This window comes from Python bivittatus, unplaced genomic scaffold (assembly GCF_059951505.1).
Source record: "Python bivittatus isolate LINGU-HERP-01145 unplaced genomic scaffold, Pbiv_v1 ctg000020_np1212, whole genome shotgun sequence".
Lineage (NCBI taxonomy): Eukaryota > Metazoa > Chordata > Lepidosauria > Squamata > Pythonidae > Python > Python bivittatus.
In genome coordinates, this window is record NW_028277030.1 from 131,026,125 (window position 1) to 131,290,609 (window position 264,485).

General features: G+C 38.4%; 2 protein-coding genes across 9 annotated transcripts; one reads left to right on the forward strand and one right to left on the reverse strand.

Annotated features, from left to right (window-relative positions):
* The first annotated feature begins 7,893 nt into the window (after positions 1-7,893).
* Positions 7,894-62,729, forward strand: SANBR (SANT and BTB domain regulator of CSR). 6 transcript variants are annotated; one of them, XM_088149698.1, is made up of 22 exons: positions 7,894-7,942; positions 8,810-8,866; positions 10,752-10,910; positions 14,636-14,822; positions 16,535-16,628; positions 20,216-20,454; positions 23,116-23,174; positions 26,428-26,588; positions 27,985-28,071; positions 28,168-28,278; positions 30,124-30,247; positions 30,475-30,627; positions 31,478-31,623; positions 31,854-31,953; positions 33,066-33,098; positions 39,021-39,120; positions 44,403-44,494; positions 44,940-44,968; positions 47,585-47,658; positions 49,145-49,233; positions 50,988-51,079; positions 53,133-62,729. In XM_088149698.1, exons 3-22 carry the CDS (start codon positions 10,761-10,763, stop codon positions 53,167-53,169), a joined length of 2,157 nt encoding a protein of 718 aa, XP_088005824.1. In that variant the 5' UTR covers positions 7,894-7,942; positions 8,810-8,866; positions 10,752-10,760; the 3' UTR covers positions 53,170-62,729. The 6 variants fall into 6 exon arrangements, 5 of the variants coding, with proteins under 5 accessions (XP_088005824.1, XP_088005819.1, XP_088005814.1 ...); XM_088149693.1 differs by lacking the exon at positions 7,894-7,942 and adding an exon at positions 7,945-8,074; XM_088149688.1 differs by lacking the exon at positions 7,894-7,942 and adding an exon at positions 7,953-8,137.
* An 8,201-nt stretch (positions 62,730-70,930) lies between these two features.
* USP34 (ubiquitin specific peptidase 34) lies at positions 70,931-241,296 on the reverse strand. Of its 3 annotated transcripts, XM_088149729.1 has the most exons (81): positions 240,968-240,983; positions 240,602-240,781; positions 223,020-223,107; positions 221,251-221,674; positions 219,469-219,519; positions 217,482-217,631; positions 212,987-213,054; positions 211,039-211,231; positions 207,320-207,381; positions 205,274-205,355; positions 205,097-205,189; positions 202,761-202,886; positions 202,225-202,354; positions 201,889-201,924; positions 201,344-201,474; positions 198,431-199,074; positions 193,942-194,156; positions 191,350-191,465; positions 191,141-191,268; positions 190,900-190,989; positions 188,595-188,690; positions 187,437-187,519; positions 180,095-180,249; positions 179,880-179,993; positions 176,784-176,883; positions 176,457-176,616; positions 175,707-175,833; positions 175,461-175,608; positions 175,098-175,198; positions 172,909-173,118; positions 170,022-170,147; positions 163,512-163,634; positions 163,329-163,412; positions 156,909-156,995; positions 156,561-156,761; positions 152,087-152,169; positions 151,085-151,125; positions 145,499-145,623; positions 144,773-144,925; positions 139,855-139,959; positions 136,976-137,031; positions 136,757-136,877; positions 131,118-131,301; positions 128,325-128,488; positions 127,573-127,638; positions 125,813-125,959; positions 125,674-125,730; positions 125,462-125,539; positions 124,834-124,928; positions 124,487-124,659; positions 122,385-122,538; positions 121,950-122,028; positions 118,388-118,441; positions 118,195-118,290; positions 117,140-117,204; positions 116,951-117,026; positions 116,808-116,855; positions 113,628-113,693; positions 112,994-113,074; positions 111,601-111,686; positions 110,993-111,161; positions 110,726-110,800; positions 107,399-107,550; positions 105,922-105,970; positions 105,724-105,828; positions 105,579-105,623; positions 99,876-99,980; positions 99,106-99,253; positions 98,058-98,692; positions 96,740-96,897; positions 95,892-95,970; positions 95,624-95,750; positions 95,378-95,485; positions 93,895-93,999; positions 81,741-81,865; positions 81,052-81,175; positions 80,200-80,279; positions 79,530-79,670; positions 78,400-78,546; positions 73,905-74,064; positions 70,931-73,261 (listed from the first exon to the last, which is right to left on the reverse strand). In XM_088149729.1, exons 2-81 carry the CDS (start codon positions 240,642-240,644, stop codon positions 72,651-72,653), a joined length of 10,686 nt encoding a protein of 3,561 aa, XP_088005855.1. In that variant the 5' UTR covers positions 240,645-240,781; positions 240,968-240,983; the 3' UTR covers positions 70,931-72,650. The 3 variants fall into 3 exon arrangements, with proteins under 3 accessions (XP_088005855.1, XP_088005849.1, XP_088005842.1); XM_088149723.1 differs by lacking the exon at positions 240,602-240,781 and having other exon boundaries at positions 152,087-152,148; positions 240,968-241,296; XM_088149716.1 differs by lacking the exon at positions 240,602-240,781 and having other exon boundaries at positions 240,968-241,296.
* Positions 241,297-264,485: the final 23,189 nt, after the last annotated feature.

A 264,485-nucleotide genomic window follows, 5' to 3' on the forward strand; every position in this document is an offset into this window, starting at 1 on the left:
GCACAGTACCCACGGGCTTGCACGTAGCGGGGAGGAACCAACCCAGCCGGAGGGGGACTGGAGATCAAGGACAATGGACTCTGACCGATCCTGCCATCATGAACAATCAAGGGGGATTATTGGGGGGCCAATAATCCGCAGCTGCAACGTGATCGCGGGGCGGGAAAAAGCGCGGGAAGGGGGGAATATAACAAGTGATGCAATTGTACCAAGCCAGTCCTGGCTTTGCTTGTGACTACTACGTTACGCATGAGTAAACCTTCTTTGTGAACCACACGTGTCACGAGAGTTTCTCTGTCGAACGGGGCAAACCTCACAAGAGGCATGCTCCAAGTCCCATCTATTATGGAGTGCCATCTGGTGGAATCAAGGAAGAGAGCCTTTTCTGTCATGGCGCCCACCCTTTGGAACATCACCACTGCCCAGAGATTAGATTGGCTCCAACCCTGCTGACTTTTTGTAAGGCCTTAAATACATGGTTTTCTCACATGGCATCAAGACCTGGATGTATAACAGAGCTCATGCAACAGTTATGTTGATTTGTTGTCAGTTTTATTTTTATCTTGGCTGCTCATTATATATATTGGGGTTTTTTACTATTATAAGTGTGTTGGTGTTTTTAACTGTTGTTAGCCACTTAGGGTCATGAATTTGAGATGGTGGCCATATTGAATGAGTGAAATAAATGAGAGAGAGAGAATACATGTGTAGGTAGTGTTAACAGCTTGTTTGCTTCTATATCTCAAGCTTTTGCTGACATAGGAACTGTTTGGCTGAAGGTCAGTTAAAGAAACTAAGAATGCTTTTGCAAGTAGGGATTTTATAAAAGTTATAAGGTGCTAAGCATATAAAAGTTATGCTGACTGTAAAGAGACATTTTAACAGTTTGCAGAGTTGAAAAAGGAAAAGGGAAGATATGGTTAAGCTAAAGGCCAAATGTCTTGCTTGCTCGTATCAGAAGTCCTGAAAAGGGGAAATGTCTGCAGTTTTCCCCTTTCCTCCTCCCAGCTCCTAGACACATTTCCTGAGCATGCATGAACTTTTGCACCTGCTCTTGCTTCTAACCACACTATGCAACCACATCCTCTGCACAATTTGAGCAAGATAGATAGCAATGCCTTATATGAGGAACCCCTGGAACAAGTGAGGACTAGAGACTTGACTATTAGTTTATGCTGCTTAAGCTAATGTTATGTCAACCTTAGAAGGCGGGCACACTTGTGTGTGTGGCCCTCCTCCTAGATGCTTCCTGATGAAAAAAAGATATAAAAGCTGTTATAAACTGTTTTAGGGTGTGGCTGTTCTCTGTCTTCCCTCTGCCAGTCGGACAGAGAGTGGTCCACCCTGCTTTTCTCTTGGCCAACAATAAAAGCTGTATTTTCTTTGGAAAAACCTCGGTCTAGAGTCTCATTGGAAAGTATAGATTCTGGGCTAGAAAACCTTACACATGGATACATTCAGAATACAGATTTCCTTTACTAATTTTATAAAGATAGTACATAGCCCCTTTTACAGTATACATTTTTATCCAACACATTTTAATAATTTAAATTATTATTATATCACACTTACTTCATTACATAAAGATTTCATTTCACATACAAATAGTTATAGAATATTTTAAACAATGTGATTATCCTACTAAGTATACAGTAATACAAAAAGCAGATAGTTTGTCTAACTCTAAAGCTATACTTCAAGACAGAGAAGATCAAGTACTCTAGAATATATACGCTCCTTTGCCATTCCTTTAAATATACAGCAGCAGTTATTTAAGCATATATTCAGAAATAGTTGCTGCTACTGCTAGACCTCAAGCACTAACTTGCCTATGTCAGAGGTTACTTAACATTTGCAGAAAGAGACATTTTGGATAGCTGATTCCAAAAATAAACTATAGTTTGCATGTTAATTAGAGTCAGCACAGCCTACCAGTGTTACAATTTCTGGTCCTTGGGTGAAAAATAAGGGAGCAATACGCTTGTTCTAAATTCCCATTGCTTCCTATTGTGGAATACTCAAAGCATTCTGAATTTTGTTCCTTATGGAACACAGAACCCTCAAGATGTTGTAGGCATTGTTCCATTGCAATTTAGCCAACTTATTCCAAATAAAGCTTTGTCCCAAGCTTAAAATGCTTTTTCAATTTTCAGCACACCTCTATTTGTCTAGCTCTAACTGAACAATGCTTATAAAACTTTATTATTTCTTAAAACAATATTTACATTTCAGCTTGCAATTCATTTTTTGCAGTATTTAAAAAACACTTTGATATGCAAAAGGAGTTTTTCTGAACAGTACTAGCTAACTGTAAGTTTACTGATTTTTTTTTTAATAATGAACAATTTAAAAATATTGTAACAACCTAACATTTGGTAAAATTTAAATTCATGCTACAAAATACTTGATTTGAGAAAAGATTTTATATGTGGAACTGAAATGAATGTCACATATTTAATGTATAAATACTTTATACTATGTGGATATTACTCTCTGTAAAAGGCTTAAAAACTTACATAACTAAGAGTTTTATTTTTCCCATTTATCTACACTGCAATTCATTTTATTTCAGGGCAGATTTACTAATGCACTTGTGTATTCATGTGAACATATTATTTCTCATTGAAGAAGACTTGAGAACCTTGGGAACTGATTTCTTATCATTAAAAAAGAACTGATATAGAATATCTATTATTTGTGTATGTACAGTATTTAATTTATCCCCTTCATGGATCACTGCCTTGTCGTGGCAAAGGGGCTTGCGTAACTCAGTGAAGCCATGAGCTATACCGTGCAGGGCCACCCAAGACGGACAGGTCATGACAGAGAGTTCTGACAAAATGTGGCCCACTGGAGAAGGAAATGGCAACCTGCTCCAGTATCCTTGCCAAGAAAACCCCATGGACAATGTCAAAAGGCTAAAAGATATGACGCCGGAAGATGAGCCCCTCAGGTCGGAAGGTATCCAATATCCTACTAGGGAAGAGTGGAGGGCAATTCCAAGTAGCTCCAGAAAAAGTGAAGCGGCTGGGCCAAAGCTGAAAGGACGTTCAGCTGTGGATGTATCTGGAAGCGAAAAGAAGGTCCGATGCTGTAAAGAACAAAATTGTATAGGTACCTGGAATGTAAGATCTATCAACCAAGGCAAGCTGGATGTGGTCAAACATGAGATGACAAGATTGAAGATTGACATCTTGGGAATCAGCAAATTAAAATGGATGGGAATGGGTGAATTTAATTCAGGTGACCATTATATCTACTACTGTGGGCAAGAAACCCTTAGAAGAAATGGAGTAGCACTCATACTCAATAAAAGAGTGGGAAAGGCAGTAATGGGGTACAACCTCAAAACAACAGAATGATCTCAGTGTGAATCCAAGGCAAACCATTCAATATCACAGTCATCCAAGTCTATGCCCCAACCATTGCTGCCGAAGAAGCTGAAGTTGACTGGTTCTATGAAGACCTACAACACCTTCTAGATGTAGCACCAAAAAAAGATGTCCTTTTCATCATAGGGGATTGGAATGCTAAAGTAGGAAGTCAAGGAATAATCGGAATAACAGGCAAGTTTGGCCTTGGAGTACAAAATGAAGCAGGGCAAAAGCTAATAGAGTTCTGTCAAGAGAACAAGCTGGTCATAGCAAACACTCTTTTCCAACAACACAAGAGACGACACTACACATGGAGATCACCAGATGGTCAATACCGAAACCAGATTGATTATATACTTTGCAGCCAAAGATGGAGAAGCCCTATACAGACAGCAAAAAGAAGACCAGGAGCTGACTGTGGCTCAGATCATGAGCTTCTTACTGCAAAATGTAGGCTTAAATTGAAGAACGTAGGGAAAACCACTAGACCACTTAGGTATGACTTAGATCATATTCCTTGTGAGTACACAGTGAAGGTGATGAATAGATTTAGGGGATTAGATTTGGTAGACAGAGTGCCTGAAGAACTATGGATGGAGGTCCATAACATTGAACAGGAGGCAGCAACTAAAACCATCCCAAAGAAAAAGAAATGCAAGAAAGCAAAATGGCTGTCTGATGAGGCTTTACAAATAGCTGTGGAAAGAAGGAATGCGAAAAGCAAGGGTGAAAGGGAAAGATATAAGCAACTGAATGCAGATTTCCAGAGAATAGCAAGGAGAGATAAGAAGGCCTTCTTAAATGAACAATGCAAAGATATCGAGGAAAACAATAGAATGGGGAAGACTAGAGATCTCTTCAAGAAAATTGGAGATATGAAAGGAACGTTTCATGCAAAGATGGCATGATAAAGGACAAAAAAGGCAGGGACCTAACAGAAGCAGAAGAGATTAAGAAGAGATGGCAAGAATACACAGAAGAACTATACAAGAAAGATCTTAGTCCCTGATGTCCATGCTGGTGTGATCACTGACCTTGAGCCAAACATCCTAGAGAGTGAAGTCAAGTGGGCCTTAGGAAGCATTACTAACAACAAAGCTAGCGGAGATGACAGTATTCCAACTGAGTTATTTAAAATACTAGAAGATAATGCTATTAAAGTGCTGCACTCAATATGCCAGCAAGTTTGGAAAACACAACAGTGGCCACAGGATTGGAAAAGGTCAGTTTATGTTCCAATTCCAAAGAAAGGCAATGCCAAAGAATGCTCAAACTATCGCACAATTGCACTCATTTCACATGCTAGCAAGGTTATGCTCAAAATCCTACAAGCTAGGCTTCAGCAGTATGTGAACCAAGAACTACCAGATGTACAAGCTGGGTTTCAAAGAGGCAGAGGAACTAGAGATCAAATTGCCAACATTCACTGGATCATGGAGAAAGCACGAGAGTTCCAGAAAAACATCTACTTCTGCTTCAATGACTATGCAAAAGCCTTCGATTGTGTGGATCACAACAAACTGTGGCAAATTCTTAAAGAGATGGGGGTACCAGACCACCTTACCTGTCTCCTGAGAAATCTGTATGCGGGCCAAGAAGCAACAGTTAGAACCAGTCAAAAGAACAACCGATTGGTTCAAAATAGGGAAAGGAGTACGACAAGGCTGTATACTGTCACCCTGCTTATTTAACTTATATACAGAGTACATCATGAGAAATGCCAGGCTGGAAGAATCACAAGCCGGAATTAAGATTGCAGGGAGAAACATCAACAACCTCAGATATGCAGACAATACCACGCTAATGGCAGAAAGTGAAGAAGAACTAAAGAGCCTCTTGATGAGGGTGAAAGAGGAGAGTGCAAAAGCTGGCTTGAAACTCAGCATTAAAAAAACTAAGATCATGGCATCCTGACACATCAATTCCTGGCAAATAGAAGGGGTAGAAATGGCAGCAGTAACAGACTTCATTTATTTGGGCACTAAGATCACCGCAGACGGAGACTGCAGCCATGAAATTAAAAGACGCTTGCTCCTTGGGAGGAAAGCTATGGCAAACCTAGACAGTATATTAAAAAGCAGAGACATCACCTTGTCGACAAAGATCCACATAATCAAAGCTATGGTTTTTCCAGTAGTAATGTATGGCTGTGAGAGCTGGACCATAAAGAAGACTAAGTGCCGAAGAATTGATGCCTTTGAACTGTGGTGCTGGAGAAGACTCTTAAGAGTCCCCTGGACTGCTAGGAGGTCAAACCAGTCAATCTTAAAGGAAATCAACCCTGACTGCTCATTGGAAGGATTGATAATGAAGGTCAAGCTCAGATACTTTAGTCACCTAACAAGAAGAGAGGACTCTTTGGAAAAGACTCTGATGCTGGGAAAGATCGAAGGCAAAAGGAGAAGGGGACGGCAGAGGATGAGACGGTTAGACAGCATCACTGAAGCAATGAGCATGAAACTGAGCAAACTCAGGGAGGCAGTGAAGGACAAGAAGGCCTGGCGTGATATGGTTCATGGGATCACAAAGAGTCGGACACGACTTAACGACTGAACAACAACAAAATTTAATTTATTTCTTGGGGAGGTCTCATTATAAACAAACACAGTTCTATATACTGGTGTAGGCTTTTACCACCAGTATCTGTTGGGCAGAGTTGGGCTTCAAGATTTAGTGACCACTTTCAGGCAAGGTAGTCTGTTATCTGAAGGTGCCAGGCACAATTGCCAGTGAAAAGTCAGGAAATCTTTTGTCTAGACCATGGTCAATAAACCCTGAAGCCCAACATTGCCCCAAAACAGTTCTGCTTGGACAATCTGGTGTTTGTGTATAAAACTTTTCAGATACAATTATATCAGGTAAGATTGTCTACCAGTCACATACCAAAGTTAAAATATTTGAATAGTTCTATTCTGTGCTTTACTCTAGCTGAAATTAGATGCCAGAGTATTTCATGAATGACACTTTGAGAAAACTTCAGGTCAGGCACTTATTCCTCACACTTTCCTTTTTATCATGGATTCACTTCCAGTTGACTGGAACTGATTTCCATTGCTTGATTAAGAGTTGTAAGATGGAACCCTCAGCTTGACAGCCATGTCCATAAAAACTGTTCCAGGGAAACTGTTTGAAAACAGTTCAGGAATACTAATGGCCTGCCTGGATTTGTAATTTTGCATGTATCATTATTTCATATTCAAAAACTGTTCGGTAGGCTTAATTATTTATATAAAAGCCCACTAGAATTGATTGTGAAAGGAGACCTAATAAATGAACTCCCAGCATTCCATTCATCACATTCTAAAGTGACCCCAAAGCAGAAGCAAGCATGAAGCTATGGAGATAAGAACAGGTTTGTTTCTAAGTAGTTAGTATAAGCAGGTATACAGCAAATACTGCCTTCCACACAAAACAGTTTTGATGTGAGATCAAGATTTGCTCTCCACTTTTGACAGTGGATCACACCTCATTGACAGGGAGTACTATCCACTAATCTGAAGCTTCTTACTTGGTGCGTTCCCCACTCATCATCCTAAACATTTTGCTACCTGGAACAAGAAACATTATATTTGAGCATATCCAGAGTGCATTTCCCTTCGGGAGTTTCATAATCAGAACTATGCCTGACTCAAACCAAATTAACGTTTTCTCCTAACTTTTTTGGGGTGCAATTTTGACAAATCTCCCACTAAGAATGACAATAATCATGGTCCCAAACTGGAGATAGAACGGCAGGCCTAAAATGAGTTCACCCAGGTGGAAACTGCTCAGATCAAGAGAAATGGAAAGGACTTTGGCAGATGGTGGCATATAAAAGTTACATAGTTAGGGTTAATGTACTTTCTAATTATGATTATGTGCTATCAGGCCTGTGTTTACTCTTAGCGACCACACAGCTTGATAGAATTTTAACTGAAGAAAATAAATATTGACTTGCAAGCAAATTTTAACTGCACATTTAAAAAGATAGGGGTAAGATCGGTCAACTTCTGGTTGCAAGGCCGCATCCATTAATCTTGCATCTTGGTAACAGTATGTTTTATGAAGGTTGGTCTGAGTTACATTATCGGGCCAAATGACGATACAACAAAGACACATGAGGCGCGAGGCGGTCTACCTTATGCCCTTTTCTAAACTGCTCTTCTCTTTCGCAATCAATCCTCCCCGTCGCTCCTTCCTATTCCACTACTCCATCTTTTCAGCCGGGGAGAGCCCGGATTAGAAAACTGGCCTGGGCTGGAACTATAGGGCACTGTCCTTGTTGCTAGGCTACCAGACGCGGAAGGGCAGGGCGGAAGAAGGCGTGAGAGAAGAGGTTGGTGAAAAGAGAAGAGGCCGCTGCACTGCGACAAAAACGAAGAGGAGGCGCGCGTGCGCTAGCTCTCCTGGTTTGCTATTGGCCCGTTGGGACCCCCGGGAAGGCGTGATATAGCGAGGTGCGGCGCGTGGATTGGCTAGTTAGGGTGTGAATGACTGAATACTTCCCTTCCCCTGTATCGGTCTCTTTTTTTAATCAGAAAAGGGCGGTAGTAAGAGGTGGAGTGGACTGCCAAAGGCTGGGAGAGCAGGTGGGTGGGTGAGTGAGAGCTATAAAAATGGCACAATTCCGCCGCCTCCCAATTTGGTATAAGTGAATGCGATGGAGCAGAAGCTTCCCTAATTCATGGTTTATTTGACTGCGTAATATCTGACTTTCTTAGGTAGCGGTGTTTCTAAAACGGTTCATTATTTTAAGTCATTCTGTGTTTTTTTTTTTAAATACGGTGAGCCTCTTGATTTCCAGTGTTTTTTAATATTAAAATTCATTCCTAAAGAGAAAATGTTATGATGCTATTGTTAGAATTCAGTACCTGAATTCCTTAGAGGATTTTTAAAAATTGCTGCTGTTATTCCCAATCCTGAGGGTGGAAAGTTCAGAAAATGAAAATGATTGAGTAATGTTTCTGTTGCCTGGGAAATTGATGTGCACCTTAAAACAAAAATATAATTTCTTACTATAACAAAATAATGGGAGAAGTCTTCGGGTTTGAGGAGAGAGGGTTGTATATTTGCGCGTGTGTGTGATGTCCGGAGGAGCGGATAGATAGGAAAGTTCTGTCCGCTTTTGTGTGGGTGAAGCGGTAGCGACGCCCCAGCGTGTTGGAGCGATTCCTGCTTTCTTACCTTCGTTGCACAAAAAAGGGTGGGGTGGATGAAGAGATGAAGGAAGATTCAGAGAAAGAAAAAAAATGCCGGCTCTTATAGCAAGGAGGGTCAAGTGCAGTCTTCTCTAAACTTAGAACTGAAGACAGCGATTTGCTTTCTGAAAATGTGTGATAAAGTTAACATTGAGGTTCTGCCTCCCCTCAAGTTATAATTCTTTGGTTTACCCCCCTTTTTATGTACTATTTTTGCTTAAGCTTGTGAGACGCTTTCTCTACATTTTGAATCTACAGGCCACTTAACCTACTGGTTTGCAAGCCACGCCCTGATTCTACTGAAGCATACTTCAGGTAATTGATACTATCTGTTTCCTTTTCCGTCCCTGATATTCCGTTTTCTGCATCTGTTTATGCAACAAGGGATTAGAGCTGTCAGGAAATTAACCAGGGATGAGGCCTTAAAGCCACTCAAGGCATTGGAAAGATGCTGCTTCCAGCTAAATAATCACTGCAATTTTTAAGAATTGCAGTAATCCGAGCATACTGCAGCAAAATGGTGATGTAGAGCGAGGATGCTTTAAAAACTTTTTTCAGCTTTTGTTCTGAGAAGGACCTTTTGTTTTAAGTATACAGTGCTTTCTGGAATTCAGTTTAGCATCACTAACCTAATTTTTAAAAAGGTAGGTTTTTCAAGTTAATTCATTTATCCAATTACAGGACTATAAGGTTTAATTTTTCATCATTTCCATGCTCAGATAATGCTTAAATTGTTTGAAAGAGATTATATTTCTTCACAAAGGTACAGGACAATATTGGATTGAGAGCAATTCCCGCCCTTAAAATGCTATTATTTTCACATAAAAAGAGTACCTGTATTCTAAATAATTATGTGGCAGATGATCTCCAATTGCTTAGTTTCTTAGTTTTAGACAAATAATATTCTGGGTTGTTTTGGTCCTAGAGACATAGTGTACAGTGGTAACAGTGACAATATTCTGTATTATTCTTTTAGCTTGTGTTTTATGTTTGGTCCTCCTCTTTTACTTTTAAACAGTTTGTTAATTGTTTTGTTCTATACTGGTCTTTGACTGAAATAAAGTTGGACTGACTGACAGTTGCTTAGTTTATCATATCCCCAGTTTACCATTTCTGATAAATGTTAATACTAGGACATTTTCTATATGTGGCTGCATTTCTTCCAATGCTGTCAGAAAACTGAAGGTACAGAAACATTTCTAATGTTTAGATTTTGTTAATGTTTCTTGTCTTTTCTTGTCAGTGTTCTGTCTCTGAGTAATTTTTAAAAACTTGTATGCTAACAGAGAACTCACTTTAGTAATCTAGATAAGGCATACCATTTAAAATGTGTGATACTGAAATTGATAGGTTGGGTAGTAAATTCCTTGAAAACATTGAGCCTTAAGACTAGATCTGATCCCATACGAGTACTGTAGCTATTAAACCTCTTTTTAGCGAGGTTTATTTTAATAAATATTCTATCAATATGATTTTTAATTTTTACTTCTTGCTATGTTGTTAGTTTTGTGCTGGCCTACAGCCGAAATAAATAAACAAAATTATTTTTGATTATAAAAAAAATACTAGAATGATGTGAGTTAATGCTGCCTGAGTACAGTAGTGAGATTTCAGATTTGAGATCTGTATTCTTGCAAGAACAGAATTGTTCAAAACCATCCATTTTAGTGCTGCTTTTTTATATATATAATAAATGGTATCTATCACTTCAATTAAAACTTTTCTTTTATTCTGTTTTGGGGGGATAATACTGAACTCAAATGGTATCTAAATTACTTCCACGATAATTCAACTGCCTGATAAACTTCTACCATATTAATATCAAATGTTATATATTTTACTTTTCTATATTTATACCATAGCTGTTATCTTGTGTGACTAGTGAACATACCAGCCTGATGTGGCAGGATGGAGGGAGGTGGGTCAGCATAGGAAATAACAATGTGATGGGGCAATCCTGAGCTCTCCAAGGTGGTGCCCATGGACGCTATAATGTTCCTATGTGGCTTTGTTGTAAGACTCACCCTGTTGGCAACTATACAATAGATAGATAGATAGTTTTGGGTGCATTTTATCCAAAGAAAGATGGGCTCTAATGCTTCTCTCTCCTTATAGGATACAGAACAGCTACTATATAATTAGGCAGACCAAAATTCTTTAAGCATTGTGAGAATTTTTAACTTTTTCATGTCTTTTCCAGTGCCAAAAAATGAATCGTGGATATATAGAAAATAATAACGTCCCATACGACAGTAATCAAATGGTTTTGGATATGATTCTTTGTTCTTTAATTGGGGTTCCTCAACCTATCAACTGGGACAGTGTGGCAAGATTGGTTCCAGGCTATTCATCCAAAGAGGTAGGCTTCTTTTTCTTTTCCCAACTTTGGCAGAAAAATTATTTCTAAGTAAGTTCAAGTTGGAGATGTTGCTTACTAGTTCCTATGTATGTCATAGGTCTGCTGTAAATTCAGTGTTTGTACATAAATTTTCCAATACAGCAGTATTTTGACAACTGCTTCTGAAACCGCAGTTTAAGACAAGAGAGGAAAATTATTTATTCTGCTCTTTGCAGCTCGATGTATGTTTAATATCATAAATCTTTTTCAGTTAATGGAAATATATAGTAATTTACATTAGTAATATAAAGATAGCAGATTAAATCAAAAACCATAGTCAAGTGGAACTTCTGTGCACAATCCTCTTGCTGTCTTAATAGTATCTTTATATATACACACACACACGCATGCATACATACACACACACTTGCACACATATGTGCATACACATATGATACACCTTCCACTTCTTTCATAGTATATATAAAGGCTGTGAAAAACTAAATGACATGTACAAGTTATCTTTCTATTTTTCATTTCAAGAACTCCTGTTTAATTTTACTTTGCTAAGGAGCAAACTTGCAGTAGGACCCATTTTCTCTTGATATCTTATTTCTATATCATGGTTGGGCTCAAAATCATGTTATGCTATAATGTGGCTCATTTGTTGGTGGTTTAACATGACATACATCTAGCTATTGTGATTTTTAAAACATAGTTTATGGCTTATTGTCAAGGATGATATCAGCCATTATGCCTAATAAACAAATCATGGCTTAGTACTGTGTGCAAGCCTAGACCATGACTCAACCCAAATTCTCAAATGTAGGGAAATAAATAAAAATAGAACAGGAGAAAGGAGTGTGTGATTACTAAAATATATCTAGAATTACAAAGAGAAGAACAAGATTCAAATAATTCTTGAAAATTTGGGCCAGATACCATTTAGTACTGATATCATGGATATTAATTGTTTTGTAGACTATCACTTTTAGAAGCTTCTCAATACTATGTAAGATTATTGCTACTGAAATTATTATTTTTAATTAAATTTATATGCCACCCAACTGCTAGTGACTCTGGGCAATTGAAATAATGGGACCAATGAGTACCTTCCATTACTGGAGGTAAAGCCTGAATATACAGATTTTAGGTATTCATTGGCCCTGTCAATTCAATTTAAGTGTCAGTCCTGATCATTTTACAATACTGACTTTTGTATAACATATGGGTTGTATGTTTTATGTTTTTGGGTTATATTTTGTTGTTGTTTTTGATGTTTTGTGTTTTATCTTATTTGTAAGCTGTCAAGAGTCTGACTAGATTATGGTGGGGTAGAAATCCAATAAACGTATGTATCTATGTTCGGGCTTTTGGAGAAGTTGTCAGGGTGATATGGCTAGTTGTCTATTGTGTTACCAATGGGTACTTGCCCTGAATGTATTTTCAGAGTTTATACTATGGATTGTTGGCAAAGTGTAATGCTTTAGAACAATGTTTCACGTTAGTTTCGCTGTCTTGGCATATTCTGCATTCTAGTTATCTTAATCACAGATTATGTATTTTCCTAATTGAACAGATTACTACATCCTAATCATGGTAACTTCAGTCATAATAAACTATAATACAAACTGCTTAAATGTATCTTTTCAAATTCCTGTTATGGCTTGTGAATGAGACCCTAACCCAGAGATCAATTGTATACTATGTAGGTCACCCATGCATTTCTTTTAGAAGAATTTCTGGTTGCAGAACTGGGCAAAACCTTTGAGACTGGGCAAAACCTCTTCTCTGTTCGGCAAACCTCTCCTCGTGCCTCCCCTCATTTGCTCTCCTCGCTGCATTTTTTACCAAGCTCCTTTCACAGTGTGTGTTCTCCCTCCAGGACTTCTGAAAGCCTCTTCCCCAAGTGCCTGCATCATGCCCGCATTTTACCTGCCACTTGTATGAGCGTTTACTCCCTTCACTGAAGCCAGAACACGACAGCAGCACTCCAACCCCACCTCAGGTTGCACTTGTCCTCAAACACTTGGCAGCTCAAGGGAAGAAATCAGGCAACTATGGCAGCTCCCTAAGACAAACTTCCAACTCCAGCCCACCCAACCATCAAGTTCTAGCCAGTCTTCACAGCACCTCTGCAGTCCAGATCCACGCTCAGACAGACTTCCAACTACTGTTGGTAGATCCCATCTTTGACTACTGCAGTGCCGTAGCCTCTACCTCCTCCAATTCCATGGTTCTCCAGCTCACCCTCACTGTCGGCTCTCACTCTACCCCTAGCCAGTCTCTTCCAACACCTCTGTAATTTTGCTCAGTAGAGGGAAGTAAGAAATGAAGTCCCTCAAGGATCTTTGTTGTGATGGGAGCTTTTCAACTTGTTCATAAATGATCTTGATTTAGGGTAAAACAGTGAGCTGGCCAGGTTTGCAGGTGATACACAGCCAAACTATTTTGGGTGTTTAAAAACAAAAATGATTGTGAAGAGTTCCAGAAGGAAGTCTTTAAAATAGGTAACTGGCCAACTAAATAACAAATGTAGTTCATTTTAAGTAAATATAAAGTGATCACTGGGGCAATCCCTCCCCGCAACTGCATACGTACACTGATAGAACCTAAGCTTTCTGCAACCACCCAGGAAAAAGATCTTATGGTCTTAGTGGATAGCTCAGTGATGTTCACTTAATGTGCAGCAGCTGTGAAAAAGGCAAATTCCCTACGAAGGATCATTAGGAAACTAAAACTTTCCATGTTGTAATGTCTTTATACAAATCCATGGTATGCTTGCACCTGGAATACTGCGTTAATTTCTGGTCAGCCCATTGAAAAAGGCTATAAGCAAACAGAAAAAAGTTCAGAAGAAGGCAAGTGAAATGATCAAAGAGGTTGAACACCTTCTTTAGGAGAAAAATTTAGAATACTTGGGCCTCTTTAGCTTAAAAAAAAGGCAGTTGAAGGAGTACATAATTTATGGGTTTGACGATTAGAAAGGGTAAAATATGGAAAGAAGAGAGCCATGATGTAGCCTTAGAGAGAGGATAAAATATACATGCTTTTGTAACTGCTATAAAGAAGATCGGAAGCCACTTCTTTATATCTTTTCTTTTTCTCTTTTTCTTTCATCTTCTATTTACTTATCACTTTTCTTTACTTTCTTTTTTTCTTTAAATTTGTATTGTTTTTACTTCACAAAAACCTTCTTTGATAAAAATTAATTTTTAAAAAAGTACATAATTGAGTATATAAAATCATATATGGCATGGAAAACACACATAGGGAGAAAATTTTTTCCCTCTCTCAAAACATTAAAATCAAGAATTATCCAATGAAGCTTATTGAAAGGAGAATGGAACCAGAAAAAAAAACTTTTTTTACCTTTAATTAACATGTAAAATTCTTTACCATAAGACAAATCACACCGATTTGCATGTATTTAAAAGGAGATTGAATAAATTCATGTAAAAAAGTTTCTGAACAGTTTTCTTTCCATGAAGACTTTGATATATCTAGGTTGAGTCTCTTTAAATACTAGATATAGGAGAGCAGTAGCAGAAGAGGGATATGTCTCCATTTCTTACTTGTGATTGTCTCAGAGGCATCTGGTTGTCCCTGGTAAGAAATGAAATAGGATTGGCCTTGGCCTGGTTCAGAGGTATTTTTCTTATGTTATTAATTATTAGTCAGCTCTCAGAATCCTAGGCAAGGCAAGACATCTAACTAAACATACTTTCTCTATTATATTTTGACAGTGTGCAAAAAGGTTTGATGAACTGAAAAGCAGTGGAAGTTCTCCAGTTGATAACCAGTTCAATCCAGTAATGGCTAGTGGTGTGAAACCTGTGGAAACACTAGCTTGTTATATTAAATCATCACTTCTTGATGCCCAGGAAGAGATACAAGAACCTTCTAGTGAAAATGATGCGATTTCTCTAAATGGTAGGCTTTAGTCACTTTTGCTGTTGTGTTCATAACATCATGCATGCCATTTTTCTCCTGTTGATATATAGATTGCTTTTGTCAATACATGGTTCCACTCTGCAGATTAATCTTAAAAATCCATCCTAGTTTAATATTGACTTTCTTAAACCATATATCAATTTTCTGCCAAAAGTTTTGTGGCTTTAAAAATTAAGAAACTTGACTTCTGTGTGTACGTACACTTAAAAGTAGTTAAAACAATTGCTCCTTGAAAGTATATAATACTTCTGTTACACATTTAACAGAACCATACAAATGATTTATTGTAGGCTGAGGTTATTTTGCTTTATGAAGCCTGTGTGTGAACATCCAAGCTACAATTAACCCTTTATCAGCTTTTTCCCAACTTGGTGCTTTCCAGGGATGTCTCCAGCCAATTTATAGTCTATAAACTGAGGAAGGCTGCCTTATATAACAAAATGACATAATGAATCTGCCAAGATATTAAGGCACATAGGTGTCTAAATTAATATTATAGTACAACGTTTAGTGGTAGAAGACAAGCTTTGAGTGGGATTCCAGGTTCTCAGGGATGGCTGAGAAAAGGTGACTGCCTGAGATTGGAGTACCATTATCACTCAAGATAGTGCTAGATGCTGAGCACTGTGCAAGCTGCTCGGAGACCATGTCAGAAATGCTGCCAGTATGGTGGCATATATCTCAGGATGAGCTCTTATCCAAACAGTAGATGCATAGGCGTAGAAAAATAAGCCACAGCTAGAAAGCAGCATGAGTGAGAGGAAGCGTATGTGTGAGAGAACGATATATAGTATGAAGGAGACAAAATTGGGCATGTTGTATAAAAGAGTGAGTAATAGACGCTAAAAAGTGTAAGAAAAGAAAGAGACTACATTAAAATTTTGTGGAGAAATCGGTGATCTCCTATAACCTGCTGATTTAAGTAAGGGAGAAGGAAAGATTCTGTACTTTACAATTTACCAGCCAAAAAGCTGGCTGTATAGCTATTTAGGATATTAACATTTAGACAAGTCTATAATACAAATAACATAAATGAAGAGTTATCCTGTTGCTATTGGGTGTTGTTCTTTTTAAGGATTTGTTTTGTACATAACTTGTTAGGAATCTACAGCGTTCCTATTTTATCTGTCCTGTTCTGTAGTCAGAGATTTAGTATTATCATTTTTGGAATTGGAAGCATTATGTTAAATGAGAAAAGAAACACAGGCATTGCTATAATGGATTTTTTAAAAAATGTTCATTTGTATTTTAGCAAGGAATTGGCAAAGAAGGAAGCATGTGACAGAGGCAGAGGTAGCTGCCACATTGCACTGACTATTATGTTATACATAATTCAGAGGTGGTATGTTGGTCCAGCACTATGAAACACAGAAGTTTGTTCTTGCTCTCCCATAAAGCGTAATAGACAATGTGTAGTGCATAGTGTTTGCGCTGGTTTTCTTTCTCTCTTGCAAGCACAGATAAACCCTGTGATTAAAAAGATTTAGTCCTTTACTTTCTCTTCTACTTGGATTGTATTAATTTTTTTAAAGAACCTTTCTTCTGAAAATACATTAAAACATTAATTACCTTAATGTTCATCTAAAAATTAACTATCACATCTTCCTTTGACTAGGCACACTGCTTACCAGACATGAGAAGTGCATCTCAACGTTATGACCTAATGCTTTTTCTCCCCACTTGTATTTAAGGAAAGCCAAGTATAGTTTCCTCAAGGAATTGCTCTTCAGAAAATGAAAAATGCCCTGCACTTAAAGGTGGAGAAAATGCTGATGAAACTGAAGGGTAGGAAGATGGCTGTTTCGTTTTAGACAGCTAGATTAACCTTAGTTTCTGACACCTGTTTTCTGTGTACTTTTACACTTGGTCTATTTCTCTATATTTTGTGGAATTTCAGAGGGAGGGACTGGGTTTTGTGTGTGGAGCATTATGTTGGCTTGCTAAGGGAAAAAAGCATTCCAAATAATTAAGGTGTTCCTTGTGAAAATATATGTTCAGGACTGAAAACATTACAGATATTACAGAGTCATAGCATATCCAATTAATTTCAGTTTTGAAAATACAGGTAGTCCTTGACTCACAGCCACAGTTGAGACCAGAATTTCTGTTGCTAAGCAATGCAGTTGTAAAGTGAGAGATAGGGTGACTGCATCACTTAGCGAATGCAATCCTGGCAGTCCCGGTTGCTGTCATTAACTGAGAATCATGGGTTGTTAAGCAGGTACCCACCCCAGTCCAAGCCATTCTGGGCTTGGTCCCTCCCAGCCGCGAGCCTCGGTAAGTTAAAGGACTACCTCCAACTCCCCGCACCTGCCTATCTGTCCCCCCATCTCTGCTCTTCTGGCCACCTTGCACCCTGCCTTGTGGAGTGGCAAGCAGCCCCAGAACTGCACAGCTCTGGGTCTGTTTGCCATGCCCCGGGAAGCTGCAGCCACCCCAGCCCAGTCCCAGCCGCAGTCACCTTTGCCACTCTGCACTCTGAGACCCCTGCCACCCTGCACTTTGCCGCCCTGGATGACCTTTGCCATCTTCTTGCTCCAAAAGGCCCCTTTGCAAAAAGCTTCTGGAGCACAGTGCACCAAAACACCCAGCAAAAAGCTTCTGGGCAGGGCAGGGCAGGGCTGGGCTGGGCTTTTGTTTTGTGCTGCGGGGGAAAAAAAAAAAGGCCCAGCCCAGTCCAGTCCTGCCCAGGAGCTTTTTGCAAAGGGGCGTTTTGGCATGCAGCTGTTCAGGTGCTTCTTTTTTTTTCCACAGCACACAAAAAAAGCCCAGCCCAGCTTTGCCTGGGAGCTTTTTGCAAAGGGGCATTTTGGAGCAAAACGACAGTGAAAGTCAGCTGGGGCGATGGAGCACAGGGTGGCAGGGGCCCAAATGGGCATAGATGGGGAAGAGATAGGCAGATGGAAGAGTTGAAGTGCTCCTTGGTTGTAAGTGCAGGCAGGCTGCCAAGTACCTGAATTTTGATCACGTGACTGCGGGGCACTGCAACAGCTGGTAACTTTCGGCACCAGTCATAAGTCATTTTTTTCAGCACATTCATAACTTTGAATGGTCACTGAATGAATGGTCGTAAGTCAAGGACTATCTGTACTCTAGTTTTTGAGCACTTAATATTCACATAATTATAATGCATCTTATAGTTTAGTAGAAATGGCATTAGATTGTAGCCTGGGAATAGAATTGGAGAAATAAATTTTTAGCCCAGGGTGACAGGGCACCTTTTCTCTGTGTCACCTTAGCAAATGGAATTAAGATTCCTGTGTGTCATTTTCAGTAAGGGCAGCCTCAGTTGTAAAAAGGCATCAGCGCTTAGCACTTCTGTCCTTCTTCTGCTATTGTTTCCGCAGTGAACTCTGAAAATATCAGTACCAACTATCTCTTTCAGCTTTATTCAGGGAGTCTTTGAAAAACAGTTTGCATACTAAGATTTTTCATAAATTCTCAGTTTTCTCAAGGAGTCAATGTAGTTGACAACAGACTCATAGCAAGCCTATTTCTCTGTTGCTTGGGTACAGATTTTATCTAAGGGGAAATACCCCAAAATGGTCTGCAGTATTTAGAAGTTCTGTGATAAATTATCTAGAAAAATTTCCTTATGGTTGTGATTGTAGAAGGTAAGCAGCTTTCATAAGCCCTCAGAGCCTGCCTTTTTAGCCAAATGAGTTCTGCTAGGAGTGAAGGTTACAGTGTGTGGAGCTTACAGAAACTTTCACTGTCTGCCAGATCTTCCTCGTTCATTTGCATAGAAGGTGAAACTTTATTCGAGTATCTTTTTTTCTATGCAAAAGTGCTTCTTTTTCTCTTTGCTGTTTTGCTTCCCACTCCTCAGCACAAAAAAAAGACTCTGTATATAGGAATTTTTTAAAAAAATCATAATTAGTTGACAAACAAGGTAACTTTACCTAGATGTAACTATTAGATAAAGGACTAAAAGCACTAACTTCTTGTACTTTTTGTCTTCAGAAGACAAATAGTCTTCAATGGAATCTAAAAGAGATTGGTCCAATTGTTAACACTACTAGACTAGAATTGTGGAAACTTAGATTCAAATCCCCACTCAGCAATAAAGCTCCATGGATGGCTTTGAGAGAAACAATACTTTTTGGCATAATCAATATTGCTGGGCTCTGATGACAATTAAATTGGGGTGGAGAAAGAACTGTGTATATTGTGGGGAGATGGGTGGGGACAAATCAAATAAATAAATATTTTCTTGAATTTTAGGAGGAAAAGTATAGATAACATAATAAATATGCCCAGTATTGGAGAAAATGAAATTCCAGACTGCACACCTGGTTCCATTTTATTTATTTGTTTGTTTGTTGGTTTGTTCATTCAATTTGTGTGGCCACCTGTCTCTACAAGTGACTCTGGGTGGTGAACAAAATTAAAAAGAAAATAACAATTACAGTAATTCAAAAATTAAAATACATAGCAGCCAAGAACAAATCAAACATCATAATTGCTAAAATAACCAAGAAACAAGTCCCTGCACGCACTTGGGACCCTAAGCCTGGGCACAGAGCCAGGTCTTTAAGGACTTATGAAAAGCCAACAGGGTTGGGGCCATCCTGGGGGAGAATGTTCCATAAGGCAGGCACTACAGCAGAAAAGGCACGTCTTCTTGGCCCCACCAACCAGCATTCCATGGGTCCCAGCCAACAGGACCCAAAGCATGCCCATCCTGCCTGACTTTTCCAGATGCTGATTATGTTTTGCTCATCGCAGATCCCTGATAGTTCTTAAGGGCAGTTCAGTGAACTATTCATAATAAATAAAACTGAGTTTAGATATTTCTGTTTGGGCAGAAGATTTGTATATGAATAACAGGGCTGCATGTGGTATCTGCTATTCTGCCTTCCCAAATCCTTAGACACACAGAACATAAGTTAAGCATGTTTATGAATGTTTCATTTTGCTTAATTTTATTCTGGAGAAATGGAATGAAGCTATATTGGTCTATTTCCCAATAATAACATATTTTACCCATCTCCATAATTATGGAGGATTCAGGAGGCAAGGTTTTTTTGTTTCTTATCAGACAAAGCTACAATGTGCTTTGAATACGTGTTCACTCAGCCCATGGTCCACTAGGCCAAATATGTTCTAGTATTCCACGGACTTTTTCATATTTTAGTTTTCCTTAACTGTTTTCATACATTAAAATGTCATTATAACTTGAAAATCCATGTTATGGTTTCGTGAAAGTACTATTTAAGCTATAACGTGTATGTCTAAGAACATATATTTCCATAAGTGTAAAATTGTACCTAAACTTAAAATTGAAGGATAATTTTCACAAATTATTCTAATATTCCAAATAATAAAAATAATAATATTCCTCCCTATGATTTTTTCCCTCTTAAATAAAGGCCAAATATGGTGATCCATGTGTGTGATGAAGCAAAAAATCTGAAGGAAGATTTTGTTTGTCCACGAGATCTATTGATTTCTGAAATGAAGTACTTTGCTGAATATCTATCAATGGATGCCCAACGCTGGGAAGAAGTAGACATTTCAGTTCACTGTGACGTTCACATCTTTAACTGGTTGATAAGATATGTTAAAAGGAACACTAAGGAATATGAGGTTGATGAAATACCCACCTTAGGTAAAAGAAAATCTATTCATTTTTGCCACAAATTTTTTGAAAACCTGACTCCTACATCAGACCAAAAGTCTGATTGCAAAAATGGCTTTGAAAGGTAATTTTCCTTTCCTGTTCTGCTTTTGATGATAAAAGCCTAATTTTTAATAACAGGGAAAACTGAAATAAGAGAGAAAGTTTAACGGGATTAATTTCTTATAAAATGGATATAGTACCAGTGCTACACAGCTTAATTTGTTTACAATAGTTAAGAAGTTGGGGGCTCCCATTTTATCTCCTTCATTCTCATTCATAGGTTTTGAGAAATAATTATGGCCCTGTTATTTTACACACTATGTACAAGAACTACGCAATCTAATTTGGGATCTGATCCAGAAATTTGGTAATGGTTTGATGTGGTCTGGTTTACTCCATAGCTGATCCAGTCTGAATCAATGCATGGATTTGGTGCAAATGTTTAGGGATGAAGTATACCAAATTTTATAAAAATTGGTGCAGAGCTTTCTAAGTACCCTACTTTAAAATCTGATTTATAAAAAAATTAAATTACTTGTCATCTTTTTTGAGACAGAATGTGAAGAAATCGGCAATGATAATTGCCCCAGTGGTGAGGAATATCTGCCCCTATTTTAGAAGAAAAGAGAGAAAGATTATATATATTTCTGTGTGTGTGTGTATAAATAGATAATTAATGCTAGGGAGGAGTAACAAGGAATGATGCAGTGCCATTCTGAATATGTGGAAATGGTAGTTGTAGAATTAGAAGTAAATAGTTTAATTAATATTTAAATAAAATATATTGTTGCTAGGCTTGGGCACTCAGCTAATATATTTCGTAAAACATAGTCACCTCAGTTTCTCAGGATGAGACTGGGTGAAAATGAGGTGGAAAGAATCAAACTAAGGATGTCTCTTAACCTATAGAATCACCCCATTTCCTAAAATGCTATGACTGTGACAATCAGTGGTAGTCTGATTTTGAAGTCACTGATCTGAGGATAGACCTTTCAGTAACTCAATCTAATATTTTCTACCTGCCTCATCTCCCCGCTACGGCATCTCATGAAACACTCAAAGCTTTTTTTTTCCATGTGGCTCTTGCACAATAAAGGTATGGCAATATCCCACTTTAGAGGTAAAGCATTATTTTCTGTCCTTGTTTAAAGTTTTGAAATGTTGCTTGTTTCAGACTCAAGACTGAACAAGTTAAAAGTTTAGAAACTTTGTTCAAGTAGAATGTTTTTGATACAATCAATCAGGATTAATTCCAGGGGAAATGAGTAGAAGATTTAAGTGTATACTCAGCTTTCCCCTCACTGAAATCCATGGGATTAATATATATGATTCTGACTTCATCAAACACTTTTTAGCACGTCTTTTTCAAGGATCTCTTTTAAAAAATATCTTGTTCAAGTAGTTAGTTCTCTCCTATGTTCTGTATAGCACATATTAAAATCTGTAGATGATGATAATGCAACAGATTTGTTTAATTGAAACTAGGGATAAGCAATAGAAGAGGCCACAGGCCCCATTTTTCCTTGGTTCCTCAAATCATATAACATTGCAGTACGACCTTAAAAAAGGTTAAAATAGATGCTTTAAATTTCCACTAAGCTTAACACCCATTTTATCTTAAAAAAAACAGTCCCTACTCCCACCCCTTAAACAGAACCAATAATTTCAGCCCTCCTCCTTTAGGTGATCTCACCAAATCACTCCCATGGCTCTCAGAGGCTTTGTCGTCGTCATCATCATCATCATCAATAAGAATGATTTCTAGCTACATAAAGATTCCCCACATCCAGTTTAAAACCAGATCTTTCCTTACTGTATATAAAGAGGGAAGCACAAATATTTTTAGACCATGCAGGGTGTATTTCTGGGGTGGAAAATAGGAAGCTAGGTTAACAATGCTAGTGAGAAAGTTAGAGATATGTGGGGGGAAATTGGGCTTTCCATAATAGTGTGCCTGCTTTGTTTTAAAATGGATTCTGACCCAGCTTTATAGTTGATCTAAAGTGCACAAACATTTTTAAAAATTGATTGCACTTGCATACTATCTAATTCACAAGGGACTGAAGTTAGATATATCAAAGTTTAAAATTGGTATTTTGTTCAATTCAGTTTTCAATGTTGAGATCCCATTCCTCTCTGAAAACAGACAATTTCATCTTCAAAAAGGAGAGATTGATAGCTTGAAACTCAAAATTCCACACTGAATGGGCTTGTATAATGTATTTAAAAGTGTTTGGATTTAAACTCTAAATCTTTGTTTGAGATTTAGTTACAATATCATTCTTTAGTTTCTTAGTGTTGTTTAGTGGGGCTCGCTTAATGGGGCTTGCTTTGTCATGAAAATGTGATCTGTAAAACCCTACAGTATTATTTTTGGCTGGCATGTTAGGACAAAAATTAAAAAGAAGCAAATAATTATTTAGATATAAATGTAAGTAGAATTGAAAAGTCTAAATTATACAAGCATAATCCAAAGTCAAGATAGTTGATAGAAGGGCCCAAAACAAATCTCCAAACTTTCTTTTATTCCATTTCTATAGAATATGGATTTTCTGAAGCAAAGCATCTTTTACAATGTTTCCTTTAATTTTAATTATCTTGCAATGTTTGTAAATCTAATACTTTTTCACTTCTCTTGTTTCTTTTTAGAACCAAGCAATGTCGTTTCAATACTTATTTCCTCTGAGTTTCTGAAGATGGATTCTTTAGTGAGTATACAGTAGAAATAACTACTGTACTAACTGTATTCTGTCTCTTTGGTGTTTTAAATTCATCTAGAATAGGAACATACAGTCCACAGAGCTGATCCGTGTGGTCTGACATCCCATTACATTTGTTATTCCATTACAGTCCCATTACAACTGTTCTGTGAGCTACCCAGGATTATGGTACATAAGATGGCTAGCTATATAAATCTTTTAAATAAATAAATAAATAAATAAATAAATAAATAAATAAAATGCAATCGTTTGCAGGTATTTTATCTCTGTGGTTTTGGATGCTGTATTCGTTTCAGAGATGATGGTCATATAGAAACTGTTTCTCTTTACTATGACTACAAATTGGTTATATGTTTGTTTTGATTTTTTTCCTTTTGAGGTAGCAGTGCCAACATGGTCGGTGGTCTAGCTTGCAGAGCAGGGGCTAACGCAGTTCTCAGGAACAAAAGTTACCTGGCTCAGTTTAGATAGTAGGAAACTGTCCAGAATTTTAAGTAGGATTTTCAGCCTTTCACTAGTACTCAGTATAAGAGGAATATCATGTTTGCTTATCATACTAAGCTATGATTTATTTTTACCATAATTAGTTGAAAAAGAAGAAGCTTGCTTTCCCTGAAAAAGCAGGAGAAGCTTGCTTTCCATGTAATGCTAAAACATAATTCATGATAACTGGGGTCAAACATTACACTAAGAAAAACCAAACAAACTATTATGGCTTAGCATCTTGGTGATTGTATCCTTAACTCAAAAAAGTATCTCATTGAGGGAAGGGTAATTGTTTTCTTTTTTCTCCATGTCTTATTTTAAAGAAAAATTTAATCCTTTTCATTCCAAATCAAATAATATTTGATATTAAAAATGCCTCCCGATGGCTTTTATGGAGAAAATCTATTTATATTAAATTAAAATCTATCTAAAATAGAAAATGATTGAAAAACAACCCACACTATCAAAACACAATCGAAAACTTGGTTAGTGTGGGTTGTTTATTGATCCTCAAGAGGAGCTGTGTAAGAACATTATTCAAATGAGCACAAATGCACTGCAGCAACCCAGAACACCAGAAAAAGGAAACAGATCGCCTATACAACAACTTCCAACAAAATTGATACCCACACAACTTTATCAAAAAGTGCCTGACCACTCAACCTACTACAGCACAACCAGCACTAGCTATGAAAAGGATAACACTGCCATACATCAGAAACATCTTAGAAACAGCCAACAGACTATTACAAACACGGCATCACTTATAGCACACAAACCAACTAAAGCCCTCCTAAGCATCTTAAGTAAACCAAAACACTCAGTAGCCCAAGAAGAATAACCAGGAGCCATCTACAACATGCAGTATAAGGACTGTAACAGCCACTAGCCAAAAGACTAGCAGAATGCATCCATGAACACCAACTAGCAGTCAGAAGACATGATGAAAACTCCTTAATCTCACAACACATGGACAGACTCAACCATAGTTTCAACTGGGAAACTGAGTATCCTAGACCAAGCTAAATCCAAAAACATGAGGGAAGTCCTAGAAGCTTGGCACTCAGACACATCAGCCATCAATAGACACACAGAGATAAATCACATGTATATGCTATTCAAAAGAGAGAACAAGAAAGCTAAGAAGGAAACAAAAAGACCAGACCACATCCTCTTCAGCAACCTACACCCAGATGAGCAAGTATTAACACCAGACAGACAATCAAGTAGACAACAATACTCTAATCAAAGAATTACCAAGGAGACAAACAATCAAGCAGACAAACAAGCAGAAAGCAATACCCTAATCAAGGAACTACCAAGGAGAGACCACACCCCCACCAACACTGGCAGGGCAAACTACTGTATATAAACAAAAAACAAACCCCACACTCACTAGCGCTGATGATGTTACCTAGTCGGGTAATGAAATGTCTGCAATCAAACAACCAAGCTCAGAGAGCACCAAGGACTCCACAAAGATGACAATATATTATTTACAAACATTTCCCATTCTTGCTATATTTGTTATGCTTTTACTTACAAATGTATAATTAGAGTTAATGTTTAATTTGAATAAGGTGCATAAAAACTAGACTTGAGGGAGGGGCATGGTATCATTCAAAATAATAACTTCATGTCTGCAGAAATGCTGTATAAATAGGCCTTTATGATGTCCAATCATATCCAAGTTATCTTCAAAGATTAGTTACTGTAGTACAGAATCCTGGCCAATGTTAAGATGACCAGACTTCCTGGGGTTGCTGGGGTTGGGACAGTTCCAGTTTTGGGGGAGGTATTGCCAAGAAAAAGCATGAACAGCAATAGGTTTTGTCTTCTACTAGTAATAAAGTAGAAAACAACTTCTGTGTTCGCTGCTCATTGCACATACATAATACTTGAGAAGTTACCATACTTGGGCGGCAAAAATGTGGACAGTGGCATAGAGATATAGAAAACTCTAGCACTTTGCTAATTATTGTCTGGATTTTTGCAGTCCCAAACTAGTGCTCAAGTTGGAGGGGCAATGGTAGCACAGGAAGCAATAGTCATAGAAATGGCATCAGGTAATCATGCTCTCTTGGTAGAGCTTGAGTTTTCTTTCATTCAAGTTTGGGTGTACCTCATAGGGGATGGGAGATGGGAATGGAAAAACAGAACTAATCCATTCTCTATTTCCTGACTGATAGAAGGGTCTGTTGCTTGTTAAGCTTCCTTTAACTTGATTTGACCAGTAAATCATACAAGCACAATAGGGAACAGGAAATGTATGGAATATTTAAAGCTGCTTCCTTAGAGAAGTCCTTCCAAACTTTAGCTGCCATCTTTTTTAAAAAATAATTAAATACAAATGGATGTATTCCTGGTTTTAGAGATCTGGTCATCCTACTAATTAGATGTTTCATAGATAATGGGAAAATTATATTCTTTGACTGCTAGTTCCCACCAAACCCAAATTTTTCAGAAACTACCAAAAATGTTTCTTGTCTGCATGTGCATATACATCAGAAAAAGAGAGGAGTGTCTCCACCCACTCCTAGCCTCAGCCTCATCTATTCAACAGGTTCTTCCCCATCTCTATTCCAGCCTTAATAGGTAACAGTAAGTATTTGAATCTGTGTGTGTAAAAGTGTCTGAGTGATTCATCTTCAGTGGTCACTGGATTGTCCTGATGCTTTACTTGGAATATGAAAATACTGTAAGAAATTTTTGTATGGCTATTCACTAATAAGTGAGTTATATTTTTTTTTTTTAGGTGGAAAAATGTATTAATTATTGCCACAAGAATATGAGTACAATTGTGGCCACGCCGTGCAATATGAACTGCATTAATGCTAACCTACTAACACGCATAACCGATCTTTTCACACATAATGAAGTAGAAGAGGTGAAGGACAAGAGAGATAAATTTAAGAGGTATTTTTTGAGCAAAACAAAACCCTACTGTTGTCTCCTATTCTTTTGTATTTGTAGCATCACTTAGTTCAAAAGAAATATCATTAATTGAGCAATTAAGACCAATATTTTGTTAATTATGATTGAACTCCCAGAACAAAGTTTGGGCTTCAGCAAAATTATAGAAATCAATCAATAAATAAAATTTCCCTGGCTTGGGTATAGCATAGTGATCCAATGGGCCAAGCACAATGAACTATTAATGTACTATTATTCTATTCTATTCTTCTTTTGTCAAATTTCTCCCCCCCCCCCCGCCCTTCCTCCTGAACACAACACCTTTATTGTGACTAGTTCTGGACATCATACTTTCAGAGGATTCTGAGAAGTTGGAACTGACTTCAGAGAAAGTCAGCAAAAATGATCAAACAGCCCTGAAAAGAGATTGAAGGAGGAGGGTTTAGCCTTGAAAAAAGATGACTGAGGAGGATGTTAAATACCTTCAAATATCTGAAAAGATGTCACATAAAAGAAGGCCAAGACCTGTCCACTCTTGTTCCAGGGTGCAGGACATTGAACAATGGACATAAATTTCAGGAAAATGGATTTTGATTGAATGATAGAAAAAACTTCCTAAGAGTAAGAGCAGTTTGACATTGCAACCAATTACCCAGAAAGTTGGTAGGCTCCCCTTCAGAGTATGTTCATGCAGAGACTAGACAGCTATCTCTCCCAGATCATTTAATCTGAAATCGTGCCTTGAGTAGTTGTTCGAGTGAAAGGATTCTCTGATACTAAAATACATCTTGCTTCTCTTTTCTAAAAACCCATCTGTACTTAGGCAATGTTAATGTTTTGATGGCTTAGGCAACCTTTAACAGATGTCTTTGCCTAGTAAGCAAACTGACAGTGCTTTGGTTCTTTTTTTTCAATTTCACAATGGCATTCTACCTATTATATGGAAACTAACAAAAACTGTACCATTTGAGCTAAACGTTTCTGAATAGCAGCCTCCTTAACAAACTGTATTTGGTATTGAGTGGACTTCCACTGTCACCTTATGAATTTTGTTGTTGTTGAGGTTGGGCAATTTCAGATCCCTTGAATATGGCAGAGCCACTCTTTAGTTCCTAGCTAATGCTCAGAACCATCTGTGCAAATTCCTTGCTCCATCAGAACAGTTACTCCTATGTAACTGAGTTCAGATAATTATCAGGAATTAAGAACTGAGTACATGAAAGAGCAAAATACCATACAATGAACCAGAAACACTGTACAGGCTTTTAAAAAATCTTTTGCTACAGTATTATAAGCACTTTTCTACTCTGTTTTTGAAGTAACATTTAGAATATGAGTAAAATAGTTGGTAGCTCATTTTTATGAGCCTTTTTTTTTTTTTTTTTTTTGCAACTAATAGTAAACTTTTCTGTAAGAAGATAGAAAGACTATTTGATCCAGAGTATCAGAATGCAGATTCTAAGGGAAATGCTGCAACCCTATACAGGTACAGAGCTCTCCATTGATTTGCATTACCTTGGTATATGTTCCATAGCTCATTGCAGTTTTGTAATATCATTCTCTTATCTTTGTTTTTATGCAGGTGTTATTTATGTAAGAAACTTCTTATTAAGGATACTGAAAGAAAAATCCCATGTATTCCTGGAAAGCTTAATGTGGATCAGTATGGAAATATTATCTATATTCACATAAGGTGCTTCACAAATCATTTTGTTGCAACATTTTTAGTGTTTTTATCTTGACTTTTTAATATATATTAGAGCAAGGTTTTAGCTCATAACTATGCTCTGTCTATTATTCCAGGTCTTGACCATTTTAACCAAGTGCTCAGTTGAATAGGGAACAACGACTTTTGAAATATAGCTTAATTAACAAAATAATTTTGCAGATCAGTGTAATCCCTGTACTGGCCCAGATACTTAATTGACCTTGACTAACAACAAAAGCTAAGCAGAGTCATTCTTGGGTTACTATTTGGATGAAAGACAAACAGGAAATGCCAGGGCTCTATTCTAGATTGGGAAGTCAAAACAACTCCTTGGAAGAAAGCAGTAGTCAACCATTTCCATGTTGTTGTCAAATAAATTATATTGATATGCCTATGAGGTTATTAGAACCTAAGCTCTATTCAGAGTCTATATTTTACTACCTGCACTATAGCAATCATCACGAAATGATGATGATAGCAGAATACAGGTGAAATGTGTTTGTTTTACTATCTAGTCTGATTCTGAAAATGTAGTGTTTGTAAAAGCAGTTTTAAAAATTCATGTTAAATAACTAGAAAAAATAAAATCTCCTTTAATATTTTCAACTTTAGTTTTTAAAAGCCAGTTTAGACAGGAAGGTGACTTTGTTCATTAGAATTCAAATTGCTTAATCATCTGTTTAATATGGCCCACCACGGCCTTCAAGCTTGCTTCTCCAGTTTCAAGTACATGCCTTAGATCTGCAATCTCTGGCTGGTGCCTGTGGTTGCTTCTCTGCCTGCCAAGTCCTATTAATATGCTAGCCAGCTTATTTTCTCCAGTGGAGATAACTGTAGCTACGCCTCCTCGGATTTGGAAGGAGAGAGAGGAAAAAAGTACCCAGAGAAAAAATAGGAGTCAAATCGAATTCCTCTTCCACTACAACTGCAGGGATTTATGAAGAAGAGATGTTATACACCCACACCATTTTTTTGGCGAGTGAAAGTTTTCTGAACCTCAAATCAATGAATAAAATAGGAAATCTGCTGCTGCTGCTGCTGCTGCTGCTGCTGCTGCTGCTGCTGCTGCTGCTGCTGCTAAAAATAGGCAACTGCTGAAAATAGGCTTTCTGAGTCAGTTCTACAGAAAGGGTTTCTTCTTGTTCATTTTAATCAAGTATGTTTTCCAGTCAAAGGGAAAAAACTTGCCATACAGAAAAACACCCTCTCATATTGTCTTGTGTGTGTTCCTTTTTATTCTTGTATTTGAGAAAGAAAAATGGAAGTAAAGAGAGGGGATCCTCCCTATATTTTCTGAATGGCCATGCTCCCATGATAGCCAGTTTGTGAATGGCCATAAAACCATTGCATTTACAACATTTTAAATATGCCATATATATATAGAAAACTACCAAGTGGAGACTGCTGTCTTAAAATATTTTATTTTAATTAAGGCTATCACTACAATAAATAAATTTTATTCACTCTAATTAATAAAGTTACATACACTTGCATATGAGAATGAAAATGTCTTTAGAACAAAAGTTTGTTTTTTGGTACATGTATGTCCACTCTCCAGAAAAAGACATTGTTCTTTCATCTAGTTGTCCGTTATGAGAAACAAAATGGGCCTTGGCCTGATCAACAGAAATATTCTTAGATTCTTATAATATAATTGAACAGTAATCTAATTCAATAATTAAACATTGCTAATCATTAAATTAACACAATGAGAATCACTGAGAGAAAAGGTGAAAGAATTTATTTTTTTCCAACCTGTGCAACAGTGACTAGTCAATTAAAAACGAAATCCTCTAATTTGCTTGACTGGTTGCTCATTTTTCTGTACAGAGATAAAACTTGGGATATCCATGAGTATCTCCTGAGTCTTTTTGAAGAATTAAAATCATGGCGAGATGTATACTGGCGTCTTTGGGGAACTATTAATTGGCTGACCTGTTCAAGGTGTAATCAAGTGAGTATTTTTGAATCCCCTCAGGATATTTCCAGTTGTCTTAAAGTTTATACAGTAGCGTTTTTGAAGAATTATTTATTTTTAAGAACAGTTCAATATATCAAGGTGTCCAGTCTGACATGCAGCATGCCTGAAAACCTTTTCTTCTTTTTTAAGTGGAAAAATATAGACTTCAAAAAGGGTAATGGTAGTAATATATGTTTGTTGCTGTTGGGTGTCTCTTGCAGACTTTCCTGTGCACTGAGTTTTCACATTGCCAGTACCACCCTCAACCAGTCCTCTATCCTGGTGTAGCAAGTTGTCTTGGTTCCACTGGCACTGGAATATATCCCTGCTGTAATCAAAAGGTTCTTAGATTTGATCCTGCTCCTGTTCCAAAAGTATGTATTTGGAAGAAACCTTTTGAAATCTTACTGCTCCCGCCACTTAGTATTTAACCAATTTATGCCCTTCCTCTCCACTCCAGCCCCAAGGCTTTCATGCACTTTTAATGAGCTACTGTAGATTTATTTAAATGAATGGTATCCAAGCAGTATGCAAATTTGGTTTATGTATTTATTTTACTGGTTTTATTATGTGAGGCATGATTCCGAATACCAAAATAAGAATTGGCCTGAACTAGAATCTGAAACACTGAATTACTTTCAAATCACTAATGTTAATATTTAGTATTTTTATTCAATATGCACAGATACCTAAGTGCAGTACAAGGCCTACTTTCCCACAACAACAACCCTATGAGGGAGGTGGGCTGAGAGACACCCAGTAAGCTTTCATGGCAGAGGGTGGACTAGAACCTAGAAAGTAGATCTCCACAGAATCTTGCTGCGTTTGTCAAAATGTCAAAAGCAGTATCGTGTCATCAGTTCTGCGCCGTTGATATGTGAGTGCAGCATAACAGCACGTATATAAAAGGGGCAGGGCTTGCATCATGATGCTGCACTGCTACTTCCACCATTCTGCCCCCTTTGCCCCCCCCCCCCACTGCAGTTGCCACTGACCTCATTTTCCTCATTCCTAGTCCAATACATTAGCCACTACATTACACTGGCTCTCCAAAATATGTTTCTGTTGGGTTCTAGGGATATTATGCATGCTAAGCAACTGTTACAACCACTATGCCACTGAGAAATTATTTTGTCTTTGTTTTTAAAATTTTTGTGATTATGTCTACCTTAAGCAAGTCATCTGTCTCACTGGGTATCACTCTCGGTTCTTTTTTAATGAAAGGGATGTAAAGTGAGGGATCATGTGATTGGCTTGCCTGCTGGAGGTGAAGGTGGGGATAATGTGCCCTATCAGACAGCTAAAATACTGAATGATCTGATTCAGCACCGAAATATTATTGTTCTGCCTTTTTCAAAAGACCAGAACAGGTAAGAAAATAGGTATATGTTACTATTTATCTATGTAAAATAATTTCTAGACTTATGCCACCAATTAAATAACCTTCTCTGGAATCCATAACATTACTGTGCATAATAAAGCATCATGAACTGTTTTCTCTGCTGATTTCATATTTTGACTTTTTTATATGTTCTCTTTTGGACACTCATCTGCCTGCAGAATTCTGATTAGAATAACATAGCTGTTTCTTTTTTTGAAGCCATTCTGGAATAGGGCTGAATGATGAGAAGGGTATTGAATGTGATAATTTATTGGAGCCAAATTCATCATGGGGGCCCAAAGCAGGAGAAATTAATGCTGTGAGTAATTTTGGTTTTTCCCCCTATGTTTAAATTTCCATTTAGTTATAGCACTCTGCTTATTCCAACTTAGTGGAATAAATTCAGAGAGACACTTTCTTTAAGACAGATGTATGGAATTTGTGGCTTTCCAGATGTTGTTGGATTCTACTCCCATCAAGCTTGAGCAACAATCAGGAATAGTGTAATCTAGTAATATTTGGAGAATCGCAGATATCCTCACTTATACTTCAAGAGAAGCACATTGACCTTAGTGTCTTTAGATGAATGAATAAGTACAGTATGTATGGGGAATACTTTCTTTCTAGCAAATCAATGAATTGGACGCCAGTTTGCATGCATAGATGCCTATTTCTTTCTGCTTTTCATCTCGGATTGGCCATGTTCCTTCCAAGGAGGAAAAGCTGCTGAGACCCAAGTCTTTGGCTGAAGAAATCAGTTATCATGTACTACCAAATTGATTGTATGTGAATGAGCGCCCTCTGTTCCCTTCCCACACTCTGTCCTCTCCTTTTATTAACTGCCTTCACAAAAACTATACCGTGTTAGATATAATGAACGCTTGCTTGCAAATGAAAATAATTCATTAAAGCAAACTTTGAAAAGGTGAGTGAAACACAAGAGCACTGAGCACATTCGTGAAACATCAAATTGTTCAAGTGCTGAAAAACCTAATTTGATCATTGTATGCAAGGTGACTCTGTGTTATCACGATTGCAGACAGGATTGTGATACCATTGGTTGATAAAGAAAATATGTTAGTTTGAATTTTGAGGAATATTGCTTCCTTGTGTACCTTATATCTTGAGATGATTTTGTAGCAAAGAACAAAATCCAGCTCAAGATGAACTTTCAAATAACAATTTAATACATCATATTATGAATTTGAATTTTTCCCAGTTAAGTTATCATATCCTCACATTCTCCAGAACTGCTGATTTATACCACTCCTTTTTAGGGGAGCAGGAGGGGTGTTCTGTATCATTACCATTCTTTTGTCTTGGAACAGGAGAATTGTCCTTTGTGCATGCATTGGATCCCTTTAAAGTTGCTAACAGTAGACTTGCCACATTCCCTAACTCTCACTTCTGCCCTGGTTTTCTTTTCTCTAGTTCCTTTCTCTGAAAAACTGGACTCTCCAGCTGGTATGTTTATCTTAATTATTTAAATTCCATGAGATAAAATTCCTTCATTTTCAGTATTCTGCATGTTTAGTTACTTGTGTTACACTATGGTCCTGCTTTCATGGAAACTCCTTTGAAACTTAATTTAAACCACTGTCTTTAGCAAGTATTAGGATAGAAATATGGTAGATAATTTGTGAAAAATTGCAAGTTTTTGGCAGGAAAGGTTAGAGTCACAATGTTATTTGGAAAGTTATTAGCTGAGCTTTAAGGAGTCTCCTTCACACCATCCCAAGTGCCCTAGAAGGTGTCTTTTGCGTTTTCTTTCAACTGCTATAGTGGTGATGGCCTTGTTGAGTGTTCTCCATATGGCTTATACTTGAATGTGTAGACTTTATTGGTCTTGTTCTTCCCTTTCCCTTTCTTTGTTTTTTCCTTTATATTTATTTATTTATTGATTGATTGATAATTAATTCATTATTGTATTTATCATTTATTTATTATATCCTGCTCCATTCAGGAGCTCAAGGTGACAATTTTCATTTTACCAGTATAATTTCATTGGATTTCACTAGGTTATCTTTCTCAACTATGACTTTACAGGTAGTCCTTGCTAAGGGATGTGGTCATTAAGGTAAAACATCATGTGACTGCATCGCTTAGCGACTGCAATCCCGGCAGTCCCAGTTGTCGTCATTAACTAAACGTCCTGGTCATTAGGCAAGGCAACTTCCTGCCAGCTTTCCACAATCAAGTCAGTGGGGAAGCCGGCAGGAAATTGCAAGCCCCGGGCACTGCCAGGCGGGGAAGGGAGCCTGGGGGTGCATGGGAGGGTCAGGTCAGGTGCACAAGGGTGTGGTGTGGGTCAGGTGTGTGAGGGCCTCTGTGCTAAACTCCCCATGCCAAAATCCTACTTTGATTTCATCACAAAGATTTTCAGGGCTGCCTGAAAATGCCCTGTGCTGATATTCTGGATTTCATCATGGAGCTTTTTCAGGCAGCCCTCAGAGAAGAGAGGGAGTCCTCTTGGTAGGTGACAGTGGTTTGCAACCTTCCCTGCCGGCTACTTTCCTGGCAGGCAGCAGGGAAGATTGCAAGTGGTGATAACTCAATCATGAGGTGCTTGGCAACTGGTTGTATGGGTGAACCAATTGCCAAGGGCCCAGATTGCTATAACTTCAGGTCATGTCAAAAGTCCCTTCATTCAGCCATCGTAACTTCGAACAGTCGCTGAACAAATGGTCAGATAGCAAGGACTACCTGCAGCATTTCGTGGTGCAAATCATCGGACATGTGCAGCTCAATATTAACTCTCTATGAAAGAAAATGGTGTCCCTCCTAATCTGCGAATTTGGATGAGAGAGGCTGTTTTGAAGCATAATAGGACTTCTAAACATGTTGATCACTGCTACTCTGAGTCACTACACATGATTGAGATTTGTAGTGCAGGAATATAGAGGCTTTTCCTTTTGATGATGAGGGCTGTTTAGTTCTAAAATAGGTGACTACATAAGTAAATAAATGTTTTGCTAGGCAGAATCCAAAAGAGAATCCCAGCAAGTCATGTGGGAATGAATCATCAGCACTTCCACTCTTTTTAGTGGTACCAGCCTTGTTGTCAGGACTCGCAGGCATAGGGTGGTCTGCCTTCTCTATTTCATCTAAATTGCCAAACTGCAAGAATCACTGACCAATCATGCAGCAGATAATCCTCACAGTGGTTTCCTGCTATGATGTGACATATATAGAATAAATGGGCAGTGTTTTTGTCTGAATGCCTGATTTTTCTCACCCCAGATTCCAATGCTATGGAATTTCCTAAGAGCAATAAACTCAAATTATCAGATCTTAACCATCATCTGGACTGGCTACTTCTTGGAGTTTTTGTAGTGTCCCCATTTGGATTTTATTAGAACATCCCAACCATTCCCTGCTTTGCAAATGGAGATTCAAGAACTTTTACATACAGGAGCAATCCAGGCCAACTCTCTATTTCTGTAGGAACAGAATAAGTGGTTGAGGCACCTTAATTGACAAACTAAATGTCACTTGATGGCCTTTAAGTGTATCTGTTCTTCCATAGATTTTGACTATGGCATCCAGGAGATTGATTTGCATCAGTGGCCTTGTGAAATGTCTATTATTTTAACATTACCATCCATGCTAGTCATCATCACTTGTGCTTCTTCCATATCCAGCTTCAAATGCTTATATTTGAATTTTCCACAGCACTTCGTTAGTTTCCTGAAGGTCATGGCACTGATGGCTATATACCTATGCTTTCAAAGGTTTTTCATTTATATCACAGTTGTCTTCTAGTCATAGTTACCAAACATTAGTTGATTCTTAATCATGGTCTGTGTGATTCACATCTGGATTCTGTGCCTGTGCAAAGCTCTGTCTACATCTGTGTAAGGATTTTTCCTATCATGGTGACTGAGCACATTCCATGATGGCAATTAAGTCACTCTGTATTAAGATCTGAATGGCACCCTGAATGGAATCATATACTTTATGTGGAAAGTCTGAAAAGTTACTGTTGAAGAGGAGGATTTGTTGATGGACCCTGTGATTTGCTGGTTTTGCAACTTATTGCAGATTCTGACCTGAGATACAGAAGGGAGAGTGGCTGCAGATGGCTGTAAGGAGGAACTGTGGCAGACAAGGCTGTAGGAGAAGTATAATATTTATACTGGAAAAGGTATGAGGTGAAATAGATTAGAAAGAAGGAATAAGTAAACAGGAACCAACATTGTAGAGCAGAATGTGGAGGTGATTGAGAGGATGGAGCTGGATGGTGAATGTAGAAGATTGTAATAGGTAGAAAGAGGGATAGAGATGGTGGACGGTTTCTTTTTAAGAAACAGTCTGTGAATGAGACTAGTTGGAAAGAAGCTTCTGAGAGGAAGATTAGTCAAGGAAAAATTGGGATAAAAACTGCAAACAACAATTTCCCGCCATTGTTGAGGATGGGAGGGGGCATAAAGATAGAAGAGGAAGTGGTTTGGCAATCACCATTCCCAGAAGGACAAATTGGACAAGGAGAGGATAATTCTGTGGAGTTGCAGTTTTCATCAATTTTAAAGGAGTTCAACACTCATAACTTTAAGTTAGTGGTTGTTTCTGGAGATATGGACAAGGAACGCTCTTGCTGGGGTGGCTGATGAATAGACCAAGGGTGATGGAGAAAGAACCCTGTGATTGGGGTGAAAATCCCTCCAACTGAGTGACCACTGGGAAAGCATAGGGACAGAACCTGGAGAGTAGTTTCAGGAATAAAGGCAGGGGGAAAATCCTGGAGTTAGAAGCCTAATTGGGTGAATTGGAATCTAGTGTAAGGAGGTTCTCTGAGGGGAATATCCAGGGCCTTGCCCAGCAAGGGTAGCCAATATACTAGATGACAGGGTGATCTTCAGGAAGTGATATTATACGGAAGGTAAACAGATGCCAACAAGTGAAAAGATGATCTTCATTTGTGAGAGTTGTGGGGACTAATGGAATAGAAAGTTGGGGGAAGATTGAGACAGTGATCAGCAGGAGATATATTAGAAGACATAGGACAAGCTGTTAAAAGGGATAAGGGAACTGGAAATTTGGTGTCAATCTTTCTTTCTGGTCCCTCAACTTCATACCAGGGTCCTGGATGCTGGATTGTTGGAGGACCTGGCCTCAGACTGGTGCTGTTGAATGTCAAATCCACTTGAAATATGTTTTTGCTCTTCCATGACTTAATAGTGAAGGAGAGAGTAGATCTATCATGCATTATTGAGACTTTGCTGGATGAGGAGGTCTGTCTAAGATTTGTCCAGCTGAGGTTCAGGTTTTACACCAGCCTCAAGTAGGCCAAGAGAGAAGGGATCGTGATGGTCTTCTTGGAGAGTGACCATATGTTCTGTTCTGCAGGTTGCTGAATGAGAAGTCCTTTAAGGGAGGTTGGGCAGAAGTTGAAGGTCCTGTTGGTGTCATATCTGTCCCATTGCTTCATATTTTTTGCAGTGACTAGCATGGCCTTTCATATTATCCAGACATATTGACTCTCTACCTGTGATGCATCTATCACCTCCTTAATGGGTATGCTCACTCTCAGCCCAGATGATAGCAATATCCATTGCTTTCCTGAAGGATTTCCCCTTCTTGTGATTTGTAATCTGACCAAGGCCTTGTGTTTATCTAATATTATAGACATGATGTGTGAGTGATAGCAGAAACATTCTTATGCAGGGCTGACCTGCCTACAATCCTGTAATTCATTACATGCCATACGTCCTGCAAGTATGGCTTACTCTTTGATTGGTGTGAGTTTGGGGACTATGAAGAACAAGTTGCTTACTTATACATTTCTTCAGGTAATCCTTTTTTCATTACACAACCCATCCTCTGGCTCCATGCACCCTCTTAGCTTAGTACCATTCTCATTGAAAGTAAGTCTGGCTAGAAATTGAGGAATTCAGGAGATGGATGAAGGCTAATTATTTAATTATGCTAGATAATAACAATTTTAATAAGACAATAATGCTAGAAATATTCTCAACAGCTATCTACATTGGTACAGAACCTCAGTTTTGTGAATGCATTGATGACCATTGAAAGAACCATGGTTATTGACAAGCATTCTGTTTTTTAGATTATTTCCAGTTTGGTTTCTGACCCTGTATAGGGTACAGAGACAGCCTTGGTTATCCTGGTGGATTACTTACACCAGATAATTAACATCTGGAATGCAACCCTGTTAGTTCTGTTGACTCTGTTACCACTTTCCGTACCTTCAATTATGGCATCTTTCTGAGCTGACTAGCTGAGATTAGACTGGGAGCACAGTATTGTGTTAGCTCCAGACCCAAAACTGCTGGAGAGCTATTTCATTAGATGGCCAGTAGTTTTGGTGATTTTCTGAAGTTCTTTGTTGTCTCTCCAGTTTTTTAACATGTATGTGAAGGAGGTTTGGACTACAGTTTCAATATAAGAATGTCATGAAGCTCTCTCATTTGACCTACTAATCCTGAAAGTTATATAAGGTTGAAGATGTGTCTGGGATTGGTGATAGAAAAAGAAACTAATATTTGATTCAGATAAGAAAGTACTATTGACAAGAAAACCTGCCATTCTTGCCCTAGCTTCATCACTGCTATTTAATGTCTTTTAAATGCTAGTTTGGGAATTTCAGCTAGTATGGAGTGAGATTTCTGGACTGCTTGTGGGAGCCGGGGAAAGGAGAATATAGCACACATTCTCTACACTATTTCCATTCGATCATAAATAGGATGGGAAAATTAGAATTTTTAAAATTCAGATATGGTAGAAAGTGAAACCTAGAGCTCTGTGAGTACAGGTAATCCTTGACTTATGACCACAATTGGGACAAAACTTCTGTCATTAAGCGATGCAATCATTAAGTGAGTCACACCTGATTTTATTACCTTTTTTGCCATGGTTGTTAAGTGAATCACTGCGGTCATTAAGCAAATCGTGTAGTCGTTAAGTGAATCCAGCTTCCCCCATTGACTTTGCTTGTCAGAAGCCCCCTGGGAAGGTTGCAAATGGTGGTCACATGACCCCAGGACTCTGCAACCATCATAAATACATGATGGTTGCCAAACACCCGAATGTTGATCATGTGACGGTGGGGACACTATGATGGTTGTAAGTGCAAGGACTAGTCGTAAGTCACTTTTTTCAGCACCATCATAACTTTGAATGGTCGTTAAACAAATGGTCACAAGTCAAGGACTACCTGTAATGCACAAGCCCAAGACTCCCTAAGGCTTGTATATGGAATAGTTTTCAAAGATATATACCAGATGAAGAGACCAGAAAATTCAATTTTTAAACTAATCAGTTTTTCTTTCTAATTTATTGTGTAAATCCTGTTAATTAACAGTCTATTGTTATTTGGAGATAAGAGTGGTATTCATTAATTTCCTCCCTCTCCCCTGGCTATGATAGAAACAACAGTTGCTGCTTTCAGAAGATGATGAATACACAACTGGGTCTGAAGTCACAGAGGATGAAGTAGGTGATGAAGAAGAAGTGTCCAGGAAAACAGGTATTTTCTTTTCCTGGCTGTGATATTAAATATAATAGCAATTAGAGATGTAAGAAAGTGAAAAATCTCTTCATAAATCAGTATATCTCCTAGAATTTTTATATGTATCCATTATTGTATTAAAATTTAAATTAGAATATATATGCAAATGGGGGAATTGTGAACAGAAATCGTTGTGATTCATCTAGGTCCAATCATCTCAGTCTTTTCCATGTTAGCTTGCAGTGGTCTGAGCAGTAAGGCAACTGATTTAGTAGGAAAGATGAATTGTATCAGAGTCAAAATATAGTATTTTATGGACTGTAAAAAGAAAATGTTACTATACTTAGAAATGTTCAAAGGTCATGTGTCAAATGAATAAGAAAGTATTTAGAACAGGGGTACAACTATAAGGTTCTTCACACCTCCCCTGGATTCTATCTGCACCTCCCCAAGGGAGGTACACCTCACAGTTTGGGAAACCCTGGTTTAGAAGAAAATCACAAGCAATTCAAACAGTTATTGTAATTGATATAATACATTGTCTATGGAGCCTAACTTCGTTTATAGGGTTTGACTTTTGGTACTGTATATAAGTAAACATTTTGTAGATTTTTTTAAGGAATTGAATACAGGCAATTGTATACAGGCAATTCATCCTTGGGGGAGGGAGTATTCCCAACTGCCTTTAAAGAGATGCTGGTGCATCCCCTCCTCAAGAAACCATCACTGGATCCCACCATATTGGACAATTTTCGTCCAGTCTCCCACCTCCCTTTTTTAGGGAAGGTGATTAAGAAGGTGGTGGCATTGCAGCTCCAGAGGATCCTGGAGGAAACGGATTATCTGGACCCTTTTCAGTCAGGGTTCAAGCTGGATTCAGGATGGAAACGGCATTGGTCGCACTCGTGGATGATCTCTGGCGGGAGCAGGATGGGGGTAGTGCATCCATCCTTGCTCTTCTTGACCTCTTAGCGGCTTTCGATACCGTTGACTATGGTATCCTTTTGAGTCGACTTGGAGAGCTGGGAGTGAGCAGCACAGTTTTGTGCCGGTTCTCTTCCTTCCTCCAAGGTTGATTCCAATTGGTATTGATTGGGAGCGAGAGGTCCAGCCTGTGGCCCCTCCTTTGTGGGGTGCCGCAGGGTTCGGTACTTTCTCCGCTCCTTTTTAGCATCTAAATGAAACTACTGGGTGAGATTATCTGCCACCATGGGATGAGGTATCATCAATATGTAGATGATACCCAGCTATACGTCTCCATCCCGGGTGACCTGAGTAATGCTGTGACCATCCTGTCATGGTGCTTGGAGGCTGTGGGGGTCTGAATGGGGTGCAACAGACTACAGCTGAACCCCGGTAAGACAGAGTGGCTGTGAATTGGAGGTATCTCTGTATCTGGGAATTTACCATCTTTGGTTTGGGATGATGTTGCACTGCCCCAGACAGACCCAGTGTGTAATCTGGGAGTCTTCCTGGATGCACAATTTCTGCTCAAGGAGCAGGTAGCAGTCATGGCCAGGAGGGTCTTTGCCCACCTTCGTGTGGTGCGCCAGTTAAGCCCATTCCTGGATCAGGAGGCTCTCCAGTCAGTCACTCGTGACCTGGTCATCTCTCAGTTAGACTATTGCAATGTGCTTTACATGGGGCTACCCTTGAAGAGTATCCGGAAGCTACAGCTGGTTCAAAATGTGGCTGCACAAACAATCTTGGGTGCCCCTAGGATGGCACATATCACACCTTTCTTGCGAGAACTGTATTGGGTCTCAGTCTGCTTCCGGGTCCAATTCAAGGTGTTGGTTATCGCCTTTAAAGCCCTACATAGCATGGGTCCAGGTTACCTGAGGGACCCTCTCACCCCCACTATATCAGCCGTCCCACCCAGTCAGGCAGAGAGGGCATGTTGTAGACCCTGTCAACGAGAGGATGTCAGCTGGTGGGGCCCAGGAGGAGAACCTTCTCTGCTGTTGTCCCCACCCTTTGGAATATTCTCCCCCAAGAGGTGCAGCGAGCCCCTACCCTCCCGGTTTTCCAGAAAGGACTTAAGACCTGGCTCTGCCAGCTTGCTTGGAGTGATAAGAGTTTTAATCAGTCTCGGGGGTGGCTGGGGCCCTGATGTCACTCCTGAGTTATGTACCAATTCCATCATTTTTGGAATCTAATTATTTTTAAGATTGTTTTTATATTGTATTTTAATTTATTTTAACTTCTTGTAAACCACCCAGAGTTGCTTTTCAACGAGATGGGCGGTGACAAATTTGATATATAAATAAATAAATATAAATACTTCTAAAACCCTGCAATAGAAAAAAAGTAATAGGTAGCTAGATAAACTGAATTTCCCAAAATTATCTTTAATGGGTACTTAATACTTGGTTTCTCCATTTTCTCAATCAGAAGTTGAATAAGTTTTTAAAATTGTAAAAAATGGAAAATCTCCAAGCTTTTATGGGTTAACAAATGAATTCTATAAGGCATTTAAAGATATTCTTATACTAGAATTTTTGTCATTAAGTGATGCACTGCATAAGGGACATCTTCTCTTATCCTGGCACAATTCTAAAATAACTTTAATTTCTAAACCAGATAAAGACCTGTTAGAAGTGTCTCTATTCCTAATCTTGATTATAAATTTTATACTAAACTATTAGCCAACCGTCTTAAATGAATTGTAGGAAAGATCAGCCTCTATTCCAAAAAGGAATATATCTAGCCCATCGGAAAATTACTAAATATTATTCATTTTTGTAAAATTAACATGAATTCTTTATTGATATGTTCGTTAGGTAAAAGTTTTGATTGTCCAAAAGGACTATTTTGAAAACTAATTTTTAAAAGATTTGCTTTTGGCAATTACTTTGATAAATCAGATTTATAATATTAGCAATGCCCAGATAAAAATTAATAATTATGATTCTGAACCATTCCCAGTATCAGAAAGTACCAAGCAGGGCTATACATTATCCCCCTTATTATTTAACCTCATTATTATAATGTTCATTAGAAACATTAGCTCTTTGTAGCAATAAGGAAATTAAAGAGATAAAAATATTTTTGTTTTTTATTTCTTTTTTATTATTAAAGTTGTATTCTGCCTGACTCCCAATGACTCTGGGTAGCTCACAAGTAAGAAAAAAGCATTAAAGAAATACAATAAAAAACAAACATAGGAAATAAAAGATAGTAAGATGACAGAACTGGACTGGAACGGGAAAAAAGAATCCAAGGGGTCCTCACTCACCTTTGCTAAAGGCCTGAGAAAAAAACCAGTTCTTCAAGCCCCTTCAGGACACCAGTAAAATTAAAATAGATAAAAATTATCTATTAAATTTACTTGTAGACAATATGATATTAACATGTGTAAATTCTAGTAATACATCTAAATGCATTAAGATGAAATTGAAAGAATGTACTGAAGTATCAGGGTTAACAGTAAATATTCAAAAGTGATAATTGATGTTCTTCTATACCTCTCCTCAAATACAAATAGAGATAACTAGTATTTTAAATTTACCCATGGAAAGGAATCCTTCAGATATCTAGGAATAAATATCACCAAAAACATTAACAGAATGTTTAATAATAATTTAAAAATATACATTAAAAAAAAGAAAATTTGGGATAAACAATATTTAAATATCCTGTCAAATTGCAGCAGTTAAAATGATGGGTCTTTCAAAACTACAGTTTTATTTCAAACTCTTCTAGTAGAGGTGTTGGATAAAATATTAGCATTATGGCAAAGAAAAATTTAACTTTTTTCTTTCAATACTAAAAAGTTAAGAATTAATAGAAAGATCATATATAGATTTCAGAAACAAGGAGGATGGGGTGTTCCATATTTACAGTTGCATTATTAGGCAGCACATTTGGATCATATTATTCCTTTCACATCTGACAAGACAACGGATAGAGGTAGAAACTATACAGGAGACAAATAATTCCATAAGCCAGATGTTTTTTCTTCCAAAAGAGTTTATAAAACAGGTAATATAAATAATATGTTCACAAAAGCTGCATTTCAGGTTTGGAAATAATGATATGCAGCTTTGATAGAAGGCATCTTCCCTCCAACACCTTTACTGGTATCCCCAGGATTCTATCATCTGGACAGCTCAACAGAATTGATGCCCTGAAGAGATTTCAGCAGCAATAGAGTACTGTAAGAAATTTCTACAATAAGAAGATGCTACATAGTAAAGAAGAGACTGAGTTACAAATAGATTCCTATCTATCTTGGCTAACATGGCTCTAATTTAAATCTGTTTTGAATAAGAAGAATATAAAGAAGACAGCATCTCATTTAACTGTTTTGGAAAAATTATTATTAGGTACCCTTCCTAATACAAAGGAGCAATCTCAAAAATGCATGGAGTATTATTAGAATGGAAAGTGGATGACCCCCCCCCCCCAAGGTTTAAAAGAAGCTTGGGATACAGATTTAGGAAAACAGATGGAAGAGACAAAGTGGCAAACAGTTCAAAAATCAAGTAGCTTTCTGTCAGTTTCCATACAATGGTATGGAATAATGCAGTGGAAGATATTATCTCTCTGGTATTTAACTCCAACTAGACTAGCACAAATATATCATAATTATTCATCAAGATGTTTCAGGACTTGCAATCAGAAGGCAAGATCTTTTCACAGTGGTGGATTTGTGAGAAGATGGTGTCTTATTGGAAGGCAATATTCAAAGAAGTTAGAATAATACCTAAACACTAAGTAGACTGTGTTCCAGAATTGGGATTATTATGCATTTCTGACGGAGATAACACTAAACAAAATAGAGCTTATTGTATTTTTACTCCTGGTTGCAGAGTACTTAATGCGAAATGCGAAAGTACTTAATGCGAAAGTTATAAAATTCAAATACTGGCTTCTCAGAGGAATGAATTACATTTTTATTGGATCTGGAAGGATTATATAAGCTATGTTAATTTAGTCATATATAAACTATAATTGAATGTTGAAATATATTATTCTGGGCTGTTATCTTGTATTCTGTCTTCTTGCATTACAGAATCTCAGTGTCTCTCTATCTCAGACTTGTGATTCTGATAATGAAGCCACTTTGTGTGGAGATATAACTTCATGTTGACTATCTAGAAACCAGATGTCAGTCTGTCGCTGTTCAGAATATCACTCTGGCTTGCTGTACTAAAAAAAAGAAACATGTTGTAGATTCCCAACTTAAATATATGCTGCAGTTCATTGTTGTGCATTTGAATATGACAAATGAAGGGTGCCTAATATAATATATACTTATAATTTGTGCATGCTATTAAAGTATTTATAATTAACAGGAAGAAAAGAGAGGCCAAAAAAAAATATCAGAAATCCGAAGAAGCAAGCATCTTCACCTAATATTCAAAAGAAGGAAAAAACATTGGAGAAGGTAAATCTGAAATTTTTAAAATTTTATAAAAAAATAGCTATGATAGAAACCTTGCTTTCTGTTAGGTCTTTGTTATTTCACTGAAAATAACAACTTTGATTTTATTTTCAGCCCAACCCTGAAAAATTAGATTAGAACAGGAGCTTTTGTTTGATAGATCCAATCTAAGTCTTAAGTCCCAATAATTGAACGAGACAAGCCAGTCATAGTGAATGATGTTAGCTATACCCTCTTTTCATCATTAGTTTTGTTAGTAGATATAAAATCTGACTTCATAACTACTATACAGCCTAGTTCTTGTTTTTCTTTCTTTGAGCCTAAAAATATAACTTAAGGAAAAATCTTCCATGGTTTAGTAGCTTGCATAGTCTAGGTAAAGAAAATTGGATCAAAGGTTTTTCTTAGTATTGTTTATACTGTATTCCTTTTTTCTTTTACCTGACAGTCTAACTCTCGAGACACATCTCCCTTTATGTAAGTATTTGCTAAAATTGAGAGGAAAGCCATTAAGGCAGAATCATTTTATTTTATTTATCAATTTATATAGTTTCCCATCTCAACAGTGACTCTGGGTAGAGGACAATGATAAAAATAAAACAAATATATATACAAAAATTAAAATACACAGCAGCCGAGAAGACCAGCAGTTATCCACATAGCCAGGAGATGGTTTCCTTCACACACACAGGGCCCCAGGCCCGAGCACAGAGCTAGGTCTTTGGGGCCTTATGAAAGGCCAGCAGGATTGGAGCCAGCGGGAGAATGTTCCAGAGGGCAGGTGCTATGGCAGAAAAGGCTCGTCTTCTGGGCCCCACCAGCCTACCTTCACTAGCCAATAGGAACTGTAGCATGCCCATCCTGCCAGACCAGATAGATGGGTAGAAACAACCAGGCAAAGACAGTCCCTTAAGTAACCCAGCCCCAAGCCATTAAGGGCTTTAAAGGTGATAACCAGCACCTTGAATTTCACCTGGAAGCACACTGGCAGCCAACACAGCTTACAGAGTAGTGGTGTCATGTACCAAATAACCAGTGCTGTTAACTATGCTGCCACATTCTGCACCAGTTGAAGCTTCTGAATGCTCTTCAAGGGCAGTATCATGTGGAGTCTATTGCAGTAGTGTAGAATATGAATATGAATTAAGAATGGTTTTTGGATGATTTTAATAAAGAAGAAAATTTTAAATCCTTGGAAGATAAATCTCACAATAACTTTTGGTTTGAGAGTCACTTGACATTCCTCCTTAGAAAGATATATCTCTGAACATTAGAGGAATTCAGCATTTTATAAATTTAATTCATAAATCTTGTTATGATCTTTAACCAGCGTAGAAATATCTTATGAGTCATATCAGATTAGGGTGGTCTATATTTATTAGGGTAAATAAATAAATAAATAAAAATATCAACAGAAATAGAAAATAAGGAAAAAATTAAAATATAAGAAGGGTAGGTAAAAAGTGTTAAAAATAATACAAAGGTTATAAATATTAACTGCTCAACAACAAATATTCTTTTAACAGCAACTATGCATATGTAATATCTGTATACCAACAGTGAGATTATCTGACAGTACCCTACAAATCTTACATGTCATATATTATTGCAAAGTTTTATGCAGCAGCATGTAAGATTAAAGCAAACAAGTAAAATTGATTTCAGTGACTTGTCATCTTAGAACTGGAAGAATAAGAGCACAATAAATATCTCTATAAAACTGACAGTGCAAAAGAACATGCTCATTTTTCTCAACCTGACCATCACCACATGGACATATATTTTTATGATAGGGTTTTTATTATCTCAGCTCTCTAATTCAGCTGAAGGGAGAGCACCACAGCAAGCCAAAGTAAAGACATTTATGTATTCAGACCTGCATATTTCTTCCTGGCAACCATGTGGGAATCCAGCACTAGAGTGATAAAAGTGCTTCTGGGAAAAAAAACCCTTCTCACTTTACAGGTAGTCCTTGCTTAACAACAGTAATTGGGACTGGCAACTCTGTCGCTAAGTGGCACAGTCATTAAGCATGATGTCACGTGACTGCACCGGCTTATGATGTCAGTTCTGGCTGTGGTCGTTAAGCGAATCACCACAGGTCATTAAGTGCCGGCTTTCCCATTGACTTTGCTTGTCGAAAGCTGTCTGAAGGTCACAAATGGCGATTGTGTGACCACGGGATGCTGTGACATCATAAGTATACACTGGTTGCCAAGTACCCAAATCATGATCACGCAATCCAGCTGGGAGATTGCTAAGATCTGAGGTACCATGAGCAGGGCTTCCTGGTACAGGAATGTATACAGTTGACACAAGATGAACCTGTGCACAGGCCCTCCTATTCACAGCTGCCATCTATTCTTTAAGCAGGAGCTGTTCTTCTTCAACAAGGACCTTGAAGTTGCATACCAATTCTGTTTGGGGGTGCTACCCCATGCACAGATAAAGATGCATAACTTTGTCAGCCCCAGGCAGGGTTATATAATTGGATATTATCAGCAATACTGATCATACCTTGCCCTGTGTCAACGGATTACTTCCTTAGTGGCTTGATATACTGTAGATGTTAAAGAGAAGCATGGAATGATTAGAGCTCTGAGGAACTTTGCAAAACAGGGGCCACAGCCTTGATATTTCCCCACTAATCAATATCAACTGGAACTGGCCCTGGAGGAAGGAGGAGAACTACTGTAGCACTGTGCCTCCCACTCCCAGACCCCCTGCTCCAGAAGGATACCATGATCAATGGTATCACAAGCTGCTAAGAACTCAAGGAAGAGCTGCAGGGAGGTGCTACCCTTATCCTGCACCCACCAAAGGTCATTAACAAGTGTAATCAATGCTGTCTTAGTGCTGTAACCAGGTCTGAAACCCAATGAAAGGATCCAAATTATCTGCTTCCCCTGGAGCTGTAAGCCAACCATCTTCTTTACAACCCGCCCTAAAATTATCCAGTTCCTCTAGGTCCAGCAATGGCAGATAACCGCCCCTTTCAAAATACGCCAACAGTGCCCTGCATTATTCTGGAAAGAATAGGACTGATCACTTGCTTCTATTTTATTTCTCATGGTTTATCTGCTCTTTCATTAGCATGAGTATGCAGCAGAGTAAGTGGGATCCTTCTAGATCATTAAGATTCAACCAAGATGCTCAAAGAGAAGAAGGTAAAGTGTACCTGCTTAGCTTGTGCGATTGTAATAAAATAATGTTAGTATTATTCCATACCTAAATACACATGCAGAAATGCGTAAATGGCCAGGATTCTGTGAGATAGGAATTAAATCTTTCCGCTTAATACTCACGAAACTCCTCAATATCAATGAATACTCCTGGGAAGATGTGCATAATTTGCAGCCCTGGGCTGTATGCATTCCCCAGAGTCTTGAGGATTGACCTCAGAAACTCTCCAAAGGTTATTCCAAAACTTAATTTTGAATGTGACAGACAGGAAAATTATTTTTAAAAATAGCTAACTTTAATTAATGGAATCTTGTTTTATTTCAACTTATTGTAAACACACTTCAGGTGTAAACCTTGAGGTATATTCTTTGTCCTTTCTGGCAGGGCTTAAAAGATGTTTGAAAATCCACTCTATAAACAAGGCTTTTCTTCTTGCCTTGGCAGTATTTGTGTTTAATTTGATTAAAGTACTAGCTAAAATAAAACTCTAGGGAAGCACCTTTGGCACAGTTAATCCCAGTTAATAACTTTGTTTCTTCTTGGAAGAAATATATAACAGTAGATTTAAATTATACTGGTCTCTCATCTTAATTCTAAAAACCAGAATAGAGAGCTACATTAGAAACAAAGAAGCAAATTCTTAACCTGGTCTACAAAAAGATAGGAAGAACGATCCTCATTACTGTAATGGTGGGCTTAGTAGTAGATCTTTTACATTACCTAACTACTTTAATAAAAACCTCTCTCTTATATAGTAAAGAGTTCTCATTGGCTAGACTTCATGTTCTGCCATCTAGCCCAAGATTGCTTATGCCCCTGTTGATTGGGGCCATTGAGACCCATTTATACATGTATAAAGCCAGAATTATGAATTAATAATACAGAAAAAGAGGGCCAGTTTGTCTAGTGGTTAAGGCACCAAGGCTAGAAAGCAGGAGACTGAGTTCTAGTCCCACTTTAGGCATGAAAACCGGCTGGGTGGCTTTGGGCCAGTCACTCTCTCTCTCAGCCCAACTCACCTCCTAGGGTTATTGTTGTAGGGAAAATAGGAGGAGGAAGGACTATTAGGTATGTTTGCCACCTTGAGTTATTTATAAAAATAATAACAGTAGGATAAAAAAAACTAAAAAAAAAAACTTTCCTAGCCAATTGTTTAAGTTATCCAGAAGAGGTAAATTCTTGCTTTTTGATAAAGGATCAATCTCTAGAAACATATAGAAAGTTTGCCAAATGTTGTGGTTATAATTGTTGAAAAAGGGCTATGGATTTAGTATTAATATTTATTGGTTGATTTGTATCTGTCTAGATATGGTTTGTTATTAATTGTTTGGCTTGTAATGTACTAACGTTTATTTTGTTTTCCTGTCTATTGGGTTTGATCTTTGACCATCAGTAAAGTAATTGCTATCCCTGCAGAGTGAAAAGGTTGTAGGCATTAGCACTTCTCTTTTCCTTCTGTGTTTTTTGCAGATCAGCGGCGAATGATTGAGATAACAGGACATCTAATAAAAATGAGGCTGGGGGAACTTGATCGCATAAAATCAAGAGAAAACAAAGAAGTGAGCTTTGTTGCTGTACTAATTTAATATCACTGATGCATTTTGGCTATGCCTTTGATTATTTTTGTTTTTTCCTTTAAATTATTATTTGTTGCCTTTCCATAATCCTGTAAACGCCAGACTGAATGCTGGGTACACTAATGGTTCCTCTATATTTAAATATTTAACATATTTTCTTGTATTGCTCACAGACATAGAACCTCCATAAAGACTCAGTTTAACATTCAAATACCATTCTTTTATGTGTATATAGAATCTATACTTAAAGGAAAAAAGGAAAAATGTGATTACGTGCATAAAAATTAAAAAACAAGCAAGTGACATTGTAAAAAGATTAAAAGGCATCTTAAAGAAAAAAGAAAAATATACATATGTAAAGAACGAAAAAAAATCACAGAAGGTAACTATTTCCCAAAGGGGATAGCATGGTGGCGTCACCTCTCTTCCTACTCTGAAAAATACGAAGCTGTTTCAGACGTTACTAATTGAAGAAAAATAAAAGTACTGTGTGCTAAAAATAAGCAATAGAATTGGCGGTATGCCCAGACTCTCTATCTTGAAATAACCCAAACAAACACAAATAGGAATACAGAAAAAAAATACTGGCATGTAGACTTTTAAACTGAGGCTTTTACTGTAGGCAAACTCCAACTTCTCCTGTGGTAGATTCCATAGAATGAAACACAATCAAGCTTGTCCATCTGCAGATTTTAAAGTTAGGATAAAGGCCTCTGCATTCAAGGGATTATCAAATCTGTGAATCTTATCTTGATGATTAACACAAAATGTGGCTGGAAAACACATGAAATGTTAAGTTATATTGATCTGGCAAGAATTCAAGCTTTTGTAAACATCTTTCTCTCTTCTGAAATCTCTTTAGTAAAATCAGGATAAAATTATGTCTTGCATTGACTAGAGCCCCACTTCAAAGGAGACTTTACTGGTTCCTGGTAAAATATACATAAAATCTAGTCTCTTGTGATAACACAGAAAAATTGTATAATAATAATATTGGAACAAATTCCAGTCTTCCTTCTCATTAAAGGAATTTTAATCACATGGTCAATCTTGACTGGAAAGTCTGTTCCCAAAGAAAGGAGCTTTCTGAAAAAATCTTCCATGAATTCGGCCATAAATTCAGCCAGGTTTGATTGTCTTAGAGGGTTTTCAATACCAGTCACGTGTAGGTTTTTCCTACGCAGTTGTGACTCCAGATAAATAATTTGCTTATCCAAAATATTAAGACCGGCTTGAGTTACAGTCTCATGGGCATTTAAACGATCCTCATAGCAAGCTATTTTTTCTTGCATCGATTTTAAATCATATGGCTCTGCCATATCTTGTTGGATCGGCTTCAAGAGTGTACCTGAGCCAAGATCTCTTTTACTGAAGTAGCAGAAGAATCCTCCACCATCTTGCCTGGCTCAACAGATAGTGGCATAATTGAAATTAGGCCAGCTGTTCCTGTTGTGTAATCACAATCAACATATTCAGGACAGCTATGTATCTTAAGCATATAAGGGTTCTTCCATTTAAGCATGCAAAGATCTTACTGATTTTTTCTCATCATTTAGTGCATCTGGGTATTATTACAGTATAGTCACAGTTCAATTTTTAATGTGTCCCTTCCTGGGATGAAAAGAAAATATTTGGCAAAGGTTATGTGTATAATGGTATGGTGGCCCGATCCATCTTCCATTATGTGTGGTAAGAAATGAAGCATTGATCTGTTTATTTGACTTCTGTCCTTTTAGTCTGCAGCTGGAATTTATGCAAGACTTGAAGCTCAGATCAGGGCAGCAGCACAAGTCAATATTCGTCAGAACATCCCTGAAAAAATTATAAGGTAAATATTAAATAAAATAGGAGAGGGAGAGAAAAGAGGAATATTGTAATTGGTAATTTTCATATATGGATTTATAGAACAGCAGATAGATTTTTATATGGAGTATGTCTACCTTGAAATAACATGCCCCAGAATATTCTGACCTGAAACAGTTTGCATTCTCATTAAGAACTGGTTTATAGCTCCAATTATTGGATTCAATGTGGAATTTTTACTTTATACTTACCTTTTTTTTTTGCATTGATTCACTCTGTATCTAATTATAAATTGGGGTGGGTGTTTCTGGAATTATTAAGTTGTAGAGTCTTTGGGGTTCTCTGAGTTTGCAGATGTTACCTAGTTGGGTAATGAAACATCTTTAGTGTTAGAAGGGAGTGGGGTTTGCTCTCTGTTTACATACAGTAGCTTTCCCTGTCAGTGTTGGAGGGGGTGTTTTTTTCCTTGGTAGTTCCTAGATTAGGCTGTTGTTTACTGCTTGATTGTTTGTCTGGTATTAATCCTGGTGTTAATCCCTGCTTATCTGGGTGTTGATTGCTGGCAAGGAGATGTTTCCTTTTCATTGTCTCTTTTGAATGGTGTGTAAATTCATTCGTTCATTCATTCATTCATTAAATTTGTTTGCCACCCATCTCCCCCAGAGAAATAAATGTTTTTATTTCTATGTGCCTGTTGATGGCTGACTCGTCTGAATACCCAGTTTCTAGGAATTCTCTTGTGTTTTTGGATTTAAGATGTTGACAGTTTCCCAGTTGAAACTGTGGTTGAGTCTGTTCGTGTGTTGTGAGATTAAGGAGTTTTCATTGTGTCTTCTGACAGCTAGTTGGTTTTCATGTATGCGCTCTACTAGTCTTCTGCCTGTCTGTCCTACATAGTGGCTGTTACTTCCTTACACTGTATGTTGTAGATGCCTCCTGGTTTTTCTTCTTGGGCTACTGGGTCTTTTGGTTTACTTAAGATGTTTTGGAGGGCTTTAGTTGGTTTGTGTCCTACGGTGAGTTGTGTGGTTATAATTGTCTGTTGGTTGTTTCTGAGATGTTTCTGACGTATGGCAATGTTGTCTCTTTCATAGTTTGTGTTGATTGTGCTAAAATGGGTTGAGTGGTCACGAACTTTTTGATAAAGTTGCATGGGTATCCATTTTGTTGGAAGATGTTGTATAGGTGGTCTGTTTCCTTTTTCTGCTGTTCTGGGTTGCTACAGTGCGCTAATGCTCATTTGAATAATGTTCTTACACAGCTCCTCTTATGGGAGGTTGGATTGTTACTTTGATAATGGAGCACTTGGTTAGTGTGGATTGTTTTTTTGATAGATATGTGTTTCTACTTTGCTGTCATTTTCTCTGCTGATGTGGATATCCAGGAAGGGTAGTGTTTTGTTTTCCTCTTCCCTTGTGAATTTTATTCCTTTGAAGATGTTGTTGATTGTTTCATGTGTCTTCTCTAGTTGTTCCTTTTTTATTATGATGCAGGTGTCATCTACATATCCAGATCCATACTTTTGGTTGTATATGTAGAAGTGGTATAGTTTCTAGATGCTGCATTACAGTCTTTGCTATGAGTCCTGAAAGTGGTGATCCCATGGGTGTTCCTCTGATTTGTTGGTATGTTTGTCCATCAAACTGAAAATAGGTAGTGAGGCAGAGGTTGATGAGGTCCATGATTCTGGGTATTTCGATCTTAGTATATTTGGTTAGGTTGGGTGTGTTGTGTAGTACAGCTGCCATGGATTCTTTTGCTAGTTCTGGGTTTCTGGATATAAAGAGTGCTGTGACATTGAATGAAACCATAATTTCATCTTCATCTGTTTTTAGGTCTTTGATTTTCTGGAGGCACTGTAGTGTAATTATTAAGTTCCATAACATATTCCACTGAAGAATGAGAGGTCATATTTCACGATTTCTAGTTTGGTAGTGCAACGTTCAGGCATTGCTTAAGCTGAATCCTACAACTAGCTGAAGAAGCAAATGAACAGAAGTAATTGATTACTATTACTAAGGTGATTTGTTACTGTTAACCTTTGTTGTAATTTTTCCAATGTATTTCTATCAATTTAGGACAAAGGCTCGGTTTGGCCAAAGCCGCCCAACCTAAAAATCGAACAGAGATCTTCCACACTGAAGCCAAAGCACTCTTCTGCCTTCTGCACCTGCCCTGGATTCCAGAGCCTGGGCATGCTTCTTCCTAAAGCTTTCAGTGACTGACATTACTGTCTGCCATGTTAATTATTCTGTTTTAATGAATTAATACCAATTTTTCATCTATAGTAAGTTGTAAATACACCATTTCTTATATCAAACCAAGTGCATTTTCTCAAGCAATGGTGCATTTATAAGCCTGCAAAACAAACATAAGACCCTTATTTGACTGAGGGCGGAGGAAGTGGTGCTAATTAAATTATGAATTTCATGTTACACTATTAATTTTTAGTAAGGGTCAAATCTGGCCCTTTTATATACTTTGTGCTTTATTGTGCACTGCCCCAGACTGGCAACAATATTAACTTGTAATGATTTAGTTGTATAGAAGTAAGGCGGTAATGTCTTTACATCCTGTTTAAAGTCTTGATCCTATTCCTGTTCTGCCAGTAAGTTTTCCTCTCTAGAACATTGTCTTTCAGTGAGAGGGTACGCATGTTAATAGGTGCTTCCTAACCAAACTTCCTTTCTTCAATGCTTAAATAAAAAATTCAGTTAAGAGAAAAAAACTCGACAGTATTTTATGGTACAGACAACCCTACAGCCTTTTTCTGCACTGAAGTGCCAAATATGACAAACGATAAGGAAGAGAATTCAAGTCCACACTTGTATTTATAGGACTTTGCATAATCAACTTAGTTTTATTCCTGTGTTATTTAAATATCTCTACATCTCTTTGCAAAATTAATCTTTGAATAGAAAGGTTTGTGCATGGAGGCTTCAAGTTGTCAACCTGCTCCTTGATAATGAGCTGAAGAATAGAAGTCATCCATCTTTTAAATGTAGTAAACACTTTTTTGATAGTAATGGATTTTATGAAATGCTGTAAAGATAGAACAAATCGTGAATGAGGCTAAAGAGCTATAATATGTCGTCCTATCTCAGCATTTCTCTTCTGCAATCATCAACTGCAAAGAATAGATAGTATTTTGGAGAAGCACCTGCAGGATTCCTTTAAGGGAAGAAAGTTCTCTTCCAGCTGATCAGCCAATATTTTTGCAGCTACCTTTCCCATCTATAGGTAGTCCTTGCTTACTGACTGCCTCGTTTGGCAACAATTTGAAGTTACAATGGTGTAAAAAAAAGCTTTGCAACAAATCCTTGCATTTATGACCATTGCAGTGTCCCATGGTCACATGATCACCATTTGCATGCTTTCCAACTGGCTTGTGGCAAGCACAGTTAATGGAGAATGCAGAAGTAAAATCACAAGTCGCAGTCATACGATGTTTTGCTTGATGACCACAGTGATTCACTTAATGACCAAATGGGAAGTGATGTTGTAAATCCGTCATAGGTGATTTTCTGCTTAGTGACCGCAACTCTTACCAACAGAGTTGCCAGTCCCAATGTGGTCGCTAACTGAGGGCTACCTATATGTTGAAAATTTCAAGCAATGATATGAAAGGAGGGTGATAGAATATCTTATGAGATTAAACTTTTTAAAGGATTTCTTTTAAAAAATAATTTAGTTTTCTTTTGAGACCATGAAAATTTACTTGCTTTTTTCCCTTTCTAAAATCAAGACAGGAAATGCATTTTGACATGCAGCTGTGTTGGCTATCCTATGATGAGAGTAGTTTTCTGTAATAAAGCATATGAAAACAATTGTGATTCTGCAAAATCCAGAAAATATGGATAATATTATGTAAGACTAAAAAGAAAAATACAGTGGACATATTTATATTTATTCCTATAGAAAAGAAATGACAAAATATTGGTTGATACCATAAGAGATGTTCAGTGAGAAGTCCATGTTTATGTGTCTGGACTACTTCAGTGTTATATAAATAACTACAGTATGCTTATCTTCCTCCAATATTGTATTAATAGATATGATTCTTCACCCCCCCCTTTTTTTTTTTAATAAAAAGGAATTATTGTGCAGAGAAAAGAGAAGAATCAAACATTGCCTGGGCAGTGTCCCCTGCCCACCCTTTTTGCCTTTTGCCCTGGAAACAGCTAAGATCTTCTGGTAAAATCTGAACCTGCACTTCAGGAAACCTGTCTTGCTAATAAAGGCATCATTATATGTACACAATTAATTTGTGTCTCCGGGATGGAGATTGCTTCCTCTGATCTGTTAGCTCTGCTTTTCTAGACTTTATTCTGCCGTTTGGCTATTACTATCCTTCAGCCCACTTATCTCAGCAAGAGAAAGAGGGGTTGATTCCAGATTGACTGGCAAAGATTATCTAGGGTATTGTGCTTGACTTGACAGCCAAAATGTCCCTGGCTGCAGGGCTTCCCTCCAAATGCTGGGGTAACTCAACTCCCCCTTCTCAAATTTATGCCTGCCACATAGAATTTCAGCAGGATGGAAGAAATAAAGCTTCAACTATAAAGTGTTTTCTTTTAAAAGCTGGTGGAGAGAAAGGTAAATGGAATGAAAATATTTTCCTCCTAGATTAACTACCATGCTAACTAAGAGAATGACATGCAATCAGGCAGTTCATTAAATTATAAAATTTATTTTAGTACTGATCTTGCAGTCTACACTTCTCTAGGCTCCATACCTATTTAATCTTTGTTACCAGCAAAGAAGCATACTATTTCCCAGGAATTTAACAAATTATTTTTCAATTTATTTAATGATTAATTTATTTAATTATTTAATTTGTTTAATTAATTATTAATTAATTTAATTAAGCTAATATAACACTAAGTCTTATATTCAGTCAATCCTCTCTGCATACTGAGAATGAGCAAGCAGAAGGCTTAAGCACCTGTGATACCATAATTATCTCAACCAATGACAAATTGTTCTTACTCTGTCAGAGAAACACATTTTAAATAGTTTTAAAGGAAGAATCTTCGTGGGGACTGACCCCTCCCCTCCCTCAAATATCTCAAAGGTGCTTAATAGTAAGATGTTACTAAAAGCTATACAGAATGTAATAGAAATTGCTTTTTCTCTTCTAATCTGCAGTTCTCTTTTCTTTATGTCTTCATTTAAACTTTTGGAAATATACTCACTGATTTCACCAAAGGTCTGATGAGACAACTGCAGAATTTTTTAATTGTGCATTGAGACAAATACTCCACATTTTGTCTTCATGCTTGGGTATTATCTTAAATTCTGAAAATAATAAAAGAGATAAACCTGAAACTTGTAGAGAATGTTGTTATCATGAACATAATGAGTGATAACCACGTTTTTTTTAATTTATTTGGGAGTTGTCAAAACAGATCCATGAAAATTAGCATTCAGAAGCTTCCTTTGGTAGGGCTGCCTAATATCGAAGAGATAATTGACAAGGAAGATCCTATTTCTAAACATATACAAAATGAACTTTTAAACTGTTTTTAATGTACTACAGCAAAAGAATCCAAAGTAAATGTTGACGATTTGCCAAAGTTAAAGTTAACCCCATAATGCTAATGGGTTTTTAATCAATCACATCACAATTAATAATGAAAGTGCTATGTTATATGCCAAAGTCCATCACAATGTTTTTGTTTATGCGCATACCTCTTGTAGCAAAAGTCCTGTGCAAATATCAGTAGGCATTTATACAAATATTCTTTATCAAATTCACCTGAATTATTGTTGCATTGAAATAAATTTTGTGTTAATACAATCTTTGTGCCCTAAAGATCTACACAATCTTCATGAGGGTTGACACAGACCTGGTCAGGGAAACATTTAGGAACTAACAGTGGTTATATATCTATATATCTATGAGTGCCTGGATAGCATAATGGTTGGAGTGCTGCCTTTTGACGCAGGAGACCGAGGTTTGAATTCTGGCTGGTACCTACCTTACCAGTAGGGATCCTTGGGCAAAGACTCCCTAATGCTTCACCTGCCTACCTCAAATATGAGAGCGCCAGATGTTGGGGAACCAGGACAATCTGATGATAAGTGGGCTACTGAAACAAACCATACATAGACAAGACAACCTGGAATTGATGGAATGCTACTACAGCAGTAGACTTAATGAGAGGGGATATATGAAATGTATGAGGGAACTATGGATAGAAGACCTACATCCACACGCTTCAATATAATGAAGAGGAAGCTGCGCTCACAACTTGAGACAGACCACCTACACATTACATCCTGAACTCAAGACCTGGAAGAACAACTGGATGTGCAGCTGTGATGGAATGGTTTGGTGAAGGCCGTGCTCAGGGAGATAAGCATTTCCTTAGTACCCAGACAGACCGTGGGAAGGTGAAGAGGATGAGACTGGCACCATCCTAAGGGATTCTCAGTGTGTGCTTGCTGGCTTGGGAAGTTTAGATTAAGTCTGGCAAGATTCTGTCTTGTAGGTGAAAGCTAATAAATGCTATAGAACTATATATGTACTGTCTCGTGGAGTTCTTTGGACTGAACCTGACAGCAGCCAGCCCCTGAAGCTGGAACATCACTGCCGTCCCCTCCATTACAGAGCACAGCAGCTGATATGAGGCATAAGATCATGGATAAACTAGCTACAGTCGACCCTTGAGACCAATTCCCAAGGCTCAGTGGAGAAGTACCATCAGATAGTATGCTAGAAGATGCCAACTGAGCCCTCTACTACCACCATAACCCAAACCAATTAATTGGTATATGCTACAGCTGCAGTAATCCTTGAGGTGCTTGGCTACACAATCAAGAACAGCAGTACATACCTCAACCCCCAGAAAATGAGTTTGAAGGCTAAGATTGAGGCAACTTGGAGAGAAGTTAGCTGGTGGAACTTCAGAGGGGTGTCGAGTTTAAGGATAAGACTTGGCTACTGAAAAAATACAAGGGCCCAACTCCACCTGAAGCCCTAGAGACTGCTAAACAGGCTCACAGCACTGGCTACCAGGCTAAGGGGATACACTAGAAAAGTAGAGCCAAGAAGATAAATGCCCTGTTCTCCAAAGAACCATCCAAAGTGTACTCCCAACTGCAGCGCAACAACACAGTAACAACAGAGCCACCAGCAGCAGAAACTGAACAGTATTGGGAGAACATATGGGAGAAAGAGAAGACACATAACACCAGTGCAAAGGGGCTGCAGGACCTGAGAGCAGACCACAGCAATCTCCCAAAACAGGAACCAGTCACCATCACAGTAGCAGACATCAAACAGGGGTCAAGAACATGAACAGCTGGACAACACTTGGTCCGGACAAGATCCACACCTATTGGCTAAAAAAACTAACAGCAGTGCATGAGCGCCTAGCAGCACAGATGAACTGACTACTAGCAGCAGGCTCACACCCAGACTGGGTAACACAAGGAAGGACAGTGCTGATCATGAAAGACCCCCACAAGGGAACAACAGCACCATCCAACTACTGGCCAATAACCTCCCTCCCCACAACATGGAAAGTCCTATCAGGCATCATAGCCGCCAAGCTACGGACCATATGGACCAGTACATGAGCACAGCTCAAAAGGGCATTGGGAACAACACCAGATAAAGCAGTCACCTGAGTCTCAAGGTCTAGACAGACCAATCTGAGCATCGCCTGGATTGATTACAGGAAAGCTTACAACTCAATGCCACATGAATGGATCTGTGAATGCCTGACACTATACAAAGTCAACAGGACACTAAGGACCTTCCTTAAGAACTCAATGGGACTGTGGAAGACAACACTGGAAGTCAACTCAAGACAGCTCGCACAAGTGGCATTCAAGTGTGGCGTATATCAAGGTGATGCACTGCTCCCACTGCTGTTCTGCATAGGCTTGAACTCCCTCAGCCAGATAATCACAAGGACTGGATACAGATACAAGTTCAAGAGTGGAACTACCATCAATCACCTCTACATGGACTGACATCAAGCTGTATGCTAAGAGTAAAGGAGACATTGACGCACTGATCCACCTGACACAGATCTACAGCGAAGACATTGGGATGTCATTCAGACTGGAGAAGTGTGGCCAGATGGTAGTAAAGTGAGGGAAGATAGTTAAGACTGATGGAGTGGAACTACCAGTGGACCACATAGCAGACATACAGACCAGCTACAAGTACCTTGGTATCCCACAGTCACATGGGAACCACGATGAGGCAAGGAAGACAGCAACAGCTGAGGTGGCTGATATTGGGAAATCCTATCAGTGGCTGGAAGGAGTTGAACAAAAAGACAGCACTAAGGCACTGATCATAGCCCCCGAAGCACAGGCGCTAAGCACCAGATCATTGAAGCAGGGGTCTCCTACACTAGACAGGACCCACTGTGCAGAGAGGCCTCAAAGACAGTCCAACACATAGTGGAAGGGTGTAAGACGTAGGCAGGAATGGTATACACTGAATAACACAACCAATTGTGTACAGGAACATCTGCACAGTGTATGGGCTAGACTCTCCCAGGTCCAGATGGGGGATTCCACAGAAGGTTGTGGAGAATAATGGCTAAGATCCTCTGGGACTTCCAGACAGACAAGCAGATACTGGCCAATCAACCAGATATCACGTTAGTCAACAAGGACCAGAAGACAGCGGTGGTGATAGATGTAGCAGTGCCAAGTGATAGCAACATCAGGAAGGAGCATGAGAAGCTGGAGAAGTACCAGGGCCTGAAGGAGGAAATAGAGAGGATCTGGAAAGTCAAGGCCAAAGTGGTCCCAGTGGTGGTAGGAGCACTCGGGGCTGTGACTCCTAAGCTGGGAGAGTGGCTCCAACAGATCCCAGGAACAACATCAGAGCTCTCTGTCCAGAAGAGTGCAGTGCTAGGAACAGCTAAGATACTGCGCAGAACCCTCAAACTCCCGGGCCTCTGGTAGAGAACTCGAGATTGAGGAAGACATACCACCACAGAGGTGAGAAGGGATGATATACTGTAGATATATGTTAGATATTAGATATAAATACGTATTTGCAAGCAACTTTTTTGCGCAAGAACTTTGTTTTTTTAATACCACTGAAGAAATAGCTCTGCTTGCTAGGACAAGTTGCCATCCTACATTGGGATGATGTCACAGGGATTAGATGTTGGATTAGATTTCCACTTCTAAGGAAGGAGAGTCAGCAGGAGCTTCAGAGAGGAATGTCTGATTTCAGAAACCTCCCATTACCCTGCTAGCTTCCAGGAACAGCATTTCTGAAAATCAAGGTCAAAAGGAAATGGGATAGAGATGGTGCTATAAATGTGCTGGATCCCACTTCAGGCATCCCACAATACACTAATCTAACTCATGCAATTTTTTTAAAGGCTGGGTGATGGGAAACACTCCTCCTCGCTTCTGGCTTGCTAAAAGTAGCCCAAGAATATATGACAAATAGACGGAGGTTGTTAAAGCAAACTATTCCTGAAAGCATGTAAAGCAGCAAGATCACAGTCTAATACATTTTCTGCTTCTGAATCACTATAATAAAAAGGAAGTGCACGTTTATAAATAGTACTAAAAATGATAGGGATCTTGGGACCTCCAGCAAATACAACCTGGAAGAACAAGACCACTTCTCTGCTAGAAATGCAATTAAACTATCTCCAGATTCCATCACCAAAGAATTTCTTGTAGGGGCCACCCAGTTCTTTGTACCTATTTGACACATCCTGCAATAGAGAGATTGCACCAAAGGCAAACTAGTTAGGTCTGAATAACTTCTCTGTCCCATATTAAAATAATATCCACAACCCATCCCTTGAGTTGCTTAATATGCAAATGGCTGACTTATAAACAGAGAAGTATTTTAGTGTTGACATTATGTAATTGCTAATTTGAGAATGTAAAACACATCCAAGACCTGTCCACACATCCATGTAACCACTACCAGTAGACATAACGTTATTGAACATGTACATAGGCATATGGTCTACCCATGCCATTGTTTTGTGAGATATGAGAAATGCATGAGTGGTATTTGTGTGTGCAGAAACTCTCACTTGGGACTCATCCTTTCACATTTTAGAGTTCAAATTTTTAGGTGCCTATACTACATTGAGATTAGTGGTATGGTATATGTGTATGTATACATACACAAATGCAGTGATATCTGGACTTCCAGGGGAGGTATGGTGAACTGAAGATGTCTCCACAAAAGCAGAGCCAATGAGCACAGCAAAGACTGAGGAACTGGTGAGTAGACCGGTTCCTTGGAACCTCTCAACAAGAAGATGACAGAAGATTGCCTCCAGGTGTTCTGGACAGTTTCTCCTCATGAGGAGTTGCAGGACAGCAATTTTCCATGGGTTTGAGCTCCAGAGATGAAGGGATTTAGCCATCTTGCTCACAACTTGGCAGAGCCTTTTAAAGGACGCTAAGTCCACAAGCCTCACTTTCTAATCACTTTTGGAAATTACCTATTAACCATCTTAAAGCTATTAGACACCTTCAGAATGATAAGTTTGAAAAGTCATCAGGTGAGTTTATCTTCAACTGAACAAAATAAAAATTAATTATAAGGTTAAGAACTTAAAGAATTTGAAATAAACAGCAAAAAGCTAAATGAGATTTTTATCTAAGAAAATTATAAATGGATTAAGGGTCCAGATAAATTCAGATTATTGACTTTTACTATAAGATTTTGGAATTAACTATAAAAAATAAATAGCTTCTCATGGGGAACAGACTTATTTTGGCTATCCTGGCTATTGTAAGTCATAACAAAAATAAGTCACTTTATGATTTCAGAAACTGGACACTAAAGGGGATTAAAAATTCTAAGTAGAAGAAAAAAATACAAGCCTGTTCTTGATATTGGTTAATACTAGGACTTACAAAATGACACAAAACATCAGAAAAATTAAAGGAGAATTCTTTGAAGAATAGAGCCAGAAATTAGTAACTACAAAATCAACACCGTCAATAATTATGCCTGCTTCTGTGGATAGGCTATGTCCAAAAGATGTTAATGAAGGAATGACAGATGTGGAACAAATTTTATTTGACAAGACAGAGAAAGTACTGGAAGTGGAACTACAAATGTAGGCCAAGATAATTATTTGGAAAAGGACACTTTACTGGATATGCAAAAGAAAGTGGCTGAAGTTTTAAAAATTAAAAGGGAAATTCAAATGATAAACCAAGAGAATGACCTGGAAAATGTTTTCTCATTGGATCTACAAAAAAGGCTTGTTAAAGCCTTGACGAAATCTATGAGATAAAGAAGAATTGAAGAGAAATCAAATCCTGTGACAGTGCTTGATTAATCTTAATTAAAGATTAAGAATGTTACAAGTAAAAGAAAGGAATATAAAGTTGGTTTATTTGATCAAGGTTAAAATAAGAATTTTTTTGCAAAGTTCTGGCAACCCTTTATGGACTTTTTGCTGACACCAGGATTGAAAAGTTGATGTTTTATGGATTTGCTTATAGATAAGGGATGGGATATGGGATGAAGAGATATTGTTTGTAACCTTATAAGGGGTGAAGAGTTACTAAATTTGTCTATACTTTTTTCTTTCTTTTTCTTTTTTCCTGCACTTTTTGTTCTTTTTTTTTCCTATTCTCTTCTCTTTCTCTAAGTTCAGTTTGTATTCATTTTTACTATTGCAATAAAAATTCTTAATAAAAATTATATTAAAAAAGCAAATGCAGTGATCTCAACATAGTATTTATGTCAGTGCATTTTATCTGGTTTTTGTTCTTCACATTTTATTTGGCCAAATATCATAATGGAATTAATTTAAGGTTGAGTTCTTTTATAAGGGTCATTTTAATCACCTTGGTACAAGAAGATCTATTTTCTTTTTTAAAAAATAATTCCTGTATATCCACTCTGCCAATTATTTATTTATTTTTTTATTGTCTATTTATTTATTAATCTTGTCCCTGCCCATCTCCCCCCAATGGGGGACTCTGGGTAGCTTACAACATATTAAAACAATAAAAAAAATATATAGTTAAAATTTATAAGAGGACACATTTACGAAGAATAAAGGGAAAAGGAAAAAACCAGGAGGCCGATGCAAGCAACACCAGGCCTCTAGGGGGCTAGCCAACCCCATATATGATGACCTCCCTCCCCACCCCAGGCCAGATGGCAGAGCAAGGTCTTCAAGTCCCTCCGAAAGGCCAGGAGTGAGGGGGCCTGTCTCACCTCTGGGGGCAAGATGTTCCAAAGGGTGGGGGCTACAGCACAGAAGGCCCGCCTTCTGGACCACGCTAGTCGGAGTTCTTTTGCCAAGGGGGTCCGGAGCATGCCCTCTCTTTGTGATCGGGTGGGGGTTGAAATCATGGGCGAGAGGCGGTCCCTCGGGTAACCTGGCCCCATGCCATGTAGGGCTTTAAAGGTAATAACCAACATCTTGAATTGGACCCGGAAGCAAACCGGTACCCAATGCAATTCATGGAGCAATGGTGTTATATGGGTCCTTCGGACCCCCAATTAAAAACTTAAGCATACTTAAAAAAAAAAAAAAAGATTGGGAGTGTGTGTGGACATCTGTTGAAAATAACTTGAAGTAGTTGCTGCTTCTCCTGGGCTTGTGTGGCTGACTCCCTGACACACAGTTCCAGAGGAACACACCCATGGTTTGAGGTGTTCCTGAGAGGTGTAACATGCATGCCCTGAATCATATTGTGACCTTTCAATCTGGGGCTCTGTGTAGCCCTATAATTTAATTAGTGTTAACACCAATTGACAAAGCCTAACAACTGTAGAACATGTCATCCTGCGAAGTACTAAAGGCATTAACAGACTTTCATTCAGACTCACCTCAAAGCTTTCCAGACACTAGAAGCCGTCATGATGAGTTTATTCTAGTATCTGAAGGAAAAAGTTCATAGTGAAGGGTATAACAGCCACTTAAAATAATAGGAAGGTGGGTATGTGTATACAGATACAAAAGAGTTAAAATGGTACTTCTCCCCACTACTGTCCTGTCAGTACAAACCCAATAAACCTCTACCACAAGTAGTATTGCTCTATAATCAAGCTGCTAGTTTGTTATATTTCGAATATATGCACTTATGTATGGTTATTGATTTACCTGGGGGGGGTGTGTGTGTGTCAGATTGTTGGCATTTAATTATTTATTAAAGCAAGTATTATAGTGCCCTAATCTGATTAAATGTTGCAAGATTGAAATATGTCTAATGTAAACATTTCCCTTTCAATGTTATCAAATGCCTTTTCTGCATCCAATATAAGAACTCATCTGTAACTGCAATTGAGTGAGTGTATATGAACTCACACATGGGTTATGTGCAGTGACCTGTCAAGAATCTATGATTTACAGAATTGTTTGGCAGAAATCTCATCTTCTGTTTGTACTTACCAATGCAAAAGATCCAGATGAACAGTAAGGCTGTCTGACACAAAACAGGGTAGGTAAGGTTGAGTGAATTCACTGACAACCACTCAAAGAACCAATTACATTTTTCCTTTTTCTTTCCTTATCATGGGTCCCTGCAGTTGGTGCATTAATTAGCTATTTAGTGGCTGGCAGTTCAGCACAGAAACAAAGTTGGAGTAGTTTGAGCAGGCAGCAGAGAATGGAACAGTCAACCTCCTTTTAAATCTTATCACTCTTTTCCTGATGGGAGGTAGTTGCAAAAGATCTAAAAACAGTGGATCCCTACTGGCGAAGGTGGTATGTGTCAGTGCTGGACTGCTGGCAGCAGAGGCAGAGGCAGAGGCAGGCTGGTGGTGTTATGAGTCCAGCTGGGAACTATGTGCCATTTGTGCAGCACCCTGCTGCAGTTTGATGGCCACCCTGCCCCACCACATTGCCACTGAATCCAGGAAGATGATGCAGCAGCTATAGCAATGCTGACTGTGTGCCCATCTCTTCCCTGAAGACTATTTGACTTAGAGGACAGTGGCTATGGAACTTTGGAATTTATCATCTATCTGGATCAGTTGGGGTACTATGTGGGGAGAGAGCTGGGGTAGGGAAGAAGCAACAGCCCTCTTCTTGCTCCTGGATTGTTCGGACTGAGTGTTTCTGGGAGCCAGGTAAAATGGGCTTGATCCTGGGGTTTTTAATAAACAGTGTGTTACACCTAGTCATCTGCATCTCCACTACTCCTGCCTTGAGGTCTCAGCTTGTGCCACACCCAAAACCCAAGAGGTCATATCTCTGAGAGGACAACCCCTCTGTGTCCAACCAAGTCTTGGAATTAGATGCAGCAGCATCATATGAAAGGGCTGCTGAACCTTTAGGTGAAGAGATGGTGCTAAAATGCCCATTTGATAATTGTAGGAACGGGGGTTTTCCAAAGGAGAGCTGGTAGTTTGGACCACAACCTGAGTATCAGAGCTGACAATGTTAAAGAGGAAGCCAAGTAAAATGAAGAGGCATCAAAGGCATGTAATCACCACTTTCAGGGAGATTGTTCCTAGCCTCACTAGGTGATGAACAGGCAGACCATGACTCAGTGGCAGCAGTGAAAGTTTGAGATCAAGAAACCTCTGCAAATAGGAGACTGACAAAAGGGAAGACTGAACTTTGAACAAGAATCCATGCAGCCTAGAACTCAGATGTTAGATATGTCTTAAGGGATCAACAGAAGAATCCTGCAGATGAAAGCACAACACTGTCAGAATCTGTTACCTGCTTGATTGTGGAGCACAAGCGGGAGGTGGAAGCTAAGAAAAATATGAAAAGTGTGTGGAATTGTTGCCTCTCCATAGCTTAGGCTGCTCAAAGGATTATGAGTCCCTCTGATTAGGATTATGCATAATATGTATTATGATAAGTCTGGTGCCATCAGAATCAATGATCACCCTTGGAAGAAAGGGATGGTACAGAATCAAAAACAATCTTCCTAAGTAGAGTAATCATAAAAGTTACCTATTATGATTTGGATGATCTTGAGATGGATGATGGGGAAGGGCTTTGTCTTCACCATCTCAGTCCATAGAAAGTAATGCTGGCTGTGTGCCCGTCCCTTCCTTGAGGACTATTTTACTTAGAGGACAGTGGCTATGGAACTTTGGGATTTGTCACCTATGGAGGGATAGAGACAAATGGAGTGAAGCAATCTGGATCACTTGGGGTACTCATCTCAAAGATCTGTCCCTAATCTCTCCAACATTGAATTTTGAATATAAGGAACTGGTGACGATACTACAGAGTGGTGAGAACAGCAACCACAGAACTGGTGGCAGCTAATTGGAGGCAGCCAGTGTGGTGAGGCACTTGGGGCTGTTGGAGCCAAGAATGGATTGTAACAGGGTCTTTATTCTTTTTCACTCTGGTTGGAATTAGATGGATTTGCCTCATTGAACAATTTTCTCTGTGCTGATGATACAGCAGAAATATGAAGATATCCTGTAGTAGATGAAAAATTAAATTGCCCTCTTAGAGCAGCAACTTCTGGGACAAATTAGGAGCCTTGGAGGAAGACAAGAGGATTAAACAACTTTGGAGTTGCCACCCTCAAAGCTTGTTTTCTTGGATGAATGTCCTGAAAAGTGTAGTCCTTTGCTACACTTTAGCAAAGAAAAATAAATAAAATAGAAAATACTAATAAAAGATTATCAATTAAAGGATGTTAGCCAAACAATTTAATAAGCTTGAGATGGTTCCAAACAGAGTTTTGTGCAGATATAGAATCCATGTGTGACTTTAAGAGAACATGTTGGAAAAATGCAGATTCCATATTCCACTTCCACAAAGAATGGAGAAAATTAATTTTCTAACAAATTGTTAATGACAAATAAGATTTTTTTCCCAGATACTACATAACTATCCATAGAAACATTCTCACAGGGCATGATAAAATAAGAGTTTATTGTACAGAGATGTTTTTGTCTCATGAAGACAGAAATGTCTATGGGTAAGAATTTCTAAGAATGGTATTAAGCCACTAATACATGACAGGAAACTTAAAATATAAATTCATTTGTTTTTTTCATGTAATATCTAACACCATTTAGAGATACATTTATACAGGTGAAACTCAAAAAATTAGAATATCGTGCAAATGTTCATTTATGTCAGTATGGCAACTCAAAAGGTGAAACCAATATATGAGATAGACGCATTACATGCAAAGCGAGATATGTCAAGCCTAACTTTGGTATAATTGTGATGATTATGGTGTACAGCTTATGAAAACCCCAAATTCACAATCTCAGAAAATTAGAATAGTGTGAAAAGGTTCAATATTCTAGGCTCAAAGTGTCCCACTCTAATCAGCTAATGAATCCATAACACCTGCAAAGGGTTCCTGAGCCTTTAAATGGTCTCTCAGGCTGGTTCAGTAGGAATCACAAGCATGGGAAAGACTGCTGACTTGACAGTTGTGCAGAAAACCATCATTGACATCCTCCATAAGGAGGGAAAGCCCCAAAAGGTAATTGCAAAAGAAGTTGGATGTTCCCAAAGTGCTGTATCAAAGCACATCAATAGAAGGTTATGTGGAAGGGAAAAGTGTGGTAGAAAAAGGTTCACAAGCAGCAGGGATGACCGCAGCCTGGAGAGGATTGTCAGGAAAAGGCCATTCAAAAGTGTTGGGGACTTTCACAAGGAGTGGACTGAGGCTGGAGTTAGTGCATCAAGAGCCACCACACACAGACGGATCCTGGACATGGGCTTCAAATGTCGCATTCCTCTTGTCAAGCCGCTCCTGAACAACAAACAACGTCAGAAGCGTCTTACCTGGGCTACAGAAAAAAAGAACTGGTCTGTTGCCCAGTGGTCCAAAGTCTTCTTTTCTGATGAGAGCAACTTTTGCATCTCATTTGGGAACCAAGGACCCAGAGTCTGGAGGAAGAATGGAGAGGCACACAATGCACGATGCTTGAAGTCCAGTGTGAAGTTTCCACAGTCTGTGTTGCTTTGGGGAGCCATGTCATCTGCTGGTGTTGGTCCACTGTGCTTCATTAAGTCCAGGGTCAACGCAGCCGTCTACCAGGAGATTTTGGAGCACTTCATGCTTCCTTCCGCAGACGAGCTTTATGGGGATGCTGCCTTCATTTTCCAGCAGGACTTGGCATCTGCCCACACTGCCAAAAGTACCAAAACCTGGTTCAATGACCATGGGATTACTGTGCTTGATTGGCCAGCAAACTCGCCTGACCTGAACCCCATAGAGAATCTATGGGGCATTGCCAAGAGAAAGATGAGGGACGTGAGACCGAACAATGCAGCGGAGCTGAAGGCCGCTATTGAAGCATCCTGGTCTTCCATAACACCTCAGCAGTGCCACAGGCTGATAGCATCCATGCCACGCTGCATTGTGGCAGTCATTGCTGCAAAAGGGGCCCAAACCAAGTACTGAGTACATATGCATGCTTATACTTTGCAGAGGTCCGATATTGTTCTAATTCCAATCCTTGTGTTATTGATGTCATGTAATATTCTAATTTTCTGAGATTGCGAATTTGGGGTTTTCATAAGCTGTACGCCATAATCATCACAATTATACCAAAGTAAGGCTTGACATATCTCGCTTTGCATGTAATGCGTCTATCTCATATATTGGTTTTGATATGCCTTTTGAGTTGCCGTACTGACATAAATGAACATTTGCACGATATTCTAATCTTTCGAGTTTCACCTGTACATCTCTGTATTTTCCTAGCTAAATAAAAATAACAGTGCTGTGGTAGTTATGAAAAAACAGTATTGGCTATGTAACTGTTTTAGCTAATGTATTAACTGAAGTCTGGTAATACATAGCTAACAAAATCCAGTTAACCCCACAGGTTTCTTTCTTTTTGTTCTTTTTTGGCACATATTTTTGGATTTATTGGGTTTCTGTTTTTCCATCTTTTATATACACACTAACACACATCCTCCATATATATTTATTTTTCCTAATACACACATTTTAATTGGAAAACTCCAGAAGAATACATTAGATCTATATTTTAATTTGTGCATCAATTTGAGACGTGTATTATGTAAGCTTGGGTTACAATACAAACTTAATCTAATAACTAAAGCATTTAGTGCTGGGATACTTGAATCTTCTCAACTTTGCCAAAATATAGAAAATTTATTGAAATTCCTTCAGTTTGGGCAGCACACAGCAAACTATTTCTCTGGGCTTTGGGAGATTGGGGGAGGGTTGCAGATGTATCACCCCATATCCCAGTGAGGGTTCCTTAGTGTGTGCACCAGTTGAGAAGTGGGGCTTGCCTTGCGGTATTCGTAGCTGTGTAAGATTTGAATTCAGGGGGGCTGGCTGGTGATTTCTTTCTGGGAGGTAGCAATTAATTGGTTGCTACAAACACCTGTAAAAAAAGCCTTTAAAAACCCTGGAGAATCCCAGAGAACCCAGCTTCTAAGTACAGTGGTACCTCGGGTTACGAACGCCTCTGTTAACGAACTTTTCGGGTTACGACCAGCTCCGGCCGCAAAAATTTACCTCGATTTGCGAGCTCCGCCTTGGGGTACGAGCAGGATACGTGGCCATTTTCCCTCCCGTGACACGGTCCGCGGCCATTTTTCCACCCCTGACACGTGGTCCGTGGCCATTTTTCCGCCCGACACGTGGTCCGTGGCCATTTTCTGCCCCGACACGTGGTCTGCGGCCATTTTCCGCCCGACACGTGGTTCACGGCCATTTTTCCTCCTGACGTGGTCCGTGACCATTTTCCGTCCCTGACATGTGGTCGTAGGGAGGGGGACTCTTCCTCCAAGCAATAGCCGCCTCCCTGTCCTCCGCGCCAGAACGGATTAACGGTAATTACATTGAACTTTATGGGGAAATTTTCTTCGGGTTGCGACCAATTCGGGTTGCGGCCAGAGTCACGGAATGAATTAAATTCGTAACCCGAGGTTCCACTGTATGTACAGCAAACCTGAGCTACCTCTATTCCAAGAAATTCGTAAGACAGTGAACTAGGATTAAGCTGGGTAATCAATCAATCAACCAAGAATGCCGCTATCACATGAGCAATATTTTACAAGCTTCAGGTAGCTAGGGCTACTTTTTCTGGACAGAGGAATTTTTTTTGTGGGGGTGGGTGGGGAGGCTTTAGCTGCAGCAGGAGAGCAACCAGACTTCAGGTGGTGGTACTTGGGAGTAAGATTTTGTGTTTCAATTTGTATTAATCACCTTTTATATTTATTTACTACTGAGTATTAGCAACAAATTCAACATGTTGTTGAGACAGCATGATTTCACAGAAGATGGTTATTAAAAAGCTGTTCAGAGATATGCTGTCTGTGGTCTGCAGATTGCCTACTTGTTTTACAGTGCTGGACTTTCTTTTTAGTTCCCATTCTAGTTTTGATCTATGACAAAGCTAAATAACGATTAGATCAAAGAACCAAAAGGAGAGAACTTAAAAAGGAAACGGAAAATTTGAAACAAATCTCTAATTTCTCAGAAAGATATGGTTCGTTACGTGTATGGCTAGTGGCAGTCTTGCCAGTCACACGTTCTCAACCACATCTTCACCCATTATTCTTGTTGGCAACAGCCACTGGGGGCGTGATTGTTGGTTGCTCCTAGAATCACTTGGTCATTACGGCTGAAAATACAGCTTGGAAAGAGAAGATAAAGAGCACACTATCATAGGTAAAATCAGCAATGAAATTGGGAGACAAAGGGCAGGCCTAGTAATGTTGATCCCATAATCCTTGCTTTTCCAAGCTAGGGATGGGGGAATTTCTAACTAATTATTTGAATGCCTCCTTCCTTAATCAGTGGAGTATTTATCATTTCAAACACTTCTGAGTATTTATTAATAGCATACTACCAATCATGGATTATTCTAATTACTTCCTGAAATTCAAAATGTCTATTTTATAAAGTGTAATTTATAAACCAATTTAGTTTCTTAGGCTTTTTAAAATAAAGACTACGAAGTATTTTTTCTTTGATGTTCTTACTCAATTTTATTTGACAGATTTCTTTTTTTATAATTCAGAACATTAAACAAATGTTATTAAAAATGCACATTAACCTCTCATGCACTCTATTTACCATTTTATCCACTTCTGGTAAGAAAAAGATAACTATTTTCTCTTGATTTATAAATATCCAAATATCTTTTTAAAGTATTCAAGAACTCTTTAAAACACTTTTGGTATATTATGCTGCTAAAGCGCCTCTCACTTCTAATTTTACTCCCCCTGGTCTCTTTTACATCTTCACTGAAGATTTTCTTGGCTTCAAATCTGGATACCTTTTAAAATAATTAATAGAATTATGCTTTTTAGTTATGCACACATTAACCACTAGTATAGTGAACTGAACTGACATATATATTTCTCTTCAGAATCTATCTGCACTTGCTCAGTTTTGAACCCTATATTTTTAAAATATACCGCTACTACTTTAGTTTTAGTATTATCATAATCTGATATTTAACTTTCATTTTGAAGTCCTCATGTAGTTTCATGACATTTAATGCAATTCCTGTAAAATGTGTATTTGTAATCCTTTATTAATTTTCCATTTTTTCTTCTGAATGCATGATATATCCCTTTGACACTCACTCAGATGTTACCATTCATTGCTTTATTAAAAAAATAGGTAAAGAAGAAAAAAGTATCCAAAATGTAAAATACACCACCACATGCGAGACTCAGAGTACTGGCTTCACTAGAGACTTCACAGGGATATGCAGGAGAGCTACAGGGTATTCGAAATAGCCCTGTACATTCTTCAATAGACCATGGATGTCAGGGAAGAGAGCAGCTGTGAAGCGTGCACACATCTCTCTGAGCTCCTATCTCTGGCAAGAAAAAACGGACTACAGAGGCAACATATATAAAAACAAATGAAAAGTCATCACAATCAGTTTAATGAAGTGCACAGAATAGCAATCGGTCATGTCAATAAAAATAAAACAATTAATTTTACATCAAGTGTGCTTTATTTCCACCACAGGTATTCTGTTAAATAAAGCACCACATATATATATATATATGTGTGTGTGTGTGTGTGTGTGTATATACACACACACACACACACACACAGTGTGTATGTATGTATATATATATATGTGTGTGTGTGTGTGTGTTATTTGTATTTTATATATATATATATATATATATATATATATATTTATTTATATATATATATACCGTCAGGCCACAGCTAAAGAGGATTCTTTATAGAATCAAATTTCGTGTGGTTGTTTAGTATACAAGTAAACTTAATTTTGATAATAAGAACCACAGCGATTCGAGGCAATCTGCCTCTTTTGTAAGGTACAAAACTGGCACAGAGGACACCATATTATACACAGTAAAAATGCAGTTAAGTTTCAATTACATCATACAGGGCAAAGAGACCCTGCTCTCCCAGACAGGCATATTAAATGAAAGCCACTACAGTGAACTTTGAATTACATAAAACATATTCATTATCTGATTGCCCTTTAAGAAAACGTACGGTAGATGCTAAATCATTTATTTTTTAATTTGAAGTTCTGCCTGGCCAATTAAGCATATAAATTTCATCTTGCCATTCAAGCAGAAAGCACTGGACAAACTGAAGCACAAAACAGAAATAAGCAGAACTTATACAAACAGCATTTTTAAAGGGGAGGAAAAAAAAAAGACTTTAAAAGCACGCATGCTCCTCTACTGTCAAGAAGCAGCTTGGCTTCCTTTGCCAGATATCCTCATAACCACATGAATTGTTGATTCAATGGTCCTGCAAAGGATGTCTAAAATGTCTTGATGTTGCTGCTGCATGTGACTCAACAGTCCTCTGGAATGGCTGCAACTAAGCGATAAGCCAGACTCAGGGTCTTGGGAAGCTTGACTTTCAGAGTTCTTTAAATCTGTGAGGTCAGAAAGAACAGCAGAAATAGATGTGGAGGGGAACTCAGTATCATCCTCAACAATGTTAGAATCCTTGGAGCTTGATGGCTCTTTTAAATCTTTACATTCTTCAAATCTCCCGCTGCCCAGTTGCTCCTCCCCGTGGTGTGGATGAGTAGCCAGCATCAGATCTTCAGAGAATGAAGATGGAACTTCCATACGGTACTCCTTAATTGAATTATTTTCAGGGGAAGGCAGGTCCTGTTCAGTGCCTGGGTCAATGATGGAGGAGTCTCTTGTCTCATTATCTGAGGTGCTTGTTGGAGTCAAGGCTTCCCTAGGTTCATTTTTCAAATCACTGATGCAACTGTCTACTGTGTGCTCCTCATCACTGCTAACCCGTCTTCTTTTTACTGGAGTGGCACCCTCATCATCTGTACAGTTAAAATAGGAATTGACAAAATAATACATACATCAGTTGCTATAACGGACTATTTTTACTGGCAGAACTAAGAATTACACTCTTTTTATTACCCTCACTCCCTGAAATACCTTGCCTCCTCTCTTCCCAAATGTGCTTTGAAATGTTTGAGAGCCTCAAGAATAACCTAATTTCTCCCTCCTGCTGGCTGGAACACATGGCTTAAGAAATATTCTTGCTGGTGAAAAGAAATCCTGGGTCCAACTGAAACACTTCCCAGCCATTTGATATGAGAAACATTTCTAGATTAAAAATAAATTATTTCAACCCAAACTTTTTAAACTATAATTTGACAGTAAGTTCTTATCTTATCAATTAACTTATCAATGTCAGAGTTATTTTATATACATTCAAGCTTTAGGAAGATTATCACCATCTTGTTATTCAATGTGTATGATGAACTGGATTCCTGTCAACAAGCACAGAAATATTTAGTTTTCAAGATGTGACAAGACTCTGCTGATTTTTACAGGGTGTTTACAGTTTAACAGGGTGGTCGCCCAGAATATTTTCAGCTGAACAGTTCTTAGAACAATCAGTAATCAGCTTCAGACAGGGTTCAGCAAGGAAAAGTTAAATATGGCCCAAGAACAAACCTTTAGTTTTTCTTTCTTTGGCTTCTTGTTCCTGCAATGAGCTTTTCTGTTGTTGACAAGTTTTACATTTGTTTAGCAGTTCTTGCAAAGTAGGTATTAGGGCAGGATTCAGCTGTTTGGGGGTATGCACAGAAAGCAGTAAAGTGAGGGCTCGAAGGTCCTATAAAAGAAAATTCAGGCCAATGCATTTAATGAAATTGTAGTTCATAAATTAACTTGACCTGTGTATGTAGTGACATGTAAACAATAACAACAAAAAAAAAATCGCATATATCTTTATTCCCACAGAAGAGAATTCTGACTCCTTTTTACTTGTCAGTTTTAAAAGTCATTTTCCATTGGCATTGTCAATACTTGGATCTTCTACTTTTATCCTGCATGTGTATTTGGCTTTAATCAAGAGGGAGACAAGTGGAGGGTATTAACAACTGTGAGCCGTAGCTGTAAATCTAAAAATGTTTTAAGTAGTATTATTGTATTATGTTCAGATGGGGGAAAAAGTTGACAGCATCTTTTACTATGAATAGTATAATTTATATATAATTATTTTAATAGATATATTACATTATAATACAACATTTTACTAATGTTATATTGAACAATAATTGTATAACCTCAGTAGTTATCTGTTCATTCACAGATATCTTTTTTTGAAAATACAATTTTGCTTTAATTAAAATAAAAGGATTATAGTAAGACTAAAAAAATAAAACAAGCACAGAGTACTGTGGCTGTATCTTTTAAAAGAGGAAAATGAATATATTTATATATATATATATATAAGAATATATAAATAAAAAATCTGTATAGGCTGTATTATTGTTAAATATAGTTTTACCTGTAAAAAAAGCAAGCAGACTAACAAAGCTTGCATTCTATTCTCTCAACTCTTTTGAAAATGCCTAGTTTTAAAGCTTTTATTTTGGCTAACTGGGAACAAAGTGTCATAATGCAATTGTGACAGGATTTGATCATGTAATTTTAAGTCTTGGTATATTAACAAAGATTGTTTCCCAGCTCAAACATTGTGGAATCATTAACATATCAAGATATGAACATATGATCAAATCTTGATACAACTGCACTATGTCACTTTATTCCCAGTTGGTGGATATGCCTACCCATTTCCAGTCCAGGCACCTTTCCCCACTCCCAAGCACATATGTGAATCCCCTCCCTCCCAATTCTATAGGCAACCGCACCTTGAGAGAGAGAAAAAAACCCACTGAGCAGTACTTAGGAACAAGTCTTCATTTTTACCTGAGGCACTGTTTTCCTGGCCCAGCTCTCAGCATGCTTCTGGAAAATTCTCACCTAGATGAGTGTACTCCAAACAGCTCATATTTATCCCCTTGAAAGCCAAAGAGCCTGGCCACCTCATTTTCTCAAGGGGAAGAATCTCTCTGGTGTCACCCTTCCCACCTGTCATCCTGACTTAAATGCAACTCTGCGATGGAAAACTGCAAATGACTGGGTACTAAGCATACCCCAAGCAAAGCCTGCCACTGTTTCCAGGAGCCAGGACAATAATGTTGCCTACATCCCCTTAAGGCCAAACTTTTTTTTTTTCCCCAGAGAAGGGAATGGTAGATAGGGCAAAGTGAAAATGTTAAGTCAAACCAGGATGCCTTTCACCTGCCCTCCAGGCTTTCAGCCTGCACTGCAAGTTGCCATTCTCTTGGATTTAGCTATCATTAGTCGACTGATGTCTGGAACAGATGACAATATCAAGGACCTTTAACTAAACAGCCTGCTGTTGAGAGTCATTGCCTCTCAGACTTCCAAGTCATCAGTGGAAGGTTGCTGAATGTAGTACTGAACTCTGTGTCAAAAGATCACTCAAGGAAGGAACTCTCATAAAATTTTGATATGTAAAGTTCAGAAATCATAAGCATATGGGTCAGTAAGTAATTCAGAGTTTTTTGTATCCTGATATCCTTTTGAAATTCCCTTGTCTTCTTGTTTACCTACGCCATGGTACTATTCATGAGTACTGACAGAATTTTGGACAATCTGTATTATCAGGAAGATGGCTTTGAGTTCTGCTCAGTTAATCCTCTTCCATTTTTCAAACAGTTCTAAGTGCCTTCATTCTCCTAAGTTGGCTTTTCAGCCAAGGACATTAGTATGCATGGTCATGAACTTCTTGGGGTAACAGGGCAAAAGGAACATTTTAGACTGTTTATTTTGAGCCACCCATCTCAACCAAGTGACTCTTCCATGATAGCTATCAATACAGCTCCTTCTTGAGAAATGGAGAAATAAACATCATGAAGTGGAAAAAAACTCTGGGGAGAAAAGTTTGATGTTTAATCCTCCTTCTTCTAGATTTATATTTGTGTGATGCATCTACAATGGACATTGCCTTGCCCTTTTTTCTTTTTTAAATGCCATCTTAGGCACTTAGAAATCACATTAAGCACTTGGTTTGATTCATGAGGAAGTAGCTGTTCTGGCAGTGAAACTCTTCCAGTGTGGTTGGATTCATAACAGGATATTTCAGCTTCAGAATATTTAGTGCATACTTAGGAAACTGACCCAGAACAACTTCCACCAAAACATTTCACACTGGGGCTGGGGCATGCTAACTTACATCTTCAATAGTTGACACTTTCACTGGATCAACAACAAAGTTTTTTTCACCATCTGCCTGTTACGCTATTTAGAATAGACAAGTGCATGGTAAGAGCTGCTTTGTTCCTTGACTTGTGACAGGAGTTAAAAATTTTCAGTGTCATGACCTGTCCCTAGGTCCCTGTTTGGTTGCTGTTAGTAAGTTAGACCATACAAAAAGGAGAAGCAGAACATCACTTCAAAATCTACTGTAGAAATAAGCAGTCATCAAAGTTGTTCAAACTCTTAGCAGTTGCTAGGTTTACTGAGCCTGCAACAGGAGACAAGAGCGGCTAAGCCTCTTCAACTCTCACCCCACGACAGCAAGGCTCATTCAAGATGGGCCTTAATGAGACTGAAACCCTTTCGCCTCTTCTCCTACAATAATTTAACAGAGAAATAAGGAAGGGGAGAAGAACAGAAACTAAAAGAATTGTTTCAAAAAGTCAAATGATTCTGAGCTAGTTTTTAAGATCAGTAGCATAAACCTGGACTCATTGGCTCAGTATGCACATGTGGCCTGGGTGAACTGAGGGGCTTGTCCTCCTGAAAACCACTATACCCTTGCCTATGTGCTCCAGTAACAAATACCATGCCAAAGAGAAGGAATCTTCTCTGGCAGATTCCTACAAACCTTCTTCACTTCTAATAACTTCTGGCTCTGTTACAGCGATTTCTTGGCTGTGGCTGTTTGGACCCCCAGAGTCGGGGATGTTACCATCCTTGGTCTTGGATGCGGCTGCATTTCTGCATTCAAGACTGGTGTGCAACTTGGGGGTCCTTCTGGACTCATAGCTACTGCTCAAAGAGCAGGTGGCAGCTGTGGCCAGGAGGGCCTTTGCACAGGTTCACCTTTGCGCCAGTTGTGCCTTTCCTCCATCAGAAGGTCCTTCAGACAGTTACTCATGCCTTGGTCACCTCACAATTGGATTATTGCAATGTGCTCTTCATGGGACTGTCCTTGAAGACTACCTGGAAGCTACAGCTGGTTCAAAATGCAGCGGCGTGAGTAGTAATGGGCTCCTCTTGGTGTACCCATGGGTCACCACTGCTACAAGAGCTGCATTGGCCACCAGTCGGCTTCTGAGTGCAACTCAAGTGCTGGTTATTACCTCTACAAAGCCCTGTATGGCATAGGGCCTGGATATCTGAGAGACCGCTTGCCTCCAATAGTTTCTGCCTGCCCAGTGCATTCCAGCAGAGTGGGTGTGCTCCAGGTCCCCTCCATTAAACATCTTGTGGGACCTAGGAAGTGTGCCTTCTCTGTTGTGGCCCCCACCCTCTGGAACAGCAAGGGCAGTGCTCTCTCTCCTAGCTTTGAAAACCTGGCTTTGGTCCCAGGCCTGGAGTTGGGGTTTATTGTTATTTTTGTTTTGTTGATTTGGCTGTTTATTGGATCATTTTAGTCTGGGCTGTCTGTCTGATTTTATGTTTTTGGCTGCTGTTATGTTTTTTTCTAGTTTTTGTACTCGGCCCAGATTCCAGTGGAGTTGAGCAGCCAATAAATTTATAACAACAGCAGCAGCAGCAGCAGCAGCAGCAGCAGCAGCAGCAGCAGCAGCAGCAGCAGCAGCAGCAGCAGCAGCAGCAGCAATAATATAGGATGCATGCTCTTCCTAGAAGCACACAGGTGCCTATTTTTGAATTGTGAGTTTTGAACTGCTCTGGGCATGGGTGTTCTATTCGGAAACTAAAAACTAGCAACTGAATTTCCTTTTTTTCCTCTTTCTTCTCTAATAATTTTTATATATTATATATTTTTTAAGTTTAAAGCTTGAGACTATGTGATTGTCTTTTTGAACCTTTTTCATCTGAGGAATAGGAATAAAAATGCTTTAGATAAAAAAATACAGTATTTAAAGAGAAAATAAAGATAATTTACCCCATTTAAAGTGGAGCTTGCTTTAAAAATCTCAACTCGCTGATTGGCAAATTCTGATTCCATATTCTGATACTGATTGATCAAATTTGTAATCAGATTATTGATTATTCCTGCACAATTTGCTTCAGAAAACACTTGTCCTTGTACCTGTAAAATAAGTGATTTTGAAACTTAATTTGCAATTCTCTGAAATGATTTCATCACAGCACTATTTCCTACTGCAAATAGAACTATGGATATGGAAGTTTGAAAGAGAAAGAGAGGCAGATGGTGGGTGTCTGTCGTACAAACAGATCTATATCAATTATTAAGTATCACATTAAAAACACCATTTACATTATTTAATTCACAAGTGTATGTGTATATTCTCTTACATTGCAAATTGGAAAGCAGGTAGTCCTCAACTTACGACCACAATTGGGACCAGAACTTCCATTACTAAGCAATAAATGAGTTGCATCCAATTTTATGACCTTTTTTGCCACAGTTGTTAAGTGAATCACCAAGGTCATTAAGTGAATCCACTTCCCTCACTGACTTTGCTTGTTGGAAGCCCCCTGGGAAGGTCGCAAATAGCAATCACATGACCCCAGGATGCTGCAACTGTCGTAAATATGTGCCAGTTCCCAAGCACCTGAATTTTGATCACATGACTGCAGGGATGCTGCGATGGTTGTAAGTGCGAAGAACAGTCATGTCACTTTTTTCAGTGCTGACATAACTTCAGTCATTAAATGAATGGTTCTAAGTCGAGGACTACCTGTACCTATGTAATGCTTGCACAGCAAAATATTCATACTCATGTACATAAAGTTATCCACCTTTTTAAGTGCCTACTTTCTTTTACTTCTGGAAAGGCAAAAAAGGCATTTAGCAGCAGTTTTCTCCTTCAAACAAACCAATTACTAAAGTATCTTTAAAGAAAAAAACTGCTCAGGATACATTAGACCACTAACAACTTCCAAGTTCCCTAACCTCACCCGTGTACTTCTTCTTGACTCATACAAGATATGTGGTGATGGGCCATTTCATATAAGTCACTGAACTCTTCAATGGACTATAGGACAATGGTATAGCATTTGGATGTGAGAATACCTGAATCTCCGACCAAGGCGTAAAATTTCTCATACCTTGAGAAGGAAATGGGATAAGAAAGTGTAAACAATGTTGTTGTTAAGAAATGTCCTCTCATCCATTAGGATGCATTTAATATATTCTGCAAACACGGGATCTTCACACAGGAGCTTGATGCAATTTTTTGACATGGAAGACTGAAAAGAGAAAGGAGATCAGAGGTTCAGAACTAGTATTCCATCTGAATCACTGTGGATGTGTGACTCCAATTCGTTACACAGAGATGTTAAGTCATTCATCTGAACTGAATTTTTCAGAATCTTCTAAGAGAATAAATATAGCACCAGTTTGTAACAATTCCTCAACATCTTTCACCCTGCCCTTTATTAATAAAATAATTAATTGGTAAAATCAACTTCTGCTGCACTGCTCACCAATATACTTTTACATCTGAAGCTATTGGAATCTCATATGCTACAGACGCTTATAACAAGTCAAGCTATTTTCTGGCCAGACCAAAATTGTCTAGCAGCTTTTAGAAAGAAGTCTTAGTCTACTGCAAGACAAAGTCTAAACTGAAAATACCATGAATTGAAGCTAGGACTTTCTCCATGCAAAAGGGCCTCTCTGTCACTGAATTATGGTACTGTTCAGTACACATACACAAACACAACACTTTTACTTTATAAAATAAAGATATCCCTTTCAGAGATAAATTAATTTTACCTGAGTTTGACAAAGCTCAGTCCAAAGTTTGGGAAACAAAGCTAGATGAAGAGGTAAGCCTTCATATGCAACAAGAACACCTACATTTTATAAAGAAAAATTCAGTTAATTTCTTAAGATTATAAAGGCATATATATGCCAGAGATAGAGTTCCTTAACTTTTAACAGTTAAGAGGAAAGCTCGGTGTCATGAGTGATGCAAACTGCCAAGGGAGTTGCTGGTTAAATAAATAAATAGTAGATATAAAAAGGTACAAACTACAGTATAGCTCCTGTAAAATGAAAGAAAATATATCTTATCTATAGCCACAGCTCAAATGACCTTGTTCCGATTTCCATTAAAAAATCATGTTGTGTTTAATTAAAGTAATTTGCAATTCAGTTGTAATCCTGTGTATGTTTACTCAAATTTACTATGTTTAGCATGGCTCACTCAGATAAATATGCAAATAATTACCCTGTCTTTCTTATTTATTCCACAGTTAGTTGGCAATGTAACAGCATTTAAATAAAATTCTTCATCCTTGAATTTACATAAGTATGCTTCTGCTAAAAAGATATTAATTCATTTAATTCCAATTTACTATTCTAGCAAATCAGCTGAAAAACTGAATAAAGCAACTGTTCGGATAGTTAAAAAAAATGAAAGAGAACATTTATTAATAGCATCTATTTACCTTCAATGGACTTAAAAATTAAACCTTTATTAATTCTGATGGTGGTGCAATTTACCCTTCCATATACACAAAGGTGCTAAGCACTGGCCTATGCCCTAAAGAACAGGCCTTGTCAACTAATGTGCTTGTTAATTTGAAAAAGAATCTTTTAACCAAGGTACAAATTCATACTTACTCATCTTCACTAAAGTTTCTGTGAACTTTTCACAGTTGATGGCAACTCGGCATAAGAGATGGATGAACTGGTGGTATGAAAAAAAGTAATCTAGTAGCATACGGTCATAAACCTCATCTTTACCCTGAAGATTTAAGGAAAGTTTTGTTTACAAAATAAAAACATGAAAAGTACAATATCTAAAATGTTAAAAAATGAACAATTTTCAAAGGACTACGGTAATCTACCGGTAAAAAAATCTACAGAACCTGGTTCAAGAATTATTTGCTACAAAACTTGGTTTAGGAATTATTAAAACTTACACAAATGTGTAGGAAACCTACGATGTTAAAAGGAATGCCCCTTTTCCTTGCTTGTCACTTTCCCACTCTCAATTAAAGACTGAATATATCTGAGACCCAAACTACTTGTATGGATTTTGGGGGATCAAAGATGTGAGCAATATAGGTAGAGGCATTTTTCTTCTTCAGACACGGCTCCTTCTGAAGAATCTCTCTCTCTTTTATAAAACTACTATAACAAAGCAGCCATTGAAATTTTGTTACATGCATGATAAATTAGGCCCATGAATGATAAATTAAACCCAAAAACCCAGTTTTCTTCAACAACAACCAAACCACAATTATTCTTAAGACTCATCCAATCAAGGCATACTCCTAAGGTAACTTCTAGTTTCTTGATAGATATACCTTGTTAGCTTCTACCATTGTGGGCAAGAGGCACATATTAAGTTCAGGGCGAGGTGGGCGGATATTACTTTTGCCTCCTATCAACTTCAGGTTTTCACGGCATGGGAAATAAGGCCCAAGAGACACTGTAGTGGAAATGAGAAAGGAGAGGCATTAACCAAATGTATACACTTCACCTTTACAAGGGGTAACCATACTGATTAACTGCAAAATTAAGATAATAGATAACTTTAATCATAACTTTTTTTAAAAAAATGTGTTCTTCGTGTTTTAGATAGGATAAAGTAATAGAAAATGCAAAGACAGAGATAAATATTACACCTAAAGTTAAAAAAAGCAAATGGCTATAAAGTTCCCCCATTGCTTTTTTGTTGCTCACAAAACCAGCCAACCACTGTTATTTTACCTAAAGTAATATAACATAAAATACAGAAATGGATGTAATATATCTAAAGACTTATGCAAAACAATTAACTTCATGGTCTACCCTTTACTTGCTGCTGCTGCTGATACTGCTATTCTTCATGAAAATTGCCACTTCTGTAAGAGTAGTCCCCACCCAGCCCCTCATGTCAGACAGGCTGAAACAATCAACATTTAATCTGATTGAGGCATGACATGTGGAATCCAGACCTAATGGGGAAATGTAAATATATCACCGTGACCTAGTTATTTAAGAGGTGAAAGAAAATCTGGCCAGGGTTTCCCCAGGGACTACTCCAAGTCTAATGCCAATTGCCCCCCACCAAGCACCAGTTACGCATATCAAGCACTTCCAACCCACCACCAGGGGCACGCTTCTGGACAGACTCTAGATACTTCAAATGTAACTGGTTCATTGCAAAACAGACTGTTACAGGAGACCTCTGGGGGAGTAATAATGGATTGAAGACAGCTCCGTTTTTGCGGAGCTGACAGCTGAGGTGGAGAAGAGGAGATGGCGAAAAATCTGGTTCTTCAGAACCATCTCCGGACAAAGGAGATGACTGGATCACACACAAGTACTTCTTACAGAGGGTCCCTGTGAAGAGATTGCAAATTAGCAATCTCCAGTGGGTTGAGCACTCTGGGAGTCGTGGAAAACACAGAGCCTAAGCTACAGTTCAGAGCCTTCAAAAGGACACTAGATTCACATACACTTCCTCTTTTAATTGACCAAGGAAACTACTTATTACCAATTTATTTGGAAATTAAAAACCTTTTGAAGGACAAGTTGCTGCACACGGGGAGAATTTCACTCTATCTTTGAAGAAAGAAGATTCAAGTAAGTGTAAACATTAAAAGAAAAAAATTAAATTTTTGGAATAGCAAAAGGGTTTAGAATATTCACTGTGGTCAGTTAAGGGCCAGACAGATCTGAAAGAATAGTTTTTATGGACTATTTTAAATTTTATAAAAAATACAGCTCATGATTTTGGAATTAACTGTAAGAAGCCTTACTGTGGGAAAGTTTGGACTCTGAAAATAAACAAAAGATAAGACTGGGCTTTGAAGATTAACTAGAGGGAACCAGAGATTAAAGGAGAAGATATGTACTAACATAATGGAGGAATATTATTTCACTATAGAATTTAAGTTGGCTTGGGAACAATGTGTTCAGGACCTATTTTTAAAACTTTCTGACAGGGGTTCAAAACTTCAAAGTGGTGCTAACAAAGGTTATAGAAGAAGAAAAGATTCTATTGGATAAAAGAGAGGCTGAGGATGATTTGAATGGGGATTTTAATGTGCTTTAAAAAAAATGTCAGACTATAAAAGAGATATGGAAAACATGGAAAAAGATGTTCAACTTTGACAGTGACATGGAAAAAGAAGCTGCATTGGACCTATACATTATGCTGGTTGACATTTTAATAATTAAAGGGGACATTCAGATTATAAATCAGAAGAGTGACTCAGAGTTATCTTATTTTGGATCCAGAGAAGGGAAAAATCAAATTTCTGGAGCTGTTCCTGAAAACAGACAGGGAGAAAATTATAAGAGATTATCATGTGGGACTATATTGGAAGAAGTGACTGAAGATCAAGCCTTTTAAAAAGAAAAAAAAAAGGAGTTCAAAGTGGACTTATTTGATCAAGATTAAATTGTATAAGTTGCAATTTTGGGTTGTTATTATTGGAATCTTTTTTTTTTTGGACCAGAATTGTAAGATGAGGATTTAAAGATTTTTTCATAAGCGGTATTTTTTATGCCTATGGGGATAAATCCTTTAATTATTAAAGAAAGTTATAGGTCAAAATGTATAATGGATTTGTTTGTCTAAGGTTAAAACCTTAGACAAATTTTTCTTTAGGTCATGGTCAGGTTGTAATCTCTAGAAATGCTAATTTCGAAAAGCCTACTGATTGGAAAAGGCTGCACGCAAATTCAAAAGTTATTTTGAATTCAAACACAGAATTAGTGAGAGAGCAATTACCACCTTTTGCACCTATATCTCCACAAGTCCTCAAAGAGCCCACTCAGATGAAAAAAGAACAGATTTCACCACAACAGGTTCAGGGCCAGGAGGGGGAGTTAACTGAGTTAGAGCAGAAAACAGAGAGAAAGGAAGAAAGTGTTATTGAAATTCCTCATAGATCCACTTGGGCAACAAAGGGTCTTCTGCCTGAGAGGTTTGTAATTCAACAAGTGAGAGTGTGTCAGATTACATGTGAACCTCAATGTTTTGAAGAAGTTTTAAGCTTGCCTATAGATGAACAAGAGAAATGGAACATTGCTATGGATAATGAATTTGAGGCATTGGTAAAACAGAATGTTTTTGAAATTACTGATTTACCTCCATCACAAAAGGCCATAGATTCCAGATGGGTATTTAAAAAGCAGCTTTTACCTGATGATACTGTTCAGTATAAAGCTAGATTAGTGGCACAAGGGTATTCACAAGAACAGTTTGTGAATTACAATCTCACATATGCACCTACAGTTAGGCCTGAGTCATTACGTGTAATTTTGGCCTTAGCTACACAAAGGGATATGATTGTTCATCATTTTGATGTGGACACAGCTTATTTGAATGCTGATCTTCCTGAAACTGTGTACATGAAACAAGCACCAGGTTACACATGTAGCAATCCCCATAAAGTCTATAAATTGCATAAAGCACTATATGGATTGAAACAAGCTGGAAGATGTTGGCATCAATGTTTAGATAAAAGTTTTGTTGGAAACTGGTTTCAAGAAATCATTAGCTGATCCATGTGTGTACACTAGAGGTTCTGGAGAAGACTACACAGTACTTCTTACTTATGTTGATGATTTTTGTCTTGCTACTGGATCTTTAAATCTTATAAAAGAATTTGCCAATCAAATGAAGCAATATTTTAAATTGAAGGATTTAGGTATGTTAAGATACTACCTTGGTATTGAAGTGTATAGATCTGACAATGGACAAATCTATCTAAGTCAAAAGAAAAAGATAGAACCGTTATTAACACAAATGGGAATGTCAGATGCTAAACCTGTAAAAACACCAATGGTTTGTGATTTTCTGAAAGGTGAAATGTGTGAAGAATTGTGTGAAAAACCTGAAGTGTATCATTCTGTAATAGGTTCTATCCTTCACCTGGCACAATGGACACGCCCTGATTTGTCATATTCTATAGGAGTTTTAAGTTGTAAAGTAGCCAAAGCAACAGAGCATGACTGGCAAGGATTAAAAAGAATAATAAGATACTTAAAAGGCACAATAAACCTTTGTCTTAAAATGTCAACTATTGGGCCTGAAAGTCCTGTGATTTTTGTTGACAGCTCTTTTGCAGAGGAGGGGGATAGAAAATCTGTAACTGGTTTTATTTGCAAATTTGGTGAATCTACTATTGCTTGGAAAGCAAAGAAACAAACATCAATAGGTATTTCAACAGCAGAAGCAGAATTTGCAGCTTTGTCAGAAACAGTCTGTGAGTTAAGATGGTTTCATCAATTATTCACTGACTTAGATATACATGTATCATTGCCTTATACAGTGTATGAAGATTCTCAAGCTTGTATAGGGTTAGCTAAAACAGAAAACCTAAGAGCTCATACAAAATATGTAGATGTCAAGTATAAAAATGTAAGACAAGCTATTTTAGAAGATTTCATAGATCTTGTGTATTGCGTATCTGAATCAAATCTTGCAGATGTGTTCACTAAACCTTTATCTATTGTAAAACATGAAGCAATGCTTACTAAACTCGGATTTGAACAAATGTAATTGTTACTAAATATTGTAATCAATTTACTGTACCACCCTGTAATGTGTATTGTATTTCGAAAGCAATTTGGGAGGGGTGTTAGGATGTTCTCATGGGAAGAAGAGCAAATCGCTTATCTTCAAACAAAATGTTATGGCTATAGAAATCACGCCACCTGTATTGGCCTTCTAGTTTGCACGTATACTGCTATTTACTGCCACCTATTGGTGTCTTCATCCTAGTTACCTAAGGGGAGGTGCATAGTTCCAATAAATTGTGGGTGACTGTATGCTTCAGTGCTAGTAGGGTTTTAGTCATCATGTAATCAGTTTTATAGATTATGTAGTTGTAACTAATAACTAAGTAGTGTACCACTTCTCTGAGAGTTGTTGGCTAAAGACTTTGGAGTTGAACTTGTGTATTGGATAAGTTTTGTTTTTAGTCTTGGATGCCACATAAATGAGAAGAAGTGATTTTTATATGTTTTGCATGAAACCTGTATTTTATGTAGTTTTATTTTTCTCAATAAACAACCAGATATGTTTTATAACTTCTGGCTGGTTTTATTTGGAGGACAAGATAAAGACATTGCATTCTTTAAATCTCTCTAATGTTGGTGTGTATTTTTGGTGTGAATGTATTCACACCTCCACCCTGCCTGACATCAGGTTCATTAAAAGAAAAAAAAAGGATAATATCAGGGGGTATGAGCCCTTAAAACAACTAACAGTGCCTAGAATATTTCTTAAACACATCTTGGCACATGACCATCCCAACAGATACACAGGAGTGGGTAGAATCATAGAAAGGGGAAGGTAAATCCATCTATCCATCAGTGAAGAAGAAAATCTTCCAATGGCAAACATCTTGAATTTTTCAAATGGGTCTCGGACAGGAAAAGCAGAAAGGTGGGGATTAGCTCATTAGAGATGCAGCATTCTTTTTCAACTCTTAACTGTGGGCATTCCTCAGCAACTTTCTATGTCTATGTAACTAGGAAAGCCTTATCTGTAAGCAAAGGCGGGGAATTACTCTCCCCAAGTCTCCATATAGCCCTGAAAGATTATCACTTCAGGGAATGGGTGAGGGATACTATTTCCCATGAGATATTTGGAGCATGACTATTTTTATGCAAGGAAAAGGTAGCAAATCCAAATCCCACCATTCATCCCCACAAATATAAGGGGAAATAAAGAAGGAGCAGCCATAACTGTAGCCAGGCTTCCCCACAAAAATAAGAGAATGCAAAAAAAATTAGCAATTTCCTTTTCTCCATCAGGTTCTTCCAGCCCATCTTTTGTTTCCTCTTCCTGTTCCTCCAGTATAGGAAATCCTTCTCTCTGGAGCCCTTTTCTTAGGAAAAGAACACATTTTATGAAAAGACGTAAGCGTTTGTGAACTACAGCTTACTTCATCAGATGTGTGGAACAGTTGAACTGATGTAGGATTTAAATTGGGTTGAGGAGTGGGTGTGGGGTAAAGGGAGGGGAAGACAGGTTGGTTATGCAGATGCAGGTTACATGTGAGACAGATTACAAGTATCTTATCAATGTGTTAAAAATACAGTTTATTGAGACCTTTTGAGAAAACTTTTTGAGGTATGTGAATTCAGCAGTCTGTTGCTCATTTGTGCTATTAAAGGCTCTTTTTTCCAAAATGGTCACTTGTAATCTGCATTAGAGCATCCCGGGAGGCTGAAATGCTCTGGAATTACTCTATCCTTGCTTTGAGTCCTGATGTCAAACTTGTATCCATTAATTCTTTTGTCCTGTTTTCCTTATACATAGAATCCAGAGGGGCATTGCTGGCAGATGATATAGCACGTGAAAGCTTATGCCTTTTAATTAAATTTTGTTACTCAGAAAAGATGCCACCAAATTGATTTTTGGTTACCATAGATACAGTTTCCTCCTGTGTCACTTGGCAATTCAAAAATTTCTTCTAACCGTGACAGCCTGGAGGAAGGAAAACTTTCTGGGGAGGGAATGGAGGCTTCAGATATGTCTATTTATGTCCAAGTCCTGTAGGATGCTTAGAGCGGTAGTTCACATCGACAGACAACAGAGGGACAAAACAATCCTACATGCTCAGGAAATGGTTAATTGTAGTGGCTAGTATCTTGTTAATATGTATAAGTTAGATAGTCCCTTCATAGTTGTGAGAATCTGGAAAATTCTCTTAAGCTCAACCTTTTTTGGTTTTTACCTTTTCAGTCTTTTTTTTTCTTCATGGTATGGTTTTTTCTACTTCCTTGTGAACAATGGTACTGTCTGAATTGTAAGCAAAATACAGGTAGTCCTTCAACTTATGACAATTGGGACCGGAATTTCCATTGCTAAGCGATGCATTGTAAAGTATGACATCGCTTAGCAACAGCAATCCCTGAAGTCTTGGTTGCTGTTGTTAACTGAATCCCACTGTCATTAGATGAGGCAACTTCCTGCCGGTTTCCCACAACCAAAGTCAGTGGGGAAGCCGGCAGGAAGTTGCAAGTTCCAGGCCAGCAGGCAAGTAAGTGGCTGCTGCTGGGGGGGAGGGAGTGAGGGGGTGTGCAGGAGTGCACAAGAGGCACCGCATGTGTCAGAGAAGGTGCCCGGGGGTGCTGAGCAGGTTGGGGAGAGTGTCCAGGGGTTGACTTTCCGGAGAAGCCAGCAGTGAAGGTTGAAGTGTGAATGGGTTTCCAAGCGCCCAGATCATGATCACATAACCATGGGCATGCTGGGACGACCGTAAGTCTGAGGACTAGTCATATCCACCATTCGTTCAGCACTGTTGTAACTTCAAATGGTTGCTGAATGAATGGTCATTAAGTCAAGGACTACCTGTACATGTTCTCTTATATGAAAGTGATACAATTCTTTAAGAGATGCAATTGGCTCAAGAAGTGAGGGAGAAACAACAGGAGAGAAATGAAGATAAAAAGCAGAGCTGAAATTAGTTAAAAATAGTAATGAGAAGATTGTCCAATAACTGCTATTCTTTACCACACTTTTGCTGCACAGATAACCCATACCACACAACACAAAATCCATTCCCTTTGCCTAGTGATGCTAAGGCAGCTCTCCTAAGGCAATGTGAATTTGGGCAACTATAACAGTTAAATAGTTCCCTTGGCTGATTTATCAGCCACCAAAGCCTCCACAGTTATTCCACGGAGGAGGACCTGTGTGATAAAACAGCAAGAATACTTCACAAGGGGTTTGAGACCTCGGCACCTGCTATTTCACACTTCAAGTGCAAATTCCTTGCTACCATAACCTATATGTGGACAGAGGAAATAGGCATATGTAATCTGTGTGGTCGCCATTGGGACAGATTTTCTACAGGATATGCTTCAATTTGGGGTACATTTCATGGATTCTAATATGGTAATTAGGAGGATTATGAGTGCAAGATTCCATGTTTGCTGAGCATCAATTCCTTTTGTTCATGTACTTGATGTGGAAACAAAAGACTTCAAAATGATCTTCCTATGACAAAACTGGTGAACATAAACCAAGAATGTTTCTTTTCTTTCCAAATGACATGCACCCAGACCATTCTAAAGAAGGCTGCAGACTAAGCTTTATTTATTTTTATTTATTTTAAAAAGACTTATATAGCTGTCCATATTGTAACTACAACTCTGGGCAGCTCACAAGACAATAAAAACAGCACCCCCCCCAAACAACCATAAGAAAAACTAATTTTGCCCCAGGGCAACACTCTTCCATACATCAACTTGCTGAGCTCCAACCTCATTCTACCCCAACACCTGTGGGGGTAGGTCTAAATGGTCTAAATCACAGGTCCTCAGGGAATCCACTTCTAATTCACTATCAGCTTCCAAATTTTCTAGAAGCCCCAAAAAGCCATCTTCGCACAATGTCAAGCCCAAGCAGGGATCCATCAAGAAATGGTTATAGGAATTTTGCCATATTTGATTCCATATAATAGTGAATGAGGGAGACAGTGTTCTTAAAACTTTATGTGGGATTTGCTTTGATTTCAAAATGGGCATCAAAACATTAGAAATGTTGTAAGGCCATCAACCATCTCTTTGAAATCAGCGTGAAAGAGGAAGTACCAAAAAGACACCTCAAGTGGGAGTCCATTCTGTCTTGTTTTTGATGTCTTGGAGGAATGGGGACATAAGTTATCCTAGATTTGAATGGTTCAACAATTTGGGACAAAAACCCTAAAAGTGGGAAGACTACAGGTAGTCCTTGGTTTATGATGGCAATTGGGACCAGAATTGCCATTGCTAAGCAACGCAGTTGTAAAGCACGAGGTCATGTGACCATGTCACTTAACGATGGCAGTTCCAGCAGTCCCAGTCGCTGTCATTAAGTGAGAACCTCATGTGACCATGAATTCTGACTTCCTGCTGGCTTCTGCATTGACTTTGCTCTTGTGGGAAGCAGGCAAAGGATGTCAGAAATCACTCCGGAGGGCGGAGCTGGCGTCGCGGCGATACGGCGGGCGATCCTGGGCTCCCAGGATGGCAGCCGATATCTCCTCGCCCGGACGGTCCCGATGGACCTAAGCCGTCCCGTAGAGATGGCGAACGCAAAGGGCGCGTCCCGCGGATCTCAGGGACGCCGCAAGTCCCAGATCGATCCGGGGAGAAGCTCTTGAAGCCGGTGGAGGAGAGGCAGCCAAAAATGGCTGCGAAAGCCGGGACAGCTCCAAAGGAAGATGGAAGAGAAGGGTGTCAACTGGGTGAGATGGACTTTTACTATTCAACTATTCTTAGAGAACACCTTAAGTAACTTAAAGAGATTTTTAAAAGTGAAGAAAAGTGGATTAAGCGGTGAGATTGAACCCTATTAAAAAAAAGAAGGGGGAGAAAATTTTTCTTTTCAACTTTCCCTTTTTAGTGGAATTGACAAGATGTTTTTCTTTTAAAAAAAATATATTTTTTAACTGGATTGGCTTTCTCTTTTTAATACTCAATAACTTTTTATTTTAAGCCTTTTTTTTTTACTAAGATTTTTTTATTGTTATAAGAAATTTATATCTTTTTGACTTTGAAATGGGGAAAGTGGAGTTAAGAGAAAGTAAATGAAAGAAAGTTGCACTGCCATTTAGAGGCGCGAATTAGTGCTTTTTTTTTTTCATTGTGACGCACGCTCAAAGACCCTGTGCTTTCTAAAAAGATAGTGGGATGTGCATGTTTATACAGGTGCCATCCGTAACTATAAACAAGAAAGTGGAGTTGAAAGCGACTTTGAAAACATTAAGATGGAAAGTTTGAGCCAGTCACAAGAGCCTTGATTAGTGGCAGTAGCTCTTTTTTCTGCTAGAAGCTCTGCTTTGCTTTCTATTCCCCCAGATGGATTTTTTTTTTAAAGAGGCTTAGCCTTTTCCTTCTTTCCTTTTTTTTTATTTTTCCTTCTTTTTTCTCTCCTTTTGCTTCTTTTTTCTCTTATTTTTGGCAAGAACAAAGATAAAGAATCCTTTGACTCAATGAAGGTTTATCAAGATAATAGACTATACGAGAAACACAATGCAGAAAAAGATCTTTAAACTATTGAGGATGACTATAAAAAATTGGAAGAAGAGCTGCAGAAATTCTCAAAAAAAAAAAAAAAAAGATATTAAAGCTAAAATGGACTTAATTAAACATAAAACGGGATCATTGGAAAAGGAAGAAATAGTACAAGAAATCAGAAACATTAAACGGAATTATTGTGAGGCCTATAAACTGAGAATTAAAAGGGTTAATCAACTGATAAATGAAGAGAGACAGATTTGTTCTTGGCACTGAGGGTGAGAAAAAGATTATACAAGATTATAATGGAAAATCGTACTAAGAGAATGTACAAAAAGAAGAAGTAAAACAATATTGAAAGAAACTATTGCAGATGTTTAAAGAGAAAATCAGGGGAATACAACAATGATGGAACTGACAGAAGCTTCTAAAAGCAGAATGTTCAAAAGGACACTTATTATTGCTTTCTCTTATCCAATAATATAGAAAAAAGGAATGAACAGCCAGATATTTTGGGACATTGAATGAAAAGGGTGAACTCAAAATTATGCAAGCGCTGGAATAAAGTATAAATCTGAGATATATAGTTAAAAATTGTATAACATGTAGTGAAATCTGGTTAGAACTGTAACTTGGTTAGAATTGTAATTGATACTGTAACTGATATTGGTTAGAATTGTAACTCTTAAGAATTGGAAAAATTAAAAAGTACTTATGCAGGAGGAAGTTATTCAAAATTATGGAATGTGCAGAGATGAGTTAAATTGAGATTTGAAATTAGAGTAAGAAGATAAGCAATTTTATATGACACGGGATTTGTTTTTATTAATGATTAGATGAGAAAATATAGTAATGTAATAGATTAGGAAATTTTATAATAGAAATTTGATATTAATTATTATATATATACACATATAATAGATAGATGGAGATGTATTACTAATCCTATTGAAAGTTAAAATTTTTTGTAATATATGATTTTATAGATTAGCTATGAATGATTAATAATTGTTAATTGATAAGTATACAAGTATATTTTTGAATAGATGATATGAGAATTTAAGATTATGAAAGGGGCACCAACGAGTTTAACTGGTTGACACACGGTATAAAATGGAAGATGCTTTTTTATGCCTTTTTATGTTTTTGTTTGTCCATGTTTGTTTTGTGTTTGTTGTAAAAATAAAAAAAACATTATAAAAAAAAAAAAAAAGAAATCACTCCAAAAAACCCCACAATTTTTTAAGTCCTTAAACTTGTATAAAACGTTCTTTCGCTAAGGACTGAAAGAAACTCACCCAGTGTAGTAAAACTTGCCATTATAAAGGTTCCTAATGTCCAAAAAGTAGTTAACAAGTCCAGAGAGGAATTGTGAAGAGACGGTCCATCACCGGCTCTTCATTCCACAGCAGTCACTGGCTCTGCTCTCAGTGGAGCAGTCTTCAGTGCACCATTTCTTCCCTGGAAGTCCAGTATGTCAGAAATCACAATCATGTGACCATGTGGATACTGCAACGGCCGGAACCTCAAGGACCGGTCATAACTACTACTCATTCAGCACCGTTGTACATTTGAATGGTCGCTGAACAAGTTAAATGAGGGCCACCTGTAACTGGGTTCCATTTTTTTTCTTACTGCAATTAAAAGTGCTGGTTATCATCTTTAAAAGCCCTGAATGGTAGAGGGCCAGGTTATTTATGGGACCACCTCCCTTGAGGGTATTTGCCTATTCCACCAGGTTAGATAAGGCGTGCATACTCCAGGACTGTACCTTTAAATGTAGGACCCAGGCAGCACCCTTCTCAGTAGTGGCCCTGCCCTTTGGAACACCCTTCCCCCTGAGATCTAGCAAGCCCCTACCCACCTAGCCTTTTGGAATGCCTTGAAGACCCGGCTTTTCTCACAAGCATTGGGGTAGCATGAGGCTGTAGCCCAGTAAAGTTGTTTGCTGATATGTGGGATGTTTTGTTTTTTGGGGCACTGGGAGATTTTATGATTTTTTTTTACTGTTTTTATTGTTGTTTGTAAGCTGCCGAAGATTATGGTGCATAAGATGGGTGGCTATATAAGTCTTATAAACACACACACACACACACAAAACCAAATAAATAAAATTGACTTTTATCAACAAGCAAAATGTCTTAGCCTCAATGGCCGTTACAAAGACTTACCTTTCTACTACAGTAGGGAAAAATAATAGAAAATTACTCAGTTTCTAACACAATAATGACTATTAAAACAGATTGCTATTGTTTGAGTTGGCCTTGGAACCTCAGACGTTTATGAAGAAGAACAGATGACCACCTGGGTATCAGGGGACTTTCTCTCTTTATTTATTTATTTAGCATTTTGATTTTGGCATCAAGGAACAATGCCTTTCCCCTGCCTCACCTCTCAGACTACTTTCTGCCTCAAAATAAAGCTGTAATCTCAAAACAATTTTATTATATTTTAAATTATTATAGCTATATACAAGTATAAATAGCCTTGTCATCTGAAAATACATACTTGGTATGTTACTATGATGGTATGTGCAATGGTTGTGCTGGAGAAATGGAACTAGAGTGTGCAGAAAATCATGAGGGCTTAATAGCACCAGCTCCTTGAGGACATCTGCAAAAGAAAAAAATGACTTTGTATTTAATTATTTAGTTACTGGACTTATATGGTGCTCCATAACAGCAGGGCTATGCTCTTAAAAAGAAATCTGCACTCTAATAAATTTTGCAAATTGTATAAATGTAAAGTAGGAAAAACCACATGCATGATTTGTAATATTTGCTATTTTGTGTAATTCAGGCATGATATTAAAATCTGGTTCATGATTTATAGAAAAGTTATTCAGCCATCCCCATCTTCAATATCATCCACTTTAAGAATGTTATAAGAATTTACAAAAAGAAAATATTGCAACCAATATAACATTCTATGTCTTGTATGCTTTACTGTACAATCTGTCTATAGATTTTAAGCACATTTGTTATATGCACTTTTATCTATAGCATCTTATGTTGAGTCAGAGGTTGCTCAGGAGGATTCCTTGCTAACTTTCTCAAATGGCTAGTTGGGATGGGAACAAGAAGACCTCAGGAGCTTCAAATGTGTCTTTAAATGCCAACTCAGACCATTTCATGATTAACTAGAACATGTTGTTTGCAATAAGCACATCTGCCTACTGCCATCAGCTCCTCCTGTGAGTGGGGCAAATTGCAAATCAGCTACCTATGCTTTGTCTACAAGTGTGTTATCTAACTCATACTTCCGGTCAGAGCTCACCAAGAAATGTTGCCATTGCCTGAAGACATAGTTAACTATTATGCTACTTATGCCTTTACTTTGGACAGAGCCCAACTAGCTGGCAGCACTTAACCAAACTTGGTCAGACTTACTTATCACTTGAATGGGAGACCACCAGGAACTACCAGGTCTGTAAGCTAAATTGAGAAACTGAAGAAAACACCTAGATGGCAAACTACTTCCATCTTGTTGCCAAAAAAGCTACATGGTCCTGTGCATGAAATCACTATTATTCTTGAGAAGGAGTGTAACTGCAAGTACAAGATTGTACAGTTGGGAGGGGAAAAAAATGATGCTAGGAAAGCGGAAGGAAAGAGAAAAAGAAGACAACTAGGAGCAAGATGGACTCTATTTTTTCTTTTTCTTCTTTTCTTTTTTTAGTTTGTATTAGTTTTTTATTGTTGTAATTGTTAATAAAATTACTATTAATAATAAAACAACTAATAATTGGTAATAATAAAATAACAACAACAATAAAATTACTATTTTAAAAAAGAGAAAATCTATCTATTGGGTCAACAATGACTTGATGGCACATAATCAGTCAATTAATCAATCATTTAATCTCTACTCTTTAACTCTACCAACCACAATTATATCAAAATGGAAGTTTGCTTGTTTTATTTTATCTTTGATATGTGACTGATGGATAAATTGAGCTCAAAGAAAGTGCATTAAGTTTAATATACTTTACCTATACAAGCATTTCTAAGTTCCGGAGGACTGTAGGAATTTAGCAAAGTTAAAAGTTTATGGGCAAATTCTATCCGCTCCTGCCATTGGATAAGTGCTTGTTTCACATCTGAAAATATACAACCAAATTAACACAGTTTACAGTTCTGCCATATAAACAGCTGATTGACAGTGGCAATTATACTTTGGTTCTCATCTCTTTTACTTTTAAAAATAAAAACTTACATTTAATAAATAAAATCCAAACCTTTTCTTTGCAGATATGGCCGGGTGGATTTGAGGACGGAAAGGAATATAGACAGAAGCTCTACCAGGTCTCCAGTTACATGGCAAGCTGTGGCTTCATGGTACATCATGTGCAGTGTATTGAAGGACTGCCAAAATATATATTTTAAATGACATAGCATATTACTAACATATAAAGAAGGCATTCCACATATAGTAAGTCCTAATTTACCTTATTTTGCAATACCCCCACAAGAAGGCTAAAATAATAAAAGCAATAATATTCCTACCTCAGTCATCAGGATTAAGCCTCTGTTAAATATGACAAGAAGCCGATCCTCATCAGTTTCTAATAATATTCGGAAGGCACTTGGGGGAAAATAGTAAAGAAAAAATAATTGTAAGATTAAAATTTGTCTTGATATGGGCACCATTCTAGTATCTTAATCTTCAAAGCACAGATAACAGATTGCAATATATTTTATATTTTTCTTCATTCTTCATTAATTGTTCTGAAAATAGGAATAGGAGTTGTGCTGGTATTTTGACCTAAAATGTATGGTTGGGCAAAACATTAAAATACTATTTTGATTTCCAAAGCTAACCTTTCACATCACTATATTTTTTTAGCCTTACTAGGAAAACATGTAATAGAGGAAGGGGAATGTTAAGTGTCCAAGAAAAAACAAACCTATATATTTCAGTGAGAACTCTGCAATGTTCACTTGGGGATGGGAAGACATGAACTTCTGTTGCCACCTAGAAAGCTAAACACTGAAGTGGGCTAGATGGGTAACAGACAAACAAAAGTTTCTGGACAATACAAATAGTTAAGGAAATGGGATTGGTGCAATATCATTTGATTTGACAAAGGCACTGGTAAGTCCTATGGCAAGGGATACAGATGCTGCCAAATTTCCTTTCCCAATTACAAACTCCATATAGGAATATCAAAAATATTCCATTTTAGAGAGCATTTAACAGTAGCAGGCATTATAACAACTTCTATCCCAACAATGATCAAAGATTTGTTTCTATAGCTGTAATATATTGTGAGAATAGAATGCTCAGAAAAGCACCAAAATCATTCTGTGAACTCTAACATTTATTCTATATCAATACTCCAAACATGAAATACCTTATTAAAGTAGTCCAGCATGACCGTCCATCTAAGCAGCGAAGGTAACAGCTTATAGTAGTTTTTTTAAATTGCTTTATGTCTTCCAGTTCTTCCTCTCTCATATCAGGCCTCTGAGCTACAAAGAGCTGCATGAGATTAAACAGCTCTTCCACTGCCTAAATAAAGAGAAGAAACATCATAAGGCTTACTGAAAATTCTCAAATTCCAGTTATTGTTTACAATAAGGTAAATAGTTTAAAAAAAAAAGATTAATGAATTTACCAAAGGTGTTCATATTGTAGTGCCATCTTAAAAAATGCACTCTTGGTTTCACATGCTCTTGAGCTTTTACACTTTTCTACAATACTTCCTTTTTCAACTCTGTAATTTGAACTATGTTTAAAACTGAAGGAGAAATGGACCAAACTAATACAAATAAATACAGTGAATCCTCATTTTAATGAACCAATTGGGGGGAGGGTGTCCACTGGTCCCAAAGGCCCATTAAATATGAAAATACGCTAGTTACATAATTAAGCCATTTTGCAAATCACATAAAATTAAGATATAGTTAGCATAAATGTAACTGTCTCATCTGGACTCCTTTGGATGCATCATGACTTATTAGTTCAGGGGAATATCTGGATGAAAATCTAGTCCATTGTATTCTGAATCTATGAAATGGGGTCTGTTAAATCAAGATTTTACTGTATGCTGAAGTGGAGAATAGGGCACATTAGTGAAAACTGGATTTAGTATATAAAAATAGAATGTTTTAATACTATTTTATTTCTATACCATTCTTCCTATTAAAAGAGTAAAGACTGGTTTGCTTCTTCAACTCAAGATATGCTTTTGCTTCCTTTACAGCAATCATATCTGATGCATTAGGATAGGGAGAATGACAGTGATCAAAAGAACTGCCCAAGTACTCAGAATTCCACAAGATGGTGGGGCAATGAAGAAAAGGAGATGTATAGCACACAAATAATTATATCATAGTTGCCATTAGACAATGACAGAACTGCTACTAGGCTGGATGAAAGTACTGTCCCAATTCCACTATGCCTGTCTTCTGGGAGATTTCTGGGACATGCACCAGTATCACTGAATTTAAATTAGAGCCAAATACAATTTTTTCACTATTATCAACTGACCTCTTTGGATCTGCAAAGAGATACAGCTTTATTTTCTGACATTTTGTTCATGTGAATACTCTTGCCCATCATCTTTTTTCCCCCTTAAAATGGCATTTCCATGAAATGCTGCTGTTTTTAATGCTGTTCTTTTGAAAAATTTCTTTTTCTGCCTTTCACTCTGTATGAATTTGACTTACCCCAGGATACTGGCTGGCATGTGGTGTGAGATTCTTAAATGCCCACTGGATATTCTGATGAGAAGCCAACTGCCTGGTAAATGCAGGGGACTGCTCGCAGCATAGCCGCAGAATGCCATAGTAGGCAGGTAGCATTCCACGGTTAAAAAGCACCACATCCTGGTCGTCATGATCTGCTAGGATGTAATTGAAGGCAATGTTTTTGGTCACCACTGGATTCTGCACAATAAGACGCACATTCTCAGGGCAGTCAACGCAGACATTGTACCAGAAAGAGAGCAGGGCCTGCTTATTGTGGTTGGTAGCAATAGCAGGCTCAGAAAGTTTAGGTTGAAAAAGGTTCCACAAATCCATGAAGTAAGTAGAAAACATTAGTTTTTCTGTTTTGGAGATCAAGCAGTAAGTCATAAAACTGAAGTAGGGTACCAGCTTTGTAGTCCCATGAACAGCAGCATCAACATAAAGCTTAGCTCTTGAGAGCAGTCCAAGCAGCACATTATAAACTTGATGAAGAACAACTGTAGTATCTGGACTAAGGGGAAGATCTCGAGTAGGGATGTGTAGTGAGCGGGTGGATCGGAACATTTGCCGGAATGAATTGCTTGGAATAAGAGAGACCAGAAGATAGGCTGCAGCTGCAAAAAAACAAACACACAGGTAAATAAAGCAGCTAAACTTTTTGGGTTGTGCATATTCACTTAAAAAAAAAAGGATTTGTGTTTTTTGTCTAAAATTTGATTTTCACAAAATACTCTGATCATATGACACTACTGATAAAAGAGAAATGTAGCTACTGGCAGAGAGATGAGAAAAACAATCAATGCTGGGACTTCAGTTCCTGTCTTTCTAAATTTTGGCAGGAAATTCTGAATATTGAACTGAATATTTGGAAATATTTCACTCATTTTCTTTTAAATTTTGTCACTAAAATACTGTATGTGAAATAAACAGAACAACGGGGTTCACATTTTCACACAACCCAATTAAACAATGAACTTATTCACAGGAAATTAAGAAGGAGCCAATTTTCTTCTGCTTAGCAACTTACAGGTTCTCACTCTAGGGTAGTTATGAGCCAAAAGAAAGCGTTCTACCCAGTTCTCCATATTCTGCAGAACCCAGCTGTGGGCAAGCTTATTTCGTGGTGTCTGCACTGCTAGCCAATCCAAACACTGAGATGGGTTGTACTCAATCACCTAAAAATATTGGGAAAATGGAGAAACATCATGAAACATAAAACAAAAACAAGACTACTGGATAGCACTCTATATATCAACAGTTCAGCTAGTAAACTGTATGAAGGCTATTAATTGTGCTTGCTAGTTGAGAGGAAATACAGTCCTTACATGTGGCATAGTCACTTTAAAAGACTTTATACCTTAAGATCACACTCCACAAACTCAGCAGAAGACAGTCAAACGAGGAACTTCACTTGTGAAGGCTCAAGTGCCACTGTCTCACAGAATTAATTCAATACCATTAGTTTTATGCCTCCAGCAGTTTTTTCATGGGCTAACTAAAATTATAGTTATAATTTATTATCTTTTAATTATAAATCAATACCCCCAAAGAAAGATCAGTAAGAAAATCAACAGGCAGGCTGAATCTTTTACTAGTTTTATCTACTGACTGATGCAAGAAGACTCTGCCCAAAGATACTAGATTCTTTGTCAGACAATAGTTATCATTTCCACAGTCCAGGGGTATAACAATTAAGTCTAATAATCTTTACAACATAGACATTACGCTGGTTATTTTCTCTCAGTAATATGGAGATGTGACAAATCTTTGAATTTATTTAATTTAGGCATACTTTACCTCCCATATCCTTTGGAGAATATAAGATGCAAATGGTGGCATTCCTGGAGGTCCACCAGCAAATTCCATAAGCATAGTCAACAACTTGAAAAAAGGATTTGCTGCCTGAAGTTAAAAACAAGGAGAAAAAGGTTATATATATCATATAAGGAATCCATAAATAGGTTTTAAAGAACAACTCCTAAGTCATAGCTGATTTTATTGAATGGTTTATTTATCTGCATTCAAAGCACATATTTTAAATACGCATACACATTACCCTCTCCTGTTTGTGGCTCCAAGCAGTTAACTAATATTCACATACAACACTATCATTACATATAATCTAAGAAGTTAGAAAGACTTAAACAAAGCCCTCTTCTAAACTCTAACAAGGAGGTAAGTAGCCTCAACTCCAGAACTAGTTATTGTATAATCTATACCACACCACAGACTAGGTAGAATTAGTTACTGATATGTTTATTTTAGGCAAGTCTTAAAACTGGAACCCCCCAAAATATCCAAGAACATGGGTCAGACAGCATGTATAGAGCTGATCCTGCAAACAATCTGGGCCCAAGCCATGTAAGGCTTAACATGTGTAATCACCTTGAACAGAACCTCAGAAAGGAACTGATAAGCAATGCAGCTGCTTCAACACAAGGATGATATGACATCTTCTGGAAGCAGTATTCACTTTGCTACCATATTCTAGGTGAATTAATCTGGACTTTCAAAGGCTACTGCAATAATCCAAATTTGAGGTTGCCAGAGATGCATTTACACCAGGACTCTTTTCTTCAGAAAAGAGGCTCTTTTGCCACCAGTGTAATATAATGTGGCTATCCAGTTCAATGTAGGAAGCAAGAGGATCCCAATTTAAGAACTTGGTCACTACCAGGAAGTGCAACCTATCCAGATGAGGCATTTATCCCAAACCTTAATCCCAGATTCTGGGATCAACAGCAAGTTTATAATGTCAAGATTTATGTTTGGATTTACAAAGTAAATGATTTAAAAAGAAATCCAAATATTTGTCAGTGATCCTTAGCCAAACTGTGGTATCATAAATCACCAGTCTGATACCTTTTCAACTGAAGTAATGTCATGCCTGCCTATACTGAAGAAAGACAATCATATGTAACAGATCATTTAGCATTCTGATGAAAAGGTCCAGAAAAGTGCCTATAAGGCAAATGAAGGTCAGAAAGAATCCATGTCATGTTTTTGCAGAGGAACATTGGCCTCTGTGTAGATCCTAGAGACTACTGAATCCACTTCAAGGCAACCCTTTCTTATACAAAGGAAAAGGTATATTCAGATATTATCTCCTTCCCCACTTCTATTTCTTGATGTAATAAAACTCTGGCCTTAAAAAATTATAACAATATATTTGTTCATTCTGGCCAGTATCTACCCTGACTGGCTATGGATCTACAGGGCTTCATACATAGAACAATGTATCACTTTATCAACTACCTGATCTTTTGAACTGGAGATGCTTGGGCCTATAACATACAGCATAATAAACAGAATACTGGAGTTGTCCAAGCAACATCCTGCATGGCACAATATTTGTATTATTATTGTTAGATTTATATCCCATTTTTCTCCAGTAGTTCAATGCAACATACCTACAGATTTCCCTTCATTTCATCCCCTCAACCATCCTGTAACATAGGTTGATGTGACAGAAAGCCTGGGCCAAGTTATCCAGTGATTTTTAATGACTGAGAGTGAACTTGAACTAGGTTACCCCAGTCACAGTCAAACATCTTAACCAATATACCACGCTGGTTCTCTGAGTGGCAACATGGTCAAATACTCAGGAGAAAAATGTAAGACAATCATAGAAGTTAAACAAAGGAACCTAGGTTATCTTAAAGTAATTCTCTGCATTTTGAATTATGACTAAGCTATGAAGACCTGAGTTTGGGGATGGTTGAAACTTCTCCCAAGATCTTGACTGAAGCTCTCTATAAAAACCTTCTTTGATAGTTGCTCACTCCTGCTGATTCAGAAGAAGTGATAGTTACATCTAGTTGTCTGTTACCTTTCTTTTGGATTAAGGGCATTGGCCTAACTTTTTCCTTGTTTCAACCAGATTATTCTGCCGAAAAGGTACATGGCCATAAAGAGGACTGAGCCTAGATTAGAAACAGCTGCTATAGTCCAAAAGACCAAAAAAAAGATAAATCTTGCAAAAGCTAAAACCCTGGACTAATTCTAATGTGACAACAGATATGAAGAGTTATCTATTATAGGCAGTAATCTAATTCAGATCCTTCTTTGGATTAGTTTTACTCTCTATAAAAAAGGAAGTCCAGAATTAGCCAACAAGATGCAGGAGGTAGTTCTTCTTTTAGTGCTTTAATCATTTATAATCACTGTCACTCTTGGGGGTACAGTTCATTCTGCTTTAATTATTCCATCATTACCTTGATGCTTGCAATAGATTCAAACAACATCCTTCCCTAGGATGTCTGGATTCCTGAGAATCTGGTTCCAGACCTAAATTGGAAATTGCTTTAGAGCAACTTTTTCCCAGTCTGATGTCAATCAAATGTGCTGGGTGTCAGCTCCCAAGATACCTAGTGATTGTGATACATTGGCTGGGGATTATGGAAACTGAAATCATGCAGGGTAGCACATGAAGATTGTTTTAGAGAATGGCAGAAAATGTTCAATAGTGACCAGTACATTAACTTTTTCACATATTATAGTCAGATTAAAGTCCAGCTTTTTTGTGGTTAGGGTTATATAACATATTAAGCTAGGCCAAAATGGGTTTGGATAGTCTATGGTTCAGTGTGATGTGGGAATCCAGATCCTGTATTTATTTATTTATTTATTTAATTTCTCAGCCGCCCATCTCCCCCCAATGGGGGAGCTCTGGGGGTGACATATGTCAAAATTATTATACATTTTATTTGTTTGGGCATCACATGGTATGTGGATAATCTAGGGTTAGAGTTCAATGTATTGTATGAACCAAATACATACCACATGTATTACTGGAATCTACTTTACTGTTATAGGGTATAATAACAGAATCTTGAAAGCCTGACAGAGGTTCTTTCCATTCTTATACTAAAGAGAATCAGGGTGGGACAGTTCTTTCCTCACCCCTTTCTGTCTATATGGACTAAGATGATGCTTACATAAAGGCCACTGAATTCCTTCTTCAAGGCCACCTTTGTACTCCTCTACACTTTTGTTGAACACAGAAACATTGAAATAGCAGATTCCACAACCCAATATAAGCAGAATGTGAGAATACCAAGTTACTGTTATGAAGAAACCAATGTTTAGACATATACCATATCTTTATCAGGTGTAAAAATGGAGTGTAAACTTAGAGAAGAGTTTCTATTCTGGAATTTTCTCCCTTCTCTTCTGGTCACAGAAGGAAGAAGGGAGAAAGAGAACAGGAAGAGGATGGTGATGAATCTAGTCCCTATTTTTAAGAAAATCTGCTCTTGGATTGGTGAAAAAACAAACTGATAAAGCCACAAATCACTGCTAGCTTAATTAAACAATGGGAAATACAGAATACAGACTTATTAGAAGACATCAGTCAAGCAGGAATGTGAAGAGACTTGAAAAGATTTGACAATTTTCCCCTATTGTTTGAAAAAAGCTAGAGCCTGCTTTTATATGTGGGCATGCCTTCTTGTTGTTAGAAACAGTAGTGTTCTATGTCTATATGTTTTCAGCACTTTGAGAAATGTTAACATCTTAATTTTTGACAGGTCAGAATTGGTAATCCACCAAGTATCTCATTTTGAAAAGAAAATAACTAAAACAGGAATAAAAATGCCATTACATTGTCATGAGGAAGACCATTCATAAAACATGGAAATCTGTGCTTCAGTGTTGGAAACCCTCATGATAGCAAAAGCAAGTTTGTATAGCATGTGAAATAATTTCAGCTTGGTTTTGCTGTACAAGAATAAGCATGACATTGATACTTGCACAGAGAATCTCTTTAACAGTTGGAGCTATTTGCTTCTGTCAAAATATAGATGAGGTGTGCTCAGAATCATGAGGAAGCAAGTAGAAAGCTGGTAAAGAAACAAGGACTCAAAAAGAAGAACTGAAAAGTTTAAAATTTTAAGAGACATTATGAATCAAGACAAATAAAAGCAAGCAAAAGCACTTAATATTTAGAATAAAGACAAGAAGAAGGGAGTTGAGTACCAGAGAACTATCCTGGCTTGGAAAAGAAATAAGTCTAATACCAAGTCTTGACAAAAATATAAATCATATGATCCCTGTCTTCCTGGGCAATGGGAGACATTATCCTACTGTTGGATATCCAATTAAAATGGAAAAATAGATTTTCACTGACACTAGTGAATAGTTATACAGTGGTGCTTAAGAGCTTGTGAACCCTTTTGAATTTTCAGTATTTCTGCATAAATATGACCTAAAACATGATCTGTTCTCCACACAAGTCCTAAAACTAAATCAAGAGACTCTCCAAAAAGAACACTGCTGCCTATCTACAGTTTGCAAAAGACCATGTAGATAAGTCAGAAGACTACTAAAAGCGTGTTCTATGGAAGGGTGAGACCAAAATAGGACTTTTTGGCTTGAATGAAAACTCTTATGTTTGGTGAATGGCAAATGCTGCATAGCAGCATAAGGACCTTATCCCATCTGTAAAACATGGTGGTGGCAGTATTACGGTTGGGCCTGCTTTGCTGCCTCTGGACTGGGACGGCTTGTCATCATTGATGGAACTATGAATTCTGAATTGAACCAGCAAATTCTACAGGAAAATGTCAGGGTATCTGTTCATGAACTGAAGCTCAAGAGAAAGTGGGTCCTGCAGCAAGACATCAACCCAAAACACACGTCATACGACCAAAGGATGGTTAAAGAAGAAAAAGTTAATGTTTTGGAATGGCCAAGTCAAAGTCCTGACCTTAATTCTATAAAATGTTGCAGAAGGACCTGAAGTGGGCAGTTCATGCAAAGAAGCCCACCAACATCCCTGAGCTGAAGCTGTTCTGTAAAGAGGAATGGGCTAAAATTCCTCCAAGCCAATGTACAGGACTGATCAACAGTTACTGGGAACATTTAGTTGCAGTTACTGTTACCCAAGAGGGGGCACATACTTTTGCCACACACAAATATGTAGCTTTGGATCATTTTCTTCAATAAATAAATGACCATGTATAATGTTTTTGACTCAACTGTTTAATTGGGTTCTCTTTATCTAGTTTTAGGACTTGTGTGGATATCATATCAGGTTTTGGGTCATATTCATGCAGAAATATTGAAAATTCAGAAGGGTTCACAAACTTTTAAGCACCACTGTATAACAAAGCTGAATACAGTAAATGCTGCTATTCAAGGGCTGCTGAACTAGTATCTCTCATGCCGTACTGACTACTGAGATTAAGTGGAGTGTGACCTTAATGCTCCTACTCCTTTCTACTTGGCCAGAGTCATGGATTTAATTACTTGTATGGCAGTATGTTTATCTGGTTTCTCACTTCAGCAAAAGAAGAACTGCCTCAGTGCAAAGGCATCAGCTGTGTGCATCTGTGCCAAAGGAAGGTGCAAGTATAGCACAATGGGACCATAAAACAATGCGGGATCATATTTCACTGCAGGATCATTATACTGGGGACAGATAACAACTTTAAGAATGTTGAATATGACCATCAAACAATTTAATATATGGTAGCAAAATACTGTACTATTATTACATACCTCAGGAGTCAACTTGGCTATAGATGTGAAAAGCATGGATACAATCTGTAAGAGAGGAAGAAATCCTTTGATCATATGCAACTCTAGGGAAAATATTCAGTTAAGCTCTCAGAGTGAATACAACTAGTAACAGCTAGTAACTTACATGTTCTGCAAGTCTGTTATTATACCGACAAAGGCTGAAAATAAGATTGCAGGTCTGCCTAATGTTGATTCCATCTCGAATATGTTGGAATAAGAAAGGAAAACCCTGGAACAAATTCAGCGTGTTACTGCAGCAGACATTTTAAAAGTGCATGTTTTAAAACTGTTACCTGTTGTTTTTCATGTCTAGATATATTACCTTGCCTCCAGTTAATGCTGCCATATCATTCTGGGATAAAGTCAAGTGCCTAAAACACATACAAAAAATGGACCATTTATTTCACGAATCACCCAACTAGTAAAAATAAAATTGCTTTCCTGTATTTTCTTGGAGTTCTTGGATGTAAAGCCACACTTTCAGGAAATCAACCAGGCTGACAAATGCTAGGAAGCTCAAGCAAGCCATGTCAAAAGTTATACTTTGATCTCCATTTATCAGGAATGGGGGTCACACAAGGAAAGAGAGCTTTTCTTTCCATAGTTCCGGACCCAAAACCAGGAAACAAAATGATAAATGTACATTGACTTTAATGGCAAGAATATGCCAAGTATGGGCTACAAGCAAGCAACTGTTTTTTTCCCATTGAGTGTTATCATATATATGGCTGACAGCTTCAATTTACTTTCAGCATACAATACTGACAGATGAATGATTAGCAGTTCTGCTGGTAGCTCAGATAGTATTGACATAAATGAGGAGGAATACATGAGAATATACAGTAAACCATTAATCTATATAGCTCAGGACTGGGGAAAAAATTGCCCAAAATTCAGAACACTCCTCAGAATCACTCCTGTGAATCAGGTGATATCATGAAGAATGCCTTTTTATAGCCTTTATAACAAATATCTAGCTTTTCAAGGTGCCTTGGTCACCTGATAGAAAACATTGATTCAAGGGATGGCCAGATGATACAATCTAATGGATCAGATTTTATGCTTCCTTAATCAACAATGACTCGCAGCCATTTTCTTGGATTTTGGACAGAAGTCTTTCACAGCCCTACTTGGAGATGGCAGGAATTGAACCTGAGATCTTTTGCATATGAAACATAAAATGTATTAGTAATCTGAGGCCCTGCCTACTTAGCATGTATACAATTACCAAATCCACTGATTTTGCACTGGTTCAGTCATCTAAATATCAAAACATCAAAATAATCTCTATCACTCTGAGACTGTATTCTACTTTTTCATCATTAAAAACAAAAACGCTAGAGATGCCCAATGTGGTATTATCTCAGTATCTCAAAGGAAAAGGGACATATACCATATATACTCATGTATAAGCCCATATGCAGGTAAACCAACCCTCAAATTTTAAACCAAAATACCATGAAAAATGTGCCACCTGAAGATAAACCAACCAGGTTATCTCTGGATGGGCTTATTCGTGAGTATATAAGTGATATATAGGTACTTTTAAAAAGTATTACTGTATTTACTTGCAGATAAGCTGAACCCAATTTGGGGTGTATTTTGGGACCTAAAATTCTCGGCTTATCTGCGAGTATATAGGATATATGTAACACCTTAAGCAAATTGTATATGAAGACCCTGTTTGTAAGTTTTCTCAGAGTGGCTTATACTGTCAAATTATATAAAAATGTTAAAAACCAGAATAAGAATAATAAATGCAATACATAAATACTCTGATGTATTTGAACTCTTCTTACCTTTCTGATCGAGACTGTTCTACCAGAAGAGCTATCAGAGCAATCATCTTTTCAAGTGCAGCAGGCCTATATTTTTCTTCTGCTAAAGAAAGAATGTCTTCCTCCTCCTCCTCCTCCTCTCCTTCTTCTTCTGACAGCACCTCAACTTGTGGCTGAAGAAAAATCAGAAAAATAAATAATCTCCATCTCTCTCTCATTACAGATCTCTGCCAAAGGACTTATTTTTGCTAAGTGATCAAGGACATACAACACAACTGGATGTGTGTGTGTGTGTGTTTGTGTGTGTTTAATCATGCTAAACTCTAGAACTGCACAAATTGTGGGATTGGTTTTTCATGGTTTTATATTGTGAGTTGCCTAGAGTCAGTTGGAGTCGGGTGATGCTTGAATTGAATTAAATAAATGATCTCAAATCTAGCTTCATAATCAAAATGGTGAAAAGAAAGATCCACTAGGGATAATGTTATAGAGATAATCTGTGTGGAAAAACTTCAAACAAAGTGGACTGTAGACCATGATAAATTTGTTAGACAGATTTTTGTGGACAAGAGATGAGAGTAGGCATGACATATCTCTTTGAAAGGCTGGAATTGATCCAAGAAAGTGCCAATGAGAGATTAGGCTTTACATCCACTACCTAAGGAACAAGAGGTCTGCTGAACTTCTGTCCTCCATCATTCTTAGTTGGTACAGACTAATTAGTGCTAAAAGATTATTATTCCTTGCCCTGTGGAAAAACACAGGAATAGACTCTTTGTAACTCTGAAGCATTTTCCAGTTGTCTTTTCTGGCTTTTCTCCAGCTCTTAACTGGTATTCCAAGCCAGAGAAGACAATGAATGGCTTCTTCAGGCTCTATGATGATGATGACTGGCCAACTGGGTGATGCAAGCCTTGTGGTGGCTGGAAACTGTTTTCCCTCCAATGGCTGGACAGCCATTTTGTCTGGAGGCTTAAGGAGAGAAGCAGTGAGTTGCTTCAAAACTTCTATGGGAGAAATAATAGGCCCTGGCAAAACCAGAACTTCCCATGCCACCCCACAGAGGGCAATAATCAAAGACTCTGCAAAAAGACATGGTGGGGGTGGGAAAATGAGAAAGAAGGAAACACAAAATAAAGAGGAACAAATAAAATAAAAAATCCAGCAACTGTGAACTGTGTTCTAAGAGTAGTTGTTCAAACTCTGAGCTACTGGCTCAATAAGCAAAGCCAGTCAGGGAGGACATGGCTTCCCTTGGAAATAGAGCTAGAAGGACCATTTAGCCAATAAAATCCAAACCCCTGCTTCGTGAAGGATTCAAAGTAAAACATCCAAGACAAATGGTAATGTAGCCTCCATTGGAATACATATAACAAAAAGGAACCCAGAACTTCTCAAGATAACTGGTTCAACTGTCAAACTATTACTGCTGTTAAGAGTTTTTTTTAATATTCAAGCAGAATCTGCCTTCCAGTACCTTGAACCCATGCTTTCATACTCTATACTCTGGAATGATGGAAAACAGGTTGTGATCTTCCATTGTGTGACATCTTATTAGTTATCTGAACGGTCTTACTATATCTTCTCTGTATCTTTCTTCTCAAAGAAATATTCCAAATTCCTTCAATCTCTCTTTACAGAAGTTAATTTCTAGTTCTAACCATCCTTGTTGTTGTTCTCTGAATCTGCTTTAGAATAATTATTATTAATTTAGACTGATTTGGGTTTTTAGTTGCTGCCTGGGTCTTATATTATGTTATTGTATTGTTTTTAAGTATTGTAAGCCACCCAGAGTTATTGTGAGATGGGCAGCTAAAAAAAAAAAAAATAAATAAAATAAAATAAAATAAAATAAAATAAAATAAAATAAAATAAAATAGGTACCAATGTTTGTGGTAGGGTTTCACCAAAGACTAGAGGAACTATTACTTCCCATCACTTGAAAATTGTGGCTGTGGAGGTATTCTTAAATTACATTTGCTTTTTTACAACAATTATTGCACTACTTACCCATATTCAGCTTGTAATCAGCTACTATTCCAAGTAGTATTACCAAGGCCATTATTCCCTATTCTATAACTCTGCATTAGTTTTGCCTCCTAATCAAGAACCTTATACAGTGGAACCTTGGGTTACGAACGCTTCTGTTAACGAACTTTTTGGGTTACGACCAGCTCCGGCCACAAATTTTTGCTTCGGTTTGCGAACTCCGCCTCGGGGTACGAACAGGATACACGGCCATTTTCCCTCCCGTGACACGGTCCGCGGCCATTTTTCCGCCCCTGATACGTGGTCCGCGGCCATTTTCCGCCCCTGACACGTGGTCCGCGGCCATTTTTCCGCCCGACACGTGGTCCGTGGCCATTTTTCCGCCCCTGATATGTGGTCCGCGGCCATTTTTCCACCCCTGACACGTGGTCCACGGCCATTTTTCCGCCCCTGACATGTGGTCCGCGGCCATTTTCCGCCCCTGACATGTGGTCATAGGGAGGGGGACTCTCCCTCCAAGCAATAGCTGCCTCCCTGTCCTCCACGCCAGAACGGATTAACGGTAATTACATTGAACCTTATGGGGAAATTTCCTTCGGGTTGCGACCAATTCGGGTTGCAACCAGAGTCATGGAACGAATTAAGTTCGTAAACCGAGGTTCCACTGTATCTGTCTGTTAAGCCCCACTTAAATAGCTTATTAGAATGTCATGAGGTACTTTGTCAAATGCTTTGTGAAAATCAAGATACAGTACATCTACAGCATTCTCATAATATACTATGGAAGTTACCCAATCAAAACATTATTTGTCTGGCAAAACTCATTTTTTACAAATTCATACTGACTTTTTTCAATTAAAAGTGGAGGTTACAGATTTCCTTGACTTCCCTTTATTCATTTTTAAAGGCAGGGACATTTGCCCTCCTCCAATAATCTGACACTTTATTAGTTCTCCAAGATTTCATAAAGTTAAGGTTTAAAAGTTTGGCCAAACTATCATCACTTTCCTTCAGTATTCTAACATGGAATTATTCAGGTTCTGAAGATTTAAACTTAAATGACTTTCTGCCCACATTTCTATTAACTTCAACTTTCACTTGTGCTCCTTCATCCTGTTCTTTGCAGGTGTAAGGTGGAACATGTGCTGTCTTGTTGAAGAAGACTGAGACAACTTGCTGGAGAATAAAATCAACTATGGTCTGATACATAAGCTCAAGAGAGACATTGTCCTGAAGTCATGGAATGTCTCTATGATTCTGGAGGATCAGACTTTTTTTTTATATTCTCAATTTTCAAACCTATTTCAATCACATTAATATGAAAATCTATGTTTCTATAAAAGGTTATTCCAGACTTACATTTTCAGGACCTTTAGTTCCCATGTAGAAATGAACCATTGTTGAAATTGCTTGCAGAGAAAGCAAAAACTGGCTCTGAAAATAATTGAATATAAAATACGTAAGTAATAATTGTTTATATTCTGCCTTCTTCCCTAAGCTGATTTTATAATAAACACAGAAATGCAAAGTTTAAAGAACAAAAATGTTGATGGCACTCAAACTTAGTAATGAATAATAAATATAAATAGCAGAATTCATACAAAATCAAAAGTGAATTACACTCACTTCTTCTTCTCCCATTTTGGCAAATTCATAAAGAAAGGCAAAGTATTCGGTGAGATGTTTACTGTGAGGTTTAACACCATGTTCCATAATTGACAAAAGAGTCTTCACGAAACGAGTCACACATGAGCGACTACCAATATCTTCCACAGGACCATCCATGTCATCCGAACTGAAAATACATTTCATCGTGCATCAGTGTATATTGAGGTTACTGAAGGCAAAATGACCCAAAATGAATCTGAAAGGTTATTCCAACCTCCTGCATTATTGCAAACTACACTATCTTTAGGACAGTATGTGAAATGGTTAACAGTGCTTATTTTATTATTGTACATGTTCTATTGAATAAAAATGCTGAGGATACACCCACATGAGTAAACTCTTCTCAGTTTCATGGCCTAACTGAAAATAATAGTATCATGAAAGGGCATGCCATAATCTTCCAAGAGAAACTGTTTATAATTTACTGTATTGCAGTTGAGTAACAGAAAAAGTTATCTGATGTAAAAGACCAATGGAAATGTTCCCCATTATATTTAATACTGTTATATGATAAATTAGTGTTATGAAATAAATATTTGAAATTGAATTATTTTAAGAAAATGTACCAGTCTTCTAGTCCTGGCTGTAGGTAGAGATGAGCATGGACTGGCCTTAGCCGCTGAATCACATGAATGCACAAACGCTGAAACATCTGTAAAGTCATAAGCTTTAAGGTTACCTTGGGATTACAGACATATTTGCTTTAACAAAGCTTCAGAAACACAATGTTCATGGATTATTTGGTTGAAATGTTCATCACTGAATTATTGACATTTTGCCTTCATTTTACACATATAAGACTACTTTATACAGAATATACCTGAAATAACTTAATCATAGAACCTCAAGGACTAGAAAGGACCATCGAAATCTTTTAGTACAGTCCCTTGCTTAATGCAGGAATTTATTACTGCAGCATCCTTGACCATGCAGAGTGTTTCTGAACACTTCCACTGAAAGGGAGTCCACTACATTTTAAGGCAGTCAGTTCCTTTGTAGAACAGCTCTTACTATTAGAATATTTCTCCTGATGTACAAACATAATCTATTTCCATTTAATTTAACCACATTGTTTCTTATCCTGTCTTCTGAAATGACTCTGAAAAATACATTGTCTTCTATGTGATGGCCTTTCAGATATTTGAAGACAGCTATCATGTGTCCTTGCAGTCTACACATACCCAATGCCTCCAACCATTTCTCGGGTTTTTTCTTCTAAGTCCCTTATCATCTTGATTGTTCTGTTTAACATACATTCCAGTTTTTCAATATCCTTTCTAAAATGTGGTGTCCATAACAGGATGGAACACTCTAGACATGGTCAATGCAAGATAGAAAAGAACTATGACTTCTTTTGGTCTTGACACTATACTTCTATTCATGGAGCCCAGGACTATATTTGCTTTTTTTTTTTTGCAGTGACATCACAAAAAACTTTTAGAAATACACAGAAAACTTTACTGTAACTTCTAAAATATTCCAGTTGCAATAATCCAAAATGGGGCAGTATTCCCATATACAAAACAGTCTTTGGGCCCATTCCTCAGACAGCAGCCCTTCTGGCTAAATGGCAAACCACTACTGGGAGAGGAGTTGAGGTTTTTTTTTTGAAAAAATAGGTATAAGCTACTTGTAATGTGTAATGGGGCCCTGATGCTCAAGTAAAAATGCACCTAAACAAATCTTTTTGAATTTATTTTGGTATGCAGACTAAATTCCAAGGCCTACATGTACACTTAGACTTTGTTATATTCTTTGCCAGAAATCATTCCAAAAACTGCCATACTGTTTCTGAGCTGAAGACCTCAAAGAATGTGAAGTACCTCAAATATGCACAATAATATCAAGGGCACTGCAATCTATGGTGTTGAATCTGATGATTAAAATTCATTCTATGAATTTAACAGCCTAATCCTAAGCAACAACATTTTAAATGACACATATAATGCTTTATCTTACCTGTCTTACAATCTGATTGGGGCATTTAATTAAAATCTGCATAGGCCACCAGTCATCATCAGCCATACGATCAAGAAACCACTGAAAATAACATATATGATTAACATTTTAGCTTGCATTCATTAACAATGAAAGTATTTCCTATTCTACTATACATCCATATCATATTTTATTATTACAAGTTAAAGAACTTATGTTAAAGCCCCAAAAGTAATCCAGTAAATATCTGCATGGTTGGGAAGCAGCAAAAACCAGCATTTCACAGCTGTTTGAAGAAAAGAAGGCCAAGGTGCTAGTTGTCTTGTCTTCTAGATTCATGCCTTTGGACAGAATAAAGAAAGCCTATACAACATTATTGAAGGATACTACCGATAGGAAACTGATGACACTAGACAAATTATGAAATTTTTCAGAATTCCTTATGCATAAATCATAAATAGGAACCTTATCAAAAGGTCAAAACTGTTCTTATAGATGACTGTCTTACCTATGAATTAATTAAAAATTCCCTTCCTTTTAGGCAATCATGCAGCACTGAAAGCATCTGCTCCTAATAACAAAGGTAAATAAGTACTGCAATAGGATGTGCTTTGCTAATTTGTACATTTCATTGAATTCTTCATTTCTGCCTTACCTCACAAGCAGCTTGACTGTTGTTAAATTGCTTGGTTAACAGTTCAATCCACTGAAGCATTGTGGGCTAAAGGAAGCAAACATTCAAACTGAAGCACATACTATTTTTCCCACTTACATAACATTAAAAGCAACAGGTATGATGCAGTGATCTCAACAATACCGTCCCACCTCTCCCAGGCCCACAAAATGGTTAGTGATTTGATTTGAGCTTTAATAAAAGGCTTTGTCTTAAATCCTCAAATCATCTGAAGTTACTTCATCTGAAGATGACATACAGTATTGTATCATATTTATTTACAGGGTAATAAGATCTGAAAGCCTTCGACAATACAATAAGATCTGAAGTTACACATGGGTTCATTTGTCAAAGTTAAGATGTCTTATTCTTGGCTAAGGAAATCAAATTTGTCCATACAGGTAGCCCTCGTTTAGCAACCACAATTGGGACCTGCAACTTGACCACTAAGTGGAATATTACATGACCGCAACCGTGCTTATGATTTTACTTCAGCTTTCCTTTCCCTTCACTCCCCTGCCCTTTGGAATGCTCACCCCGGCACTAGGGTAATTAGCAAGAACAGAATTAATGTTTGTATTTACATTAATTGGAGATGAAGGGATTACAAGAGAGTAAGCAGGCACACAATGGGGAATACACATCGAAAGGAATGTGCTGGTGTGGGCTGTTTGCCTAGTGCACTTGGGGCTGCAAGGAGGGGGAGAAAAAAAACGGGTCAGGCACAAGAGAGACTGGAGAGGAAGAGATTACAAGAGAGTAAACAGGCACACAATGGGAAATACACTGGCTGTTTGCCTAGTGCACTAATGCTCACAGCCCTGAGCGCACTAGGCAAACAGCTGGCACTAGCATATTCCTTTCGATGTGTATTTCCTATTTTGTGCTTACTCTCTTGTAATCCCTTCCTCTCCAATCTCTCCACTGTGCAATGGGGGGAAACAGGTCAGGCACAGGACGTGTACTAACTGACTGTACAGGTAGTCCTCAGGTAACAATGGCAATTGGGACCAGAATTTCTATTGCTAAGCAATGCAGTCTTAAAGTGTGATGTCATATGACCACATCACTTAGCAACAGCAATCCTGATAGTCCTGGTTGCCGTTGTAACCCTGAGACCGCACAGGTCATTAAGAGAGAACCTTATGTGACGGGGGGGAGGGGGAGGGAGGGGGAGAGGGGGAGAGAGAGAGAGAGAGAGAGAGAGAGAGAGAGAGAGAGAGAGAGAGAGACGCTACAAAGATCATAAATACATGTCTTGATTGCAAAGTTATTTTTTCTCATTCGGTTTCTGGTGAGGCTAGTGAACTGACACCCACTCTCTGTGGGAGATACTGTGGCCGAAAGGCAGCTGGATGTAGATCCAGACTGCCAATAATTCTCTCTGGATAAAAGCAAGATCTTGATATTACCCTCATGCATTCCAGATAGCTGGCTTTTTTCTTTTTTTGTGAATCTGCAGCAGAAACTGATGTTTTTGCAGCTGCTTGCAATCAGCTGGGAGTCACGGGTTTCACCATGCTCTGAGCCATTCATGCAGCCTTTTAAGGACTTAAAGTTCATCTAAACCTCATCTTTTTAAACACCTTGGAGTTTAATTTTTTTCTTAGTAAAAAACCTTCGAAACCACAAGTTGGGCATTTGTTGGGTGTCTCTTCAGTATGTTTAAAAAAAAAAAGTGTTTCCAGCTTTGTAAGATCTTTATTTTTTTAATTATGTAACAAAAGGGGACTATGATGTTTTTAGAAAGTTTTTGAACACTAAGGATTTGGATGAAATTGATTTAAAGAAAAACTTCAAAGTTAATTAAAAAGATACTCTTGTGTGGGAAAAATTTCATGTTTATATTTCACCTGATAACAAAGCTTTGAAGGTTAATCACTAGACAGCACCAGATGGCTACTTTAAAGGAAACATTTTATAAACTGGCTCAAGAAATGCTTGGACTATTTAACTCTATATTGGAACCAGAAATTACTATTGAAGAGAACCAAGTTCCTTGGAAGATAACTGAAATGGATTTTAAGATGGACTTAAAAATTATAACCTATAAGAAAGAGATGGAAATATTGGATTTACAAATGGAACTGGATGATCATTTGAAAATTAAAAAGGGTATACAACTAATGTATCAAGAGGGATGTGGATTACCCATTCAAATTGGAATATAAGAGACTTACAGGAGTGGCTACATTGAAATTACATATGGACTTTGATAAAGACGAAAAAGAATTTCAAGAGAAGAGACATGGATAATAGAAGAAAGCAGATGTTAGAATTTTATCTATAGGATTCAAGGATTGAAAGGAGGAAGAAAAAAATACAAAACTGGTTTATTTGATTATGGTTAAGTAATGGGTTGTTATTTTTGGTGATGTTTAATGGTTACTTTGACTGGGTGACTCTTTTTTGGAAATGTCCAATTAGGTGTAATGGATTAGTTTGTAATATCTGTTACTATTTTTGGTATACAAATAAGGGATTAGTATTTCTGGTAATGTTTAACAGTTTTTATTTTTCTGTAATGTTTAATTGTTAAATGGGATTAGATTTTGATCATTAAGAGAGGTATTTTGTTTAAATGGAAAGGGGAAGTAAACGCTTATGTTGCTAGTTATGTCTGTTAATCTTTATACCTTTTGTTGATTAATAAGGAGATCTGAGGATTTAGAGATGGGTCCATAGAAAATGGAGCCAAGTACAGAATGAAGATGTATTTGGTAGTATTTTAAGAGACAGTGATAAGTTGTTGTATATACTTGCTGGGGATGAAGGAGGAAGTTTTCTTTTTTCTTTTTTGGGGGGGATTTTTTTTTTCCTTTTCTCTGCACTTTCTTATATTTTTCTAATGTAATTTTGTATTAGGTTTTTGTATTAGTTTTATCTGTTCTATATAATCTTTAATAAAATTATTGGCAAAGTTATTTTTTCTTCACCTTCATAATTTCGAATGGTCACTGCACGAGGCAGACAGTAAGCGAGGTCTACCTGTATTAGCTCAAAAGGTTCATTTAGAATATGAAATAATATAGTTTGAAAAGAACTGAAATTTCATTCTAATTTTTGCTTTATTTTTCAGTCAGTGAAGTGAAGGATTGCTGTTCATATCTTAATCAATGTTAGAAATGTAAACTATGTGTTATATGAAATCCAAGCACATACCTTTTCTTTTGAATGGATAAATGTTTCAAGGACAAAAGAAGTGCTTAACTGTAAGACAATAATTGATAGTCACACAATATCCTGAACAAGCGCTAAAACACTTTTTTTTTTTTTTAAAGTAATGTGACAGTAAAATACTCTACCTTGGCTGTCATCAGAGAAACTGCTTTTGGATCTGGTAATGTGCTGGGGATGCTACTACACAACTGCCACATAAATCTAGGGCAAACACATACATGGATACTTGTTTTTATACACACACATTTTAAAAAATGGATTTTAAAACCTGGAGTTTATTTATTAAATAAAATATAAATTGATGTAAACCTTACCCAAAATACGTATGTTCAAAAATATTCTTATCCTGAAGGAACTGCATGTTATCATGCCATATCCACTGAAGAGAAAAATGAAAAGCCAGATAAAGCCATTTACTCATTCAGAAAGGAATAAAAAATAAGTCACTGCCTCACATAAGAATCTCTTAACCTATATAAACTGAATAAATAAATACTGCACCCAGAAATATTTTAACTGGGGATGGCAAGAAATGAAAATGTGACCTTTGGGATACAACATATGGTTGTATCCAACGGTACTTCAAAAGAGCTGCATTTATTAGTGGATCTCAGCAGCCATTCCATACTCTCCCAAATAAGCTCTGGAGGTTCTCCCCTAAAGATGAAGAACTGAGAATAAAGATCAAGGAAAGTTCCATTTAGCCAACCAAATTTATGTTCTATTTCTGATTTACTGAAATATAGGCTCTTCATATTTTATCTAAATGAAAGATCCCAACAACACAGCAATAATTCTTTTTGATACACATTTTAATCCTAACATTTCCATTTCAAAATGCCATATAATAAGGGTGTAAGATAATGCTTATAATTATTAATTGTCCACTTAATAGGCATTACTATTACTAATAATTTAATGAAATAAATATGACTTATGAAAGTCTTTTTCCCCCAAATCTACTCAGCAGTATTTCCTTGTTGAAAAATGGTAGTAGTTTGAATCTTGGTACAATAAAAGCTAGCTCAAGCTAGCCCAAACTCAGAATTCTGTATATTATACATCTAGCAGTCAGCATGATTCCATGTCTCATCCATTTGATTACATAATGTTTCATAGTTCCATATGGGGTACCAAAGTGAAGAAAAACAAAAAAGAAAATGCAAACACAAACTAAAGGTAAATGGGTGGAGCAACAAGTATAGTAAGGCAATTAAAAGTTTAAGAGTCCTAGTATATTACTATACATCACGAAGTTTGACAAATAACCAATTTTCCTTGGACAACCTAATGATGAAATCAGAATCAGATTCATTATAAATGTGTGTTGTTTAAATTATAATAATTTGTACTTCTAGGAAGCACATACTTCTAGCAATTCAGATGAAACATCAAATGCATAGTCTTTGCCATTTTCTTCTTCTGGCTCCATTCGTTTATAAAAGAGCATGTATGCACTGTGAGTCTGAGAGAAGAAAAACAAAAAGCCAACACTTTATTGAAATCAAAAAAGAGGAAGACAATTAAAAGATGATATTGTCTAAACATATAAAATTAAATACCTTTTCAAAAGAGAAATCCATAAATTTATCAGTGACAGAATCATAGGTTTTCGTCTGGAAAAAAAAAATATCTTAGAAGGAATACATTTTCTTTATAATGTTACTTTCTGATAACTGTACAAAGATCAACACTACTTCACACTTACACATTACTGCAAATTTAACTCTTGTTTGAATTGATATGTAGAACTTTCTACAATTTAGTACTGAATACAATGGTATGGTAATTCAGTATATTATATAGGGCTCTGTCTTACACATATAATTATAATTACAATTAGTTGCAACAGTAATATATGGAAATGTGATTAACTGAATAATAATTGATGATTATCTATATTATTAAAGTCAAAGAACAGATGAATATCTTTTTAAGGGTGTACTGGAATCTCAGTTCCCTAGTCTTTGATCAAGGATGTCTTGAAAGCCTCATTGAACCCTACTTGGGTAGATTTTTTAAAAAAATGTACAACCTTATTTTGTAATTTTTGCATTTTCTACTCTATCCATATTCATATCCATATCTTCCTCCCTCCCTCCCTTCCTGATGGTGCCATAATGGCATCTTGTCGTCAAGCCAGAGGCTTTCTGAGCTGGTTGCTGATTGTGGTGGACAAGCGTGCTGTGAAATAGTGAGGAGAGAGATGATTGTACAGCAAGGTTTTTCAAACTGGGTTCCATGGAGCCCTAGGGTTCCACAAGAAGTTGATAGGGTTTTCTGAGAGACTAAGGACTTCTGTTCGACTGAAAGAAGAGGTGGAGAAAAACAAGGAGCCAAATGAGAGAAGTAAAAGATTGGATTGAAGAACTTACTGTTGTTGGAGAAACCAGAAGTGATATCAGTCAAAAGAAAGAGAGAGATCAGTGAGGCAGCAGATGCACCCCCTGGACAGGCAATGGATAAAGGGGAGACTGGGGCAAAAGCTCATGGAATTCTTTTTGAACTGCTGGTCTTAGGAGGGGCCGCTGCTGGAGCTATGAAGCTTTGGGCTGGGTGCTAAAAAGCAGAAGCCAAACTGTTGGACTTGGACTTCCAGTTCCATTAAAGCTTAACTCTCTAGGTGAAAGATGGGAAGTGGTGTCAGTGGGCCCTCTGGAATATGGAGAAATTATTTGCCCCTCAGCAACTGAGTTCCAGTGGGAGATGAGGAAAAACTGGATTGGATGAGAAGGAATTTGGTGACAGAGTGGATGAGTAGACAGGGGTAGAACCCATTTGCCAGATTGACTGGATTACTGGTACACCAGGTTGCTGATGCATTTGATTCTAAATGGGTCTTAGGAGGCTGGTGTATGTGGGGCTTATGGAAGTTAAACTGCTTGGTGTGTGAGTGGTTTTCAAGTGGGAGAACAGAACAGCTCAGCGTAACATTACATAGAGTTTGAATTACAGCCAGGCTTTGGTGGATGTCTCTAGATATTTAGAGGGGGAATAGAGGAGTGAACAGATTTTGGTTCTCATGGAAAGGAGTAGATATGGTGGGAAATGCAGGATGGATTCTTACAGAGGAAGAGACTCTGGAACTTTGTTGCCTCTTTTTTCTTCTATCCCCACATCATCATCCGTGGATCTATGACTCTGAATCGCAGATGATTGCAGTCTCAAGCTGCTCTTGATAAATGCCAGTCTCTCTGTATAAAATCAGTGTTCATCTATGACTTGAAAGAGGATAAACAGATGGATCTGGTGCATACTATTGAGACCTGACTGTATGAAGGCAGGAATGTTGCCTTCTTAGAGATGTGTCTTCCTTGGCTTCAGATAATGCATTATCTGCAATACTGGGAAAAGGGAAGTGATGGCTATGATCTTCAAAGGTTTATCTGTGGGAAGGGTCTCTGCCTGGAATTGATGGAGCGTGTATACCTGTGGATTAAGTTAGGTGCTACGGACAGGTTGGGGCTCCTGTTTATAGATCTTGCTGTCTAGCAGAAGGCCTTCCTAAGCCATTAATCTTATCACGTGGCTGATGTTGGAATTCCCCTGGTTAGAGATACTGGAACATGTCAAGTTCCATGCCCTGGGGAGAAGGTTCAGCAGGGCTCAAAAGCTCGTGCTTCCCTGGACCTGTCCCAAGTAATTCTGGACTGGACTGACATGGACAGATATAGATTAGACCTTGTTTCTGCTTCAGAGCAGTTGCTAAGTGATCTGAAGTTCAATATAATAGTATGTTTAGAACGTAGGAGAGATTTACATTCTAACTAACATTCCTCCATTATCAACTAAGGAAACACTCTCTGCAGAAGTTCACACAGGAGCAATGAGAAACAGACTAAGAAAGTTTCTACCTTAGGAACCTGGGAGATAAATTGAATTTCAAGGGGGGGAAAACTGTTGCTGCTACTTCTGGAACCTTTTCTCATCTACTTTCTAGTAAGTTTTAGAATAGGAAGAATCTTGCCTTCTGTGGAAGAGGAGTAGTCAAGAACTTTATAATGAAGGATGTTTTAAGTTCTTTGCCCTAGTCACATTAGGTGCCATCTGGGACCTCCACAATATGGAAGGACCAATTAAGATGTTCCATCCCAGACACTGGATGGACCCAGATAGATATGTGGATGGATCCATAAATAGTCAATGTTTCCCTAGGGAAAGGAATTGTGCCAGATGGCTTTAATGAGATACCACTGCACCCACTCCTGAAGAAGGTCTGCTGCCTTGTCTCCAGCATTCCTTCTTTGGGGAAGATTCAAAGCTACTGCTGTATGTGCAGGTAGACACTGTGGCCAAGGAGATCATTACCCAATTTTGACTGATTTGCCAATCATGGCCCTACCTGGGGATGATGATTCACACCCTCATCACCATCAGAGCAGACTACTGCAATGTGCTCCACATGGGACTACCTTTGAAGGCCTCTTGGAAACTACAATTGGTATAGTATGCATGTAATGTCTATATCAGGCCTGCACAACTGGTAGAAGAGAAAGGGGCAGATTAATATCTTAAAAATAATCATGGACCACAAAGGAATAGCTGGTGCACCGATCAGTCTTCAGCAACTAGTGGTATGGGGGCAATGATGGAGCTGGAAGTATCCACGAGGCCTGAAGGTACTTAGCAGCATGTCTTTCAAAGTAGAAGTGGCTGCAAAAATCTAAGCAGTGATAGATCCTTCCTGGTGGTGCCGATGATTTGCAGCAGTTGATTGGTTATTTTTCAAAAATGCTGGTGGGCTGCACAAGTCTGCTTGAGAGGCCACATGCACCATGTGGGCTGTATGTTGTGCAGGCCTGGTCTATACTGCTGGCACAGCAATGGCTTCCAGTAGGTTTATGGATACAATTTAAAGTGCTGTTTTTAACCTTTAAAGCTCTACATGGCTTGGCTCCTAGATATCTGCAGAGTTTTTTTTGTCTGGTTTTAACTGAAGTGTTTTATGTTTTTACTCATAAATTATCAAGAATCTCAACATTTGGCAATATATAAATACGATGAATAAATGAAAAAGGCCATTAGGTGGCAGGATATCAAAACTTAGCGTGGAAAAGGTAATATTAACAGGGACTGCAACAACATGGGTTCCTTTTTAATAGTATTAAAAGTATTACAACTCACTGTCATTTCTCCACCAAAACATTCAGAAGCCAACTGAGCAGAATCAAATGGCTTTACTTCAGCATCATTGAACAGATACCTAGAAAATGCAAAACACTGGGTGTTGGGTTGATTTATACTAGGCTAACATATTTACTGCACTGAAGATAAATGAAGGTGGAAGTCCTTAACTTTTGCTATGATATTAGTAACAAAATACAAGCAAACTAAGTGCAATCTCATCTACCAGTAAGACGAAACGTTTCAATTAATACTATTAAAGCTGAGACAGAATAAATGTCTGTAATGTTAATTAAGTAATGTTGGTGACTAATTTTGTAAAGATATAATAAGTTTATCCAGTAACAAAAATAAACCTCTCATTTTCTGGAATACAATAATTGACAAATTATGCTCTGCCATTAATCCATTATTTACTAAACATTCATAACTTACCACTTGTTGTTTTTGTAAGCATGAGGGTTAACAATATCTCGGATAAAACTGTAGTAATGCCCCCCATCAGCTGTTCCTGTATGGACAGTTACCCCTATCAAATCATACTCATAACTCCTGGTCTCCTTTGAACTAGTGCCATCGTCCTTGAAACCTAAAATAATGTATTACAATAGTTAGTATCTTATTATCTCATCCCTTAGAACAGGTAAGGCTTATTTACAATATATTATGAAGAGAGTTTTAAATATACTGTTATCAGGGCACAGTTCTTGAGTGCTTCCCAGCCTATTTGCAGCAGCAGGGATGTATAGAATTCTGAGGACACACTGTGGATAGTGCAAAATGGCTGCCAAAAAATACCCATTTAACAGAATGCAAACCAGCAAGATAACTCCCTATCATTTCCTTTACCTCCCAAGATATGATTTATCACCTCAACTTGTCTCTTTTTTCTGGGTTGGTAGACATAGTTTCACAGGAAGCCCTAGACCACAGATACCCACCATTTTTATTTACTAAAAATGCCTTCAGACCTATGTAGGAACTAAGGTATTCTTGGAGCCTGAGATGACATCAGCTGTGGTGCTTTACTTCGCAACATGCCAGCTTCCCATTTCTTGATGTTTTTTAATTTAAAGAATCAAAAGGTAAAATAAAATCAAGTAAAATCTAGCAGACAAGGGAGAAAACAAAAGACAAATTACTGCCTCCAGGGACCCAGGCCTTAGGCTATGTACCAAGATACCAACAAGCAAAATAAATCCCCTTCCTAACAAATAATATTTGGCACAATATGTGTAGCTCTAAAGGGTCCCCATTTTGCAGCATGGCAGAAGGGAAAATAAAAAAAAAAGCTGCCAAGAGTCAGACTCCCTTTTAAAAAGGTTTACAATTCACTCCTTGAGGAAGGGATCCATCTCTGTTATCAGCACTAACAGCTGAAAGAACATGCATGAATGTGTAATGGCTCTATCATCTTTAGAACATGTGGGAAAACAGAGGCTTTCAAAAATTGGCTTTGTGGTCTAGCACAGGAGCTCATCATTCTCTCTCCCCCTGCTGTTTTCCTTACTCTGCTACTGCTGGTAAAGTGTAGTGGCAGCTGCTGGTATTCAAATCCCTGAGAGGATTAGCAGTACCTCCATTTAACAGCTCTCTGATATACTCAGAATCACTGCTAGAGCAGCTGCTAATACTAATGGTGTCACTGAACAGATGCACATTAACAACAGTGTCAGCAACAGCAGTAGGAGTGACAGGGGAAGGAGCAAAAGTTGCAGCAGTATGATAAAGACTGATTGTTTTGCTGTTGGGGTATACGCACCTATATATGGGTCCCATTTCACTATCTGGCATGGCATAATTGATCATGCAAACCAGGGTACAAGAAGGATGAACCAGTAACTTGAGCAGAGCTGGTCAAATGTATACTTCAGTTGCAGTGGTTCTGAACTGCACTATAACCCTGAAGCAGTGGTGAGCTTTCGGGCTGAATGATCATGGTTTAGGTTTCATTTGTTCTGATGTTTCGCCAGCAGCTGCAGCTGGCATCTTCAGAAGTAGAGTGAGACTGTGGCCATTCAGCCTGAAAGTTCATCACTGCTTCACTGATGCCAGCCATGAAAACTTACACCAATGTACTGTACTATAACCCTGCCTTCCCAGTCAACCTCCTTCCTTTTTCAATGGAAAATAAAACCTTTCAATTGGGAGAGTGGGAAGCAATGGTTAACAAGAGCAAGCAACTAAGGGCTTTCTTCAGGAAAATCATGGCATCTACATCATTATGAAAAGAAGGTAACAGTGTAGTGTGTTATGTTCACTGGTGCCCTCCAGCCTCTGCTGCTCATTTCTCCAGAAGTTACTTTTTCCCCATAAAAGGAGAGAAAGACAAAGAGAGATGGTAATCTATTGAGCTTTCCGATACTTATGTCAAAAGCTCAGAAAGCACCAGCTTTTTTTTTTTTTTTGAATCAGTAGGACTCCTGCCTTCCCAGCCATGGCAATTACACAGTATTATCCAAAAATGTCATGCAAATTGGTTAAAATGGCCAATAGATTGAGTGGCAAAAATCTGAAGATAAATTAAAATCAAATACCTTCTTTTCTGTCATTTTTTCCCATGAGAAAATCTTCAGTATAAGGTGTCATATCCAAACGTAAAGGAAATGAAAAGTGCGTGTTGACCTTTTCCTTCATCATAGTAACCATGTTAAAAGTGTATCTCATTGTATTAAAGCTTAAGATGCGAGGTAATTTCTTAAAACATGCCCTAGAAACAGAAGAAAATATTCCTTTTGTATTGCCTTAAATAATTTGTGCTACTTTCAAAATATTACATATTTATTGTATAAGTACATGGTGTTAGAAACATGATGTATTTAAAAGAGTAATATTTAGCAAATTAAACCAGAAAAAGCTCAAAGCTGTCTTCCCTCAATTTTACCTTTTTTCAGCCCGTACTTTCTTCCCGCAGTGTGAACATGTATACATGTTATCACCTTCTAGTGTATCCTTAATAGTAACTTCATCAAGAGATTCCTATATATAATAGAGAAAGTTCATTAAAACATTCAGAATTTACAATAATAATTTATGTATTTATTAACATTTATTTCTTAAATAAATGTTAACAACAAAAGTGCTATTAAATTATTAATTTAAGGGGGAATACATAATTTCTAGGGGGAAGAAAATCTTATAAAGGCACTGACACAAACATCTGCAACCGAGTCTGCCACTGCAATGCTGTTTTTATGCTAAACAGCACAATCAGATACAGCTTCAAACTTGACAGCAGTTGAAGGTAGAGAAGAAAAATTCCTGCTTGAAATTCTAGAGAGCTTTGGGCCTCATCATTGACAATATTGGCCTAGATGGAACAATGATCTGATTCAGAAGAAGGCAACATCTTATATTCCCAGGTGCTGGGAAAGAATGTATCCAGAGATTTTGGAGGCACTGCCATTCAAAACAAGCAATACCATTAAAAAACATAATAATTCAGTTCAATATAATGTTATTCAAATTGTTGGCCAAGAGATTTGCAATGTTATCGCTATGGTTCTACTTACGTAAATATTCTTCATATCTGCTACTTGACATCTTACTGTGTAGAATTCTTCAGCAGTTTGGCTAACATGTTCACAGTCCTAAATAATATTAACCATAACAGACCAAACCAAAAGTATCAATAGGAATCTGTTAATATAAAACCATTACTTGCATCCCCCTCCAAAAAAACCCTAGTGGGAGGGGACAATGGAGAGTAAAAGTATTAACTCACCAAAGAAACAACATTGTTTGTGATAACGCCTCCAAATAAGCTTTTCACAGTGTTCTTCTGTGGATGAATGAATTTATTTCAGATAAAATAGGGGAAAATATTTCAAGCCCATTAAAAAAAAATCTTTCTGTTGACTTACCAATTCTGGAGACATTTCCTCAATTTTTGTTATAAGATCTGTAAAAAATTCTGTCATGTCCTTTTGTTCACCAGTATTTAGTGGCTGTTTATCCATGGTGTACGTTTTGCAGAATGGTCTTGGATTATATGCTTTGCATTCACTTTCCTTTGTTTAGAAGCAAGCCAAACAAGCAATTAATTTCCAAGAACACACAACAGGTGGTTCATGCATTTGTCAAAATTCTGGTTAGTATGACTGTATAAGTTTGCTTATGAACTATTTCTAATATGGATCCTTCTGTCTGCCGTAGGAATAACATGAAGTAGGAAGTTCAGTCTGTGGTCTGTTTGGCAAGGTAATTAGGATATTAACATAGTTCCTCTCATAATAAGACAATCATAACACAAGAAATGCTCTTGGCTTATAGTTCTGGCATGTGGAAGATCAATCAGCTAGAAATAGGATGGGGATTTCTAATTGTTTAGCAACTTCTATTGATAATAGAATCAATGTGAGAAATTGAGAACCATGCACCAGTATACTTGTTTGCTTATGAGAATCATTATAGGACAATATAATTTAGTACACCCATCCCCCAAGAGCTGTCCAACATTTTCGCTCTTTTCTTTTCTTAAAAGTCTTTCTCTTCTCTCTCGCCTTATTTTTCTCATTGGCTTTCCCTTTTCTTCCTCTTTGCCTTGCAGAGAGTGTCCATCCTTTCTTTGCCTAGCAATAAGATCTTGCTTGCTGCCTTTCCCACTGCTTGTCCAGCAGAGACCTCTCATAGCAGAGTGTTCAGAGTCGTCCTCCTATTTCCTTCCCAGCCTCGGGATCCTGGCCCATCTTCTCTGACCAATCTTTGCCTCCACAGTGCCCAGAGAACAGGGCAGAGCCTGCTATGGAGCACAGGAGTGAGCAGAGGTCCTTGGGCAGCAGTGGTGTACAGTGCAAGAGGCCATGGAGTGCCAACTCTGCAGCCTACCCAACCAAGCCCAACTATTGCTCGGAGACCCACTGGGCTTGGCTGGGCTGAAGTGAGCTGCTAAGCCATCACCACCTCTTCTCTTCCTGGAGTGTTTCCTGAGCCCAGCCTACATGTCAATGCAGCACTCAACACCCTGGTCTTGATGGGCAATATTTCAGCTCCTATGAAATATTATTGTGGGTTCCAAGTGAGATCCCTCTTCTAGGAACATAATTCCCTCTCCCTGAGTCTTCATTTTACATACACCACACACAACTTGCACAACTGGCTTTTTCTCAGTGCTCATACTGCAGCACCAATAGTTGCCTCCATATAGGAAAGAAAGAAAAAAAAAAACCCTGGAAGCTTCCAGTACTCGAAAAAGGGACAACTGCATGAATGATTTGCATGTACAAAGGGATAGGGAAAATCAAAAGTAACTGCAGTGGGCCATTCAAGTTCTGTAATTTCAGTCCAACAAGGTTTAACTTTAATTTTTGTTTTCTTATTTCTTTCTCTTTCTGTCTTGCAAGAAGAGGCAACTTACATAAACAAAACAAAAATCAATGGAACAGACCAGGCATATAATCTATCAACATTCAATATGGAAGCAAAGATGGAGATTAGACAGAGGTCTCCTATCCTGCCCAAATATTTTTTTGGTGGATATAAGGGAAAGCTCACTATTGCTTGGATTACAGAAAGTCAACAATGAGGTTTAACTATTAGGGTCATTAAGATACTCATCTGGGATAAGTTACCATTAACTTATAACCCCAAGCACATATCTTTGAAAAAGCTTTTTAAAACTTACCATTAAATGTGTGAACATTTTCTGAAGTTCTAAAAGAGTTGTCTTGTGTTTCATGTCCTCAGAATACTTTTTAAAAAATAACATATAAAGGAAAGGGTGGAAATAGAAAGAAAATACATTAATTTTGTTTTGTGAAGTTGGTAAGTGGTGATTTTAAAGAATCTTTTATTAAAATTGTTAAAAAATATAAGATTACAGCATTTTACAAGATACCTACTTAAAACCATTCTAGAAAGTTTAAAATTTGAACTTATGATATAGCCCCTCCACTTAATTTTATAATAAAACACAATTAGGAAATGCATTATTTATTTTAAAGTGGGAAACTAAGAGTAACAATGAATTAAAAATATGCTAACTTTTCCTTTGCTCAAAGAACAAGCATGATTCCTATTTTCAAAAAAACATACGCTCACTTTTTATTCTTGCCTCCATATATTAACTAGGTAACACTGGAATCCATACCATTCCGATAGTGCTGTATTCCAATGATCTAATTTTAAAATAGGAAAGTACACGAACATAAAAAGTTGCCTTATTATACGTTAGGTTATTGTCTGTTTATCTAGCCCAGAAATCTTTTTCAGGTAGACAGAGAGCTCTACCAGAGTCTCTTTTATCAGGATGGCTATTCTGCAGGGAAAACTGCTTAAAACCGTTATTCATTATAGCCAACTGATTTTTACTGATTTTAGTGGTCATATTAATTGAAATATTAAAATTTGTATCAAATTAAAAGTGGAAAGCCATACCTTTGCAGTAAAAATGGCTTGTCTGGCTTCTGGAATCATATATAATTGTTGAATAGTTGATGCCAAGTAACAAGTTGCTCCAAGGTTGGTCAATCCCACAAACCTGCATTCAGCTCTAACATCATCATGTGGCCAATAATCCCACTTATAAGGTGCATGAGAAGCTGAAATTATGACAATAAGGTAAGTTTATTTCTGAGTATATGTTGAAATCATTAATTATTTAATCTTCTGGGATGAATAAAATCAGCGACCAGTTGAGTGCCTATTCTGCCTTCTCAGGCCTCACATTCTGTCTATGTTCTCATGAAAGGGTCTCCCTCTTCTCTGAAGGAATCATGAGGAAACCGCTCATACACTGCCTCTGGAACCCAGGTTCTATCTCAAAACAAGAAAAGGGGGGAGTATCTAAGGAGAGAGAACTTAAGTCTGCTTGTTTCCTAAAAAGGAAAAATAAAACAAAACCCACAAGAAACAAAGAAAATTCCAGTTCTCCTGAAAAGAAACAAACTAGTGCAGCTTGGATATCAAACATTATTGTCAGGTTCAGCCCAAGAACAACAGCGAGGCAATCCAGTACAGTTCAGTTCCTTTATTAGCTGGCACCTAATAAACAGAATCTCACCAGACTAAACGTACACTAAAGCAACTAGTAGATATACCCCGTGAGACTCTAGGGAGGGGCTAGCCTCATCCTCTTTGTCTTCCCACACTCTTGTTGCAGGCTGAGGAGGTGGCTTGCCCTGGAATGCCTCTCCCCCCTCCTGACAACCTAGAACTTCCATTCTAGAATCTTTCCTGCTCATGCTGTCCATTACAATTATGCTATTTAATTTGCACAGCACAGCATAGCACAACACTGCTATGAACATCTACATAACCATTACTGCTGTGACAGGGAACTGGATCTTGCTCAAGGATCAGATTCTATCTTCTGCAGTCTACTTGGTGGGGATTTTGATTTGAGGAAGCCCCCATCCAGGTATCCCTCTTCAAACTGTTATAGAAAACCTAAACTAATATTTATTTTATAACAGAACCATCTCTAAAAGTAATACTTGTTAAGTCTGGGAATAAAAAAAAATCCTTTTGAAATGCATGCATTGCCATAAGAATGATTCTCAACAACTGGGTTTGATTCAGGCCCAAATTATTAAGTGGATCCACTTATCATCATCATCATCATCATCATCACCATCAGCGCCAATTCTGGGATCTCCAGTTGACCATTGTGCTTGCTGCAAAAGGCACTGATTTATTTCTGAAGGCAAAAGTGTAAGGGTAGCGATTGGGAGTTATGTTAGTTTGGCGCTTTCTTTTCTGCATCAGTGCCAATTAAACTAAACACTCTGAAATCATATCTTTAATTTGCTCTTTAAAATAAGTATGGTATATTTTTCTCTTCAGGCTCCTGTTGCTTGAAAGCTTTATCATACTAATCAAAATAAACTTTAGGCATCCACTTAGTTTTGAGCTTATTATGTTGGGTTTCATTTTGTATTGATGTTCCTGAGACCTTTAAATTTTGGTTCATGAAATCTTTTAGACATTTCCATATATCAATTAACATTTTGATTTTACTGGAAGGGGTGGTCAAACTATATTACCAATAGAAGAGAACATATGTAGCTCAGGGTTGAACTGTGGAGTCCTTGGGGTTTTCTGAGCTTGGTTGTTTCTTACAGATGTTTTGTTACCCGGCTAGGTAACATCTTCAGTGCCAGCTGAAGATGCTACCTAGCTGGATAACAAAACATCTGTAAGAAAACAACCAAGCTCAGAGAACCCCAAGGACTCCATAAACTATATTACATAAAATATCTTTGTATGTAGACTCAATAATTGTGGATATGCTGGGATGCAGACACACTGATTTAGTTCATCTCTCCTCTGTTCTTTGTCTCCTACATGATCATTTCTTATATGTCCTTCATTCCACATGATTGGCTCACTTAACAGTAATGGTATTGAGCTTATTTTATAATAGTGATTTATATTTTTCTACAACACTATTCAGAGTGTTGGGATGGAGTGCTCCCAATTTCTGTTTGAGGGGGGAAAGCAAATTCTTTTCTGCCCATAGGAGTGAAAAGTGTGACTTCTCAGACACATAAAATACAGAATATCATTTCCATGTCCCAATACTTAGTGAAGAACCATTTCTTAATGTTGAGAGAAAGAAAAAACTCATCTTTGATCTCTTGCAATGTCGATATGAACCATTTTCCTCTCTTCTTGGCACTGGGATATGGCAAAAGGATGATGCCCCAAGAAGAAACTTGATGAGATTAAAGTGGAGCTCCTATCAACTGCATTTCATTCATGGTCCATAAGTAACTCTTATCTGCTTTAGCACATTCTATTATACATCAGCTCCATATCAAAATAAAGCAACTTAAATGGGGAAAAAACACCTTTTGTCAATTCAAAACTAAGTTCAAAGTGATTCTGGCATGTATTAAAATAAATTGTTTATGATGAATCAGAATTGTAAATGAACATGGAACAAAAGAACCAACAAAATGAATACCAGTATTTTCTAATATTATGGTCAGAAAATCTTAGAGAAGACCTCTCACAATGGGGCAATAGATGACAGCAACTTAACCATCTAAATGTTCCTGGCTGCTGAAGCACTTGCAAATACACTTTAGGAATATTCAAGGATGGGTAAGCTTTTTACAAGGCTACACAACATCTTAATACATTTCTAAACCTAAGGTAAAAATATAAAGAAACTGAAAATATCTGCTTACTCACAGAATGCTGAGAAATTTGAAAAAATATTCTTACACTGCATATGTTGTGCCATAACCCAGTTATGGAGCAGCCTGTAGTTTTCTACAGAACCTTTTACCATTTCTACCAATAAGTCATAAGCGGCAGCCCTTGAAGAATGCGACTTGCATTTTGGCTGTTGTCGATCTTTCAGACTTGGCAGTAAGAACAGAAGGTTAAAGATATCTCTCAAGAATTCCTATAAAATAAGGGAAAAATAGAAGTTTGACATCAACATCTACTTGGTGGGGAACTCTACAGAGAACATAATATTGGAATTTGAAGGTTCACTGTGGGTCCTTCCTTCCCGTTCCCCCCATTCCAGGACTTTAAGGCAATGTGAGTCAGTGCCCGTCCTCCAACTATAAGAGAAGGATGCCTTCTATATAGTAGATCTGTATAGGTCTATATACTGAGAGGCACAGATTGCAGTTGTGTGAGAGAAGAAGTTTATTTATTTATTTCATTGTATTTATATAGCCACCCATCTCACAAAACGTGACTTTCGGCAGCGTACAATAAAAAACAAACCATAAAATAAACAGTATTAAAAACATTCCACAAATAAAAAATATCAATATTATTATTAAAAGACTACGTTGCAGGTAAGAGGAGGAAATGTCAAGACAGTTGGCTTGATACATCATGCAGCAGGCAATTGGCGACATGGGAAAGCAGGCATAGGATTCAGATAAGAAACAGTGAAAGTGGGGCAGAGTGACAGAGCCCAGCAGCACACTAACCCCTCAAAAAAATATGACAACCAACAGCCAGACAGTAGTTTGTGATGAACTTTTCTCAACCCAGCCAAAGACTGAAAAACTGTGAGACACTAAGTCTCACTAAGTCCTGTAACAGTTCAGAACAGCAGCAACTGGTACTTGGCTGAAAACACCAGTCGGCAACAAAGTTAGCTAAACCTAAGTTGGCTAAAAGGTGGCTAACACTCCAGCCAAAAACTTTCCCCACAATCTGCAGCTGAGACAGCAGCCAAGGACATGGTTAACTAAGCCTGTTATTTTATACAGTGCAAGCAATTCAAACCTGCCTGTAAAGGAGAAGGGGGAAAAGAAAGATTGTGAAATCTCATAATAACTGTTGTAGAGATTTAAATTGAGCATTGTCTCACAACACTGTAGATAAGAATCCTTAAAATTAGGCATAGCACATATAAAAATATGCACATAGATAAATAGTTATAGGTATAGTGATATTAGAAATAGGTAGGTATCATCAATTTTGTTTAATTTAAGTAAGAGTTGCTATTTTTGTATAAAATCTCCCTTGTAACAAAGAGAAGGAAAAAACTACACTTTTTGCTTGTGGGCCTGTATTATTCCTCAGAAAGAAACTACCACTCTTTTGGTTCACCATCCAAATTTCTAATAACAGATTTACTGCCTAGAAAAGGCAAAGATCATGTAGTTAAAATTCACAGAGATAATGCTGAATGTCTTTTGACTCATTTCTAGTTCTGACATATGGCAGAGTTTTAGACAAAATAAATGGAGAACAGTTGCAGAAAAAATACAGAAACAAGGGGAAAATATTAGAAAAATATGTTATACATGTAGCCCTTGAGTTATGACCATTTGTTCTGTGGCCATTCAAAGTTATGACAGTATTGAAAAAATGGACTTATGACTAGTCCGCAAAGTTACAGCTGTTGTAGCACCCCCACGGCCATGTGATCATGATCTGGGGACTTGGCAACCCGTTTGCACTTATGACCAGTTGCCAAACACCCCATGATCACGTGATCACCATTTGCAACCTTCCCTGCTGGTTTCCCACAAGCAAAGTCAATGGGGAAGCCAGCAGGGGAGGTTGCAAGTTGCTTGGGTAAGTCTCCCCGACCCACCCTGGCCTTTCTTTGCTTGCATGCACCGCACCCTCCTTCCCCCCTTTGCTCACACTGTGCCCTCCTTCGCTCATTCGCACACACCCCACCCTCCTTCCCTCACTTGCATGCAGTGCACCCCCTTCGCACTGCACCATGGCTCTGGGGCTTTGCAGGAAGGAGAAAGCCTCACAAACAGCCAGAAGTTTCCAACGTGAGCTGCAGAGTGCACGCCAGAAGCACCCCTGGAGAGTCTGTCAGTGCCAGAAGTACCCATGGAGAGTCCTCGAGCAAGCAAGGAGGGCGCAGTGCATGCAAGTGAGCAAAGGAGGTAGTGGTGCATGTGTGCAAGTAAAGGAGGGCACGGTGTGTGTGAATGAGTGAAGGGGGAAGGAGAACACTGGTACGTGCAAGCAAAGGAAAGAAGGAAGGCACGATGCATGTGAGCAAGTGAAGGAGGGTGCTGGTGCGAGTGAAGGAGGGTGCAGTGCGTGTAAGGCGAGGGAGTGATGTGTATGAGCAAGCGAAGGAGAGCGCTGGTGCAAATGAGCAAAGGAGGGTGGTGTATGAGTAAGTGAAGGGGGAAGGAGGGTACAGATGCATGCGAGCAAGAGAAGGGCAAAGGAGGACACTGGTGTGTGCAAGTGAGCAGAGGATGTGGTGTGTGTGAGCAAGCAAGCGAAGGGGAAAGGAGGACCAAGAAGTCCCTGAGCCACAGTGTGGCAAGCAGCCCCAGAGCTGCGCAGTTCTGAAGTTGTTTGCTGTCCCACAAGATAGGGTGCAGGGTGGCCAAAAGGGCAGAGATTGGGGGGATAGGTGGGGGGAATTGGAGCCAGTCCCTTACCTTACTGAGGCTCAAGGCTGGGAGGGACCAAGCTCGGAATCGCTTGAATTGGGGTGGGTCCTTGGTTAAGAACCGGTAGAATTCACTTAATGTCAGCAATGGGGAGTGCCAGGATTGCCATCACTAAGCAATGCAGACACATGACATCTCACTTTATGACTGCATCGCTTAGCAATGGAAATGCCGGTCCAAACTGTGGTTGTAACTCGAGGACTACCTGTATGTACTCAATCACATTGGGAGAATGAGTTTGGATGCCTCTGTCACACCAAAACAAAAGGAAGCTTCCAAAAGGATGCTTACAGGTAGTCCTTGTTTAACAATGCTAATTGGGACTGGAAACTCTGTTGTTAAGTGATGCGATCATAAGTTGAAAAACCACGTGAACGCACCACTTAGCAATGACAGTTTCAACAGTTCCAGCTGCTGTTGTTAAGCAAGGACCACCTGGGTCATTAAGCAAGGACCTCACATCAGGGGTCCCCAACCCCTGGTCCGTGGACTGGTACTGGTCCATGGCCTGTTAGGAACCGGGCCACACAGGAGGTGAGCGGCGGGGGAGCAAGTGAAGTTTCATCTGTATTTACAGCCGCTCCTCATCACTCGCATTACTGCCTGAGCTCTGCCTCCTGTCAGTTCAGTGGCGGCATTAGATTCTCATAGGAGCGCGAACCCTACTGTGAACTGCACATACGAGGGATCCAGGTTGCGTGCTCCTTATGAGAATCTAATGCCTGATGATCCGAGGTGGAGCTGAGGTGGTGATGCCAGCGCTGGGGAGCGGCTGCAAATACAGATTATCATTAGCAGAGAGATTTGACTGCACAGAGACCATAACAAATCAATTGCTTGCAGAGTCATATCAAAACCCTATCATGTAATGTGCTTGAATCATCCCGAAACCATCCCCCCCGGTCCGTGGAAAAATTGTCTTCCACGAAACCGGTCCCTGGTGCCAGAAAGGTTGGGGACCGCTCCCTCACACTCCACTCCACTCCACCTTCCTACCAGCTTCCCCATTGACTTTGCTTGTGGGAAGCTGGCAGGGAAGGTCACAAATCGTGATCACGATTGCTGCGATGGCTGTAAGTATGAGGTCCAGTCGTAACTACCACTTGTTTAGCGACATCATAAATTCGAATGGTCACTGAACAAGTGGACATTAAATGAGGACCACTTGTACTGTTATTCTAAGTTTGGTATAAAAATATATCCAGGTATATGTGGATTGTCTAGCTTAATTCTTAGCATGGGTAATCAGCTGAGTTTTCAGTGTTAAAGTTCTTCCAATGACTGCTGCTTCAGCTTGAATAAAGGTATCTAACATGTAATGTCTAGAGAAAACTCTTGATAAAAATATACAGTTGCATTGCACATTTCTGAAAATAAAACACTGAGGAAAAAACATAGGTAGCTACTGCTAGGATTTATGAAGTAAAGTTAGAGTTCTTTGTGGCAGAAATGCTACCCAATGGAAACGCCAACTTATTAAAAAAAAAACCCTGTCATTGTGAAAAAAAGTTTTGTGCATTTAGCAGAATGGGGAGCCTGTAGGGTATGAAATAGTAAACTATAGGAAGGCTAAGAAGAAATGCTTTTTTTAATAGAAAATTCTGAAAATGGAGGGCCATTGCTCTTTTGCTAAATAGTTAAGTTTTAAATCCATTCCAGGAATAAATTGTTAATTTTAGTTTCTTTGTGACCGAGCAACTTTTACTTACATAGTAGAGAAAATCTTTCCAGGCACCTGTATTAAGAATGGTTTTCTGGAAAAGGAAATGGTCTAAGTAACCTCCTTGGTGTATCCTGGATTAAGATTGATGTGTTTTTTAGTTATCAAAACAGTCACACCAAAGCCAGTGTGGGTTTGGATAAACTTTAAGTTCCTGGCATTTCATTCTGAGTTTTTGTTCACTGAGCTCTGATGGCAGCTTTGACTGAAGCTGATATTATGGGCTGTCCTTGGAGAAATAGTTTTAGCAGAAGCATGAAGCAAGTAACCTCAGTTTCTTTGGAAGAGATCTCATGCTTACATTTGACAGCACTGAACTTTATCTGCCCAAGCAGGGACATAAGGCTATCCTTTTTTGGAGGGGGAGGAGGGGAGATTTGCTTTTGCTTCTCTCATGGAGCTGTAGGTAACAGATTTTTAAATAAATTAAAGGTAAGGGGGGTGAAATTAAGGAGCTTAAGAAAGGAAGCATGAGAAGCCAGAGGGAGAAAAAGCTCTATCTTAAACATAATAAACATAGGATAACTGGTTGCCTCTGTGAATTCTGTTCATGTGATTTCTGTCTCTGTAGACAACAGCATAACTTAATCCACTGTTGGATATTTTCTAGTATCGACTGAGAAAAGCATGCATGCCAAAGTTCCACAGAAGCACACAGGACTTCTGAAATTTACATAAAGAACAGCACATCCAAAATGAGGGGAAATTTGGGCATGGGCATGGGAAGAAGTAGCCCTGAGCTTCTGGAACTCCAAACAAATGACATCATATCTTCATAAAGCTTTCATTTCCAAAGTCTTTGTCTCCCTAAATCTTGCTCATATATAACCTCTGAATAATTCATAAAACCAAATTATTACATATTTCCCACATTCATTTGCCAGTATGAATTATGTACACTGACAATCCAAGGATCTTGAGATACTAAAGCTGTCCTGAGTGGAATCAGTGTCATAACCATTGTTTCAATTAGAATCTTCGAAATTAACTGTATGTACCTGAGGCTCAAATTATACTTATTGTGGAAACTGCTGTCATTTGCTTCACAGTCAAGATATTTTTTCTCCTAATTCAAGTTTATGTGATCTTTGAAACTGCAACTTGGAGTACAAATATTAAGGAAGAAGTAGTAAGAAAACGTTCACATATACAACAGAATTCACACTTGAGGGAAAAATTAATACGAGGTGCATATAAGATCAAGTACTATAATCTTGGTTTAGTTCTTTAGTTCCTACCTGCCCCTCTCTGGAAAATTTAAAAGGTGGTTTATGTTTGATAACACTTGTTGCTAAACGGAGGAGACCTGTAAGGCCATCATCTTCAGTATTACCGTCTTGATGATCAAGAATTTCTCTGCTGTAAAAAGATAAAACAGAAAGTCTGTTGATTAATATAATCTTTTGATGGAAATTAATTAAACCAGATATCCTAAGCAAATTAAGATTAAAGCTTACCTTCGAATACAATCAGCCAAATGTCTTGCTAAGGCATCTAAATCAAGCAAAGTTGTCTAAGTTAAAAGAAACAAAATGAAATTGTAAATGCAAAGCAACCACTAAAAGATTGATTGTACTGGGAAAAGTTGTATAATACATTTAAAAAAATTATATATACATGTTCCACATATACTTAAAATATATGCCTTTATTTTTTCCCTTTCAAAGCAATGTTTAGGTTGGTATCCAAATGCTTCTTTCAGAATTCATTCTCCTCTGACATTTTTCTTTTGACCAGCAGTTGCCTGTGTGAGTGTGTGTGTGCCTTCCAGTCAGTGTTGACTCCTGGTGACTGCCTGCACAAGTCCCTGCAGTTTTCTTGGCAAGATTTCAGAAGTGGCTTGCAATTGCCTCCTACCTAGGGCTGAGAGAGATTGATTGGCCTGAGGTCACCCAGCTGGCTTTTTGCCCAAGGCAGGACTAGAGCTCAGGGTCTCCCAGTTTCTAGCCTGGTGCCTTAACCACTACACCAAACTGGCTCTTTGGCAGCTTCCTACACTATAGTTAATATTGTACTGAATAGTCTCTCCTCAGGTTCTAAAGACCATTTCTAAAGAAAAGGGTATGTATTAGGCTTATTTGAAATAGTACACTAGGGATGTGCAAGATATTGTGACCTCAGAATATTCCATCCTTAAAATTTTTCCTTTCAGGTGGGAACAAAACACCCATATTCTATAGCTTTTGTTCATAAATTGAAATAAAACAGTAGTTTTATTGTCTTTAAAAACTGGCAGTTTCAAATAGTGCTGGTTTGAGTATTCCGGCTGTTTTGATTGCTATCACTGGTCTGTATTTTGTAACATGCTACTGGATTGAGATTTATTTTTCCACCCTTCCCATCAAAATTTCTAGCCTAACCAATATAGCAGAAGGTACTAGAAACATCCTTGCTACTATTTGCTGAGACTGCATGGGGTGATGAAGAAGATGAACTTTGGACTCTGCTCTGCTGGGGAGAAGACTGTGCTTGCTGCTAGATAATGAGCTTTGCTGGTAATTTATCTCCCATAAGCAAATTCCTATCATTACCTCCCATTTTAGTAATACCAAATACTTAGGTTAGAGAGGAGATAGAAACATAATCTTTTGTCATATTCTTGCTTTTCAATTTATCCCCGTCTAAAATAAAATGTCATGCCAACCACAAAATAAAGTTTAGTGGTTTATTTGGGAGAAATTAATTTTGCCAATTAAGTTGATGCATATGCATACTGGCTGTGAGAGCAATACCACTGATGTCAGGTCACAAACATTAAATATGTTCTTTCATTTTAAAATCAACAGTTGCCTTTACTACTTTTCTCCTACTTCTTCCTCCAAGTTTAGGGTTAGCATTTATTAGCATAGACAAGTTCATGTCTACTTTCAAAAACCAAATCCCACTGTCAAATGCTATAATGATTGGAGAATTAGAGAAGGAGCTAGAGAGGACATTCAGCTTAGCTTTACAATGTACTTATAATGTATCATCATGGCAAGAAATCCATATATGTGATACACTGAGACTGTGATGAACAATAAGCCCCTTACTCTTGTTTTTCACTGTAATGCCATAAAAGTAGGTAAGATGGCAGTCCATGCTGCTTGCTATAGTCCAGCCAACTTGCAGAAAATTTGCCAAAGGGATGAATTTGATAACATTTTTAAAAACATTAGAACAAATCCCTACAGGAAACAATGGGACACAGATCTGCCCTCACTCAGTATAAAGTTAGTTTAGATTAAAATCTGTTGTCAGCCCTCCCACTTCTTACTGCATCAAAGAAGTCTTTTCAGTTCTTTAAATAAATCCTGATGCACTGACTCAACATAGTAACAAGATATTTGGGTGATCTTTGATTGTAATAAACTGAAACTGAAATTATTAACAGGATAAAAGAGTCAATCTCAACAACATTTTTCCAATTAGCATCTCTTCCAGTCTGAAGATAAATGAGCCAGGCTGGTAGCCACAAATTCTATTTTCTTCCATTATTATGAAGTTTCATAATGGATTCACTTTTTTAAAAAAGTAGTTCTACATCATTTTATCTACAGACTCTCCCACCACTTTACTTAACAAGGATAAACACGAGCTTTTACATCCATTTTTCCTCAGCCTGCATGCCAGGCCCAAATCCAGCAAAAACAAATATGTAGGTATTTGTTAGTGGTTTGACTGTACATAGGAATTATTCTGGCTGCAAAAGAAAAAAATGCTGAGGATGTTAGAAGGCATATGAGTTTGTATAAAATGCAAACATACTCCAAAGCTCAACAAAGCAGCTCAACCAACACTGTATAAGTAGTCTACATTTACCCAATGCCAAGGGCATCAACACTTGTGTGTGAAATGTAGTAATGCACATATAAACACACACACACACACACACACACACATATACATATCTTTGCATTACCTGCTTGCAATGTAAATCACAACACAACACACATGCAACATGTGAATTCTACCTGGAATTAGCTTGGAACAGTCAGAAAACTCAAAACAAAGCTACAACCATTTTTTGTTCTAAAGTTGAAAGAAAAACAATGTTTTGTTCCTTCTCAAAGTAAACCCTAAAAAACACAAAACTCAGAATACTCAAAATTACTGTTTTTGAGGTTGGAACATCTTGATATTGAAATGTTTTAAATGTTCCTAAAAAGTACTCTTAGATTTGGTGGTTTGCTGGGCGTTAACTGGTAGATATAGTAGCATTATAGAATAGGGCAATGTATTATCTTATTGTAAATCTGTTTTGGCAACCTTCTTTACAATGTCACAGAAATCCAGCTTTGCTTAGGTTAGATCAAATGGGAAAATAAACTTTTAACATGAAATCAGTTGTACTTACCTGACTAGCATCTTTTACATGTATATTATCTATTAGTTTGCACAGCAACCAGAAATATTCTTTACAGCCAGGCTGTAAAATGGGTTCTTCTTCATAATCCTCAATCTGGTGGGGGGGAGGGAGAGAGAAAAGGGGGTTAGATTTTTTTTCTCCCCAATTTTGGGCCAGAAACTTGCTAATTAAAAAAAAAAAAAAACCATGAAAAGTTGTAAGGAACAAAACAAGATAAAAATGATTATTGGCCACATTATTCTAGGATGCCAAAAAAAATCCACAGCATGTTGGTTTTATTTCATTTTGTTTTAATTATATAAAATAAGCATCAGTATTTCTGTTAGTCATGCCATCACACACTTTATTTTGTAACCAAGGACAGTTTGCAAATTCCATTACAAGTAGTCCTTGAGTTACTATGGCAATTGGGACCGAGATTGCTGTCACTTTGCAATGCAGTTGTAAAATGCGATGTCACATGACTGCATTGCTTAGCAATGGCAATCCAGACAGTCCCCATCTATCATCCTAACCCCAAGATGTTAAGCGGGAAGTGGAGGGAGCAAGGAGCATGGAGGTGCCATAGAGGGGTGGGAGAGTCATAAGTGCAAGCTGATTGCCAAGTGCCCAATTTGTTCACATGACCACAGGGATGCTTCAATGGCCAGAACTTTGAGGACCGATCGTAAGTCTCTTTGTTCACTGCCATGTAACTTTGAATAGTCGGTGAACGAATGGTCGTAACTCAAGGACTACCTGTATTTCCAGGGGAGGTAAGTAAAAGGAATCTGTCTGAGTGCTTAAATAACAGCATACAGGTGAAACTCGAAAAATTAGAATATCATGCAAATGTTCATTTATGTCAGTACGGTAACTCAAAAGGTGAAACCAATATATGAGATAGACGCATTACATGCAAAGCGAGATATGTCAAACCTTACTTTGGTATAATTGTGATGATTATGGCATACAGCTTATGAAAACTCCAAATTCACAATCTCAGAAAATTAGAATAGTGTGAAAAGGTTCAATATTCTAGGCTCAAAGTGTCCCACTCTAATCAGCTAATGAATCTATAACACCTGCTAAGGGTTCCTGAGCCTTTAAATGGTCTCTCAGGCTGGTTCAGTAGGAATCACAAGCATGGGAAAGACTGCTGACTTGACAGTTGTGCAGAAAACCATCATTGACATCCTCCATAAGGAGGGAAAGCCCCAAAAGGTAATTGCAAAAGAAGTTGAATGTTCCCAAAGTGCTGTATCAAAGCACATCAATAGAAGGTTATGTGGAAGGGAAAAGTGTGGTAGAAAAAGGTGCACAAGCAGCAGGGATGACCGCAGCCTGGAGAGGATTGTCAGGAAAAGGCCATTCAAAAGTGTTGGGGACTTTCACAAGGAGTGGATTGAGGCTGGAGTTAGTGCATCAAGAGCCACCACACACAGACGGATCCTGGACATGGGCTTCAAATGTCGTATTCCTCTTGTCAAGCCGCTCCTGAACAACAAACAACGTCAGAAGCGTCTTACCTGGGCTACAGAAAAAAAGAACTGGTCTGTTGCCCAGTGGTCCAAAGTCTTCTTTTCTGATGAGAGCAACTTTTGCATCTCATTTGGGAACCAAGGACCCAGAGTCTGGAGGAAGAATGGAGAGGCACACAATGCACGATGCTTGAAGTCCAGTGTGAAGTTTCCACAGTCTGTGTTGCTTTGGGGAGCCATGTCATCTGCTGGTGTTGGTCCACTGTGCTTCATTAAGTCCAGGGTCAACGCAGCCGTCTACCAGGAGATTTTGGAGCACTTCATGCTTCCTTCCGCAGACGAGCTTTATGGGGATGCTGCCTTCATTTTCCAGCAGGACTTGGCACCTGCCCACACTGCCAAAAGTACCAAAACCTGGTTCAATGACCATGGGATTACTGTGCTTGATTGGCCAGCAAACTCGCCTGACCTGAACCCCATAGAGAATCTATGGGGCATTGCCAAGAGAAAGATGAGGGACGTGAGACCGAACAGTGCAGCGGAGCTGAAGGCCGCTACTGAAGCATCCTGGTCTTCCATAACACCTCAGCAGTGCCACAGGCTGATAGCATCCATGCCACGCTGCATTGTGGCAGTCATTGCTGCAAAAGGGGCCCAAACCAAGTACTGAGTACATATGCATGCTTATACTTTGCAGAGGTCTGATATTGTTCTAATTCCAATCCTTGTGTTATTGATGTCATGTAATATTCTAATTTTCTGAGATTGTGAATTTGGGGTTTTCATAAGCTGTACGCCATAATCATCACAATTATACCAAAGTAAGGCTTGACATATCTCGCTTTGCATGTAATGCGTCTATCTCATATATTGGTTTCACCTTTTGAGTTGCTGTACTGACATAAATGAACATTTGCACGATATTCTAATTTTTCGAGTTTCACCTGTATAAGGTCTAAAAAATTTTTTTCACATATACATTTTGTAGATACTCATGTTCTTTTGAATGACATACCAGTAATGCGGAAGTGAACGTGAAAGCAAAGGAAATGAGCACTGTGTGCTCTTTTACTTGCAAAACGTTTGACAGTGCAAGGATGGAAGGATACTTGTTCTTCAATTACTCACTTTTCTGAAAAACTAACTTCTCTTTCTCTCATCAATACTCTCAACTGTAGTATTATTTAGAAATCCATTTTCCTTGTAATACCTCTGTTTAATCTTCGATTTGTTTTTTTCTTAAGTAAACTTGTGAAATGGGAAATTCATTGCACAGTTAAACAATATGTAAGATTAATTGATGGTTTTTATGAAAATTCTTCCTTTTTATTCTATTTATGTTTTTATACTTTTCTTTTTGCAAAAAAGTATCATTCCCCATGAGACTGTCAGGGGAGAGCTAATTTTGTCCCTATCCCACCTCCACCCATAATGTGCCTTAATGGTATGTGAAGACAGGGTGTTATAGCAAAGGAAGGCAAAGGCAATGCGCTGTAACCCTGGCATTGTATCAGTGGTAGATGTTTATCCTATTCCTTTAACAAATACTACAAAAAAGGGGGAAATCACCCCAGGATATAAGCCTTTAACTTCTGACCTAATATACAGTACATTTGGAAAGTATTCAGGCCCCCTTCACTTTTTTCAATTTTGTTATGTTGCAGCTTGATACTACAATCGTCCAAATTCATTTTTTTCTCATTAATCTACACTCAGTACCCCATAATGACAAAGTGAAAACAGAATTTTAGAAATGTCTGTAAATGTATTAAAAAGGAAAAACTGAAATATCACATTGGCATAAGTATTCAGACCCTTTGCAACAACACTTGAAATTTAGCTCAGGTGCCTCCCATTTCTCTTGATCGCTGCTGGGCTGTTTCTACACCTTGATTGGAGTCCATGTGTGGTAAATTAAATTGATTGGACATGATTTGGAAAGGCACATACCTCTCTACAGAAGGCCTCACAGCTGACAATGCATATTGTACCAGAGCAAAAGCCAGGAGGTCAAAGGAACTGCCTGCAGAGCTCAGAGACAAGATTATTGCAAGGCACAGATCTGGGGAAGGTTACAAAAAAATGTCTGCTGCACTGAAGGTTCCCAAGAGCACAGTGGCCTCCATCATTCTCAAATGGAAGAAGTTTGGCACAACTAGCACTCTTCCAAGTGCTGGTTGCCCGGCCAAACTGAGCAATCAGGGGAGAAGAGCCTTAGTAAGAGAGGTGACCAAGAACCCGATGGTCACTCTGAGCTCCAGAGATCCTGTGTGGAGATGGGACAAAGTTCCAGAAGGACAACCATCACTGCAGGCCTCCACTGATCTGGGCTTTATGGCAGAGTGGCTAGACGGAAGCCTCTCCTCAGTGCAAAACACATGAAAGCCCACATGGAGTTTGCAAAAAAGTACCTGAAGGACTCTCAGACTGTGAGGAACAAGATTCTCTGGTCTGATGAAACCAACATTGAACTGTTTGGCCTCAATTCTAAATGTTATGTCTGGAGGAAACCAGGCACCACTCATCACCTGCCCAATACCATCCCAACAGTGAAGCATGGTGGTGACAGCATCATGCCGTGGGGATGTTTTTCAGCAGCAGGGACTGGGAGACTGGTCAGGGTTGAGGGAAAGCTGAATGGAGCAAAGTACAGAGATATCCTCAATGAAAACCTGTTCCACAGCGCTCAGGACCTCAGACTGAGCCAAAGGTTCACCTTTCAACATGACAATGATCCTAACCACACAGCCAAGACAACACAGGAATGGCTTAGGGACAACTCTGTGAATGTCCTAGAGTGGCCCAGCCAGAACCCTGACTTGAACCCTATTGAACATCTCTGGAGACACCTGAAAATGGCTGTCCACTGATGGTCCCCATCCAACCTGCTTGAGCTTGAGAGGATTTGCAAAGAATAGCAGACAATCCCCCAGTCCAGGTGTGCAAAGCTTGTCGTGTCATACCGAAAAAGACTCGAGGCTGTAACTGCTGCCAAAGGTGCTTCAACAAAGTACTGAGTAAAGGGTCTGAATACTTAAGTACATGTGATATTTCAGTTTTTTCTTTTTAATAAATTTACAGACAATTCTAAAATTCTGTTTTCACTTTGTCATTATGGGGTACTGAGTGTAGATTAATGAGAAAAAAAATGAATTTGAACGATTGTCGTATCAGGCTGCAACGTAGCAAAATTGAGAAAAGTGAAGAGGGTCTGAATACTTTCTGAATGCACTGTAGATGCATAACCCTCTGGGGATTGGAGAAGCAGTCAAATAAAAACTTGCACTCTTTGACTATAAGCTGTTAGCCTATCCCTTCTTAGATAAGTTGTTTTGTAAATGTGAGAACTATGAATATATGATAATTTCACTGGGAGGAATACGTTTTTGATCATTTGCTATGCAATGTAATTTCACATAAATGAAACAGGTAACCAAATTTTTTACCTTAACAGGTTTCAATGCCTGGGCATCAGGAAGAAATTTAAGCAGTGTTGAGGCAGCTAGCAGCAGGAAAGATCTATTTATGGAGTCTCCTCCATCCAACCCTGACAGTGATAATTTATAGAGACCATTGCAAGATTCATGGCGGACTGCAGTCTGAAATTGAAAAAAGAATTACAATTAAATGGAACCAATTTAAATAAAAAGCATTTTTTTTATTCTATCTCTATAAACTATTTTCAATATGCCTACTTGCTATCAATATTGTGAACAATGTGAACATCTGTGCCAATGATTTTCATATACTACAAACAAGATGCTGGAACATTTTGGAAGATAAAAACCCCATCAAAGAATTCATAGTGGGAACTGAGTGGCAGATGTTATTGAACATATTGGAGGGGATAGTTATTTTATATGACAGATAGATAGTGAGGACATGTAGCAAACTTTTGCTGAAATCCTATGCATGCCTACCTAGAAGATAACGCTAGGGTTGAGGGATCCAATAGGAGTTGCCTTTGAATAAATATGCATAGGATCAAACCATTCATTAAAAAAAAGACTTGAGTTATAGAAACTAAATACAATATTTAAATTAGTAATAAAACTGTATTAATATAACAAGAAGTCTTTTTCTCCACTCTTAAAATATCTCTCTCAATGGAAAGATTTAACATATTTTGGATGCTTTCTTACACTAAACTGGAAATTGTTTTCAAAGCTTACCTCAGGAATTAGAAGAGTAAGTTTCTTCAGCCAATCATGTAAATTATCACTATCTGCTAGGTTGGATTTTACTAAAGAGCAGCAGTGAGCCCAACTCACTAGCAGCCACATTGAATAGTGAGTAACTAAAAGAAGAAGCAAAAACATTGATTATATATTACACATATGCCATTTTGTATTGTTCCAAAATTAAGATAAATTATGTTTGAATGCATGAGAAATTACTTTGGCCAAAAAAAATAATACAACAATGAAGATCTTTGAAAAACCCCACAGGTTAAAAAAAAAAAAAGTATATAAATCTGTTCACTATTCCTTAGCTATGGTTACTAGCTGTAATAACAATATTTTTTCTAATATGTTACTTTTATCTATATAAAGAATTTATTATTAAAAAAGAAAATTCATATAATTTGCATATTACAATATGCAAAATAAACCAAAATATCTTATTTTCTAGTATTTGAAATGTTGTTGTTCTTGTTATAATTATTATCATTTATATACTGCTGAAGCTCTAAGGACTCTGAGCAGTTTACATCTTAGATACATAAGAAAAAATATACAACAAACAATAGTATACAAATAAAAAGTCCATAAACTAATACAAATATAAAGTTAAATTAACCAAACCAAATTATAAACAAACTGTGATGGGTCAAGACCCAAATGCCCTTGAAAAGAGCTTTGATTTGAGCAGCTTTTGGAAGACATTTAGTGCGAGAGCCAACTGGATGTCTACTGAGAGGCTGTTCCAAAGAACTGCTGTAACTACTAAGAACAGCACCATTGAACCTTGACCCCCCCCTCACTTCCTCAAAGTGGGGCATTGCTAATAGTTTTTCCCAGGGAGATTGAACTGGCTAGACCAATCCCACAGAAGAATGCAGTCTTGCAAGTAACCAGGGACCAAGCCACGCAGGGCTTTATAAGTTAGTATCAACACTTTAAATTGCACCTGGAAGCCTACTGGCAACCAGTGCAGGGCTCACAGTACTGGTGTAATATGCTCCCACCATCAAATGCCAGTCAGCACATGGGTCACTACACTGAGTCAACTGCAGCTTCCCAAACCTTCAGATGATCTCTCCTAGTGGCTTCAACTAAAAGTTAAAAAGGAGGGAATAGAAAACTGACCCTAGCAGCATCCTGTAAAGGAGTAGACAATGGCTGATTTCTCCTATCCCATCCCATTCCCACCAACTGGAACTGTTCACCAAGGAAGGAGCAGAACCACTACAAAGTATAATTAAGAGCAATTGAACCTGGCCCATTCATGGTTCATGAATGGTTAATGCTGAGCCTGAGGACGGATAGCCAGAAATGGCTCAGGCTCAGCATTAACCGTTGGCTACTTTGTAACTCCTTTTATGCTTTGGTGTATACATGCCATGTCAGATATTATACTATATTTTTCTCAGGTTTGACAGAGGTCTGTAAGAGAAGTTTATAATTCTTAAGTCCCTTTTGGATAATTTTACTGTATTATTTGTGTGTGTGTGTGTGTGTGTGTGTGTGTGTGTGAGTGAGCGAGCGCACGCATGTGTCTGTCTATTATTATTATTATTATTATTATTATTATTATTATTATTATTATTATTATTATTTTGACTTGTCCCGGCCCATCTCCCCACAACGGGGGACTCTGGGCGGCTTACAACAAACTAAAATCGGCAATACATAATTAAAAGATTATAAAACCAAAGTACAAAGAGGAAGATAAAAAGGCTAAAAAATCCAAGAGGCTGATAGAGGCCACACCAGGCTGCTAAGGGGCCAGCCAACCCCATTTTTGATATCCTCCCTCTCCGCCCCAGGCCAGATGGCAGAGGCAGGTCTTCAACTCCCTCCGAAAGGCCTGGAGTGAGGGGGCCTGTCTCACCCCCGGGGGCAAGATGTCCCCGGGGGCAAGATGTCCATATGTACCTGTATTGTATTTGCATTTTATAAGCTATTTTTAAAAAAATCAAAGTAATCTTTATTGTCATTGTACTTCTCGTACAATGAAATTAAATGCCACCCCAGTGCAGCTTTAAAAATATAAAACCCATAGAACACATAAAACACATAAAACACAACCTTCACATTCCATTCACCATTGCACAACCCCTGATGCTGCATTAATACTGCACTATATGGTAGAGTTCAGTATAGTTACAGCTCTAAGGTAAAAACTATTCTTCAGCCTATTTGTCCTTGTTTTCATTATCCTGTACTGTCTGCCAGATGGTAATAGTTCAAAAAAAGAATGTCCCGGGTGGGATGGATCCTTAAGAATGGATCCTTAAGAGTGGGATGGATCCTTAAGAATGTTTTGAGCTTTCTTAAGGGAGCGGGAACTATAAAGTTCTTCCAAAGAGGGGAAAGGGCAACCAATGATCCTCTGGGCAGTGGTGGTAACCCTCTGGAGCGCTTTCCTACCTGCCACTGTGCAGTTAGCAAACCATACACAGGTGCAGTAGGTTAAAATGCTCTCTATGGTACAACGGTAGAAGATCACCAGCAGTTTTTCATTCACTTGTTTCCTGAGAAGTCTCAGGTAGTATAATCTCTGCTGGGCCCTCTTAACCAAGGCTGCAATATGAGCGCCCCAGGCGCTCAAAATTTATATAACTTGGATTGCTAATTTTGATTTTTTTTTTTATTGCTGCATATGTGTAGCCTGAGCAAGCCCCTTAGCATATTTTGATTCAATATTGTCTTTTAGTCAACATTCTTTGTATGTATGTACTTTAAAAAATTATCCTGATATTGTCAATTAGTTTTGGATATTTTGGATATTTGAGTGTCAATTTTCTTGCTATTTGATGACTACAATAAAGTTTGATGATGATATAGTGTCCCCAGTTTTCAGCCCAACCCCTGCCTGATATTGAAAAGTGCTTGCAGGTCTGTAAGGACCAGGATGGAGGCACTCTCTCCATCCAGATCTCAACAAATGTCACTTGTGCAATCAATGCTGTCTCCATTCCATGTTTGGGCCCCAGAGAGTCTATATAATCCATTTCCTCTAAGATGCTATGTAGCTGATTCCCCACTACTATCTCAATAATCTTCCCCCCAAAAAGGAAGGCTGGAGGCTGGGTGATAATTGTCTGATACCTCTGGATGTAGAAAGGGGCTCTTAACAAGGGGGCACACTTCAGCTTCTTTCAAGGCTGCCAGTAGCATCTCCTCTCACAATGAGTGTTAACAGTCACAGTTAACAGATCTGGGAAATTACCTCCCACCTAGCTGCCCAAAGGAACCAAGAGGGGAAAGGATCCAGCCTACAGATGGAAGAGAACACCTTAGATATTATCCTATCCACTTCATTGGAAGTCACGGGTCAAAAGAAATCCCAGAAACTAAGCAAGACCATGCCCCAGTCATCATCCTGGACTCTGCCCACATGAAGACAAGACATAAATGAATCTGGGCAATTTTGTTAGTGGAATGTATTAATTTATGGTGGGGTTCCCTTGGTGGGGGTCTCTTAATGTTGCCTTTCTAAAAAGCAACTGACCACCCAAAATCAACTTGCTAATGCTTCACCTCTCTTATCACCATGGCATAGGTCTGAATGTGGATATCAACTCATGCTAGGTCAGACTCACTTCCTGACTTTCTCCACTGGCACTCTAGGCATTGCTTCTGTCATTTCATCTCCTGATGGCTCTTGGTAAACCAAGGAGCTATCTGGGATTGACCAAAAGAGAGAGGCCGCCCTGGAGGCAATTTCATCAGGGGCCTGAATAATTTCACAATGCCAACAGTGAACCAGGCTGTCAATGGATTCATCCACCAAGTGTCAGAAAACTCCGCAAGTGCCTGCAAGAAGCCATCTGGATCCATGAGCGTCTGGGGTGGAAAAGCAATTACACTTTCACAGGGCAGAATCTACATTAGGGAGAAACAATGTGGTACTCCATCAGAGGCTTTGGACAAATTCTCACAATCTGTTGCCACTGACTGTGCTTGCTGGGGCTAATTAGCACGAGAGTCAAAAACATTTGATTGCCAGTGGATTACCAATCTTTGACTCAAATTATTGCATGCATGCCTGTCCTGGATATAATTCCTTCACTGCCTTTTTTTTTTTTTTTTTTTTTGAAGTGTGGATTTTTTCAGTTGCTAAACAAAGTGAAACGAACTGAGGGAAAATCAATTGCTGGTATGTTTTTTCTTTTTTCTTCCCCAAATTTGGCCAAATCTCAAGAGCTTGATTCCACATATTCAATTCTTTAATAACAAGAAAAAGGAAGCTATACTGCTATCATATTATTAATGTGTATGTTATATTAAGGCTGAGTACGTCAGCTTTTACCTGCCACCTTCAAGATCTTTTCCTCATTAAGAGAGCTGACTAAAGATGCAGTTTTAAGCTAAAACTAAGCTAATTGTTATTACCTTGACTTTTGCTATCTGTACTTATATAGGAAATGGAAAATAATTCTCTCAAATACATATTATTTATTAATTTATTAAACCAATTTATACAGCCGCCCATCTCACCACAGGTGACTCTGGGCGGCATACAACAAAGCTAAAAACAATCAATAAATACATTAAAAATATAAAAAGCAAAATAAAACAGAGAATAAAAGAATGTTAAAAATAAGGGAGCACTGAATCAGCATGTAAACTGACATGCAAAAAGGACTTTTAATTTACTTCTGCTTTATAATGCCAACGATCACAAAATTGGGGAAGGTGCCTCTCCCTAGCATGAGAGAGTTTTCTTTTCTGAGGAGGACATATAAAATACATAGTAGAAATTTCAAGGTCATATAAATTGTCAGTGAAACAATTATTCCCATGACATGTAACCCATGAGAGAAGAAAGAATTGCTTTGCTATATATTAATAACTATGTATTAATTATGTATTAATAATATGTAAAAATACTATAGAAGCTTTCATGCTTCACTGAATACAGGAACAGGAATTGAAAGAGATTCCAGCTATGGAGAGAGGCAAAGTGGAAAGTCATTTGTACAGCCTCGCCTCTAAATCAAATGGTAATAATCGTCAACCTTGATATTTCTTTTAAATGATACATGATTTAAATCCTTGTTAAAGTTAACATTTAAGTTTAGAAAATAATAAAGCTGTCTTCAGAAATGCTCTGAGACAGAAATAAATTTAAAACAATCCTGAAACACCCTCCCACCAATAATTTCTGAAATTACATCTTAAAGATGGCTGTAATTAATTGGCTTGTTACTTTTTGCTAACAAAAATAAGGACTTGAATTTTGTAGGAGCAGGAAATCAAGCTGGTAATTTTTCAGTTATAAGTAAATCCATCTGAAGTTAAAATAACAGGCAGAGGAGTTTCTTCATTTTTAAGTTTCCAGTAAATAAGCTTTAAGCTTAAAACTAAAGCCAGTTTGAAGCATGTCAACATGCCATGACACATAATTAGCTATTAGCCACCTTCAACGTGGTGCTTTTCAGATGTTTTGGACTACAACTTCATAATTCTATTTCCTCTGTTAGCTGGGGATGAGGAGAATCTAACATATCTGGATTTCAGGTCAAGAAAGATATGTGTTGAGGACTTCATATAATTTAGTAATTTTCATGTCTTGACCAATGTACTGACCTTCATGTCTTGACCTATGATCAGCTTGAGCTTTCAACACCCTGTAGAGGAATAAGATAAAATAAAATAAATCATAGTACACAATTTAGCAAATATTACTTCAAATAATAAAAACAGACAAACATTCATTCTCATTAAATTATCAAATTCTAAAGAACTGATTTAATACAGAATTTTCTACTAATCTCTTAAAATGTTCTACTAGTTTGCTACACAAACTACAGTAGCTCTCATAACATTTTTTTCCTCTTGGAGCAAACAGCATAATTAAATGGTAACAGAGATACGGTACTATGCATAGCTACCTGGCTTAAATAGACAATTAAATGAATTCCCTCTGATTTAACCACAATGTATAAATTAAGATAGCTATGGCAAGTACATTTTTGACTGGCATTAACCATTACTTGTTTGTTATCTTCTTTAGCCTGAAGAAATAGGTTTAGTTTGACTACAGAAAGGAGAACTTGCTGCAATAAGCCTATGAGGTAATGAGATGGGGAGATCAGTTAACAGTCTTTGATTCCAACTTTGAATACTATGTTGATTACTTAGACCACTTGGGGCTATCCAGTAAACTCTCTTTCAATCATTTAAGTCCCTTAGGTCACAAAAGAGTCTTTTCAGCCAGACTTGAATATAAGTCTATTGCAATGGCCTCAGCTACAATTGTGTAAGTTTCTTTACTTTAAAAACTGTGTTCACAATATATTAGGTTAAAATGACTTACAGGAAAATATTTCAAATTTAAAATGTTTCAAGCTCCAAACAGCTGTCTTGTATTCAAAACACACTGTTCTGATCTTATCGGAGATACTCTGAACACTTCTAGTAAGATCAAAATACCACTAATAGGAAACTATAAAACAACTTTACTTATGCCTACTTGTAACTACACATTTCTTGCTAAAATGGAGGAATTATTGTTCAATATGCTGCTTAATGCAAATATATATATATACTATAAATCTTACCAAAGATATTAAAAAAAGGTTATTGTACCTAGGCGCCAAGTTGTCATATGTATAAGCAACACACATAAGTCGCTGAATCAAATTGGTTCCCTGGACAAGTACAAGAAATACCTTTAAAAAAATTGAAGTCAAAAAAGAACAGTTAATGCAACTGCTGCCTTAAAACTATGTGTTATATATGTACGTGCATATGTGTGTGTATAAATAATGCATAAAAAGTAACTGTATTGTTTACGAATCCAGCATTTGAACAATAAGCAAGACACCAGATATTCAGACATACACAAATACTTTGCTAAAACATGCCAACTAGAATTTTTTCACCCATTTACAACAGTTTCACAATTTATGTACTAATATGATTGTTTCAGACAAGCAGTAGGCTGGTATCTCTGCTTTCTTCTGTGCAGCTGAGAGTACACCCATCACTGACAAGATTTCCCAGGTGTCTGCTTCAGTTATTTAAATAAGGCTTGAAGTTGGAAGAACTATTTCCAGCACTGCTATTCCAATTATGAAATCTGGGGAATTATCTTCTTTAAGAGAATAACTAGTGTGGTAGAATTAATCCCTGATTTTCTGGAGAATCTCTGGGATATTTTAAAAAAACTTCTGCGTGATTTTCATTTCACGTATTCTGTTAAGGACTTTAATTTTACATGCCCCTTGCAGCATTTGTAAGATGTGGACCATTTTGTAAGTAAACATGAGTAATCAGACAAAACACTTTATTTGTAATGTGATTCAAATTAAACTACTGGGCATCATAGAATAGCACAATCATTAAACAAACCATAGCAATAAAGGAAATAATAAAATGATTCTGTTCAAAAGTCTGCATTCCCTTGAATATTTGGGCTGATAATACAGTATATATGCAAAGTGACATACACAGGAAGTTTCCACACCTGTGCCTTGTTTGGTTGTAATCAGTGTCTGTATATCAATAGTCAATGAGTTTCTTAGCTCTTGAGAAACTCTTGTGCATTTCATCCACGGGTGCACTGACTTTGCTGGTTACTGAAGCAGGGGGAAAGCAAAAAAACTGTCAAAGGATCTGCAAGCAAAAGTAGTTCAACTTTATAAATCAGGAAAAGGATATAAAAAGATATCCAAAGATTTGACAATGCTGATCAGTACTGTTCAAACTCTGATCAAAAAGTAGAAAATTAGGGGTTCTGTTAATACCAAGCCCCAGTCAGACCAAGAAAGATGTCAGACAAAACAGTCAGGAAAATTTGTTGGCATGCAATGAGAAACCCACAAGCAACTTCTACTGAAATACATGCTTCTCTGAAACAAAGTGGTGTGGCTGTTTCAGCATGCACAATGAAGAGATACTTGAACAAAAATGGGCTGCATGGTAGAGTTGCCAGGAAAAAAAACACTGCTGCACCAATGCCACAAAACAGTCCGCTTACAATACGCCAAACAGCACCTAGAGAAGCCTCAAAACTTCTGGAACAAAATCATTTGGAGTGATGAAACCAAAACTGAATTTTATGGACACAGCCATAAACAAAGCCTATGAAAAGAAGCACACTGCCCCTACTGTAAAGCATGAAGGTGGATTTCTGCTGTTTTGGAGGTGTGTGAGCTACAGAGAGCAGCACGGGGAATTTAGTCAAAATTGATGGCAAGATGAATGCAGCGTATCAGAAAATACTGGAGGAAAATTTGCATTCATCAGCCCAGAAGTTGTACATGGGGTGCACTTCGATTTTCCAGCATGATAACAATCCAAAACATATGGCCAAGTTAACCCTTCAGTGGGTTCAGCAGAACAAAGTGAAGGTTCTGGAGTGGCCACCACAATCTTCTGACCTCAACATCATTGAGCCACTTTGGGGAGATCTTAAACATGCAGTTCATGCTAGACAACCAAAGCATATAGAGGGCCTCTGGAGGCTTTTTGCTGAGAAGAATGGGCAACTTTACTACATGAGAAAATAAAGGGCCTCATTCAAAACTATCACAAAAGACTGCAAGCTGACATTGATGCTAAATGGGGCAATATACAATATTAAGAACTAAGGGTATGCAAACTTTTGAACATGACCATTTTATTATTTCCTTTATTGCTATGGCTTGTTTAATGATTGTGCTATTCTGTGATGCCTAATAGTTTAATTTGAATCACATTACAAATTTAAAAAAAAAAAGTGTTTTGTCTGATTGCTCATGTTTACTTACAAAATGGTCCACATCTTACAAATTCTGCAAGGGGTATGTAAACTTATGAACACAACTGTAAATTTAATTCAATATAGTACTGTATGATGTGTATGAATCTGATTAATACCCTTCTACCATATATTCATATTGTACTTTGTATAATGACTTTGAAATGAATGAGCTAAACTGTTTCACCACTAATACTATTACACACAAAAAATCACAACTAGGAACTTATAATTAAACTAAACAAAAAGTTCATACTTTGGGTGCAGGTATGGTTTATCTTCTAAAATATTTTGGAAATCATTGTCCTACCTAAATATATTGAAAATACTATTTGACAAAAATAATTCCTTCCTTAAGGCTCCATACTTTTCTAGTTCTATACGCCATTTCAATTTAGAAAACTGCCATTAAGAATATCCAGAATTGACTATTGCTTATGAAGTATGCCTTTATACATATTTATATGCTAAATTTAAAATTCAGTGGAAAAAGCTGAACGAAACATAGTTCATGCTTCTCTTTAAGCTATTCTCAGATCCAATTTTTTCTTGTCAATTCATGGGGTATGTAAGTATCCAGAAAATAAATAGGGGTATATATTACTAACCTTATCCCATCCTGACACTTTTCAGATATATTGGACTTCAATACCCATAATTCCCAGTCATCAAAGATATGGAATGGTAATAAAACTTCTTGGGAAATATGTTAACTTAGTAAGACTGACGAACATTCACTCCCCAAAACTTGCTGGAAGACATATCTCTGTTCTGCTCTATGCAGATGATACAGCAATACCCTCAAGAACACCTATTGGCCTTAAAAGAGCACTGAGAGCACTAACACAGTACTGCAAGACCAAGAGCCACTTCTGGAGCATAGATGGCCACAAGATTGAGCAGGTCTTCTGCTTCAAATAGCCTGGGGGTAGTCCTCCATTCTGCCAGCAGTAGGAAAGCCCATGGGGACTTTGTTGCTGGAAATGCACAGAGGAGCTCATCTGCCATTCTTAAATTCCTTAAGAAAAGAGGTGGCCATTAGAAGCCTGCAGCACTCAAATTATTCAAAGCCAAGCCAATAGCTCAACTTGTTTATGGTGCCCAGCTGGGCCCCTTCTCCAATTCTGCACCATTAGAACTTATACAATCCACATTTCTAAGATCGGCCCTTCAAGTCCCAAAATATATCTCTGATGCCACCCTGAGACTAGAGACCGGCCTCATGAAAGTGGAGGCTATAGTATGGGTGACCATACTCAACCATTGGCTCAGACTATCCTTTTTTCTCCTTGGCCTTGCCCCATTAATTTTGAGTGATAATTTTCAATCCACATGGAAACAAGCAGTGGCAACTAAAATCTCATCCTTGGGCTTCTCCCCAGGTCTTCTACTCAGAATGGGATATGATCAGGCCAAAGCACTCATTAAACAGCATGTAGCAGACACAGAGCGCCAATTGGATTAAGCCAAGTCCCCAACTTTTATTGCCAGTGAATCCAACAGGTACCCTGCCTCCCTTATGCCTCCCCAGGGCATACTAAACTAAACTCGAAGTACCTAAACACTGGAGGGCTTTACTCTGGCACAATGCCATGCCCTCCCCTCCTGTCCTTGAAGACTGATACAGGAAGATCCCTTACCTGGAGATAGAATGCCCCTGTGACTCTGGACACGCAAAAACAATAAAGCATGTGCTTCTCCAGTGCCTGTATTACAGAGAGATTCGTACCAGCCTCATCTCACCATTACTACATAACTACCCAGGATGCACAGGATAGTTTTACACCTCCCTGCTGCTTTCAGATACCAACCCTGCTACAACATATAATGTTGCCAGGTTCTGCGCAGCAGCGATTAAAATTTGTCAGATGACCTGTGCTATAAGCTAGAGTTAATGAGCATATAGTTTGTCATTCTAGAGTGCTCTGTAATTTGATATAGTCTGCCATATACTAACCTTTATGCTTCCTCACACCCATCTAATGATCCTACCCCCCATTTTTAGATCCTTTCAGATTCTTGTTTATATATGCTTTCTATTTTATATCTTTTAGCTTTTCAAAACTTTTTTTATAAATTCCAATCAATCTATTATGCTTTTTAAATGACTGTACCCCATCCTCCTCATGCTGGTCTATGACCGTAATAAACATTTGATTTGATTTAGTAAGATTGCATTGTTCCCATTAACCATGCATTATAGTTAAGTCTCTACATAAGCCTACATTTAAATAGTGTCCCGCTTGCCAATTTGGGAACAAGACAAAGTCATTTCCCTAAAGTCTTTTTGTTGTTTTTAAAGAGATGTTTGTTTTTCACCTCAGTCAAACGGGGTATGTGAAGGCCCTTTGTATGATCTCCTGCAGTCTTCCGTGATTTTCCTGGCCAAGTTCTTTTTCTGTGATTCTCTGCTACTCCAGACCAGGCAAAAACATCATGATAAGCTAAATCCAAATCTGAAGGATCCACTGCAAACTGGCATATCAACTTCAGCAAGCAAGCCAGACAATCTAGTAACCACTACAAATAAGAAGATTCAGTAAGCAACTTTAACTTCATTGAAATTTTTTTTGATAAATAACAGAATACTTTAAAACAAAACTACAGAATCATTAGAAAAAAGTTTTATATCTCATTAAGATGAGCCAGTTATGACTTGTCACTTACAACTGTCCATGATTCCTGTTCTTTAGGTTCTAAAATCCCAGAATTAAATATTTCCAAGAGCTGCTGAAGACCTCCAGAAGCCACAAACTGTAATCAAATTATAAAGTGTCAGCAAGTAAAATAATTAAGCAAGCAATTAACTAAATAAATATGTGTTATTGTATAAAAACCTCTCATAGATAACTGAATCATTCTTTGCCCCCACTCTGGCCTTGCTCTTTATTTATTGATTGATGGTATTTGTATAGCCACCCATCTCACAAGAAAGTGACTCTGGGAGGCATGCAACACTCAGTTACAAAGAACCAACAAATATATATAAAACAATAATTAAAACTATAAAAACTTAAAAAACAAAACAAAACAGGAGAGGATGATGTTAACCTTAGTAAGGAAGCCATCGCAAAATCTCCCCAGTCCCCTGGGACTCCCACACCTGATCACATAGCCAGGTCTTGCTTCCCTTGTTAAGAGGGATGGGGCTAACCTCACTTCCAGGGGGAGAAGAGTCCACAAGGCAGGCACCTTGGCAGAGAAGGCCCGCCTCCTAGGACCTGCCAAATGTAATTCCCTGACAGGCAGGACCCACAGCATGCCTTTTCTGCCAGACCTGATGGAATGGGCAGATGCAACCAGGGAGAGATGGTCCCTCAAATAACCTGGCCCCATGTTATGAAGGACTTTAAAGGTCAAAAACAGCACTTTGAATTGGACCCAGAAGCAAACTGGCAACTAATGCAGCTCATAGAGCAGGGGTATAACGTGTACTCTTCTAGGGGCACACATAACTGCCTGTACCACCACATTTTGCACCAGCTGAAGCTTCTGGATACTCTTCAAGGGCAGTCCCATGTAGAGCACATTACAGAAGTCCAAATGGGAGGTGACTAGGGCATGAGTGACAGTGAGCAGAGTCCCCCGATCCAGGAACGGATGCAACTGGTGTCCAACCCAAAGCTGTGCAAAGACCCTCCTAGCCACAACTGCCACCTGCTTTCCAAGCAGGAGTCCTGACTCTAGGAGGACCCCCAGGTTGTACACTGGGTCTGTCTGGGGCAGTGCCACCGCATCCAGCACCAAAGATGGCACAGTCCTAGAACTGGAAGGCCCCAAAACCCAAAGCCACTCAATCTTGCCAGGGTTCAGCTGAAGCCTGTTGTTCCCCATCTAGACCCTCAAAGCCTCCAGGCACCAGGATAAAATGTTCACAGTATCATTTAATTCACCAGGGGCAGAGATATATAATCGGGTATCATCAATGTAATGATGATACCTCACCTCATGGCGATGGATGAGCTCACCCAGCAGCCTCATGTAGATGTTAAATAGGAGAGGGGAGAGTACCAAATCCTGTGACATTCCACACAGTAGTGGCCAAGGGTGGGATCTCTCCTCCCCAACTATCACTGACTGGAATCAGCCCCGGAGAAAGGAAGTGAACCAGCACAGCACAGTGCTGCCCACCCCTAATATTTTGAGCTGATCCAAAAGGATACCACGATTGATGGTACTGAAAGCCGCAGAGAGGTCAAGTAGGGCAAGGATGGATGCACAGCCCCCATCCTGCCCTTGCCAGAGATCTAAAAGCACTACCAATGCTCTTTCAGTCCCATACCCAGGCCTGAATCCGGAATGAAAGGGATCCAGATAATCCACATCATCCAAGGTCCTCTGAAGTTGCTGTGCAACCACCTTCTCAATCACCTTCCCCAAAAAGAGGAGGTTAGATAATGGATGGTAATTGTCCAGTATAGTGGGGTCCAGCGATGGCTTCTTGAGGAGGGGGCAAACCAAAGCTTCCTTAAGAGGTGAAGGAACAACCCCCTCACTCAAGGAAGCATTAATCATTGCTAGAATCTACTTACATGACACCCCCCTGGACTGCTTTAATCAGCCAGGAGGGGCATGGATCTAAAGAGTAGGTGGCTGTGTCCAGGAACCTGGTCCAACAGGTTCAAACCATTCCCAGATAACAGGGCAAGACTCCTCCCAAGACATCTCCACCGGACCTGCAGCAAAGCCAGCATCCAACTGCGAACAAATCCAAGAGATTTTGTCCAACAGATGCTGAGCAAATTCCTCCACATGCCCCTGTAAGAGGTTCTCCAAGCCCCCCTTACCCAGGAGGGCTCGTGTCACCCGAAACAGGGCTGCAGGGCTCAATAAGAGCGGAGGAGTAATGGCACTTCATCACCCTTCGTGCCACTAGGTAGCCCTTAATAGCGGCTTTGACACGTGTTTGGTTGAGTTCATCCCTCGTCAAGCACCAGTGATGTTCTAGATGGCTCTTCTCTCGCTTCATCACCCTCAACTCTTCCATAAACCACAGGGAGTGCCAGGATCCCCAAGAGAGAGAGGTCGCATGGTACAATCTGATCCAAGACCTCAGCTGCCTGCTTATTCCAAGTGGTAACCAGGGCTTCAGATGGACCATGCAGCAGACCAGCAGGAATAACCCCCAGCTCCCTCTGGAACCCATCCGAGTCTACTAGTTGCTGGGAGCAGACTAATCTAATGGGTCTAGCCTCCCTGCAGTGGATAGTGGTGCTGGAAAATCCCAGGCTAATCAGGACATGATCTGATCATGACAAGGGGGATGCTTAAAGCTCCCCCAATTTCAGATCACATAGCCACTGCTCCGACTGGAACACCAGATCCAGTATATGGCCACTGTCCCGTGTCAGCCTCTGGATGATCTGGGATAGGCCCATGGCTGTCATGGTGGCCATGAACTCCCGAGCCACCTCAGACCCCACTCCTAGAGAAGGCACACTGAAGTCCCCCAAAACCATAAGTCTGGCGAAGTCCACTGCCAGTCCATAAATGGAGTCAAGGAGCTCAGGCAGGGAAGTTGCTGTGCTTCCCTAGAACCCAACTTAATGAACAGGGTCTCACATCTAGTGACCTGTGGTACAGCACCCCTGAAGGTCATAAAAGATTCCTGGATGACAACTGTCACACCTCCACCCTACCCTAAGATCTTGGCTGATGCCACACCCAAAACCCAACTGGACATAACTCTGAAAGGGCAACCCCCACTTCTAGATCCATCCAGGTCTCGGTGATACATGCCAGGTAGGCCCTCTCACAAGGATTAAATCACTGATGAGGGCAGCCTCATTACAGACTGACCATTAAGAAGCAGCAGCCAGAAGCCAGGGATTCTGAAGGTCTGCTGACAGGGTACCAGGGCTGAGATTGAGGAGCTGGAACGCGAGACTGGAATCAAACAATGGTCCCGTGTTCCCCAGGAATGGTCTGCTCCCCATCTCCCACTATATATCCCCATGCCCGTCACCACCATAATACTTCAGCTTGCCCCCATCCTCTCAACAGCAGTCTCATCTCCATATCCAAGGCCCTCAGTTCCCAAGACTGGGAAGGACCTACTATCCTTACCAGCCATCCCTGGGAGGGGAAGCCAGGCACCCCAAGGCACTTTAGCTTTATCAGCATTCAGTGCCATAAAGGTACCTAGCGACACCCCCCCCCCGCCACTTCACTGCAACACAGTCATACACTGAAACGTTCACAGGCACCCTCCCCTGCTGCTCCCACCGGCAGGTAGAAGGCGTCCTTCCCATTCACACTCCGTCAATTTCTCCTCTGACTCTCACCCAGAGGAAGGAACCCACACATTCACACTCTCACACCCCACTAACATCCAAGGCACCCCATCCTGCTGCTCCCACCAAATCCACCCTCTGGCTCTCACCCAGAGGAAGGGAAAAGAGAAAGGGATCAATACACAGTTCACAGTGGAAAACCCACAGTCCAACTCTTTGGCATTTCACTATTAAATAGGAGCCACAATGCGTTTTCCTCTTGGGGCTATAGGAAAGAAGGCAGAAAGGTGGGGGGGTTCCACAGTAGTCTGCCACACTACTGCAAACCCCACCCCACCCAGCCACTGCCTGCACCTCCAAATCCCCAGTGCTCTGCAGCAAGATGGTAAGAAAAAGGGCTATCTCCCCAACACCGCTGAGCTCTGAAAACATGATTAATACGGCAGGCAAACAGATAGAAACAGCCCAAGCGGTCCTCCAGAGCAGGTCCTTCCAGCAACTGACTCCTCAAAAGCATCCAAGCCAGATCAGAAAATGCCAAGCCAGTACAAAAAGCTGTTGCCAAATTCAAGAAAGTTGCCAAGTTTGCAAACGCAGCAAATGCAGCATGGGAGGCAGATGCAGTCAGGGCAGCAAACTCAGTTGTGGCAGTAGGCATGGCCAGTGCCACAAACAGCAAGCGCTGCTGTCCTCCAACACAGTTCTCCAGCCAGAACAGTCCAAATTAGCCCGAGCAGTCCAGTTCCATTCGAGTAAGTGCCAGTCCAGACACGTCCCTTCAACCAGAGACAGCATAGCACATACATAAAATCACAAGGACAGCAGCTCCATAGCTCCCACTCTCTCTACCATCTTAACTGGAAGATTATTTCACTCATTACCTGCATTCACACCTGTGGTTGAGTCCCCAAGGATTGGGGAGTTGCAATCATTGTCCCTATATATATAAAAAGGGAAAAAGGATGACCCTGCTAATTATAGACCAAGCAGCCTTCTCAACACAATCAGCAAACTCTATGGACTCCTCAACACAATCAGCAAACACATACAATGGAAATTCCAGGACTGGCTAGAACAAGAAAACATACTTGCAGAGGAGCAAGCTGGCTTTAGGGAAGGCTGGTCCACCACTGATCAGTGCCTAGTACTCCATCATCTCATTGAAAAATACTTCTCCCGCAACACAACCTCCCTTCATACTGCTTCATAGACTTCAAAGCAGCATTTAATTCCATATCCAAGCTAAATTATGGGAAAAACCAGAGGCCTCCTCGATTGACCGACGTCTACTTCATTTGATATGTATGCTACATGAAGGGACCTCACTCAAAGTAAGATGTAACCCCCAGGGCCATCTCACCATTGCCAATTAAATTGAAAAAGGCTTCAAGCAAGGCTGCATATTGGCCCCACTCTTATTCAATGTCTATATCAAATCCATGGTGGGCCATCTCCACAACACGAACTTTCATTCCCCAAAACTTGCTGGAAGACATATCTCTGTTCTACTCTATGCAGATGATACAGCAATACCCTCAAGAACACCTATTGGCCTTAAAAGAGCACTGAGAGCACTAACACAGTACTGCAAGGAAGACAAAAAGACCAAGAGCCACTTCTGGAGCATAGATGGCCACAAGATTGAGCAGGTCTTCTGCTTCAAATAGCCTGGGGGTAGTCCTCCATTCTGCCAGCAGTAGGAAAGCCCATGGGGACTTTGTTGCTGAAAATGCACAGAGGAGCTCATCTGCCATTCTTAAATTCCTTAAGAAAAGAGGTGGCCATTAGAAGCCTGCAGCACTCAAATTATTCAAAGCCAAGCCAATAGCTCAACTTGTTTATGGTGCCCAGCTGGGCCCCTTCTCCAATTCTGCACCATTAGAACTTATACAATCCACATTTCTAAGATCGGCCCTTCAAGTCCCAAAATGTATCTCTGATGCCACCCTGAGACTAGAGACCAGCCTCATGAAAGTGGAGGCTATAGTATGGGTGACCATACTCAACCATTGGCTCAGACTATCCTTTTTTCTCCTTGGTCTTGTCTCATTAACTATGAGTGATAATTTTCAGTCCACATGGAAACAGGCAGTGGCAACTAAAATCTCATCCTTGGGCTTCTCTCCAGGTCTTCTACTCAGAATGGGATATGATCAGGCCAAAGCACTCATTAAACAGCATGTAGCAGACACAGAGCGCCAGTTGGATTAAGCCAGGTCCCCAACCTTTATTGCCAGTGAATCCAACAGGTACTCTGCCTCCCCTATGGTATACTAAACTAAACTTCAAGTACCTAAATACCAGAGGCCCTTTACTCTGGCACAATGTTATGCTCTCCCCTCAGCTGTCCTTGAAGGCCGATACAGGAAGATTCCTTACCCGAAGACGCATACTAGAGTACTCTGTGATTTGATATAGTCTTCCACACACTAACCTTTATGTTCCCCTACACATCTAATGCTCCTACCCCTCCTTTTAGATTCTCTTAGACTCTTGTTTTTATATATACTTTTTGATTTAATACATATATTTTTATATCTTCTTCCTTTTCATAATTTTTTTAGAGTCTGATGTATGTTCTATGCTTTGAAACTGAATGTACCTCACCCTTGTTATGCTTTTCTATGACCGTAATAAAATTTATTAAACTTTAAGTTAAAAATGAATATTTTTTATTGTATAAAGAACAATTCCTTTTCTGTTTTATGTAAGGATTTATTAAAAAATGCAACCTGTGTTTACTTGTTTGTCAGCACCTCTTTTTCTAATCAAAATCAAAAAGTAAAAGTACAGACACATAAGAACAAAGACACAAATGCCACCAGAATAGCATTTTTATATAACAATTTCAAACCTTGCAACTCCAAGTGTTTTTACTATTTTCTATTTGATCTTCACTTGAATCATCAGAATCTGGATACAGATCACTGTAACTTCCCTAAAATCAATGGCAAAACATAATTATCATGAAAGATAAGTTATAAAAGGCACTTTATACATATAAGAAACAGAATTTTGAAAAATAAAATAATACTACCGTGGATTCCCGCCTTATTCTTCTATTGGGTTTTCCAAGCGCTTCAATTATTTCAAGGGCATACAAAAGTTTATGGGCACTTTTTATTCTTAAAAGATCTTTCCAACTGAATCCATCATTACCCTTTAAAAAAATAAAAAAGATTAGACAAGCAAAGTCTGTAAGATAGGATCACTAATAATCTGAGCTTGAATATATATATATATGTATGTTTACATACAATGATGTCTTAATTATACCCTTTGTTGAATATAATTTGATTCATGAACATCTTTTAATCTATGGTTCACTAGAGATTCCCAAAGCTAGAGCTAAATTAAAAGAAAAAGGAAAATGCTGAATAGGTGACAATTTTTGAAGTTTCCACTATTTACTATCTGTATTTTAGTTTATGTTTAGCTGATTAAATTGAAATTAGATTGCAATGCTATTTCAGACAGGAAAAATTATTTGCTGTTTCTGCAATATTCCTTCATTTATACTTCTATAGTTTTACTGAAACATGACCACTTGTTTTAATTTAAAAAGCTGTTCTAACACATGCATGAGAGGTGGTCATGAACAACCAGGAGGGACCTGGATCTAACAAACAGGTGGCTGAGCTCACAGTCCAGTGGAGGATTTCCGCATTAGTCACAGCCACAAACTCACTCCAGATAACCCTACAAGAATCTTCCCCAGGCACTTCAATGGACCGGTCTATTTGGAGTCCGAACCTGAGTGGATTTATCTACCAGAAAGCAAGAATAGCCCTTGTAATGGTCCAAAAGATATTTCCTGTGGGTCTCCCTCCCCAGCAGGGAACAAGTCACTTTAAACAGGGCCACTGGGCAGTTATCAGCAGATGCTATAAGGGTGGAGAAATAATGACATTTCACTACCATTATTACACTATAAACCCAAATATATGGTCTTATTCATGCTCATTTAGATTCTTTGTCTTCCTCCAACAGTACTCCAGGCATCTCTTCTGGTGCTTCATCTCCTGGAGTTCCTCAGAGAATCAAGGTATGGCCCGGGATCAGCACACAAGGAGAGGCCACACAGGAGCAATCCAGGGCAGGACCTAGCTACCTGCTCATTCCAATCAGCAACTAAGACCTCGGCCAAACTGCCCACCAGACCCCACAGGAAAGTCCAAGAGCCCTCTGAAACCCATCTGGGTCCATCAGTCACCTGGGCATATCAATCTAACAGGCTCTATCCCCCTGCGTGGCGGGGCAGGCTAGCAAGCTAAAAGCAATCAGAAAGGGATCTGACCAAGGCAACAGACTGATTGTAATGTCCTCCAAAACCCAATCACCCTGGATCTGTCCCAGGTGACAAAAAAACAGATTTAATGTGTGATTCCCAGTACACATCAGGCCTCCAATAACTTGGGACTCCTGAGATGCCTTGGATTTAATGTTAACTGGTGGTAAATAAAAGGCCACAAGGATGAGCAACCACCAAAACCAGCTCAGCAACAGAACTGAGCAGCTTAGGCAGAGAAGGTGCTAAGTAGCAGGAAGGATGGTATAAAAACAACAATCCCAACTGTTTCCCAAAGCCCTGCTTCAACCAGAGTGTCTCATGTCTGGTTATCTGCAGGGCAGAACCTCTGAGAATCTAACAACTTGCAGTTGACAATAGCCAACCCACTGCCCCTGCCCTGGAGTCTAGGCTCATGCCATACCTGAAACCCAGATAAGCATATTTTGGAGAAGGAAACTCCTTCCTCTGGACCCATCTAGATTTTTTTAAATACGTGTCATTGAGTGCTCCATCCACAATTAAGTCGTGGATAAGAGCAGATTACAAACTGACCTGGTGTTTAAAATCAGCAACAGACTCCAAGGCCAGCAAGAATCCAGTACCCTGGCGTTGGGGATGAAACTGAGAGCCGGATGTCCTCTCAAGTGGTGATCCTGACATCCCCAAATGCGGACTGCCACCATACATCCCTCTGCCCATCACGGCCTCAATGTTGCTGCCTGCCCTCCTTCCTCTCTCCAGTTCCCTCCAACCCATCTTTCTCTCTCCCAGGCTGAGGCATCTATCCACCATTCTCACAAGTGGACCCATTCACACCCCTCACATTCATTCACCCAAATACACCCCAACTCCGCACAGCAATATGAAGACTCCCCCACCAAGCCTCACCTGTTCTCAAGCATTTGGCAGCCCGTGAGGGGCCTGGATTTTATGGCAGCTCCCCTAAACATCTGTCATACCACAGCCCTCCCCACTACTCCTCAGTCCAACAAAGATAAAACATAGACTTTGCAGAAAATACTCCATTCCTTGAGTCCAGAGGGGAAAACAAACAGGTAGGTGTCCAACCCCAGCACAGAAGACCTTGTGACATCTGTCAAAAGGTGCTATGATTTGACAGTTTTAATTCCGATTAGTTTCTTAATTAACCCTGTCAAAGAAAATTGTCAAAAAAAAGTTTTTAAACCATTTTAACCATTCTAAATAATTTAGTGCCAGGCTTCCAGGGAAGAAATGGCTGATTGAATACGGCTCCGTCCTTTGTGGAGCTGATGCCCATGGCAATTAGAGGAGCTGGCATTGATCCAGCTCTTTAGAATCATCCCTAGATAAGAGATTGCCAGGATCACCCACAGGTACTCCTTACAGAGACCCCCTGTGAAGAGATTGCAATTTAGCAATCTCTAGTGGGTGGAGTACTTTCGGAGTTGAGGGAAACATTGAGCCCAAGCTGTGGTGCGGAGCCTTCAAAAGGACACTAGATTTACTTTACTTCCTCTTTTAACTAACATCGTAAACTGCCTATTTGTGATTTATTTGGCAATTAAAAACCTCCTGAAAGACAAGTTGCTGTACACCAGGAGAATTTCCTACTATCCTGGGAGAAAGAAGATTAAAGTAAGTTTAAAGATCAAAAAGAAATATTTTAATGTTTGGAAACAGCAAAAGGGAATTAAGAATGCTGATTGGGGACAGTTAAGAGGCTAGATGGTTTTGAAATGGCATTTTTAAGGATTGTTTTAAATGTTTAAGAAAATACAGTAAGTGAATTTGGATTTAATTGCAAGAAAACCTGCCCTGGGAAAGTTTTGCTTCTGAAAATAAACATAAGATAAGACAGAGCTTTCAAGGTCAGAAGGAACAAAAGCCAACAATATATCTTTTTTAACATAATGGAGGAGTATCCTTCTTTCAAAGTATTTTTAGCTGTTTGAAATCAGTGTGTCCAGGAATTATTTGTAAAATTGGGGCTAACAGAGGTTGTAGAAGAAGAAAGGTTTTTACTGGACAAAATAGCAGTGGAGGATGACTTGAATAAGGATTCTAAAATGGACTTTAAAGAAATGCTAAATTATAAGAAAATCATGGACGATATGGAAAAAGATTCTGTAGATCCAAAGATGGACTCAAAATTGCTTGATTATGAGAATGATACGGAGAAAGAAGCTGTAATGGACCGGAAGAGTGACTTTGAGAATTATCTTATTTTGGATATACAGAAGGGAAATACCACATCTCTGAAACCTTTTCTGAAAATAGATAGGAAGAGAATAAGAGATTGTTATTTGGGGTTTTATTTGGAGAAGAGAGACTGAGCTTTTCCAAAAGAAGAGAAAGGAATTCAAAGTGGATTTATCAGATCAACATTAAATTATCCATGTTTTGATCTCGGATTGTTAGTATTGAATTTTCTTTTTCTGACCAGGACTGTAAGACAATGATTTATACTTGTAAAAGTGATTTATTTGGTTTAGTTTAAAACGCATATGTGATTATTATTGGTCTTTTGTATGCTTAAGGGGAGAGATCTTCTAGGTTTCATTTCTCAGAAAAAAACCTAGAAGCTAAAATGCAAAATAAACCTATTTGTTTAAGCTTAAAATATACAGTTTATTATTACTGGCACTCTTAATGCTTTTGCTGGATTGTTGAATATTTTTTACAATTTGGTTATTGTTTAGGGATGAGAAAGGGGATGAAGAAGCCTTTTTTTTTTAGTAATATTAGAGAAAGTGTTAAATTACTGTTAATACATATACTTGTTTGGAGGGGGGAGTCATCTTTTATATTTCTTTCTCTTCTTTCTTTTCTTTCTTTCTTTTTGTGGGTTTTTTAGTTTTCTATTAGTTTTTATAGAAATGAACTTTAATAAAATATTTAAAAATACATATATTTATGGATAAATATAAGGAATATCTGCAGTGATCTTAGAGATGTGTTGGTTGGGAGCATGAATGTATATATACTTGTATACATGAACTGCAACAAAATAGATTATATGATTATAATAAAATAGATTATATGATGCAATGAGGAGAATTTGAAAATTAATGTGCTAAAATCTATAGTACTGTAGTTGTGTTTAATAGGAAAAATTGAGTGAATTCTTGCAAATTATATATCAATGATAAAAGGCTACAACAAGTATAGGAATGTGTGTAGCTTGGTAGAAAATATGCTAAAGATGAGGAAAGTAATGGAGGAGGTGTCAGGTGCAAATGCTGATAGAAAGGCAGTAGGTAGTATGTAGTCTGCTGCAAGCATCTGAATTCTTGTTGAAAGAAGGCAAGTAGCTGTGCATGAGTACATAAGTGTATTTCACTAAACCCACACTTTAATGGACTCACTGTTGGCTGAATTACTACACTGAAAGCATCCTCATTAATGGTTCCAATTCAGCTTGGGAGAAAGGAGGGGCCCGGTGCCTTGTCCCGGGCCCCAGTGCTATTCAACAGTGACTCGGATAGAGGAATGCTTACCAAGATTGCAAATTACACCTAGCTAAGAGAAGTGGCTAATAGTTTAGAGGAAAGAGAACATTCAAAAAGATCTATACAGCCTTGAACACTGAGATGAAAGGAGTAGGATGGACCTTAAGAGGGAGAAATGAAATGTTCTGCATCTAGGTAGGAAAAAGGCACAGGTATGGAAAGGGAGATACTTGGCTTGTCAACCGTACATGTGAAAAAGATCTGAGTGACCTTGTTATGACACTCATAAGCCAGCAGCTAAAAGGCAAATGTTATCTTGAGGTACATTAACAGGAGCACAGAGTTCAGATCACAGAAAACCATTATTCTAGTTTACTCTGCCCTGTTCTTGGAGTGCTGGGAGAAGGAATGGGGGCATGCAATTTGGAGAATGAGGTCTTCCGAAGCTCCATGAGAATGGGGCTTCTGCCATTCTCCAAATAGCACACCTAGCTATTTGGAGAATAGTGCAAGACCCAGGGAAGACCAGAAGATTTCTGAAGGATCACAAGAATGGGGCATGTGGCTTGGAGAACAGTGCAAGACCCAGGGAAGACCAGAAGATTTCTGAAGGATCACAAGAATGGGGCATGTGGCTTGGAGAACAGTGCAAGCAGCCTCAGGAAGAAGTCCTGGCATGGCCAGCAGCTGCCTTGCATACAGGAGGGTCAGGCTGGGTGCACCTTGTCAGCAGTGGGAGGAATATGGCAAAGGTCAGCTGGGTGTGGCAGAACCTGTGGAATGCAGGGCGGCAGGGGCAACTGGGGCTTTGTGCAATGGTGCTGGGGTGGCTGGCCGTGGTGTGGGGCTTGAGGCAGCATTTCACAGTGGCAGTGGTGGCACTGGGGCTGAAGTCTAGGCCTGGCATGGTGGTGGCAACAGTGGCAGCTTGCTGCCACTGCTGAACACCCCAGGCCTCTACTTTAGCTCCAGCCCTGGTGCTGCCACTGCTGAGTGCCGCTGTGCAAGGCAGCCAAAAGGGCATAGATTGGGGGCTGAGATAGGCGGGTAGGGGGAGTTGCAGTGCCCCTGCGGTCGTAAGTGCAGGCAGGCTGCCAAGTGCCCGAATTTTGATCACATAACCACAGGGGCACTGCAACAGCCGTACCTTTGGGCATGGGTTGTAAGTCATTTTTTTCAGCACTGTTGTAATTTCAAATGGTTGCTAAACGAATGGTCATTAAGTGAGGACTACCTGTAGTCCAAAACAAACCTCCTCATTCTGGAAATTCTGATGAACTGTTTTGGACCACCCATGGTTCCACAGAAGTAAAACTGAAAGGGATTCTGAAGTGATTTTATGGGATGAGAATGGCAAGGTGAGTCAGATCACCTCTTCCTTCATAAACAATGAAGATCACTTCTTCCTTCATATTTATTCTCCATAGTACCATCTTTGTTTCCTCCACATGGCTTATGCCCCTGTTCCTTACTGTAATGGTCTCAGGAAGTCCCACCATGCCATTTCTTGTTGGCCCACTTGCCCCAATTTTTCCAGCAACTTCCTTTCTCTTCCTTCCTGATATTTGTGTGGTAAGAAGGGAGTGGGCGGGCCCTCTATGGTGCCAACACTGGGAGCTCACAAGGCCTTCCAAATGTCATAATAACTGTCCCTCGCCTTTTCAAGACATACAAATGGTAGCAGATATTGGAATCCCCAACCTCCAAACTGTGATGTCAGGTTTAAACTATGTGCAGCACTTCAAAACAGGAGAAAATATCCTAAAGGACTACCAATTTCATATGTCAGCAACTACAGATTTTTAAGAGATGACTTTTTGCTCACCTGATCATCTGAAATATTTTGAAATGCCTGAAGCATATTAGGACATGTTGGCAGCAGCATTAACAACTCCCAAACTCGCCTTGATAGGTTTTCTGCATGAAGATGGAGTTCTTCACATTTTGCGCTCTGAAGACACATGTAAAAATATATCATGCTAATCAAATAAAGCAAATTAAATAAATTACAGTAACAATTTTATCACATAGATTGTAATGGGTGTTCTAATCAGACTTTTTCATCCTGAATTCAAAAATGAAACCAGATTTTTTCTATCAGGCTTAGTTTTCTTGTGACCCCATCTTCTTTATTCTTTCAATTGGTTAAATTACAGTACCATGCAGTATTTTAACTATAGTACCGTATCTGTATCAATCATTGAGCAAAGTCTAGTTACTATTATTGTTCTCCAGCACAAATAACTTCCAGACAAAGGTAGAAGGCATGACAGCTAGCAAAGAACAGCACATTGTGCAGGCTGAGTCATGTTTGGCTCTGCCTAGACCTCTGTCTGGATATGCCCAGCCTCTGTCTGGAGAGTAGTTCCTTGTCAATCTGGTGCCACAGCTATAGTGAAAAAAGTTTAAGTTTAAATTCTCTGTATTCAAGTTAAATATTAAATTGACTATAATCGTGTTTTCTTACCTATATACTGTTATCATGCCACAAAACAATGACAACCATCCTGATACTTTCTCCATGTGCATGGTAACTTTAAATTTAACTCTTAGAAATGAAACTTCCTGCTTGTCAAAAATTTCTATGAACTTTAGTTTGGTTGTAAAGTGGGTGACCAAGTTAAGAATTGGGCCCTTCATGTTTGTTGTGTGACATGCATTAGACTTCTAACAGGATGGCTAAAGGGTTCACGTCATATGCCACTTCTATGAATTGGAGGGAGCCAAAAGACTATTCATCAAATTATTATTTCTGCCTAACAGAAACAACAGGGATCAGCAATAAAAGGCAGCACACTGTGAAATACCTCAGTTTAATGAGACCAGTCCCACATAATGAGGAGATGACATTATGTGTGCCAAAGCCTTCAGAAAATGTGACGTTTAGTGACACTGAATCTAGTGGGGATTATGATGGTGCATATACAGGGTACAAAAGGGAAAACATTAATTCTGACTCAGGATTTCAACTGAGCCATATTTGAAGAGGATCTGAATGATCTTGCTCTTATTTTTTAACTTGTCTAAGAAGTAGGCTGATGTTTTAGGTTCAAGATTAAAGAGCTGATACTAAATCAGAATCTTCTGATACTAAAGTTTTTGTTGTTGCTACCATGATGAATTTAACAAATTCTTCTCCCAAGAAGATGGGCTACTGCTTTGTAAAGATGTTTGGTTATGGAGAGTCTCGGTCATGAACACAATGTAAAGTGGTGTTTGTTCATTGACTCCTCAAAAGCTAGCTTGAAGGTTGTCCTCCTACATAATGGAAATAAATGATTGTTAGCTCATGCTGCTAACATGAATGAGTTGTATGGGTACATGAAACTATTTTTAGAAAAGATCCAGTATGAAAAATATAAATGGAATATCTGGTCACTGCACTTCTGCTGGGCCTGCAGCTTGGGTACAGAAAGTACTATTGTTTTTTGTGTGAGTGGAGCAGTAGGAACAGGAAAAACTATTACATTCAGAAAGAATGGCCAAAACATACCTCACATTTCCAGGAAAAAAAAATGTGGTAAATAGTCCACCTGTTAAGCCTGAAGAGGGTTTCCTTCCTCCTTTGCATATCAAACTTGGACTTATGAAAAACTACATTAAAGAGATGGATAAAACAGGAACTGGATTTGTGTACTTGAGGAATAAATTTCCCAGGATTAGTGATGCTAAGATTAAGGAAGATATTTTTGTAGGTCCTCAGGTAAGAAAATTGATAAAATATGGCAAATCTGATGAAGAGTTAAGTGAAGTTGAAAAAGCTACATAATAATCATTCAACAGCACCTGCAAAAACCTTTTGTGAAATCATAAAGTTGCACCAAGCTATGGGATGTCACATGTCATTGAAAGTTCATTTCTTGGACTCTTATTTGGACTTTTTCCCTGACAACCTAGGTACAGTCAGTGATGAGCATGGTAAACGATTTCACCAGGACATTTCAAACATGGAAAAGAGGTACCAAGGCAAGTGGAGTCCCAGTACGACTTTTGTGCTTTTAATTATCAAAGTATCAAGTTGTGTGCCACTCAAAAACCTTGCCTGATAGAAAAAAAGCTGAAAACATCTTAATTCAGGATACAAAATACTGTAAGATTAACAAGTTTTTGTTTGTGTAACACACACAAGTTTTTTTTTGTTCCCCAGAATTATTCTACACTATTTGTAACCACTCTATAACTCCATGTAGGATAACATATACCACGCTATTTAAACTTCAGATGGAAAAAGAAAGAAATATATCACAAAAACATGAAGCCAATTTTACTCATCAATACTGAAAGTTTTCACAATTCTCTGTTTTACAGCATAAGTCAGCAATTATGTTATCTATGCACATATAGTACTTGATGTGCCATTGGATAGCACCCACCATCTTCCAAAATTAAACCAACCAACCAACCAACCAACCAACCAATCAACCAAATTGGTTTTTTACAATACCACATAAAATAGCCTCAATCCTACAATAGAGAAATTGCACAAATGTGTATTTTTCTATGAGATAACATGGGATTTGGGCAATTTTTATTCATTTTTTGAAATATACATTCCACAGTTGTTTAATTTTTGTTTTTGGCACCTATATCATCTGAGATTATACAGTGGTGCCTGTTGCCTGACAGATTGTGGAACCTTGCTGCATGTGTGCATACTTGTGTATATATATTATATAAAACACAATCTGCATAAGAACCTTAATTAAAATTACCTCACTATCTTCCATAGCCACTTCTGCAGGTGGAGGCTTAAAGGAAGCAAGCATTTCTAGCAAATCAAACAGAGTTGTAAGATGAGGTTCTTGTAGAAGTAAGAGCATTGGGATGTTGTCCTTCTGAGGAGCTGGCAAGCAGGATGCTGGAAGCTGAACTCCTTCCCCTTTTCGCTCTCTCCTTGGAGCACCCAGGGACACAAACACCATCTTGAAATAGCAAGTGAAGATAATTTTATTTTTAAAAAGCAAGGAAGTTATGATTATAATTAAGATATCTGTATACTGGTACCAGTAGTGTACCTTCAACACACTAAGGCCACGAGAAAGCTGTTCATGTAGCAGGGAGAAGGAAAAGTACAAGTCAGGGAGAAGGTAGTACTTGAGCAAAGACCAATATATTATCACGCACAAAAATCATTGCTGGTAATGTGCAAATTAGCTAGATGTTTTAAGTTCTATAAGGGGATCATGTGGACACAAGGGACAGTTAACAGAATATTATCATTTCAGATGAATGAGGAAGTCACCTATCACTGAGAAATTAGTAATGGAACCCATCAATGGTAAGAAAATCAGTACAGATAGTCCTCACTTACCAATGGTAATTGGGACCAGGAACTCCATCGCTAAACGACACAGCCATAAGGCATGTTGTTACATGAACATGTCAACTTACAATAGAAGTTCCAGCCGTCCTAGTTACTATCATTAGGCAAATCCTGCATAGTCACAGCATTCTGTAGTCACATGATTGCCACTTGTAACCTCCTGCCGGCTTGGCTTCCCCATTGACTTTGCTAGTTGAAGCTGGCAGTGAAGGTCGCAAAAGCCAATTATGTGATTGTGGGACATTGCAATGTTGTAATTGCAAGCCACTTGCCAAGCACCTGAATTGCAATCATACAACTGCAGGGATGTTGCAACGGCCACAACTATGAGGACCCTCGTTCAGCGCCATCATAACTTTGAATTGTCACTGAATTAGTGGATGTTAAGCAAGGACCACCTGTATTTACTATGTACTGCACCTACAGAAAGTTTTCTGATCTAAAAGGAATACCATTCCTTCTTGATATTTAGCTACTAAATAACATAAAATCCTGGTTTCAGACCCTAGGACTGATATAGTTCCCTCCAGAATGCTAATCTCTGAAGAATTCCATAAACATTTGCTTCAGTTTTAGATATTATGCTCTTAATTATGTTATTTCAATAAGTACCATACAAATGTAGCAGCAAGATCCACTTCCACCTACAGAACATTCTATTTTAGATGCATATTAGATGGAATAAGAAAACTAAATATATTTATTTTAAGAGATCTGTGTGGCACCTTTGAAAATTATTTTTATTCTTTGAAACTAAAATAAAAATAAACTGTAGAATAAAAAAGGGAACTTCCCTCCTCAAAAATTAACTTTTTGCCAAACTTTTTGGCTCAGTCTCTTAGTTATCAGTTCCAAAATACAGGTAGTCCTCACTGGGAATACACTAGGCTATCTGCACAGTGTGCTCATGGCTGCTGGCATCAGAGCATTGCTTTCAATGTGTATTCCCCACTGTGCGTCTGCTTACTCTCTTGTAATCCCTTCCTCCCCAATCTCTCCCCTCTGTGCAAATGGCAGGGAGCACAAGTGATTTCTGCAGGCAGTCTCTCCTGTGCCTGACCATTTCCTCCTCCCCTTGCATAGTGGAGAGATTGAGAGGAAGGGATTAAGAGAGAGTAAGCCGGCCTACAACAGGGAATACACTGGGCTGTTTGTGTAGCACACTCGCAGCTGCCAGCACCAGAGCATTGCTTTTGATGTGTACTCTCCACTGTGGGGCTGCTTAGTGTCTTGTAATCCCTTCCTCTCCAATTAATGTAAATACAATAATGAATTTTCTTCTTATTAATTATCCCAGCATGAGGGTGAGCATTCCACAGGGTAGGTAAGTAGGGAAAAGGAAAGCACAGTTGTGATCACGTGATTTTCCACTTAGCAACTGCTTCACTTAGCAACTGAGTTTCCGGTCCCAATTGTGGATGCTAAATGAGGACTACTTGCAATGTTCCTGGAAGCGCGAGGAAACCCTAAATTCAGGATAGTCTTTTTTTTAAGATACAGTATTACACTAATATAAATAATGAATAATTATCACTACAGAATGCTTTATAATCACCTCTTCTGAATATTTATTAATACCTGCATATCTTTAAACCCCAGTTCATGAAGAGTTTTTTCATCATAGTCAGTTGTTAGTTCATGCCCAGAAGAGATCATTCTTACAGGTCCCATGAGACCCCCTAAAAATGAAAAAAAGTTGCTTTTAGTATTTCGCCTTCTCCTCTATCCACCAAACATATCACAATCATTTTTATACAGCTATAGAAACAGTAGATTTTCTATTTTTTGACTCATTCATTCATGTATTAAATTGGGAAAAACACTAGAACAGCCTTTTTTTGTATGAACATGGTCTGTGAATAAAGACAGAATTAAACCTACCACACAAACTTAGATTGCCAATCAACCAAGTCCTAGCCAGAAAAATGCTTTAACAAGTACCTGGGAAATCTCCTTTTCTACTGATTTGGCCAAATTCTTGCAGATGAGCTTGCTGGTTCAGCTGTTCTTTCTGCAAATTTTCATACCAATGTGTAACCTCAGCTCTCAGATCTGCCACCTGATCACTTGGATACATTTCAATGGTCATCTGGAACAGAACACATTGTACATTAAATTTATTTCTTAATAAATGAGACAAGAGATATAAAGCAATATTTTAGGGAAAAGCAAATTAAGAAAACATACCTTGTCAGGAAGTCCAGCTGGCTGACAAACAATTCTGAGAGGTAGTGATTGTTTATCACTCAATGCTTTTAAATGGCTGCTGATACCAGTGCCTTCTATTTGCCACTGCCTCAGATGATATGCAAACCTGGAGAAAATATATTATAAAAAAGGGAAGCCACTGACAAACCAAATTATCTAAGCAAATTTATGGAGATGTTACAGATTTACCTCTTCAAGGTGGCAACTGAATAGCTGAGCTCATATACAAGAACAAGGTGGTGGTGACTATGAATTTCTTAATATTTTAGAACTTGTGATGTTTATAAACTTTCGTCCAGGCCTAAGGAACTATGAAGCTAATTTCATGAGCTCAATAACATTTCAGTCTTATTTTATTTTAAAAGTAGTTTACCCAACGCTACATAGCAAACTGAAGGATGTTTCAAAACTAGGATGATGTATATCACGGGCCCCTCCCCTCCCCTCCCCTCCCCCTTTCTCCTCCCTCCCTCCCTCCCTCCACCTAGCACAAGATCCCTGTCTTTTATTTTTTTCCCCCAGGTCTTTGGAAATAATCCACTTTGCATTTGTGCCAAAAAACCCCCCACTAAGATACAGAATTTTCTTTTAAAATTCCTAAATTTAAAATGAAATAAAAAAATACAGCAAATTAATATTGAGACCACAAAAATTAACATTCATAGCTGCCTGTCATGTTTCCTTAAATACTACATTTTGATAAAACAGTTCAACAAGGATATAGTTTACCTTCTCCGAAAAGCTTCTAAATGAGTTTTAAGCATGAGAAGTCCTCGTTCAATAATGGTGAGGCTGGAATGAGAATCTTGCTCTAAATTACTAGATGCTATCATTAGGCTTTCCATGCACTTGCTAATAAATTCCTGTTCTTTCTCCAGACCTGTTTTACCTAAAAGATTTAAAAATAAATAACCTAAATAAAATTATAAAGATAAATGACCTAAATAAAAAAAACACTTATTTAAATTTCTTCTATTTCTATAAGAAGAAAAAGTAACGATACAAAGTATTTTCTTTGGAATTCTGAGCTCAGATTTCTGAAATGAATTCTCATACCATTAATATAATAGGAGTTAATGTACTGTATAGCTGCCCGGCTCACATCTCCAGACTGTGCTCTTAAAGCAATGCCCCAGAATTGGTCCATACCACACAACTGTAAAAAGAAACAAAAAAAGAAAAAACTAATATGGCTGACAGTCCATAATTTCTGTCCAACAGTCAAGGAAAACTATCTACTTATCTTCTCACATCTTTGTCAGCAGCACTGGCAAGGATTTTATTCCATACCAAAGGAAGTGATATGAGAAAGTAAGTACACCCCATTGAAATTATTTACTTTTTCAACATATTTCAACATACAGATACTTTATCTTCATTTCAATAATATTGATAAAGGGGATATAATATAACAAATACTTTCTGAATGCACTGTATCATGCACCATTTACATTTTGTAGTCCATTGTGTAATTTAGTAAACATAAATGCAAATTTTTCAGGTGGAAAAAGTAAGTACACCCCTACATTTATCGCTACCTAAAATTAGAATCAGGTACAAATGATTAGAGCATTGTTAGAGTGGGAAGAAATAAGATGGGAATAAGACTGGATCTGGGAAGAACCTGTCTTATTTGAACCTGAGACATTTACTTTGATTTGTTCTATGTTGTTGAAGTGTGAGGTATCACCATGCCTAGATCAAAAGAACACTTTGGGGCCTTCAGAAAGAAGGTTATGGATGCCTATGAGTCTGGGAAGGGATTTCAAAAGATCGCTGAACAATTGGATATCAATCATTCAACCATCTGGAAGATCATCTACAAGTGAAGATTTCAAACAGCTGCCAACTTGCCCAGGCCAGGCCATCCCAGCAAGTTCAGCCCGAGAGAATGCAAGATAGTGACAGAAGTCTCTAAAAGCCCCAGAATTTCATCATGTGAGATTCAGGTAGCTCTCAGTACTACAATGTTAAAATGCACACGTCTACCATTAGAAAGAAGCTGCACAAATTACCTACAGGGGAGGTATGCCAGGAGGAAACCTTTGATGTCCAGAAAGAACACCAGGGCAAGACCAAAATTTGTTCATGAACACCTAGGCAAAGACCAGGATTTCTAGAATAATGTGTCCTGGACAAATGAGGCAAAGATAAGAGTAAATTGGCCACAGTACGAGATGACATGTTTGGCAAAAACCAAAGACAGCATTTCCCAGAAGAACCAGATACCAATTGTAAAGCATGGTGGTGGAAATGTTATGGTTTGGGGGTCTTTTGCTGCATTAGGGCCTGGGCAGCAAATGAGTGCAACAAGGCTGTATCTTCTCCTCTTATTTATTCAACCTATCTGCTGAATATATGTTAAGGGAAGTTGGATTGGAAGAAGATAAGCATGGTTTTAAAATTGGGGGAAGAAACATCAATAACCTGCACTATGCTGATGACACTACTCTGACAGTAGAAAATGCAAATGATCTGCAGGCTCTAGGAATAAAGGTTAAGGAGCAAAATGAAAAAAATAGGACTAAAATTAAATATAAAAATGACCAAACTAATGATAACAGGTGGAACAACCAGAATCGGCAATGAAAATATTGAAGTGGTAGATAGCTTCTGTCTTTTAGAATAAACTATCAACAGTAAAGGAACAAGCAGTCTAGAAATATGTCACAGACTAGCACTTGGTACAGCAGCCATGAAGGCCTTGAAAAAGATATTCAAATGCCGTCTCTATGCTTACAAAGATCAGAATTGTACATGCAGTGGTATTCCCTGTAACACTCCATGTCTGACTTTGAAGAAGCAGGATAGGAAAGGTATGCTTTTGAACCTTTGAGTTGGAGCAGACTCCTGAGAATAATGTGGGCAGCCAAGAAAACAAACAATTGGATCATCAAACAAATCAACCCAGAGTTCTCCCTTGAGGCACAAATTACCAGGCTCAAATTTTTCAGACACAGTATGAGAAGACCTAGCTCTCTGGAGAAGTCTCTAATGCTGGAAAAGGTGGAAGGAAACAGAAGAGGACAACCAGCAGCAAGGTGGATGAACTCAGTTACAGTGGTAATGAATGCACAGTTGAAAGACCTGAAAGACGAAGTTAGGGACAAATCATCATGGAGAAAATCTATTTATGTCATCACTAGGAGTCAAAAACAACTTGATAGCACATAATCAAAATCAAAATATCAATCTGTCAGAAAACAGAAGCTCAACTGAAAGTGAAAATTGCAATGTGACAGTGAACCTAAGCATTCCAGTAAATCCACCAAGGAATGGCTGAAAAAAAGAAAAGAAAAGAAATGGAGGTTCTGGAATGGCCAAGTCAAAGCCTAGATTTAAATCTCATCAAGATGCCCTGGGTGATTTGAAACAGGCTATGAATGCAAGCAACCCCTCAAACTTCGTGCAACTGAAAAAGTCTGCATGGAGGAGTGGGAAAAAATTTATCCCAGTCGATGTCACAGACTGGTAGACAGTTATAAGAAATGCCTATTTGAGGTTGTTTCCACCAAAGATGTTAATACTAGGTATTAAAGCCAAGGCTGTACTTATTTTTCATAGCTTTATTGCATTTGCCATCTTTTATTGATTCTATTGTAATTTCTTTGTTGATTGTTCTGAGCCACCCAGGGTCATTGAGAGTCAGGGGGCATACAAGTTTAATAAATTATTACTACTATTACTTTTTCTACAGAAGGAAATGGCATATCTGTTCATTTTTTTCATTTTTCATTTCATTTCATTTTTTCAATCAAATGATTGAAAAGTCCATTTTTCATAGTTCTTTGTTCAGTTACATCATCTTTATCTTTATATACTGTTTGAGTGAAGATAAAATATTGATATGTCCACATATATTAAAAAAAAACCTTTTCATGAGGTATACTTACTTTTTCACATGACTGTATATCCTTCTTACTATTTAAATTGAAATTGCACCACCTTTATCTTCTAAAACATAATTCACAAAAATTTAATTCAAATAAAAATCTTCTCACCTAATTACAGAGAATTATTGTTTTGGACAATGATGTAGTCAAATGATACTGTTCACTAAACATTCCCTTACTAAAATGCATTGCTTGAACAACTAAAGAGACATGTTAATTTTAGAAAAAAATGAAACAATAGCTCAGTACTTTTGCTTACTTCTGAGTTTGAACCACCATCATATGCACTGGTAGCCAATCGAGCCAAATTACACAAATGCTGAAACAAGTTTAATCCGGTCATACTAATTGTTTCAGGCTTCAGCTGAGGCATCTAAGTAAAAAAAAAATAAAAATAAAGAAGAAGAATTTTGAAGCTTGTGCTCAACAGAAACTTTAATTGGTTATGTACAAAAAAGATCAGTTCTACTCTACCTTTTCTAAAAAAAGATGTTTGTAAGTTTCCATTCCCATAGCATGCTGGTCTTTACTTCGTACTTGATTTAAGAACCAGTGTAGAGCATCATCATAACATTCAGAATCTTCAACTAAACAGTGCCATAATATGTCAACTTGTTCCAGACTTAGCCCTAAAAATTCAAACATATTTTATTAATGAAATTTGCTATCCACTTTTTATTCTGATTATGATAATCCCCAAATGGATTATAACTTGGATTAATACCCCCCTCCTCTGCAATACAAAACCAGATCATAAAGGACAACAGTAGTACAGATTCAATAAAAACCCTAAGTCAGCTTTTATTTTTTATCAGTGAATTTGTGATAAATACACATTGTCCAAGTGATGTCCCCTGTCCATCAGGTCCATAAATTTGGTATATAAGGGAGAACACACTCTATCAACTATCTAGATCCTAGATCATCAGCAAATTGGCAGTCAGTACTCCTTATTCTAAACAGGTGTATAGGTTGCCTGTTCAACAACCTAGTCACAATATTCTGCGTGAGTTTGCAGCCAGTCTTAAAGGTAGTCCCATATTAAGTGCATTACAATAATAAGTCATCAGGTTATCAGTGAAGGGATCGTTATGGTAAGGCTATCCTCATCCAGAAGAAAATTGTAGCTGGCAATTCAGATGGTGCTAGAAAAATGAATTCCTTGCCACAAAAGCCATTTGGGCCTCCAATGATCATCACAGTTCTAGATTATGTAGAGGCAGACCTTGCTTACTGATTGCCTCATTCAGAAACCATTCGAAGTTATGATGGTGCTGAAAAAATAACTTTATGACCAATGCCCACATTTATGACCTTCTCAGCATCCCTCAGTCACGTGATCGCCATTACAGTCAGTACATGTTGCCTTGTGCCTGACCTGTTGTTTTTCTCCCCCCCCCCTTGCAGAGCGGAGAGATTGGAGATGAAGAGATTACAAGAAAGTAAGCACGCAAACAATGGAGAATACACATCAAAAGGAATGTGGTGGCACCGGCAGCCCCAAGTGTACTGCGCAACAGCCGGTGTGCAGCCAGTTAAATGGCTGGTATAAGTGTAAACTGCACTGCATTCTGTCTTTATCATTTTTAAACAAAAATAAAATCAAGAGTATGAGTATAGGATTAGGGGGATTATACTGAGCAGCAATACTTGCAAAGAGAATATAGATTCGGTGGGCCAACAGTGTGATGCAGCTGCAAAAAAAACAAATACAGTGGTACCTCGGGTTACGAATTTAATCCGTTCCGTGACTCTGGTCGTAACCCGATTTGTTCGCAACCCGAAGCAAATTTTCCCATAAGGTTCAATGTAATTACCGTTAATCCGTTCCGGCGTCCGCAGACCACGCGTCAAGGGCGGAAAAATGGCCACGGACCACGCGGGAGGGCGGAAAAACGGCCGCGGACCACGCGGCAGGGCAGAAAAACGGCCGCGGACTGTGTGCCACGGGCGGAAAAACGGCCGCGGACCACGTGTCACGGGCGGAAAATGGCCGCAGACCACGTGTCACAGTGGAAAATGGCCGCGGATCCAGTTCGTACCCCGAGGTGGAGTTCGCAAACCGAGGAAAATTTTTGCGGCCAGAGCTGGTCATAGCCCGAAAAGTTCGTAAGCAGAGGCATTCGTAACCCGAGGTACCACTGTACAACCCAGGCTGCATCAGTACAAGTATCCTGCTAAGATCAAAATAAATAATTGTTCTTTCTGTTCTGCACTGGTCCTCACCTAGAATATCAAATCCAGTTCTGGCATTACATTTTAGGAAGGACACTAATAAACTGGAGCATGTCAAGAGAATAACAGTCAAGATGAATAGATGCCTGGAAACAAAAACCTATGAGGAAGTGTTGGATATGTTTAGCCTGCAGCTGAGGCAACTACAAGGAGATAAGATAGAGGTTTTAAGGTCATCTGAACAGCTGTCATATAAAAGACAGGGCTGAATTGTTCAGAGTTTTTCCAAGAGATAGTGCAAGAAACAATAACTTTAAATTAGAAGGAAGTCTATATTTTGTTTGGATGTGGGAAATAATTTCCTAAAGTTAAGGAGCTGTTTAACAATAGAACAAATTGCTCGGGGGGGGGGGCTTTCAGTGAAGGTGTTTAAACAGCCTGGGTAGTCATATCTTGGGGATGTTTTAATAGTGGATTCCTGCATTGGGCAGGGATTGGACTACACTATCTCCAAGATCTTTTACAACCAATTAGGGATAATGATTGTTCCTGGAGGTTTATGGAATCCAAAGAATTTTGCAGTATGGTAGAGGTTTTCTGGATGTCATGGCTGTGATAATGTCAGATTCACAGCTTTGCCATGGAATGACAAGATAGGAAATGTGCTGAACACAGTCACTCCTGACACCCTTGATCATCCTCACTGATTCACTGACCTCAGATAGGTACCTGATTTTCCAGAGGATCTGTAGACAGCAAGGCAAGTCAGATAATAACTGGCTTGAAATGTTGGTTTGAGGATGACCCATACTGGTTGCACCATGACTGAAAAAGACATCAGAGGAAATTTTCTCTGATGTCGGATTCGCAAATAGCCAGCCAGCCCCACTGCCACCTACTGTGTGGGATTTGCATAGCTTTTCAGGGGGCAAAAGCCTTTGTATCAGTCTAGATTCATAGTTGGTGCAAATCCACATGAAATGTCGACTGCCCCATTTAGTTTATTTTACAGGATCGATTTAAACTTTTTGAAGCCTGAGCATTTGGTTAGAATACAAAGGCCGTGCCCAACTACATATTCTCTTAACTAATTTGCCCTTCATAGCTGATTCAGTCCAGCTGGAAAGAACTGACTGGATTTATCAGGTTATAATAAACTTATCATTGTGGGACGTGAGAATGCTAGTTGCTCTGAATGAGGGGGCAGTGCAGTGCCTGTGCTTTTTAACTCACAATGGACCATGAGACTCTTAACATGCTGCTTAGCGATATCCTTTTTCCAAAGCACGCAAGAGGTTGATGGCCATGCAGCTTTAGACAATCTTAAAAGAAGCTGATTATCTCAACTTATTAAATTCTGGATTCACACTTTGTCACACTGATGGATGACCTCTTTGGGGAGAAATTAATCTTGCTGCTTTCTGTCCACAGTTCCAGCTTGCCAAGATCCTCTTGAATCCTGATCCTGTTCTCTTAGGTGGTTTTTATCCCCCAATCCTGTTTCATCTGCAAATTTAATAATCACATTTCCTAAGCCCTCACCCAAGACATTTATAAATAAATATAAAGCACAGGGCTGTCACAGGGTGGGTAAGAGTAGGAATCAATTTAGAGAGATCGCATTGTCATTTATTTCTATTTACAACAGTTTACAATAAAGAAGTAGTGCAGTTTGTATGTATACAAGTGAGTATTCATAGAAAAACTTAATAGTAATGTGCTGTATGTGTTTATTCAGCCCTTGGGCCAATCACTCTCTTTCAGCCTTAGGAAGGAGGCAATGGCAAACCACTTCTGAAGATCCTTGCCAAGAAAACTGCAGGGACTAGTCCAGGCAGTTGCCAAGAGTCTTGAAGGTGCAGTCAATCAATTTTTTTGACTAAGTTATACTCTTCAGTCCTCATATTTTGTCCAACCATGTCTCAGTAATGTGACTTGATGTATTCCTTCCTTTATTTATGTACTCATTACTGGTTGCCACATGCTCATTCCAAGCTGCAGCCAAAGCCTTGGCACAAAGGTGCACCAGAGCTTTGGGGAAAATCCCAAGCTCCCTCTGAAACCCAACTGGGTCCATCAGTCACTTGGGGCAGGCCAACTAAATACCCCCCCCCCTTACTGCAGTGGGGGGATTGGCATGGAGAACTCCAGAGCCAAGAGGGCATAATCTCACCATGGCAAGGGGTTGATGTTAACATCCCCCAAACCCAGATGACTATGCCACTGCCCCAAGACAAAGACCAGATCTAGTGTGTGACCTCCATTGTGGGTTAGGCCCTTAATAAGTTGGATCAGGTCCACAGTTGCCATGGTGACCACGAACTCCCAGGCCACCTCTGACCCCAGGCACAAAGAAGGTAGGATGAAGTCCCCCAAGACCATATGCCTGGGAAACTCCACTGCCAACTTGGCCATGGAGTTGAAGAGCTTGGGCAGGGATGCTGCTATGCTACAGGGAGGAAGGTAAGCTAGCAGCAGTCCCATCTGATCCCTACGCCCCAACCTGTAGAGGGAATAAAGAATAGCCTTGAAGGGCAGTAGGAAGATCTGTTACCAAGGCAACAATCAGACAAGAGTGGCTTAAGTCCATTCCAAGAAACTAACCTGACAAAGGTCTCAGACAGGTCCATCCCTTATTCACATGAAGACAGAGGGAGGAGGGAAACACATCCGGACTTGCAAGATTCTGTTATTGTAGCTGTTCTAATAAAAGTAGTTTTAGACCTATATAGCATTGGTTTCTTAATCTTGTCTATCCTACAGAGCTTACACAACCTGCCAGTTTCACATCCAGTTATGTGTGGGGCAGTGCCCTAAAGACTACCAGAGATTCCTACATGATTAAGCCACACCTCTATCTCTGTGTTATACAGTAGCTGATGCCACACCTGAAACTCAGAAGGAAATTTCAGAATGGACACACACACACACCCAGTACCCAACTAGATTTTGGTAATACAACCAGGTCGGCCCTCTCATCTTGTAATGGTATGGAGGGATGACCTTGGGAGGAAAAGCTGCAGCCTAGACAACATTCTGATAAATGAAATTTGAATCCGAAGGATGGGTGGAGAAAACATCTCAGAAGGGACCCTCCCTAGTTTTTGAGAGAGTGAAAGTAAAGGACAGGAGAGGTACTTTCAGACTTGCAAGTTTCTGTTAATGTAACCTTACAATAAAGAAAGAGTTAGTACTCATGGTTGTGCTTCTTGCCTGGACTACCTCAAAGGGCTAACACATCTATAATCAAGTTGTGGATGACTGAGCTTTATTACAGGCCAACCTGGCATGAAATAGAGGTAGTCCTCAACTTGCAACCACAATCCCACTTCTCCCATTGACTTTGCTTGTCAGAAGCCTGCTGGGAAGGTCACAAATGGAGATCATGTGACCCAGGGATGCTGCAACCGTTGTAAATACATGCTGGTTGCCAACCACCCAAATTTTGATCATGTGACCATGGGGACTCTACGATGGTTGTAACTGTGAGGACTGATTACAAGTCACTTTTTCAGTGCCATCATAACTTCGAATGGCTGTTGAACGAACGGTCGTAAGTTGAGGACTACCTGTATCACCAGCCAGAATCCAAAGCCACCAAAGTTCCAGAGACTAGACCTTGTGGCTGAGTATAGGGGGCCAGAATGTAGCACTGGTCTTAAATACTGAGGCTGCCTTCCCCAAAAGCGGCCAGCTCCATCTCCTGCCATACTTCCCCGTGGCTGTCACCACAGCAATGCTCCCCTGCCCTCTCCCCATCCTGCTCTCACCCTTCACCTCCCCCATCCCCAAGGTAAAGGGGCCCATCCAGCTGCTCACAAACAAACAAGAACAGGCTCTTGCCAGGTTAATGACATTCTGGCCTGGCATTCACCTGGGCATGCCCTCCATCTACATCACCCAACTGTAAACCTTCCTCCACTCTAACCCACTCCCCCCATCACCTGAGCAGCAGAGAAGCCTCACACCCAGACAGCCAGGCAGGCAGATGGTCTCTCACACACAAGCAGCAGGAAGGCCCAACCACAACTTGCTTGAACACCAACTACCAGTCCATAAAAAATCTCTGCCAGTCCAGATATTCTCAGTCCAGGTGCCAGCAACCAAGATGACAATCAAATACCTCTGGCCTGGGATCTCTGCCACAGTGCTGATCCTGAGCCACCTCAGTCTGAAGTCCTCACAGAAAGGTGAGAGGAGCTGCCCAAATGGCCACTGTACCATGTGGCCAATTATGTGGCAGCCACAGGACACAAGACAATTGACCTGCCAGACTGCCACCTTGCTCAGGTTCCCACTGCTGCTGGCTACGTGGCCATCCGAGTCCGCGGCTCCCCCAGAGCTCTTGCTGCCAGGGTGTCACAGCTACACTACCCTGCTGTGTTGCGCTGGCCCAACCAACCTCCATCCTATCTCCAGCAGCAGTCACAAAATGGAGGATGAAAAGCACACCCTTGCTCTCCCTCCATTTGCTCCATTGTACTGCCATGACTTCAGGAGCCAGCCCAATATCTCTTGTCAGCCTGAGTAAAAAACAGTTGATTCTTGGTGCTGCCAAGCTCCATAGACTGCCACACACCTGCATCAGAGTTTCTGAGATGTTATGTATCTCTATTTGTTTTGCATTAAACTGGCCTTAATTAACAAATCAGAGGAAAGGTGAACTGGGCAATGTTGAGTATGCACAATATATAAAAAATATTTTGTTTCAAATTTGGAAAAACTGAGCTACCACTCATTTTGACTGTTAGATGAAACATTTTGACTGTTAAATGAAACCATTTTTTTCCGCCACAGAACAGTGAAGAATTAAAAAAAGCCCCTTGCTCTCTTATTTTTCATCCACAAATATTGGTGGAATGGTAGTCTAAGTAGTGCATAGTAAATAATATTTATCCATCCTATAGAAAAATTAGACAAAGGGTAATTTAAACAATTAAAATAAATACCCATGGCAAATAAGATTAAACATCCTTTAGAAAGTTTAAACTTGCCTACACAAATAGCCAGAGAAATTACTCTAGGAAAGAATTAATGGATTTACTTCAACAAAGCTCATAAACATCTAACTGCAAAAATACATCCTGCAAAATTTAACTAACTCCAACAATGGCATCAGGAAAGAAAACGTACGGCTATCGGTTTGCACTGTAGATGGTTTGGAATTAAAAAAAAAAAGGACTGCAAACTTCAAGAAAGTTTATTTGGGCATGGCATTTTTTGGCTTTTATTAAAGCAACACCTCATTTTTCAACTATTTATGTGATTCTGAAAAAACACAGTTGCTTTAAGGAGGCAATTCAAATTTAATGAAACTCTTACAACCTGCTACACAGTTTTTTTTCAGGCTGATGAAGATATGCGTAAGCACATACACAGACATGCATACACATAAATATACAGTACGTGACAAGGGCTCCCTAAACATAGCAAGTGAGCTTGTAATGCATTTAAATACCACTTATAATCCTCTAAATTACAATCACCTGGAAGAGTAATACAAATCTTTTCCATAGTTTGACTACTCAAAGCTTGCAGTTACAATAAGCATTCTGAATTCCCTTTATGTAAACATTCTTTATCTTTAAGAAAAAAAGCAGAAAATTAAATTTTTAAAAATTAAGATATAATGAGGACTTACTGAAATGGTCTGGTGATCCCAGAGTGGAAAAGACGCATGTCAGAAACTGAAGGCGCACCTGAACTTCTGCACTATGGCTGTATCTATCATTGAAATTATTAAAAAATTTAGTAATCCTTAAGACAATTTAACATTTTTTCAAATTAAATCAGTATAATACATTTCGCTGTCTTTTACGAGCGTTGTCCTAATCCCATTATCAGATTACAAATGCTTATTACAAATGTAAAAAAAAGGTAAAATCGTTCGAGTCAACTTTGACTCCTCTAGACTTTATAGACATCCATTCAGGTTTCTTGACAAAAAAAGGTAGAGAAACTAAAAATTCTAAACCAAAAAGAGAGTTTTAATTTGTCAATTGTAAAACTGATTTTCAGATCATCATTTGAATTAAAGTTAAAACTAAACATTATCACAGCATTCAGACTTTGTTTCATCCATGCCTGGACCAGCAAGTTTTTTCCAGTTAGCTAGAATACAAAGCTAGCATAACTACATGCATAATAGTGCAAATATAAAAATGTAACTCTTTCAATTCTCAACAGCTCAAGATTGTTCTATTTTGGAACTTTGGAAGGGTGGCACCATTTTTCAGTTACCACAATGTCCCAGCTATCTGTTCTCCACCCAGTAGTGCCTCTCTATGAAGCTTCTCTATCTCCATTCATAGAGAATACCCCAACCACAATGCCCTCATTCTTTTCCTTTAATTTCCAGACTATCTCTTTACCTTTCTTCTACTCTAATATAAACATCCCTGAACATAGACAATTTCAATCCACAGACAGTGCTCAGTATAAAATGTGATATAAATTAGTCATGATTTTATGGCAGAGGCAAATATTGGTGAAGATGGTGCCTCAATATAATTTTATTTGGTCAATGCCATCTTAAAGTGTCAAATTCTATTTTGCATCAGAATTCATTTTATTTAGTCCCTTTTTCCACTCACCAAAAGAGCCAGTATGGCTCCAAAGAAAAATGGGGAAGTGAATAGGCATCAATAAATCAGATGCTGAAATGATTCTGACTGATCAAGAGATTACTGTGGTCATGTGGAAATGGAGTTCAGCAATGCCCAGGGGAAGGAACAATGGTGGTTCAAAATATCAGATAATGAATGGACAAAATAACCTTTTCCTCCAAAATCATACTTACAATGTGTGTTTATGCCGTCCTTCTCTGACTGCTTGAATGTAGTGTATCAAATTATCAAAGAAAAGCTTCATCATATTAAGTTCTTTTTCAGCCCACCTGTTTTAATATAAGAGTTCATATCATTTAATGGGAATTATAAAGAAAACCCATTGCATAAATCAGTTTGTGTGTGTGTGTATTCATGTTCCAGTTAATAAGTTTTCCTAGATACTCATGTTTCTTAGATCAAAGGTTGCTCTGCATGATATGCCATAAATATATCTACTTTTTTGCATGGCAATTATTCCATTCATTATTTATTGCATCCACTACTAGGTCATCATATGGCAGGTTTTGCCTTGTGACAGCATGAAGGAGTCCATGCCTTTTTCTGAGTCTGTCACATATCCACACAAGCACCCAAAGACTTTGTTTTAGCTTAACTGGTAAGTAGAACCTAAGAGTAAGAGAGATAACTTAAGAGTTCTATGAGAAGATATATCCCACAGGAGAAAAGGAGGATGGCTGTTAAGCAGGCCAAAGGAGGAGATTCAAAAAGCAAAATGTCTGCTGGATAAAAGAACAAGGAGGTGTGAAGGCTGGCAATCCAAGAAGAATCCAGGCAGCACTGGCTGTCGAAGATTTATTATTAGTTGTACTAAAGAGTGTTGATGGGTGGTGATCTTAAGTTGGACTGGGCAGTGTTCTCTTGGTAAAGAGTTGTTTGCTCAAGGAGGGGTTTGGGGGCAAGAATCCTGCAGCATTTGTGAGCGGGAGGATCTGAAAATCAACTGAAGAATTGGGTACCATATTGGCTAATATATTTAGCCCTTTCTTAACTCTAAATCGAATATAGATCATTTCAAAATAGAACAGTGTACATATATGCTAAGGTCCATTATAGAGGTACAGAATACTTATGCTGCCATCAAGATTATGTGCCATCAAGTTGTTGCTTACTCCTAGTGACCACATACATAGATGCTGCATGCAATTCAATAGAAAAAAAATCCAGTTTCCAAGGCATTTTAAAAGTCAAGCTTTGGCAGGTTATCAGACAAGTGGAGCAGAGTATGTAATCTAGTTGTAAATATAACTCTTACTAAGAAATTATACTGAAAACGTAATTAAAAATAAGAGAATTGAAAGTAAATGCTGTTTGATGTCTTAATAAGAGAGAAAAATGCATCAAGAGGTGTTTAGCATCAATTCCTATGAACTTATAAAAACCCATGACATTCCTCATCACAGCTTAATCCTCTATTACCAAGACTGTCAACACTTTCATTATTTAAAAAGATCTTATGGATGCAATTCAAATAAATGTGGAGTAAGTACGTGCTAATAATGTGCCACACATGACTGGCAGAGGTGCAAGCTGATTTCAAATTTCCTATTATTATTTCCTTAAATAAATTCCTTTATTTAAGGAATTTATTATTTCCTATTATTATTCCTTAAATAAAACCACAATAATTATTTTCAGGGTTTTATTAGGTCAGGGTTGACTCCTGGCAACTGCCTGGACTAGTCCCTGCAGTTTTCTTGGCATTCCATTTGTAATTAAATGAATCAGCAAATTCTATGAACTTACCAAATAGAAGAATGTATAAAATAAAATGAAATGGCTTTAAAATTCTTAGAAAAATGCAAATCACTATGCCTAAGTTAATATTCTTCCTATTACATGTTCCTTGTCTCCCTAATTAACATTTTGTCAAACTTTTTCTGGCAAATCAGTCTGAATATATTACCTTTGAATCACACAAAGTTTAACATCACCTACTTATGATTAAGGAGTTACTACAGTGAACCTCCTTTAACGGTGCAAAGATAACATCAGATTTAATACCCAGCTTTTTCTCATGCCAAGGCATCTGATGTTATATTTTCAATGCATGAAGAAGCCATTTTGTAGCACTCCCATGTTGCAAAAGTCAAAATGGAGTAAAGGAGATAACTAAATGACCTATACATAATTTAACACCAAAAAGGAAGGGACAGTTCAAGGAAAATGAAACATACAGATTGTTTGAAATCCTTATGAATGGCTAACTATGGATTTCCTCATCTGAGTAGAGCAAAGGAAATGTGAAGAGAGGCAACTGATTTTTTTTTTTTTAAATGGCAAAGCGCTGGAAAGGATAGCTATAAAGAATGAAATATTAAAACATTATAAATTACAGTAAAATGTTAGAAGAGAGTGAGGCTTAAGCAATCGATGTTTGAATTTCAAAAAGTAATTCTAGATCAAGAGGAATCCTTAGCAACCTTCCCCACATAGATCCATATTCAGCCTCTGCTATGACTAGGTATTTGCACTTACATTGTGATCCAATGCGTGTCGTAACTGCTCCCAAATTGTTGAAAGGTACCAAATAATTTTGGAAGAAGACGAAGAGAGACTACAACTGATCTAAGGAACAAAAGAAAATTAGGTATAAATCTTGAATCTGGTAGTCTTTATTCTATAGCCTCTACATTAACGTTATCATATGGCTATATTTAAAGAAAAAATACCCAAATTATTACAGAAGCAGTAATACCTGCAGTTTAAGTTCATTTACCTGTTATTTGCTAAATTTTCAAGACAGCCTTCGATGAACCTCATTCGAATTTGTCTATCAGTAAACCAACATACTAATGAACATAAAAGCTTCTCTGCTTCATTTATTAAACCTTCGGAAAGATGTATCTAGGGCAAGTAAGAGAAGAGTTATTGACAATTATTATTACTTTTTCCTTGGAAAATATTCTTGTGTGATATTTAACTTACTGCATCTTCATCCTGGACCAGATCCCACAAAAGGGTATTTCCCTTCTTACAAACATTATCCAAGTTAATATCTGTCACTGCGTTGCTGTTGTACTGGTGCTTATGAACTGCTGGCCCTGAGCAAAAAACAGGTGTTATTAAAAATATGGAACGTATATCCTGACTTGAGTGGACTCTGTCCATGAATGTAAATAAGTGCTAATGTACAACCCTACAAAGTTGAAGCAAGTCAGGACATGGGGGGACCAAATACAGGCAAATGCAGCTAATTTTGTTTACTAAAATGCTACAATAAATTGGGAATTCTTCACCTCTTCAAAATTTATTATGAACCACAATGGTACAAGCATTATATGAAACTTTATAGTTTTTTTCCTTTCCTGGCACAGTTGTATAGTTTTTAAACAACAGATATTATGCACAGCTCATTTTCAGAAAAAATAAACCACCAAAAAAGTGTAACATATTAATATTTACATTATTTTTACTGGAAAATCTTAATAGCATCTGCAAAAGTGTTTTGTACTTGATTTGCTTTGTACTATAACACTGTATAGCAAGAGCTTATTAATAAGGCTGTGTAATGATCCAGATTCAAAAGGAAAAAGGTGATATGGGGCATTCACATTTACAGCTGTCAATGACTCTTTATACAAGCTGTGTCTTTTTCTACACTTGCAAGCAAGAAAAAATATATTAAAGAGATGCTGATGGGTGCAACATATGGGCCCATACATGCTCCAAATCTTTTCTTGTATGCAGCAGAGCTCCATTCCATTATCCCATATTCAATCAATATCCACAAGGATTACTGGATGGGATCATATCACTGCAATCCAAACCACAGGGTTTTTTTCTATATATGTCTGGGGCGTACACATGCCTAACCTTAACCTACATACAGCTTTAATCTAACATAGGGTGTGTGATAAAACATCTTTATTTTTTATTATTTTCTATTTAATTGGAATCATATCTATCTATCCCTCCCTCTCAAATTAGGAGAAAGCAGCATGTATTAAAACAAGCATAATGAAAACACCTAGAAGTTCAAAACAAGGCAGTAATTTTAGAGCTGCAGGCCTGATACTACTCCAGCCTTTAGATAATATCCAAGAAGATGCTTGAGTGACATGTTTTTTTCTTGTAGTTTCAGATGGCTACATATTTTTAACAATCCCTAAATGCCCTTATGCTATACTTACTTTCCAGTGGAAGCTTGCTATTGAGATGCAGCATCCTTAGGTTTTGGTGTTGGTATTGTGGTGATTCCTAAATTGTTCTAAGTTTAATTTTATCTAGAAAATTCTAATTTTGAGTATGTAAATAACCCAGTGAAATTTTGGCAATAGGCTGGAATATAGTCAAAGTACTACTACTGAAAGCCAAATATATTTCTTAAACTTTTTGAAGAACTTCTATTGGTTCAATGATTTTATTGTTTTATTTTAAAGGTAAAATTTTAACACCTTTATCTTCTTTTAAATTCTAAGACAGGGAATACCCTTTTACTTTTACATAAATAAAAAAGGAAATAGTTCATAAAATTCTGTATCAGATTAAAATATCTGGGCAAACAAGGTTTCTGCCTGATGCCAGAAAAAATGAAACTAAGTACTAAGACTGCCTCTATAAAGATTATGCTCTATAACTGGTGTACCACTTCTGAAAAAGCATTCTTTTGTTATTAATAGCATGCCTCTGATAAAGGACACTGATAAATCAGAAAAAGTAGTTTAGCTCTTTATAGATTTTGTTGTTATTAAGTTATACTTCACCTTTGCATTTATGAATTGTATTCAATTAACTTTTAATACAAGTAAAATTTAAAACAAAATGAAGCACAATTATAGCATTATTTATAGAAATAAGTCCAACAACATCCATTCTTTAATAAGCTAGCTTATTTTCTGAAGACCTGCTTGAATAAAACTATTTTTGCCTACTGTCAGAAGTACCAATTTGTAATGAAGTATGAGCTTCCTTGGCAAAACGTTCTAAAACCTGAGAGCAACCAATGAGAAAGTAATCTCTTATGTTCCCATCAAATGTCCCTCTGACAGTGACAGGTCATGTTTTACCAGAAATTCTAAGGTCCATAGAGATAATATGAACTAAGGGCTGCTCCCAAATCATAGAATTTTACAGGTTGTAACAAACACTTTGAAATGTATCTGCTAGCTGATTGGCTATATAGCCAGTTAACCTTTAAAAAAAAAAAAAATACTGGAGTCATATCATTCGTATAACCTGCTCAAATCAGTAGCCTACAATATTCTGTACAGGCACCACATGTTTTAGTCTCACATCTTGTGCTTTTACTAGCAGTATGCACATAGAGATACCATGTCAGTGATTTAAAAAAAAAATACATGTAGGAAATGTTTCATCTGACAATGTTCACTGTTTTTCTGTTCTACAGCCAAACTAATCAAGCCTGCAAAATCTGTAACACGAAGACTATGATTATAGTAGTAGAAAGGTCAGCAATTTCTAGGACACTATCTCCACCAATCCAATGTTATACAATTTTGTTTTATTTATATTTTCAGGGATTGACTGAACATTATCCTTGACTTAATGAGTTCTTACCTTGGCTGAGATGTTCATGATAAATGGAAGCAAGATTTGGAAGATGCTGCTGAAGGTGAGATGTTAGTTCAGCATGTGAGTTAATCTGTACTAGTTCTTCTTCACATCCCGATTCTTCCCCATCAAAATCTGCCATATTTTTCTCCGATTTTGCACTGACTTGAGAACTGCTACAACTGACATCATCAGCACTTAACATATCATCAACCATGTGTCTACAACATAAAAGCGAGTATATACTAACTATAGCTTTTAGTACATGCAAAGTATAGAAGAATAGCACTTTTACATAAGCAAAGGGAAAAATGCATATTGGCCAAGGAAAATCTTTTTTTTCTTGGTAACAATTATGTATGTGAATGCATGGGCAAACTTGCATGTAACCATAAACGTAGCTTTCTATGGCTCTGAGACAGTAACCCATAGTACAGACCCCAGATGTCAAATCACTGTAGCAACTCCTTCTACAGAGCTGTCTTTAAGCCATTTTTGAAGTGGCTAGCATGCCATCAGTTCTGGTTTTTGGTTTTTTGTATTACTATTTTAGAAACAAAAAACAGGTTCACTGCAGCCTGATACAGAGCTACCACATCTGTATGAGGAAAATTAAGCGCTGCTCTGGGTGAAAAATAAGTGAAGCAGAAGAAACAGTGCTTGAATGTTTCCACTCTGTAGCAGTGCTGTTTCCAATTCTCATTCTAAATCCAGACACCAAAAGATGACCAAGTTCTTTGGGAGAGTATTCCATTAAATTTAAGCACTGTGCCATTTTTTACTTCGTTTTACGCTTGCCTATGTTGTTCTTTTAGTTGGGGTGTGTGTGATGTTATTCGTCATCATTTTAATCATATTGTGGATGTTTTAATTTTTGTTATATTACGTATTATGAGCTTCTGAGACTCATTATATTGTGGTGGGGTATAAATAAATAAATACAGAATATACCCATTGTCCAATGCTAGCAGAAATAAAGGAAAAGCATAACAATAAAAACCCTATTTTTACTCAGTCTTCTCTAAGAAGAGAGTAAATGAAGAACAGGGAAAAAAGGCAGCTTCCAATTGATAGAAACATAGTCAAGAAATACCTATTTACTTGAATAAGCTTAAATCTGCGAGACCAGAGAATGGCTAGAGCACCAGTAGAGCTTGATAAAGCTGGCTAAAATTGTATATCTTATTTTTCAGAACCCTAGTGAACAGATGAAGTGCCAAATGGCTGGAGAAGGGCAAATACTGCACTATCCTAAAAAGGGAGCAGTTGACAATGCAGTTAGATGTTGATATCTGGTAAGACCCTAAAACAAATCCTATAGAAATCATTCTGTAAGGACCTTGAAAAAGATGCACTGATCTCCAGATGTTAGCATGGATTTGTGAAAAACTGGCCTTGCCAGCCTACTCTTACCTCATTTTCTAATTGACTAGCTTTCTTAGTAAATTGTGGGAATGCTGTAATATATTAACTTTAGTAAAGCATCTGACAAAATACCCCGTGACATTCTGATTCACAAGCTAGTTAAGTATGCCCACAGCATACTCATTAAAGATGCCTCAAACTAGAGGTATAAGTGGGTTGTTGCATGATTAAGTTCTGGATCCTGTGCTCTTTAACATTTTTATTAATGACTTGGAAGAAAAGGTAGAGATGTTTATTATAATTTGCAGATGACAATATTCAACATGATCTTAACTGGTTAGAGCAATGGGCTGAAAATAATGGTTAATTTTAATATTATCCACATTAAAATTATGCAATTAGGTGCAAAACAGGGGTATCTTTGGCAATAACACTTGTGAAAAAGATTTGGGAATACAAGGTGATTAAGCAGAGTTTTAGACAGCCATCTTTTGTGGAGGCTAACTAGAGTACCCTCTTACTTTCCTTTGTTCTCCAAGGATGAAATCTTGGAAACAAGAGTTTCTTTTGTATACACATTACCTTGAGTCAGAACACGCAAAATAACATGAAATAAATTGTCCCATTTTGTCCCAATCTTGAAGCAAATTCTAGCATGCAGGATGTTCTGTTCTCAGAAATGGCTGCTCAAAGCTCAAAATTTTTAAACCTCAGACCATTTTGAATCACTCTAATTTCTTGTTCATGGCTGCAAAGATAGGATTTGCTGAGATTGCAGCACAAAAATCCAAGTACTTGTTTAGCTCCAAGTACTACGAATCACAGTGAGAATTTACATTACAGCTTATGCTACAAATAGTGCAAAAGTTTACAGAAACAACTAACAAGAATGGTTACAGATTGTTGCTTTTTGCAGTCATAATAAATCATACTTGGATATAATAAAACAATACACTGTATCAATAGCACACATCTCCTTCCTTTGCCCCAGAGCAGGTGATGCTCAGGTAGATTTCCATATACAGTAAAAGGAAAAAATAATAGTTTGTGCATCCAGGAACAACAACAAATGTAACTTTTAAAAAATTCAACTGAAGAAAGTCCAGTCACCTGCACTTATTGTTAAGCATTCCTTAAGGAAAAAAATATACACAAGAAAAGGCAAGAAATATCTATCAGGCTTCAGAAATACCTAGCATGATTTAAAAAAGAAAGGTAGTTGAGGTTGCAATAAATTATTTATTTCACAAGATTTTAATATTGCCCCAAAGACTGCTTATGTTCAACTGTGGAAAGATATACACTGTGTGCACAATTATTAGGCAAGTTGTATTTTTGAGGATGAATTTCATTATTGAACAACTACAGTGCTCTCGGTCAATCCAAAATGTTAATAAACCTCAAACCTGAATATTTAAGATAGTAAAAGTGAGGTTTTGGCTTTCTTAGGAGCATATCTGTGTGTGCACAATTATTGGGCAACTATTAGTGTGCAGAATTATTATGCAACTAAATGAAAAATGAAAATTCCCCCATCTCACTCATTTATTTTCATCTGTTAAAGTGAGAATAATAAACAAACTCAAAATTTACAAATAAACATTTCTGACATTTCAAACAAAAAAATCAGTGACCAATACAGCCACCCTTCTCTGCAATAACAGTCATAAGCCTTCTATTCATGGAGTCTGTCAGTTTCTTGATCTGTTGACGATCAACTTTTTGTGCAGCAGCAACCACAGCCTTCCAGACACTGTTCAAAGAGGTGTATTGTTTTCCTTCACCGTACATCTCCCGTTTGAGAAGGGCCCACAAGTTCTCAATGGGGTTTAGGTCACGTGGGGAAGGGGGCCATGTCATTATTCTTTCATCTTTGAGGACTTTATTGGCTAGCCACGCAGTGGAGTACTTCGATGCATGTGATGGAGCATTGTCCTGCATAAACATCATGGTCTTCTTGAAAGATGCAGACTTTTTCCTGTACCACTGCTTGAAGAAAGTGTCTTCTAAAAACTGGCAGTAGGTTTGGGAGTTGATTTTGAGTCCATCTTCAACCTGAAAAGGTCCAACTAGCTCATCTGTAATAATACCAGCCCATAGCAGTACCCCACCTCCACCTTGCTGGCGTCTGAGTTGGTGGAGCTCTGTGCCCAATACTGATCCAGTCACGGGCCCATCCATCTGGTCTGTCAAGAGTCACTCTCATCTCATCAGTCCATAAAACCTTTGAACAATCTGTCTTCAGATATTTCTTGGCCCAGTCTTGCCATTTCAACTTATGTGTCTTGTTCAGTGGTGGTCAAGGTTCAGCCTTCCTTACCTTGGCCATGTCTCTGAGCACTGAACACCTTGTACTTCTGAGCACTCCAGGTAGGTTGCAGTTCCGGAATATGACAGCACTGGAGGATAACGGGTTCCTGGTAGCTTCATGTTTGATTCTTCTCAAATCTTTGGCAGTTAATTTGCGTCTTTTTTTCTCAACATGTTTCTTGCAACCCTGTTGACTATTTGCAACAAAACGTTTGATGGTTCTGTGGTCACGCCCCAATATCTTAGCAATTTCAAGAGTACTGCATCCCTCTGACTTTTTACATTTTTTGACTTTTTAGAGTCAGTTAAATCTCCTTTTTCGCCCATTTTGCCTGAGGAAAAGAGGCTGCCTAATAATTATGCACACCTTGATATAGGGTGTTGATCTCCTTAGGCCACACCCTCCCTCATTACACAAATACACATCACCTGATATGCTTATATCCAATAAGGATTCAGGTTTATACAGCTTGGAGGTGGAAAATATGCATAAAAATGATGATATGGTCAAAATACTCACTTGCCTAATAATTGTGCACACAGTGTATCAGCAAAGCAAATTTCAGTATACTAAAGAAAATTCTGTTTTGTTTTGAGGCTTTACTGATGTAGAATTTTGAGTGAACATAGTTTCTTGTATTTTTATTCCCTTTAAAAGTAAAAAAATTATACAAGGAAGCAAAAGATACCTAAATGTGACTATTTTACATAACATATTCATGTCACAGAATTCAGTATTCCAAGTCATGAAATTTAGCTGCAAACTGGCAACAATTCAGACTTCACTTTTGCAAACATATAGACACTGAAAATAACTTACCCTTCATGATGATGGTGGTGGTGGTGGTGATGGTGATGGTGGTGGTGGTGGTGGTGGTGGTGATGGTGCTGTGGCCCAATAAATTGTCGGCAGTTAAATAATTCATTTCCAATTGCTTCCCCAAGGAAGTCCCCTGTGTGTGTGATACAGGAATCTTGAGAGCCCTGTGATATGTGAGCAGTACTCATTTCACCAGTCATATCATGATCAGTATTCTCTGTGTGTGAACAGGGATCTAGCATTCTAATTCTATTATCCACTGGTGGAACAGTTTCACTATTAAAAACATGGCTATTCCCAGATCCATTGCTTACACCACTCCTATCTGCTGTTTCCTGTCCATCTCCCAAGCAAATGCCTGATTGAGATTCTATTTTTCGGTTTCGCAAATCTACATTCCGGCTGTTTTTTTGGGAATTATGACTCTGGTCTTCATCTTCTTCCTCTTCCTCTTCCTTAAGAGCTTCAATGTCTGCAATATCTTCTGACTGCACTTCACTGCCTGGGCTTCCTGCAGATTGGCTTGCATGGCTAGAGTTTGCCTCATTGCTTGATCCGTCACTGTGACCACTGCTGCTACCAGGCCCACTGCTGCCATCTTCACCACTATTTGCAGTTTCATCAGAACTTCCCTGCATTGATTCCTATAAAAAAAATTAAAAGATACTAAATCCATATCCTGAATCACCAGAGAATCAGGGAAGGTCACATGCTGCTCACAGATGATACACTGTCCAATCTTATTCTAAAGGAAACAACAGCATATACAGTACTGTGCAAAAGTTTTAGGCAGGTGTGAAAAAATGCTGTAAAGTAAGAATATTTTCAAAAATATATATTGTAATTGTTTATGTTTATCAATTTACAAAATGCAAAGTGAGTGAACAGAAGAAAAATCTAAATCAAATCAATATTTGGTGTGACTACCCTTTGGCTTCAAAACAGCATCAATTCTTACACTTGCACACTTTGTACACTTGCACAAAGTCAGGGATCGTGTAGGATTAGAGTCAGGTGTATGATTAACCAATTATACCAAGCAGGTGCTAATGATTAGCAATTTCATATGTAGGTTGAAACACAGTCATTAACTGAAACAGAAACAGCTGTGTAGGAGGCTTAAAACTGGGTGAGGAATAGCCAAACTCTGCTACTAAGGTGAGGTTGTGGAGGACTGTTTCATGTCATGGGTCATACACCATGGCAAGACTGAGCACAGCAATAAGACACAAGGTAGTTATACTGCATCAGCAAGGTCTCTCCCAGGCAAAAATTTCAAAGCAGACCGGGGCTTCAAGATGTGCTGTTCAAGCTCTTTTGAAGAAGCACAAAGAAACGGGCAACGGTGAGGACCCCAGTGGTCGGCCAAGGAAACTTAATGCAGCAGATGGAAGACACATCCTGCTTACTTTCCTTTGACATCAGAAGATGTCCAGCAGTGCCAACAGTACAGAACTGGCTGAAACCAATGGGACCCAGGTACACCCATCTACTGTCTGGAGAGGTCTGGCCAGAAGTGGTCTTTGTGGAAGAATTGCAGCCAAAAAGCCATACCTCCAACGTGGAAACAAGGCTAAGCGACTCAACTATGCACGAAAACATAGGAACTGGGGTGCAGAAAAATGGCAGCAGGTGCTCTGGACTGATGAGTCAAAATTTGAAAGAATTAGCTGTAGCAGGAGGCAGTTGGTTCGCCGAAGGGCTGGACAGCGGTACAAGAATGAGAGTCTGCAGGTAACAATGAAGCACGGTAGAGGCTCCTTGCAGGTTTGGGGGTGCATTTCTGCAAATGGAGTTGGGGATTTGGTCAGGATCAATAGTGAGAAATACAGGCAGATACTTATCCTTCATGTCATACCATCAGGGAGGCATGTGATTGGCCTCAAATTTATTCTGCAGCAGGACAACGACCCCAAACATATAGCCAATGTCATTAAGAACTATCTTCAGCGTAAAGAAGAACAAGGAGTCCTGGAAGTGATGGTTTGGCCCCCACAGAGCCCTGATCTCAACATCATTGAGTCTGTCTGGGATTCCATGAAGAGACAGAAGGATCTCAGGCAGCCTACATCCACAGGAGATCTGTGGTTAGTTCTCCGAGATGTTTGGAACAACCTACCTGCCGAGTTCCTTCAAAAATTGTGTGCAAGTGTACCTAGAAGAGTTGATGCTGTTTTGAAGGCAAAGGATGGTCACACCAAATATTGATTTGATTTGGATTTTTCTTCTGTTCGCTCACTTTGCATTTTGTAAATTGATAAACATAAACAATTATAATACATATTTTTGAAAGCATTCTTACTTTATAGCATTTTTCACACCTGCCTAAAACTTTTGCACAGTACTGTAAATCAGTGACACAAAAAACCCACAACCGTTTAAAGAACTTGCAGGAGAGGGGGGGAGTAGATTTACTTGGTCCAAAAGACACCCAAGTTATGTCAGGCATCCTGGGAAGAGCATTTTGGAAGACCATATTTTCTGAAATGGCCGATTCAATGGTTGTTGCCAACCTGAAGAAAGATGGTGAGAGTACTGAGAGAAGGACTTCAAATGAAGCTCTCAAGGCACAGGTAGACAATTCCAAATCTAACTGTACTTTTCACTTTAAATCTTTAAAAAGTCATTTGTTGTATAATTTTTAGTCCAAAATGTTGGTAAAATTCAATTGCATCTAAATATTTTGTTTTACTGATATGTTCACCAACCATGATTTATGAACTAAAATGGCTAAGTTTGCCCAACAGATTGCATATAGAGAAGCAAATCAAATAATGATTCAGTGCAGCGTATAAACCCAGCCATATAATTCAAACAGAGAATACATCTTCCATATTATCAAATTCTTCATTAATCTTTATTAGCTTAATTTGCTTTTTGAAGTTGTCATCACTGAAAAAATTACTATTGTACCTCTGTATCTGAAAGTCGCTGTTGGACATGTTTATTTCTGCTAATCAGTTGTTCTTCCATTTCAATGTCACTTCCTCCACTCTGATGAGTATCACTGTTGTCACTGCTTTGAGGGCTTGCTGCAGGTGACCCTATTTCAGGAAAAAAAAACCCATTCAGGTTCTTTCAGAAAATGTTAATTTTAATATAGGTTCAGTTACATTAAACTATGTACATAGTGTCAGCAAAAGGCTGTTGTGGCTCTTGCTATAAACCTTTGACTTGCCCTGCAACTAGTCTAACAGCTAATAATATCAACAGCATAACTGTAAGTTGACTTGGTGCTCTTGCAATGGATAAGAGAAATTAATAAATAAATTTAATCTGTCTAAAATTATTAAAGTATGTATGTGAACAAGCGAGGACTAGAAAGAGAATGCACCAGCTGCTTGAAATTTAACTTAGTTCAGCTGCATCTAAATAAAAGATGGACAAAATGAGAGATTACACATAAGTTCCTGAACAAGAAGATAATTCTATCATAATGCTTTTCTGCAATAACTTACATGGTGATGGAGCTGCTCTTCGGAGCTCTTCTTCCTCTGAAGAGGAAAAAAAAGTGAAGATAGCACTGATTATATACAGCCAATAGTAATATATCAAAATTGTGATTAAGAATTAACTAACGCTTCTGGAGTATGTTCTTTATTTTCTAGAGTATCCTGGCCTTTTCTCCCTGAAACTCTTATTTCTACTTTGGAACAGAGATGAAACAAGAAGCTTATGGTAATTAAAGAAGTTCTGTTTAGAGACTATATTACTCTCTACAATAATCCCAGCCATAAAACTTTAAATTTACTTCTTAATCATTTATGATGCCCAGGAAACAAATGCACACTCACCTTTCTTATTTCCCATTGGTAGGTTTGTACTAAGTAAAGATGCAAAAGAACTCTGTTTTGATAGCTGGGCCTTAGCTGCTAGAGCATTATTCCACAATGCTTTAATAAGCATAGATGCCAAATATAAAGTCTGTAAAAAAAATAAATTACAATGCTCAAAAAGAAAAATGTGTACTCTGTTATTCATAAATCATAAATGTATCCTATTCATAAATTCACAAATACTGTACAATGCAAAGTAACATTATCTCTTGGGCTCAAGTGGAATCTTCCTAATTTAAGTTTTTTCCCCCTATTACAGCAAAAAAGAACAGAGATGCAAATGTTGACCTCTAATCTAAGTAAATCTATGCATGCAAATGAATTTCCTCTCCCTCTCTTCAGAGTAAGGGCACCCAATTTGTTTCATCAGCAGTGCCATTCACTTTCACAACTACGTTCATATGTAATTTTGCTTAACTTCAACAAAACATATGCGGAAAAATTTTCAGCAGATTGTGCCATAGAAAACAGACTTTAAAATCATTTATTTCTACCTGTTCAGTATGTGCACTTGGATGGAGGATGGAAACTAAATTAAGAAGATGTCTGAGTGGTACAGGATCCAGGTTCTTGATCAATGAAGGAAACAAGTCATGTATATAGCGGCTACAATGCTTCAACTTTAAAAAGAAAGAGAAAGACGACTTATCAAGGGAAATGGCTTTTTTCCTTAACAGTAAGCATTTATAAGTAACTTGTTATAATTTGTATATTCTAAGGATGTGCAAAACAACTCATGCACAAATCATTCCTTTGCATGGAACAGCAGGGTTTTTTGGGTGGTTTGTGCCCAAACTGAAATATGATGTGGACCCAGATATGGAAAGAAATAAGGCTGTTTTGTTCCAGATACAGACCAAAATGCAGTTGTTCTAAGCAGAAATGTTTCAAAGGGGGGAACCACAAAAAACCCAAGGTGCAAGGGTTTCCTTGGTGATGATGACTAAAGGACAGTGAAGAAGGGAAGGTGAGGAGTGGGCTGGTCTGCGTGATATGCCACACTTGAGCAGCAGCTAAGGGAAGGCAGGGAAAGGTGGGACAATGGTGGGGAGATCACAGAGTGAGCAGGCTGGTGGGATATGCCATTCTGGATGCTGCAGTAAGTAACAGGTACAGAAGCCATGAGGCAGAGACAATAACAGCACCCTGGAAAGTAAGCATCCTTGTTTCTGATGAAGAGGAGACAGGGTTTGACCAAACTTTCAGAATACACAGGTTTCAGGTTTGAAACAGAACACATTTTCCATTTTATGAACACCCTGTCATACTCTTAGTTTTCATTATTGCCATGCTCTCTCTTTTAAAATATTTTGCAAAATTGTGATATAGTAAATAGAAACATATAAAAGATTAATAAAAGCATAAACGGCAGTTAGAGATGTAAAACATTTTAAACAAATGGAGAAAATAAGTCTAAGCTGAAATTTATTTAGCGCTGAAGTATCTAATTCAGAAAAGTAATTATAATGCTGGCTACACGTTCACTGATTAGTACGGCAAAAAAAAGATATTATCAAATTGTTTGAAATAAAAACAAAATGATACAACTGGAATTATTCCTATTTACAAAGTCCTCCCTTTCAAATTCAAAACGCCTGCTTTATCTATAAAAACGAAACCCATTTATTATAAGCTCTTTTTCAAAAAGTAAAACAACAACAAATTTTCATGATTTTTTTTCAAGCCAAGAAAAATACTAATTCACCACCATGCAAAGATTTTGGCATACTATATGTTTTTGCTTGTTTTTAAAATGGGTGGAATCTTTATCCAAAAAAGTTAGTGAAGATAAGCATTTGCACAATTTGCAATACTAAGGGGAATGTTTAGCAGTAATTAGAACTTCATATAGCAGTCTTTACAAACACAAGCTTTAAAACTCCTTTACTGCTAAACTACTTACAAGGATTTTTTTTTTAAGTCAAGTGAAAAAGTAGACACTAAGATGATCATGTGGAGTCATGCTCAAGTAAAAAGAGACTTTACCTTTGTCTTACAACAGAGAAAGGAAACACAGAGTGAAACATGTGAACACATTTGGGAAATTGCTTTCCATTTTTTGGATTCTGGTCTTAACAGTAACTATGCACTGAATGCCATGATATCTAATACTAATGAAGGTAAAGATTTATATTAAAGGGTAGATGCACTCAATATGCTACATTTAAACTGCTTTAATATGAAAAATGCTTCAAAGTTTCTGGGTGCATATATAAATTGAAGAATATGTAGTTAATATCCAACTACTGCCTTTCCATGCTTCATCAGAAAATTCCTTCCTTGTTTGAAGTTTATTTATTTAAATGTAGAGGCTGCCCAGTTCCAAACAATTCTTGGTGGCTTACTCTTCAAACAAGCAAAGAAAGTAAATTAAATTAAATTATTATTTTTTTAAAAAAAATCACGCATGCAGGAGAAAATACACGCAACACATTGAAGTGGAAAGACCTACTGCTTGAGCACTAGGTTTGGATATCACCAGACCTCTATTTTTTTTAACTCAAAGTAGCTGTTCATGACAGAAATCGCAAAACAAACAGCAACTACAATAATACAGACAAGCATACACACACATATTTAAGAAACACAAGTTAATTCAGATATAATTAAACCATAATTTAGTGCTATGGGAATAAGCTGCAAACATATAAGGCTTGTGCATCTCTGCAAGACTTTCAGGTGCAAAAGAGAGGATTTACACCTGTCATATTGAATAAATCCATTTTTCATTGCATCCAAACCCAAGTCTTGTCATATTCTATTTTCTTAACATAACATTACTTTGCCTAAGACCACTTTTTTTGGCACAACTTCTTAAGTAAGGGTATACCTGTGCTGCAGCCCAAATGCAGTCTATATGCTGTGTACTAAGCCGGCCTTCAGCAGCAAGAAAATTAAGAATCACTTGGCACTGTTTAATGATCTGGAAAATATTAAGTCAAAATCAAAACATTAAAACTTAAACTTCATGATACAGTGAGACAATCCTGCTTTATATTAAACATACCTCAATATGCAAATTTGGTCCAAAAATATGCTCTACTACATTGTTGCTGATTAGCCAGTCTGCCAGTTCTTTTGCAATGGATCTATATAAGAGGAGAAAAACATAAGAAGGTAATTTGTATGCCCACATTTTGTCAGTTACCCTAAAAAAAAAATTCAGTAGTGTTTCCTTATGTTTACAGATAGTCAATTTCCAAATTCAAGTGTATTCAGCTTTTAATGCTGCACAAAATGAAAATGGATGGTATATACGTGTAAGTAAAAAAACCAGGTAAACTGGTATGAAATCCATAGCATAAGAAAAATCTGCCTCAAGCATTTTTGAAACTAAAAATATAATTCCAGAGGCTTGTATAACGGCAAGCTGAAAAATTATCCCATTGAAGAGTTGTATATTTCCAAATGAACATATGCAGGATTAGGTTACTGACTATTTACCCGTGAAATGCTTATTGATTTCAAGCGTTATGAATTAATGGGAATTTGATAATTTTCTGAAACGTCTGTATTTTAAAGTAAATTTTATTTTCACTCTGGCCTTTATTATCAAAATGTTGCTCTGTATTAACTTTCCATCTATTATAAAAGACCAGGTTAAAAAAAGTCTATAAAATGATCTACTATATTCTGAGACACATTTCTAATTCTTGTATTTGAAAATAGAGGTAAGTGTAATATTTATCAAGGATCACTGTTCAAGCATTGATTGGCTGCCCATGTAACAACAGTTTCGTTGGCTATTTTAGGTCAGGTTAGGGCCCCAGAAGCTATTCTGCATGATAAAACTTTGCCATCAACACTCCCAGGGCATCAGTGGAATTATTCACAAAGAAGAAAGAACCTCTGACCCTAAAATAGTTTGGAAAAAAAGCAATATTCAGAGGTTTGTTTCCATCCTTAGAGAAGCTACTGTGGCATCACTACTTGCAGGGGATTCCCTCTTCCTTCCACAATTTGAGCAGCCCTGTTTGCAGCCATGCAAATATACTTGCTAGGAATGTGAACACTGAGCAGCAGAAATGTGGACAGAATAGCAAGGGAGATTTGCAAAATAATGCCACAGACTATCATATTTTTAAAGTTTGCTAGCAAGCAACAGCAGCACAGAGAGCTATGCTGGAACTTCCTGAAGTATGTATATTAAAAATTACTAAAAAAAATAGTAGTTGGTAGCATACGTTTAATAAAATAAATAAATAACGTCTTCTGCTAAAGTGAAAGTGTCTGTTGATAATGCTTTAGAAATACAGAATTGGTCTATACAATATATTAAAATTACATGAAATTTTTCCTTCAGTAGTATATATTTCTGGAGCTTAAAATAATACAAAATATTTAAAATACATTAATGTTGCAGTTTAATGTAATACAAATAGGATCATTCAACAAAAATGGCATTTGAATGTTGCCAAAGTTATGGATCATCTGAAATATTACAAAATGTATGCTTGTTGAAATATACATATAATTCCCTCTAAAATAAATACACGCACACACAAATAAAAGCCATTTTTAAACTAAAATGTTAGTTATTTTCATCAATTAAGGCCTCATTTTTGAACTCAGGATTTTTTTGAACATGACATGTATCATGTACCGGATGTGCAGCAGTAACTGACAGCTAAACATTTAATGAAGAAAAACTAACTTGCAGAACTTCCATCAATCATTATCTACTAGGTCAGGGACATGCAACTTTTTTTAGTCTGAGGGCTGTAAGCCCTCTCCTATCACTGTATGGGATGCATATCACCATTTACACTTGGTGTAAATCAACAAAATTTTATGGGGAAAAAAAGGAGTTATATTTAAAAGACTGTAGGGACAGTTGAACCCTCCAGAGAGGATCTGAAATTTTTTGGTTAATATGTGTTAAAATACTATGTCTGTGCACATACAACTGTAAAATAACTATCATTTTTGCATTTGGCATGTAATGAACCCAAAATGATAGTTCACATAGAATTCTAATGAAATTGTACTGTTGACTTCAGTTGTAATTGGGGCTAAATTAAATGAAAGTATTCCAAAGTCAAAAGATACTTACGTTTCCGTATCTGAAACCAATGATTCATTATTACACACATCATTGAAAGTATGAAGTTGATTCTGTAAGTAGGAAAAAAAACCCTTTAAATTTATAAATTCCAAAAGGATACAATTATTTTTTCTTACCTCAAAATTATACTACTAACATCTTTAGGAAAGGTTGTTTCCCTTTTATGATTAAGATACAAGAAGAACGGAGGATTCTGATATACTAGCTGCTATACTGATGCTTTCATAGTGAAACTTCTTTAATTATTGCAATTCCTTATCTTCACCATTACAACCATTTTCACTTTATATATGCCATTAAAATATCCATTTATTTTACAGACAAAAATGCCTGCCAACATATAAATAGTTGTAATATGGATTCTTTGGCTTCGCATGCTTGGATTCAGCCACTGAAATTTGGAATCATGATTTATGGTTTAAACTGTTTTGCAAATTGTGATTTTTTAAAAATAAAACTTGATTAAACCTGCATGGATTATGACAACATGTGAATTCAGTCACAGAGGCACATACATTTAACACACACTGAATAAACAGAGCAATTATTTCATTATTCTTCTTCCCACAAATTTTGCCAAATTTTAGTGCTGCATCAAACATCTGTCCTAATTCAAATTTGCTTTATTTGTGAAGATATTTCAGAGTGAACAGAGATGAGTAAAAAATTGGGGGAGGAGAGAAGGGGAAGCCATCTTACCTTCCAAATGACCCTTATTGCCGTTCATTGACTGTGTGTGTGTGTGTGTGTGTGTGTGTGTGTGATAAAAATGCCTTGATCATTTGGTTCCATTGCATTGCATGGAATTTGACTTTTTCCACAGGTGTCACGCTTGAGTCAAAGTGTAGTATGTCACACAAGTTTACTCAAATAGTTCTAAGGCCAGGTAGTTTTCTGTGGAAAAAGTAAGTACGCCCTTGGCTGTAATACCTGGTATTGCTCCCTTTGGCAGAAACAACCTCAGGTAGGCATTTCTTATAACTGCCTACCAGCCTCTGACATCGACTGTGAGGAACTTTTTCCCACTCTTTCATGCAGAACCTTTTCAACTGTGTGATGTTTGAGGGGTTTCTTCCATGTACAGCCTGTGTCAAATCACCCCACAGTATCTCGATGGGATTCAGATCTGGACTTTGACTTGGCCATTCCAGAACCCTCCATTTTTTTTTTTTCAGCCATTCCTCGGTGGGTTTACTGGAATGTTTAGGGTCATTGTCACATTACAAGGTCCACTTTGCACTGAGCTTCAGTTTTCTTATCCTCAAGCACCCTCTGGTACAATGAAGAATTCATAGTGGATTCTATGATGGTGAGCTGCCCAGGTCTTGATGCAGCAAAGCAGCCCTAAAACATGTTCACTACTATCCTTTAGAGCTGGTATCAAGTTCTTCTGGGAAATGCTATCTTTAGTTTTTACAGAACATGTCTGGTACTGTGGCCAAATAACTCTGCCTTTGCCTCATTTGTCCAGAGCACACTGTTCTTTGCCTAGGTGTTCATGAGCAAACCGTAGTCTTGCCCTGGCATTCTTTCTGGACACCAAAGGTTCCCTCCTGGCACACCTCCCATGTAGATCTAATTTGTGAGGTTTCTTTCTAATGGTAGACTTGTGCACTTTGACATCAGTAATGGTGAGAGCTACCTAAAGTCACGTGATGAAATTCTGGGGGTTTTGGAGACTTCTTTCACCATCTTGTGTTCTGCTCTCAGGCTGAACTTGCTGGGACGGCATGACCTGGACAAGTTGGCAGCTGTTTGAAATCTTCGCCACTTGTAGATGATCTTCCAGACAGTGGAATGATTGATGTCCAATTGTTCGGCAAACTTTTGAAATCCCTTCCCAGATTCATAGGCATCTATAACCTCCTTTCTGAAGGCCTCAAAGTGTTCTTTTGATCTAGGCATGGTGATACCTCACACTTCAACAACAAAGATCAAATCAAACTAAATGTCTGTGGTTTAAATAAGACAGGTTCTTCCGAGATCCATTCTAACAATGCTCCAATCATTTGCACCTGATCTGGTGCACCTGAGTCCAATTTTAGGTATTTGAGGTAGTGATAATTGTACGGGTGTACTTACTTTTGCCACCTGTGAAATGTGCATTTATGTTTACTTAAATTACACAATGGACTACAAAATGTAAATGGTGCATGATATTTGGTATTGTACATTATATCCTCCTTTATTTATCAATATTGTTGAAATGAAGTTCAAATATCTGTATGTTGAAATATGTTGAAAAAGTTAAAAAATTCAATGAGGTGTATTTTCTTCACGACTATACTTTTTGAAGATACACTAGACTTCGTAGAATTTGCAGTGTAATATCCAAGTAATCTTGGAGAGAACTAGCTTCTTATGAAAGTGAATGCTTAGTGAATGTCAGAATCTCTTTTTTTTTTTTTTGCATTTTTTAATAGTTTGACTTGGTTTTAAAATAAAAAAAAAATCACCATAAAACAATGTTGGCTTTCTATGAACAAAATGTATTACACTGAAAGGCACTGTGTGAGTCTACTTGCTAGAATCTACATGGGCTACATACTGCTCAGAGCAGTACTCGGTTTTTGCAGACACTGCATATCCTGTCAACACAGTTCACATGCTGACCAAACCCACTCCCCTCACTCCTGTAACATTCCCTATTGGCCTGCGTGGGCAAGCAGTAGAGCTCCTACTAATGCCATCATATTCCTTCTGACTGGCTTAGCTGCAATGGCACATTTATAAACTAAGTGGGAGCAAGGCAACTGTTTCTTATGGCTTGCCACACAATATCCAATCCTGTGGCATATGAAATTACAACTTTCTGATTTTAAGCTAGCTGATCAAAAGGCTAGCCAGCCAGCCAGCGAAATAGGAGGAGGCTGGCAATAGCAACAGCATCAACAGCAAACTGGGGACTGCAAAAATCAAGTTGGTAATTTTAGTAACCCTGACAATATCCATCATACCCCAGGCCTGTTATTCCTAGTATTCACTTCAATATATAGCCCCCAGAAGTAATTCTTAAACAACAACCTGTTCTGTGGATATTTTCAATAATCTTTGCCTTCAAGTATCACAGTATTATATGCTAATCTTAGTAAGTGCTTAATGGCATTCTTACTCTCTTCATCCTTCTCTACAATTGGAAACTACCAATAGAAGAAACATTCACACAGAACAAGAATATCAGCCCTTTCCTATGAGCAGTAGTCATTTTTTATATACTATCCTCAACTATATATCTAACTCAGCTAAGGGATATTATAAAAATAAACTGGATTGGGATCATAGCATAATACAGCATTTAAAAAACACTCTTTTCAGTGAAGATAAAAAATAATTTGTTTAAGAACTATAAACACAGTGGGGTAGTGGTTGCCAATTTTATGCGGTGGAACTAATAATAGTTTTAAATGGGATCTTAGTCGTAAAACTACAGGTTAAGAAGAGAAAGATTACAGCCCATCTCATTTTCCACATTACATTATTCATGCTGAGAAGGACCCAGATACAGCATCCCCTATATGCAGACTGAAGTTGTACAACCCATTCTCTCATCTCAGTACCCAATCATCTTAGTCTGCTGTGTGTGTGGGCATACTTTGGCATAACATCATAACTGTTGAAGAACAGAAAAATAATATTATCTCAGAACATTTACACATACCTATTTACTTGAATATCTATATATCTACATATATTCAAAAGCTTCTTACTGTTATTTGACTAAGTCCAGCCAATCTCATTGTTAAGGTTGGTGACATAAAGTACTTAAATGCAAGATCAAGACTCTCTTTATCAAAACACAAAGCAGTATCCAATGGCTCTTTAACTGTGCTCCACATTAAATCTGCCATATTACGAGCTGCACTCTGTCTTAACTCCTGGTCCGACAGTTTGCATAAATACCTAAGCAGAAATACAAGGGAGTTCAAATTAATATTAACAAAACCAGTCAAATTAATTTTGCCAGACATCATAATTTTTACTAAAAATATGTAACTTTATGGAAACCTTAATTATAGAATTGTAAATCATAGAAAACCAGTCCACTCTAAATTAAATAAAACTAAGTTTAAGAGTAATTTCATTTGGGAAAAGATACAGCTGGAAACATTTGAGATAGGTTATCAAAAAACATGTGAAAATCCATGTCACTTAAATAATTTTATACATTTTTTAATTTCTTAGATTTGTATGCTATCCACCATACATGCCACTATTTCATTTTTTCCTCAGAACTAGATTGGTAGAAGTAATTTGACTTTATCTAGGTTCAAGCAGGATTTAATCTTCTGTTCAATGGGTGCTTGAATCCAGATTTCTTCTATCCAATACATCAACGACTGCACAATGGCTTTCAGATACAAGAATTAGATATAAAGTCTAAATTTCACATTCTAGAATAGCCTTTCCAACCTAGTATCCCATGATTATACTACCAAGAAATTTCCTGCAATTGTAGTCCAACACATGTGGAGGGCACTAGGTTACAAAAGGTGGGACAACTCAACTACAACTGAGATCATATGGCTGATTTCCACAGCTGTAGCACGATACTAGAAAAAGACACATTCAATTTATGCAGCAGCCAACAGATGCTAGTTCATGCCCACCTGCACTACAAAGCACATTTTCCCCTTGAATCCAAAGAGTTGCACAGTTCTAACAGATAATTATTTATTTCTTAAATATTAAAGCTAAGTATCCAGAATGCAATGGCGTGGGTAGTTATGGCTGCACCAAGGTATGCCCATATACTACCAATGTTATGTGAGCTGCACTGGCTCCCAATAGACTTCTGAGTGCATTTCATGCTGTTGATTACCAAATAAAGCCCTTCATGATACAGCATTGGGTTACTTGGGCCTATCTCCAACTGAATCTGCCCATCCTGCAAATCTGACATGGTGGACATGCTATGGGTATCTTCTATAAAATAATGTCACCTAGTGGGACCCAGGTGCTGTGGCATCTGCCCTCTGGAACAGGTTACCTCCTGAAATCTGGATGGTCCTGATCTTGCTGGCCTTTTGTAAGGCCTTGTAAAATCTGGTTTTTCCCCTGGGCCAGGGTGTTAGATGGGCCCATCTGTAATGGCTGTTATTAAATAGTTGTGGGTGGGCTTCAATTGCATCATTTTGTTGTTGTTTTACTATTTTGTTGGAATTGTACAGATTTTAATCCTATGTTAGCCACCCAGAGCCAAAATTTGTGAATTGGGTTGCCACACAAATTGATTAATTAAATAAATACATACATTGCCAACATTCTTCTAAATACTCAGAATTACTGGATAGTTTTATTTTATATTTTTATATACATAAACAATTATTTTTCCTGTTAGTATGAGAGAAAGAGAGTGTATGCACACATGTATGTGTATAGAGATACATTTTTAAAAAAAATCATGGTAGCATGTACAGTCTGTGAACATCCATGATTAAAAATTAACAAATTTGTTGTTCAAATTAATACCACTAATAATTCGCCTGTTATTAATCAAATCATTGCAAACAATACTATATGGCGGCCAATAAATTTCAATAAATAAATACATTAGCATTTGGTAAGTGTCACATTTGAGACATTGTAAAAACAACTAGAAATCAGTGCATTTTATACAAATAAATCCCAGGAATCAAAAATATCTGCAAAAAGTACCTGATGACATAGGTCCTAAAAGGTATAATGTGTTGCATGACAGCAGGGATGTGCAGCCATATTCTGATCTATGCAAAAAGTACAAAAATTGAACAACTTAAACTGAAAAGTCTTACAGCAACAAACTTAAGACACATATATTTGCCAACTAGAAGGAAGATTCTTTTGCTTTCCTAGTACATTTACGAAGAACAGTCCAAAAGGCCAGTTTGCCACAGCGTCCAAGGCACAAAGAATGAAAGATAACTTGTGTGAGGGAGAACTCCTAAACCAGATTTCTCCAATCTTGCATCTTTCTGATGTGCTGGATTACATTCCCCTCATTCTCATATATTTGTCCATGCTGGTTGGGGTCATGGCTCAACCTCTATCAAGAATGACATGTTGGGGAACATTGTCCTATAGGAAGCGGGGAAAAACTTTTTAAAAAAACATATTATTGATGCCTTTTCCATTAGCACTAACCACGGAGAGAGAAAGGAAGCACCATCATATGAAACCTTGCACTGGAATCTCATAAAGAAAAATGTCATGGCAAATTGAAATGAAAAAGGAAAATATTTAACAGAATCAATTAACAAGAACTCATATTTTATCTAGTCATTCAAATGTATAAAACAATATGTATTATTTCAGGGCAGAACTAATGGACGGTCAAGCTTGCGATTTTGGTTTCTATTAAACAGCTACAGCTACAAAGTAAGAAGAGAGCATGAGTTGATAAAAAGATGAAAGATACTTAATGATGAATTCTATAGCCCTCTCATCCCAACTGCTTTGTATCATCCTCTAGGGTTTCAAATGCAAGCTAATCACATTACATGAAAATACAGTTAGAGACAGGGGCTTGGAAGAGCTATGTTGCCAACAGGGGAAAAAGTGAAGCATTAGTTCTCTGCTTTAAGATGTTCCTCTATCACCCCATCTGACAAAAATCTATGATGATCCCAAATATCTACCTTTAATTCTGTCTTATTAATAGATGAAGAGATTATGATTAAACAAATAATGCCCCAAACAGTGTACTGTGTCATATTATTAACTCACTGATCCAACATTCACTGTCTTTGTTGAAAAAAGTAAGTGACTGCATCATTTTTAGCAGCAGACTTTAATTAAACCTTTCTGGCACTGTTGATCAATCCTGCAAATCAGCTTGGAGGTATTTTGAACATTTATCTTTGCAGAATTACTTCAACTTGATATTTTCAGACTATCTTGTATGAACTCCTTGCTTCAGGGCACGCCACAATATTTTAGTTGAATTAAGGTCAGGGCATAACATTTTTTCTGTTTCAGCTATTCTGTTGTACATTTACTTCAGCATTTAGCATTACTGTTGTGTTGCATGACCCACATTCATTTAAGCTTGGATGGATACCATTACAGCTACAAAGCAGACCAAACCATACATTCCCATCACAATGCTTCAGGGCTGGGATGACGTTCTCTTGCTGGAATGCAGGGTTCTGTTTTCTCAAAATATGTTTGTCAATAATGTCAAAAACTATTTCTGTCTCATTTGTCCACAAGGTACTATTCCAATAGTCTGCTGGATCATCCAGCCTCAGACGTATTGACAAACTTTTTTTTTTTTAAGGTCCAAGGAGAGCTGTTTTGATTGGGACATGATTCACTTCCACAAACTTGAACAGCAGACTCCAATGGTAGCAACCAACATAAGTGGCATGCCTGAACCAGTTGGTTTACCAAAGTGATGGTGGTCAATATTTATGGATCCATCTGTTGAAAACTATAGCATATGGGAGATTGCACATTCAAGTGTAAAACAAAATAGTAAAGAGAATTAAGAAACTATTTTTTAAAAAAAAGATAAGTTGTGTTTTTGTGAATCTAAGAGAAGGGGAAGGATACAACAGATCTGAATGAACATGATCTGATCATGGAAAGTTGATGAATACATGCAGAAAAGTGAAGGTATAGTTTTAATTATGAATAAGATAAGACATGTCAGAAAATACAAGCTGGTTTCATCTTGATTATTGTGGATGTGTGTAAAAGCAGATTAGTGATTACTATATGTTGTTTTCCAATGAATGCTGATAATGAAGGAACCCAGATGAATTTGGGAGAAAACTGCTTCAACATCCTAAATGAATATGCTCTGGGAGTAGAAAGCTATTTTGTTAGGTGATCTGAACAGATGGATGGGAACAACATGAGAGAGTACAGAAAAGGTGATGTGGTGACTTGGAGATTCAATGTCCTGCGCAAGCCTAAGACTGAGGGGAAAAGAAAGGAAGGAGGGAGACACAGAAAAACTGGGTTGTCCAGAGAAATCCATAAAAGCCAGTCCAAAGCCAAGCCAAAGGACTGTTCACAAAACAAGGTACAGGAATTATTTTCATTAAGGGGAGGAGGTCTGGAGGATGCTGTTTGGTTATGGTTTTTGCCTAATTAGAGAAAATACAGAATTTGTATAATCTGCAAATAGGGATAAAGCAACAGAATAATTGTTTCAAAAGGAAAGTAATTACATTTAACAATAAAAATGGAGTAAAAAGTTGCAAGTTATACATACACAGAAATGTATGCATGTACTTTGGTAGAATGCTGAATAACTTCTCTCCAGTCTCCAATCAGAGGAGGAGGCAGATGCTCAGCTTCAAAGGGCCCTGGAAAAAGCACATTACCTGACCCTTTTCAGGTGAGGTTCAGGTTGGGTTATAATACCAAGACAACACTGGTCACGCTTATGGATGACCTCTGGAGGACCCAGGATGGGGATGGTGCATCCATCCTTGCCCTTTTGGATTTCTCAGCTGCTTTTGATACCATCTATTATGGTATCTTTCTGGACTAACCTGGGGTATTAAGAATGGGGAGGGGCACTGTTTTCCACTGGCTCTCCTTCCTCCAGGGCCACTTCCAATCAGTGTTGTGGGGGGGAGAGAGGTCCCAGCCCTAGATCCCTTTTATGTAGCATGCCTCAGGGCTTGGCACTCTCTCCACTCCAATTTAACATCTACATGAAACCAGTGGAATCATTCATTGGCATTAGAGTAAATCATCTGTATGTTGATGATGTTAGTTATATATCTCTACCCCTCATTGAACAAGTGATGCCGTCAAGGTGCTTACTCAGTGCCTGGAAGCTGTGAGGATCTGGATGGTTAAGAAGAGGGTATGATTCAACCCAAGAAAGATGGAGTAGCTTTGGGTTTTTGGATCTAGAGATTTTTCATTTTTAACTCTCAACACAGTGACACTCCCTTGGACACAGCCGATGCACAAACTGGGATCTTCCTGGACTCACAGCTTCTGCTCAAGAGCAGATGGAAGCAGAGGCTAGGGTGGGGGTGAGGGGCGGTTAGCATGAGTTCATTTTGTGTGCCAATTACACCTATTCCTGGACTAGGAGGCCCTGTTCATGGTCACTCATGCCTTAGTCACTTCCCAATTGGATATGCTGTACAAGAGGCTGCCCCTGAAAAACACTTGGAAGTTTCAGCTGGTCCAGAATTCAGCAGTACACAGAGTTCTGGGCACATCAAGATTCACCCATGCTACACTGCTGTTGCACAAGTTACACTGCCTTCCACTGTGCTTCGAGGTGCAACTCAAGGCGCTGGTTAGCACATTCAAATCCCTGCATGGCACAGGGCCAGGTTACTTGTATTTCACTATCCTATCACGTCAAAATGAGAAATATAGTTTCTACAAATAGGGTGGGATCAATAGAAATGAACTCTGCCATTCCCATCTTATCCTATATCCAGCTTATGAATAAATCTCTCAGTTGCTTATCTTCAATCACTGTGAAAACAAACTCAAAGGCAATGGTTGCTGGCCATGTAGAACTCATGAAAGGCAAGAGTCAGTCAGACGCAACTGCTGAAGAAGTTCATTTGGAGTTATCCCTCTCAGAAAGTTGAGTTTGTCTGACTACTTTACTTCTCTAATTCAGCAGAAACAGGAAAAAGAGGACAAACTGCTTTTTTTGTTAAATCATGAGAATGGCAATTTCTGAAAAAAAATGTAGATTTTAAAATTTAGCTTTGATTTACTTAGAGCTATAGAAAAGAATTGAAGGGAAACTAGAGAAAGAAGTTTAGCAATAATAAAGCAACATCTATCAATGTTAATTAACAAAACTAATGTCACCACTTCCACATATGAGACCTGGACAACTGTTACCTAATTACCCCCACCCTTAAAAACGATCTATCTTGACCAGAACTCAAAAATAATTTTGAAGTTACATAAGATACTGCAAACTTCCAAACCTTTTTCTGCAGCTGGAATTTTAGTCAATGATTACAGTAAGAGGCATAAAAGCAAAGTGATCCCCAATTTTTAAAAGCAGCAATTTTGTCATTTAATGGTAGTATTACAATGAGTGTTACAAATTTAATCAATGCCACAGCTTGAGAATACAGTTGTTTGCATTTGACTTCAAGTTAGTACTCTTGGTGGAGACTTTTTTATTACACCTGGTATTATTAAAATTAGAGAATTGTAGATATATACTTACATTAGAGACCACAGTGATAAATGCATGTGCTATGAGAAATGGCAATGTTTCAGGAGTTCCATATTCAAAACAGTCCTTCATGAGGGATAGGCCATTTTTTCCACAAAATAAGCAAACATAACGAAGCAAGTGCAATGGTACTTCTACATCCTATAGAAATAAAAGCAGGTTTTTTTTAATTTAAAAAATCCACACATACCTTTCTTATTCAAAATAATCACTCCTATATGCTATTCTAAAATCTTATTTCCATGAGCACTGAAGCAAGATTTCAGGGTCTGTATAACTTCCTTTTGACTTCCAAGCACAATTCAATGTATTGATTTTGACCCATGTGTTGAAAGTGAGAATTAAAACTACATAATGCTGTGATATGTATGAAACTTCTGTAGTTTTACATTTCATATCCTCTGCATATATTTAGATCTATACATCAAGGCTGAACTGCTTTGAAGAAACTGAAAAGCTGAGCATATTCATTTAATGTATTTAATTTGACATTGTAGATTTATTTGGCCCTTCAACACTAAATACCATAAGGCTTTGCATATTATGATGCATGAAGCTAAACATAACTGTGTATAGTTGTGTATAGTCATTCACAAACAGTCTATACACAATAAAAGAGTGCAGCTATACTTGTCCATCCATCCAGCAACCAAAAACTTGCATAAGTTGTTTTAAATTGATTGTGGATAGTTCTTATATGTTTATATATTGATTTTTAACTTGTTTTTATTGGATTGTTTTTACCTGTTGTGAGTCCCCCAGAGTGGCTTAGATGAGCTGGGTGGCCATACAGATACAGGTAGGTAGGTAGGTAGGTAGAGTGAGCAAGCAAGATTCTAGTAATCCAACAGAGATATCAGGCAGATTCAAACACAAAATGTAAGGCTGCATACAGATTTACACAGCACTCATTAAGATGTTAATTCTGTTAAAGCATAGAAGATGGTTTACAAACCACAATAGCTGAGTTCATGTATTATCAAAACTACATTGTGGCTTATTGCAATACATAAACTCAGTACTGGGTAGGTGGACCAGTACAAGGGACTACTATAGCTCAGTGATGACATGCTTTTTGAGAGCATAATTATCTTCAGCTATAGTTGGTAAAGATGTCTGGCCTGAATATCATCTGAAGAGCTGCTGCCATCAAGGTAAAACCACCTGCTGAAACTGAGTGTCCTCCAAATGAATTGGTATTGTATGTTTCCAGATTTAGTCATGAGAAGGTTGTAGACGAGGGTACCAGCTGACATCCTTCCTGAGGTTGGATTTGGCAGTTTTTATCCACTCTTTGATTATACCCAATCTTGAGCACTGCACTGTGAGTGTTCAACAGGTGCAGCTATAGATTATAAAACATCTGTACTGAAATATCTGTACTGAATGATCCAGTAAACAATTGGCAATTTAAGGCGTTGGCATTACTAAACAGCTTCGAACCTGAATATGTAACAGACTTCTATTATAAACCTGTCTGATCATTAAAATCTGTAGCAGAAGGTTTTTCAAAGGTACCTCCATTGTTACTTTTTTTTTTTTTTTTTAAATATACAGGAGAAAGTCTTCCCCTGGACTGCTTTCAGGTTGTGAAATGCAATCCTTTGGAAGTTATATTTGGCCTCTGTTCTGTCAGTATTTAGATAATCTGTATAGATGGATATAGTTTCCCCAGCCTTTTATTATTAATTTTAGTCTTAATTTCAGGTTTTCATTTTTCATAATTTTTGGTTGTTTTTTTTTAATGTTAGCTTCCTTCAATATTCGGTACAGTAGAAAGGCAGAGAATACATGAAATATATAGGCAATATAAAATAATACTGATTCAGTATAATGCAGCTTAAAAATCTTACTTAATAAACTTTTATTTGAACTGCATTCAGGACAATACACAAGCTGCTAGAATGATTTCATTAACAAAATCAATAGGCTATAATTTTTGAAGCTGTGCATTTTTAAATAGAAATTAAAAACTTACATTCATATCACAGAATGCCCCTAATATATTGCTTTCTTGTGCAGAAATATCCTGTTTAAAAAAGCATAAATTATTTAATTATGGCTGTATCAAATATGTAAAAAAAATTAAGGTACACATGCAGAAAATAATTATCAAGATATAAAATCTAATATACTATCATTCCCTTACTCTGTTCTATGCTAAATTTATACCTCTTCTAGGATCAGTTTAAAAATGTAGCATTTCAATTTGTACATGTTGTCCAAACTAGTGAGTTATTCAGTGTTAAGAGTTATCAGTATAGGAAAACAAATCCCTTTGCATACTGAAACTAGGATCCAAACTTATCCCAGGGATAGTACAAGAATGTGTTCAAGGGCAACTGTAAAAAAAAGTCACATTTCACAGCACTGAATGGCTGTCTTGCACCAAATGTATAATGAACAAGTCCAGTAATTTTGATGGAAAGGAAGACATACTCATTGCTTTACAAATCATAAATTACTGTACTTGAATGTTACTTAAAACTGGTATAACAACACACAGTCAATGTTAGTCTCCCTCAAGCTCATCAACCTTTTCTCTTTTTTAGTCTTAATGGTGGTTAGGATCAAACAAACCAAATTTAAATGATGGTTTGATACTGGTCCATTTATACAAACCATAGTTAGCATAAATCCAGAACTCTGTTTCTGTCATGCAACTACCTGTGATTAACAAAGGCTTCAGACACCATCCTTACAGCTATATGGGAAGATGAGACATTTATGTCCTGCTAAAATGTATCATCTGAAAACAGTAGATCTACTGGATACCACCCAAATAAACACTTCTTTATTATGTATACCATCCTTTTAAGTCCTTGGAATATGGTGAATACCCCAAGGAATCAGAATTGCAGAATTTCTTATTTCTGAAAAATGTCACTGGAGCCAACTCTGTTTCCAAATGTTCAAATACCTGCCTCCACTGCTCTGGATATTTGACGCCCAAGCTGAACAAATCTAGATTTGGACCCCTGGGAGAACTGAAAGCAGGGGCCAGAATTATTGCCAAACAATAATAGCTTACATTAGAAAATCCACCCAGAGTCACTGGGAGTCGGGTGGCATTTAAGTTTAATAAATTACTATTACTATTATTAAAAACATAGCAGAATGATTAAAACATGTATATTTTAAAGGTTCCCTTTGGGTCACTGATCTGCAGTATCACTTGACCCAAATGAATGGGCTGCTTGTATGTGTGTGGGTGTGTGTACGCACACCCCACCAATATGCAGATTTTGGTACAACTTTAGGCATTGAAAATTTTACCAGAGCGAAGTGCAGCAAATTTTACAGCTTGACATCAGGTAGTAAAAATGTAATTATGACTTCAAACATCACAATTTTTGAGCATGGTTTTCAAATTTAGCCTGAAAGAACCACTGTGTTGTGGTCAATAAGCAGATTGTCTGAATTGGACCTGACTTAAATTTTTGCTGAGTTATGCAGCTCACTAGATAGCCCTGAGTTGATCACTCTCTAATACAAGATTTTTGTGAACATAAACACAGCAGGATATAAATTAAACTGTTCCATTCAAAGCGCCTAAATATTTTCACTTCTACTGCTATATATATGTGCTTCCTATAAATACATTCTCTAGTTAGGACAGCTGCAGAAAGTTTTCAGATGCTGAATATACTTCAAATGAGGGATACTTAACAATATTACTGTCAGATTTTACAACACTCAGGAATTAAAGCTAACTTTTACTTCATTTTCACAGAAAACTGTCAGTCTGGATAACATGTACCTCTATTGTGGGATGTGTATTATGCTTGTAGGCAGTATACAGAGGAAACTGGATCTGAAAGATTTTCGCAACACAAAGCAAGAGTTTTTCTTTCTCCTCAGTGCTCCATATGCTAAAGGCATCACAACCTTCTGTGGATTCTTCTTCTGTCAGGATACAAGTTCTTCCAGAATCTAATTTTTTCTCTGTAGTTTTGTGTCTATCCACATTCTCTTCTTCTCCATGAGTTTCTCTTTCTACATTCAGAGGCTCATCAGATGCATTATTTTCATCTTGCCATGTTGAATCTAAGTTAATAGTGCAATGTTTACACAGCTGGTCCCGAAGAGCCTGTACTTGAGCAATTACTAGATTTATAAGTGCACACACAACTTGGTTGAAAATCTCCAAATGCTTATATTCCTTGAAACAGCATAGACACTGCCTGTTTAAAGAAAGGTAAATAATAATTAAAATTCAAAATTCTACAAGTAACTGTGCCAAGTACTTTAGATTATAGGTGAACAATATGGGGTCCTTCTGGTATCACTGAACTACATTTTCCAGCATCCCTCACTACTGGTTATGCTGGCTGGGACTCGTGGGCTCAGCAGCTTTTACAGGGTTACATGTTGCTGAACTACATACCCATAAAATCTGGCATTGATAATTTGCATATTTCATAATTGAAGGATTCATTTTTTTATTTATGATTTTAAATAAGACAAATATACAAACAGAATTCAAATCCTTGATATTTTAAAAACTATAACATTAAGCTGTGTATCTTTACATAATATGGATTATGCCCAGTAATGCACAAGTAGACCTGCTCATGCACTGGAACTCTTTTCAATCCTTCCCATTCAATTGCACCATTCTTCAGAGGGCCCATTAAATTGCGAGAGAAGATTTTAGGGGTATGGAAATCTATTCCTTTGATAACTGTTTTTCTACTGGCAGACAAGATGACACTGGATGCAGGTGTACTTGCTTTAGAAAAGTGATTTTTTCGTAACAACTTTCTCAAATATTAAATGCTAAACGAGAGCCACTTCATGTATGGTGCCTATAACATTAGAAAGAAAAGACAGTTCATGCTACTTTTGACTTTTTCTTAGCATTAAGTGAGAGTCCCACATTCCCCTTTCCTTCTGCATTCTGCAAACAAAAAGGATGGGGTTCATCTGTTGTGCCCAACATAAATTTTTCTATCAGCTAAGGAAAGAAGAGGCAATTTCTTTATATTAAACAGGCACAAGAAAAGCAGTCGGTGCCACGTTGATGGCTGCACACATACACATAAGTAATGGCATTCCATTGAAATCATACAGATACAACTTATTCATTTAAAATGTGTACAATGTGAAGGAAATAGTGGCAAACATTAATTCAGTGACATTGAAATTACTCTGAAACAGTCTGTTAGCAGTGAAAGCTCTGCTCAGATATAGAAAATTCTACACTGCCAGATATTTATAACACAGCCATGAATAATAGCACTTGTGGAGTGTCCTACAAACTGAGAAATCGATGCATCAATCTCCCAAAAATCAGAGTCCTTTTAACAGTCCCAAACTATTGTACTTTTACCAAAAATTCAAGCGAAAGTTACTGTGTAAACCATAATGACTTATCTGTTTAATACTGAATGAAATAACAAATGAAATAGATTATTTTTAGACCAATTTTCCCCATATTTACTACTTTTACCATTCAAATTACCTGTACATAAACACATACTGACATAGATGCATCATAAATTGGGACTACTTAAAAAACAGATTTACCTTTGTGTCCAAGAATTGATATAAGCGAAAACCTTGAGCGCATGCTCCTTTCTGAGTTGCAATCCATCGCCACCATCAATGTCTGATACTAAAGAAAAATAATGGTATTATCAGTGTCATGAAGGATGTTTAAAGTTTCTTATATACCCTCTACTGATAAATGGATAAAAAATGAGTATTTAAATGTTTCAGGAACGAAACATTAAAAATCAAATAGCGTTACTGTATTAAAGTTTCTCAACATATTAAGATATTAAACTAAGTTGCTGTAGAACAGTGGTGTCAAACTCAAACACAAACAGGAGCCACTAAACCATATATAAGTATCCCTGCAGGCCGCATATTGACTTAAAAAGCCACACATTTATATATTTCTTTTTTTATTAATATTTTAACACAATAAAATCAGAGAGAAACTAGATATAATTAATGAATAAAAAAGAAACTTATTATTACAAATTTGACAATTTGTTTCCAGTATTTATATTTTTATATATATTTGGGTGTGCGTGTGTATATGCATGCCCATCTCACAAATTCACAAATTTGTGACTCTGGGCAGCATTCAGTAAAAAACACTAATAAAAAACTAACAATTTAAAAAATCAACAATTAAAACATAATCAAAGTTGCTAATAACTGAGTAGCAGGAAGAGTTATTGTTATGGGCAATTAAGCCATTTCACTAATTCACTACCACCTTGAGACCTAAGCCTGCTGGCACAACCATGTTTTAAGGGACTTCCTGAAGAATATCAGGGATGGGGCTGTCTCATCTTGGTGGGGATGATGTTCCACAGAGCGGGTGCCACAGCAGAAAAGGACCGTCTCCTGAGTCCCGCCAGACTCTTTAGCGGACTGGACCCACAGCATACCTCTTCTGCTGGGCTTCATAGGATGAGCAGATGTAATCAGGTGGAGGCAGTCCCTCAAACAACCTGGTCCCATGCCACGAAGGGCTTTAAAGGTCAAAAACAGCACCTTGAATTGCACCCAGAAGCAATCTGGTAACCAGTGCAGCTCATGGAGCAGAGGTGTCATGTGTGCAGTTCTAGAGGCACACATAACTGCCTGCACTGTTACATTTTGCACCAACTGAAGATTCTGAAAAGTGTGTTGCAGTAGTCTATCTGAGGCATGAGTGACTGTAAGCAGAGCCTCCTAGTCCACGAATGGGTGCAACTGGCACACAACACAAAACTGTGCAAAAGCACAAAGCCTGGTCATGACTGCCACCTGCTCTTTGAGCAGGAGTCGCGAGTCTAGGAGGACCCCCAGATTGTGCACTGGGTCTGTTTAGGGCAGCGCAACCCCATCCAGTACCAAAGATGGAACTAGAGGGCCCCAACACCCAAAGCCACTCAGTGTTACCAGGATTCAGCTGAAGCCTGTTGCTCCCCATCCAGGCCCCTACAGCCTCCAGGCAATGAGATACGGCATTAACAGCATCACTTAATTTGCCAGGGGTAGAAAGATATAATTGAGTATCATCAGCATATTGATGATACCACACCCCACAGCGATGGATAATCTCCCCGAGAAGCTTCATGTAGATGTTAAAAAGGAGAGGTGAAAGCACCCACCCCTGTGGGATCCCACAAAGTAGCGGCTGAATGAGGAATCTCTTCTCTCCAACCACCACCAACTGGAACCAATTCCAAGGAAGAGAGGGAAACCAGTACAATGCAGTGCTGCCCATCCCCAATCCCTGGAGCCAATCCAGAAGGATACCATGGTTGATATTAAAGGCTGCTGAAAGGTCAAGAAGAGCAAGGATTGATGCACAACCTCCATCCTGCCCCCGCCAGAGATCATCTAAAAGTGCGACCAATCCAGTTTCTGTCCCATACCCAGACATGAATCCTGAAAGGGGTCCAGATAATCTGCTGCATCTAGAGTTCTTTGAAGCTTCTATGTGACCACCTTCTCAATCACTTTCCCCTAAAAGGGGAGGTTAGATAATGGGTGAAAATTGTCCAGTGTGGTGGGATCCAGTGATGTTTTCTTGAGAAGAGGGTGAACCAAAGCCTCCTTAAGAAACGGAACAACTCCCTCACTCAAGGAGAAACTCACCACTGCTAGAACCTACCCACATGACAACCCCCAGGCAGCTTTACCTAGCCAGGAGGGGCATGGATCTAAAGAGCAAGTGGCCAAGCTCACAGGACCCTGTCCACTTCCTCAGGCCCAACAGATTCAAACTGATCCCAGATAACAGGGCAAGAATCTGCCCTGGGCACCTCCTTAAGACCCACAATAAGGCCAGAGTCCAACTGGGAACAAATTCAGGCAACTTTGTATGACAGATGCTGAGCAAATTCCTCTGCACAGCCCTGTAGGAGAATCTCCAAGCCCCCTCTACTCAGGGGGCATGCGTCACCTGAAACAAGACTGTGGGGTGGCTATCTGTGGGCACAATAAAAGCAGAGAAGTATTGCCACTTCACTGCCATTACTGCCACAATGTAGGCTTTGATAGCAGTTTTAGCCCATGTTTGATTGAGTTTGTCCCTTGTTGAGTGCCAGCGATGCTCTAGACATCTCTTCTCCCATTTCATCTCCTTCAATTCTTCTATGAACCACAGAGAATGACGGGATCTATGAGAGAGAAGAGGTCGCATAGGCACAATGCCTATCCAAGGCCTCGGCACCTTTTAGAATTGCAAGATGGATATCAGCCTTATGAGGTAGACCAGACAGGAAACCCAACCAGATGAGCTAATTCTACTTTATTATAAGGTTACATTAACAGAATCTTATAAGTCTGAAAGTCTCCCCCAGTCCCTTTTACAGCCCAAAAACTAGGGAGGGCTCTTCTGAGCCTCTTGCCCCTCCCATTGCAGGCTAAGTTGCCTTTTATCTGACAGTTCCCTTGGTTGCGTCTTGTTGCCCTGTCTCCCACGGTCATCCCCACATACTACACGGGAGGGAGGGTGCTACATAGCAGGGAGGCTGGTACAGTAGCAACAATGCCAATTGATCCCTAGAGCCCAACTTAATAAACAGGGTCTCACATCTGGCCCCTGAAAGCCTTAAGCGATTCCTGGATAACAATTGCCACACCATCACCCCTGCCCTGAGGTCTCTGCTGGTGACACACCTGAAGCCCAGCTGGGCACATTTCTGAAACGGAGAACCCCTTCTGGACGCAGCCAGGTCTTGGTAATACGTGCCAGGCTGGCCCTCTCATCTGTGATTAAATCACAAATGAAGGAGGCCTTATTACAAGCCAACCTGGCATTTAGTAGCAGCAGCCAAAAACCAGGGCCTCTGAAGGTCTGCTGACCAGGCACGGGGGTTGAGTTCGGGGAGCTGGAACACAGAACCAGGTTCACATTCCCAGAGAATGGCCCACTCCCAGTCTCCCACTATATCTACCCATGCCCATCACCACCATGATGTTTGGATCTGCCCCAACCTCACCCCCCATCCCCAACTTCTCCCAATGCAACCCTCCCAGGTCCCAAGGCCAGGGATAATAATTTCATTATTTCACTGATTAAATAATTAATTGAAATATAAAGCTAGACTTATCATATTAAGAAATAATTCAAAATCACTACAAAACTCTAAACATTATACTGATATACTTATTTATCATTATTCCTAAAATGTATTTGATCTTGTTAAAAAAAAAGAGAAAAAAATAATTTTAAAAAATCAAGAAAAACAATATTAAGTCCTAAATGCCTTCCCATTCTACTTGACTGGTGATTACATCAAAATATTTATAAGCATTAAAACTGCTTCCCCCTTAAAACTGAGTTTGCCTTGTTGTGTGATATGTAATATATAGGGAAGCCATTCTTCTTAAATTAAAACTTCTGTTCTTTATGTAAACTGTTAATTTTGCCATGGCTGAAAGTTTTCCTTACAGTGCCAAAAAAGTCCATCCAAAACTACCTGAATGCACCTGGGAAAAAAATCATAATAACTGCACATCAGTTCAAGCTGTGTCATTCTAACAAATAAACCATCATTCATGGCATGATTTGTGAGCCCAGTCAATGACATATTCAAGAAACCATGGCATAGTACTATATAAACCCAGCCTCAAATGACTACAATATAAACAAGTTGTTTATATAACAATTATTACACCTTAAACGCCACTACTGTCATAGGCAAAACTACAACCATAGAAATACATGTAAAATTTAAAGAACACTGCTCAAGCAATGACAAAGCACAAGTAAAAAATAAAGTAAAATGGATATAGCTTTTGCCTGCATTTACATATTGCAATAAATCATAATTTGTTTTTATCATGAACAAGCCATATAGATATGATTTATACAACGTGCTAAGCGATATTCTATGGTTTACAATTCAAACCATAATGGCTGCATTCACACATATGCTAAATCAAAACCAACCACACAATGATTTAGCAGAATGAATGAACCCAATGTTATCTGCAAGAATTTGAGCATCAAGTGATTAAAAGCAAGTTCTCTGCCAGCATAACAATTAAGGTCTTTTGGAGTCCTTGATGCTGTCTGAGTTTGGTCATATGCTTGCAGACATTTCATTACCCAACTGGGTAACATCATCAGTGCTGGTGAGTTTGCTCCCTGTTTATATACAGTAGCTTGCCCTGCTATCAACTGGTAGTCTGAAGACACAATGAGAATTCATTAATCTCACAACACATGGGCAGACTCAACCATAGTTTCAACTGGGGAACTGTGAGCATCCTAGTTCAAGCTAAATCCAAAAACGCTAGGGAATTCCTGGAAGCTTGGCATTCAGACAAATCAGCCATCAACAGACATATAGAAATAAAACATATTTACACACCATTCAAAAGGGATAATAAAAGGCTAAGAAGTTAACAAAAAGACTAGAACACATTCTCTCCAGCAGCCAACACCGAGATAAGCAGGGATTAACACCAGACAAATAATCAAGGAGAAAACAATACCCTAATCAACGAACTACCAAGGAGAAAACTACACCTCCACCAACACTGGCAGGGCAAGCTACTGTACATAAACAGGGAGCAAACTCACTACCACTGATGATGTTACCTAGTTGGGTAATGAAACGTCTACAAGCAAACAACCAAGCTCAGAGAGCACCAACGACTCCACAGTTCAATCCTGAGCTACATATACTCTTTTTCTATTGGAATTAAAGTCTTTTCAAAAAATTTTATGAGCATTCCAATGGCTCTGATATTATAAAAATATTCAGCATGTGAATTAACTGAGGACAATCTAAAGATTTAAAAGACAAGGAAGCAATGCCTAAGTATAAAAGACCTTCTAATTCTTAGAAACAATAATCAATTATAAAAACCTTTTATTTTCAATTAAAGACATTGTACTACAGTATAGGAGCTCAGAGATTCTAACTCTGTGACACTATATCCACACACATAAATAGAAACTGATCTACCTTTGAATTAATTCATCAAGAAATAAGCTGATTCATAAGAATAACATTTCCAACAACTTTTCTTTCCCTTCTAATCCAGGGAGAAAGACATGAACATACCAAAATCCAGATTTTATAACTTACTTTTATGCTGGTTTTATCCTAAAAAAAAAAAAAAGTAGAACATTTTGTTCTACTATATTAAATTTGGATTTATGCCATAGGACCTGGATATCTTTGAGACTGCCTTCTCCTAATCATTTCTGCCTGACTGACAATATGTTGCAAAAAGAGGCTCACTTCAGGTTTTTCACCAAGAGACTACCCTCTTCAGGAGTCTGGGAGGTAGGCTTTTTCAAAAGCTGCCCTCATTTTTTGGAATAGCATTCACCCTGAAGATGTGGATTACTTCTATGCTGTTGGGTTTCATAAAGGCCATCAAAACTTGGTTTTTTCAACAGTTCTTGGGGATGGGATCTTTGTGAGCTGCTCTCTTTGGTAATATGGAAATTGATCAATGTAGAGTTTTATTTCTCTCTGGTGTTTTGTATAATACTGTTCTCTGTGAACCTTTTAACCTGATTTATACTGTTATGTCAGTAAGAGATATAAACCACTCAGCAAATATTTATTTATTTATTTATTTACAGTGAATGTATGCCACTCCAGGTGAAATTGAGTCTCATACAAGCTTGGTAAATAAAAAATAAATATTCTCTATAGTAAATAAATGTCTTTATGTATTAAATTAGTATAACATGAAACAGAAACCTTCAAGAGTGCCTAATTTTGAGAATCCTGTACTTACACTATTTCAAAAGCTTATTATTCCATAACTGAATTAACTAGCCTACATAATACTTACTGGACATTTACAATCTACTCTCCCATCCTAAACATTCGTATCATTCATAGGGATATAGAAATAAATTCACAGAGACCCAGCTCAAGATAGTAATATAGCAGAGCTAACTGAGCACAGCAATGAAATCCTTTATGTATCTAAACAGTATCAACTTTAAAAACATGGATGTACAGTGGAACCTCGGTTTATGAACTTAATTCGTTCTGTGACTCTGGTCGCACCCCGAATTGGTTGCAACCCGAAGGAAATTTCCCCATAAGGTTCAATGTAATTACCGTTAATCTGTTCTGGCGTGGAGGACAGGGAGGCGGCTATTGCTCGGAGGGAGAGTCCCCCTCCCTACGACCACGTGTCAGGGGCGGAAAATGGCCGCGGACCACGTGTCAGGGGCGGAAAATGGCCGCGGACCACATGTCAGGGGCGTAAAAATGGCCGTGGACCACATGTCAGGGGTGGAAAAATGGCCGCGGACCACGTGTCGGGGCGGAAAAATGGCCACAGACCGTGTCACGGGAGGAAAAATGGCCGCGTATCCTGTTCGTACCCCGAGGCGGAGTTCGCAAACCGAGGTGAATTTTTGCGGCCAGAGCTGGTCGTAACCCGAAAAGTTAGTTAACAGAGGCATTCGTAACCTGAGGTACCACTGTATATTCTTCCATTGTTAACTTAGCCATGGTTTAGCTTTTTAATTCCATTTTTTGTATTTACATGATACACTGACATACAAATTAACCACATGGGCTGGATCAGCATAAAACACTAGATTAAAGTGCGGTTAACTTGTTCTGGTTTAATACAGCATGTGCATGAGGGATCACATGCAGGGTTTTCAGTAAATTAATTTAGAGTTATATGTACAGCTACTGCATGCACTCAATTGGTGCTATCATTACATCTTTCTCTCTCTTAAACCACCATATAGCAATTTGTTGTTACTTTTTCTCTTATACAAAATATATTCTTATGCAAAGTATCCAGGATTTTTTTAAAAGAAGGATGCAATACTTCCTAAGTAAAGAGAACTTCAATTCAAATACCTACAGTACTGTGCAAATGTTTTAGGCAGGTGTGAAAAAATGCTGTAAAGTAAGAATGCTTTCAAAAATATATTGTAATTGTTTGTTTATCAATTTACAAAATGCAAAGTGAGCAAACTGAAGAAAAATCCAAATCATATCAATATTTGGTGTGACTACCCTTTGGCTTCAAAACAGCATCAATTCTTACACATGCACACTTTGTACACTTGCACAAAGTCAGGGATCTTGTAGGATTAGAGTCAGGTGTATGATTAACCAATTATACCAAGCAGGTGCTAATGATTAGCAATTTCATATGTAGGTTGAAACACAGTCATTAACTGAAACAGAAACAGCTGTGTAGGAAGCTTAAAACTGGGTGAGGAACAGCCAAACTCTGCTACTAAGGTGAGGTTGTGGAGGACTGTTTCATGTCATGGGTCATACACCATGGCAAGACTGAGCACAGCAACAAGACACAAGGTAGTTATACTGCATCAGCAAGGTCTCTCCCAGGCAAAAATTTCAAAGCAGACCGGGGCTTCAAGATGTGCTGTTCAAACTCTTTTGAAGAAGCACAAAGAAACGGGCAACGGTGAGGACCCCAGTGGTCGGCCAAGGAAACTTAATGCAGCAGATGGAAGACACATCCTGCTTACTTTCCTTTGACATCAGAAGATGTCCAGCAGTGCCATCAACACAGAACTGGCGGAAACCAGTGGGACCCAGGTATACCCATCTACTGTCTGGAGAAGTCTGGCCAGAAGTGGTCTTCGTGGAAGAATTGCGGCCAAAAAGCCATACCTCCAATGTGGAAACAAGGCTAAGTGACTCAACTATGTATGAAAACATAGGAACTGGGGTGCAGAATAATGGCAGCAGGTGCTCTGGACTGATGAGTCAAAATTTGAAAGATTTAGCTGTAGCAGGAGGCAGTTGGTTCGCTGAAGGGCTGGACAGCAGTACAAGAATGAGAGTCTGCAGGCAACACTGAAGCACGGTGGAGGTTCCTTGCAGGTCTGGGGGTGCATTTCAGCAAATGGAGTTGGGGATTTGGTTAGGATCAATGGTGCCCTCAATGCTGAGAAATACAGGCAGATACTTATCCTTCATGTCTTACCATCAGGGAGGCATGTGATTGGCCTCAAATTTATTCTGCAGCAGGACAACGACCCCAAACATATAGCCAATGTCATTAAGAACTATCTTCAGTGTAAAGAAGAACAAGGAGTCCTGGAAGTGATGGTTTGGCCCCCACAGAGCCTGATCTCAACATCATTGAGTCTGTCTGGGATTCCATGAAGAGACAGAAGGATCTCAGGCAGCCTACATCCACAGGAGATCTGTGGTTAGTTCTCCAAGATGTTTGGAACAACCTACCTACCGAGTTCCTTCAAAAATTGTGTGCAAGTGTACCTAGAAGAGTTGATGCTGTTTTGAAGGCAAAGGGTGGTCACACCAAATATTGATTTGATTTGGATTTTTCTTCTGTTTGCTCACTTTGCATTTTGTAAATTGATAAACATAAACTACAATATATATTTTTGAAAGCATTCTTACTTTACAGCATTTTTTCACACCTGCCTAAAACTTCTGCACAGTACTGTATAACAAGTGCAAAGCAGGAAAATAATGCAGAACAACTAAGCAAGCAAGCAAGCATAACCACAAATTGCTTGATTTTAAACAAATCACATTAAGGAGGCATATAAATATCTTTTTTATACACAGCACTTTATAAGGAATATAATTACAAACTTTTTACTTTTAGAAAACATATTTTACAGATGGAAAATCAGAAGCCAAAACAGTGAATGAAAATCAGTGATCAAAAGCAGAAAATATTAACGTGCTAATAGCTTAGAAAAATACTGAAAGACAAACCTATTGTATCAACAGGAGGTATGCATTGTATGGCCAAGGGATTAAGCATGTGACAAATATTTTCCATTTATAAATAATGAAAAGAGAGACAGATTTGTTTAAGAAACCCAATTAAACTATAGCCCATGGTCCATGGCATGTTTTATGGCTTGACTAGTCCTATTAAAAAGCTAGCTACACCTATCACATTACAAGAAAGAATTACAGAGAAGACAAAAGACAAAAATAAGAGAGCAAGGTGGAACCACTACTCGCTATTACTGTCCACTGCTGAAAGAACCCTGAGGTTGCTGCCTCCCCCACCTTCTGACCTAATGCTGATGCTTTTACCACCCATTGTACATTGCCACAATTCCAGATGTATGCTCCCTCTGTTCCTTCTCTTTTATTGAAGCAAGCAGCAACTTGAGCAAATTATAGTGGGAGTAGGCTCACATCTTATTATAGGGTAGTAAAGGGAAAATGTATTTGTGGATGGCCATTTAAAAATTTTCATATACAATAGCCAGAAAGAAAAAGATTAGGTTAGGTTCTTTATCTGCCCATGAACAAATGAAGAGTAATAAGGCAGCTGTTAGAACTTGCTTCAAGGCAGGAAAAGAAAACATATGGTCCTTCAGATACTACTGGATTCAATTTCAGCCACCTTAGATACCACTTGAAAGGTTTTAGATTCTCATCCCTACCCATGAGACTTCCTTGATTTTGTTTTGCTGAAAAAGTGCAGTTTGGGATTCAGTACTGTTCTTTTATATCAAAGACGCCCCATTCCCAATCAACCCTCTGCAATGTCCATATGTTTATATATCTTTATTCAATCTCTTGAAGCAAATGTTTAATAAGACAAGAGATCAACAATTTATAAGTTATTTCAAATGCAAAATTTGCCAAATGTCAATACCATATATATATATATATATATATAAGAGAGAGAGAGAGAGAGAGAGAGAGAGAGAGAAATGTAATTTAAAAAACAATTTAACTATATGAACATAGTATAAATTGCACCACTTACATTATGCAAATGCTGCAAAATCTGGAGTCTTCCAAATTTATGACAAGTTATTGTAATAAATAAAACTGCCATGATGATGCACTCTTCAATTTACCATGCTTTCATGAACACACATACCCTCCCTCCAATTTGATAATTAAAATGAGGTTTCACTGTACTTATTTCCAAATAAAATATAATCCTACATGTCACACAGTGGCCTTTACATCTTTGTTTTGCAGTTTTCACAGACCACACTGCTGATATCCATCAGCAAAATATAGAAATTCAGTGGTGAATTTTTTCATGCTGTTAGAAAAAGTCAAGCCTGTCTGGTCTGACACATAAAGTATTCGAAATTATAATCCTGATCATCAACCCTTTAATGAGTGATTAAACAGAGGAAGATCAATGCCATTGTTATTGGTTACAGTTTTGGTTTTTAACTATACTATTCCCTGTACTGTGTTTTGATTCTGTATACTGCCTAGTGCCTCTGGAGTTTATAAATCTTATACAATAAGGAAATTCTCATCATATTATCCAATACTCTTACCTTTATCAGAAGTTGTTTATTTAAATGTATTGGCTACAAAACTATTCATTGACTGCACTGCATATTTCTACCCAGAAATCCCACTGAGTTCAATGAAGGTTAATCCTAGTTACATAGACACACACACAGACACAGGTGTGTGTGTATGTGTGTGTGTGCATGTGTATGTATGTATGTATGTGTATATATATATATATATATATATATATATATATACACACACACACACACACACACACACACACACATACATACGACTGTAGCCTTAAATAATATTTGGATGGGACTTTACAGTCCTGAATGGTTTAGAAACACTATTTCAAGGAACACTTTCATACACATGAGCTGACTGAATGATTTGGGCTCTGCTTTTAAGTGTCAGCTTTATCTGACGTATACCTAGCATGCTGGACAAGATATTTGCCTTTAAAAAAAATAAAAATGAAAAGTGCTTGATGAAAAGACTAAATTATCTTCACTTAGGAGTGCCAGAAAATATGTGAAAGAATTTTATTCCAATAAATATTTTACATATGACTGCTCTCCAAATTTGTTTGTGACTCCAGCATGAGATCTGACGGCCTTGGATTTTACTAATTCTATATGCTTATGAACTGTAAACATTTAATTAAATTTTTATTGATCTTGTGATTTGTTTGAATTGCCTTAAGGGTTTATGAAGCTATGCTGCAGGAAATAAATCTCAAAAAATAAGAGATTGATGTTATGAAGAAGATAGCATAAGAAATCCACTGTTGAAAGCAAACAAAACAAGAGGAACACTGTGTGAAGATGTGTAGATTAACAGAATAATAAACAGAATAATAAACAGATTAACAATGTATAGATTAATTGAATAAACTAATGGTCAAAGACAACTAAAAAAATTAAGAAAAATTCTTACAGAAATGTCATTAAAAGGATGTTACCATTAACTGACAGAAATGTTCACTGAGAAGCCTTATTTAACTTGAAAGCAAATTCCCAGTCACTAAATTTATAAAATTATAGGGAAGCTGTTTTGAAACTCCATCATTTCTAGATGAAATCAAAACACCAGAATATGGGTCAAATGGTCAGTGAGGGAGAGCAAGTGCTGCCTCCTTGAACATAAAAATATCTCCCTTTCAGCTACCACCGATACTTTTCCAGGTTTTGATGGAGAATGTAATTAAGAAAACCATTAATACAATCTGAGTTACAAAAGCGTATATATATATATATATATATATATATATATATATATATATTTTACACACACACATACACCACACAAAATTCCTCCAACAATAACAAATATGAATAAGCTCAGCAGCTTATAGTTTTTCAATGTATCCATTTAAGCCTTTGTCCCAAGAATTTATACTTTATAGTTGTAAACATAACTGAAGGAAAACAAAAGGATACGCAGATCAGGATACTTGTAAGCAAAATAAAAAATTACAACTACTTTGATATTTAGAATACAAAAAGAGATTAGGGCTTGTATTAAAGCATCAGAAAAAATATTAGTTTTACAGAGAGTTGGAAAAAAATTATGCACACTGACAGTTCAAAGAATAAGGTAGAGCAAAATAGGAACAGTGCTTTTATTAAAAGAATGATACCCTCAGAATATACAGTATGGAATATGAGCAAAAATGTTTGGTATATAAGAACAGAAAAAATAAGGTCATAAATGTGTAAGGCCCTAAATGGATTCTGAAGGAAAGGGTGATTTGTAAATATCTGGGATCAGGTAAAAATAAAATTTAGGGAAGTAATGTTATATCAGGGCTTTTTCACTATCCCTTCCATAAAGAGGAAAGATGTGGGGTGGCCAAGCCTGAGACAGGAAAGGTTCCCTTCCCATATCTTTCAGACAGACACATATGGCTGAGATGAGCAAGAGCTATGCTGACAAGGGAGAGCCATTTCTAGCATCTTCAAGTGGGTCCTTCCTAAAATCCAGATATCCACAGGGACAGAGCTTGAGTCATGATGCTGTTCTCAATAACATCATTCGGTGAGATTCTGTTTCCGTGCGCCCTAAAACACATTTACACATAATGCTGGATTGTGATTACCTAAAAACAGTAAGGAAAAAAGGACAGGGCCACATGTACCTCTGGATACAGCCCATAAAAATAGTCAGCAAATTGTCATTTTTAAAAGAATCATGTTATATTTAATTTAAAACAAATGTAATTTTTGTCCCAGCTCTGCTCACTACTTTGGGCTTTAGCATAAAACTCAAAAGCCTAGAACAATCTTCAGGGAAAAAAATGCATTCCCTTGTTAAACCAACTTTAACAGTAGCTGAATTCATATTAAAATAAGCCATGTGGTTTATTCAGTTTTATCACAGTACAGTGTGTGAATCTAACCACTGTAGTTTGTAAATCAAACTTTAATAAACCAACTAGAATAAGCCATGTTTAAAGCAAATCATGATTTTAGTGCAATGTTTGGGCCAAAAAAGTATGTCCAAAAGTAATTCTGGACACCAGCGGAAATTCACATCACCATACATCCAAAAACATGAAATTGCTGGAAGTAAAAAGTTCAATTCTATTAATTTCAATCAGAACTCTAATGTCCCCTTCCTATTACATGTAAAAAATAGCATTATAAGAACAGAAAAGAATATTGCAGTGATTGATGCTGTGAATGGGTTACAATAAATCATGTTAAGTGTACAGTTTGGAATGGGCTGCATAAATTTCCAAAGGACCCAAGTATGTTAATACTAATTGTGGCTTCACAAATCAGTTATTAGTCCATAAAATTATTATTTTACATTTTTACATCTTACTTTTGCAGGTCACACCACACATTTAAAGCAAACATAAATTTAAAAACTCCCAAAATAACCCTGAAAATGAAGGAGAAAAATTCAGCTGGCCATGTACAGTTAGTCCTTGACTTACAGCCACAATAGAGATCAGAAAATTAATCGTTAAGTGATGTGATTGTTAAGCGAGGCATCACATGACCGTACCCAATTTTACAACTTTCTTTCAGCAGTCATTAAACAAATCACCATGGTCGTTAAGTGAATCATGCGGTCGTTAAGCAAATGACACGGTTTTTAAGTGAATCGTGTGGCTCCCCATTGATTTTGCTTGTCGGAAGCCGTTTGGGAAGGTCGCAAATGGTGATCATGTGACCCCAGGACACTGAAACCATTGTAAATATATGCTAGTTGCCAAGCGCCCAAATTGTGATTGTGTGACCATAGGGCTGCTGCGAATGTCATAAGTGCGAGGACTGGTTGTAAGTCACTTTTTTCAGCACCACTGTAACTTTGAACAGTTGCCAAACAAATGGCTGTAAGTCAAGGACTACCTTTATCTATCAAAATAAAAAATCTTCAGAGGGCATCAGAATACCTTCAGTGCAGGAGTCAACCAAAGTCTTAAGAGGGAAGAATCAAAAAAGGAAGACTGTACAGAATAAACCTGTTACATATGATACCAGATCTATATGATATTCCTAGTAGATAAGCAGTTCAGCTGAGAGGATGACTTAAAAGAACATTAAATAAGAGTTCAAATATGATGTTTATGTAGTTTGCCCTGTTTTGGTTTAGCATGCTGTACAAATTCAAGCCAATTAAGACTTATTCAACAAATTTAACCTCTGCATGATACACGAACCAAGTTTAAAAAAAACCCAGCTAGATCAGGCCTAACACCTAACTACTACAGCATTTTCCATAATACTGTATCTACAATACCAACCAGAAAGTTCTCAAGCAGAATGTGAGAGCAACTCTAACTTTTGTCACCCTAGCAACAATTAGTTCCTTACCTATTCTTACCCTCAGGCATATGGGCTTTTAAATGTGGTAGACAGCATCTTATCATGAGTGTAAAAACAGATCAAAAGCCACTGCAATTGGTAGAGTAATGGTATTACATCCTTCCCAAAACCTAATCCTCATTAATTCTAGCACTGCTGCATTCTAAATACTCTTCAAAAGTACCCACATATAGCCACATGTAACACTATTTTAAAAGCTGACCTATGCTAATCTTATGGCCCCTAAGGAAGTATGTATGTGTACTTTGTGTTCAAAAGTATGTTCCGATATCAAACATGTTTTTCTGGAATTATACACCAGTTGTGGAAGGCAGCTGTGCATCTTGGAAAAAAGCATGCCTACTTTAAGGAATTGTATACAATTGCCACATTCATGCCCCTGTGAACTCTGTAGGACCTTACTGCCTTCAAATCAACAGCACTGCACAGCCCTAATGAGGAAAATATTATATGAAGCAGTTAAAAACTCCCAAAGCAATTATAAAATTAAAAAGCAAGCAAAAACTATTTGCAACTACCCCATAACCTTCAAAGCACACAGATCTATAGAAATAAAAATGTACAGTAACTATTCTCAACATAACAACTATAACCAGGTCATATATTTTCACACGTAAGAAAGGAGAAAAGTTATTGATCTTCTGTAACTATTTTTAATTTTGCAGGTTGTATTCATTAGGGGTAGTTTTAAATGTGATTTTAAAGGAATTCTTGATATACTTTAAAGTAAAAACAAAACACCTCAATACCATTTTGATATTTTTTTTAGAGCTTCTAACTTGACATAGGAAAATAAACTCCCAACTAAACAACATTCTGAAAATGTTCAGTTGCTAATAACCAGCTCACAGCGCCATGTATTAAGTGATCCAAGACACTGTGGATAAGTGAAGCATGTTAGTCCATCATAGCCCAAAATCAGGAGTATGGATGCAGCTTGGCTAACAAATATTAAAAGGCATAAGCCATTGTCAGCTACAGTTCAATTCTTTAGATGTATGGAGTGGATCATACATCAGTTCAGCCACTCTGTGCATCTGATGAAGTGAGCTGTAGCTCACAAAAGCTTAGCTGTTTAATCAAATATACTAGTTTGAAAGACTCCTGATAACTGATCCAAGCATGTTTTAAAAAAACCCCTCAAGAATGTTAAATTTAGATTAACTGCAATGTTTAAGTACAATCTTAAACCCATCAATCAGAGAGAAAAAGCCATCTCAAATCTACTAAAGAGGGAATAAATGCTACTGAATTTAGGGATAAGTTATTTCTGAGTTAACATGCAAAGGATTGCATCAATGGAGAAAATTTGTGAAAATTTAAATGTCAACTGACAATCAGATGAAGTAGTACAGCTAACTTTCTGAATTCAAATACTGAAGAGTGATTCTTTTTCAAAGTATGACTCTTTGAATCTCTCAAATTAACAATTTTCAAAAGTAAAATCTCAATAAACTTAATTGTGAAATTCTTAGCACCAAGTTCATGATTTTTCCCTCCCTCAGGTTATAGCCATATCAATACAAACAAACCATATGAACAACTTACAGTTGGAATTACATCAGGCTTACCACAGAGAATCCTAGGCACTGCCTACAATTTTCTAAATCACTATCTGGATAATGAAACCAACGCCTTGGTGTGCACAAGTCATTAAGGGAAAATTATTTTAGTGACTACAGGATTCACAATTAATTCATCAATACGATTCAATTGCTGCAAGAAAATAATCATAGCAAAAGTAACTTTATCATGTTTTACAGTTTGCCCCCCTACCTATTCTTTTCTTGGGAGCTTTAATCATATCACCAAATTAATTATATCACCAAATTAGGGCAGAAAAACACCTACTCAAGCATCCAATACAATTTTACATTAGATAAATCATAAAAGATCTTGGCCCAAAGGACATTAAATATATTCTAAGACGTGCAGCCCAAATTCTACATGTTCTTCCCTAGAATCAGTTAAGAGGGACTTACTCCAAAGCGTGCAAAAATTATTCTGCTTCAAGATAAATTTTCATATATTTATGAAAATATGAGAGAGCTATTTCACCTGTTTTGTGAAGCATACAAAACAGTTTGGAAACAAAGCAAATGGAAGTATTTTTAACAAACTTAAGCATAAAAACTATTGCATGGATATGTAAAGAATGATGGGATTAACCTTTAAATACTAAAGAGTCTTAATGTCATCCAAAAATATAGAATCATAAATACTAAAAATAAGGCAGAGTAGAAATATATACATAGCTAATCACTTTTCCACAATAAAACGCGATTTCCAAAAAGGAAAGCTTATTCCAGTTGAAATTCTTCCTATCAACCCCACTTAAGATCCTACAGCTGCAGGTGAGAAGAGTGAGACTGCAACCATAGCTTTATTCCTGGGGTGCCCCAAACCTATCTCATAATCCAGGCCGGCCTCATTTGTCTGCAAGCTCATCCCGAGCACAAGAACTAGGCCGCGTTCGCTTAGCGGAAGGATGCAACTGAAAGGAACATACTGTAGAGGAAAAGCAAAGAAAATGCACGAGTTTTGAATTCGTTCGCCCCCTACTCAATTTGCACCATTTAAGGCAGAGGATCTCCCTACAGCCGACAACGCCGGCATCTCTTTCGTTCCTCCCCTCCCCTATTTCTAAGACGAGAAAAAGAGGGGGAGGGGGGACCGCGGCGAGGAAGAGTATCCCTGTCTTCTACTACTCCTGAAGGCAACGCCATCCCATGCTTACTCAAGAGTAAGCGCCGACTGACTTTCCAGTTGGGTCCTCCCTCCGCGCGAAGGGTGCCAAGCTTTAATCAGGTAGCAGGCCTTCCGTGTATGAGCATTTCACACCTAGCAAGCCTTTCCAGTCCTCCCACACACATCCTCTGCTAAGGGGGCAAAGTGAGATACTGGAAAGAGGGGGCAGGGGACGCGGTACCGACAGTCCTTCCCTCCCTCCGCTACAGCAGTAGCAACAATCACTGCGTTTTCTTGCCGTATTCACGCGAGCCGGTTCGTACAAAACAGGCCGGGGAAGGAGGAAAGGCTACGAGATGCTTCCCCTCCTCGTTCACCAAGGCCTTCGACTTACTCTCATTTAACACCTCCAGCAGCTCGGCACAGCTCTCACACATTGTTCATTAAACAGCAGCAGCCGCCGCCGCCTCCTCCTCCCGACCATTGATTGATCCGCTCTCGGTCGCCGCTGATTGATTGATGGGCAGGCGAGTGGAGGAGGGGGAGGGGAAGAGGCCGGTGGGGGGATGGGCACCTGAGTGTGACAGAAGGGGGAGGAAAGGAAGGAATAGTCGTAAAGGGGAGGGGGGAGAGAAGAGGGGTTGTAAAAGTGATTTCGGGATAGGATGAAAGACGAGGGGGCGACAATCTAATGCAAATGAGTTTGGCGGCCACCGAGGAACAGAAGGGGAAGAGGAGAAGGAGAAGGCGAGTCACTCACTGGCTCCTAAGGCCTCTACGCGCCGCCATTTTGCTGAGGGGGAAAGGAGGAGAGAGAGAGAGAGAGAGAGAGAAGAGGAGGGGATTGCACGAGAGAAGGAGGCGGGGCGAGGAAGGCAAGGGGTGTGCGGAGACCGCGCGCGCAGGTTCTGTCCCGGCTCGGATATTTCCGGGAGGAACGGCGGGAGGCGAAGGAAAGAGAGGAGGAGTTCTTTCCTCGGGTCGTCTGGGGGCGGTGCGAACACAATGAGAAAAGAGTGCAGTTGGGAGGGCAAAATGGCGGCGAGGTGCCTCCGCCCCCGTTTCATGCAAGGCGGGAGGCGTTCGGCTGCCGACGTCACCGCGGCTTGGTGGAAGCGCGCCTGAACGCCGTCGTGGGAGGACGAAAGTCTTCGAGAGAATTCCGTAGGCTTTAACATAAAAGGAGATGCATTGCCCAATCCGCTGTAGTCTTTTTGTGTAGGAGTATTGGCCATGCGTGTAAATAGAGTTTGAGAGGAGATAGGAAAGAAATCCTTGGCTGAATTAGGACGGTCATGAGTTCAACTTCCTTTTGCCATATATTTGTCAGTTCTCCGTGTTAATTCTCTCACCTCAGTGCTTCATTTGAAGACCCGTTTGATAAAATCCCTCTTCCGTGCCACTCTTAGTGTGCACAACATACTGGTTAACCCAGGCAGCATTCACACAACATGCTAAACGTGGTCAGCTTTTACCTTGGTTAATTTTTTTGTGTGAGTTTAGGGTAGTGTGCAAACAAAGAGGTTCGGAAAGTTTATGATAGCCTGTGCTGATACTTAGCTATATAGATAATACTTTGAAATGGGCTCGGAATAGGTTCTGAGTGGCAGAAGTGTCCTGCTTCTGAAAAAAGGATGTGTTTCTGTTCTAGATTATCTGCATCATGTATCCCAAATCAGAGCTTACTTAATTACAAATATTTGTCTTGTTAACAGTTAACTCAAAGAGGTTTCTACCAGGAAATCCCTCTATTAAAACCCATACAGAGTTTTCTACAGTTTCTAATAAATAGCACAACATATTTATAATTACTCCAGGAGAGTGTAAATTCTTCAAACTGTCTTATATAAAGAGACAGACCAATCATACTATTCCTTTTTGGGATAAGCAATGTTCAGAAAAGGAGTAATAATAAGGGGAAAGGAAGAGAAGCAATATGGTCACAGCTTTTTTCGTGAGCTCTTAACTTTTATTTAGTTTTAATTAGTGCATTTAGTTATTTAATATTAATTAATTTTAGTATTTAGTACAGTATTACTAATTCTAGTGTTAAGATTTGCTGGTATTTTAAAGAACCAGAATCCAACAATCTTGTACATCTACTGATGATGCAACGCAATAATAATTAAAAAGTAGGAGCAAAAAGGAACTCAGAGAAAAAGACCAAAGGGAAGAACAAGCCTGAGACTTTGCAGGGAGAAAATTCCAGGCATTCCAAACACGCCAAGGCTATGGGGACTTTCAGGTAGCTAAAACTAAACTTATCCTCAGCACAAGGATACTGTATGTAAGTCTCTTTCTCCCCTTGCAACCTCCGCTAATAAAATCTATGCCTTACCTGATAGGGTAGTGGAAGATTTCCCTTCATCCAAAGATAAGGCTTCAGTAGGAGATATTGGGGAGGATGCTATTAAAGTTACAAGCAATTTAAATGGGGATCAGGATTTGGTTGCTAAGAATTGCCTTTTAATGACCCAAATTATTATTGCAATATTTGATCAGCAGTTGGTTGCCAACCAAAAAAACCCCAGACAAATTAAATGGCTTGGGGCCAGATTACTTGTGGGACCATCTCTCCTTGATTGTATCTACCTGTCCTATCAGATCCGACAGGAGAGGCATGCTCTGAGTCCTGTCCATTAGGGAGTGTCATCAGATGAGAGCCAGGAGGGCAGCCTTTTCTGTTGCGGTGCCAGCCCTCTGGAACATCATTCCCCTGGAGATTAAACTTGCCCTGAACCTGCTGGTCTTTCTCAAGGCCTTGAAGGCCTTGTTCTGTTACTGAGCCTGAGATGCCAGGTGTGTGGTTGAGCCCATATCATGGTTGTTTTAATTGTTGTGTTGGTTGGCCCTGTGTCTTGGCTGCTGTGTATGTCAGTTGTTAGTTTCTTTATAATGTTTATATATTGTTTTTAATCATTGTTAGCTGTCTGGAGTCATGTATTTGAGATGCACAGCCTTATAAATTGAATAAACAATCATAGAATTGGAAGTGATATTGGAGGTCATCTACTCCACCTCCCACCTCAGTGCAGGATTCTTTAGGCATCCAGATTCAGTTTGAAGATTGCCAATGATGGAGAATTCACCATTTAATTTGGCAGCTTGTTCTACTTGCTGACAGTTTGTACAGTCAGGAATTTTCTCCTGATAGCTAGCCTGAACCTATTTCCATGTAACTTTAACCCTTTGGTTCTAGACATACCCACTGGACAAGAGAAAGTTTCTCTTCTATGCGAGAACCCTTCCAATACTTGAAGACTGTTATCATATCTCCTTACCCAATTCCTTGAACCATTCCTCATAAGGCCTGATTTCCAGATCCTTCACCTTTCTTGTAACCCTCATCTGAACTTGCTCCAATTTGTCTTACCCCAAACTGGACACAGTATTCCAAATGTAACATGGACAGGGCAGAGTAAACTAGAATAATTGTTTCCTGTGATCTGAACTCTGTGCTCCTGTTAATGTACCTCAAGATAACATTTGCCTTTTAGCTGCTGCCTTATGTTTAATGTGATTGACAAGGTCACTCAGATCTTTTTCACATGTACGGTTGACAAGCCAAGTATCTCCCTTTCCATACCTGTGCCTTTTTCCTACCTAGATGCAGAACGTTTCATTTCTCCCTCTTAAGGTCCATCCTACTCCTTTCATCTCAGTGTTCAAGGCTGTATAGATCTTTTTGAATGTTCTCTTTCCTCTAAACTATTAGCCACTTCTCTTAGCTAGGTGTAATTTGCAATCTTGGTAAGCATTCCTCAATCGAGTCACTGTTGAATAGCACTGGGGCCCGGGACAAGGCACCGGGCCCCTCCTTTCTCCCAAGCTGAATTGGAACCATTAATGAGGATGCTTTCAGTGTAGTAATTCAGCCAACAGTGAGTCCATTAAAGTGTGGGTTTAGTGAAATACACTTACATACTCATGCACAGCTACTTGCCTTCTTTCAACAAGAATTCAGATGCTTGCAGCAGACTACATACTACCTACTGCCTTTCTACCAGCATTTGCACCTGACACCTTCTCCATTACTTTCCTCATCTTTAGCATATTTTCTACCAAGCTACACACATTCATATACTTGTTGTAGCCTTTTATCATTGATGTATAATTTGCAAGAATTCACTCCATTTTTCCTATTAAACATAACTACAGTACTATAGATTTTAGCACATTAATTTTCAAATTCTCCTCATTGCATCATATAATCTATTTTATTATAATCATATAATCTATTTTGTTGCAGTTCATGTATACAAGTATATATACATTCATGGTCTCAATCAACACATCTCTAAAATCGCTGCAAGTATTCCTTATATTTATCCATAAATACAGTGGTACCTCGGGATACGAACTTAATGCGTTCCGTGACTCTGGCTGTATCCCGAGTTGGTCGTAACCCGACGCAAATTTCCCCATAGGGTTCAATGTAAATCTGATTAATCGGTTCCACCCTCCGAATTTGGTCGCACCCCGAAGCAAATTTTCCCATAAGGTTCAGTGTAATTACCGTTAATCCGTTCTGGCGTCCATGGACCACGCATCGGGCGGGAGAACGGCCGGGCACCGCGCGGCGCGGCGGGAAAAAGGCCGGGCACTGCACGGCGCGAGAACGGCCGGGAGCCGCGCGGCACGGCTCGAGAGCGGCTGGGCGCAGCGTGGCAGGAGAAAGGCCGGGCGCGGCGGGGCAGGAAAACAGCCGCAGACCATATGTCAGGGGTGGAAAAATGTCCGCGGACCATGTGTCAGGGTGGAAAAATGACCGTAACCCGAGGCGGAGTTCGCACATCGACGTAAATCTTTGCAGCCGGAGCTGGTCGTAACCTGAAAAGTTCATTAGTAGAGGCGTTCGTATCCCGAGGTACCACTGTATATATATTTTTAAATATTTTTATTAAAGTTAATTTCTATAAAAACTAATACAAAACTAAAAAAACCTACAAAGAGAAAGATAAAATATTACTAAATATTATAAATAAATAGTAATATCTAATATTACTAAAAAAAAAAAAAAAGGCTTCTTTATCCCCTTTCTCACCCCTAAACAATAACCGAATTGTAAAAAATATTCAGCAATCAATCTAATCAGCAAAAGCATTAAGAGTGCCAGTAATAATAAACTATATATTTTAAGCTTAAACAAATAGGTTTATTTTGCATTTTAGCTTCCAAGTTTTTTCTGAGAAATGAAACCTAGAAGATCTCTCCCCTTAAGCATACAAAAGACCAATAATAATCACATATGTGTTTTAAACTAAACCAAATAAATCACTTTTACAGGTATAAATCATTGTCTTACAGTCCTGGTCAGAAAAAGAAAATTTAATATTAACAATCCAAGATCAAAACATGGACAATTTAACGTTGATCTGATAAATCCACTTTGAATTCCTTTCTCTTCTTTTGGAAAAGCTCAGTCTCTCTTCTCCAAATAAAACCCCAAATAACAATCTCTTATTCTCTTCCTATCTATTTTCAGAAAAGGTTTCAGAGATGTGGTATTTCCCTTCTGTATATCCAAAATAGGATAATTCTCAAAGTCACTCTTCCGGTCCATTACAGCTTCTTTCTCCATGTCATTCTCACAATCAAGCAACTTTGAGTCCATCTTCAGATCCACAGCATCTTTTTCCATATCGTCCATGATTTTCTTATAATTTAGCATTTCTTTAAAGACCATTTTAGAATCCTTATTCAAGTCATCCTCCACTGCTATTTTGTCCAGTAAAATCCTTTCTTCTTCTACAACCTCTGTTAGCCCCAATTTTACAAATAATTCCTGGACACACTGATTCCAAACAGCTAAAAATTCTTTGAAAGAAGGATATTCCTCCATTTTGTTAAAAGAGATATATTGCTTTAGTCTCCATTCCCTCTAACCTTGAAAGCTCAGTCTTATCTTATGTTTATTTTCAGAAGCAAAACTTTCCAAGGGCAGATTTTCTTACAATTAAATCCAAATTCACTTACTGTATTTTCTTAAACATTGAAAACAATCCTTTAAAAAGCCGTTTCAAATCTATCTAGCCTCTTCACTGTCCCCAGTCAACATTCTTAATTTCCATTCACTGTTTCCAAATGTTAAAATATTTCTTTTTGATCTTTAAACTTACTTTAATCTTCTTTCTCCCAGGATAGTAGGAAATTCTCCTGGTGTACAGCAACTTGTCTTTCAGGAGGTTTTTAATTGCCAAATAAATCACAAATAGGCAGTTCACAATGTTAGTTAAAAGAGGAAGTAAAGTAAATCTAGTGTCCTTTTGAAGGCTCTGCACCATGGCTTGGGCTTGGTGTTTTTCCCTCGACTCCGAGAGCACTCCACCCACTAGAAACTGCTACATTGCAATCTCTTCACAGGGAATCTCTGTAAGGAGTACCCGTGGGTGATCCTGTCAATCTCCTTTATTTGGAGATGATTCCGAAGAGCTGGACTGAGGCCAACTCCTCTAATTGCTGTGGGCCTCGGCTCCACAAAAAATGGAGCCGTGTTCAATTGGCCATTTTTTCCCCAGAAGCCTCTATTTATCTATAAATATAAAGGTTGAATTAAATGTGGCTACCCTTTTGTGTTACCTGGAGGCAGTAGGGGCCTGGATGGGGGACAACAGGCTTCAACTGAACCCTGGTAAGATGGAGTGGCTGTGGGTATGGGGAGCCTCAAGATCTAGGAGTTTATCATCTTTGGTTCTTGATGGGGTTGCACTACCCCAGACAGACCTGGAGTGTAATCTGGGGGTCCTCCTGGACTCATGACTCCTGTTCGAAGAGCAGGTGGCAGTTGTGGCTTGGAGGGCCTTTGTGCAACTTCATGTTGTGTGGCAGTTACGCCCCTTCCTTGATTGGGAGGCCCTCCACCCGGTCACTCGTGCCCTGGTCACCTCCCGGTTGGATTACTGCAATGCGCTCTATATGGGACTACCCTTGAAGAGTATCCAGAAGCTACAGCTGGCGCAGAATGCGGCAGCTCGGATAGTTCTGAATGCCCCTGGGGGGCCCATATAACACTGCTGTTACGTGAGCTGTATTGATTGCCAGTTTGCTTCCAGGCCCAATTCAAGGTGTTGGTTATCACTTTTAAAGCCCTTCATGGCACAGGGCCAGGTTATCTGAGGAGCTGTCTCGCCCCTGTTATATCAGCCCGCCCCACTCAGTCCGCACCAGTCAAGGAATTTCAACTGGTCAGATCTAGGAAGAGGGCCTTTTCTGCCATGGTCCCCCCTCTGTGGAACAACCTACCACGTGAGGTGCGGTGTGCCCCCACTCTCATGACCTTCAGGAAGAGCATGAAATCCTGGCTGTGCCAGATGGCCTGGGGGCCGGATGGGGGCTCGCATCAGTGGAAGTGGCTTGTCAGGTAATTGATTTTGCCCCCCATCATCTTGAATGTTTTTATTTTTTTATGTATAGGATTTGCTTTATAACTTAACTTTTTAATTAATTAATTTTAATCAATTAATGCGGTATTTATTTTTAATTGTTTGTTGGCTTTGCTTTTATTGTGAGCCGCCCAGAGTCACCCTTGAGGGAGATGGGTGGCATACAAATTTAAATAATAAATAAATAAAAGCAATGCCTCCACCTTAATACAGTGGGGCAAAAAAGTATTTAGTCAGCCACCAATTGTGCAAGTTCTCCCACTTAAAAAGATGAGAAAGGCCTGTAATTTTCATCATAGGTATACCTCAACTATGAGAGACAAAATGGGGGAAAAAATCCAGAAAATCACATTGTCTGATTTTTAAAGAATTTATTTGCAAATCATGGTGGAAAATAAGTATTTGGTCAATATCAAAAGTTCATCTCAATACTTTGTTATATATCCTTTGTTGGCAATGACAGAGGTCAAACGTTTTCTGTAAGTCTTCACAAGGTTTTCACACACTGTTGCTGGTATTTTGGCCCATTCCTCCATGCAGAGGCCCATTCCTCTAGAGCAGTGATGTTTTGGGGCTGTCGCTGGGCAACACGGACTTTCAACTCCCTCCAAAGGTTTTCCATGGGGTTGAGATCTGGAGACTGGCTAGGCCACTCCAGGACCTTGAAATGCTTCTTACGAAGCCACTCCTTCGTTGCCCAGGCAGTGTGTTTGGGATCATTGTCATGCTGAAAGACCCAGCCACGTTTCATCTTCAATGCCCTTGCTGATGGAAGGAGGTGTTCACTCAAAATCTCACAATACATGGCCCCATTCATTCTTTCCTTTACACGGATCAGTCGTCCTGGTCCCTTTGCAGAAAAACAGCCCCAAAGCATGATGTTTCCACCCCCATGCTTCACAGTAGGTATGGTGTTCTTTGGATGCAACTCAGCATTCTCTCTCCTCCAAACACGACGAGTTGAGTTTTGACCAAAACGTTCTACTTTGGTTTCATCTGACCATATGACATTCTCCCAATCCTCTTCTGGATCATCCAAATGCTCTCTATCAAACTTCAGATGGGCCCGGACATGTACTGGCTTAAGCAGGGGGACACATCTGGCACTGCAGGATTTGAATCCCTGGCGGCATAGTGTGTTACTGATGGTAGCCTTTGTTACTTTGGTCCCAGCTCTCTGCAGGTCATTTACTAGGTCCCCCCATGTGGTTCTGGGATTTTTGCTCACCATTCTTGTGATCATTTTGACCCCACGGGGTGAGATCTTACGTGGAGCCCCAGATCGAGGGAGATTATCAGTGGTCTTGTATGTCTTCCATTTTCTAATTATTGCTCCCAGAGTTGATTTCTTCACACCAAGCTGCTTGCCTATTGCAGATTCAGTCTTCCCAGCCTGGTGCAGGTCTACAATTTTGTTTCTGGTGTCCTTCGACAGCTCTTTGGTCTTGGCCATAGTGGAGTTTGGAGTGTGACTGTTTGAGGTTGTGGACAGGTGTCTTTTATACTGATAACAAGGTCAAACAGGTGCCATTACTACAGGTAATGAGTGGAGGACAGAGGAGCCTCTTAAAGAAGTAGTTACAGGTCTGTGAGAGCCAGACATCTTGCTTGTTTGTAGGTGACCAAATACTTATTTTCCACCATGATTTGCAAATAAATTCTTTAAAAATCAGACAATGTGATTTTCTGGATTTTTTCCCCTCATTTTGTCTCTCATAGTTGTGGTATATCTATGATGAAAATTACATGCCTCTCTCATCTTTTTAAGTGGGAGAACTTGCACAATTGGTGGCTGATTAAATACTTTTTTGCCCCACTGTAACTTTAGTTTAAGAGAGTGTGTGTGTGTGTTTGTGACTCCTGCCAACTGGCTGGACAAATATGTTTGGAAATGGGTTGCCATTGCCTTCTCAGGGCTAAAAGAGAATGACTGGCCAAAAGTCACCCAAATGGCTTTAGTTTAAATGGAGATATTTTAATCAAAGGAATCGGAAAACGATTATTGAAATAAGCTCCTTTGTTACTGGTATTTACTTTTCCACATAATCACCACCATTTGCTACAGTATATACCTCTGCCAGTGATGGACAAGCTTCTTAAAACCATCATGAAAGAACTCCACACGTGGGCAGTTCATGTGAGGAAGCCCACCAACATCCCTAAGTTGAAACTGTTCTGTAAAGAAGAATGGGCTAAAATTCCTCCAAGCCGATTTGTAGGACTAATCAATAGTTACTGGAAATTTTTAGTTGCAGTTATTGCTGCCCAAGGGGGGCACACCAGTTACTGAAAGCAAAGGTTCACATTCTTTTGCCACACACAAATATGTAGCTTTGGATCATTTTCCTCAATATATAAATGACCAAGTATAATGCTTCTGACTCATTTGTTTAACTGGGATCTCATTATCAAATTTTAGGACTTGTGTGGAGAACAGATGTTTTAGGTCACATTTATGCAGAAATATTGACAATTCAAAAGGGTTCACAAACTTTTAAGCACTGCTGTAATCAGCCCATTAATACATGCATAGGAGCATTCCAGGAAACAGTAACAAGCAAACAGTGAGAGGAATTAAATGAATAATATTTTTTTAAAAATTATCTGTTTCAGAAGCAGAAAGCTACTCAGTTGGAGAATGGAATCATTTTTGCCAAAAGCATGAAACCCTGTGAAGGAAAACAAATTCAAAGAAATGGAATGCATGATTAAATCGAGTGTTTATTGCAAACTGTAAAAGAGCAGCTGAATTATATAAGAAAACTATAAAATTATTTTTGTCCTTTTAAAAAATCTCTAATTCCAGCATTTCTTCTAGTATTATTTTCCAGCTTTTTAAAATCTTTAGATTTTGTATGAGAGCCAGTTTGGTGTAGCAGAGAAGGCACCAAGCTGGAAATTGCGAGACTTATTCTAGTCCTGCCTTAGGCACAAAGTCAGCTGGGTGACTTTGGGCCAGTCACTCTCTCTTAGCCCTAGGCAGTAGGCAAGGGCAAACCACTTCTGAAAATGTTGCCAAGAAAACTGCAGGGACCAGCCCAGACAGTCACCAGCCGTCAACACTGACTCGAAGGCAGACACGCACGCAAAAAAAGAAGATACTGTATAACTGCTGCAGTTTTCCCTATAGCATAGATGTTTGAAATGGATCAGAAATTTGATACAACAGTAAACTCAGATTTTTCATAGTTGCTTCCTTTGCTGTGTTGTTTTTCTGGGGTGATTCAGCCTGCTTTCAGATCACAGTTCAATTATCTACTGTTTTAACCATTTTTCGTAAGAAGACAAACAACCAAAGAACTGTGAACAAAGAAGACAAAGGGTGAACTTCTAAGATCTGATAAACAGCAACAAATCACTGGAGACAGATGGGACTTAGATAAATGTTTTTAAAAGAAGTGAACTGTGAAATTGAACTATTAACAATTAACTATTAACCATTTACAAAAGTGTGTAATTTATCATTCAGTCAGCCTCCATTCTAGAGGATTGGATAATAATAAAATTTCACATAGGTTTGTTAAAGAGGATTTGAGATGAGGGAGGGATCCTAGCCATTCTAGTACTGGCTACCTAACTTCTTTCTTAATGAAACTCTGCCCCCAAAGAACTTAGTTTAAAATCTGATATGGGAAAAAAATGGGGGGGGGGAAGGAAAATACTGGCAATTAAACAGGAATAATTCAACTTCAATAGAGATTTAAAGCCTTTTTTTAAATTGAAAAAAACTTCTAGATTGGGAACAAAATAACAACCCATCTACTGTATAATGGAAAAGAAGATCTCTTTTTCATTAGACATTTGACTTCCTTGCAAGGTATAATAAGCCAGGCGTGACATTCAGGTCATGGGATAAGGCTGCCATCATCTTCTTATATCTGAGTTTGGAGTGAGAGAGTATCCAAAAATGCAAGATACAAAGCTGACTAGGAGGAAGGTGACAATCCTACCTGCTTCCATTTACCCTTCCCCTTAGCCTTATGTAAATAAATACAATGTTTCTGAGGAATCAGAAGGACAAAATTCTTTAAAGATACAGTCGTGTGAAAAAGTACATCTTCTTTGAGTTCTATGGTTTTACGTATCAGGACATAATAAAAATCGTCTGGTCCTTCGCAGTAGGTAAATACAACCTCAGATGAACACATGATATATTACACCATGTCATTTTACAAAAAGAAAGCCAAAATGGAGAAGCCATGTGTGAAAAATAAGTATACCTTATGACTCAATAGCTTGTAGAACCACCTTTAGCAGCAATAACTTGTAATCATTTTCTGTATGACTTTATCAGTCTCTCACATCATTGTGGAGGAATTTTGGCCTACTCTTCTTTACAACATTGCTTCAGTTCATTGCAGTTTGCGGGCATTTGTTTATGCATAGCTCTCTTGAGGTCTTGCCACAGCATTTCAGTCAGGTTGAGGTCTGGACTTGGACTGGGACATTGCAACACCTTGATTCTTTTCTTTTTCAGCCATTCTGTTGTAGATTTGCTGGTGTGCTTGGGATCATTGTCCTGTTGCATGACCCAATGTTGGACAAGCTTTAGCTGTTGGACAGATGGCCTCACGTTTGACTCTAGAATACTTTGGTATACAGAGGAGTTCATGGTTGACTCAATGACTGCAAGGTGTCCAGGTCCTGTGACTGCAAAACAAGCCCAAATCATCACCTCTCCACCACCATGCTTGACGGTTGGTATGAGATGTTTGTGCTGATATGCTGTTTGGTTTTCGCCAAATGTGGCACTGTGCATTATGGCCAAACATCTACACTTTGGTCTTGTCTATCCAAAGGACAGTGTTCCAGAAGTCTTGTGATTTGTTCAGATGCAACTTTGCAAACCTAAGCTGTGCTGCCATGTTCTTTTTAGAGAGAAGAGGCTTTCTCCTGGCAACCCTTCCAAACAAACCATACTTGTTCAGTCTTGTACTGTACTGTCATGAACTTTAACATTTAACATAACTGAGGCCTGTAGAGTCTGAGATCCAAACTCTTGGATTTTTTGTAATTTCTCTGAGCATTGCACAGTCTGACCTTGGGGTGAATTTGCTGGGACTTCCACTCCTGGGAAGATTGGCAACTGTCTTGAATGTTTTCCACTTCCACTTTCCAATCTTCCTCACTGTAGAAAGATGGACTTTAAATTGTTTGGAAATGGCCTTATAACCCTTCCCAGATTGATGGGCAGCAACAATTGCTTCTCTAAGATAATTGCTGATGTCTTTACTCTTTGGCATTGTGTTAATACACACCTCAATGCTCAAGACCAGCAAACTCCTAAAACTTCAGCTTTTATAGAGGTAGTCGCACTTGCTGATGATCAGTTGATCAAGGTTCTTTGATTAGCAGCACCTGGCTGCTACTTAGCCTCTTCATACCTATGGAAGCAGTAAGGGTGTACTTAGTTTTTCACGCATGGCTTCTCCATTTTGGCTTTCTTTTTGTAAAATAAATGATGACATGGTGTAATATATCATGTGTTGTTGTTCATCTGAGGTTGTATTTACCTATTTTTGAGAACTGCGAAGGACCAGATGATTTTTAATATGTCCTGATACGTAAAAACATAGAACTCAAAGAGGGTGTACTTTCTTTTTCACACGACTGTACAAAGAAATCAACATGAGCCTGTCAATCTAATTATAATAATGATCATAACTGAGAGAAGGAAAAAATAATAAAGGAGAAAGGTAGTGAGGTGCTGATTATACAAATAAAGTTTATATCATAAAGTTGATCTACCATATACTGCGATAAGCTACAGTCATCCAACAGACTTCTGATTCATCAGTGTCTCATGCATGGGTCTTAAATGATTCTTTGTGTTTCCTAGAAATTCCAGAAAGAAACAGAAACCACCAGGAACAAGTATGAAAGCCCTTTGTTTACCTTTTATCCAGATTACTGTGACTGAAAGCTCTCTCTCTTCTGGCTAATGGACAACATTAGACATAGGTAGAAGAACTGAGACAATTATTGTTACAGTGTAGCTAGTTAGTGGAAAATGAAGAAGAAATGCCAACCTTGCTGTTGCTTTTGTGTATATGATTGGCAAAGGGAAGCTGGCTGGGATATAATTAGAGATTAGGAAATGGAACACAGTCCTAGATAACTCAAAAAAGCTTTTAAATGAGACAGGCCAGGATGGTCTTCATACCATTCTTGTAGCACAGATCAATTAATATCTTAGAACCAATGGAAACTGCATTAGAGGCTGGTTTATGAAAAAACAATAGGAAGCCAATTCAAAGCTAAGATTCCATTTTCCATGCAAATAAACAACTGCAGGAATAATAATGAATGTTCACTTCTCCAAGGGTGATAAGGCCAGGAACTGCAAAATTCTTCCCAGCACTCAATATAGTTCATTGTGAAGCAATAACCATTTAGCATTTTGAAGTATGTAGAATTGAAAGGGAAGGCAGGTGAACATCTGGGTATTGCTATCTTGGTAATGAATAAGATTACAAACTTCATTGTCTGCAAACGAAGTGCCTCAGTATAGGCTACAGCAGGGATTGGGCTGCTGCTGCTGCTGCGGATTTCCAGATGTTGCTCAACTTTCAGTATCTCTGACTATTGGTTATGCTGGCAGGAGCTGCTGAGAATTGCATAGATCAGCAACTTTCCAGTTCCCCAAGCTTGTTTTCCTTTGTTGAACAGAATGGATGACCATAGCTTCTTATGCAGCTCTGTGTCTGTGTGTGTGTGTATGCACATACACACATGCTGCTCCAGGACCTAGATAGAAAACATTTTCATGGGGGAGGGGAAGTTAAGATTTATACTCCACCTTTCATTCAAATATACTCCATCTTTCAATAATTTCAATCAAATTATTCACAGGGAAGCTGACATCATAACAAGCATTCAACAACCTTTCTTTGGTCAATAGCAGAGAAGCCAGTGTATCACATCTTCTGATGTTCCAGGGCATATATAATAAATAGTTGCTGACAGGACAGCTGAAATTTTTACAGTTAGTATCAGTTAGATGCTAATGACAACCAACCTTTTTTCCCCCCAGCTAATATTCAGTAGACTGGATGCTCTCGGTGTGTAACTGCAGCTACAGTTAAGATGAGTGCTAACAGACTGGTAAATAAGCTTATTAAGAAATAGATTTCTAGGTACAGATAGATCTGAATGAGAGTATATTCCCCAAAGAACTCATTCTTGGTTTGGAAAAGTTAGAAATTCAGACTTAATTTTGGATATTCACATTCAATTTAAGTACATATAAGTTTTGCCTTCAACAGAGGTAGCAGTTTTGTCTTTAGTTGGGACCATGTATTTTAATCACATCCAGATTAGATTTCTGCAGAGGAATCCAGATCTCTTGGGTTCAGAGATACATTTAGCATGTTTAAAAAGTGCAGCGGACATAATAAAGAAAGGTTTGTACTCTGGTTGGTTGTGGCCAGTCAGTCATTGTGGGTATGATGCCAGTTGCACTCCATTTGTTTTCTTTAATGTAACATACACAGAGAGGAAAGGGAATTAGAGATGCAGACTGAAGAAAGAGGCAAGGTATTTTTTCCCCCATGTAATGAAGAGCAATTTCTTCAGTTGCTTAAGGAGAGAGGAAGCTGCACTTTCAACAACTAGTAGAGGAGAAGCCCACCCTCAAAGACTTATCCAAGGAAATAGAATTATATCTACCCTTTAAACATTTTATGACAAGTGAAGCTTTCCCTCCCATTAGCAAATGGCTATTTGACAGAGTAAATTCCACCCTCCCACCCCATGCTAGTGGCTGAGTTACTTATGCTGCGTCAAGAATCTAGATATTACTTTAATGTGAGCAACTTAATGCTGGTCCTGAAAAGTTTCTGAAAAACTTACAGTAATGTAAAATGTAGCAATCAGAATGCTCCATCTTCCCCACCTCCTGATAATCCTCGCTTCAAGCAACTGTTGAAGATTTCAGAGCAACATAGAATGGGAAGAATCATCTAGTTTAATCCTCTGCTCAGTGCTGGATTTGCTAAAACGTTTTGTATGGATGCTATCCAGCCATTGTTTAAAGACTTCCAGTGAAGAGAAACATACCACTTTACATGGCAACCTATTCCACTGGTTGAATAGTTTTTTTTGTTGTTGTTTTTTGTGCCTTTGAGTTAGCGTTGACTCCTAATGACTACCTGGACAACTCCCTGCAGTTTTATTGGCAAGATTTCAGAAGTGGTTTGCCCTTGGCTCCTTCCTAGGGCTGAGAGAGAGCAACTGGCCCAAAGTCACCCAGCTGGCTTCATGCCTAAGGCGGAACTAGAACTCACGGTCTCCCAGTTTCTAACCTGATGCCTTAACCACTGCACCAGACTGGCTCTCTGACAGCTCTTATCATCAGGAAATTCTTCCTGATATCTTACCTGAATCTACTTCCCTACATTTCAGTGCATTTGTTCTGGTCCTGGTCCTGTCATCCATGCCCTAGAGATCCACTCCCTCTTCTGTGAGACAATCCTTTAAATACCTGAAGACACTATCATATTCTGCAGGCTAAACATATCCAGTTCCTTTAACCAGTCCTCATAAGACTTGGTGTCAGAACCCCCCCAATTAATTAGCCAACTTGCTAGCTAGCTTGCTTTGTTTCTGTCATGAAAGAAAGAAAGAAGGGTGGGGGGCCATGCTGGGAAGATGAGAGGTTATAGCTGTTAGAGGCAGATGGGCTGTTATTGGATTCTCAGGAATGCTCAAGGCCATACCAACGTGCGACTGCGAGAGGACTGTGAGAGCAAGGGACTAAGAGACAATGGGGGGTGCACTGAAGAATGGGTAAAAGTAACTTTTTGGCGCACGCAGGCTTAGTCTTAGCAATGCTTTGGATCTGTACACTACTTCTCAATAAATGAGCTTTTCTTTGAACCCATATCGGTTTCAAAGAGATCTTCTTTCACTGGGAATCGAAAGTGACAGTTACACTTGGTTTCCAGTACTCTTGCACTATTTTGATAGCCATCCTCTAAACCTGCTTCAGTTTGTCAATGTACTTTCCAAACTGCAGTGCCTAGAACTGGACAGAGCATTCTAAGTAGGGCCTGACTAAAGAGTAATAGTAGTTGTTGTTCAGTCGTTAAGTCGTGTCTGACTCTTCGTGACCCTATGAACCATATTGTGCCAGGCCTTCCTGTCCTTCACTGCCTCCCTGAGTTTGCTCAGTTTCATGCTCATTGCTTCAGTGATGCTATCTAACCATCTCATCCTCTGCCGTCCTCTTCTCCTTTTGCCTTCAATCTTTCCCAGCATCAGAGTCTTTTCCAAGAAGTCCTCTCTTCGCATTAGGTGACCAAAATATCTGAGCTTGAGCTTAATTATCAATCCTTCCAATGAGCAATCAGGGTTGTTTTCCTTTAAGATTGACTGGTTTGACCTCCTAGCAGTCCAAGGGACTCTTAAGAGTCTTCTCCAGCACCACAGTTCAAAGGCATAAAGAGTAGTAGAGTGGCACAATTACTTCCCATGATCTGGACTCTATGCTCCTATTAATACATCCCAAAATAACATTTGCCTTTCTAACAGCTGCATCACATTGTTAGCTCATGTTCCTCTTTTGATCTACTAGAACACCCAGATCCTTTTCACATGTACTACTGCCAAGCCAGACCTCCATCTTATACTTGTGCCTTTCTTTTTTTTTTTTTCCTCAGGTGCAAAACATTATGTATCTCCCAGTTAAATGTCACTCTGTTAATTTTGTCCTACTATTCAAGCCTGCCTAGATCTTTTAAAATCCTTCTCTACCAGAGTGTTAGTCCTTTTACTTTTGTATAATTTGCAAGTATGAGAATGATCCCCTCAGCCCATTAATTCAGGTCATTAATAAACATTTGAATAGCACATAGGCCAGGACAGAGCTTATGGCACTCTTCAACTTGAAGTGGAGCTGTGTGTGAGTACCCCATCCAGTCATTTAGGAAGTTATAAATCCATCTAACAGATATATTTTCTACAGGTAGTCCTCATTTAGTGACTGCCTTGGACAGTGACCATTCACAGTTATGACAGTGAAGAAAAGGTAAGTTTGTGACCAATGCCTGCATTTATGACCTTCTCAGCGTCTCTCTTTCAGTCACATGTTTGCCATTACAGCCAGTTAGTATGTGTTGTCCTGTGCCTGACCCATTTTTTTGCCCCTCCCCTTTGCAGAGCAGAGAGATTTCCTAAACAAACTCTCTCTTCCTGAGCTGCTTTTCTCCACAGCTCAGGGCCCTAAAAAAGTGCTAAGGCAATTTAACAAGCTCAGCTCTGTGACCTTAATTAGTTGATTAGAACTGGCTCCCAGCTGCTGTCTGAAATTGACAAGACCCTAATCAATTTCACACTAAAGGCCTCCTAAGCTGCTCCTGGCTTGCAGGCAGCCAGTGCTGGCGCATTCCTTTCCATGTGTATTCCCCATTATGTGCCTGCTTACTCTCTTGTAAACCCTTCCTCTCCAATGAATGTAAATATAAACATTAATCCTCTTGTTGCTAATTATCCCAGCGCCAGGGTGAGCATTCCAAAGAGCAGGGAGTGGGGAAAAAGGGCTATAAGATTTGCACTTTTACCTGGCTTCCTTGTGAGTCAAGTTTCAGAAAGCTTCGCCGCCGATTAGGGTCACCTAGCTGATGTTATAAAGCAAAGGAAAGCTAAAGTAAAATCGTAAGCTTGGTTGTTACATGATTTTTGGTTGCGGTCACATGATTTTTCACTTAGCAACTGCTTCGCTTAATGATGGAGCTCCCAGTCCCAATTGCAATTGCTAAATAAGGACTACTTGTAGTCCATATTTTATCCTTTTATAAATGAGGCTATTATGAATGAATTTATTAAATGCTTTATTTAGGACAAGGTACATTCTGTCCATGGCATTTCCCAGCTCTATTAAGCTAGTAACACTATTAAAAAATAGATTTATATTGTTTTCAGGTTCTTTTATTGCATTATCATGTATATTTATGGTTGTAAACTGCCCTATGGACTCTGAGGATCAAAAGGCAGTATGTACATATATTTATTAAAAAAGAAATAAAAGTGGGAGTTGAAAATATTTATTCTAGCAGGGAGAAGCAAGCTTCTTGGAGCAGTTTGTTCTCTAACCAGAGTGAGCTTCCCTGTATCATGGAATCCTTCACAGGAAAGAGATGTTATGTTACATCAGTAACATGGGCTGGTAGAAGAATCTGTAGTCTGCATATGGTCCATAAACGTTTTGTGCCCCAGCCACCTTCTGAATTAATTGCTGCTTTTGCATTCCACAAATGCAACCCTCAACAGTATAAATCGTGCACCTGTTTTATAAACATTTCAATGTTTGTTTTTTTGGTAACCTTCCATTACCTAGATATAGTTGCTGAATACAGGTGGTCCTCACTTAATGGCCATTTGTTTAGCAACCGTTCAAATTGTTCATGGTAGTTATGAACAGTCCTCGTACTTACATCGGTCACAGTGTCCCATGGTCATGTGATCGCCATTTGTGACCTTTGCCAGCTTCCTACAAATAAAGTCAGTGGGGAAGCCAACAGGAAGTTGCAAATGATGACCATGTGACATCCTCACTTAATGACCTGCAGTGCTTCTCTTAACAACGGCAACCAGGAGTGCTGGAATTGCCATCACTAAGTGGCATGGTCACGTGATGTGCTTTACAACCATGTCACTTAGTGATGGAAATTCCGCTCCCAATTACTGGTGTTAAGTGAGGACTACCTGCATACTGAATCAGATTCTCCAAGGCAACCATCAGTATAGTACGTCCTTGAAAATAATAACTTTCTCTGCTAAGGTACTGTAATGGCAATTTTACAAATATTTACCAAGTCTGGCATTCTTTGGATGTATTGAACCATCAGTGGCCATGCTGGTTACTTGGGTGTGGAGAATGATGGGAACTGAAGTTTAACATTTGAAGTATATTGGGGTAGAGGAAGGCAAAATACAATATTGTTTCTTTGGTTCTCACTGTACTAATTTGAATTGTCCTCAGCATGTCTATTATCTCTCATCTCTAATCTGTTTAATAGTTGGAGATTGTAAAAAAAATTTAATTAGAAATTGTAACTGCTGTAGTACTTCACTGTCACAATCTAATATTAGTCATTTATACAAAGAAGAGTTGACAAGATTCTAATCCGATGTTATATTATTCCATTCAGATTGAAATGCTGGGTACTTACCATGGAGGTTTCTTCTGATCTAATGTAATGAAAGCATCTAAAAGGTAGTTAACTCTTTGCATTATACAGGAAACGCAGGGTTTGTGTGGTCTAAAGCCATGCTTAGGCTTGGCAATTGAGGATTTCAGCCTAATTTTATCCTTTGCTGAGTTTGAGGTGTCCTTAACCACTTGGCGGAAGAAATGGGTTGCTTCTTTCCCTATTTTTGAGTGAACCTGGGAAAAACTAGATGACAAAAATGTTAAATTAAAAGACTTGCTTGATTTATATGTGATTCAGTTACCTGTCAAAATAGGATTTGGCTTGGTTGCTACCATCACACTGAATCACAAGGAATCTTCATGGTAAGCATTCAGTATTAATGGCAAAAGGGAGACATCCAACTGTGGAGTATACTCAGTTTAGTCTCAGCAAATAGTGTTAGCTGGCTGATCTCATCTAGGCTTGGAAGTTCAGACCTAATTAGTACTTGCTGGGGTGGGGGGGCTCCAGGAAATACCAGGACTGTAAGCAAACTGGGAAGTTAAAAGAAAATAAAAGCGAGCAAGCAAACAACAAAATAGGAAATATTGTAGAAAAACTATATGGGCACGTCCTTGAAGTCAATAGAATTTCCGAGCTTGACTTGAAGATTTTATCTTTTTACCTAACCTGATACTGTGGGAGTAAAAAGAATCATGCTTAATATGTAATTTGGAAAAAACAAACGGTAGCACATTTCTAAGTACAGCCTCAACTGAGGCATATGCAAAAAATTGTGTAATTCAGTGTCTTAGGTAAATGGTCATTGTTGTAAATGGTGGCAACACATGCTGTTAGCCATTTATTGGGTCAATGATTACTGCCCATACTTTAGTGTTGTTGAGTAAAGAAAAAAACTATGCCACGTGTCCATTTACTTCAAAACTGGAAAAAATCCCTTATAGTACAGGTCCATTCATCGCAGCTCTCTTTGCCCTCCATCCCTGTGTAAATTGTCCTCCAGTCACCAAGCCTATAGATTAAAATATAGTCTCCTCTAAACATTCATATTGTACCATTCTCTGATGTGTTTGTTCATTTATTTATTCAATTTCTATGGCTGCCCATCTGGCAAATGCGAATCTAGACAGTTAACAACACATTAAAAACATTAAAAAAAATTATTAACAAAGGATGGGAACCTATAATGGTTGCCAAGGATAAACACAGACAAAACAATAAAAATCTCCCAATAGGCCATCTAACCTCCCAACTGAGGAGCACATCCAGATCTTCAAAGCTTTACAAAAGTCTGGAAGGTCACGGTCAATCTAATCTTGGGGGATATAGTGTCCAGAAGGCAGATGCTGTGACAGAAAAGGCACATTTCTGAGGTTCCATAAGATGACATTCTTTACTTGAAGGGATACAGAGTGTGCCTGAAGCCTGTTCTTCCCCATCCAGACCCCCACAGCCTCCAGACACTGAGACAAAACCTCCACGGCATCACTTGATTGGCTGAGGGCAGAGATGTAAAGCTGGTTGGATGACCTCACCCAGCGGCTTCATGTAGATGTTAAATAGGAGTGGGGAGAGTGTTGAATCCAGAGAGACCCCACATAGAAGAGGCCTTGCACTAGATTCCACACACACACACACCACCAAATCAGCACTGATTGGAATTGGCCCCTGAGAGAATGCAGAACTGTACTTCCCACTCCCAATCCCTGGAGCAGGCCCAGAAGGATACCATGAATGATGGTATCAAAAGCCACATGTTCTCTGTTCACTTGATCCTGGAAATATTACACAGGACCAGTATAAATAAGTGAGACTTGTAAAATGCTAGTTTTATTAGCAATAAACACATTTACATTAGAGATGTGGAAATTCTGAAAAATCTACTTCATTTTACTGTCTGTTTTATCAAAATAATTTTAGGGAATAAGCATTCTTTGAAGGACCAAAAATAAATAGAAGGGCATTAGGCTAGATGGAGGCATTGTGCTTTAGTATTGACTGTGGCATCTCCCCTATACAGTGGGGCAAAAAAGTATTTAGTCAGCCACCAATTGTACAGGTTCTCCCACTTAAAAAGATGAGAGAGGCCTGTAATTTTCATCATAGGTATACCTCAACTATGAGAGACAAAATGGGGGAAAAAATCCAGAAAATCACATTGTCTGATTTTTAAAGAATTTATTTGCAAATCATGGTGGAAAATAAGTATTTGGTCACCTACAAACAAGCAAGATGTCTGGCTCTCACAGACCTGTAACTACTTCTTTAAGAGGCTCCTCTGTCCTCCACTCGTTACCTGTAGTAATGGCACCTGTTATCAGTATAAAAGACACCTGTCCACCACCTCAAACAGTCACACTCCAAACTCCACTATGGCCAAGACCAAAGAGCTGTCGAAGGACACCAGAAACAAAATTGTAGACCTGCACCAGGCTGGGAAGACTGAATCTGCAATAGGCAAGCAGCTTGGTGTGAAGAAATCAACTGTGGGAGCAATAATTAGAAAATGGAAGACATACAGATAATGTATACATACATACAGTGGAAGACCACTGATAATCTCCCTCGATCTGGGGCTCCATGCACGATCTCACCCTGTGGGGTCAAAATGATCACAAGAACTGTGAGCAAAAATCCCAGAACCACATGGGGGGACCTAGTGAATGACCTGCAGAGAGCTGGGACCAAAGTAACAAAGGCTACCATCAGTAACACACTACGCTGCCAGGGAGTCAAATCCTGCAGGGCCAGATGTGTCCCCCTGCTTAAGCCAGTACATGTCCGGGTCCGTCTGAAGTTTGATAGAGAGCATTTGGATGATCCAGAAGAGGATTGGGAGAATGTCATATGGTCAGATGAAACCAAAGTAGAACGTTTTGGTCTAAACTCAACTCGTTGTGTTTGGAGGAGAGAGAATGCTGAGTTGCATCCAAAGAACACCATACCTACTGTGAAGCATGGGGGTGGAAACATCATGCTTTGGGGCTGTTTTTCTGCAAAGGGACCAGGACGACTGATCCGTGTAAAGGAAAGAATGAATGGGGCCATGTATCGTGAGATTTTGAGTGAACACCTCCTTCCATCAGCAAGGGCATTGAAGATGAAACGTGGCTGGGTCTTTCAGCATGACAATGATCCCAAACACACTGCCTGGGCAACGAAGGAGTGGCTTCGTAAGAAGCATTTCAAGGTCCTGGAGTGGCCTAGCCAGTCTCCAGATCTCAACCCCATGGAAAACCTTTGGAGGGAGTTGAAAGTCCGTGTTGCCCAGCGACAGCCCCAAAACATCACTGCTCTAGAGGAGATCTGCATGGAGGAATGGGCCAAAATACCAGCAACGGTGTGTGAAAACCTTGTGAAGACTTACAGAAAACGTTTGACCTCTGTCATTGCCAACAAAGGATATATAACAAAGTATTGAGATGAACTTTTGATATTGACCAAATACTTATTTTCCACGATTTGCAAATAAATTCTTTAAAAATCAGACAATGTGATTTTCTGGATTTTCCCCATTTTGTCTCTCATAGTTGAGGTATACCCATGACGACAATTACAGGCCTCTCTCATCTTTTTAACTGGGAGAACTTGCACAATTGGTGGCTGACTAAATACTTTTTTGCCCCACTGTAGTTTCCATTATGTTTACACAGAAAGTGTCTTCCCTGATATATTGGCAAGCTTTCAAGTGATAGCTGTTTGATGATACCTGAATGTATTTCAGTCCAGAATGGTTTGTCCCAGTCCATCTACCTTTTTTAGGACCATAAAAATGTAAAACTTCTGAGGACTTATTAGGAACATACTTATGAACCACATTCTTACCAATTATTTTGGAGGTACTGTCTTCTGTGGAATAAAATAAACTTTTGCTAGTCTGAAGCTGCCTTTTCTCTGTGAAAAAGTATCGATTTGCAATTGCCATTTATTTATACAACTGCATCTTTAAGACCTTTGTCAGGTTGGCTCCTTGCAAATTTACAAAACAGGAAAGCATCTCAGTGTTTGAATCTAATGAAAGCTCTGGATCTGACAGAGAACTGGACACCAGAGCCATAAGCAGCAAGTATCAGTTAATATAAAAGGCACCAATTAGTCCCAGAAGATATATTCCTTTTTTGTGGCAAACACAGTGGGAATTGTCCAGTTGGGGCCACTCCTAGAACTTGCTCTCAATCTGAGAGGGAAGAAAGGAGCAACTTGTATGTCTGCTTATAGTGCTCTCCAAACGGATGGTGATAAAGACAACTCTAGTTGGCATGTACTGATCACAAGGTAGTCCTCAGTGAGAATTCTGATAGATGCTGACAGAACATATGATGAGAACATACAGAATTCCTATAGCAGCTTAAGCTGCCTTTTTATTTGTCCCCATCAGAGAGAAAGAAATGTTGAGAGAAAAAGTTGAATTCTTCTACGTAGTCTCAAATAAGGAAGGCTAGAAGAGAAACCATATAACGTTAACAGCAACAACAAAACCATAGCTATGGCAAAAGGCGAGGCATTCTTACTAGTCCACTAGCACCATGTACATAACAAAGATCTAGGTTACATTCCTTAGATATGTATTTCCTCTATTATTAGAACAAGTTAATATACTTTGAATCTCTCTTCCACATCAACCATAGAAAGGTGGAATAAAGTGTTTCTACCAAAATTCTGCATTGATAATATAGGCACAATACAAATATTTGTGAAATTTAAATATGAAATGAAAAGATGTAATTATTAGTGTTACTTATGG

Coding starts and splice junctions, on each gene's coding strand:
- SANBR (XM_088149698.1), top strand. CDS start 10,761: ATGAATCGTGGATATATAGAAAATAATAACGTCCCATACGACAGTAAT. Junction 26,589..27,984: donor AAGAGAGATAAATTTAAGAG/GTATTTTTTGAG, acceptor TGCAACTAATAG/TAAACTTTTCTGTAAGAAGA. Junction 33,099..39,020: donor AAAACTGGACTCTCCAGCTG/GTATGTTTATCT, acceptor TGGCTATGATAG/AAACAACAGTTGCTGCTTTC.
- USP34 (XM_088149716.1), bottom strand. CDS start 241,274: ATGAAACGGGGGCGGAGGCACCTCGCCGCCATTTTGCCCTCCCAACTG. Junction 136,878..136,975: donor TTGGCTGATTGTATTCGAAG/GTAAGCTTTAAT, acceptor ATCTTTTTACAG/CAGAGAAATTCTTGATCATC. Junction 74,065..78,399: donor CAAGCTCCACTTTAAATGGG/GTAAATTATCTT, acceptor TTTCTTTTATAG/GACCTTCGAGCCCTCACTTT.